Here is a 214,500-nt window from a genome sequence, read left to right on the forward strand (position 1 = left end):
TAGTTTGTAGGATCTTTAACAGGACCTTGCTGGCATATGAAATGAGTGCAATGGTGCGATAGTTTGAACATTCCTTGGCATTACCCTTCTTTGGGATTGGAATATAAACTGATTTTTTCTAATCCTGTGGCCACTGTTGCGTTTTCCAGATTTGTTGACATAATGTGTGCATCACTTTAACAGCATCATCTTTTAGGACTTTGACTAGCTCTACTGGGATACCGTCATCTTCGCTCGCTTTGTTTTTTAGTAATGCTTTCTAAGGTTCATTTGACTTCACACTCCAGAATGTCTGGCTCAAGGTCGGCAATTTCACTGTCATAGTTGTCAAGGACATTGAGATCCCTCTTGTATAATTCTTCTGTGTTATTCTTGTCACCTCTTCCTGCTCTCTTCTGCTTCTGTTAGGTTCCTACAGTTTTTGTCCTTTATCATGGCCACTTTGCACCAAACGTCCCCTTGATTTCTCCAATTTTCTTGAAGAGATCTCTTGTCCTTCCCATTCTGTTATTTTCATCTATTGCTTTGCATTGTTCCTTTAGGAAGGCCTCCTCATCTCTCCTGCTGCTGACTAGTGTGTGGATGAGAATGCTTCTGCTGCTGCCTTTTGGGGGTGTGTGTGTGTGTATGTATGTGGAAACTTTAATAAGGGTATCGTGTGCCATTATCTCTGTGTTTGCCTCAGAATGGAACAGTGGCGCGTTCGTGTCACACGTGGATGTCCATAAGCAGAGAGGCTGAGACTAACATTTATGCGGGTGGGCGGGGAGAGACTGATGGCATTTCTGGTCTGAATAAACGGGGAAACCGGAATCGTTCGAGTTTAGCTAAGCGAGGGGGTGACTGGGAAGAGGCCAAGGCGGGCAGGCGGCGTAGCGTGGCTTGAAAGCGCTTCGGTCGCCCTGCGTTGCTCTGGCTGGCTGTGGAGTCCAGTCCGCAGTTTCTCTCTCTCCTCGGCAGTCTCTGTCTCTGGCAGCGGCGGAGGGCGGCGCGGCAAATGCAGGGAACAGCCAGTTGTTTAAAATCCTTCTAGAACCGTTTCTAATTCCCCCTTGCGCCGGGGAAGGGAGAGCGGGAGGAGCCGGAGGCTGGTGGGGGGAGGGAGCCAGCGAAGAGGAGGAGAGAGCAGCCTGTCCTGGTCTCCGTCTGTCAATCACGGCGCGGGAGGTGTGTCCGAGCGCGCAGCGGGCCAATGGCGTGTGTGTGTGGCGGCGTCTCCATGGTGACTGGGCTGTTCCTGGGGAGGCTGTGATGGGTTGACAGGTGCGTGACAGTCGGAGCTCTCTGCAGGCATGTACGGCAAAGGCAAGAGCAACAGCAGCGTCCCGTCCGACAGCCAGGCCAGGGAGAAGTGAGTACAGCCCGCCGGACCGCACAGCCTGACTGGGCGGGGGGCGCGCATACGCCCTGCACAAAGTAACTTTCCCGCTTGTGGCAGAGGGGGCCACGCACGCGCTCGGGGAGCGCAGCCCTGGCGCGGGAGTGAGTGGGGAGGGGGGATCAACGCCACAAGTCGGGGTGTAGGGAAGGAGGGTATGTGTGGGTCTGTCTGCGCGCGCGCGTGTGTGTAGTAAAAAGTGAAGCACGCGAGACCCTCCTGTTCAGGCTGCGGTAGGGGGTCGCTGAGTCCCTTTCGAGGGGGGTGGGGCCGGGGTGTCTGGCGGTCTTTTCGCGTTGGTTGGGGATGGGATCAGAGGTGCCTGAGCCCCTCAAACCCGGGAGGGTGACGGAAGGCTGTAGCTGAGTTGGTGAGGGGAAAGTGGTTCGAGCGGGCTGTGGGTACCTCACGCCACGACGAAGCTTTAGGGGTCGGGTTAGCGTTTAGGCTCCAGAGCTTCTTAGCTTGGCGGGATTTTTCTCCCCCCTCCTCTTTTCCCACGAAGGGTCGTAGTGTCGGTTTGAGAGGTGAGGAGATGGTGTTGGAGTAACTTTGGTAACAAAAGAGCATGGTCTGTACTGGTGTGAGGCTTCCGTTGGGGAGAGAGGGAGAAAGAGGAGCTTCTTTGCGCCGCCTGTTAACTCTGCGACGCTCAACTTTTTTAAAAAACCAGAACCTACTATCTTCCCTCTTCTCTTCTCCTTTTCTAATGTCTTGAGCACTTTCTTTTGACACATTCTGGCCTAGGTTGAAAGGAGAAGACCATTGTAGTTCATTTAAAGGACAAAATGAGGGGTGGAGGGATTTTGGAGTAGGACATGTTTTGCAATGGAGGTGAAATCGTGTTGTCTGCAGGAGGGGAACAGAAGTAAAGTTTGGAACTGTGTAAGAAGAGGAATGGCAGATTATTTTTTGGGGTGGTGGTGGTGAGAGCCCTGGTAGACTGATGCTTCTGTACTAATAATTTTGTAATAATTTTGCTGAGTGGAGAGAGATCCTGACCTGAAGAAGGATATATTCTCTTGTAGTGCTTTGGTTCACTTGTCTTGGAAGCACTAGAACTTATTTCAAAAGTGGGAAAAGTTTGTTATAGTTTATTTCATATTTACCTGATATGCAAAATAGCAAACCATATTTAATCCTTTTATATATGCTGGGCTCTTAATTGTAAGAGCTCTTGTTCTCTCCCCTTTGTTTGCAAGAGCATTTTGAAACAAAAGAATTGGACTAAGTGATAAATCAGAAAACTGTCAACAAGTTAAAATACACAAATATGGAGATGTGGTTTTTGAAGTTGTTACATGTAATCCTGAGGCATGGCTGAAGCTGGATTTCTGCAGTTGCTTTCACTTCATGCTGTAAATGCAGCTACAGTGTGTCTCAGTGTGTAGTAGAACACAGGGAAGAGGTGATTGTGAAGAAGGGTCTTCCTGGGGGAGGTAAAAGAAGTGCTGACTATTTTTTGTCTCCCTGCAGTCATTTATTTCTGTAGTAGTCATCTGCACAAGTTTAGGACAAGGTGTGTGGGGTCATGGATGGGCAACTTCAAATTTTCTTCTAAAATGCCATTGTGCTTAATGCTTAGAACTTCACTCAGCATGAGAATGAATATGTTAACCATGCTGATATATTTCCCTTGAGGCAGTTTGATGTGAACCTTCACCTAAAGGGTTTCCTTGCTTCAGCATTTTGGAGAGCATTACTTCCTGATTCCAAAGACAAAGAAGTAGGCCAGAACTTTAAATCAGTTGTCAGTTGTTTGATCATTTTATGCCTAATCTTATGCAAGGAAAGAGGAGTTCAAGGGAAAAGAAACAAAAGTGAACAATGTGACTAAAGTTTAGAACAGAAATTACTGAGCAATTTACACATTTTAAAGTGGTGATCATTTCAAACAAACCATTTGAAATAAACTTTTCACTGTATATAGCTGAATTTTATGTTGCTAGATAAGATAAGTGGGTGTAAATATATAAAATAAAGGCCTTTATTGGATCTTTCAGTGGAAACATGGTAGGTTTGGGTGTTTTTATTATGTGTGCTTGTTGCTCTGTATAGCTTTTCTTTTCTTACAAATTTGTTGTAAGTTTGTGTATGATATAAATAATATCTTTTTAAACAGAAGTCAACTCAGCATACCAAGTTAGGTACCCTGTGAAGCAAAGTTAGGGGAACTGCTAGATGGTGCTATTTGATATGAATACATCCACTTTCCCATTTATTACAGTTTGCACCAAGGAATGTGTATTGCTGTTGTACAGTTTATGCGATCCTATACAATATTTTAAATAAAGCAGTAACTCTAAAATATTGGGTGTAATCTGGGCACTGTAACCTTTGTGTCAAGTAAGGAGCATTTAGAAAGTAGGAAAAAGTTTTTGTTCTTGCTTCTGTCGTATATCATTATACAGACAATGCTATATACCTTGTGCATCTAATTTTTTCAAGCCACTTTTCAGTAGGTTGAGGTGTTATGATCACTCACGTGCCTTCTTTAGTGGAGTTATAAATTAAGAGTTCTGTACATTTGTTTTCTTATGGTACTTTTCTATCACAATACAGTTCTTACCCTAGCGATATGGTTCTATTGAGAGCAGTTGTCATATCAAAATGAGTACAGGGAAACAGCTTGCTGTGCTCTTTATAAACTAGTGATGAACTAAACTTCTCCAAGTATAATTGGAGTTGAGAAGTTATTCATGTCTGAAATACTGTTTTGACACAAAAAATATTTATAGTTCTTGTTTTGACAGAATTGTTTACATACAAATAAAGTATTTGCAGTTATACATATGTGTAATTCAGAACTTCTGAATATAATCTGGGATCTAGTATGTATTTAGTTGACTTTCTTAAATGGGGATACAAGCATGCAGAATACAGGATTGCAGAAACTGTATTTTTTTTAAAGTGATTTTTGTGGATTACAATGTGTTTACTTAACCAGATCAAGAAGAAAAATGTATTTGTGCTTGAAAATCTAACAGATTTGCTAATATAAAGTTGTACCTTATAGTTCTGCTTGACTTTTTGGCCTAAGTAAGTCTGAATGTTGATACAGTAAATATGTGGATGAAGCTTGTGTATATGCAGAGAATAGAATATTCTTTGTTGTGGTTTGAAAGTGGAAACATAATGGAGTTGACTTTCTTTCTGCTATGCTTCCGTTCTCTGTTTTAGAACATGTATGTTACACGCTTAATTTTGAATGTTGCAAATTATACATGTATAACTTTTTAACACAAGTTTTTCAGGTAAACTTTTTGTGTCCTTCCTTATTAAGACACTACTAGCTGCAGGGGAAAACATACTTGCAAAAAGTTTATGCGGGCGCTTAATTCTCTGGCATATACTGTGTATATGTTTGTCCACACAGAATGTCTGTTGTGAGAAAAACTCCCATTGTAAAGACATACTTCTGAATCCAGTTTTAGTTTTCTACTGCTTTAATGATTACTTTTGCTTTTTGTGTGTGTCCTGACTGTCTTTAAGGTAAATTTAATTTTAATCGACCTTGTAACCAACATTCATTACAATTGCTGATGAAAGCCTAGGAAACTTATTCAAGATTTTTTGTTTGTTGGGTGGTTGTTTTGTCTTGTTTTTTGCATTTTCAGCAAAACACTGAATTTGTGCTTCTGTAGGAGATCTTTGGCAGTAGGTATATAATTACTCATCAAATAAATAACACTTGCAAGAGGTATCACAAAAATGCTAAAATCTTCAGAATAATTATATGAGAATGATGCCCAATTACTGCTATTTTTGAAAATATAAATGATTTTCCTTTTGTCACCTTGTATCAATATTATGGTCACTTATGCACAGTCTCCCCCCCCCCCGACTTGAAGCATGTTATTTTCTTGCTTCCCCACAGTATGATGTGCACCTCCCAAGTTTCTCCTCTCTTTTTTGCAATCTTCCCCAAACTTTCTTTGCTGTGATGTGTTAGGAAAAGTTGTAGCAAAGCTGGGGAAGGTACTATTGCAGTTGGGGAACTCTGGGTCTTCCCAGTACAAGTGGTATCAGTGCCAGTTTCCCTACCCCAAGGCCCCACAAGGCCTTCCTCCGCTGCTACTGGAGGGCTTTTAGAGAAAAAAAATTTGAATATTGTTATAGTGTTACAAGTTTCTGTTTGAATTCCTAGTGGTTTTTTTGGGGGGGGGGGTTAAGAATAAGTCTCTAGCCCCTTTCACTGTGGATTTAATGCCTTTCTGTTATACTTCTGCAATGAGATATACTTTTTTAAAAACTGAAAGCAGGAATTCAGAGAACACGATAGACAGATTATTAGAATATTGTAATGCTGGAACAATATTCAGTAGCTGATTTTTTAAAAAAAAAATCTGAAAAATCCCTGAGAGTGTGTGAGAGAGTTTGAGTGGCCACGGCTGGGGTAGAGAAAATGAGAGAGAACCCATCATGTGGAAGCCCTGTTTCTGCTGTGTGCTGTTGGCAGCCATAGCAACATTGAGGAAAGTCTACAAGCCCATTCCTGTGTGGAAAACCCCTATGTGAGATTAGATCATAAGAGTCTTCTGATAATGAGCTGCTATAGTCCATAAATATGCCAATTTTGGAGGGGAGGGAAGCCTCACGTTTTTGAAACACCTGTTATCTTCCTCTAGTATAGTGAAAGAGAAATGCTCAGCTGACTCCTTAAAAACTTAGCTTCAAATAAGCGAGGACATTTAGCACTAAAGGTGTCACTCTCTGGTAAGTTGCCACTGAACATTTATTTCATGTCAGCACTAAATGGTGTAGTCCTTGACCAGAAATCTTAGATTGTAGGTGTGAGTAAAGTCAGTTTAAGTTGGAATCTCTTTTAGACTGTGTAGTTTGGCCCTGAATATTTTCCTTAAAGAACACAGAAACAATGTTTTGTATAAAAGACAAAAAGTTTCAAAGTAAAAATTGTAGAAGTAACTCAGATTTATAGCTTGCTAAAATCTAACCTCAAAAAGAAATTTCCTGTATGTAGCTGAGAAAGTCATTTTTACAAGCTTATATACTATGGCCAGTATGCATGGAAGTGCATTCTGCACCAATGTACTCCAAGTGGGAGGCAAACACTGACAAATCCCTGGGCCTATATGTGCTCTGAATACACCATAGCCTATAAATTAGCTGGAGAGGTTGAAACCTCTTTACCATAAATAAGTTGGTGATGCTGTGGCATGCACTGTGTTCACAAGCTGTGTGGCTAAGAGTCACAGGGTCTGAACTTCCTGAACCAATACAGGTAGGGATGAAGGAAAATTCTTGTGCTATATTGAATATCAGCTGGTATAATAATTTTTTTGGGAGGTTGTAGATTTGGACATTGAAAGAAAGGTGAATGCACACTTTGCTAGCCCTTAGTTGTAGCAGACTTGCCTGTGTATATTTATCCCATCAATATTTTAATAGTTTAGTTTGTGTGACTTAATTCAAAGTATTTGGAATGCACCCATGGGAGCCAGTGTAGTAATGGCATCTGGCACCTCTAAGGCTTGTGGCTAGCAAAAAGCAATTGAAAGTGAGAACAGGATTAACAGGTTAATCTGTTTTAAATGTTCCAGTAGAATGCTTGTTCTGAGTAGCTTTTCTGTCCCTTAAGTTTCAGCATTTAACTAGACATTTATACAGTTGCACTAGGTTTGATTTGTAGTAGTGGACAATGTATGTAAACCTGTTACAGATGTCTATAAATAATGTTTGAGGCTTGAAAAAAGGCCCCTTCAACTTTCCCAGCATATCTTGCAGAGGATTAGAGGTACCACATTAGTTGGTGAGGATGTATGTTGTGGATCTTTTCTAGAGTTGAAGCATAAGGATGTATGTTGTGGAACTTTTCTAGAGTTGAGGAATCAGTCCACATTAATGTTTGTTTCTGACCAGCATAACATGACTAAAAGCTTGTTGGTTCAGGTGGGTACCTGTGTTGGTCTGAAGCAACAGAGCAAAGTTTGAGTCCAATGGCACCTTTAAGACCAACAAAGTTTAATTCTTGGTCTAAGCTTTTGTGTGCATGTACACTTCATCAGATACTTTGTTTTGAATTCTTATTGGTACAGCTTAATTTCTTTTGTGAAGGCAAAATCAAATATATGTAAACTATGTAATCTGTACTATCCTAGTTTGTCCCATCTTTCTTAAATATTAGTTACATAAGATCAAGGAATAGTAGGTTATGATCTTATATATAGCATTACCTACATGGGTGAGTAAAAGTGCCAAACCCTGTGAGGCTTCAGTGAACACATAGAACCTTATATTCAGAAGCTTCCAGTTACTCCTCTTGAGTTGAGATTTGGAATTCACTGAATATGATTTCAAAGAGAATGGAGGAACCTATGCATAAGTGGAGCTCTGTGTATATAGTGGCGTCACTTTGGCACATAATAGTGCCTAGATTAGGATAGTTATTTTCCCAGGCATAGTCTTTAGGAACTAGAGCAGGAGTGTCAAACTGATTTGTTTTGAGGGCCAGATCTGACATAAATGTGACCTTATCAGCCGGGCCATGTGTGTCATAAAATGTAATGCCAGGTAATGGAGACATAAACTCTATAAAGGACACAGATAAACACAAAGGTTTTTTAAAAGCTTAAAATAAAACATGCTTTTAGGAAAGCACCTTTAAGACCAATGAGTGCTAATGTTTTAACATTAGCATGCATTGGTCTTAAAGGTGCTTTCTTTGTATCTCTCTGATGCAATCTAGGGAACTTGGCAAAGGAAGCTCTGACTCTTTCCTTCCTTCCCTAGGGGACTAGAAGGGGGAGGAGCCTCAGCCAGTAGAAGAAAAGGTTGGCTCAGTAGCTCTGCTGTGTGACAGAGAGAGCCTGGCAAAGCAAACTCTCTCCCCCCACTTCCCCAAAGGAGGAGCCTCAGCCATAGATAATAGAGGCTTTGCCCTGTAGTTCCTGTGCAATTGAGCAAGTCTGGCAAAGCAAGCTGGTATGCAGAAGGAAGCAAGAGAGAAGGAGAAAGAAGCAGATGACAGCCAGTTGCTCAGGGGCCTGATTTGACTCCCAGGCCGCATGTTTGACAAGCCTGAGCTAGAGTGCTTTTTAAAATACTGGAATACTAATGTATGTATGAATCCTAATGTATGTATCCTATTGTATTCCTTGCCTTGAAATATGGTTGTAAACTAATTGTACACATGTTTGTTTAGAACTGGGTTGGAAAGTGAGAATCCTCATTATGTTTTCAAGTAACCTGCAATAGGTAAAATATATGGCATCAACTGATTGTAGAGATCAGCAAGTAAAAGCTTCTAGAAACAATAAAAATTCTATTTTTATGTTATCCTGTGACAAATTGGGGGTTTTATACCAATGGCAGTGTGTCTTGACCCTCTGTAAAGGCGTCAAGACAATTAGCCAGTTACTTATCTCCTTAAATTCTAATTAATATTGAGTTGTTCTTACAAATGATTGTTTCCATTTGCTGTGATTGCACTGTAATGTGATTGTGAAGCCTATGGTAGTTAGAATTTACATTACGTTTAAAATGGCTTTCTTCAACTTTTTATCCCGTGTTAATAATGTTCACAGGTGCAGTTGCACAAAAGATACTTAAAAGGTACTTAAAGGTGTATAAAAACACTGTGTTAACTCTGCATAAATAAACCGATTTTCTTGTTCCCTACATTGCAATAGGAAGTTATTTCAAGTCACTTCAGAGTTAAAACTCTGTTGCTGTGAAAGTGTCAATGCATGCATCCAGACAAAATGGCAGAATCCAGTTTGCTAACAGAAAATTGTTACTAGCTGATCCTGGATTAATAATTGGACAAATCTAGATATGTTTTTGTTTTCATAAAATACCTGTCTTTTTCATTCCTCTGGATGGAGACAGTTCTGTTTTCTGTAAATGGCAGTAATACCTGTTTTCTCTGCAATTGTGAAAGAAAAACGGGTTCTTCTCAGTATTCTGCCTCTCCACTTTGAAGTTCCCCCCTGTTTTCACAGCTGTGCTATCCATAAAACCAATTCTGCATAAAAATCCTTTAAACGGTGAATTGGCTCACTATAATGAAATTACTGTGTCTTGCAGCATGAACTACAGGTTGTAGATTTGTTCCTGCTGGTATGCTTATTCTTCAGATTTAAACTGTGATCCATGAGTCACTTAAACCAGTTTAAGTGCAAACATACCAGCTTAAGTTGTTTGCTCTGCTCTTCTTTTGTCTGCCTTCCTTCATAGCATTTGTGGTATTTTCCATGCTATTAATGGCAATGTTTCTCTTTTTTCCAGCTCACTATTTCAATCTTGTTTTTTTCTCTGAGGTTCACATTTATCATGTCAGCAGGAAGTTAAACCTTCAAACTTTGTGATTTGGTTCCGGTTCAGCTATAACTAAAAGTAGCTTCAGCTTGATGTTGGCTCAGGCCAATAAAGTTTATTGATAAATTTACTAATCTGAACCAACCAGTTTGGTTCTAATTAATGTGGGAAAACATATACATGATTTAGGAAAGGATGCTGAGAGGCAACCCACTCCTACTGGGTTTCTCTCCCATGTTAGAGAGCTGTTGCACATTTAAAAGGAAGTTTGAACCAGAGACAGGCTTTGCCCTGTAGGCTCTTGAGCTGGGGGCTTGGCCATTGTGTGTGACAAGTAGATTAATGTCTGCCACTATTGGAGAAGGAGAATGAAATAGTTAATTACTTGGAAACCAGGAACAGTACTGACATAGAACACCTGTTGGACAATACTAACATCAGTACTGTCTGGCTTTTTAATGGATGCTAAACTTTTTGAATGTGCATATGGGGTGGAGAGATTATTAGTGGATTGTTGGAAACAATCTTTACCTGGAGCAGGATGTTAGATGAATGTACTGTTTTAGTGCAGATTGGAACTGGTAGGTTCGGGGTGCAATTTATCAAAGCTGTCTAGTATTTGCCAAGGATGTATCATCTTTGTAGCATCCTGAAAGTTGACAATGTAAGGGGCCTTTATTTTCCACACTTCCACCCTAATACTGTCTAACACTAGATCAGTAAGGCTCAACAGTGCAGGCCTCTGCAGAATGTTACAGAAAGAGAAAATTGGCTTGACTTGCATAACATATACATGATCGGAAGAAAATTATGTGGTTTACCATGGAGCTGGGAGACTTCTAGAATGATGCTGGTGGAACATACTGAATCTGACGGTTCATGCTATAAAGTTATTTGGAAGACCTAGGAAGTAGCAGTGACAGTGGCAAAGATATGTTACTTCTCTGCGAACATTGCATCAGCTAGTTCATGACCATCCCAGATGTTCAAAGTAGCTCTGCATCTGGTAACTCTGAAATCTGAGCCTTTATTGTCTCAAGAAGAGATAGTTGGTTGTGATACTTCTGCAGAGATTTCACTGATAAATCATTGCACATATACTCAGATCTCAAGGCTGGTTGTAATTTGGACCTGTCAGAAGAAATGCTTCACTCATCACCTGGTGTATTTATGGACCTTTTTGACTTAATTTCTTTGATGGATATTGGCAAGATCCTGGGATCTGTGAAGACCACTACTTGTGTCCTGTATCCTTGCCCATCTTTGCTGCTAAAATCATGTAAGGACAGCATCAGCAAGTAGTGTCTTTCATAAATCATTCACTAACGGGGCAGTTTCCTTCAGCCACTCAAAGAGGCAATTATCCATCTACTACTATAAAAACTATCCCTACAGAAAAAAAAAATGATATTGGCCAATTACCATTCAGCATCGAATCTGCCCTTTCTAGGCTAGTGTTTGAGAGAGCAGTAGCAAACTCCAGGTCTTCTTGGATAACTTATCTACTCTAGACTATTTTAAGTCTGGTGAGAGGCCTAACTATGGAATGGAGATAGCCTTGATGGTTTTCGTCGACAATTTCCATCTGAATATAGGCAAAGGCCAAGTGTCTTCATAGCTCCTCCAGTATTTGTAGCCTTTGATACAGTGGGCCAAAAATATTGGACTGTTCAAATCATTCCTCACAGATTGGACTCAAAGTGAGACCTGATGGAGACCAGTTATCAGTGTGGGGCTTATCTTGTGGCGTTCCACCAGCCGCAGTCCTATTCTTCATTATCTTTAATTTATATGTAGAGCCCTTAGGATAATTCTCTTGTGATTTTGGGGTTGTCCTGCTTGCACCCAAGACAGACTGAAGTTGAGTCACAGCATGGCAGGAACAGCAGGCTCTTTTGGAACTGTTAACCCTCCAACATCCAGAGCTGAACTGAGGCTATTTATGGGAGTGAGTGCCTGCAGCTGTAGCCGTGACCTGGGGTCAGCTAGTCATGTTTTCCACCATCTGAGCTGGGCTTTCTGTCTTCTCTTGCTCTCAGAGTCTTGGGGTTAACCATGGGTCCTTGGCAATTGGCTGCTCTCCTTCAATCCCAGGTTCTGGTGGCTCCAGAGCCTCCAAGTCTTCTATTCCGGTAGCCAAAACTGAACACAAATTCCCAGATAATAGGGGTTTGGAGGGTCCAGGCACCACTGACCCAGCACCATGGTGTCTTTTTCCTCTGATTAGGAATAGTTAGACCCAATCTTGGCTATCATCAGTATGCTGACAATTCCCAGCTCTGTATCTCCTTACCTGAATCTCATGGTGATGCAGTGGGAGTCTTGAATAAATTCCTGTTTGCTGTGGTTAAATGACTGAGAGTGAACAAATTGAAACAAAGTTCTGGACAGAGAGAAGTATTGTTCGCTGGGAAGAAATATTGAAGAACATTGTGCTCCCCACTTTGGATGCGGTTTAGCTGACACTCACTGACTTGGTTAAGACTTTTAAGGGTTATACTGGATCTGGCATTACTGCTGGCGGAGGAAATTAATGCAATTGCAAAAAATACTTTCTTCCAACTCAGTCTAGTACAAAAAATGGCCCTCTACACAGCTGATTTGGCCACCTGGACCCATTCTCTTGGCTTTCTCATTTACTGGGCTCAACTCGTAGAGCCTCATATCAATAGGACTCCCTATACATTGCTATGACAGTTTTGCTTATCTGAACCTTCTGCAGGTGCTACCTTCCAAAATGGTCAAAATCAGCAACTGCCTATATGCATACTATAATGATATTGCCCTCCTCCCTTCCCCACACACAGGATTTTCCCTTCTGTCTTCTTTCTTGCTAAGCAGCCCCCTTATCTGTTTTCTTATTTGTTTGTCTATGGCTACCACCCCCAGTAGCACTCTCTCTCTCTCGAGTGATGCTGCACCCCCATAGCCAGAAAAATTTTAGTGTGGGGGCATTGGTGGGGTGTGACATCACTTCTCATGCCCCCAAAATAAATACAAATAAAATTCAGTACAGTAAAAAGACTGCCTACTCTCCTCCCCACAGCTGCCATATGCATACCCCCTTTCAACTTGACCATGTGGCTCCTCCCATGCAAAGTCTGCTGGCATTTTTACCCCCTTGGAGGGGATGGCCCCCAACTCGAGTGTCCCTGGGCCACTCCCCCTCTGGCTGGCACCACTTATCTGCTGCACCCACCTGAGACTTTTCTACCAGAGTAGCCAGCCTGCATAGTCTGCGGCCCCATCCTCCATAGCAGCCGGTGGGTTGGGAGGACTGAGCCGGTTCAGTGTGATGCGCATGAGGTGGCTTTGGAAGCGGAGGCCACCAAATCAGTCCAGCTGTGGGGTTGCTGCTGGGGCAGTGCTAGGGTAGGCCATTCTCCTTGCTGGTGGCTTCCATCTGAGCTGTGCTCCTCTCCTCCTGCTTCATGTTCTTGCCTTGAACACACTCCCCTCCTCCTCCTCTCTGCCCTCCTCTTGCCCTGGAATGAGTGTGGCCTGGCTGGAATGTGGGCTCAGGAGTGAGAGGGCATTGCCCCCCTATGCCTACATAGTTCAGCCCATGGAACTGAGGGAAGAGGCAAAATTCTTATACTCTGCTTTTGAAATAGGCTTTTGAAAAGTTCAAAATAAACAAAATGTTTAACTTGTAGGAGAAAAGGTCAAGTGGAATCAGGTGTAGGATGTATGTGAACAGATAATAAAACTAAAGTAACTTTGTATTCTCAAAAACACCAAATAATTTGTTGCCTACAAGTGTTACTGCTGTCTTCAATGTCTTTAAAACTTAAGGAGGGAGGCTTTCTTTTTAGTTTCTGCTTAAATACTCAAGAATGAGTTTCACTGACACGTAAAGTTTAGAAAGAAGTAACATACAACCAACTTTCCCAAATCCTTCTTCATACACCAACTAGGAATTACTCCTTTTTTCTAGAAACTATTTCTCTTTTTAACTGGGCAGGGATCACTGTCTTGGATGAGGATCCTCACTTCTCTTTTTTGGCTTAGATGAGGATTCTCCTTGATCCACTCACTCTCTTAGCCTCTTTCCCAGTCTACAGTCAGTTCCCAACTGTAATTCCTTAGCTGACTCAGCATAATTCTGTTCAAACAGCTGATAACTCCCAGGTCTCAGACTCTGTTAGGCATTAACATTTAATGGGCTTTCACACATGCATTCTCTGTTGTGACCCCCACCTTACGGAATGGCCTCATTGATGAAGGCTCCAACTCTCCTGGCCCTGTAGAATGTTAATATGTCCTACAGGGCTCTGATCTCAGACAGAAGAATGTCCCACAAGTTCAGATGGAACTTTGTATCCCTCTTTTAATTAGACTCATCATGGTGAAGCGGAGGAGGATAGATTTTCCCTAATTCTCTTTAATAATTCATCCATTGCTTTGCTCTGTGATATGGACCATTTGCCTATTGTTTATATGTGGAGTGTTTCTATACCCTTTCTTAAATGATGTGTACCTTGTTTGCACCTTTTTCCTTTTTTTAACCTGATCATTATAAGTCCTGCACATTTTTTTTTTTAAAAAATGGGGCAGCTCCCTCCTCCTGCAGTGTGCACAAGTGCATCGTATTTCTTTTAGTTTGTAGGAAAGTTCTAACCTGTTTGAGTGTTAGCAGAGATATTTGTGATAGTTTGCGCATGGCACTGCATTAAAGGTGCAGTGGTTTTTGGTTTATTATTGTTTTTTTTAAAAAAAATAGTGATGTATATGCAAATCCTTCCCCTCTTAATTAAAACAAGTGTTCTGATGATGACCTAGAGGAGTGGTTTTTTAAATTTACGTTATTTATAATCTGCCTTTCTCAATGAGATTCAAGGTAGATTACATAGTATGATCCACCACAGAACCTCCAATAGTTTGTTTGGCATTATTCAACACCCTATTCTGGTCCTTTTTGGGATATCGATACCTGTCTAGAAGCACATATTAAGTCTGATAAGTAAGTATTAACAACCTGGAGAGGGTTTTGGCTCATCTAATTCCCATTCTGATTAGCTAATGGATTTTAAATGTGAATCATACACAATTCAGAACCATCTCTCTGTCCACATAATAGTTTTTAAAATCAAGAGGAAGAGATGCATGTTTCTGCATTTCTGTTCTATGGAAGAGGGAGGGGTAGTTGGAAGGGTAGTTTTTGCACTTTAAAAAGAATGGGGAAACACTAGTTACATTGTAGCTTGCAAACAAATATTTTTAGAAATTGCATGCAGAGGAACACATAAAATGTCCATGATTTACTAATGTGCTGGTGCTCTTGCACATACTTCTATGCCTAAATGGAAGAAATAGTTCATGTGGACAAGAGGAATGATAAGTTTTAATAATAACAAAATACATGTGCACAGCAGTCTTTACAGGCTCCAGAGATCTGAGCCATTAAAATAGTGTAAAGCAAATAGTTTAGTGATAGTCCATAATCCTGACCAGAGTAAACTGGAATCAGTAAATCTTAGAAGTGAGGTGAAAAAACACAGAAGCTTCGCTTTCAACAATTATTTCTTTTACATAATGTAAAAAATATTTCTAGTGTATTTTGCGATTGGTTTCATTCTTACTTCCTGACTGCTAACATCTAGTCTTGTAGTTCAACTTTGATTCTTTTTATGACAGATATGGCTTTTGTTTTAAACTGGCTGTCCACTTTTAAATGAACTTTCCCTTCTCCATGTCTCGATTTGTTGATTCTTTGGTGAAGCCTTTTAAAAGGAAACAGAACCCACTTCTAAGGTAGTGTCCAATGAGATTATCTTCCTTATATATTTGAACTTTATTGCAGTGCCATTCCTTTGAAGCAAGTAGATAACTGTCACTAGCACCTCAATTCTGAATATAATCTATGGAATTAACTCTTCTTGGAGATCTTATTTCTCATGTGTAGGGTTTTTTTGTGTGTGTATGTTGAAGTTTGAACCCTCCACTGCCAATCTGACCTAGTCTCTGGCACAAAGCTTCTTTCACATCTTCCAGCCCTGCAGAACTACTTTAAATGAGGATTTAATTTCAGTGAAACAGAATGAATGAATAGTAAGAGTTCTGAATATACAATACTCCAGGGTTTACAATAACTTTAATATGTTCACTATTCTTGTTCCTTTGGGGAGAGTATCTTTTCCTCTTATTAAAATCCCTATTAGGGTTCTAGCAATGTTAGTGTGTTAAACCTCAAACATCTTCCAAGTTACAAGGCATGTACATCCTGTTTGACCTTCTGAACTCCCTTTTTCATGTTGATAGCAATGAGGACCTCAAAGGTAGGCACATGAGATAGAAGTATAACATTTCAATAGAATAAAGACTGGATTTTTATCATTAGTATTTACCAGGGGTCTCCAACTTTGTTGAGTCTGAGGCACCTTTAGAGTTTTGAGAATGACTGAGGAGTGCTAACCCAAAATGGCAGAGTCAAAAGGAGGCAGAGTCAAATGAAATCCCACCCTCCTTACACCTCTTGAGAAGAGAGGGCAATGACACCACACACTGACCAGTACTGCAGCTTTAACACTCTGCGCCACGGGGCTCAATTATCTAACTGGGCTTTTAACATTCATTATTAAAAGAGCTAAATTTTAATCTTCTGTATCAAGAAAAATGCACTTTAATTGCATATAACAGGATTCCCAAGAGTAGCTTCTGCGGGCACCATGGCACTTTACAGTACTTCCCTGGATGCCCACCAAGCTTTTCAGAAAATGAGCAGGGCCTTTGTAAGAACTTGTTACTGGGTGTCCTCAGTCAAATGAAAGTGTTTTCTCCTGGAGGATCAGGAAGATTGCCAAGTACCTGGACTTTTCTTGGTCAGTGTGTAGATGACTGAGGAAGGCAATGGCAAACCACCCCATAAAAAGTCTGCCATGAAAATGTTGTGAAAGCAACGTCACCCCAGAGTCAGAAATGACTGGTGCTTGCACAGGTGACCTTTCCTTTCCTTTTCCTAGATCAAATTGAGGGTTTATTTAGTCATATGTGCTGTTTCTACCAGTGGCCAGCTACATGCTTTTATAGTACACAATACTAAAATTTGAATCAGATGTGTGAGCTGTGTAATATCAGTTATAAATATTTCAGTGAGTGTACCTACTATACAGTTCCACAAGTCTTTGGAAGAATGCTTTGTTGTTGTTCAGTCACTCAGTCAAGTCCAACTCTTTGCAACCCCATGGACAAAGTCACGTCAGGCCCTCCTGTTTTCCACCATTCTCTGAAGTCTGCTCAAATTCATGTTAGTTACATTAATAATGCTTTCCAGCCATATAATCTTTTGCCGTCCCCTTCTTCTTTTGCCTTCTGTCTTTTCCAGCATCTGGATCTTCTCTAGTGAGTGCTCCCTTCTCATTTGGTAGCTGAAGTATTTGAGCTTCAGCTTCAGCATCTTACCTTCCAGGGAACAGTCAGTGTTGATTTCCCTTAGGATTTGATCTTTTTGCAGTCCAAGGGGCTCTCAAGATTCTTCCCCAGCACCACAGCTTGAAAGAATGCTATGAAGTACTATATGGAAGTATAATTTTTCTATTATGTGGTTTTATCAATATAGTTACAGATACTACATTATTTTAGTCTGGTCAACCAACTTGATCCAGTTGCATGAGTTAGTGCAGAAATGTTTTCTTTTATGGCTGCTAAATCTTGTGATGTCTTTTGGTCAGTGACTTTCTGTCATAATTGAACCATTATGCGGTAAAGTCCATGAGATAACCAGGATATTCTTGAAAATCAGCATGGGTATTCTTGAAAATCAGCATAAAGTTCATAACTTTGTCAAGTAGCAGTAGTTAAAAATGCATGAGTGGATGTGGCTCCTAAGCTTTTTAGACCTGTGTTTCCTGGCTGCCCAACATTGCTTCACCATTTCAGTTACCTATAGAACTGATTGAAACTCACAGTAACAACTGAAAGCCAAAGAAGCATTTTTAAAAAATCCACTAGACTAATATAGGGCACCTTTTGTAAATGTAAGCATTGCTTTGGTCCCCAGTTTTCCTTCAGTGAATCAAAAAGAAATAGCAGTAAAATAATGTTGGATCTTTCAAAACATGAAACAAGCGCTTTCAGAGTGTAAACTGGATACTGGTAGGAATATATCCAGCGGTAAACCACTGGTAAATTGTTAGTGTAAATATAACTTTAGTTAGATGTGAAAGGCCTTCAGTTGTATTATATATCCAGAAAAACCTAGTTTCAGTTGTCTGCTTTTTGCTGTTGCTTATTTAAACAATGTGCAAACACATTGCATGTTGCATAGGCTTTGAAATAAAAGGTGTGAAATGAGGTTTTTGAGAAAGTGACTTAACTTTCCTGCATCTTCTATTACTGTATATTTGCTGAATAGTTATTCAGTGACATCTATTGATTTAATTCTCCAGTGACATCTACCAAAAATAGCAATGGTATATTAGAAAAATTGACATCCCCAAAATTTATTTTCCTTTGTGTTATAACAATGCTAATAAAATATTAAACAATATAAATGTAGTGATTGTAAATCTGGTGGCAAATATTCTGTTTGGCACCTTTAGTTTAATTTATAATATGTGATATGGAAAGAAATTGAGGATCCTTTCTGTACAAACAGCCTTCTCAAATTGCACTGTAGATTTTGTGGGATAGAACTGCTGGTAACATCTGCTGATAATGCTATATTCTGTCTACATGTGATAAACATAAGGTATATCATTTTCTTTTAACTTGTCCAGTTAGATGAATTTTTATATATCCATTGACCAGTGCTTCCTCTAAACTGTGGAGCAAAAATTCAACTTTGTGATCAACTGGCATTAAATTGTGAGCTACTGCATAAATTAGTTTGCTCTGGAGCCCTTTTTCCTAAGCTAATACAAAAATGTGTGAACTGGAGGCTAAAAAACTGTGAGCTAGTTCACATGAACTCAGCTTAGAGGGAACACTGCTGTTGACTGATGTTCTGTAATCAGGAACAGTCCTTTCTGTGTCCCTTTCCACATGTCTTGATGTGATAGAGGGTGTTGGTGCATGGGAGACAGTTGCAGGTAAACTGCACAGCTACTACTGTGTGCGTGAGGGAGAAAAGATGGCAGTCAGCCCAATACCCCATATTCACCCTCCTTCTGCATTGCTGGTCATCATTACTATGAAAAGACAGTGGTTAAGAGGTGTACGTTTCTGAATGCCTGGGTTTCAGTCACAGCTTAGTGTCTTGAGTGTTGTTGCTGGGCAATTGTGGACTATATCTTGCCATATCTGCTCAGTTGATTGGGGTTGAAACAGATACTGGGAAAGGACTAGGACTGAGAAAACCTGAAAGCCATTTGCTTTCTTTTTAGTGGAAAATGGTAGTTTATTCTTGATTTTCATAGTATTCTTGATATTTGGAAATTTGAGTTTTTTAAAATCCTGAATGTGAAGGGTCATACTTCTGAGTTTGGATTCTGAATATGTATTTTGGTGATGATGAACGCGCTTAGTAGAAAAGGTATTATGCTGTGAAAATTCTTTTAAAACAAGATTTGTTCTTAAATCAAAATATAGTATGTTGGAATGATATTGTTTGTCTTATTCTTAACTTCAGTTAAAACTCTTAGAATTGCAATTTTTTAAAAGTTTTTTGGGGAAAAACTTTCTCTACTTGCAAATATATGAAATTAAGTAACAGTAAAAGGGGGGAAACTACATAATTGGAAAGATCAGGGCTTTTTTTGAGCAGAAATGCACAGGAACTTAGTTCTAGCTGGCTTGGTGCCAGGAGGTGTGGCCTAATATCCAAATGAGTTCCTGCTAGGTTTTTTCCTACAAAATCCTTGTGTGAAACAATGCTGACATCAGAGGCTGTGGCCTAATATGCAAATGATTTCTGCTTTTTCGGTAGAAAAAGCCCTGGGGAAGCTGAATAACATTTCAAATGGATTGTTAAAACTGATTAAAATGCAATAAAAGGCAGGGTGTGCCTACTTTCAGTTGCATTGGTAGTGATACTACAGCTTACTTTTTCAGACTTTGCAAGATATTCCCAAAAGAGGCTCATAATCTGTAGTTAATTATTTAAAAGTTTTTAAAAATACATCTTAAGCTTTCAAGCTTTAGCCTTCATTTCTATACAGGAACTACTGTGTAGCTCACAAAACCATCCTTTTTATGAAAGTGGGAAAGAAAACCCAATTTGGCCTTAATCTACAACCTTGGTCTAACACTGGTAGGTGCTGCCCTAATATGCTTCTCTTGGACTTGGAATGCCTTAAATAAATGTGTGGTCCTGAAGCCACACAGCACTTTACACGTTTGGCTGTTGGAAGCTGCAATTTCATGGCAATTTATTTCTTACTTATTGCTGTTATGATTGTTCACCCTAGCCCCTTTTCCACCATTGTGTGGTAGGTCAGTTGTTTTTTGATCACTGCTACTACCACCCTCCATTGGTGTGCCTGCGTCTTGCCATGGCATAGCTGCCTGCATTGATGTAGACATCATACTGTACCAATTGAATGGCTAACGTGGAGTGTATATACCCTCAGCACAATCTTGCTTCAGTAAAACTCAATTAAAAAGAATGGTTGTGATGCTCATATTAAATTTGAAGCTCTTTGAGCGAAGTACTAATAGAGGTTCAGGTTCTAATACATTGTAGTCCAGCCACCTAATGAAAATAAAAAAAATACTGAGAGGTATTAAAAGTAAAGAGTAAAGAGCGACAGAAAAAAGAAGCACAATAGATCATTTGTTGGCCTGTTTTTGGTGCCTGATGGTCTAAAAGCTTAGTACCATTGTAAATATATGAAACTTACCTTTGTAAATATATAGAACTTACCTTAAAATCTACAACATTTTAATGTTCTTGATGAATTAACTGAAGTAACAGTTAAGCTAACAACATAGTACTAGTGGAGAAAATGATTTGTGATATTGGGAGGTTGAGCAGAAGAGGATACTGTTACATAATAAGCTACCAGAAACCTACATTAGGACCTCTCTATGTAATAAAAGCGAAAGAAGGGCATCTTCCTAGACAAGATTGCATCTTTCCGGTTGCTTCAGTTATATTCTGAGGGCAGACTTCTGATGATTAAAAGGTGCCCTAGTTGGTGGAATTTGCCACCATTATACTCATTACCCTTGGCTGGCCAGCTGGTATTTATTAGCCAGACTTGTGTGTTAACTGCATTTCCTTTTCTTACATCTAAAATATATATATTTCAGTCTGTCTTAATTTATGGTAAGGTGAATATTTTTTTCCAAGTCTTGTTCTTCCTCTTTATGTTGGTGAACTGGCTGTGTGGTGTGCTTGTCTTCCAGTAACTATTTTCAGAATGTGCATGCTTATCTGTTTCTATCCCAGTAGCAAGTCATAGTTTTCTGGGATGTACATTGAGGCAAGAGAGATCTGTATGCACTTCAGATGTGGGTTGCTGCAAAGGAAAGATTTTAATATTGATTAAACGTAGCTAAGTGTGACTGGGAAGGAGAAAGTGGTATAATGCCTTAAAGGGAGCATTCTTCATGGGTTGTCTCTTTGGTCTTCATAACTGAAATAAGCAGATGCTATATGTTCATAGGTTATGTCTGTGTCTTTATGTGGTAAAATTAAAGGGTTTGAACGTATTGAAATGCTTTTGGCATATTTGTAATTTGTGCACATTTTCAGTAAGTGTTCTCTCTAGAAACTATGAACAGTAAGTCGTTACAGACAGATTTGATAACCTGATGGGGTGAAAGTTTAATTTTAAATTGAACTCATGGTGGAATGTGTTTGCAGGTAGCTGAGATGAGTTGCACCTGCTTCTGGAGCATAAGAGTAGCTTAGGGAAAGGTCATCCTGCCTTAGTAAGAGTCTTAAAGTGAAAGATTTGCAAATAACTGATGTGGTTTCAGTTACTACAATTCATAGGTCTGTATATGCAAAAAATCAACTAATGTTCATCAACTTTCTTTCTCTTCCACCCCCTTCTCGTATAACAACTGCAAAGTTAGTGTGTTACAGTGCTAACTTTGGCAAATACACACATTAACACTACCAAACCTGTACTAAGAACACAATTTAAAAAAAAATCTTGTGCGTTCATAGTTATGCTTGTGCATTGCATGAGTAATGTTTATGAATTCTTTTTTTCTGTTAGAATGGTAATACTAATCTAAGTGCCTAATGGGACAGTTCTTAGGCAGAATTATGTAGACATGTTCAATAGTGCAGACTTGAACATATAACTGTGATGGTTATATACAGTGCAGCTATAACACCAGTTCTAAATTCAGTTCTAATGCTGAGCCACACCTTTGGTCTATTATGATTATTGTTTGCTCTGACTGGCCGTGGCTGTCCAGAGACTTAAGTAGCAATTTCACACATCACCTACTATGTATTCTTTAACTGGATTACACTAAGGACCTTCCATATGAAAATCAAAAACTCTGCTCCTCTGTTCTGTACCACTGTTTAATAATGTAGTCTGTGCCTTGCCCTGAATAGTCCAGGTTAGCTCGATCCCATCTGATCTCAGAAGCTAAGCTCAATGTGCCCTGGCTTGTGTTTGGATGGGCGAATTACCAGGGGCATGATGCATCTCTTGCCTTAAGAGATGCATCAGTCTAGCTCACCACGTCTAGCTCACCACGTATGTAACACTAAAAGAGCTAGAACTTCCGACTGTCAGACAGTCTTAGGATCTGGCTATACTGCACACACTGCCATACATTGTTGTTGTTGTTGCTGGTCATTTTGTAGAAAAATAGGTGGTTAAGCTAATTAGCATAGCTAATAGCATATGGCACCCCCCATCCAAAAGCAACCTGATGCAAGAAAGGAGAGCCCTGGGCGAGTGAGGTCTGCTTGGGCTGGCTAGAGATCCAGCCACGCCAAGCAGACCTCACTCACCTGGGGCTCTCCTTTCTTGCATCAGGTTGCTTTTGGATGGGGGGTGCCATATGTTCTCCCAGTCAAAAGGCCAGCTAGCCACCCACCACCCAAAATCATATAAGTAGTGGAGAAAGGGTCACACAGGCTTCTCCAGGGATTAATGAGGGCTGCTGGGGGCATGGCAAAGCCCCTGGTGGCTGGCTGGCTGCTCTCCTAATCCAGGGATTGTTATGCAGCTGCATCTACTATTCAGTGGACAAAGTAGGTGGGGAAGAAGAAGAAGAAGATAGATTTATATCCCGCCCTCCACTCCGAAGCGTCTCAGAGCAGCTCACAATCTCCTTTACCTTCCTCCCCCACAACAGAAACCCTGTGAGGTGGGTGGGGCTAGAGAGGGCTCTCACAGCAGCTGCCCTGTCAAGGACAACCTCTGCCAGAGCTATGGCTGACCCAAGGCCATGCTAGCAGGTGCAAGTGGAGGAGTGGGGAATCAAATCCGGTTCTCCCAGATAAGAGTCCGCACACTTAACCACTATACCAAACTGGCTCTCCCTCAGAGAAACCCTCAGAAAGGTTCAGAAGCTGTGCTCCTGTGAGCTCCTGCTGAATCTGAGGCCTGATGATGATGATAATGATTTCTCAAATATCTTTCATCACTGTTTGAGGTAGTGAGAGAGCTGGAGTATTATGTTTTTTCTATTTCTCATTAAGTCATTTTTTCCATGGATTCTTCTGGGAAAGAATCCATGTCCTGATTGCTGTTCGTGTAAAGTTATAAAGCTACCAAATATCAGTAATGTATTTTTAATACCCATTTGTTTTTATTTTAGAATCAACAGAAGAATCTTGAAAATGGTTTGGAATATATTAGTAGACAATGTAAGCCAAAATGCCCTCCAAAGAGGTTGGAGAATTGACAGGTGGGCAACTTTGGCTCAAAAGGATCTAGAACCTATGTATATAGGATTCGACTTCCAGAAATTCTTGCTAAATTTACTGAGGTAAAACAATTATGTTAAGTAAAACAATTATGCTTTTATTACAGAAACCTATAGAACACACATACAAGGTAATGAATACATATTACATACATACAGACCTAATAAAAAGAGAGCGATATACAGAGGTAACACAAGGATGGACAAACAGGGTGATAATTACTGATCGTAGTCTTCGAGGAAGGCTCCAATTTTGACAAATGAGGGAGATGGGGGAAGGGACCGTCAACTGATCAGGTATCGGGGGCGTATCTAAACAGCAGGATTGGGGTGCTATAAGATGCACACATGCAGAATGTTGGGTCAGAGGTTATAAAGTGTACCTTGACCCCTAAGGGGGTAGGAGGTTCAGGGGCGGATGACAAGTGGTCAGATGGTACATGATGCTGACCCACATGGTACATTATCTCAGAAAAGGGGAGGCTCCGAAGTGACCATAGGGGCTGGACTTGTGTGGTGGGCATTGGCCAGTCTATTCTGGGTAGCTGATTGGATGCCCATATCCAGCCAGTGAGCGGACCTGGCCCTGGTTACCTGATTGGGTTTCCAGGTAACGATGAGCAGCAGGATGCTCCAGTGTGACAGTTAGGGCAAGGTATTGGGCGGAGGTGATTAAACAAGCTATCCAAACTTATCTATAAGTGACAATAGAGGGTCAAATTGATACCTAAGGTGACACCCGATTTATACAATAACTATGACTCTGGTGAAGCTGTTCTTCCTCTTCTTTACTCCTCTGCTGGCACCATCCTTTGTCTTGGGTTCCGTTGGACAAAAGCTTAGGCAGTCTGGCAGGATTCACACCTAAGATAAGCTTGATTGCCTTATGCAGAAGTTGAAGCAGCTGTTGAATACGTGAGTCTCTTGCTTTGCTGTAATGGAGTCAGGAAAACAAGATGGATTCTGGTGGTGTTAGCCTTTGGTTCATGGAAACAGGCTGGAAACTGTTTGCCTGTACAGTTCATGGCGGTGTGGGTTCTTCCACTGCAACGGCCGAGATTGTGCACACAAGGAGTGGCTGGAGGCTCGTCTGTAGTTCTGGCTAACAACCATCCAGAGATGTAGAATGCTGCTGCAAAGCTGAGGCTTATAGTATCCACATAAGCCTTAGAAACCATGGGCAAAGTCCACTTCTTAGAGCAGATGTGTGTGAGTCAAAACTTCAGGCACCCTGGCAACCATACTGGTGATCACGATGTCCATGTGGACTTTTTCTTACAACAATAGTGTCCAATTTTCATATGACAAGGTTCTCTAATTCATTTTGCCCTGCATTAGTCATTTAAACACTCGCTTATTGTCTTTTAAACACTTGCTTTTGGAGCTGGACATTAGGGGTACATTAAAATCTAGTTGACAATATGGTCTGGAAATCTCTTTACCTTGAATTAAGAAGTGTTTGAACTAAGTATTCTTTCAGTGTCATCTTACCTTTCCCAGTTTTGTTTAAAAATATATAAACTTACTGTTTTACCCCAAAATGGTCCTATAAAGAATTGAAAGGAGAATTTCAGAATTTGATAGGTAATGTTGCTTATACTTGAGCATTAGGTGTTTGGGGTTTTTTGCAGGACATCTGCTTAATCTTCAGTGCACTTAAATCCATCTTGGAAGGATGGAGTCCTGTTTCTGTGTATGTTGACTTCAAGGTTACATTGCATAACATGCTTAGCTCACAGTTGGATCTTGTGATTGACAGTGATGGAACAGCCTTATTGATTGGCTTTCCTGGAAAAGATGTAAGCCATTTTTAAAGTCGAAGACCTAATTCACATTTGATTGTTAGACTTGGTGCTGGAGTACCACAATTTAAGGCAAAGAAAAACTCTGAATATTGGTATGGTAGGGTGATGTTTCATGAATTAAGCTGTTCTACTGTACAATTTATTGGATTAAAGTTAATTCATTTAATATAGTTGAGCCGGTTCTAGGAAAAAAGCACAAAGGAAAAAAGCTCGAAGAAAAAAAACCACGGACATAAATGCTCACAGGAAAAAAAACCCCATGGAAACATGCCCCCATGGAAAAATGCCCACATGGAAAAAGCCCATACTGAAATAAGTCCAGATGGCAAGAAGGCTGCAAGTCCAATTCAAGAAATATCTGGGAACTTTGGGGGTGCAGCCAGGAGCAAGCACAACTGAACTCCAAAGGGAGTTCTGACCATCACATCTAAAGGGACCACACTCCTTTTAAATGCCTTTCTTCTATAGGAAATAATGAATTATAGGACCACGTTCTTTATGGGCTCATAGAATTGGACCCCCAAATCTAATCCTTTTGAACTTTGGGGGGGTATTTTGGGGAGAGGCACTGAATGCTATGCTGCAAATTTGGTGCAACTACCTCAAAAAACAGCCCCCCACAGAGCCCAAGATACCAGTGGATTAATTCTCCATTATACCATTTTTTAAATTAATTCCAACTATGTTTCTTGATTTCTTCCTTCCAGATACTTGCCAGAGTCAGTCCTGCTTAGTTTCTTAAATCTATGAGGCCTTAACCACTTCTGCTATTTAAGAAAGAGAAGCTATCACAGAGCAGGCAGTAATTTAAAAAAGGTAGTCCCCTGTGCAAGCACCAGTCATTTTTGACGTTGGTGCTTGCACAGTGGTGACGTTGCTTTCACGGCAGACTTTAACAGGGTGGTTTGCCATTGCCTTCCCCAGTCATCTACACTTTCCCCCCAGCAAGCTGGGTACTCATTTTACCGACCTCAGAAGGATGGAAGGCTGAGTCAACCTAGAGCTAGCTATCTAAACCAGCTTCTGCTGGGATCGAACTCAGGTCTTGAGCGGAGGGCTCAGACTGCAGTACTGCAGCTTTACCACTCTGTGCCACGGGGCTCTTCAAGGCAGTAATTTACCTAACCCAAAAACCATACATTTTGACATTCCTGAAAAGTATAGGCAATTGATACTTCATGATTCTGGTGTGGAAAAATCCAGACAAAATTCTGGTTTTAGGTGATATAGATCTTATGCTTGAATTAAACAAAGATACACCTTTGATGGCACCTTTGATAAAGTGCCAAATGTGTTTTATCAGCTGTACACATGGCATGCCAAGGTGGGTAATTCATATCCACCTGTATTTACATTTTACTTCAAAAAAAGAACATGAACACCTATAATAGAATGTTTGAAATAATCTGTTGATTCCACATAAACTGTTGTGGGAGCACAACAGTTCCATTTCAGTCATCACTGTGTGTGGTCTCTATTCGATGGACTGCAGAGGGATCTGGCTTGTCAGAAACTAACGTTGGCTAATGCACAGGTAGGTCACCTAGAGGTAGAAAAGAGGAAATATGAGGCACTACATGACATGGTTGCCACTTATGTGCAACAATATGAGCAGGTGGAAGATAAACTTAGTTGTTTAAAGAGATTGGCTAATTTGAGGTGAAGAATAATATCTAAGTTATTGTTGTTAAGTAATTGTTGCTGTTACTATTAGGGTTAGATAGTCTTTTGTCATGGTCGCTGAGTGTACCACAATGTGTTAGCATTAAAAAGTTAGACAAGTTGAAAGTTAATAAAGTTAAAATATTTAATTTTATTTAAATATATATTTCCATGTAGAATTTAATTTCTGTTAGTATTGTTTTTCCTTCTTAATAAAGATCATTGATAACAAAATGGTCACTTGTTGTATGTGCATATTTTAATCCTAAAATACCAACAAAATATTACTAATGATTACCCACAATTATAAACATCTGTGGTGCTTTACATATTTTTCCATGGGGGCTTTTTTCTATATGGGCTTCTTTCAGTATGGTTTTTTTTCCGTGTGGGTTTATTTCCATGTGGGCATTTTTCCATGGGGGCCTGCTTCCAAGGGGGCTTTTTTCCTGTGAGCTTTTATGTCTGTGAGGTTTTTTTCTTTGGACTTTTTTCCCTTGGGATTTTTTCCTTTGGGATTTTTTTCCGGTTACCAGTTGAACCACAGAAGTACTCTGTGCTCACTATGAAAAAGGTACTGCCTGTGTGAGGTGTGTATTATGTGAACTGGCCTTAAAAGTGTTGGTTTGTGGACGTTCTTCAATAGACTGAGGTATATTAATAGAAGGAGCTGCAATCACAAAGGTGGAGAGCAGAGAAGCCATTATTTAGTTTGTGAATATTACATACACTCAGTTGTCCTGAATTTTCTTTAGAATATGTCTATGTAGGTATTGACCAAGCCAACTTCTGCTTTGCTTATGAGATCTGACAAGATCAGCCCTTGTGACTTTATTTGTTGTATTCCTGGAAGCCCCAGGGAAAGAAATAACTGGAGCAGCAATGAAATTTAACCTTCGCGCCATAGCACAACTGAACTCTTATCAGTAGGCCATGAAAAACAACTACATATGATAATTAGTATGTAGTTCAATCCAAAACGAATGTCAATCTAAAATAGTCTTCTAATATGCTAAGTAATGAAATTCTTAGCATCTGTCTTTGAATAGAAGATGATCAATAGAACCTTAAAAGGGCAAAATAGTGTAGCTTCCTACAGTTTGTGTTGATGCTTTTAGAAATAATTTGTGGAATTAAATATGTTTAGTGCTTTCCATTGTAACAGAAATAAAAAGTCAGGTCATGCCCCCAAGGATAATAGTTTGAATTTCTGTGGTGAGGAGGCAGTAGAGGAAGAGTGGATAAGTAGAGAAGGACATGTACAAATGTAATTTCATATGTTTATTTTGTGGGAAATTACAGTTTTAATCTGTAAGAGAAGATTTAAAGTTATAACTTTGAATTTCCAAAATGGATTTGGCAGTGAAAGTTCTTTGTTCCCATTCATTTTGGACAGGAAAAGGACAGAAGATTGGTTCCTTAAAAGTATGTATCCTCTATTAATACAGCCTTTCAGAAGTACCACTTTGTAATCAAATGTGTCTATTCACAAGTAAGGATTGTGGCCTTGCAGTGGTAACCTTCTAAATCCATTTGTCAATGTGGTCACAAGGGGTTAAATTCCATTTAAGATTGCAGTGTTAATCTACTAAAGTTCTGGTTGGTTCACAGGATCTGTACTGAGATGGAAATGTATATTATGTTCTGAAGCCATTTTGTTTCTGCTGTGCTGTCAGTATAGGAGATAATACAGAGAAAGTTGGCCATAAAGGCATCCCCCCCCCCCCAAACCTACTGTATAGTCATCAGAATTTTGGGGAAAGAACCTTGATTTTAGTTTTAATAACGTCCAGGTTTAATTGATTGCAAGCCAGATTATCTTCAAATGAGGAGCATCTTAGATATAATCAGGGGTTGTTTTGTAGAAAAATAGGTGGTGGAGCTCATCCAGGGATTGTTATGCAGCTGCACCTACTATTCAGTAGACAAGGTGGGAAGGAGGAGGTGGAACTCTCAGAAAGTTCTGGAGCTGCGCTCCTTTGAGCTCCCACTGAATCCAAGGCCTGGATATAATAGTACAAGATCTGTTTTATGTTGAAGTAAAAATAACTTAAATATACACATCTTTTAAATAGAGCAGGGGTGGCCAACGGTAGCTCTCCAGATGTTTTTTGCCTACAACTCCCATCAGCCCCAGTCAGCTTGGCAATATTTTTTGCCTACAACTCCCATCAGCCCCAGCCAGCATGGCCAATGGCTGGGGCTGGTGGGAGTTGTAGGCAAAAAACATCTGGAGAGCTACCATTGGCCACCCCTGAAATAGAGCTAAAGATAATAGAAACATAGGGGCCCTTGAATTGTAAAAAATAAAACTTGAACAAATTTATGGTGGTAGTTAAACCTTTCAAAGATTGCTAAATAAGATGGTAAACTAAATCCTTTGTAATGGAAAGGCTGTTGTGTTGATGTGAGTTACTTCCACTTTTGATGAATTTTTCAAATTGCAAAAAGTATTGAGAATCAATCAGTAAAACCCTATCAATAGACACAACACAAAGCCACCAGCGTTATAATCCAAGTCATAGGCAAATTTAAGTGTATAAGTACATTGCTTTTTTATGGCTTAAGTAACTGTACAAAGTTTCATTTAAATGGGTGTACTACATATTTAAAAGGATGCACTTCACAAATCCAAAAACTAGCCATGGTGCTTATAAGTGATGGTTTTTTATTTGCAGTGATTGGTTCTGCAGTATCTGGAGTATTGTCAAGGTGATGAAACTTGCAAATTGTATGAGGTTACTGCAAGACGCAAAGAGAAGAGGTTATTTTGAGCTGAATTTCCCTATTCATAAATGTGGTTTGGTGTTCCTCCAGTATGTTTCTGTTCACTGTTTACAGAATGATTTTGTTTGTTGTTAGATGTAAGGTTAAGTAGAAATGCTTTGAATCTGTTCAAGTTAAAGCGGATAAGTTAGGAACAAAGTTGGAGTCCAGTGGCATCTTTAAGACCAACAAAATTTTATTCAAAGTGTGAGCTTCTGTGTGCCAAGCATACTTCCTCAGACATTTATCTTTAATTTTTGCCATTTGAGAGGTAGAAAAACACAAAAGATAAAGGTAGAAAGCAAATTTTATAGTTAACCGTAAAAAGTGCATTATTTGGACAGATAGGTAGCACTATTGGAAGTATTAGGCTAAACTTTATATCATTAAAAACACTGGACTCTTTAGTGTAGGGGTGTCGAACATGTGGCCTGGGGGCCAAATCAAGCCATCGGGCGGCTCCTATCAGGCTCCCAAGCAACTGGCTGTCATCTGCTTCCTTCTCCCATTCTCTTGTTTCCTTTTGCGTCACAGCTTGCTTTGCCAGGCTTTCTCAATCACAAAGGAACTAAAAAGCAAAGCCTCTATTTTCTCCACTAGCTGAGGCTCCTCCCTTGGGGAGGAAGGGCGGAAGGAATAGCTTGCTTTTCCAGGCCCCCTCAATCACACAGCAGAGCTACTGACCCAAATCTCTCTTCCTTCTGTTGGCTCAGGCTCATCCCCCTCCTGGTCCCCAGGGGAAAGAAGGAGCCAGAGGTTCCTTTGCCCAGTTCCCTGGATCGCACAGGAGAAATACAAAGAAAGTACCTTTAAGACCAATGAGTGCTAATGTTTTAAGCATGTTTTATTTTAAGCTTTTAAAAAAATCTTTGTGTTTGTGTCCTTTATAAAGTTTATATATCTTTTACCTGGTATTACATTTTATGTCATGCATGGCCCGGCCTGACAAGGTCAGATCTGGCCCTCCTAACAAATGAGTTTGACAACCCTGCTTTAGTGTATCATTAAACACATTATAACATATTAATTATTGCTAAAATTACATATATTTAAACAAGGAATATTGAATATGTTGTATGTCTGCAGTATGAGATTTTCTTTTTCAATGCTTCTCAGAGTCCTCAGGCTTTTTTATGCGTTACTTTTGGAAATAAGTCAAGTTTTTATCACTCAAAAAGAAAAAAAATATTTCATAGAAATTTAAGCCCCCCCCGATTGAAAAAGGCATAAATTTTTCATGCTATGCTTCTTGAGTGTGAGAGCTTTGCTTTATGAAGTATTTTATTCATTCTAAAAGAGACCTTGTCATATAAACTCCCATCCTACATCCCTGCTGAAGTCACAAGTGAGATTACAAAGCAAACAAGCCATTTATTGGTCAATAGCTGACCCTTTCTGAACTCCCATAAGATGATTCTTGAGGAAGAAGGTGCTCTACTCTTGGAGTTGTTTTCAGAGTTGTTTTCAGTAGTCTATCTAAAGACCATTTTTATTTAAAAAAAAAATTAAAAAAAATTTTCCACTTTTAAAAAAATGAAACTATGAACAAGATGAAAACAGAAGGCTTAGTTACATCTTTTGTTTCTATCAGTGCTCCTTGGCACATAAACTCTCAGTGGTGTTTGCATGTTTTGTTATATTGCTAATTTTTGCTATTCCCATTTTCCTGGCCTGGCAGTATTTGATTTATGCTACTTACTCCAGCTATCCTGTAGTTTCATCATTCTCTAAGAGACTTCCAACAGTTGCCAGAAAATAAAATATCATAGATGTAGTGCCTCACTGACACACATAAAATCTGCCCAGCCTTGAGGAGGCCCAGATCCTTTTTTGGTAATCTGGAATGATCATCCAGGAAAATGGCAGGACAATCCACTCTTATTTCCTCACCAAGTTATTTTGTGTAGCAGGAAGTAGGGGAATGGGCTTTGGGGAATTGCCTGTTACTTTAACGAAAGGAAGGAATTTTTTTTTTTGTTTAAAGAGCTCCCACAAATGTTTCAATTTTTCTGTCTAAAAGAGAAAAGGTCCTAGAGGGGAACAGAACTCTCCCACCCACCCATTTTTTCCCTTTACTTGTGCATCTCTACTAAACTACTCTCTTTGCACATTTACTTGTCCCCAAGCAGTCTTCTAGAACTATTTGCCCCACCACAGGGAAAACTGGAAAACTAGATGGTTTTCCTTCATTGAGGAGAATAGCAGCTCTTGGTTTGCATAATCGTCCTGTGGGGGGGCAAGGGTGGGGTAGTGCTAAACTTGAGGGAGATGGGAGAATATTAAGCTTGAGAGAGAATCTCCTAAATGAAGATTTGTCCTCCATGCTTTTCTTGACAAAACTTGGTCCAACAGTGCAAGAGACAAGTTTGTAGCAATATCTTTGTTTTAAAGTGCCACAAGACCTTGATACCTACTTCTCTGGAACAGAGGAGACTGGGTGTTAAATTTAGAAAAGTTAAAATATATTTAGTGATTCAGTAGATTGCATGCTGATAAAACCTAGATATGTGCAATAATTTGGAGTATAGTCTTAGAAAAGGTTATATATGTGTCTGTTAAAAATTGAAACAGGCTTAGAATTGAAAGAGATAGTAGCTACATTTAGCAGATCTAAAATCTGGCATCTCCATTTGAAGGATATCTAGTGGTAGAAGCCGGAAATAGTTTGCTCTTTTTTAATTCTTGTGGCTGCTACCAGTCAGTAGACAATATTTATCTAAATGGATGAATGGTCCAACAATACAAGGTACCTCTGTGTTCAGTTAGCTTGCAAATTATGGACAGTCTTATATTCCAGAATCCTAAATCATTTTTAATAATAAGGTTATGGTTATTATCTTGCGATTAATAAGAGCCGAGACTGAAAAACAGACCCGCAAATGTATCCACTGGATTTATAACCTAGTCAGGCATTGGACACTGGATTCTTGGGTTCTAATTGAATAGCTTCTAAAAGTCTGACCTGCTCATGCTTTCCTATGTGTGTTCTAGCGAGCCCATCAGTTGAAACAGAAGTATTTTCAACTTAACATTTATTCATTTTCCCCCTTCAAATAAAAGCGCTAAGCTTTGGTCTAGAGATCTGTTGGATTTAATGTGTTTCACTTAAATTGGGTCAGCTAGAACAATAGATCTATAAAAGGCAGGTAAGCACTTTTCCCCTGTTGTTGAAGCTGTGTCTAAATAGTATCAGTAAAATTATTTCACCTTGGATATAGCATTTATTTGTTTTATGTGAACTGAAATAGCATATCTGAATATCCAAAGGCTAAGGGTATTTGAACTGGCTTACTTAATCTGGTATTCAGACTGAGGAATTGGAAGGCTTTTTCTGTTGATCTTATATGATGCCAATTGCAAGAAGTTGAGCTACAGTATACTTACCAGGGTCCAAAAATATCTGTACTAGGAAAATGGAAGAAAAGGCTAGAAGATGTTGGTTCTGATGAATCAGTTCCTGCTGCCAAAGAGTCCAATCTGCTTATCTATAGATAAGGATCCAAATAGAAGAATTTTAATCCCTACACATGTTCATGGTTTCCATCTCTCAGTAATGGAGAGGAGAAAAGATAAAAAGGGCTTGGGTTAGATGTTGGTCAGTTTCAATGGGCAAAACAGTGCTCCAGTATCAGACTGATCCTGCACTTAGCACTTGCTTCCCTTCTGTGTGGGGCTCTCATGGTGGCTCTTTTCCCTCCGATTCTGCATTGGCATTTCTGGAGTGGGGCTGCTTGTTCCCTGCTTGCTCCCTGTCCCATGCAAACTGGAGAGCTGACAGAGACCAGGACAAAGGCTTATGAGGAATCGGTCTCAGTCTGTGCTGGAGCCCCATACCTGTTAAGCCTTATAACAAAATCATACTGTCCCCATTGTTGTAGGTTTTTATCCTAAAACCAAACCTAAGTCTGTGTGACTTAGTGTTAGCTCAAGTTAATTACTTGTTATCCTTGTGTCTCCTCCCCATAAATGCACACTGTCGCCCCTCTTAATTTCTTCATCAAATTCAAACAAATCCTGGTTTGGTTTACATAGGAGGCTTTTTCTGCCATGTGCATGACCACATTCATGTATCTCCCACATTTCCGCAAGACTTGATCCATTACTGTTGATTGTCAATGTTTTAGCTTAATTAGTTACTTTTGGTCCTTTGCTTCTTGTTGAACTCTTAAATAGTTGCTAAAAGATAGCATCTGGTACATGTGGTATTTATTCATATTTATACTATGTTGTCAATTGTGGCTTAATGAACTTTAGAAATGCAGATTTAAACCATCACCCCAAATGTTGTTATTGGTTGACTGATTCTGTATGTGCATGCATAATGAGTGGGTGTGGCATTAAGAGAACACTATTGCTGCTAAATAGTGTTTATGGGTTCAAGGTCAGATCTTGTGTGTCCTTAAGTAATCTTCAGCACCTTCTGGCTTATTTTAAAATTAAAAAAAAATACATTGCAAGATAAAATGAGAAAGAACTGGAGCTAAAATAAATTTGTACTTAAAACTTCAGACTTTCCCTTTGGGGATTTTATTATTTATTTAGTTATTTTATTGGATTTATATCCCGCCCTCCCTGCCGAAGCAGGCTCAGGGTGGCTTACAACAATAAAAACATTTACAAATATTAAGCATTAACTGATTAAAACCTTAAACAGTATAACATTTAAAACATTTTAAAACAATTTGGTGCTAATAGTAAAATTCAATAACTTCAGTCTTCTTGAATATCCTCATATGTAGTTAACAATTAAAAGCAAGTTGAAATAAAGCTGTCTTGCAAGCCTTGCAAAACTGGACCAGGTCTTACTTCTGCTGGACGTTGGTTCACCAATAGGGGGCCGCTATAGAGAAGGCTCTCTCCCGAGTGGTCTTCAGTCTTGCCTCCCTCGGCCCAGGGATTGATAACAGGTTCTGTGTCCCTAATCTGAGTACCCTCTGGACTTGTTTTCATCTCCCATTCAGCTTCTTGGTAAATAGAGAACCAGGAAGTAGACAAAATATTGCAGCAATGCATGAAGGACTGTAGGTAGAATTTTTTTTTTTTTTTGGGGCCACTGTGTGACCCAGAGTGTTGGACTGGATGGGCCATTGGCCTGATCCAACATGGCTTCTCTTATGTTCTTATGTAAATTTTGTTAAATGTGTAAAGTATGTGTTGTTGTATGCAATATTGAAGACTTGCCCATCAAGGAGTTCAAGTAGAATTAAAGAGAAATAGTATGTAAATTGCGTATATAGTTTTATCTCTTTAATTCAGCAGTTGCCTTTTTAACAACAAAGAATAGTATCAGCAGGTAAAATTCTTATTACCATACAGTTACCAAAGCCTTGTCTTCTTCCTCAAAATGCTTTCTCATTCCTTGCCGTGATAACCTTCTGCCTCAGCCGTCTGTTAGATGGTTGAAAACACTTAGATATTTCCAGTATACATGATGAAATCAAATGATTATAGCTATTCATATAAGGTTTTGCATTCTTTCATGTGTTCTTGAACTTGAAGGATTTTTTTCTTCCACTTTACTGATGTTACATGAATAATTCTTTGTTCATTCTCTTGTTCTACTGATTAAATTAGAGGAATGAGAGGAGAATTTTAAATCTTGTATTTCTTGATCAAATAATGTATAAAGCAAACTCAGAGGCAAGTGAGTCTGCTTGGAGGTTTCCATTTTTTTTCTTGGAAAATAGATGCAAAAATTCCAACTAAAAGTAGCATGTAAACACAATACAATATTAGGGTTTGTAGAATCTTTCGGGCTCAAGTGCCGTGTTCTACTGGAGAAAGTTTCTCTTCCAGACGTTTCGTTCTCAGCTGCGGAGAACATCCTCAGTGGCGTTGCAGCCGGAGCAGGCGCTCAGACTTTCTTGGCTGCTGTGCATTGAGATTTTGAAAGAGCCCGAAAGATTCTGCACTTGAGCCCGAAAGATTCTACAAACCCTAATGATGTTACCAGCCGTGAAAACCTGAAATCTTTGATAACAATACAATATTACTTTGGCAGCCTGTCCAACTGGGTATTTGGGGGTAGGGAAATGGCAGTGGAGGAGAATTTAGTGCTTTTTCTGCCACTGTCCACATCACTTTTCAAGTGGTTTTTTTTTCTTGCTTGGCTCACACTTAGAAACCTTTGGGGGGGGGTGGAATCCGCATAAGAACTGGTGTGAAATTAGGAAATGATCAAAAATGGGTTAAGCAATGCTACCTCACCACTTCCAATCCTGATTGCCATTCTAGATAGATTTTCTGTTTGTTTATTTTAATGGCTTTTGCGGTAGTATTGTGTTTTGAGTATAATGCCAAGTCTGACGGTGAAAATAGAGTAGAAGGTTGCTAGCTTAATTTTTTTTGGGGGGGGGGGGAGGATTTTGTGTGTATGTGCACACCAGGAAGTCATGTTGACCTCTGGTAACTGACCCTACTGGCCACCTGGAGGATATACAGGAAGCTGAATAAGCCTGCCCTTGCCTTCCGCATGGGTATTTCAAGGACAGTCTCCCAGCCAAGTACTTACCACAGTCGACTCTGCTTAGCTTCCAAGATCTGATTAGCTTGATCAGGCTATCCAGGTCTTAATAGCTTAATATCCTTCAGCATGGAAGCATATCCTGAACAACTGAAGAATTGTCATTTGAGACAAAACTCTTTTACCTTCAAAATATCCTGTTTCTCTTATCAGCATAGATGGAAGGTCTAAACTAGATTTTTCTTCAGCCAGTTCCAACTATTTCCAGATGTGAAATTTAAAAGCAGTGTGACAACAGGTTATTCATTGCATCCCTAGTGAGGTCAGGAGGAGAACTAGGAGAGGAAGAATGAATTACCCATTTTTTCATAAGGATGGGCATGATCTGTCCAGACTTGGCGAGCGGGTGTCAACATGGCAAATGAGGTTTAACATGGCCAATTGCAAAATAATGCACACTGGAGCCAAAAAACCCTAATTATAAATACAAGTTGATGGGGTCCGAACTGGTGGAGACTGACCAAGAGAGAGATCTTGGAGTCGTAGTAGATAACTTACTGAAAATGTTGATACAGTGTGCGACTGCAATAAAAAAGGCTGGAAGTGGTTATGCTGGAGATTATTAGGGTAGGGAACTGAAAACAAATCAGCCAGTATCATAATGCCCCTGTATAAATCGATGGTGCAGCCTCATTTGGAATACTGTGTACAGTTCTGGTCATCACACCTCAAAAAAGATATAGCATTGGGAAAAGTCCAGAAACTAGAATGATTAAAGCAGTGGTCCCCCAACCTTTTTGGCCTCGGGGATCGGCCCCAGGGCCGGCCTGCTGACCACGGCCCCAGGACCAGCAGGGTGGGGGCACTCAATTCAGCCTCCCCCCGCAGCATTTCCTCCTTCCTCCTTTGCCCCCTGCGCAGCCTCACTGCCTCCTCCCCCTCTCCTCCTTCCTTCTTCATCGTCCATGCAACCTCACTGCCTCCTCCCCATTTTCCACCTCCCTTCTTCACTGCCACAATCCACGCAGCCTCGCTACTGCCTCCTCCCCCCGTTTTTACCATTTTAAGGCTGGGGAAGGAGCCATGAAGTGCCTCCCAAGCCGACCCCCCCCCCCCACCGATCAGCTGATGGATGGGAAAATTGCCGCAGCGAGTGATGCTGCCCTTGCCTCCTTCCCTTCCCCGGTCTTAAAATGGTAAAGGGGGGGGAAGAGGAGGTGCCACGGGGGGAGGGTGGTGAGGTTGCGTGGGGGGGGTGAGGCTGTGTGGCCCATTTCAAACAGACCGCAGACTGGTACCGGTCCCCGGCCTGGGGATTGGGGACCCCTAGATTAAAGGGTTGGAACACTTTCCCTATGAAGAAAGGTTAAAGCGTTTGGGACACTTTAGCTTGGAGAAATGACGACTGAGGGATGACATGATAGAGGTTTACAAGATTATGCATTGGACAGATAAGGTAGAGAAAGAAGTACTTTTCTCCCTTTATCACAATACAAGAACTCATGGGCACTCAATGAAATTGCTGAGCAATTGGTTAGAACAAATAAAAGGAAATACTTCTTCACCCAAAGAGTGTTTAACACTTGGAATTTACTGCCACAGGAGGTGTTGGCAGCTACAAGCATAGACAGCTTCAAGAGGGAATTGGATAAACATATGGAGCAGAGGTCCATCACATTAGCCACAAGGTATAGATGGAACTCTCTGGGGCAAGTGATGCTCTGCATTCTTGGTGCTTGCGGGGGGGGGGGGCAACAGTGAGAGGGCTTCTAGTGTCCTGGCCCCACTAGTGGACCTCCTGATGACACCTGTTTTTCTTTTTAGCCATTGTGTGACAGAGTGTTGGCCTGGATGGGCCACTGGCCTGTTCCAATATGGCTTCTTTTATGGTCTTATGTTCCTGCCTTTGGTGGGGGTCACCTCCTTTTTCTGTTCTGATCTTCTTCATGGTCTCTGTGCTTCACACCAGTAGGATAGGGCACCTGCGCTGATCTCCGGATCGGTATCTAAAAAGCCCGGGATTTTTTGCTCTCTGCTCCCAGCGTGCATGCACAGAAGCCCCCACGCACATGCTCACAGAGACCGGAGTGAGGATCCCGCCAGTTCCTTTTTGACCGCTGCACTATATGGACCTGTACTTCGCTGCTCTGGTCGGTAGTTTAAAAATTTTTCTTCCTTAGTTCTAGTATCGCCCATTTTTTTTCTTCTCACCTGCGTATAAAGAAAATTAAAAAGAAGGAACTTTTAACTCTGTTTGCCTGCCCCTCGGGGCTCTTTCTGCCTGTGCCTGCCCTATGGAAAAACGCTGGGCGGTTTTTAAGCGCTGCCTGCGGTGTGGCAGTAAGATCGCACCCCCTGACAGACATTCCCTCTGTCTGTTGTGCCTGGGAAAGGGAAATCGTGTGGACTCATGCCTGCATTGCTCGAAATTTTCCAAACAAACATGGAAAAATCGAGCTGCCTGGCTGTCAGCAACCTTGACCAAATCAGCACTCTTACTTGCCAAAATGGCGGCAAATCCGTCGGCCTCAATTGCGACCCTCATGGCATCGACCGTTGCACTGACTGGGTCGACCGAGTCCTCGAGTGCTAAGCCTGCGCTGTCTGAGCCTGCCCATACCCTTAAATGGGCGACTTCTCCAACATCTGCTGCTTCAACCCCGGCTAAGAAACACAAGTCCGATGCAGAGCGCAAGGCTCCAAGCTCCAAGAAACATAACAAGGAGAAGGAGAAACACAAGAGACATGACAGTTCCTTGTGCAGGACCTCTCCACTCCTTAAAACATCGATGTCAGACCCGACTTCTCTGCAGGCGCTGCCCCGGGAAATCCTCGCGTCGCCTGCCCGTCAGGCAAGCCCCTCAGCATCGGAGCATGATACCTCTCAGCCAGTCCGCCTTTCTGAATTAGGCCAGGAGATCGACTTGACACAACAATCCTCACGCTTGAGCTCCTGCCATCGAAGTGAAGCTGGTTCATCTTCCGACTTTGACATCTCGATCTCGAGAGATATGGAGACCTTAAGCACTCAGCAAAGCTGCAGTCATGAGAGAGAGGCTGAACACTTTCGCAGACCCACATTGCCTCCGGCTTGGGATCAATGTCCTTGGCCATATATGTATGGAACATATCCCTACCACTCACCGTATCCGTGGTATCCACCTAGGGAGCCCCCAGACTGGGATCAGCACTCGGAGGTTTCTCGTATCTCGAGAGCATGCTCACCGATGAGGCATACTCCGGCCGGGCGATGGATCTAGTGTCATCCATGGCGACACTAGGACTCTCCCAGGTTGTTACAACGCCCACTCATCAGGCGGGACACATGTTAGACCTGGTCTTCGCGGCGGGAGTACAAGTGAACGATATTGCAATGGAAGCAGTGCCATGGTCGGATCACTTTGCCCTCAAGGCCCGTATGGATATGCCACCCCAAACCCGTTTAGGCGGAGAGCATACTTTGGCTCGCCCGCGGAGCCTGATGGACCCGGAACGGTTCCTGACGGCCCTACGGGATACCTGGCCCACTGGCGATTCCCTAGAGGTTCTGGTTGAGTCCTGGAACGACGGACTCTCCAGGGCCATCGAGGAGATCGCGCCGAGGCGTCCTCTGCGCCCCCGCCTCAAACCGTCTCCCTGGTTTAATCAGGAATTACGGCAATTGAAGCGGGACCTCAGACGACTAGAGAGGCTATGGCGGCGTACTTGAGACGAAGTGACCCGAACATCTTATAGAGAGAGTTTGAAGACCTATGAGATGGCAATCAAATCCGCAAAGAAGGCATACTTTGCGGCTAAGATTGCGTCCGCAACTTCGCGCCCGGCACAATTGTTTGAGATAATTCGAGATCTGACTACTCTGCCCCAGGGCAGACCAAATTCTAGTGAATTGGAGATAGGCTGTGAGGCTTTTGCGAACTATTTTGCGGACAAGATCGCATCACTCCGCCTCGACCTCCCCGTCAACTTTGAGGCAGTTAACGCAACCGAGGCCCCGAGCATGTCTTCGGATTATATCCTGGACGGTTTCAGCCCCCTCAGCCTGGAGGAAGTCGACAGGATCCTCTCATCTGCCCGCCCAACAACTTGTAAACTGGTCCCATGCCCTTCCTGGCTTATTAAATCTTGCCAGGGGGATCTCAGATATCCTATACGGGATATCATAAACAGATCCCTAACGGAAGGGCTTTTTCCAGCGCCACTCAGAGGCTGTGGTCCGTCCCCTCCTAAAAAAACCATCTTTAGACCCGGCCCAATTGGCACACTATAGGCCGGTCTCAAACCTGCCCTTTTTGGGCAAACTCACTGAGAGGGCAGTGGCGAGGCAGTTACAGACTTTCCTGGAGGACGCTTCCATCCTTGACCCACTTCAGTCCGGCTTCCGCCCAGGTCATGGGACGGAGACGGTGTTGGTCGCCCTAGTAGATGACCTTCAACGGCATCTGGATCGGGGTGGCTCGGCAGTGCTGATGCTGTTGGACCTATCGGCGGCGTTTGATACGGTCGACCATCGGTTGCTGACTTGCCGCCTCGCCGACGCAGGGATTCAGGGGTTGGCCTTGCAGTGGCTTTCCTCTTTCCTTGAAGGTCGGGGACAAAGGGTCGCGATTGGGGGGGAACTATCCCGGAGGCGCTCACTCGACTGTGGGGTGCCCCAGGGAGCGGCTCTCTCCCCGATGTTATTTAACATCTATATGCGACCTCTTGCCCAGATTGCCCGAAGGTATGGGCTGGGGTGCCACCAGTATGCTGATGACACCCAGCTCTATCTGCTTATGGACGGCCGACCGGTCTGCGCTCCAGATAACTTAGATCGGGCATTACAGGCCGTGGCTGAGTGGCTCAGACTGAGTGGACTGACATTGAATCCTGCGAAGACAGAGGTCCTTTGTTTGGGCCGTCGGGGGCCGGGGGGGGGAAATCCCCCTGCCAGCTTTTGGCGGTGTCCCGCTGAGGCCGGCGGACAGGGTCAAAAGCCTGGGGGTGCTGCTGGAGCCGTCCCTAAATATGGAGGCCCAGATAGCGACCACTGCCAAGTCCGCGTTTTTTTCATCTTAGACGGGCAAGGCAGTTGGCCCCCTTCCTGGACCCCGACGACCTAGCAACAGTGATCCATGCTACGGTCACCTCGAGGTTGGATTACTGCAATGCCCTCTACATGGGGCTGCCCCTGTGCCGGACCCGGAAATTGCAGCTGGTGCAGAATGCCGCGGCCCGGCTGTTATTGGGCCTCCCAAGATGGGGGCACATTCGGCCGGGTCTTCGGGCTCTGCACTGGCTTCCAATAATATACCGAGTCCGGTACAAGGTGCTGGTCATTACCTTTAAAGCCCTATATGGCCTGGGACCTGCCTACCTGAGGGACCGTCTCTCCCCACACGTTCCCCAGAGAGTACTGAGGTCTGGGACTCAAAATCTTCTCACCATCCCCGGGCCCAAGGAAGTGCGCCTCAAAATAACTAGGGACAGGGCCTTTTCCACAACGGCCCCTATGTGGTGGAACCAGCTACCGGAAGAGGTGAGGGCCCTGCGGGATCTTACTCAGTTCCGCAGGGCCTGTAAGACGACCCTCTTCCGGTTAGCCTATGCCTGACTAGACAAATGTAGCTTTCTAGATCTTAGATTTTTGTGATTATACTGCACAGTTTTAATGTAAAATGTAAAATTTTAAGGTTTTTAGGTTTTAAATGTTTGAATTTAAATGTATTAATTTGTTCCGATTTTATTGTTTTATTATTTGTTGTAAGCCGCCCTGAGCCACTTGTGGGAAGGGCGGGATATAAGTTACGGAATAAATAAATAAATAAATTGGCGTCGGTATCGATGGCCCTCCCGGTACTGAAGCAACAAAAGCCGAAACCCAAGGAAGTGCATGCTTCGACGTCCACACCGCTTCATCTATCAGACCTGCAGTCATCCGCAGGACTTCCTGAGCCAGAAGACACCTCTTCGGCGTTGGACTTGGAGGTCGGAGATGACTATCTTTGGGACAAAACAGGAGCGGAACCATCGCCCGACCCCAATGTTACGAACGACCTTCCTATTTCACCATCAAAAGACTTGAAGTCTTACGGGGACTTAGTCAAACATATGACTCAAACCCTTTCACTAACCATAGTACAACCTCAGCCAACCATTGATGATACCGTCTTCAACATAATGCAATGGGATACATCAGCAGCTGTGGCCCTGCCAATTACGAAAGTAGTCCTGCAAGCAGTAAAAGACCCCTGGAGCAAGCCTGCGGCCACACTTATATCATCACGACGCTTGGATCATGTGTACCGGGTTCAGGAGCCTGGAGTGGAATTTCTCTTTACACACCCATGTCCTAATTCTGTAGTCGTCTCTTCTTTTTCTAAGGCACACAAAATGCATTCCACCCTGCTGGACAGGGAAGGGAAGAAAATCGATAATGTGGGCAGAAAATTTTACTTGGCAGGGGCCTTAGGAGTCAAAATATCCAACTATACCATGTGCATGGCCAAGTATCAATATTCCTTGTGGGAACAGGTGTCTTCCCTCATATCTACCCTACCTGAAGATAAACGTTCATCATTGAAGAAACTTCAAAAAGAAGGTATGACACAAGCTGAACAGCAATTGGCTGCAGCCAAACATATGGTGGCCACGTCAGCAAAAACACCTCTGTAATCTTGCTGAGACGTCATTCCTGGCTGAGTTCAGTGGCCCTGCAACCGGACACTAGGGCATACATTGAAGACCTGCCATTCGAAGGAGAGGGTCTCTTTAGTTCAACCACAGATACGGTCCTTCAAGAGATGGATAAGAGCATCAAGACATTTTGTAATTTGTGTGTCCCCATGTCCTCTCGTTCTACTAAATTGAGAATTTGGAACAAACCCTGGTCTAAACGACCTTACCAAAAACCTGCGTCAGAGCAATCCTGGAAGCCCTGTACCGGCCAGTCTGACACCAGATCTCCCTACAGAGGCAATGGGAAATCTAAATTCAGTTCCCCTCCCAATACATCTAATAGGGCAAAGGGGAATCATACCCCAAAGCAGGGCCTTTGACTTCAGCACCCCCTGCTATGTTCCCTCCCTCTCCTTTTTCCTGGGCCCACCCGCCTATACCCCTACTTACCTGTATGGAGAGCCATCACTACAGACAGGTGAATCCCGTACATCATAGAAGAGGGGTACAGAATAGAGTTAATCTACGTTCCAAGGCAACCAGTCTTCATAGTCACCCCACCATATGCTCCCCTTCTGGAAGAAGTTCAGAATCTGTTAACCAAGCAAGCAATAGAACCAGTCCCAGATCACTGCAAGAGCCTGGGTTTCTACGCATGCTATTTTGCAGTCTCCAAGTGGGATGGGGGCCTGAGACCCATTATGGATCTCCGCAATCTCAATGAATTTATGGCCTATCAAAAGTTCCACATGTCAACAGAGCATCTTGCCACTAATCAAGGGGACTGGATGGCCACCCTGGACTTACAAGTTGCTTACTTCCATATAAGCATCCATCCCTCACACAGACAATTCCTACAATTCGCCATCGGTCGAGACCATTTTCAGTACAGGGCACTCCCATCTTCCGTAAGCACCAGGAAATCAGTTTGCCATCCTTCTGTTCGGATCCTAGATATCCCAAGGAAAGGCAATGGCAGATATTAGATATCAGAAGAACACCTAAAACCCTTTTGTGCAGGTCTGAATTTATGAGAAAAACTAATATGCTATTTCTAAACATTTCCCCTCCAAATTTGGGTAGGAAGATGTAAAAAACCACAATCATTACTATGCTCCAAGCCTGCATCATCAAAGTTTATGTCAATCAAGTTTGATTATTTATTAAATTAGGCTGCTTGACTGTCTTATAAAACAAGGCTTAGGGTGGTGTACAATGGTAAAAGACATTTGTGTATTCACAGTTACCTTCAGTGTAATTGCTGTTTCCCCCAGGTTAAAAAAAACTTATGAGTTTGTACATTTACTTTTTGGTGTTCTTCTGAGATCTGTGATACTTTGCTGTCTCACAATGGTGACTTTATCTGTTGGTTCATTGAAAATAATCCAAAAGCAGCAGTAGTGTAACATTTTCAGTTAGATGAAACATCACAGAGTAGTGAATAAGCTCTCCCCCAGAACTTGTTGATGTGCTGGAATTTGCTGAGGGAACTGAGCATCTGCATTCTAGATGGGGGAGGAGGAGGAGAAGGATTTATACCCTGTCCTTCACTCAGAGGCTCAGAGCGGCTTATGATCTCCTTCTCTTCCTTTCTCCACAACAGATACCCTGTGGGGTAGGTGGGGCTGAGAATACTCTGAGAGAACTGCTCTTGAGAGCACTTGAGGTTGCAGGGGATCCACTGAACACATGAAGCAATCTGAGTCAGATAATCAGTATATCAGGGTAGATATTACCTGATAGGCCCTCGCTGCCCAAAGTCTCGGGGAGAGAGCCGGTTTGGTGTAGTGCAAGGGTGAGGAATCTTTTTTCTGCCAAGGGCCACATGGATATTTATAACGTCATTCACAGAGCATAAAAATTATCAACTTAAAAAACAGGTCTCCGCTGAGGGAGAATGATTCAGGCCAGCAGAATTAATGCAAATAATTGTTTTTCTATTTGAAGTCGTGGGGAGAGCCTAATCTGGCACACACACACACGACCCACCACCCTAGGCAAATGCCTAGGTAGAAAAAGACCAGCAGGAACTCAGTAGCATATTAGACCACATCCCCTAATTCTATCATATTAAGTCACACACTCATTAGCATATTAGACACACCATCTGGGATAATCAAATGCAAACTGAATGGTGACAGTAACTTTTCCAGGCCCTGCAGTGATTCTGGCTGACCATCCAGGCTCCAGGGAGGCTGCCACACAGTACATCTGGACCCTGTGATCCTTGCCTGGCCCTGGAGAGGCTGCTGTACAGTGCGGCTGGATCCCATGATCCTCACTGGCCAGCCAGGCCCCAGGGAGGCTGCCACATGGCTCGATTCGGTCCAGCAATTCCCAAGGACCACACCAAGTGACCTCGAGGGCCATATATGGCCTTCGGGATGGAGGTTCCCCACTCCTGGTGTAGTGGTTAAGCTCATGGACTCTTATTTAGGAGAACCGGGTTTGATTCTTCACTCCTCCATATGCACCTGCTGATGTGACCTTAAGTCACAAGTTCTCACAGAGCTGTTCCTCTCAAGAGCAGTTTCTGTTAGAGCTCTCTCAGCTCCACCTACATCACAGTCACAGGGTGTCTGTTGTGGGGGAGGGAAGGGAAAGAAGATTGTAAGGTGCTCTGAGATTTCTTCGGGTAAGTGAAGGGCAGGGTATGAATCCAATCTCTTCTCTTCCTTTTCCTCCTCCTTTTCTTTTTTCTTGTATTTAAACTAGTGATGCTGGAACTTGAATCCCTGAACTTCTTTATGCAAATTTGCTGTCTGTCTGAACCAAAGTGTATCTTTTACAGAAGTGGGTCCATATTTGACCCTGTTATTTGTCCAGAAGTGAATTGAAACTGTGCATGAATGCACAGCACCCACACTGTCAGAAAGCCATCCAGACATGCATAGAGAAGGGAAGACAATGGAGCCAGCAACCATCATGGTTCACTGCAAATTACCTAGTTTACAGATAGAATTTTGCCAACATTCCAGATAGTCCAGTTATAGCACTTTCCCTTGCTGTAACTGGGTAAATAACTTTGAATGGGGAGTTATGGGACAAGTCTCCTTACTCATCTGAGGAAGCAAGGGGTTTGGAATTTCTGTTGTTTACACCTGTAGTTGAATGGGCCTGTATATTCAAAGAAATCAACCTTTTCTTTGTTTTTTGGTGCTTTCCACACAGGGAAAGGCTTGTTTGCTTTCCTTTTTTCTGGTATGTCTGCTGATAAAGCACAGCGGCAACAGGGTTTCCACATGGTAGGCTTTCCCACAGTTTGCCTTGCCCAGTCCCTTGGCAGCTGCCACTTTCCTTCCCTGAGCTTTTACAATTAAAAAACCAAATTGGCACTAGAATATTGATATTAGTTTACTGGCATAACAGGTTTCTAAATTCTCAGTTTTCTTTTTCTTAAAGTAAGCAAGTCTATCCTCTTCCCTTGCAGAGAGATAAGGGAAAAGCCATAGCTGCACAAAGGAACAGACTAGAGACTTATCCCGCCCCCCTTTTTTATGAGAGCTAGGAATTCAGAGAAGCTGTTATGTGTACTGTCACAATAGCATATCAATATAATGATGTTCTTGCGCTCTTTTTGAAAAATAAAAAGCTGCTGGGGAGGAAATGGCTGCCATGTTGGAAAATTTGAATTTTCCCATCCAAGTGGCCCCCTACTCAAATATTATTGCACTATTTTCCAAAAACCTTGGCCAAAGCAGTTTTTAGGAAAGCTGAAAAAGTGAAAAGCCCTGGCAGGTGCATGAATGCAGAATGATTCTGTGGGGAAGTAATGATTCTGGAGGAGTAAAACTCACTTCCCAACAGCATTGAACCTGGGAAAAATAACCTTTGTAGAAACGACCTTTGCTACTCTTCCTCCCTGTTCAACTTTCCAAAAAGTTTCTCAAAGTGCAATTGAAAGCAAAACAATGTAGACGGAGAACTGCTAGTGCAATGTTAAATGAAAATATATGTTTTTTAAGAGAAGAAATTGTTTGTTGAAAGACAGTGTTCCCAGATGTTCAAAACTTACACAGTTACAGGCTAGAAAGGACTTCATGCACTTACATTGCATACCCAAAATGAACTGTGCTACTTCAGTTTTAAATAAAACAGTTTTAAATCTCTGAAACATCATTTGCTAAGGATGAGGGTGCTCATCATGCTTGCCTGATACTTAGAAACTAAGAGAGAACTTCTGTGTTGCTGCTAATAGTAACTACTGGTTCTGAATAAATGTAGGTCATTCTTGTGCCATTCCCTGGAGTCCTGCCAGGCAAATAGCTGTCGTTTTCTTCTTTTTATTTCTTGTGCATTGATTATGTGTGCTTCCTCTCCTTTCCACTAACGTTGCATTGGCATGACAAGATGCACAGCCCTCTCTTGGAACACCTTTGAGATTAAGAGGGAGGAAGATAGGGAGAGGTAGAGAAGCAAATCTGCTAGAAGAGAAAGGTCATTTCCCCCCTTTTGTATACCTTTCCAGTATTCTGAGTGGTTTCTGAAATCGTAGAGATTGTCTTCTACTATACAAAATATCCTGGAATCCACACTCAAAATGTTTACAGATGAGGACTTGATCTGGTAAAAGAACTAGCTCTGCTGGGCAGTGAAAGCCAAGCTATTGAAACAAGTGGAGATATGTGCATTGACGAACAAAAAAATGCAACGACAATTCCAACTGATTGTATGAACAAACCAAAAATGGACCAAGAGATATGTCGTCAGTTTAGCAGTGCTGATTGTAGTTCTTTACATATGGTAAAAAGATTTTTGCAGGAAACTTAAATATAAATAACGCATATTCATTTAGTAGCCAATAATTGGATAATTCCTATAATGCCTCCATTAATTTTATCAACTTATTTGTACAAGGTTCCTGGTTTGAGAAACGACTTTTATAATGAACAAAGTAACTTCAACCTGTCCTTGGATACACAAAAACAACATCACCCATTTCTCTAAGGGATAATTGCCACCTAAAATTGACTAAATAAAAACAATTTAATTATGATGTTTCCATATCAAAAGACTTCATGATGTGCTCCATATTTATTTCTCTTGTTGCAGTGTAGAGATTCAATTCCTATTCAGTGCTTGTTATTGTTTGTTCTGTAAAAAAGCCTTTGTTTTCCTCTCCATCTTGTCATGGTTTCAGGGACCACGGAAATCATGTTGTGGGTCTGCTGACTGGTATATTCTGACATTCATATTTCTGAAGATGGTACGTTATGCTTTGAAAAATGTCCTGCTATTTATTATCCCACCTATTCTGCAAGGAGCATATATTAGTCTTTCCTTTTACATTTCTGTCCCAACAACGCTGTCAAGTAGATTAAGCAGTGTGTGACTGGCCCAAGGTCACCCAGCGAGCTCATTGCATAGTAGGGATTTCAATGTGGATGTCAATGATCCTTATCCAACACTTTCATTGGTATACCAAGTTGTACCACGCTACAACAAATTGGAAGTGTTTTATTCCATGTTCTTGCTACAGCATTTTTGCTGCCTTTTCCAGTATGGGCTTGAAACACGGGCCATATTCTTTACGAGTCTCCAACCTGGGCTTGGCTGCAGCAACCCATGCCCTTTTTCTTCATCTACAGCTGTAGATGTTTATGTCACTCTTTCTGGCTGTCACTTCATGGTTCTAATCAAACATCTTCTGTGAAACTTCTCTTCATGCTATAAAATAAGACCAGGGGGATTTTTTTTTTTTTGTATTTTCTTGTAGTATTCTCAAATAGATGAATACTAGACCTTGAATGCCTGAAGTTTCTTTCATCTGGAATACTATATGAAAACTTCTTTCAGTGTGAGAACAAAATGAAAATCTGCAGTAGGCAGGAAGAAACAAACACACAAACTTAGCAAGATTCCAGTAGTTGCATAGCCAGAAAAACTAGTTCTGTGTCTTGAACAATTGAATCAACCCAGCTGTTCTCTTGCCACTAGATGGAAAAGTCTGCAGGTTCATAAATGAAATTAATTGACTGGAAAGCATGAAAGGTGGAATGGTTGAACGAACATGCCTATCACACTTGACTTAAGAAAATGCTAATCTGTGCAAAGAACTCACTGCAGAAATGCTTAAGATGAAATAGATCCTGATGTGCTTTGCTATCTGTGTGGAACTTGTATAGCATTACAAGATGTCAGTTATTCTCATATTTCACATATTGTTTCTGACAAAGGAAGTTTTGACTTTTGAAATATTTTACTCTAAAAATCACATTGGTTTCTGAGTTTCTATTGAGCTCAAATCTAGCTCATATATGTTGCTTAATTTCTTATAAATACATTGCTTTTAAAAGTTGTTTACTAAATAGAAGGTAAAATAAACATACTAAATCAGGTCATACTGTACTTAAGGGTGTTAACATGATTTTTCTGGAAACTCTCATTACTGCTTGTAAATGTGGGACACATTTTAACACAACGCTTCCCTGGTCTCAGTCCCTCTCTTGAAGTGCTGACTGTACTTCTGTCAGTTGACCATTTAGCGTTTCCCAGTGAATTAGAATCAGTAGAAATACTGTTTTGTATTGAGAGCTGCTGTTTTTTGGTATCTTGGTTCTATATAGTCAACCTCTACTCAAAATTCAGGCAAGACAGCCATGCTAGCTTGCTGCAGCAAAACCAAAAAGGAATCTGTTTGTTTCACCTCAGATTGAAATCCTCCCTTTAGTTTGTGGACTCAGAGCTTAATTTCTGCAGTTCTGGAGAAGCTGTGTTTTGTTTTGTCTGGAAAGGGTTAATTTTAACAGCTGCAATTACTTATTGCATCTCCATGCTTGCAAAACTTCACTTGTTGATTTTTTGTTTATATTGCTGCTAATAAAGATGCATGAAAAATCCTCAGAGGAAAAATATGGTAAGACTGCCCATATGCCTATGTCTGTAAGACATACAAGAAAAGCCTTTCACTACTGCTCAGATAAAATTATGTGTTCCAGTACTCATTCACTTTAGCAGTATATACAGATTAAATAAATAAAAAATCCAAATTGTAAATTAGAATTTTAATGAATAAATCCAAAAAACAAGCCTAATTGTAAATTTGAATTTTAATAGCATTCGCTTAAGTGGGCTTTCTAAGACATAAATTCTTCTAAAATCAGTGGACCCCCAGAGTCAGAGTGAAGATTTCTGTTTGGAGCTTTCTCCTACTCCAATATTCTCTCTTTGTCCTGCCTAGTTTTTTATTCTGGTGCAATCATTATTATATCAATAAGACAATTTTGTCTAGAAATGGTTTCATTAGGGCCCCTCAGAGGTTGAGAGAGGATTGAACCACTTCTGCTGGGCTCAGTTCAGCAGCTTTTGGCCTTTCTGCAGCTGACAGAGGACAGTATTAATTCACAGTAGGCACTATAAGCATTGTGGCTCAGTAAAAGGACACAAGCTTGAAATTGCATGTTAAACATTTTCTTCTTTCAATTTTGTCAGTGTGTCTCTGTGACTATATGTATAACATCATTTGAAGATAATGTTAAGAGTCTAAATTTGAGGCTGTCCATGAATGTGAGGCCCTGGGCCAATTGACCCTCCTGACTGTTCCCATGATAAGCCCTTGGTCTCATCACAACTAGTGCAGGGATTTAGTTTGGAATGACTTTGGCTAGCTCCTTGTGATGAACAGAAACATGGAGCCAAGGGAATGAAGAATTCAGAAGGTTTCTTGTTTAGTGACTTTGTTGAGAAATGCTCAGTCCTTCTATAATTATAGCTATGTTGAATTGTTTACTGTAAGCATAGCTTTGTGTGGATAAATATAGATTAATAGAAGCTGAACAGTTATGAGCTAACTGGGCCTGTGCCCAAGATAATAAAATATTGACAGACTAATTTTTGCATAACAGCATTCTTAGCTTTGCCTATGATTTTGCCCAGATACACAAATGGAAGATGGTACAATAGATGAAACTGATTTGCTCTTCTGGAACATTTCCTTTCTTTTATAATACATATCTCAGTCTATGAATTTTGCACCTTGAACTTTGCAAGTCAGTTTTTCTCTCTTCTTTTCTATTTCCAGGTTAGCACTGTATGTATATGAATATCTGCTCCATGTAGGAGCACAGAAATCTGCTCAGACATTCTTATCAGAGGTATGTTTCTATCACCTTTATCTCTTCAACAACTTTAAATAAACAGTACTAAACCTGATAAAAAAGATTTAAACCAGCCTTGTAGGCTATGGCTATAGTTCAGCTATCGGCAACCACAAGTTATATGAACTTACCTCCCAACCCTGAATGTACACTTCTTCACCTGTCAGGACTTATGTCTTTACAAGGGTGGAGAAGGAGCATGTGATGCTGCAGGAGCCATGATGCTTCAGAGAGAAAGCAGCTATACAGTATGGTTGCTTGTCTGTGTGGTCTGCTTGGAACTAGGGCCATGCTTGATCACCTGGAAGCAACATGTCGTCCTCATAGGTGACTTGCTGAGGGTTTGTTTTCAAGCCTGACTGAAGCAAAATTGAAAAAAAATCTGGTATTTGGCAATTAGGTTAAATTAGATCCCCCCCCCCCCCATTCGAAGTAACATGGCTTTTGCAGGATTGATCACAAATAGCTGTGCCCAAAATGTGGCATTTCTATTGTTTTGAATTATCTGTTTTTTCAGTATCATTGAATATATTCCCTGGATAGCAATCCTAATTCCTGGTATTAACATCCCTGCCAACAAATCCAGTAGGTACACCTTTTTGTGGATAGGTGTATCTATGTAATTCTCTGGCCATCTCTCCCCCTCCCCCGTTTATTACAACAAATAATATATTGTTTAATGTGAACAAATCTCTTACACTCTGAACATTATATCACTTTTAATTTGGAGTAGCAGAAACTAATGTGAAAATGTCAGAATATCAGTATGTGGAAGTGACAGGCTAAAAGCCATTTATGAGCACTGAATTCAACTTGCTGTAAACTTCACTGATCTGTGGATTGTACTGCCAGAAGCACTTCTCATCTCTTCTCTCAAGACTTCCTCTTCCCATGTGCCCTCTGTTTCCTATGACAGTGTCACCATCCATCCTGTAGAATGGCCATGAAACCTTGTTTTTTTCTTTGACTTGGGCATCCAAGAGCCTCCTATTCTGTCCTCTATGTTTTCCTTTTATTTGTGGACTTGCCTTTCAGGATACATATTTGATGTCACTCCTCTCACATCTTCCAACTCTCACAATGCTAGCTTTTGTGTGAATCCTTTGGCATACTCTCTTAGTTAGTGCTCTTCCCTGATTAAACCAAGCATAAATACATGTTACTAGCATAAAGCATACTTTTTATCTTGTTTATTTGTTTTTTTATCCTATCCCCTTAGTCTCTTATGCCTAATTTGAGCTTGTATGTTCCTTGGAAAGAATCCTGTCTACTTTCATTCAGTAAAGTGCTGGCTGCATTTATGATGCTACATAAATAAAAATGATAAAAATTATGTTGGCTTTTTAAAGGGAGAGCCACACCTCAATTTTATTAACTGTCGCTTCAGTGAAAAGGATGTTCTTCTGTGTGACCAGAACAATAGTTTGGCCAAGATTATTAATTTGGATGGTGGGAGCAATTTAATCTACAGTTCAAGATTAAGTTTATTAATATGCTGATTAGCATGGAGACAATAGAGAGAAAGATTTTGGGATTCTTTCACGCTAGAACTCAGTGTTGTCCACTGAAAATACTGTTTCACACAAGACTTAAGTAACCTGTGGAATTTGCTATTATAAGCATGCTAATAGCCATTAGTTTATATGGTGTCTAAAAGAGTAAACAAATTAAAGGGAAATGGATTGGTCAAAGGCTAGCAGGTAGCATGACTGTGTGGAACTTCTTAAGTCCACTGTACCCTTTTGCCTCAGATGCTGAGGCCAAATGAAGGACGGTTAGCTTCATGATCTGCTTGTAAAGTTCCCAGACCCAGAAGCATATGCCTCTGGTCACCGTTGATAATGTCCTACTGGGCTGGATGAGCCTTTGGATTGAAATAATGTAGGTCCTCTTTAATCCTTATGGTTTTTTACAATCCTAATAGCAGTTGCTGCAAAAGAGGTGGAGAAAAATCAGAGGACAGTATGGGGAGATGGGTGGGAGTGTGCTCTTTTTGTTTATGTCCTTTTGTTAAATTAAAAAAAGTTTAAAAACTGTTTATGGTTTTAGATAAGATGGGAAAAGAACATCACATTGGGCGAACCCCCAGGATTCTTACATTCTTGGTGGTGGTAAGTATTTGCTTTCAGTTTTCATTAAACTTGACAAACATCAGATTTACTTTGTAGAAAAATGATTGAAATATATGCACTGTCCCCTGGGAAATTTTTTAAAGCTGTAAACAGCATTTAAAGGAGAACAAAACAGCCAGTTATGAAGTAAAGAAAGCATGTAGAATAATTATTTGCTTTGCAATTATTCTGCTTGGTTTCTCTTTAAGAAAAAAGGTCTTCAAAATATGGTGTATTTTTACCTTTATCTAACAGACTTAGAAAGATACATACAAAAGATAGTTTCATTTGGCAAGTAGGTGTTTACCACAGGTCCTACCAATATATTATCAAGTTTGATATTTATTTAGGTAATTTGTATGCTTCCTTTCCATACATTCTGGAACCCCCCCCTTCCCCCATAAGAAAAATACAAACACTTTTCAGATTTAGAGAAATTATCTCCAGGTGAATGAAAAAGAACTTAAATACATACAATTCTGCGTTCACTTCATTTATGTAGTCCTCTGAATGTTAAAAAGAGACTTTAATTCAAAATTTTAATTGGTTTACTTTAATAATTTTTTTGTTAATTAATGGATATTTATCTACTCTGTTCCATCATTTCCCTTCTCCTTACTTCTCCTGTTAAGTTCTCTATGCAAGACTCACAGGGGGAAGTGATGCTACAACTAGGAAGTTTGGATTTTAACGGTTTGATTTATAAAATACTTCAAGCATTTTCTGAACCTATTTTTGACACACTGTCTATAATGGGTGACTAAAAAGGGTCATGAAATTCTTTTGAGTCTGATATTCTTCCTTGGTTTTTGGATTGCTTGTGGTATTTTGTTAAAACGAAGAAAATATGATTATTTTTCATACAGTGAACTAATATAATCAAGGCCCGCATGTAGCCTTTAGTATTGTGCAGAAGTAAGTTTAGCTTTCTGTATGGTCCTAGAAAGCCCTACTCCCACTCTCAGGTACTGAAACCACAGCCACCTGGGCCAGCCAGGAGCCTCAAGGGTTCTAAACCTGTTACCAGAGGCTTTTCAGCTTCCCAGGTTCTCCTCTGAGGTTATCTGCAAGCTCTCAGTTAGTAACTCCAGACACCACTAGATAGGAAATGTTCCAGTTTAGTAAACTGCTCAAGTTACAAAGTGAGTATGCTGGACTGGAAGCATTCTTAAGGTACTCACAAAAGCAAATAAAAAGCAAGACCTTTGCTCATCAGATGCAGGTCCACCACACAGTTCTTGCATGCGAGCTTGAAAGAGAAAGTTCATCTGGTGCCAGGCAGTCTGGTGTTGTGGGAGGATTGACAACGCAACCCCTTCTCAGCTGTTGACGGAATAGACAACCTCTCACTCCCCGAGGCATGTTTTCAGATGTCCTTGTCTCGGCCCATGAACCGATCAGCCAAACAGGACAGGTTAGCTAACTGGCACCAGTAGGTTGAAGCAAATTAGGGAGACACCCAGAGATGCTTCTCTTAACTGCCAAAAGCCACAGGCGAATGTAATTAAAACAAGCACATTGCTTTTAGCATGCTAGGCCAGAGGCCTGCAAAAACTTACAGGCCAAGAAAACTGATAAACCCAAAAGCATAGAGACTTAATGGTGACTCTCCCTTCCACTTTCAGTACTCCAAATATTTGCACAGTGCCAGCTGTGATGTACAGCAATGCTGATGTGTACAAAATACTGATTAAAAGGATAGGGAGATGATAACTGGAGTGACCAAAAGATATAATGTGATAGTTACAGTACTGTGGTGTTCTTGTATTTAGAGTACATGTAAAGTGCAAGTTACAATGTCTTTTTTTTTTTTGCTTTTAGTGTTTTTTGGGATCTCTATTGTGCAGCTCCAGAAAGACGTGAAACGTGTGAACACTCAAGTGAAGCTAAAGCCTTTCATGACTATGTAAGTTTCTGGTATTACTTCAGTACATTTTGTCTGTTGCCTGGTTCACAAGTAGCACATACTGTGCACTTGATGCTTTTCTGGTGCTCAAGAATGGCTCTTGCTGCCAGGTGTCTACATTCTGTAGTTAACAGCAGGTAAATGTAACCTTGTATGCAGTGGAAAAAATAGTTTTTGTGGACTGGCAAGGGTTCATCCTTAAGAGACAGAACAAGGTAGCAGCCCTGTAGATAAGGTCAAACGCTGTTATACCTTCATAAATTGAATATGTATGGCAATGTTAAAAAAAGGAAAGAAACTGGGCTATGTTGGGAAAAAGTGATATATAGGTGAAAAGTGATATATAGAGGAAAGAATATAAGATAAATAAAAGATCTATGAGTACTATCTAGCGCAGGGGTGTCAAACATGCAGCCCAGGGGCCAAATCAGGCCCCCCCGGAGGGCCCCTATCAGGCCCTCAAGCAACTGGCTATCGTCTGCTTCCTTTTCCTTCCCTCTTGCTTCCTTCTGCATCACAGCTTGCTTTGCCAGGCTTGCTCAATCGCACAGGAGCTACAGAGCAAAACCTCTATTGTCTCCATTGGCTGAGGCTCCTCCCTTGGGGAAGAAGGGGGGAGGGATATCTTGCTTTGCTAGGCTCAATTGCATAGCAGAGCTACTGAGTCAAGCCTCTCTTCCTTCTATTGACTGAAGCTCCTTTTCCTCCGAGTCCCCTGGGGAAGGAAGGGACGAGCCAGAGCTTCCTTTGCCCAGTTCCCTGGATCCCATGGGAGAAAAACAATGAAAGCACCTTTAAGACCAAGTGCTAATGTTTTAAGGATGTTTTAAGTTTTTTTTTAATCTTTGTGTTTGTCCGTGTCCTTTATAAAGTGTATATCATAAATACACACATGGCCCGCCTCAACCTGATATGGCTCGGCCAAAAAGCTCTCATTTATGTCAAATCCGACCCTCATAACAAATGAGTTTGACACCCCTGATCTAGTATATCTAGTAGGAAAAATAGTTTTGGGAACAAACAAAACCAGAGTTAAGGTGAAGCTCTTGCAAGTATTCTGATAGTCTACTTATGTAACTGTTATGAAAAGAATTTGGCACAATTAGTTAGAAGCCTCTTGAGTGCGCAGTGTTTTGTAACAGGTAAAAGCTGGCAAGACCACACTTGCACACAGCTTCCATAAGCTTCAGCAAAAACTTTCCAAATGAAATTGTACATGAATCATGTTGTGCCCTGGCAAAAGCGTGAGACGGTTGAGAAAGGACAACTAGTGCTTTGATAGTTATGGTTGCAAGCAAGTAGGTTTGGGGTCTCGATTCATCCCTGAAATCTAAATTGGCAGCACAGACACAGTTTCACATTATAGAAAGAGTTTAAACATAATTTGTTGGGTTTTTTTTAAATCACCACGGATCTAGCATAATTTAAATGTTTATATTATGTGTTCATCTTATTGGCCATTATACAACTACTTTTCCCCAGCCCTTCATTCTTCTACCTTCTCACCATCCCCTGCTTCCTGCAGGGTGGAATTTAATTAACTTTAGACCAAAAAATCCTGGTTGCTCAACATGGTCTTTGCTGGAAAAGTCACAGGTTTTTAGGACTTGACTTTCCGCACTATTATTGGTCTTCTCAGAACATAATTATATAGGTTATATGGATTTTAATAGTAACGGATGCTTACTATGAGCTGCAGTATCTGCACTTTTTATTTTAAAATGCAAAGAACAACTTACCACACCCCCAATTTTGGTCTCTTGGTGTTTATTGCAACACTTAGAGAACTTGTCAGTTTGTATTGTCCTGTGTGCTACTCCATGCAATGTATTCAGTGTTCTGTTTGTGAGTCTTGTCTTTTTTGTGAGTTGTTTGGCTGTGATATTTAGTAAGAATCCACAATATAGGCAAAGTTTAGCATTTGTATGTTGTTTTAAGTACTTTTGATTCAAGGCAAGTTCTCTGTAGCAGGATGAAATCACAGAGAGAGATATTTATTTGGTAATTAAAGACCCTGTATGTTTGGGGATATACTGCCTCTGTAGAACACCCATCTATCATAGGTAAATTTTTATGTGCTTCCATATTCAACTAAGAGTTATTTTGTTACAAATGAATGCATGAAGCAGCTTTCTATGGTAGCTCTATGTAGACAACCTGTACGCGCAGTGACTCACCACACAGGGAGAGTGGCTCACTGACCCTATGTGCTCATGATCACTGAGACACCCGCATGGTGCAAATGTGTGGAGGAAATGTCTGCACATAACCCCCTCACTGTGATTAGCAGTGCTGTTTTCCAAAGCTTGCTAATCGAAGGAAGGGGGCAGCCCCACCCACCTCACAGGGTGTCTGTTGTGGGGGAGGAAGGTAAAGGAGATTGTGAGCCGCTCTGAGACTCTTCGGAGTGGAGGGCGGGATATAAATCCAATATCTTCTTCTTCTTCTACATTGGCATTTCCTCCACATGTTCACCTTATGTGATTGCATGGAAGTGAGGTGGGGTGGAACCAGTGTGCTTATACTCATTCTCCCTCCCTGCACAGTAAGAACACATAGCTGGGTTGTTTGCACATGGCCCTTAAGCCAGACTATTGGTCTATCAACGTCAGTTCTCTGATGGGCAGTGACTTCCCAGGGTCTCAGGCAGAAGTCCCTCACATTATCTATTACCTGATCCTTTCAAATGGGAGGTGCTGGAGATGTACCTCAGTAATTCTACATACAAAGCAGATGTTCTACCATGTGTCGCAACCCCAACCCTTATCTATGTGGGTTTGGTAGGTTATTTATTAAAATATTGATTTCCTGCGGGCTCAGGATGGCTCCTTTTTTAAATAGGAGGTATCAAATTTGTTTTCAACGTTCCCCAGAGAGTGGGGTGCCTTTATGGAGTTAGATTTCTTTAGAAATTAAGATCTACAATGAGATGATCTACAGTGTTTTAGTCTGTTTGCAAATGTGCAGGTTGAAGTGGTATTTTGGGATGAAGGAGGGAAGAAACAAACAGATTTGGTTCTACAGCAGTATCAGAATTGGGGCCAAATTAGACAAGGTGGTGGGAGATCTGTGACTTAATCTTCTGAGTACTTTAATGGGTAAAAGGAAGCTGTGTGGACTCTAGTTCAGATTGGTACCATGATAATACCATTTTTAAAAGCAACCAGCTGGACTTACGCTTTGCCCTGTTGATACTAATGCACAAATTGCACTTTTTCCTGCATTGTGCTAATTATTTCCCAGTAGTTATTTACCAGTTAAAAGTGCTTGAGATATCAGTTCACTGATTTCCCATCGTCTGGTCAGAGTTGGTCCTCAGCCCTGCAAAAAGCCATTAAGGCCAAATTCAACCTGTTCCTCTTAAAGTTCTATCCCACTCTGCTAGAATGAAAGAATCGTTTTCAGTGCCATGCCAGAAGAACATGAGTACCTTGCGCGTTCTAAGGAACTTTATTATCCATTAATCTAAGTGATTATATAAAAATCTAGAGGTGAAGAGCATCTGTCCAACTTGCATGAGATAACATTATGGCTGCAGTGGTAACTGTAAATATGCAGGCCGTATGCAAAAAATGCTGGTGTTGTAAACTGTATCCCTAGTGATTAGTATATGCTAACATATACTAACACAACTGGGTTTATATTATTTAGTGCTGTTCAAGTTTTTATGCTCCAGCATCTCCAGGAAATGTGATGTATCTGCTATGGCTGTATTTGACTCTACTGTGCTGGTGTTTGATAGTAAACAAAGGAGAGCTTCGTTGCAGGATACAGCTGAACAAGAAAACACAGTCGCTATCCTTGTAATTGTAGGTGCTAGGAACAGGTACCAATGCCATTTGAACTGTATCATTGGAGAAGTGATTAATGCAATTGTATATAGCTAATCCAAACATATGTAATATGTTGATGCAGAATTAACACAAACTGCTTGTTAAAACAATTCCTATAAATATTTTAACACCACTCATTTTGGATGATTGGACTAGATGCTTGTGATTTTAAAAGAAAATTCCAGCACCACAAATATATGTGGATTTTTTAAAAATGGAAAAAAGTTGTCATCTTTAATAAATATTGGTCATGTCTGCAAAGGCTGAAGCTGTGGGTAAATCTATAGCAAATGTAAAATATTGCATACAAATGGAGTTCATGAATCTTTATCATCCAGTATTCTTGACCCAGCTGATGAAAATCTTAGCTGATGCTTGGATTTATGTTCCAGATACAACAGTTTTATACTTCTAAAAAAATTAAGTTTGGGCAGAACAAAAAATTAATATAAAAGTTAGACTTGAATTAAACATTTATTGATGATATTTATCACAGAGGTCACATGAAAGAAAATGGATTAAGTTGCTATTGGGAAAACTATTAAATATTATCAGTGAAATACAAGTTAATAGGGATGCTATCCAGCCACAGCTAAGCATTTAATTGGGATTGATTTTCAGTGTGGAAGAATTAAGGATGTTCTTAACTTTTTCCTATGGATATCATTTTAACGGTGTATATTGTTGGCTGGACTGTGCCTAGTTTATGATAAGGAAACATTGCTAATGTTTTATCTAGATACTCTCTTGATGATGCTTGTTTTACCATAAGGCAGGAATTACTGCTTCTACTAACAGAGACCCACAAGATTTTAAAGGTGATGCTATTCTTTTATCTTGATTTTCCAGTTCTGTGCCAGTCCTTTCCATTTCTTCCTCCCTTATATATATTCTACCTGCCGCCTGCTACCACCTCTTTGTGAACTGACCCAGAGATGGTGCCTCTTTCACCTTTCTCACGGCCATCTCCTTTCTTCCCTACCAGGCTTTGCAAGTCTGCTTGCTTGCAGTTCCAGTGCCTCCACCTGAATGTCTCACCTGCCCTCCTTGCTACATCTTTCCTTTCCTGGTCCCTCAACGAGGCAGGAGAAGGTAGAAAGCTGTCATGGCTGCCTCTTCCTTCTAGTCTCTACCTTTCCCACTTCTATGTTCACCCTCCCAGGAAAGAGAAGAAAGATAGAACAGCAATAGAGCTGCTGCTGTATCCTCCTCCTGTTTGCCACTTTTTCTATCTAGGGGTGAAGGTAGAAGTGCAGATTAGGAAGGAAGGAACATGATTTATGATATTCAGCTATACCATTTCTGGAAATTTCGAAACCCATGGAAAACCCTTGGAAAATAATGGAATTTTGGGGGGAAATTAAAACAAATGAAATATTTCATTTACTGATATAGCAACATGAAATGCATTATGTAAAATTGTGCTATTAGCCATATTTACAGAATTGAGAACTATTTTGTATAAGAAAATCTGCAAGTATACCCAGTATTTTTAAAAGAGTTGCAAATTGTTGCACCTTATGTTACGTGTATTTTTAATTTTCCCATCAGAGAGATAGGAAAAATAGAAGTTGAAGGTAGAAATCAAATTCAGTAGTAAATGAAAGGGTATTATTTGGACAGAAACTCTCATAGTTACAATAGATAGGACTGCCAGAATGTCTGGATATTGAGCTAACTTTATAACATTTGAAAACACTAAAGTCTTTAATAGTGTACTGTCATTAAATAAATTATAGCATATTGTCAAAAATTACATTAAAACACACAAAAAATATTGAAAATATTGTATGCCTACAGTATGAGGCCTTTTCTGTGTTATCCTGAATTGCTCAATTTGAAAGATTGCCTTATATTTGGAATGTAAATAGCCTTGCCTTAACAAATATTTTATTCGTTCTAAAGTAGGAAATATTTCATAAGAATTAGGGGCATTAGCTTTGTTTTGCTTTATATTTTGTAGGATTATTTACAGTTAATTTCACTGGAATTAAATTAAACTTAATTTTTAATCTTGCTTTGAGTGTTACAGTTCTAGAGGTGTTTTGTTGCCTGAGATTTTATTATTGTGCACTGATATGATTTAGAGAGAATGTGGGCTACTTATTTAACCCTTAGGTTTTATTTATCTAGAAGATATTTTTGCTGGCAGCCCTGTATTCTGTAATTCACCATGACTTCTAGTCTTTTGTTGACAGTAGCTGTCATTCTGATAATTGTTTTTTGTCTAGAACTAAATCTCCTGTCTGCTACTGGTCTAGTTATTCATAGTTGTTTCTTTTGTGTTAAAGTAGTACAAACAAGTGACAATTACATATTGCTGTTTCCTTCTGTGTTTATAAATAATTGATCCAACTCATAAAAAGTTACCAATTTAGAATTTAACCCATGTGTGCTCTAGAAGAAGAAGAATTGCAGATTTATACCCTGCCCTTCTCTCTGAATCAGAGATTCAGAGCGGTTTACAATCTCCTGTATTTTCTCCCCCCACAACAGACACCCTGTGAGGTGGGTGGGGCTAAGAGGGCTCTCAGAGCAGCTGTCATTTCAAGGACAACTCTACGAGAGCTGTGGCTAACCCAAGGCCATTCCAGCAGCAGTAAGTGGAGGAGTGGGGAATCAAATCTGGTTCTCCCAGATAAGAGTCCGCACATTTAACCACTACACCAAACTGACACTAAACAATCAGTACTGCGATTGACTTCTTCATGTTATCACTTGTCTTGTATATTGTCTGAAGCCCATTCCTATGTATATGTATCCAGAAACAAGTCCCTGTGCACTGTAAGCGATACAGAATATTGCTTAAAATAATCTTTTATTGTTTCAGTAAGTTAAAAATGCTGCAGCCACCATATATTTAACTATTGTGGTCTAGTAGAAACTGAATAAACCAACCAAAAAACTTGAGTCATGATGTATCTCCCAAAATTTCACAGATGAAAAGGTTTCCATTCCTATGTATACTCACATAGGTGGGCCAAGTGTAGCATCCACACAGAGTGTGGCTTGGCTAACTATAGTGATAGAAATGACAAAACAATCTACACCATAAGGAACCATTCATAGAAAGCAGAAACGAAGAGCAGAGCATTGTTTATGTTGACAGAACAATTTCTTCTCATTCATCACTGTTAGTTCTCTTGTACTACTAGGGAATGCTGAACATGAGATACCATGGTTCAAGATAGTTGGTGTCCTACACCAAATAATTATTGAACAAACTACCATACAACCAAGCTAGGCTTAGAGGTCTACACTACTGTTTTAGAAGAACACTAGAAATTGAAACAGGTCTGTATTGGAAAGGGTCATCAGTAAGGAGGAACATTTTTTCTAGAGGAAAATATTTTCTTGATCCCTACAGTAGTGGTCACCTAAACCCCAACTAATAAGGTAAATTCAGTGCACTAAAGGTCACTATGGAAGGATTCTTGGGGGGGGGGCAGCTGCACCTCAAACCCCTCTGGGTTTATGACGTCAATGTGGAACTACCCCAAGAATGAATGTACTCCAGAAAAAAAAACAGTCCAGCCTGCTAAATGCTAAAATACTGGTTATTGACCAAGGGAAAAAGCCTAAAATACTGAGATAAAATTAGCCCAATATAGCATCAAGCAAACATCCCAAAAATAAAATAAAGGAACGTTCCTTGTCTTGTTCAACAAGCACTTTGAAAAGCGGTTCTGAAGAAACAGCAGCAAATGGTGGAAAGGACTGTCTACTTATAGCCTTCTGCTCACTTGAATCACTTGTTTTAAGCCTCCTTTCAGCCTATGGAAACTTCCTCCAACTTCTGCTGGTGGAAGAGGACTCGAGCTGGCAGAAGTTTTCTTAGAGTGGAAGAAACTTCCTTGGAGGGTGGTTGGATCTACCCGACTGGGTTTGTGCCCTACAATTCTCAGCTTGGATTATGAATTGCAATCAAATGAATAAACAAATTTACAGATATCAATATATGAAAACAATTTAGCCATGAAGCAACAGATGCAATTATAATAATGATCAGATCAGACATATTGAAAAACATTTCTTGGGAAACCCAATAGCAGTAAATGAAAGCAGTAGCAGAGCAATGAAAGCAGCAAGAATAATCATAAAATCCAAGTATCAGTGATATTCTTCAATGGCAAACAGAACATGATTTTAAATACATGTTCACATAATCTCTGGCAGATCCTTTCTTGAGAGCCAGTTTGGTGTAGTGGTTAAGTGCACGAACTCTTATCTGGGAGAATTGGGTTTGATTCCCCACTCATCCAATTCCATGTTCTTAAACAAAATCTGCTTATGCACACAGAAAAATTCGCACTATTCTGTAGCCCCACACCATTTACCAAGGACCTAATTTAAGGAAAGATCCAGAGTTTAGCTTCAATGCTTTGGTCAAAGCTCTGACCTTGAAAATGTGAAATAATAAAGATTAGCGTGTTTTGCAATATATACAGAGTGCCTTTACTTTTCTAATGGATAACCACCTCTACTTGGTCCTTAAGAATTAAGTAGCAGTCATCTTGGAGGATGGAATTTGTTTAGTCATGCCTGAGTTCCCGCATTGCCTTATTTCATGAATTAAGAATGGCAATGAGATTTTAAAAACACTATTTGTGATGCAATCATGCTGAGAGGAGCCTGGAAAGGTTGTAGGGCAAGCATATGGAACTGGTGGGACACTGGAATACCCTAGAACAATGGTCTACTCTAAACAGAAGTGGCCTTCTAGAGTCTCAGGCAGAAAAATGTCTTTTGGAGACCTGTTAGTAGGCAGTCTTTAACTGGAGATAACTAGGAATTGAACATATTTTCTGAATGGAACGCATATGTGCCATGGCCCCTCTCCATAATTCTCTTAGACTTTTGGGGCTGAGTTTTGAGTAGATAACATGATAAAAAATGTTGTTTTTATTCATGACCAGAATATTTCTTACCATACTAGCCTGTCCCTGTCATTTAACTGCTAAGGTGAGGCACTGCTCTTCGTTACATCCCTTGTTTGAAGCATCACTCACATCTCCTGCACCAGGATTCTGAACCGCCTACTCCATGGCATACAAACATCCTGTTTTTCTCTTTACCTCCATCAAGCAAACAAGGAATGGGGGTACTCCTCTGTCTCCTCTGAGAAGGTTTTTTTATCCTCTTCCTGAATTCAAAAGTCTTCAGTTGCAGGTAGAGTGAGGCAGCTGTCAGGGAAAGTAAGAGTGCTCATCAGCAACACAGTGGGCTTTAGACTTGTAGTAAAGGTGATATACTCCCTGGCAGAATGAGTGCGGCCCTGCCCCCTACCACCCTCCCTCCTTCCGCAGCGCCGCACTCATTGTGCCCCCCCCCCCCCCGATCAATCAGAGGTGCACACTGTGATGAGACTTGGCCCTACCGGCTTTGACGCGGCTGGCATCTGAGCGTTCTTTAAAGAGAGTGCTGGAGGAGGCTTCTCCCCCCCTCTTTTCCAGAACCAGAAAGCTCTCTCTTCAAAGAACACTTAGATGCTGGCCGCCTTGAAGCTGGAAGGACCGAGCCTTGTTGCGGCTTGCTCCTCTGATTGTGCAGGGACGTGGAACGCGGCGGGAGGGAGGGGGCTGGTGGTGGCAGCAGTGGCAATGGGGGGCAAATTTAGGCATTTGCCTTGGGCACTAGGAGGGGGGAGTCCAATTCGGCACACCCCTCCCAGTGCCCTAGGCAACTGCTTAGTTTGCTTAGTGGACGAGCCGGCCCTGCTCCCTGGGCTGGCATGTTGGTAGGGAGAGCCTTCTCCCGGTGACATTGGAGGGGGTGGTAAAGAGGTGAAGTTTTCTCTACCTGTGATCATTACTAGGAGCATGGTCAAGCACAGAGATGATATGAGAAGCACCAGTGGTAAAGCTGATATATTTGAACCTGTACAGATAGGCTTAGTTGTCTTCTGTTGAATACCATGGTACATGCGCAGGTATGTGTACATATATGCATAAAAGAAAAAAGGAAATCAGGTCAATTAGAAGGCAGTGAGTCAGAAAATTGTAGCAGTCCCCAGATGAATCAAGACTGTTGAAGCATACATAGTGAATCTTCTTGGTTTTTAAACTGAGTTAATTTGAATTTGATGTGATTTTTAAAAACATTGTTCCTTCTTTCTGAAACATTCCTTAATAGTGACTATTGTGCTCTGCTTGTCACAGGATCACAAAACTAAGCAACAAATACTGAAATTATAAAACTGAAAAGTATAAGATTCAGAAGGAGTAATTGAAATAAATATTTGGCAATGTGAAATCAAGTCACAGGAACTTGATAGTGTCTCTGCACAAATTGTTGGCATGGATCAAGTTTAATGTTTCCTATGAGTCTTAGTTTCTACTGCATGTAAGTGACTAGTTTTCAACTGTCAAATGTGAGTTTTAATTTAAGTCATTTCCTCAGCTTTTCTGAGGAATATATAACAAAATATGTGGTATGATTGGTTTCCTTAAAAAAACAACCTTCCATTGGTGGTAGTGGTGGTGCTTATGAGTGGCACAAGGAGATGAGAGACAGCCGTGACTGTTCAAAAAGCAACTTTTTCACTTCTGACAATGGCATCCACTTTTGTTTTAATTTTTAATCCTGACCTGTCAGGCATTCAGATTCATTGCCTGTTACTGTACTAGAATCAACATATTATTGCATATGTTTGGTGAACCATGGAATTAGTTCAGCATTCATTTCCGGTTACTTGGTTTCTAAATGTTCTCTTTTGGGACCTAAACAGTGTAGTGTTGTCAATATTCTTTGTTCTAGATGCTCAGCAGTTTTCCATTTAATATTGTTCTGAGGTTTTTTGAATTGCACCCATTTGCCTTTATGATACCTTCCTGAAGGAAGAGAAAGAGTTTCCATATTAGTATCAATCAGTGAAGGACATGTGATCTTCATATAGCTGTTTGCAAATATAGCCTTTGGGTTTAATAAACATGAGCTGCTGTGTTGTTTTCTGGATGGTTTGGTACAGTTCAGTTAAATAAAGCTACTCAAAATAAGCCCATATTCATTGGCTTTCAGGAAAATGAGGCTGCCTCCTGATACTTTCACAGCTGAATTATTCACATTTAGCGTGCATTTGTCTATTATTGGTTTTATATTATTGGTTTTTGACAGGAAGAGGGAAGTTTGATTTGAGTCTTGGAGACTGGTGAGTTAGTTCTGGATGGTATGGTCAGGGCCAGTTGTATAGTAGGGAAAGAAGGAGCGCGTTTTTCCCTAGTTTGATTTAGTTCTTCCGTTCACAATTTTATAATGCCTGAATATTAGGGTTGCCAAGTCCAATTCAAGAAATATCTGGGGACTTTGAGGGTGGAGCCAGGAGACTGGGGGGTGGAGCCAGGAGACTGGGTGTGACAAGCATAATTGAACTCCAAGGGAGTTCTGGCCATCACATTTAAAGGGATAGCACACCTTTTTAAATGTATTCCTTCCATAGGAAATAATGGATAGGGGCACCTTCTTTTGGGGCTCATAGAATTGGACCCCTGGTCCAATCGTTTTGAAACTTTGGGGGATACTTTGGGGAGAGGCACTAGATACTACACTGAAAATGTGGTGCCTCTACCTCAAAAAACAGCTCCCCCAGAGCCCCCGAAACCTTCAGATCAATTCCCCATTATACCCTATGAGAATTGATCTCCACATAGGGAATAATGAAGTGCTCAGCAGATGTTTCCTTCCCACCCACCCCTCCCCCCCGAGGGATTGGCCTTTCTACTCACGAGTTGCTGCCAACTTCTTCAAAGTATCACAGACACACCATCCCAAGAGGAAGCCTTTCAATCAGAGACTGAAGCCCCTGGAGGTCGAAAGGCACATGGTCCTCTGGGGGCCGGGCTTCCCCCCGCTGGCCAGCTGACTGGGGGTGGGAAGGAGCCTGGGAAAGCAGAAGAACCCCCGCTGGGACCTGGGGATTGGCAAGCCTACTGTATATAGTTGTAAATTTTAAATAAATGTTTTGTCTTTTTAAAAGATAGTCCCTCTGTAGCACATAGTTTCCCCAACAGCCTTAGACCACGCTACTGCAAGGGGGAAGTCCAGGGAAGGGGAAAGGCATACAGTTGGCAAGTGTGCCAATCCTCCAGGGGTCTCCCAAAGAAGGACTTTGGTCTCTGTCATAACCAGGTGCTGGGTTGGCAGAGGAGCTTGAGGCCAGGCCTTAGAACTGGCAAGGGGGAATTGGGAGTCCTGTTCCTCTCAGTCAGGAACCTCTGAATTGAGCAGGTGGTGGCAGCGTGCCCTAGTGGCGAGAAGATAAGCTCCCTTCAGGAGTTGGCAACTCAAAAGGGAGTTGACGGGACCGGGTCTGAAGGCAGAATCGGGCCGGTTCCTTCTCAACTTGCATTGCATTAATTTGTTTTATTCTATACATGATATTGAAATGCAGCTAAACATTTACACTTGTATATCACAAAAAAAGAAATGATCTCTAAGCTGTGGAGTCTTATGAGCAAAAATTCTACTTCATGAGCTATTGGCATTAAAGCTGTGAGCAAGCAGTTTGGCTACTGCATAAATTAGTTTGCTCTGGAGCCATCCTTCCTGAGCTAAGACAAAAGTGTGTGAGCTAGAGGCTAAAAAAACTGTGAGTTAGCTCATACTAACTCAATTTAGAGAGAACACTGATCACCATATCTAATTTTAGAGTGCTGGCCACTGTGCAAATAGTGAGGTTTGCTCTGTGGAGCAGGACAAGAAGGTGTTCAAATATGCAGAAAAATATTATTCAATTGTTAATTTGTCCCTCCCCCCAGCTTTTATGGTTTTCATATGAATCTGGAAAACATTACAAACCAGTAATACTGCAAAGAAATAGTGCCTGAAGTCACATAAAACTTCCAACATATTGTTGGTTGCTTTACCACCCATTGTGCCAGAGGGCCTTGCTTCAGAACACAGTGAATTCAGTCAAGGTTCAGTAATAAAATGGGATACCTGATGCTTAGCTGAGGTCATCATAATCTGCAAACAAACTGTGCTGCACAGAAAGAGTTGCATTTGGTCTAGGTGGCTACCAAAAATATGGCCTATTAAGGCAGCTTCCAAGACATTGGAAGTTCCTTGAGTTGCTGTAGCAACCCAGCCAAATGCTGAGGTCTTTTGTAAACTCAAGCCAGAGGAAAATGGGAACAGGTGTAACTTAGAGGGAGAGGAACACTAGTGGAGAAGGATGGGAGGAGAGAAAGAGAATCAGAAGAGGATCTGCCACTCAGTTCATCATCACCCACTTATTATTGCAAGTGCAGAGGGGTAGCAATGTTAGATTGATATAGCAAAACCAGATGAAGTCCAGTGGCAAGTGAAGAGATCAAATATTTATTTCATGCTGAGCTTCTGTGAATCAGAGCTTATGTCCTCAAATGCATACATCCATTAGACCTAGCAGAAAGCCTTTCTTTTTTGGGGGGGGGGGAGGGGTTGTTTAAGAAAGTGAGAACTGGCTCGCAAAAGCTTATGCTGAAATAAACATTTTTTTTTTTAAGTTTTTACTGCAATTTATCTTTGAGGATAAATTGTCTCTTATGGAGTTGAGAAAGAAATATATGCTGTATTTGAAACAAGAAGGCCAGAAGAGAACTTGAAGATGCTTCACTCTACAGTTTATGTTAAGAAGCAAAAGAACTCCTGATGCTATGAGACAGGGTTTCTTTGATGGATCTTCAGTTACTGTTATTAATTGTGTTAACATTGTGTTGTGGCAGAAATCTTCCAAAGCTCTTTTGACCTCAGTTTTTTAATACTCGGAATTTTCTTTACTCAGAACCTGAGTCTTTTACATCCAAGTTAAATCTCAAATTATTCAGCTCTTTAACCCTCTTCCTACTTTTTTTATTTTTGCTTAAAAAGCAATACAGCTTCCTTGGGGTATCTTGCTGTCTAATGGATACAGAGTACTGAACTAGATGGATCTTGGTCAATTATAGTATTGTATAAATAATGATTCAGCAAGTCAATTCTTAAGTGTTCTCAAATAACTGCACTTCATCCATTGTCCCAATTTGGCCAGCACATACTCTATGAAACAAATGCATTCCTAAAGATCTCTTCAGGTATAAACTAATGTGCTGGAAGGCCATCAGTGTTTGTAATGATCAGTTTGTTGTTAATGTAAAATAAAAGTTTTAAAAGAAAAACAACATTGAATAGAAATAGAATATATTTCCACAAGTCTGTAGTAAGGAAACACAATTGCTTGAATCTGATACAGGAAGTTGCTGTGTTGCCTGTAGGTGGTGGTGGCGGAGGCAGTGAGCCATTGTTGTTAGTGGCTCTCCTTTCAATATAATAATTTTCTCTAATTTTTTTCTAAGATTTTTTTTTGGGGGGGAGACTCAATGTAGTATGAATGGACATGATGAAGCAGTTATGTGAAAACCATGTGTGGATCTTCCCAAAATACAATTTGGGAGGGTGGAAATGAACCTATGCCTTTATGAGTAATGAGTTCCATACTGAAACACCTTGAACTTCAGCTAACATTTATGATTATTAATACATTTATGTCCTGCTGTTCTTCTATCATAGAACCCCATGCCACTCTCAGGTGCATGATGCCAGAAAGGCCAGAATACTAATAATCATATATAATAAATGCTTGTTGAATTTCAAGTTTTAAGTTGTAGATTCATTGCTCCCCCCACTCCCCCAAAAAGATAAATATCTTGTGCTTGGTAATTCATTATACTTTGTCAGCATTTATTTCAGCAATACTAGTTTTTTACTCCATTCTGGCAAAGTAACATGCTGCTGCTTGTTGAAATTTAATACAATCTCTTCTTCAGTGACGCTCCCTTTGAAACTTTTTTTTAATTTGTTTGATGGATATATGCAGTGCCTGAAATGATTATTTTATCTCCTAATTAGTATGGTGCTTTAGAGGTGGAAGCAATTATCTTAGTTTATTGTCTGATGTGAACACATATATGCTGAGGTAGTATTTCTACCCCAGGTCAGTTTACAGCTCCATATGTGTCAGGTGCTTATTCTTCTCTTTTGTATCAGAGGAGTAATCAGAACTTTTTTTAAAGGACCCAAGATATCCAGAAGGTCTAAACTTGTCACTGAAAGTCCTTCCTAGTGTAGAAATCAAACTTAGCAGTCTAATATTCTGCAACTTCAAGGACTGGAAAGCCAAAAAGTACTTCATACTGTACTTAATTTCTTCCACTATTAAGCTTTGGGCTACCACTGTCTCTTGACCCCACATGGATCAATGTCCTTGTCTGCCACACCTTAGCATTGCCTTCTTGACCCTACCATCTTGCTGCCCTTGTTCAGTAGCCGGAGTGCCTAATAGTCTTTCCTGCTAGTTTCTCAAACATCTTTCATGTAGTGAAGACGTTCAGTAGTGTTCCCTGAGTTTGGGAGGCTCTGATGGATATGCATAGCTTAGCATAGTGTATGTGAAATATGAAGAATGAAGAGGAGGTGTTAGGTGCTCCTGTTCTTGAGGTCAAAGAGCATGGGAGTGATGGATGCTGCTGCCCCAAGAATCATCTGACATATCATCACCAGCCATACCTTCAAATCAGCTTCTGATACAGCACTTAAAATAACTAAATATGTGCACATATTTTAAAACCAATTTAAGTAATATCTTTCTGTGCAAGCATTTGAAACATAGTTACATAATAGTGGTCAGACATCACTATCACAGAGATGTTCTCTAGGCTTTGCTGCAGTTGCTGAATGTCTACGAGTTGTGACTCATGTATATATTATTATAATCAACAGTCACTTTTCAAAATAACATATATCCTCCCTCTTCACTTTTTCAGGCTTCCTGTATGTTTAATTTTGTTGTCTTTTTCATATGCCTCACATCCTTATAATGCAACCAGCAGGTTTTCAGTATTTGCATGTTTCAGCTTCCTTGCAAGTCCCTGATCATGGGAATGGATTCAATTCAAGTGTCAAAATTAATGCATGAGAGTTTTACCTGATGATGTGATGAACATGAATAATGTAAGATATGGATCATATCTTAATATGCTTAGTATTTTAATGTCCATGTAAGATATGGATAGTATCTTGGATAATGAATAATGTATGACCATTGTTTTGGGATAGGGAGAAAGGGATGGCAGCAGCATCGCTTTGGAATTAATTGGTAGTGTCCTTAATAGCATTTAAAGTGAGGTAAAATTCAAGAACTCAATTCTTTAAAAAGTGGCTCTGTGGAGCTACTGAACTGTAATAGTGATCCAAAAATTATACTATGTTCAATCAAAATCTGAGGCCAGATGCTAACTTCTCAGACTTCTCCTACCTCCTTTTCTCTGAAAACGTCTTGTTAAAAATAATGTGATTAGGTTACACATGCGGAACAAAAAGTAACAAAAGGTTACACATGCAGAACAAAAAGTAACAAAAGGTTACACATGCGGAACAAAAAGTAACAAAAGTATGTTTGTGTATTACAGAGGCACTGTATATATGGATATAGGATATGTGTTGTCATTTTACTTTAAAATAGCAGTAAAGCCTGTTGTAGGAAGAAATACAGTGGACCCTAGAAAAATATTTGGGAGGGGGATGATGATGATGGCAGGAAGGAAGGAAGATAGACAAAGAGAATGAAAGAAAGAGAGAGAGAGAGAGAGGGAAAGAATGGTAGGGAACTGCAGGGCAACTCTGGGATGAAATCCCTTTCGTTGCCCATTTTAAAAAATGAATGTAGAAGATTTAAGAAAATGCAAAGCAAGACAGATGTGACAGCGATATGCAGTGTAGATGATTACTTTTAAATACGCACAAAGATAGGATTTTCTGCCAAGTGTAGAAACAGCCAAAGAGAAATGGAAGGAAGGAAGGTACACAGACTGAGGCTGCAATCTGTAAAATACAGTTGAAAAGTGCATTGGAAGAGGATTGAAAGTAGGGTTGCCAATCCTCATGTGGGGCAGGGGATCCCCCAGTTTGGGGGCCCTCCCTCCACTTCAGGGTCATCAGAAAGCGGGGGGAGGGGAATGTCTGCTGGGTATTCCATAATTCCCTATGGAGACCAGTTCCCATAGCGTATAATGGAGAATTGATCTGTGAGTATCTGGGGCTCTAGGAGAGTTGTTTTTTGAGGTAGAGGCACCAAATTATGCAGCATAGCATCTGGTGCCTCTCCTCCAAAAAACTCCTAAGTTTCAAAAAGATTGGACTGGCGAGTCCAATTCAGTGAGTCCCAAAAGAAGGTGCCACTATCCTTCATTATTTTTAAATGGAGGGAAGGCTTTTAAAAGGAGCATGGTTCCTTTAAATGATAGCCAGAACTCCCTTTGAAATTCAGTTGTGCTTGTCACCATTGCTTCTGGATCCACCCCCAAAGTCCCCTGACTCCACCCCAAGATATGCAGATATTTCTTGAGTCAGACCTGGCAACCCTAACTAATAAAAAGGGATAAACAAACTCCATGGATGGAGCACTTTTCCTTCAAACCCCTCTTCATGAAAGTAAGGAAGCATTGAACTCATGACTGATGTCAAGAAAAGGTTTGGTTGAAGGGGGGGGGGGGGAGGAAGTAAAAAGAGCTACAATTTAGGAACTTTGGGAAGTAGCAAATGTCCTTTGTGGTTCAATTATGCTTGTCACACCCTTGCTCCTGTCTCCACCCTCAAAGGTTACTGGCTCCATGCACAAAGTCCCCAGATATTCCTTGAATTGGACCTAGCAACCCTAATTGAAAGTGTTATTTAGTGTGTATGATTGCAGCCAGAATGAAATAAAAAGATGGAAAGACAGAGATATAGAAAAAGAATGAGAGAAAGAACAGAAAAAAGGTAGAAAAATGAGAGGGGGAGGAATGAGAGCAGGGGACATTTTGTAAAAGAAGAGGTGCCAGAGCTCATTAGCACAACTCATTTGCATAACTCTTTACATATGCCACACAGACCTGACATCTCCGGAAGGTGTACTAAATTATATAAGCTCAGCATTTACCTGAACATGCTTCTTGAATTATAACTGTCACCTTATTCCCATCATACTTTTAAAATTACTTTCTCCTATGTGGCCACAGTGGCATGAAGATTTCCATCTGTCTGCTTTATATGTTTTGGTTATTTCCACATTTTTTGTGAGGAAAATATTAATAAGTTTGTCAAATCTTAAGAGTTCAGTAAAATTCTCACAGGGGGTTTGAACAATGGAACCCAGAAGCAGGTTTTTTGGGGGGAAGGGTTTTACAGACTCAGGCTCTTAGCCTGAGTAGCTGAGAAACAGGCTTGCAGCGATTGGCTGGAACGTTGCCCGAGCAACGGAAAAGTATCCTTTTGAGGTTTGCTCAGCAGAAAATCACCTCAGGATTTTTAGTCTGAGCTAGGGGGTCTTCAAGTGAAGTCTTCAGTATACCAGTCTGAAGTGAAGACAGTGGGCTTAGGCCGGGCAGTTGTAAAACCAATTGGACGAGCGGCTGAGAGCAACCAGAGTGGCTGAGCTCCTTGTGAAAGACAGAGCTGAGTGGACTCTGTCTGGAAGAGGGAGTTTTCAGACGGTTTGAAACTCTGAGGGAGATTTTGCCAGTGCATAAGGCAATCTCCAAGTACAAACAAGATCACACAATTACACACTGAGGGGAGAACTGGATTCTGGGGTCAGCAGAGATACCCAAGACTCAGACCAGAGGATTAGCTGTGGTGCTGAGATGCATCAGTATAGAGGGGTGCGAGTCCTGGAAGATAGTTAGTGTGAAAGGGTCTGTGAGGGAGAATATTGGCACCAGTCAGGAGTTCTCTATGTGTGTGTGGAAGAGTGATTGAAGTTTGTTATTTATATGATTTGGCACTGCCTAAGTTAGGGTAAAACATCTGAAGAAGCAACATTCTGAGTGCCCAGAAGGCACAGACAGCCCGTGTGAAGTAGAGTCTAGTGGTATTCTGAAACCTGCTTGGTTTATTGTTTATTTTAAGGATCTTCTGCCAAAGTCTTGTTATATTTTTACCTCAACCTGAAAAAGTCTCTAGTCTCTGTAATTATTTTATTTTGCCAACCAGCTGTCAACTGATTTGCCTTTTAATATTGAACAGTTATAATCAATATCATTTCATCCCCCTCCTTGCCTTTTGTTTCCTAATAAATATTTTGTAGTTTTTGCCTTTAAAACCATCTGGTGACAATTATTAATAGTTCTGACAGGATTTCTGTGAGTGTGACTGAGGGAAGGTGTCCGGGGAGAAATTTAAAGTGGTCGCCCTCCTGAGTAAAGCCTCTGACTGGGTTCCTCACAAGGGGTTAAGAAAGAAAGATCGCAATTAAATTTAGAGGTTCTGGAACTCCACTCTTGTGAGCTCCTACCTAAAATAAGGCCTGTGAGAGAAATAAAAAGGAGAAGGAAGATAGAATGAAAGAAAAAGAGAAAGAACAAGAGAAATGAGTTTGTTATGTTAAAGTTTGGGAGAAAGGAATAAAATAAAGGGAAAGGAAGGAAAGGAGACAGAAATGACAGGAGGACAGGCAGGAAGGTAGGCAGCCATTAGAAGCCTGTTTTTCACCCCCTCCCACTTGCAGGTGAGGGAAAGAGCAAGAGGGAGCCTTCAAATGGCTTCCTGCCTCTTAAAGCAAGCAACCCACTATAGCCTAATTTGAATAGAAACAGTGAAGACTATTTGCAGGTGGAAAGGGGGCTTGAGTATAGAGAGTATAGAATATAGAGAGACTGTTTATCTGGTGCTGCACTCCCCCCCCCTTGTGATGAAACATTCCTTTTCTGCCCGTTGAAGAGATTTAACTGTTTTCTGTCAGAGTTTGCTTCAGTGTGTATAGTTATTAAATGATGTTCAATATTACTTAAGCAAGTATGTCTGCCACATAATATTAGTTCACACTGGATTCAACCACAGACTGTGCTGTAAATTAGGAGGTGGACTATTGCCCCATAAGGATGAACTTCTGGCATATTTATAAATGGAATATATATATACACACACCTCACTTCCAGGCCCGGCACTAGGGATTCTGGCACCCCTAGGCCGAGGCCTGTTCTCCCACCCACCCCCTCTGTCTCTTCTCATGCATGCAAAGTGTGCGTGGCCCGATGGCATCACTGTGATATCATTGGGCTGCACATGCTCCGCACAAGTGCTCAGCCTGGCTCTCCCCTGGTTCAAAGTGCAGGGGCGGGCTGGCCTCAGCACTCACGGGAAGCATCATCGGTCATGTGCGCTTCAAGCACGGGGAGACAGACAGCAGCGGGCACAGGGAGATAGAAGGCAGTGGGTGCGGGGAAACGGAGGACAGTGGGCGCGGGGAAGCGGATGGCAGTGGGGGGAGATGGATGGCAGCAGGTGCAGGGAGGCGGACAGCAGTGGGTGCGGGGAGACGGAGGGCAGCGGGTGTGAGGAAGGGGGGCGTCTCATGGTGCCCCTAGGCCAAGTGGCGCCCGAGGTGGCTGCCTACTTGGCCTACTCCCTTGTACCAGCCCTGCTCACCTCTCAAACAGTGGGGGGCGGAGTGTGTGTACTAGGTGAGTACAACTTTGGCGGGGAGTGTTTGTTGGAGGTGGCAGAACGGTAGCAGTATTGTTTGAGGGGGGGAGATGGACTGAGGAAAGGCAATAATCAGTAAGGCTCCAGGAGAACCTCTCAGCAGAGAACTGTCTCGCTCAAAAGTCAGTGGCCTTCTGATGGGGTTCTGACCTGACAAAGCTGGCAGTAGGCAGATCACAGTGAAACTACCTAATGACAGGGGGGAGTGGTGATGGAGTGCAAGGCCACTCCTGTGGTAGCTACAACTTCTGATAAAAATTGAGAATCGAGCCACCCATTAGGCTTTTATTATATCTATGATGATGATGTTCATATAATATTGCAGATTATGTAAATATGTAAACTGTCTCTACATTGTTAATCCAATTATCGAGGCATTTCCGGTTTTGCTAACTTTCATAGTTTCTATAGCTTGGAAATTGTCATGTTCTGTTAATTATATTTTTGCAAGAGGGAGAAAATTCTTGCAAAAGAATTCTTTTCACAGTGAAAAGAAAATTCCATTCTTCCCCTTTGTCACCATCTGCTCCTGGCTACCTCTGCCCCCACTTTGTCATCACAGGTGGTTTGATTTTTCTGATGTGTACAGATGTTGCTGTTAATTTACCACACGTTATTGTTCTTTAATATTCTTCTTGAAAACAAAGGTTTTGTTTTGGGTTTTCAGACCACTAAATTACAGCTCTTGCTGGGCTAGTTCGACAGCCTTGGCTTCCTAGAGGGCCAGTCCTTGGTACTGGATGTAAGGATTATTCTCACGTTGGAAATGAGAAAACATAGGAGTACTTGAGGGGCTAAGTAGTATTCTGTATCAGGGGCTCATGAATAAAGTTGCAAGTGGTGATGATAAATTTAATTTTGGTAACCAGCAGGAAAGTTCTTTGCTTAATAAGGTTTTGTTTTAGTTTTTTTTAAAGTTGCTGGCAGTATAAGGGCTCAGATGACTAGAGAAGCAGTGGAGGCATGCTCGGGACGAAGCAACGAGAACATCCTATAGAACGTTTATGAAGTCTTATGAGATGGCAGTCAAGGCTGCAAACCAAGATTGCATCTGCAAATTCGCGCCCAGCACAATTATTTAGAATAATTGGGGACCTTACAACGTTGCCACAAGGCAAACCAAATGTTAGAGAATTAGAAAAAGGCTGTGAGGCATTTGCGAAATATTTTGCAGATAAAATCTCGCTGCTCCGCCAAGACCTGCCTACCACATTGGATACAGTGAGTGAAATTGAGGCTCCGTGCCTGTCTTCGGGTTTAGTACTGGACCACTTCGACCCGCTCAGCCTGGAGGAAGTCGACAGAATCCTTTCCTGCTCGCCCGACAACATGCGATCTGGACCCTTGCCCCTCTTGGCTGATTAAATCTTGCCAAGGGGAACTTAGATGTCCTTTACGGGACATCATAAATAGATCCATCTTAGAGGGGCATTTTCCAACACCTCTGAAAGAGGCTTTGGTCCGCCCTCTCTTGAAAAAAGCTACAGCAGACCCGGCCGAATTGGCGAACTACCGTCCGGTGTCTAATTTACCGTTTCTAGGTAAAATTATTGAGAGGGCCGTGGCGTTGCAGCTACAGGGGTTTCTGGATGACGCTTCTGTCCTAGACCCATGTCAGTCCGGCTTCCGGCCGGGCCATGGGACGGAGACGGTGTTGGTTGCCTTAGTGGATGACCTCCAACGGCAACTGGATCGAGGCGGCGTTGCGGTGCTGATGCTGTTAGATCTGTTGGCTGCATTTGATACAGTCGACCATCGGCTACTGACGCGCCGCCTCGCCGACATTGGGGTTGAGGGGTCGGCCTTGCAATGGCTTTCCTCCTTTCTCCTGGGTCGGGGACAGAGGGTGGCTATTGGGAGTGAGCGGTCCCAGAGGCGCACACTAGATTGTGGGGTGCCTCAGGGAGCAGCGCTCTCCCCGATGTTGTTTAACATCTATATGTGCCCCCTTGCCCAGATTGCCCGGCGGTTTGGGCTGGGTTGCCATCAATATGCAGATGACACCCAGCTCTATCTACTAATGGACGGCTGGCCTGACCCCGCTCCAGGGAACCTCAACCGGGCCTTACAGGCTGTTGCGACATGGCTCAGGCTGAGCGGGCTGAAGTTGAACCCAGCGAAGACAGAGGTCCTGTGTGTGGGTCGCGGCGCTCCAGGAAGGGAAATAGCTCTCCCGGCCTTCGATGGTGCGCCATTGAAAGCAGCGCACCAGGTAAAGAGCCTGGGTGTTTTACTGGAGCCTTCATTATCAATGGAGGCCCAGATAGCAGCCACTGCCAAGTCAGCATTCTTCCATCTGAAGCGGGCAAGGCAGTTGGCCCCTTTCCTTGAGCGCCGGGACCTCGCAACAGTGATCCATGCAACGGTCACCTCAAGACTAGACTACTGTAATGCCCTCTACTTGGGGCTACCTCTGTGCCGGACCCGGAGACTGCAGCTAGTGCAGAACGCGGCGGCCAGGCTGTTGTTGGGACTCCCGAAACGGGAACATATACGGCCGGGGCTACGTGAACTGCACTGGCTGCCGATTATATACCGGGTCCAGTACAAAGTGTTGGTCATTACCTTTAAAGCCTTATATGGCCGAGGACCTGCCTACCTGAGGGACCGTCTTTCCCCATATGAACCCCAGAAAGCACTGAGGTCAACTGGGAAAAACCTAATGACTATCCCTGGGCCGAAGGAGATTAAATATCAGAACACTAGAGCACAGGCCTTTTCGATCGCGGCCCCTACCCTGTGGAACCGACTCCCCGAGGAGGTGCGGGCCCTGCGGAACCTCGATCAGTTCCGCAGGGCCTGCAAGACCACCCTTTTTAAACTCGCACACTCGGACTGCTAAGAAGGTCGGTAATTAAGAATCCGCCAATGCGGTCTAAAGATCTATACCGCTGTATAACTGCATTTATTGGACTGGTTTTAATTTTAAGTTTAATGTTTTAATGTTTTATATTGTTAATCTAAAGGTTTTATTTACTATTGTATGTTTTATAGAAAGTTGTTAGCCGCCCTGAGCCTGCCAAGGTGGGGGAGGGTGGGATATAAATGAAATTAATAAATAAATAAAATAAATATAAGAGTCCAGAAAGTATATCTAGTGAAAGTAGTCTCCGTAAAAGCAGAGTCCTCTCAATAAATGATGGGCTTGCATGATCCAGTTAGTGCTAGCACTAGAGACTACCCAGGAATCCGCAACACCTTCCACTGATGGATCACTGATTAAAGCAGTGAGGTAAAAGAAAAGGCTAGAGTAGGCTGAGAGTGTTGTAACCAGTTTCAAATCAAAAGAGAGTAGGACCTTTAATGTATCACCTACTCGTATTTTTCCTAATTTAATAATTTAATGTTTTTCAGAAATTGTAACACCACCCTTAGAAAGATTTTGGAAAAACTAGTTTCAATGATATCAGCAGCACTGAAGCAGTAATTCCCTTAAATTCATTTATTTTGATTTTGATTTTAATTTTGTATGAAATGTCTGGATCCTGATTCTGCAAGCAGATTTATCTTTGCAAAATCACTTTGTTTCATAATTTTATTAGGAGTCTTACATTTATTTGTACTTAAAGCTCAGATTTCTGCTGCGTTAAGAAAATTGGATTATTTCTTTTCTCAAGTTAAATCCTTTTGTGTAGATAAAAGTTTAAATGTGACTCATGTTTATCAACTGCTCATAAGTATATGAAGCAGTATACAAAACATTCTGCCTTGGAGAGACATTCTTCCATTGACTAATGTGTTTTCTGTTTGTAAATCTGCATAAGTTTTCTGCTGCATAATGGCTAACTAATTCAGGATACTTTATTAGTAGTAATAAAAATATGTTACACACAATGGTATAAGCATGCTTTTTCAAGAGCATGTTTGTGCAATTGCTGTGCAAGGTAGAGAGAATGCAAAATCAGGAGTCAACAGTCTGGTCTGTGTGAACATCCTTATTTCAAGAGTTAACATGTAAAAAGCTACCTAGGTGATGATACTATGACTTCAGCTGGAAAGCAATTTGATTTGAAAGCCTAAGGATAAAGTAATTGAGGGGATGAGTTAGAGAGCAGAGAGGCAGTGACAGGAAATAACTTTCTATATAGATTGCACAGTTAGCTAATCAGGTTTTTAATGTTTTGAGGACAAATAGTAAGGAAAGGGATTTTTCACTTCATACATATGTGTATTATTTTTAAGCTGCTAATTGTTTCAGTGGTGTACATAGAAAATAATGGTAGCCATGTTGCTTGAGACATACCACCTTAGCTGCTGAGCACTTGAAAAGGTCGTAAGGAGCATGTTATAATAGATTAACCAATCTAATATGCTATCACTAGCAGCTATTTTTCATAATTTTAATCAAATAGCAGCAGCATCTTTTTTGATTCCTTATGTTCTATCGTTATACTAATGTGCTTTCCCTTTATTCAGGAAGTGTCTAATGGCATTTGAGGGGGAGGGAAAACTCATTAGCTTCCTTCCTGACTAATGTAATTTTTATTTCCTGTTGTAACTGTGGTCTCTGCCAAAACTAACAATGAGAACTGAAAGCATTATCATGTGCAAAACATTTCTTGTTTGGTCAAAAATGCAGTATATGCATTGTAATATTTCAACCAGTAAAAATCCAGCATAATGGTATAGTTACATATTTTCAGTTTCATGTACTTTTGCTTGTGTATCTTTGGTGGTGGAATTGTTCACAATATATGCAATTGAGTATATCTAATTTATGTTCACTTGTATTTCCATCAATAAGCAAGATATGTTCAAGGCTGACATTTTATATTTTCTTTCACTGACCTCTGAAAGAGACTATTTCTTAGGCTGTCAGCCAAGATAAAAAGTATTCCAGTGACTGGGCCTAGGTGCTTTAGCTTCCTTGAATGGGAAAAAATGGTTTCAATCAATAACTTAAGAGATCTCTGAACTATCTTTAAAGTCAAATTCAACTTTGTCAGGTAAGTAAAAAAGACTGCATTTTCACCATGTTTGCCTGATCCCAATGTAGACATTTTTCCAGCGAACTGGGTTCATCATAGTAACTTGACAGTGTATGTATGTGTATGTATCTTGCTGAAGAAAAATACATTAAGCTGTTTCTAGTTGAGGGTTAAATTGTATTTGGAATTTGTATCATGTTGAAGATATATGCAAGTCAGATATTAACTAATTCTAATGCAGGCTGAATATAGATCTGTCTTTTACATTGTTATAATAACTGATCCAATTTGGAAATTAACTATACTCTATAATAGTCTGACATTCAGATCTGACTATTGTTTTGGCATATCTGTCTGGTTTAGAGTTCAGGAATGTCAGAGGGGAGGTGGTGAGAGTGATTCAGCAGGCATGTAAGTGGCAGAGAGTTATTTTAACTATCAGTCACGTTACCTGTAGAACTTGCTTCTGTCTGTCTTTCTGAGAAACTGTTAAACCACTTACTAGCTTGGGGGTGGGGGGTTGTTTTAGTAGGGATGTGGTTTGGTAGGGTTGTGAGATAGGTCCTGAGGATCTCACAAATGGCTATTTTGAAGGGTGTACATTATGGCTTTGTACTATGCTGAGACTTCTCCCCAAACCCTGCCCTCTCCTGGATCCACCCCAAAGTCTCCAGATATTTTCCAACACAGATCTGCAACTCTATGGTTTGGTTTGATTCTATATATGCTTGATGCCTCTTGTTTGCCTGTTGCCTGTGTTTTTATATTTGGACTGCATATGGGCAAATCTCTTGCTTGTGCATACTGGCCTGTAGAAAGATGGTGTTGCAGAATGAGAGAAGTAGAGAAAAGTGCCACACTCCCTACTCTCCCATGGGAACCTGGAGGATCTACCATGGACTGTAGATAGGAAAGTGATTTGATTGCCTGTTGTTGTCATGGGGGGAGGAATTTGAAACCCTTCAAATATTTTAATGTAGTTTAACAGCACTTGTGAATGAAGGCCCAATTAGGGATAGCAGAAAATGTTTCCAAACTGCTTGCATTGAGGGAAAGTGTGAGATGCTATTTTAATGTGCTTGCTTTTGTGTTCTATTTTTTATTTTAATATAGTCTGTCCCAGTCTAGTTCTTCCTGAAAATTGACATGGAGGATTGCTAGGTGAAGAGTATAATCCCTACGAATTTTATTATTAATCTGGATGGTCTAAAAACACAGCTGAAAATCTGTTTCCCATTGAAACCAATAAAAACCAAAGGCAGTGCAATAAAACGACCACCCTGAATGAGCATAAGGCTTTATAGCACTGAGAAGTGACTTAAATTAAGACTTTAAAAAGAAGAACATATTTAGCTAGGTTTTTAAAAATGTAACTAGTGGAAAGTAATGAGAGAACCTGAAGGAATGGGTGTACATCTGTCACACTTTCAACATGCAGAACTTATCCAGTAAGGATTTAAATTACTAAACCTTTTATTGTGTTCATACAGTAATATTATTTTTTAAAATTCCTTAAAATCAAAGCGTACAGTAGGATAAAGCAACACTACTAATCTTAATATGAGCACCTGTCGCTATTTTATTTGCTACTGAATGTTAAGTATATCAAATAATTAAATGCTTCAAAGATAACTATCCCTCTTCTTATTCTGAAATCAGTGGCCTTCAGAGTAGAATTTATTGATTTATTTACTTCATTTATACCCTGCCTTTCTCCCTAACAGGGATCAAAAGCAGTTTATGCAATTCTCTTCATTTTATCCTCATAAGAAACCTGTGAGGACGAGAGGGTGTGGTTGGCTCAGGGTCACCCAACAAGCCTCCATGGCAGAGTGAGGATTCAGTCCAGGGTCTCTCAGGTCCTAGACCAGCACTCAAATAATTGTACCACACTAAGGTCATATAACAAGGGAAAGTAAGCACCTTATTGTGAAAAAGAGATGGAAGTAAAATCTGTACTGAATAGGCTTGTAGTGTTAGCTGGCTCTAGAAAGATTGAGCAATTTTTAAAAAATGAATTTCCCCCTTAAACTATGTACAAATTTTCAAAACCTATCATTTTTCTGTCTAATAGGTTATAACCAATCAGCCCAACTGCAAGTTAGGTAAACCTGCATGAATCTAGAGGGGTCCCGTTCAAAATAAATAATCGCAAAAATAAGATAATTTAAGATACTTGCATTTTTTTGCCATTTGAAAAAGTTTCAGTTTAACTGGTAAAATTAGAGGAGATAATTGCCTTAAACAACTGATCCAGTTAACTGAAAATATGTTTAAATTCACAACCTTGTTCCTGCTAAATAGTAGAAAACCAAGCAATTTTGAAAAGTTGCTTACCTTTATTATTTTTATACTTGTTCAGAATTAAAATTAGACTTGTGGCATTTTTAGGTTCATTGGAGGAGGATGCTATTTGTTAGTATTATAAACAAATTCTCACTGGTGCTGAAAGTTTTGGAGAGTTACAAAATCTTATTAACGAGGTTGTTGATGCACCATTACATTGAATGCTGTATGTTTAGAGAGGAAAACTCAAACCATACAAGTTTCTGGTTGGTTAAAGGGTAAGTTACAGTGCAATCAAATGATTTCAGTGGACTTACAGACTAACTCTGTTTAGGATTGTACTTAGAGATCATTCTGATTGTTAGGGAAATAAATACCTTGGTTAAATTTGGTCAACCAATGTTACCTGACTCTTGCAAAGTTGCCATCTCCTTTCTGTTTCAAACAAAATATTTCTCATCTGGAAATTAGTTGTTATTGGGATTTTCTGATTTTTTTAAAAAAGAAAGCACAAGTTCCTAATGAATAAAAATTGAAGACAGTCAGGGTACGTTTAATAGAAAAGAGACCCAACCAGAGCAGTTGACAGTTCCAGTTTGGCAACATAACACAACTTGCAAGTTTAGATGGTGTGAAAGAACTCTGATTGAGACCCTGGAGAGCTGCTGCCAGTCTGAGTAGATGATGCTGACTTTGATGGACCATGGATCTGATTCAGTATAAGGCAGATACACTGGTGTTTATTCATCATGCTTTCCATTTATAGGCTTTATTTTCTCCCCCTATTCTTGTACCATTGTGTGTGCAGGATAATTTAATTGTTGCATGATCAGTGTACAACTAGGCCTCAATTTGAGGCAAAGTTTCCAGAGCGCTGTTCTAGAAGCTCTAAAACAGGGGGCAGGTGGTTTTTGTTTTTTTAAGTTGAGTGGATGGGGAGCTTGGCCAACAGCAGCCCTCAGTCAGACCACGAGGCAGAAAGGTAAGTTGCAAGGTGTGTGTGTACAACCCCTCCCGTTTCTTATGCTTTACCCTGAGGAGCCTTCTGAAAACCATGAACTTACAGCACCTTCAATTTTGATTTTTTTTTTTTAAAAAAAAACTGCATTAATTTAAAAAATGTATGTGTGTGTATATATATATATATATTTAAATTAATTGTAAATGAATGGCTTCCAGCCTAAGGCTTATTTTAATTTTTTTCCATTTACTTCCATGCAGTACTGGAAAAAAGATTATCTGGGCTGCTTTCTTGTATCTTTATTCATTTCATAAATTTACATTGTCCTTTCCCCACCAATGAGGGACCCCAAATGAATTGCTCATTTTTCCTCTTCTCTCTTCTGCAGCTCCAGGTTGGTAAATTCCTGAAGATTTGGAGGGCAGTACCTGGGGAAGGTAGTGTTTTGGAGGAACCTCCAAAACTGCCATTTCTCTGTAGTCTGGAGATCAGGGCCAGCTCCCCCGCTAGGCAAACTAGGCGGTTGCCTAGGGCACAGGCAGGGGCGGCAAAATCGGCCTTCCCCCTGCAACCTCCTAGTTTGCCCCCCTGCGCCGCCTCCTCCTTCCTCCCTTCCCCACAGCATGTTAATTTCAAAGCTGGAATGGGCTCTAGTGCTGCGTTCCGGGTATGTAAAGCCCCCTTCCCACCTCCTCCTCCCTCCCTTCCCCACTGCATGTTGATTTCAAAGCCCCCCCCCCAGCGATCGGAAAAACCATGCCGCGGGGCCACGCTCCCAGTCTGAAAGGAGCAGCGTCCTGAAAGGGCGGTCCCGCGGCTGCTGATTCCTCCCCTCCCCACTTCCTGGATCAAGAGGAGTCAGCTCAGCAGCTACGGTACCGCCCTTTCAGGACGCTGCTCCTGACAGACTGGGAGCGCGGCCACATGGCACAGTTTTTTCCGATAGCGGGGGGGGGGGCTTTGAAATGAACATGCAGTGGGGAAGGGAGGGAGGAGAAGGAGGCAGGAGGGGGCTTTAGATAGCTGGAAGAAACACAGCGCTAGAGCCCATTCCAGCTTTGAAATGAACATGCAGTGGGGAAGGGAGGAGAAGGCATTGGGGGGGGGGCTCCAGGCAGCGAGTTGGCCTAGGGTGCCATGGGGTGTCGGGCCACTCCTGCTGGAGATCAGTTGTAATTCTGAAAAATCTCCAGCTCCCACCTGGAAATGGTGTAATCCACAAAGAGAGTCACGGCAAGTTGAGGTGTAATAGTCCAAAGCAAAAGCTACTGTGAAGTCCAGCCTCTATAATACAAAGTTAGTCCAAAATATAGAAATAGTTAATATATTGATTTTAGACAAGTATAAAGTATTTTTCATGCAAAATAATGGTCACACCAGAATACCAGTCCCTCCTTATTCTCACAACATGAAGTTGTACATTCCGGGGAAATTAAACAGCCCATTCAATCTTTTCAAAAATGTGCAGCCTGCAATTCACTAGGCTGTGCAGCCATTCAGTCCACAATACGACAGGTTTGTACAAATTTTTCCTGTTTCGCTTTTGACTTCTTCAAGCACTAGATACAACTTTTCAATCATGGGTAAGAATGCCAACCACTTTGCTGAATAGGTAATCTAGAAAACACAATGACCAGGCTACTGTCAGATGTGGAATACTGGGAGGCTGGCGCCCCATCACTCAGTAAACTTCCATGGCAGAATGAAGATTTGAACTTGGGTCTCCCAGACTATCATGCCACAGTCTAAGCACTATGGGACACTCACTCTCCCATCTAAGGCCTGCTTAGATTTCAGGCAGTGTGTTCTGTCTTTGACTCTGGTTTTTTTTTAGCTGGGGGAAAACAGTCCTAAGTAGGTTAACCGATAAGAAAGTCCCAAAGTCCCACTCTATTCAATGGGGCTTACTCCCAGGAAATTGTAAGAGTGCAGTTTCTCAGTGCTTCGTTCTGACAACTTGTACTGGCTAGACATCTTAGCTGCACTATTTGTTGGATGAGAAAGAAAAGCTCTGGCACTAGAGTTGCCGGCTCTGAGTTGGGAAATACCTGGAGATTTTTTGGGATGGAGCCAAAGGAGAGTGGGGCTTGGGATGGGACCTCAGCAGGGTATACTACCATAGAGCCCACCTTCCTGTGACCATTTTCTCCAGGTAAACTGATCTCTTATCACCTGGAGGTCAGTTGCAGGAGATCTATAGCTACTACCTAGTGGTTGGTAACCCTATCTGGCACCTATACACCACTTCAGAAATACTGGGCTCAAACCACAAATCAAATGACAGGATTCTTATTTTCCTTTATCACAGTAGTAAAATTCTGTTATCCTTCCCACTAAGTGAGTCAGGGGTTCCAAACATGGTGCCCACCGGCATTTCCTGGCATCCACCATGTGTTTTTAGAAAGTGGGTGTGGCATATGCAGATGAGTTAAGCTAATGAGCTCCAGTACCTCTTTTTCCACAAAATGACTCCTGTATAGTACAATAGTGCATTTTTACAAAGCCATTAACAGTCTTTTGTTAAAGACAAGAAAGTGCCTTGCCATTCAGACAACTTGTCCTCACACTGACATATATAAGGCCTTACATGGTGCAGCATTTGTGAACTGTTTTACATATGCAAACCAATTCAGTGCTCAGTCATATCCACTATCATATTTGCAGAACACACATTTTTTTCTTTTAATGTTTGTGTATACACAGACATAACTGTTCTGATTTGGGGCATTTTTAGCCTTGAATTGTATACTTGTTTGTTTGCAAACATGATAACTTATTTGCATCATCACACAACTTGGAAGTTTTCAGAAAGATATATCTTAGCTTGGGAGGGGGGGCACTTGAGAATTTTTTTATCCGTACAAAAGGGCTGTCCATCATTTTTAGATATGAATCATACTTGAGATAATGGAGCTACATGCACAAAATCTAAACATTGAATTTTCAAGTCTGCAGTGACTGTTTTCAAATAGGTAAAAAATGTTAATACATAAAATCCAGAAGTTCTAATTGCAGGAACTTGCATAGTGTTAAAAATCTTGTACGATAATTAATTCTCTAAGGAGAATTAATCCCTGCAGATAATGACTCTTGGGCCATAGAATTAGAGGAAATGACATGTTTGTTTGAAAGGTAAGCAGGTAAATTTCAGTTTCTCTGATATCTTTCCATGTAGTTGTAAGGAAGGTTTTTTTTTTTTTAAATTATTCTTCCAAAATTTATTCCAGATTAGAAAGTCTCTTTACAGTAGGCATCATAAGTATGGCATGATAGGCCACAACACCTGAACTGAATTTGTTAATTTATACTGTACTAGTTCACAGAATTTCTAAATTTCCCCACATTTTCTACTACATGTAGAGATTGCAAGCGATAGGATTTCTATATTTGCACAACACCAAAAAGAATAATATATTGCTCCATTATATTTATTTAATTTGCCAGAATGGGATAGCTTTTATATTTTAAATTAGTTTTTTAGATTAGTTGTAATAAGGAAATTTAAATGTGTTGCTGATTTTACCTTCTCTCTGGTCCCTTTTCCAAGTTGACATTTTATGGGATAACAAAATAGTCCACTCATTTGTTTTCCCCTCACATTGGCATCATTGGATCCCTATGTGCTGTATTTATTTTATTCAATTTTTATCCCACCCCCCCACCCCTGCAAGTGGACTCAGGGTGGGTTGCAACTTATTATAAAGCAGTTTAAAAATTAAAACATGACTCAATAAAATTTAGTTCCATATAAATGATAGCATAGGTTAGAAAATGGCATCAATGTGGTTAAAGTACTCCCAGAATTTCCATTGTATATGTGTTCAGATATTCCTATTTCTGGGAAGTGACAGGGTTCTCACTAATACCAGCATGAATTAATGCATGCAGGTAGGGCAAGAAGGTATAGCAGGGTGGGCAAGATAATTTAACACTCGCTACTGCAACCAAACAAGCCCCGGGGTGCAGAGCGGTAAGCTGCAATACTGCAGTCCAAGCTCTGCTCATGACCTGAGTTCAATCCTGGTGGAAGCTGGATTCAGATAGCCGGCTCAAGGTTGACTCAGCCTTCCGAGGTCAGTAAAACGAGTACCCAGCTAGCTGGGGGTAAAGTGTAGATGACTGGGGGAGGCAATGGCAAACCACTCTGTAAAAAAAAAAAAGTCTACCAAGAAAACGTCATGATGCAACGTTACTCCATGGGTTAGTTGACCTGGTGCTTGCACAGAGGACTACCTTTACCTTTTTATCTCAATCAAAGGCCTTATGGAACATCTCAGTTTTACAGGGTCTGCAAAATTGTAACAAATCCTTCAGGCTCCTGGTCTCACTAGGAAGAGTGTTCCACCAGGCTGGAGCCAGAGCTGAAAACGTTGTTGTCATTTCGTTTCTTTAGGTCATTATTTCATTCCTTTCCTGGTTTGCTGCACTGGAATGTCCTTTGCAACCTGCCTGCCTTATTTCTGATGCATGGGACAGTTATTTCACAAAGTGTATGGTTATTTATATTTGAACTGTTACATCCAGTTTTGCTTTTGAGAACCACATGTGCTATGTGATTTGAAGCTATGTGGCAGAGCAGATCCAACTGCCTGGAGCCCCCCCCCCATGCCTTCTCCTCCTCCCTCCCTTCCCCACTGCATGTTCATTTCAAAGCCGGAATGGGCTCTAGCGCTGTGTTTCTTCCAGCTATCTAAAGCCCCCTCCTGCCTCCTTCTCCTCCCTCCCTTCCCCACTGTATGTTCATTTCAAAGCCCCCCCCCCCGCTATCGGAAAAAACTGTGCCATGTGGCCGCGCTCCCAGTCTGTCAGGAGCAGCGTCCTGAAAGGGCGGTACCGTAGCTGCTGAGCTGACTCCTCTTGATCCAGGAAGTGGGGAGGGGAGGAATCAGCAGCCGCGGGACCGCCCTTTCAGGACGCTGCTCCTTTCAGACTGGGAGCGTGGCCCCGCGGCGTGGAAGAAGCAGGAAGTTTAACCATGTTGGATGGACCCATTGCAGAGCCCTAGAAGGTCTGGTTCACTACCAATGGGATAATTTGGGTTGCCAGATTGGCAGAGGGTAGCAACTTGTGATAGGCATGGTTTATGCCTGTTGCCATTTCATAGATCCATACCAGGTCAAAAGAGGGCCACAGAAGTGCTGCATTTGGAGCCTGCCTGTGACTCTGCTGAGTAGCACTGTCCTTCCCTTCATATATATACCTTGTTCCAACACAAAACACAAAAGGCTTTTGGAGCTTGTCTTGGACCTAGCATGGAGGGAGGCACATGGTCTCCACACCAGTGCTATTGCCTGCCACCCTGGTCCAACATGGTTATCTCTGGTCCAACATTAGGGCATGCCTGGCCATATTTTGCAGTTACCATTATCCTATAACTAACTATCAATATGCCAAGTTATTAAAGTGGTAGCTGCAGTTCTTAGCATTCTCTGGCATCATATATCGTATATGCACACACTCTTGGAGTGAAATGGAATAAAGACAGTTCCAGTTTCAAACACTTATGAAAATGTGTTGGGTTACTTCGTCTCTCCTCTTCCCTCTCCTGCTACTTACTGCAACAATTGCACAGGACGTTCAGTAAGTAGAACCCGATGAATCACCTTAGGAAGTTCAACATTCGTAACATCTATGAAGAAGATGTGGCCTCCTTTAGTTCCCACTGTCACACAGTGAGAGGACAAACTGCAAGGCATGGTTTTTCCGATCGCTGGGGGAAGAAGCAGGAATGTTGTTCAGGAAATTGTTCAAAAACAAAGTCCATGCCAGCCATGTGACTGTGAATAGGGAAGAAGCAATCCTTATACCTGTTCTCTGGTGCTTGGAGTATAAGTAAAGATAGCCATTACAAAGTGTCAATCCAAACCTCAATGCAGTCTTGCATTCAGAGGTGTAAGCTGTGCTCATGTAACACAGACAAGCAGTTTTTTGAGAACTAAAATGTAATTCGGGTTTTTAAATTAGACAATTCATTTCTTAATGTATGTGGCCATTGGTTAGACATCTAGAAGTCATTTCCATTTAGCCTGTATATGTTTATTTTTAAAATATATTTAAGTATGAAACTAGCCTATTTAATCTAATATTTTTGCCTTAAATATAATTTCCCCCCCAAAAAAGACGTCTAAAGTCTGAGAAGCATTCACTTGATCCCACTTATAACCAGAAGATTCTCTGCTAGTGTGATAGCTTACTTTGTGTACTTTGCTAGCATCATAATATAAATAACATCTAAGATTGCAGAAGTAAAAGAATTCTTAAGTGTTTAATTATAATCACATCTGTGTGGTCTTGCCAGCCTGGCATTCACCAGAACCAATTCCTTTTCAGTAATGGCTCCAACATTGTTAAATGGCCTATCTCAGCAAGATACTGTCCTTAGAAGTTTTTAGGAGGTGCTATAAGGCAGGGGTGGCCAACGGTAGCTCTCCAGATGTTTTTTGTCTACAACTCCCATCAGCCCCAGCCAGCATGGCCAATGGCTGGGGCTGATGGGAGTTGTAGGCAAAAAACATCTGGAGAGCTACCATTGGCCTCCCCTGCTATAAGGCTTGGTTTTATTTACAAGAACTTTTAATGGAGTTTGAATTACATGCATTAAGTTAATGGGGTTTTAGAGTATCATGGGTTATTTTCATTTAGAATTGTGAGTCTCCTTGAGACCCAAGGGAAATGTAAGGAATAATTCTATTAATAAAAATATATATTAACAAAATAAGAAAATATATCTGGTTGATAATGATTGGTTAATTGCAATGTAACCGTGCAGCTTCTCTGTATGCTGTACTGATCAATTCACAGCTGAGAAGATCAGCACCTTCTGAAATAAGTTAACTGTGGAGTTCTAACATCCTCATGTAAATATAGTATTTTGTTTTTTTAACATATGTTAATAGTTTAGTGCCTATTAATGTTTGTATTCCAATTTAAAGCTATAGCTTTAACAACTTTGACTCTCTTTCCACAAAGGTCTCTGCTATCACTTGGAACCAAGAACATTGGTAACAGTCACCAACAAGTCACCCATCTTATATTCTAATAGCAAAGTTGACCAATCTTTGGATACTTAAATCCAATGACTGGGGCTGTGGATGAGCAAGACAGATCTTTCTACAAACCTAAAAAATATGAAATCTATTTTTTTTAAAGATTGAGTTTAAAAAGCCAAAAATGAAAAAGAGCACCTGTAGCTTTAAGCAGCACATTCCATCAGTGGCAGTTGCTAGGCGGTCACAGTAGTCCAGGCTGGGTTTTTGCGAATAAGGAGGGGCAGGGTAGGTGACAGGATCCTTTCTAGGACTGTTTTTGACCTTTGAGGGAGGATTCATTGGGGTCAAGCTTGACTCTAGTCAGCTCCAGATTGGAAAGTTATTGGATATTTTGGGGTTGAGGGGGGGGGAGAGTTTTCAGTTTTAGATATATATATAATTTGTTCGCTAATGGTGTTGGCCAAATAGAGCCTTCTCATTTGCTTAGGGGTGCATTCCATGCCCTCCACAAGTCTCTGGCCCATTATGGCACAGTCAGCATCTCTGGTCTCCCATTGGCTGACTCCCCCGCCCCCACCTACTGCAGCCCCAGAAATGTTGAACAAACTGTCAAAACAATCTTACCTCAGAGACAATCTTACCTCCAGCTCTTCTCTGTGTCATCTCTGTCAACTGGCCTCACAAAAGCAGTCACCCTATCAGTGGCCCACACAGATTGCCTCCCAGCACACACATCTTCTGAAGGCCACAGAAATAGCCAGGGAGCTGCTGCCACCATAATGTGACTAGGCAGCAAGGTGTGTTCTTGCTTGGAACTTTTCCTCAGAGTTATGGCTGCCACCTTCCCTGTCACTCCATCTCTCCCTCCTCCCCTCAGCTGTGCCCCAGCCAGAGATTCTTGCTAGGCAACCAATTTCTTTCAGTAAAAGGAGAGGCCCAGGTGAATAGAATGGGATACAATCCACCCTCCAAAGCAGTTATTTTTTCCAGGATGGGGAGAGAGATCTGTAGTCTGGAATTCAGTTTTGATTCCAGGAGATCTTCAGGCTCCATCTGAAGGTGGGCAGCCGCCCACTTACACAGAGCCTCTTTCTAGAGCCCATTGTATTTTCCTTCATAACAGGCCTTATTCCTAGTGATATAATAATGCTACTGAATCCACCCTCCAAAACAGCCATTTTCTCTAGGGGACAGGGAGAAAGAGTGATTGGGTGGGGAGGCAGAAAAAGGGAATGATGGGGAGGGGGCAGAAAGAAAGCAAAAGTGAGATACATTGAGGAAAAAATAAGAAAAGTCATGACAGAAGGGAGAAAGAGTGAAAGAAGTAGGAAGAAAAGGGGGGAGGGATGGGATAGCTATTCCTGCAAGTTTCTTGTGCATCCCCCACTTGTGTACAAATGATCTCTGATCTTTATACTAAAGTCATAAAACAGAATGGTACAGTTTCTGCAGGCTTGGGTTCTTGATTTCCTGTATATGATTCTTCAGCCTTGTCACTGCTGCAACATGTGAGTCATTAATATTGAAGCATTTCAGCTTCAGATTAAAATAAATCCAGAAGTATAGAGAGCCTCCCTCATCCCCCAAAATCCCTTCCTTCTATATCGTCAGCAGATTAGTAAACTCCCTCTAGAATGGAGATGAATTGATTTATGGGGTATGAAAATTTGGCTTGTTAGAAAACTAAATTTTTTTTGTTCCAAAAACACATTTTGACTTGGCATATGGCAAGATCTTTTATCAACCATGTTGCCATCCTTTATCCCTCAGGGTCAGCGCTGGTGGTAAATAATTTGCAAGGCCAGCATTGGAGGTTGCCACCAGGTCTGGATGGTAGTTGTTTGTAAGCAAGTACTGCAACAAAGGAGACCTTCATATAAGATTTAACACCTGATACAATATGCTCTGTTCAACTAACAAAGTACCTTGCCAAAGATTTATACAGGAGGCAATTGTATGTTAATATACACTTACCTCCTACTGACATCAATGACAAAGTTCCCTTGTGAGTTAACAGTTGTAACACAGAAGAATTGCAGATTTATACCGCGCCCTTCTCCCTGAATCAGAGACTCAGAGCGATTTACAATCTCCCATATCTTCTCCCCCCACAACAGACAGCCTGTGAGGTGGGTGGGCCTGAGAGGGCTCTCACAGCAGCTGCTCTTTCAAGGACAACTTCTGCAAGAGCTATGGCTAGCCCAAGGCCATTCCAGCAGGTGCAAGTGAAGGAGTGGGGAATGAAAACTGGTTCTCCCAGATAAGAGTCCACGCACTTAACCACTACACCAAACTGGCTCTCACAGAGGTGCAACTTGGAGGGGTTACTGTAAATAGCTGTGTTTCCCTTTAGAGGGAAATGATCTTGGTCTCCTGAGAATCTGAAGGTGTAGGGTCAGATTAAGTATTACTTTAGGGGAGAATGTATTTCTTTGAAGTATTATTCAGTTAATCTTTAAGCAATAATGCTAATTGTCCTTAGCTACTACATTTCAGAAGTATGAACATGACAGCTTTAACACTTCTAGGCAGTGATCCTAAATTTACTTACCTTTGAAATAAGTTCCATTGCATGTGGTTTATAGTAGAATTACAAATTTGGGTGTGTGAATTAGACCTGTGGCATCTAATTCAATAAAAGTAGAATACTCCACTTCTATTCATTACATAGCCAAGAATAATAGTGTCTTTATGCCACACTGATCCTATGGATGGGCTTTAGCTGCTACAACAGAAACTGTAATTATCACTTAACTGAAGCTACATTTGGTACTGAGAAGTGGATGAAGAAGTTTTAAGAAGAAGATGATGATGATATTGGATTTATATCCTGCCCTCCACTCCGAAGAGTCTTAGAGCGGCTCACAATCTCCTTTACCTTCCTCCCCCACAACAGACACCCTGTGAGGTGGGTGGGGCTGGAGAGGGCTCTAACAGCAGCTGCCCTTTCAAGGACAACCTCTGCCAGAGCTATGGCTGACCCAAGGCCATTCCAGCAGCTGCAAGTGGAGGAGTGGGGAATCAAACCCGGTTCTCCCAGATAAGAGTCCGCACACTTAAACACTACACCAAACTGGCTCTCCAGTAAGAAATCCATTACTACAGGAGAACAGTATAACATTCCCTTATGGGGAATAGTACTATCACAGCCTCTCAAATGGTTGAAAAGATACTAGTGATTGGGCCAGCACTGAGTTCTTAACAGTGGGATAAGATGTGCCCTCACAGAATTGCAAGAGTGGTGTCAGAACATTTTAATCTTTACTGCAATTGGTATACAAATTCAGTTTTCTATGGTAGCATCTTCATTGTTGGAAATTCTTCTTGCTAGAGAATAGACTAACTTGTATTTTGGCTACTCAGTAATGTTTATATGGTAAGAGGTTTTTTTAATGTATCATTGTACCAGAGTTAAACAAGGTATTTTCCTGTAAGCAGTTTTTTCAAAAAAGAACTGCTATTTGCAATAATTTTAAACACCTGTGGTATTTATAGTTAAGCACTATGCCTGAGGAATGAATTATACTAAAGTCAAATTACTGTTGTAGATGAAACGGCAAGCTATGTTGCATCTAAATCATGCAGTTGGTTCTCTTATTTTATTTATGATATTTTGAATTTTCATGTTGTTAAAGCTATATATCAAGATTTTTCATTGACTGACATGTCTTTAATATTTGCATGCAAGTTCAAAACGAGCCTCTAACAGACCAGATTGATTGACTGTGTTTGACATGAATGGCTGGTAAAAAAAATGTACGAAGAGAAATAGATTGTAATGAGGTTTATTATTTTTGTGGCCATTCTATTAAGACAGTATGGATCCTGTTGGCTTAGGTCCCCAGTCATTGGTTCTCAGTAACGTATTTACCTTTCCAGTCCTGCTTCACAATTCCCAATAAAAACAAGAATTGTTTTCTGTTGACCACTAGTAGATGCTTATAGAGAACCTTCAGTTTAGTCCATCTGTTTCAGTGTTCTTCAAATTATGCTTTTCCTGATTTCTTTGGGAGGGGGGTGGGGAGCAAACTAAGCACAACAAGGGACTTATTTAATGGTAAGGAAAATTCTAAGTTGTTAGTAAATACACATCCTGAAAAATGTAGATGACCAAGAATGTCTAATTATTCCTGAGCAAGTCATACATAAAAATGGAACAGAATATTTGCTGCCATTCTTGCTAATGCTATCAAATGCATGCTTCCCATAGTTCTTATAATAATTGAGATGTGCCATTCTGCACCAGCTTGAGCCTCTGAGTTGACTTCAAGCAGAGATGTTACATCTAAATCATGCAGTTGGTTCTCTTATTTCATTTATGATATTTTAAATTTTTATGTTGTTAAAGCTGATGATGTATTACAGTAGTAGTAGATCAGCCTTTATGGTAGGGGGCCATATTCCAGGCTAGACTGTGTTGGAAGAAAACATTTTTGCACTTGCATCAGCTTGCTTTGTCAACAGTAATTTTAGATCCAGCATAGCCCCTAGGGTTTTTAACCCTAACTAACCCAAGTTAGTAAGAGTCAGCTGAAACCTATCTTAAGTGGGAAGCATGGCAGCCTTGAAGATCTGCGTCATCCTAACCAGCTTTACCTCTAGATCAAGATGTGTAGCAGTGTTGGTCTGTATGTAGTAGTAGTAGGAAAGAGTAAAAGCCCAGTAGCACCTTAAAGTCTAACAAAATTTGTGGCAAGGTACTGAGCTTTTGGGGAGTCACTGCTCACTTCTTCAGATACACCTTTACCTCTGTCATGACAGGATTTAGTTTCAATTGGAACACTTTCCCTATGAAGAAAGGTTAAAACGCTTGGGGCTCTTTAGCTTGGAGAAATGTCAAAAGCCGGGTGACATGATAGAGGTTTACAAGATTATGCATGGGATGGAGAAAGTAGAGAAAGAAGTATTTTTCTCCTTCTCACAATACAAGAACTCGTGGGCATTCAATGAAATTGCTGAGCAGTAGGGTTAGAACGGATAAAAGGAGGTACTTCTTCACCCAAAGGGTGATTAACGTGGAATTCACTGCCACAGGAGGTTGTGGCGGCTACAAGCATAGCCAGCTTCAAGAGGGGGTTAGATAAAAATATGGAGCAGAGGTCCATCAGTGGCTATTAGCCACAATGTGTATGTATGTATATATGTATGTACGTGTGTGTGTATGTGTGTGTGTGTATGTGTATATATATATATATATATATAAATTTTTTGGCCACTGTGTGATACAGAGTGTTGGACTGGATGGGCCATTGGCCTGATCCAACATGGCTTCCTTATGTTCTTAATTTGTTTGCTCTTACCTATTCGACCACAGCAGAGAGGCAGTGATTTAGTACTTCTACCACATCACCAAGAAATTTGGATGAGGAGATAGAGAGCTATGAATGATGATCCTAAGGGCTTAAAATAAACGTCAAATTGTGCGGGGATAAGATTACACCTTGTGGAACTCCACAGGGGAGGACCCTAACAACTGATCTCCAACAGCAGACCTTTGAACCTGATTCAAAGAAGTCTGATGCACATCCCCTGATTACCTCCCTACCCCAAATGTCTGAAGTTGCTGTCCTGGAATTTTCACATTTTTTTAAACAACAGACTCCTCCCCTTCTTTAAGCACTCTAAACCAGGGGTATTGAACTCATTTGTTATGAGGGCCTTATATGACCTAAATGAGCTGGGCCATGTGTATACCTATTTAAGATTAGATAGCAGAGATATAAACTTTTTTAAAGGGCACAGACGAAACATGACTAAATTAAAAAAGAAAAACTTAAAACATGGGCACTTGTTGGTCTTAAATATGCTTTCTTTGTATTTCTCCTGTGGGATCCAGGGAACTGTGCAAAGAAAGCTCTGGCTCTTTCCCGCCCTCCCCAGGGAACCAGGGTTGTAAATAGTATTTTATATATCCAAAAGACTGGAAAGTATTATCAAATACAAAAGCAAGATTGTGTTTTCCATTACCCAGTAGGTAGTGGTCTGCCCACAGATGTGAAGCTCCCCTAAAAAAAAAATTTGGGAGGATTTTAAAGGACTTTTAAAAAGAAAATTCTGATGGGGAATTTGGGGGACATTGGAAAAAAAACTATTCCCCCACTTTTGGAATTAATGAAATGCTTTTAAAGACAATGTTCTACTCAGTGTGTAGTATGGGAATTATTTCAGTCTGTTACAGCATTAGACAATAATCCCTATGTATACTCATCATGGATTCAGAAGCCTCGGACCAGGATTACTCTGGCTGCTTTGCCAGGAGTTCCCCTCCCTTGATTCTCACAGAACAGAAGCCCAACTTCCCTTCTACCTAGACAGCCTCATTTCCTAGTCCTATTACTCCACCTTCCCCACAGTAGTCCCATGAAACTTCACCAGCCCCAATGTCCACCCACTGATGAGTACTTTTTATTAGGAGTCCAGCCCACAGGAAATAGGACAGGTGCCTGTGAAGTTTCCTTGTGTTCTGCTTGGCCACCCTCGCTACATGAGGGCTCTCTTAGTTTTTCTGGTAAGGAATTCTTATATCCTCTGTCTGCTATGACTCTTGCCTACTCCGGTTCCTCTGTGGCTGCACTGGTCGTGGCTTCCTGGTCAGAGTTGTCTCTCTGCCCACAACATCCTATAGCTGCCTCAGAGAAGCTTCTTGGGTTATTTGGGGTCTTGTGCTGCTGTGATGATGCCACTCATTGCTCCTGCTGCTCCTTGCTTTGCTCTGCCTCTCTCCTTCATTTCCTGTGCTTTCCCCTGTGCAATTCAGCTGTGCCCTATTTATCTCTCACTAAGGATCAGCACGGTCCTGCCCTTCTGTCAGTAACCATTGCTTGCCCGTGACCTGCATGCCTTTACTTCTAAGTGGACTATCAGTGCCCCTCAACTGCCTTGCAGGGCTGCCTGATTGACTACAATACTGTAGATAGACAACATATTTTCAGTATTTTTAAATGTAAATAAATTTTGACAAACTAATATGCTGTCATGTTATTAAAGACAGCCAGTGAGGTGTAGTGGTTAAGAGTAGCAGACTCCAATATGGAGAACTAGGCTCAATGCCTCACTTATCCACATGATGCCAGCAGGGTGACCTTGGATCAGTTGTAGCTCTTTCAAAGCTATCTCGGCAAAAAATAAGTCTGACTCGCAATCTAGTGGTTTGTTGTTTGTTGTTAAGTCGCACAGTCAAGTCCGCTTCTTTGCAACCCCATGGACAAAGTCACGCCAGGCCCTCCTTGTCTTCTACCATCCTCCTGCTCAAATCTGTGTTAGTTACATCAGTAATGCTGTCCAGCCATCTCATCTTTTGCCATCCCCTTCCTCTTTTGCCCTCCGTCTTTCCCAGCATCAGGGTCTTCTCCAGTGAGTGCTTCCTTCTCATTTGGTGGCCAAAGTATTTGGGCCTCAGCATCTGACCTTCCAGGGAAAAGTCTGGGTTGATTTCCCTTAGGACTGACTGATTTGACCTTCTTGCAGTCCAGGGGATTCTCAAGATTCTTCTCCAGCACCACACCACCACCTAGTGATGCATAATACTAAAACAGCTAGAACTTCAGGCTGCCAGACAATCTTAGGATCTTCTGGTTATACTACACACAGTGCCATATAACAGGCATGTCCAACTTCGAACAGGTTGTGATCTATTTTTTCCGGACAAAATGTTGGTGGTCTACCACCATGAAAATTAAGCTTCAAATTAGTTTCAAACTAGATTTTAACCCACCAAAGCTGGGTTCCACTCCCCCCCCCCCATTTACAATGCACCTTCTGTCATTTACTGGTAAGCAAAAACTAAACTGAGAAACAAAGATCCAGAAAGAACTGCGAACAGTTTTTCTTAAATTTTTATTGTTATAACTTTCTTTAATTGTCAATAACTTTCTTTAACTTTTATTGAGTAATTTGTGTTAAATTTAGGTCAAGTATTGATTCAGGCTGATCTTGCGCAATCTTTAAAACTTTGCTCTGGCTAATTAGTGAAACGTCTGAGCCTGCATCTCATCCACCAGCTTTTTGAAGTTGGGTGAATATTGCGTGAGGGCCAGTCTCGGAATCCTGGAGATGTTCATCTGTCATGTTGGAACGCTGTGTACTCTTTGTCATTTTCAGATGGGAAAATGCAGATTCACGCAAATAAGTTGAACAGAAACAGTGTACAGCTTCACTGCATCTTCTCAAGTTGGGAAATTTGTCTCTAGGCATTAGCTTCCAAAATGATTCTTGCTCAGCATGGGTTTTGAGGAAAATGTCATTTTTAAGGGTTACTATTTCATTTTCAAGAGATGCCTTGTTCAATGAGTAATTTTTACTGATAGCAGCTGCAGTTTCCTTCATGTCCATATCGGCTTTGAATGGATATGACAAGTACTCCACAACTTTTTCAATTCTTTGGAAGTCACAGAATCTTTTTTTCGAATTCCTGGATAACAGAGCAGATTTCTGTCACAAACTTCTCATTCTGAAAAACAAAATTTCGATATTGTCCCAGATGGTCCTGCATATTAGGAAAATGATCAAAAGTGTTGTTTGCAAGGTCAGTCATCATTAGCTCAAATTTGCACTTGTGGGATGAAACTGTACTCATCATCTCGCCAATGCATTTGTTTTTACCTTGTAGTTCAATGTTCATATCACTTAGTTCGCCTGTAAAGTCAGCAAGAAATGCCAGATCACATAACCACTCCTCATCTTCCAACTCTGCTTTGTCATCTCCCTTCTCCTTCAAAAACCTTATTTCATTCAGCAAATCACGACATCTTTGCAGAAATTTGTGCCTAATTAGCCACCTTACATCTTTGTGCAAAATGATTTCCGCTGCTCCTTCATCAAGAGTAAGATTGAAAAGTCGTCTTTGAAGTGATCTTCCATGAATTGAATTTACAATTTTGAAAGTGATGTCCATGACAGTCTTTGTATTGAGTCTCTTGCTTGCCAAAACTTGCTGGTGAATGATACAGTGGTAAGAAAGGAAATCTGGAAAGTCGTTATGCTGTCTACAGAGGCCTATGAAACCATTAACCTCACCTGTCATTGCTCTTGCTCCATCAGTAGTGACAGAAACAAGTTTATGCAATGGAAGATTACACTTTGTCACAAGAGAATGGAAAGAGCTGAATATTTCCTGAGCAGTAGTTCTCCCTTTTAAAGAAATCATTTCAAGTAGTTCTTCTTTAACACTGAAGTCTTCAAAAACTATCCAGATAAAGACTAGTAACTGGGCTATGTCTCTTATGTCTGTAGAGTCATCCAGTTGGAGTGAGAAAGCAACACAAACTGAAACATCCTCCAACAATTGTTCAGTTGTGTCTCCACACATCTTTTCTATTCGCCACATGACGGTGTTTCTTGACAATTGTACATCTTGAACAGCAGCTATGATCTCTTTCTTATTCTTAAATCCAAAAAGATTGTCTGCTGCTTCAAGAAAACAATCATTTACAAATTCTCCTTCATTGAAAGGTTTGCATTTCTTTGCGATCAGGTTGCTGACCTTGAAGGATGCCATGGTTGCATTGGCCGAATGTGACCTGGGCTTCGCTGCCAATTTAGAATTAAGTTCTTTGAGCTTCAGTTTACGAATTTCACTTTTGGGTGGAAAATCAGCATCAAACTTATTACTATGCAGAGCCTTATAATGATGCTCCAGATTACCCTTTTGGGGCAAGGATACAGCAGCGGTACAAAGTAGACAACAACACTTGTCTTTCACCATGATGAAGAAGTAGTCCATTTCCCATTCATCATGAAAGTGGTAGGTTTTGCTCTTCTTTGGAACACTCATCTTCGTTATACTGGGGCGGCTGGGGTGCTAAGTTAACACTGACTGAATCTGGTCCAAAACTGTCACTGTCCCAAAGTATTAAAAATCAACAGGAACTGAAGACCTCTGGATGATGCCAAAACCACACATGCAGTTCTAAAAGTAAAAATAAGAATTCATCATACTGGCACCAATAATCAAATACCAGCACACCAAACAGTCATTAAAAAAACCCCCAAACACCTGTCCAGCAAACCATGAGACCAAGTGGGGCTGGTGATCTACCTCTGACCCCCCCATGATCTTCTGGCAGATCACAATCTACCTGTTGGACATACCTGCCATATAATAATAAAATTACATTATTAAAGATGTCAGTGCTGGTAGTTGTATGTATTGTGACTGCATGAAAATGTTTTTGCCCAAAAGATACAGAAGTTGTTTTCTGCCTTCGTTTGTTTTTTCCCACCAGTCAGATGGAAAAAAATGTGCTAAGGTAGCTTGGAATACAGCAGTTTGCAACTCTCAAGTATCGGTTATATTTGAAAATTTTCTTATAGAAAACTAAGAAACATATACCGTATTTTTCAGTCCATAAGACGCCCCCCCCCCCAAAAAAAAGGGGGGGGAAGTGCGTGCGTCTTATGGAGCGAATACTAAAAAAGGAAACGAGGCGGGAGGAGGGGGCCTGCAGCCCCCGGGAGACAAGCGCCGAGATCGCTCCCTCTGCCCCCACCGCAAACCCAGCGCTTTGCGGGCGCCAGCGGGACATGAGGCCCTTAAGCAGCGGAGGGGGCGGCATGCTTCCCCCGCGCCTGCGTGCCTGGCTGGGAGACAAGCGCCGAGATCGCTCCCTCCGCCCCCACTGCAAACCCAGCGCTACGCGGCTGAGGCGGCCAGAAGGCTGCAATGGTGCCCGCATCCCCGACGGCTGTGCTGGGAGGCGCGGGCAGCGGAAGATGGCCATTTTCGCACGTAGACGAAGGTGCGTCTTATAGTCCGGTGCGTCTAATGGTCCAAAAATACAGTACTTTTAGCTTCTATACATATGCCAGATATTGCAATTTTAAATGATAATTACCTTATAAATGGGGCATTTTAAAGTTTCTAAATAAATAAGAGTAATTATTGCACATATATTTCTATTCCCCCCATTTTTTTCTGGAGAAAAAATGGAGTGGAAGACTGCCCCTGTGGCTACAAAATTTTCAGAAATGTAAAATCTCTTGGTCTGCTTACTGCCAATTAATCATAAGTAGCCTTCCCACTAGATGCAATTGATAAGGATGGGTCAGAAGCTAAATGTTTTGGGGGAAGAAGCTCTGTTCCTTTACTATTCTATCTGATTTTTCATCTGTCTTGTGTGAATATTTTGCAGTATCAGTATTTCCCGTGGAAGAAAGTCATTCCAATTTTACAATACCGTCCTGTTAATAAAAGAAATATGGTTAGAACTATGCATCCAGAAGCCCTAAGTTACCTCTCCTGTTCATCTATATATCCCATTTCCTGGATGAAGCAAGAACCATTAAACAAAGGCCACCCCTAATCATGATAGAAACAGTGTATCAGGGTCAAAACTTCCTCAAAAAACAAATGTAGTTGTTAGTCCATTATGGCTTGAATCATCCATCCACAGCCTGCTGTTATTTATTCTTCATACTAGAAATAGTCTGAAAACATTCCTGCTGATTTAGGAATCCATCAAACTTGGTTTCTGTGTCATCAAGTTTATTGCTACCTTTCCACTACAGCACTTCCAAATGGCTGTGTTAGGATTCATTCTTTGGAAGAAGTTCAAGACAAAAAGAAATACTACTTTACACAGAGAGTGATTAAAATGTGGAATTACCTGCCAGAGGATGTAGTGATGGCCACAGGAATAGACCAATTTAAAAGGGGATTAGATAAGAATCATGGAGGGTAGGCCTATCAGCAGCTACTAGCCATGGTGACTGAAGGTAATCTCCACATTCGGAGGCAGTCAGACTCTGAATCCCAGTGCCAAGAGATAACATCTGGTGAAGATTTCGGCCTCTATATCCTGTTATTGGCCCTCCAGAGGAACTGGTTGGTCACTGTGTGAGACAGGATGCTGGACTAGATGGACCATTGGTCTGATCTAGCAGGGCTCTTCTTATGTTCTAACAAAAAGGAGCTATAGAACAATACTACCTTCCCAATATAGCATAGGCTTCTACTCCTAGTACCTCATTGTGCTAAAAAAGATGGAGGATTATGTCTGATCCCAGAGGAGTCAGTTAATACCAGCACTTGGTTTGCATCCAGACTTTCAGATGTATAGTTCTACATCATTACAAGGCAAAATATTCCCAAATAACTATGCTTTGAAACTCTACAATGGGCTGGTTGGTCTTCCACTAAACGAGGACCACAGCCTTTCCACCCTGGCACTCTTCTCCATTAAGCACCTTTTGAAATTGTTAATAGGCTTTCAGAGCCTACTTGGCCTCAGGGCCTCCACAATAGCTGTGAAGTTTGAGTTTTATTGTTGAGTGCAGTCCAGTAGCTTTCTGTGAATGTTGTTTTGACTATCTTATGATTTTTTTATATAACTATCTCAACAGGTTCAGTCTTTTTAAAAAACATGTTGATGTGACTTATTTTTCCTGTATTCTGTGTTGCAGTAGTAATGAACACAGCTGTTCTTTATGCTTTTATTCTTTAGTCAGAAGGCGTGACTACAATTTCTGAAACTCTAAAAAGTACATAACTAGTTCTGTAGAAGAGTTCATGTTTGTTTCGTCTACAGTGAGAGCAATACATCATAGCTAAAATAAAGCATGTTTGTATAATATAAAGCTGGACATTGTATTATTAATTTGTTTTGATAAAAAGATGATATTGGATTTATATCCCACCCTATACTCTGAATCTGAGACAGCTATGGCTGACCCAAGGCCATTCCAGCAGGTGCAAGTGGAGGAGTGGGGAATCAAACTTGGTTCTCCCAGATAAGAGTCTGCGCACTTAACCACTACACCAAACTGCCTCTCTACTTCTATAACCAACGGGAATTATAATATATAAATTTGTTTTTAATTTAATTGAAGCTAGAAATTGTGAAATATTTGATTTTATGGTCTATGAATGCCTAGTTTACCTCTGTTGCTTTAGCATTGTAGTTCTGCCAGTACTGTTCACCTTTTTGAACAATTTTCCACTCCCTTTGTATTTTCCACTTCCATCGAAGGCCAATTGATCATTTAACACACTGCTGGTGAACAGTATTGTTTGAAGCAGGGGTGTCGAACTCATTTGCTATAAGGGCCAGATCTGACATAAATGAGACCTTGTTGGGGTGGGCCGTATGTGTACCTATTTAAGATACGGGCCATATGTGTACCTATTTAAGATAGGGATATAAACTTTATAAAGGACACAGAAAAAGTTTTTTTTAAAAAACAAACTTAAAGCATTAGCACTCATTGGTCTTAAAAGTGCTTTCTTTGTATTTCTCCCATGGGATCCAGGGAACTGGGCAAAGGAAGTTTGGGATCTTTCCTGCCTTCTCCATGGGACCAGGAGAGGAAGGAGCCTCAGCCAATAGAAGGAAGAGAGATTTGGCTCAATAGCTCTTCTGTGTGATTGTGATAGCCTGGCAAATCAAGCTCTTCCTCTCCCCCCCACCCTTCCTCAGCCAATGGAGAAAATAGAGGTTTTGTTCTGTAGCTCCTGTGTGATTGAGCAAGCCTGGCAAAGCAAGCTTTTACATAGAAGGAAGCAAGAGAGAGGGAGAAGGAAGCAGATGACAGCCAGTTGCTTGGGGGCCTGATAGGAGCCCTCTGGGGGCCTGATTCAGCCTCCAGGCCAGATGTTTGACACCCCTGGTTTAAAGTGCCTCAACAACTGCTGTTTTCGTCTGTTAAGTTTTAGTTCATGGAGTGGCTTTAATTCAGTTGAAGATTTTTTAGATGATTTATTGGATTTTATATTTTATATAGAACTTAAGTAAAGCTTTGGGTTTTAAGATGACTTGCAATATATAACGTTATCAACAACTTTTGATTTTATTTTGAACATAAAACAAATGCATACAGATAACACTGGAGTATTAGTTTAGTTTATGGCAATAGCATTTGGAGCTGTTTGATATCTAAAATAAATATTGCTGTGCGGTTACATGTTTTGCTTTATAGAGAGTTTGGTGTCTTACAATATCCTTTTTTTAAAAGGGGAGAAAGTTTTATATTCAGTACTCACTTTTAAAACTGAGTGCAAAAAGTCTAGTGATTAAGGCAATCATGCTCCTTCCCAGTTCTCTGGACTGCAGTTGGCTTAAAATGTGCAAGAAACCTGGAGTTCTCAAGAATTAATTAAAATAGTCTAGACCTTTGCTATTCAACTGTTTACCAACTGGCAAGCACCTTCCCTGCTTAAACCAATATGGTCATTGCAGCAAAAATGGGAGTCCTAAGCTTTGGAGGTCTTGCAGATTAAAATCAACACCTTTATCCATAATCAAATCATGGATTTAGTAACTTTAATAACATTAATTAACTTAATTGCTTTGTTAATTAAAGTAATTAAGCTTGTATTAAACTGTGCAAAGCAAATAATTGCTTCTCTGCTAGCCGGTAGACTTCCTGAAGCCACTACAACAGGAACTATGTGTACGTTCACTTACTGTTATTACAAGTTCCTGCTTAAGTTGTTATGTTGATGTTTCCTTTGTTATTTTAGTTGCCTTTCACCTTATAAAGTAAGTAATGATTATGGCTAAAGAACTACAAGTGAATGCTACTGTTCCCATGCTTTATCAGGGTGCTGCTGAACTATTTTTCTTACTTTAAAGTTGAAGCGATGTTATGGTTCCCCAATGCTGAAACATATTGTGAAGCAATCCAGTGTTTCCATTGCCTTGTCATCTATGCCACATTAGAAGTATGCTCAATTGCAGATAGCATACCTTGTGGACTTTCAGTCTGATCATGTTCCAAACATTTCTGGTCCTGAGAATATGGAATTCATGTGGACAGAGAACTACTTTCATTTATGTCCTTTACTGAAAAGTCTTGCTGCAGGTAGCAAGATGCATCCACCTTTAAAATAGGGCTTTCAAATAGGGCTTTTTTTGAGCAGGAATGCACAGGAACACAGTTCCAGTTGGCTTGGTGTCAGGGGTGTGACCAAATATGCAAAAGAGTTCCTGCTGGGCTTTTTCTACAAAAAAGCCCTACAAATAGTTATGCAATTGGAAATATATATCCAGATATGGCTGGAAGTAGCTGACCTAAACCTGCTTTAAAGTGTTCAGAGTTTTTCATACTGAAACAACAGTCTTAGTGCAAATTTCTTTTTGTAGGGACAGAAGATAGTTATACTTTATTCTTTCTGTTTACTGTATATTATACCATACCCATTTAAGATACTAGCATTATTCACCTCTTAATTGTTTCCAAGTCCTAGCTATTAATATTTCTCAAATGCTTAGATCTCTAAATAATTTTTTATATAGAAGCCAAACTATAGGTATGTTTGTGGTATTCCCATGTGTTGGGGCATCCCCAATTCTTACAATGTGGGAAAATATTTTAACTACAGCGTGGAGGGAGAAGCAACAACCAGTCTTTGCTACGCTAAGCTCCTTTTATCCTCTAATGGAATCTAAGTAACCCTGTTGGGATAAGGATAGCCTAATGTAGTTTGTTTGAGGGGGAAAGTGCAAGTGGAAGAAAGGTCACATCCCCACTCTTGACTACTCATACTGCAATTCAAATCTGCACCCTAGGAAGGGATACATTTTATAGAAATTCAGCATTTATTGAGCCATGTGCCATTTTTCATCTAATTTTAACCTGTACTCAGGAGACTGAGGTAAGCTGTGGTAGTAGCTGCTGAGTACAAAATATTTGTGTTAAAAAGAGTCAGCTGTCTGGATGGGGATGGGTGGGTGTTTTGTGAGCTATTCTGATTTAATTTGTATTTTTGTGCTCTTCCAGCCTCCAAAAACAGCACCATGTAATTCTTTGTCTGTCAACACTTCTAACACATATAGTGAGCAGGCCTTACCACAGGCGTCCAGACAAATATTTTCTTTTAATCTTTTGTGCCCCAAGAGCCCCCCTTCCATGTGCATTTGGTAGCTGTGACAGCAAGATGGTGTTGGGCTAGGGTCCTGTAGTGCCCCATATTATTCTGCTGTACTTCTTTCTGCTCTGGCAGAAAGGACAAACCCAACAGAATGCTGGGTGGAAGTTGTGTGATCTGAGCTTCCAGCTTTAAAATAATTACCAGGCATGATTCTGGTCTTGTCACCAGCACAAGGGGAAGGAGGTTTACGCTCTCTCCCCCATGCCATTTTCCTGACCTGAAATACCCCAAAGGAGCCCTGATTTGATTGAGGTTCTTCAGGGTCATTTAAGACTTTGAAAACAGCAGAGGCAGAGGGAAGCTTGAACCCTGATTCTGTTCATGTGGTGTTGTTTATCATAATCTGGTTCCCTTGTGCCTGATAGTTGCACTAAAAAAGCCCAGCATTTTTGGGAGCTAGGATCATGGACTACCCAGTGTTGTGTCTTGTTTGGCCCTAACGCATTCATACCTAGTCACAGCCAATTGCATGGGTACAAATAGGTCATCTTTTGTAATATTCATTTCTACAATGAACCATAGGCCAGTCACACCATAGCTTGCATTTATCTTCATCTAACATCATTGGATTGTGTTTACTTTAATGTAGTGTTATCTTCTTCCTGGATGCAGTTCAAAAAGCTTGTTCTCTAGAGACATCTCTGAATTACAGCTGAGGCTTTCCCTAATGATAGTTATGAGCTCAGCAAAGTTCTTAGATATTAAAAACAAGAAATATATAATAAAATCATAGTTGAATGTATATGAATATGTTATTTGAAATGCATAAACTAATTTCAAATAGACACAGGTTCAGGGATGCTATCCATGGTATGGGATTCTGAACCCCGATAGCAGAATTTTTTCAGTGTGTCTATAAAACCATGACACACTTACAAAACAGCAATGTTCAAGTGTACAGATTGTGATAATTTTGCACAGATTATAAACTATGAAACATGTTAGTAGTGGTTTCAGACTATAAATAGGCCATAATGATATGTTGTTTAGTTTGTAAGGCATACTATTGGACATGTTTGATCACTGAAGGATAGCTTTCTAGATTTCTAAATAGGTTGGTTGATTTCTATCCCTTTTACTTTAGCATTGCACAGGTGCCTTCATTATTTCCTTAAAAGGTCTCTCTATGTTGGACTAATTCATGAGTTTGTGGGGTATAGATTTCAGAATATTGCAACTTTCACAGTAGTGTGTTTTACAATAAGAAACTTTTTAAAAGTATGACAAGCAATATTTCTCAACTTCATCTTATGTATTAATTCTTGTTTTTTTAGCTGGTTGGGAAGTGCCACCTTTCACTTAACAATCAGAATGGAGTGGTGCTTTGCAGGGATCGTTTTGTAGAAAAATAGGTGGTGGAGCTTATTAGCATAACTCATTAGCATATGCTGCCCCCCAGCCAAAAGCAATCCGATGAAAGAAAGGAGAGCCCCAGGTTAGCGAGGCCTGCTTGGGCTGGGTAGAGATCCAGCCAGTCCAAGAAGGCCTTCCCCGCCTGGGGCTCTCCTGGGCTGCCCTTCCCCAGTCAAAAGGCCAGCAAGCCTCCTGCCACCCAAAATCACATACGTGGAGAAAGGATTGTGTGGGCTTCTCCGGGGGTTAATGAGGGCTGCGGCAACGCCTCTGGTGGCTGCCTGGCTGCCTGCTCTCCTAATCCAGGGATTGTTTTGCAGCTGGCACTTGTCAATGGACAAGGTAGGTGGGGAGGAAGAGGGGGGACACTCAGGTTCAGGAGCCTGTGCTCCTGTGAGCTTCTGATGAATCTGAGGCCTGGTGCTTTGCAAAAATATGTCTGTCTCCATTTAGAGCCAGGGAGGAGAGAAGGAGGAGGAGACAAGGACAGCTGTCTGGAGCAGCCAGGCTAAGAGATGAAGGCCTTTTTAAAAATCTTGTGTGGCTTAGACTGGCTGCTATCTTCAGAATGTTGAACCCCATCCTGGTTATTCTAGGCAGGATAGTGTGGGTAGGGTTTTTTTTTTAAATTCTAAAAGATTCCCATTCTCATTGCAAATGGGAGAAAGAAAGCTGATTAGACAGCAAGCAAGAAGTAGTAGTGTTAAGAATGTGGAATCAAACCCGGCTCTCCAGATTAAAGTCTACTGTTTGGAGAGCCAGTTTGGTGTAGTGGTTAAGTGTGCGGACTCTTATCTGGGAGAACTGGGTTTGATTCCCCACTCCTCCACTTGCACCTGCTGAAATGGCCTTGGGTCAGCCATAGCTCTGGCAGAGGTTGTCCTTGAAAGGGCAGCTGCTGTGAGAGCCCTCTCCAGCCCCACCCACCTCACAGGGTGTCTGTTGTGGGGGAGGAAGGTAAAGGAGATTGTGAGCCGCTCTGAGACTCTTTGGAGTGGAGGGCGGGATATAAATCCAATATCTTCTTCTTCTTCTTCTTCTTCTTCTTCTTCTTCTTCTTCTTCTTCTTCTTCTTCTTCTTCTTCTTCTTCTTCTTCTTCTTCTTCTTCTTCTTCTTCTTCTTCTTCTTCTTCTTCTTCTTCTTCTTCTTCTTCTTCTTCTTCTTCTTCTTCTCTTAACCACTGCAGCACACTGACTCTCTGAGTAAAAGGTAAAGGTAGTCCCCTGTGCAAGCATAAATTGTTTCCAACTCTGGGGTGATATCGCATCACGACATTTTCGCAGCGGACTTTTTATGGGGTGGTTTGCCATCATCTTCCCCAGTCATCTACACTTTCCCCGCCCAGCAAGCTGGGTATTCATTTTACCGACCTTGGAAGGATGGAAGGCTGAGTCAACCTTGAGCCGGCAGTTGAACCAAGCTTCCGCCAGGATCGAACTCAGGTCATGAGCAAAGAGCTTGGACTGCAGTACTGCAGCTTTACCAGTCTGCACCATGGGGCTCCTTGATTCCGTGAGAGACTGATGCAATAGCCCAGAGTCCCACAGGAGTGTCACAGAACCCCTAAGTGGTCACATTGGGCCATCAGCTAGTACTAACTCCCTTATGCAGTCCCAGGCCACTTGATTTTTGGTTGGTATAATTTGATGATAGAATGTTTACTGGTTTTCTTCATGCTGAACATTAAAAAAACTGTTACAAAACCTGAGCTCAATGTGTTTTCTCTCATCCCATTTCTTGTTTAGCTGGGGAGGGGGGAAATGAAAGCATAACCTTTGGTCAGCCTAATCAAATTTAGTTTTCTTATGTTCTCAGAATTACATGGCACACTTCCTTAAACTGGTTACTGTGCCAAAAGCTTGAAAATGTAATTTACAGGTGTACTTCCATCTGCTGGGTGCAAAAGTGACATCCAGTGGCTGGTTAAGTTAATTAGAATAAGTAGTATTCCAGGGAGCAGATATTAGCAATTCATTAATAAAATGAAAGTGAATCTTTTGTTCTGTGCTCATAGGTTTCTTATGTTATAAGTCATTGCTTTATAAAATTCACTGCTAAGAGGAAGATTTTACGAATTAAACATAACCAGCTTCTTAATACAATGTTTGATTCCTTTTTTTGTAACAGTTCTCTAGTGATTTTCAGGCTGTATCCCTACTTAGGTCGATGCTGTTCAGAAGTAGCCAGCTTTAACTTCTGCTTTACTTAAATTAATAGTTCTTTATTTTAAAAAACTAACAATTTGTTCTAAAACAGAGGGTATAGCAGAATCATGAACCCAGTCCATTAATCCGTAAGCAAATCCTGTTTGAAAGCTTGTGATGATTTTTTTAAAAAAAGATTAGATCTATTTTTAAAAAGAAAAATAATCATACAGTAGGTACAAAATTATAAACCATATCTCTGACAGCACTTCAAAATATAGTTAAATCCATTTATATTGAATGTTATAATATTTCTTTAATTTAAAAAATGCTTTAAAGGTTTTTACATTTGCAGCAGCCCCTTTGAGGCCGACCACCATTACTTCCATTTTAATATGGAGGCAGAGAAGTGAGGTCTTGCACAGCATCATGCAATGAATCCATCCATGGATGATATCATTGCATAGGGGAGTTGGCATTTGGACCAGCCTCTCTACTTCCAGCTTTCTGTTAAGTGAACTGTACTGGTTATTTGTTTTTGTGTGTGTGTGTGTGTGTGTGTGTTATCACTGTGTATGGCAAATCATAGAATATAAGACCAGTGCCTATATTTGTCTGGACAGGAGCATATAATTAAACATTTGGCCTTGTAGAAATTAAAGGGGAAGAGAGGGATATGAAGATGGTGTTTAATTTGAAAAAATGTGTCCACTCTTGTTATAGGCACTTAGGCTTCTTTTTAGTAGAGAGGGGGACTAAGGGGTTATGCAGAAGCTTTACATAATAAGAGGGCTTTGAGAAGCAATTTGAAGGGAGTAATAGAGGTAGTATCACACAATTGTTTGGGGAGAAAGTTCCACGGAAATGGAACAACAAGAGACAAGCAGTAGAGTTGTTCTGGAGAACTTAAAATGAAGAGTTTGTGCTATATCCATGAGCAGGCATGCATGAAACTGCCTTGTACTACATCAGATCATTGGTTTGTCAATGTCAGTATTGTTTATTTATACTGGCACCAGCTCTCCAGGGTCTCAGGTAGAGGTCTTTCACATCACCTCCTACCTGATCGTTTTAAGTGCCGGTATCAGGGCTTGAACCTGGGACCTTCTGCATGCAAAGCAGAGGCTGTTGCACTGACTCACAGTCCCTCCTCTCCCAGGAAACCAGGACAGATTTTAAGGAGGGCATTGCATCATTAATGCAATAACAGAGATGAAGATCAAGAGGTGTTCCTAGTTCAAAATAGGGTTGCCAGGTCTTACCTGTCTCCCAGCAGGGGGCCCCTCTTTGTGCTTATGTGACGTGATGATATCACCTGGAATTGGCGTTATCACACTGGGCATGTCACGAGGGGGGAAACTGTCTAGCATTTTGGAAAAAACTCTATGATAATAATAGAGTTTCCCCCAAAATGCCTGGCATGACAATGTCACTTCTGGGTGATATAATTGGACCGGTGAATTTAGACCAGTTTCGTGGCAGCGGGTTGGAAGCCCCAAAATTGGTGAAAACCTTGCCCCCAACAGAAGGCTGAGAACCATAGTTCAAAATCTTTGATATATCTTTTCCATTCTATTAGTTGAGTTGTTGCCAGCAATATTACAAAAGGACCAAGTATTTTAACTGATCTGTTTGTTTGGGGAAAAAGACAGAAGCAGAGTTATGTCATTCTTGTAGCCCCAGTGCTTGCTTCCCTGAGAAGTCATTTCTTATGATCAAAGGACCTGCTGGAGTAGCAAGGGATATGGTATGGGGAAACTTTTGGAAGAAGAGGCAATTAGTGGAAGTTGGGACACCATTGTTATGAGCAGAAGTGTCTTTTACTCACATTAGGGTACCTTTGGATCCAAGCCAATATCCCAAATATTTCTGGATCACGTTCTGCTTTTGAATTTTGGATGTCTTGCCTGGCAAATACTAAGGTTTCCTATTTAGACAAACAAAATTTTAGACTGAGCTTCAGTAGACCCATACCCAGCCACATGACTAAACTGGTATTCAAGTTAGCTAAATGAATACTAGGAATTCTTCCTTACTGCCTTTCATGTGCAATTATAAGGCCATTTATTAAAGCACCTTACATTCCCACTTAAAGTAACAATTTTGCTTGTGTACTTTTGAAAATGAGCATTATTGATTTAAAACAGGAAATTTTTGAAAAATGTAATGTAGAAAGTATTATTTTCTGCCTTACCACACTGTGTGAAAGGCAGTGTCTTGGTTTTATGCCTATTGTGCAATGACACAGGTTTATTTTTCCTTTGTTCTTTTCAGAGCGCTGCAGCAGCTCCCAGTCCAGTGCTAGGAAACATTCCCCCAGGAGATGGCATGCCAGTAGGTCCTGTACCACCGGGTTTTTTTCAGGTATTCAGAAAAATTATGATTATAGGAATTTTAGGACTTAGAAATTGATCCTAGCATTATTTGGTGCTGCTGCAAGAGAGTACTGTTTTAGCGTATACCATGTATAAATGCATAGTTTTTAAATATGAAATCTGGGGTGGGGGAAGGGAATAAGGCATCTCTGGCGAGTAAGGAAAAAGTTTATGCTGGTTTAGATAAGGAGCTGAAATTCTGAAGCAGTGGAATATTAAACCTACTGAGATAAAATATTAGATGTGCAATAACTTTAGTGTATGTGTAAGGTTGTGGCTTCTATACTAACATAAAGACTAGGAACTTGCTTTATCCCTCCTATTAGGGTTCATTTACCAGAGATTGTATATTCTTGGTACCTCGGGGGTTAGCATTTCTTATGGGAGATTATCATCCTAAAGTCCAAAACCCTGAGCTGGCAATATGTATTCTTAACAGGAATACATGATTTTGGGTATGGTCCCTTCTTCATTGTTCTGGTGGTCTATAGTCACTGTTGTAAAAGCAGTTCTAGAAACCTGCTTTATCCTATGTTGCACAAGGACTGACTTCCTGCACTTATGTGAATGGAAGCAGAAAACGGCTGTCTAATTAATCTGTTAAATGAAAAAAACATAATCCAAATGGTCATGATAGCTTGCTTCTTGTCTCTCAAAGAATGATCAAGTAAATGGAAGTGTGCATAGGGTTTGTTGCTTTTTCCTGAATAAAGATTCAGTAATGGAGCATAGTTAGGAGTTAAATTTGTGTGAACAAGAGAGAGAAAACACATGTCAAGCTAGAAGGAAGATGTTTGTCTGGAGAGGAGGCAGTTCATTGAGGTGTGTCCTGCATGGATAAAATAAAAAGTATCAGTATGATTGCATATTGGTGGCTGACTATTTTGGGCAGAGATGGAGAGGTTGTAGAACTATCCTGAACTTGGAATGTTCTGTTCCCAGGGTGGGCAAAAACTGCTTTTTTAAAAGACATAGTATATTTTTAATTGAGTTTTTAAAATTTAGCTTTTATTTTATGTTTTTCAAAATTTCAGCAAATAATGTATGTTTTTAAAAAAGAATCTGGTTCAGTACAAACATGTTATAAGTCTACAGTGATCTATCTGAAGCTTTTATCAGTGGTGTTGAGTTGAAGGCTGGTGTTCTTTGTCAAAGTGTCAATGGGCAGAAAATAATTTTTGACCTTAAGAATATAAATAAGTCATGTATAATAGTGAGCTTCCTTTTGGGTCTTGTGGCAAGTGGATCATCTTATGCATGAGATCTGTTCAGATCTGTTAACTGATCTCTGCATTTAGATTCGAGTCCAGTAGCACCCAATCTCTACAGTTACCAATATATAAATATCTGACTGTACCAACTCAATATAATGAATATTTACTTTGCTTCTGTTTAGCACTATGACTCATAGATTCTACAGAGTTTTGACCCATACTGTGTTATCCTATGCATGGCTGCTTAAGAGCACATTCACTGGAATTTATTTCCAAATAAGTGAGCACAGGCTTGAAGCTTTAGACTTCCAACCAGCAATCTGGTTCAGTGTCATTGCATGTGTATAGTCAGACAACAAATAACATCATCTATAAGCAGATACATAGCCAGCACAAACAATTTTGTATAAAGACTCCAGTTGCAAACAAAGCATTTTAATTGGTATAGCAACCAATTAGGATATGCAGTTGTTACGAAAATTAATTTCACAGTGAAAATTTAAAATTTATCATTTTGAGCAGTCATTTTTTTCTTGGTGATTTACATTCTTGTTCAAATCAATCTATGCTAGCTATTCTTTGTCCAAATTGTGTTATAAATATACAATTTCAACTGTACTCCAGTAAATGGTTACTCTCAATTTGTTGAGCTACCACTTTAAACTGTAGGCAAACAAAACCTTTTTCTCTTTGCTTCTGTCTCTACCTGTCCTCTTCCTTTCATTGATGTGATAGTGAACTTTGGTTCTGCAATCCATATTTTAAATGTGAAGGTGGCATTTTAGCATCAGTACAATAAAGTAAGACATAAACAAGTTATATTATCAAGCATAGCATGATAAGGAAAACTGACGTTTGATTCAGTAATCAAGATACATACCTATTAGTATTAACATTGTAACTCTAGTATATTTTAGTGTGTCTTCTCAGCTATGTAGGATTGCTTTAGTACTCTGTGGTTGTTAACCCTTGTTCAGGGATTAGCCCAATTTGTTCCATCTTTTGCTCAGTATGGAGTATGTTAACACCATTTTTCAACACTGCTTAAGTAATATTAGGCATATTATGCAGTCTTTCATACAGAGGACTACACAAATGATGCCCAATTTATGCTATTTTTACTCATAAAGGGGGGCTCATATGAACTGAAATGTTGCTTATTGTGCTTCTGTTGCTCGTATGTTTCTTTTGGTCTGTACACCTGCTTGTCTGCTGAGCAAAAGAGTCAGCTGTCTTTTATGAACTAGACTTAGATTGAAAGATGTTTGGTTCTTGTGCCTGTTTAGGTAGTGTACAGTATTCCTGTTTCTTCATTGGAAAGGATATTTGTATAGAATTCTTTTAAAAGGTCTCAAAATGCCAATTAAAATTGGAAGAGAAGAACTCATTCATTGTTATTTCTGGCTTCAAGCATGTTAAATCCTATCTCTTCTTCTACCCACTATAAAATTCAAATGGCTTGATTTCAGGTCTGGCATTTTTATAATATCTATCTACCTTCCTGAGTCCAGTGGGATTCTTGTCACCATGCAACATGCACAAATTTATCATATAAATATGTTGTCTTCTATTTCCCTCAATATATTGATCTTTGTTCCAGGTAGGGCATTAAGCTGTGCACTCATTCTATTTGGGGAAACTGTACCACGTACTAAACAAAAAAGTAGTAGTCGCTGGATAATGATAACACTGGCTGGAACTGTCAAACTGTCAGTATAATTGCACTAAAAAGAGAAACAATGAATAGAGTAGCCATATATACAAGAGCAAACCATTGGCTGACAGAAGGAAGAAAAGTTGTTCTCTCTAGTTAGAAGCATTTCTGTGGCTTTTTTATTGTTACTGCTTTAAAGACTAACTAGAAAGTTCAGAAAAAATTAAATTGCATCTAATGATTTCACAAGACAAAGTGGTATCATATATAAAAATTAAATTGCTACATCCCACTATTCCAGTCAAACTAGCACAATGATAGTAGTGCCAAGTATGTTCCAGTGAACAACAGGATCACTTTGAAAACCATAAAGAAAATTAATAATGTTGAACAGATTTTCATGAAAGTCACCTGTCTCTTCTGAAATGTGCAGCTGCAGAAAAGGATTAGGATATGTTCTACGTAGCATTCTCCATTAACATGGGTCAACAGCAGGCCTAGCCATGGCCACACAAAACTGTGCCTTTGGGTCTCATTACACGAGACATTAAATGTGTCTTGGGCTCCCCAGCATGCACATTCATTGGCATAACTTTACTATTTATCATGTGGATCATAGAACCCAGCTAAATCAGTGCCTGCCAAAGTTGCCTGTTTTTAATTGTCACTATCCGATTCTGTAATATGTCATATTCAATGGGCAAGTAGACTTGAGGGCATTCATGTACTCTGTGAAGACTTTTAGTTCTTCATGCTCTCTACTTTTGTGCCCACTATTTCCTGTGATGGAGGAAAATTCAGAATAGCTTTATGGGAGTACATTGTGTTCTGATGAAAAGGTCCAGCAGATTCATGGTGTATTTATAATTTTGTTTATAAATATACAGAGTGAGCAGACCAGTAAAACGGTATACACACTGCCACTGTATTAGTTTTAAAGCCGCAGCCACGTCTACCTATCTTCTTCCTACAAAAGAGAAGATCACCATTGCAGGCCCCCGAGGCTGTTTCTTGCCAGTCAGCATCAGAGGATCTTTAAGATATCACATCAAGCCAACATGAAGTATGAATGTACACAAGCACAGCTTGTTGCCAGCCTCACACATCACCTTTTCCTATTTCCTGTTTTGCATGTAGCACAGTGAAGGAATCTTGATTTAAAAATTACATCTGGTTATTTGTGACATATAAATGGAGGTACACAGCTTAACAGGAGCTGTTTTCTCACACATCCCAGGAATCAACTATTAATAAAATCCTGGTTTGTGGAAAGAGAAGGTAACTCCAGTTAAACTGCACCCTTGCATTTACATTACACTCTTTTGTGATATATGAGAGAGGAGGAGAGATGCATGCAAGCCCAGCAAAAAGTTGTTTCATGCACATTCAGGCTTAATGCTGACTTTATGTGATATCCAGATGCAGCCAGAGTGTTCTTTCACTGTATGCAGGATCCCTGCCACGTTAACGCAGATGATAAATTGGGACTGCAGTTCAGAACTGCCATCTCATGTTGCACCTGTAAAAGGCAGGAAACTATATGAAGAAAAAACTGGAGTAGTGATGAACTTGAATGATTCACATGAGAACTGATATGTCTAGAGCCATCACTTTCAGAAGTGCTGAGCTAGCAAAAGTGTATCTGGTAATAGTTCTGGATGTTCAATATATTGATCAGTAAGTATCATGAACTGATGTAAAAATATAATTTTGGTATTAGGGCCTATGTTTCTGTCTCTGAATCACTATCAGTATAATGTTTTATGGATTGTATCCTAGATAAAAGTCTTATGGATGATTTATATACTTTTTTTAAAAAAGTAGAAACCACATGCAATAAATAGCCATTTATTGCAGGGGAGGGCCTCTGCCATGTGTACCACATAGCTCTGTGGACAATTAATGTTGATTTCAAGTAATGTTCTGTTTGGGTCAATGGATAGAATAAACATTACTCCTCATAGCAGGGAAGATAAAAACAGAGAGAAGCTTTTCAGTGCAACTAGGGATGGTAAGTAACATGAATTCATCCTGTATGAGATCACAGTGATGTTGTCACAGTAGCTGTTTTCCCCCATGGTCCTCCAGTTGGTACTTTTCTTTTATTTGGAATCTTAGGTTGATTACCTAGAAAAGGGCAAGTTTGCAGTTGAATCTGCTCACTGTAATATATTCTGTAGTCAATTTCAAATGTTATGTTTACATTAGAAAAGAAACAAATGGAGAATATGTATAAGTGAGAATTAAGGCTGAGTCAAGTCACTTAACTGTTTTTATGTCCATCAGATTTTTAAAATTGTGCCCTGGATTAAATCTGAGAGCTTGAAATAGAACTCAGTAGTAATTTGAAATTCATGTGTGTTACCTGACAGTGAAATCCTTTGATGACATACCAAACTGCATAATCTAATGCATACATGTTTTCTAATTTGTTGCTGTCAGTTGAGTATAAGCACTTCTTGGTAATTTCAGTGAGGAACTTTATCAGCTACACAGCAGTCTCAAAGAACATGCTTCCAGGAACCTGCAACACTGTGATGCAATGTAGAGTTTCACAGAAATGCTGTCTTCTGTATCACATTTGGCAGTATGGAAATAGCAGAACAAAGTCCAGTGGCACCTTTAAGACCATCAAAGTTTTATTCATGATATAAGCTTTCATGTGCAAGCACACTTCATCAGGTACCTATTATATTTAAATGAAACTTAAAAAATGACAAGATCAAAACAGATCAAAATACTTCCAAATGATATCCAAGTGTTGTACATAACTTCTAAAATTGAGGGTTGCATTTCAGCTATATTAGATCCTGGAGAATTGATATCTTTGTACTACTGGACATTATCTGCATCCAAGGCATTAGGCTGTTGCAAGCAACTGAATATACAGACACATTACACTGTACTTGTATGTAAGCAGGAAGAATGGGGGGATGATTTGAAATTCCATAGCCCATTGACTGCTATTGGATGCCAAGAAATTTTTGGGAGCATGGGATTTTGCAGCTGGAATGGGGAGCTGAGAATACCCTCTGCGCAAGATAAAGATCAGTGTATTGGAACTGGCCCATTGTACTTTTCCCCCTCCTAAAGCAGTCATTCAGAGACCAGAACAAAGTTTATAACTTACTCAAAGGATGCAGCAGAACTGTTAACTCTTTTGATGCATTCTTCTTCCAAATAATCAATGGTGTTTGTAGAATGGTATATACTGATAAGGAAGGATGTGTTTACAAGTTTGAACATCCTATTTTATATGTTGTTCTTATGTAAAGTCTAATGAAAACACTATGTAAGATTGTCATGCCACCTAGTGGCTGTTGGATTCTCTGCATTGTTGCATTGGAGCAGAGTGACTATTATAGTATATGGTCCTATTATCACCATGATATATTTTCTGCAGTATATTTAATTCAGTAAGATAGATTACAGTAATGCTGTTGCCACTTCATTATTTCTGATACATGGTGCTATGGTTATTGAACAGAAAAATTAGAGTTAATGTTAAAATATAAGTTCAGCAGAATATATAAAAATAGTCATATGTATTTGTAATTTTCTATACAATAAGATTTCTTTTGGCTTACAAAAGTACCTAAAAGGTTCACCTGAAGCATCTTAATTTACCATGCACCGGGCATGTCAGTAGTTCATTCAGTAAGTTTACTGCACAGGAATATTTGTATAGCTGTAGAAACCTGTTCTCTCAGACTAATCAAAGTTTATGCTCCTGCCCCTCCTCCCCAGCTACACCCATCCAAACATTCATATTAACCCGTAGCCCATACTTTATTCAGGCTTACCCAAGACAAATTGTGGAGAGATGGAGAACATAATCAGCAAACAGTGAGGTTCCCAGTCTTAATTTTGCTGACCAAGTGTAGCATCCCAACATTATGAAATACAACTGTGGCTAATCAATATTAATCAGTTTCCGAATGTTGTTTTTGTTCTTGTTTGCTGTATTTGCTATGGTTTGTTATACTATTATCCTGCAAACAGGTGTCCAAATTATATCAGGGAAAGATATTGATATATACTGAATGGGGATGGTTATTTCTCTATTGATAAAATATTTTTTTTTCATCCATACAAGCATCTTGTATTTCCTGTTAACTCTTGAGAGCAAATCCTAGATTACTCTGTTTGAGTCCTTTTCTCTTTATTGAAACAGAATGACTCAGTACTGGGAAGGCAATGTGGTGTAGCAGTTTGAGTATTTTGCTACCACTGGGGAGACTGAGATTCAGCTCTTCAGTTTCATGAAGTTCACTCATTAATCTTACGCCTGAACATATGAACATATGAAGCTGCCTTCTACTGAATCAGACCCTTGGTCCATCAAAGTCAGTATTGTCTACTCAGACTGGCAGTGGCTCTCCTGGACCTCAAGCTGAGGTTTTTCACACCTTTTTGCCTGGACCCTTTTTTGGAGATGCCAGGGATTGAACCTGGGACCTTCTGCTTACCAAGCAGATACTCTACCACTGAGCCACTGTCCCTCCCTGTCACATTTTCTCAGCCTAACGTGCTCCACAGGATTGTTGTGAGCATCAAATGCATGCAAGGACTGCGGGCACAGTTATGCATTCCTTGCTGAAAGGGTGGAAAAAACACAATAAATAAATACCCGAAATTCATACATTTCCTTATCGAGAAGGGGGAAGAGTCACTTTGAGGCACCCATAGAAAAACAATACAAAGAATTAAAAAAAAAATTCTCCTTCTGCAAGAAAGGTGCTAGGAAAACAGGCAGCAAGCAAAAGGTTTTTTGTCGAGCCTTGTATTGGTTGGAAGTGAGTACAGACCTGAACAAAAGGGTTGATTTTTTTTTTTAGAAGAAGTATCTATGAATGAAGGACTCTTGCTGTACGAAAAGAGTTTTGCTGTTTATGGATTGGATCCAGCCATAATTTTCACTGCTGAAAAAAGGAGAAGTTCTCTTTTGACACCAAAAAGACTATGCAGAGGGTCATGGGACCTGCATGGACAAAAGCCATGTGGGATGAGGGTTGTACTAAAGAAGGGAACTGGGTGAGATTGAGAAGGAAATCCAGCAGAATCAAACCCGTGTAATGAAGGATTGTGACAAAATTGAAATATTTTTAAGAGCAGCAGTGTAAAGGCTTTTCCCTCCTCCTGTTCAACAAAGGCAGCCTAGAAAAAATGCCATCTGATTTTATATTCCTAAGTCAGCCTTGCCTCAGCACTTTGCTGAAGCTACTGTCTCCTTCAGGCTTTGTTTTCCCAGAACAAAACTTAGGCAATTGCTAGATGTAACAGATTCCAAAGATTACAAACTTGTATTTCTTCATGTAAATTTGGTGTCCTGCTGACTTCCAAAAGCATAATTCTCTAAAAGAATAAATTCTCTCATTACGAATTATGCCTTATGTTCCAATGCAAACCTAGATGGAGACTGACCCTGCTGGAGTCTTGTTTTAGTTAGATATAAATTTCTTTATATATTATAAACAACATAGACTTTAAATCAAATTCATGTACAGTGGAACTGTTATGCTAGTGGGCATCTCCACTTACGTGTGGGGCAGGTTATGCACTGGTGGTGGAAGGGCAGCATCCTTTACTAACTTGGCTTTCAAAAAACCAAACAGATCTGTACTGTCTTTGTTTCTCAAAATGACTGAATAGTGGAGACATTCTTATTACAGGTTGATGACAGATTGACTTTGTGAGGCATACAGAAGGTAAGACCTGTGCACATGACTAACTGTACAAGTGTACAGGTACAATTTGTTATTTGAGGTGTCAAATTTATTTGGTTACAATTAGGATTAAAATATGAAAAAAATGTCATAATACTACAGTGACAGTAGCTATTGAAGGACACCCAGGAATATTGCAGCATGTTACCAAACAAGGGCAGATGCAGGTGTGTGGTGGCACATATCAGATGCCTACAAACAATATCCTTATGATGACAGGACAAGACTCTGCAAAAACTGTCTTTTCAGTGGTTTACAGTAGAATGCAAAAGTCAATTTTAAGCTTCTCATGGAAGTAAGTGCTGCTACCAGAAAATTCTTAAATACATTTTCACAGCACAAATATGCATAGAGCTGCAATCACTTAAAATAATTGCTACATATTTATAAAATGTTTTTCAAGACTTGCTCTTCATAATCAGCTAGGATATTTTAAAATTTCATTGCTGCTTCAGCTACAGACTTAACCCCCTTCAGTCACCTGTCTTAGACCCAAGTGAAACATTTAGAGTTCTTTATTCTCCAAGTGCATTTACTAACTTGAGCGATTATGTGCCACAAGACTATGGAAATATAACGTGCTAGAATGAGAGCTTTAGCCCCGTCATCTCCTTAATATTAGTTTCCAAGTGACAGGCAGTTTTGCTAGTGGAACACTTACAAACAAATGACCCCCCCCCCACACACACACACACAAATATAATGTAGTTAAGAACCTGTTATGTGCCATCACGTGGCTTCCAGCTTATGGCACCCCTATGAATTAGTGACCTCCAGAATGTCCTATCAGTAGTATTGCTCAGGTCTTGCAAACTGAAGGCAATGGCTTTCAATAGAGTCATGTCATGTTGGGTCTTCCTCTTTTCCTGCTGTTTTCAACTTTTCCTAGGAGTATTGAATTTTCCTATGAATCTTGTTATCTAATTATGTGATCAAAGTAGGGTAGGGACTGTGGCTTAGTGGTAGAACATCTGCTTGGCATGCAGAAGGTTTCAGGTTCAATCCCCAACACCTCCAGTTTTTAAAGAAAGGACCAGGTAGTAGGTGAAAGACCTCTGCCTGGGAAGTTGCTGCCAATCTGAGTAGACAATACCAACTTTGTTAAACCAGTGGTTTGATTCGGTATAAGGTAGCTTCATGTGTATGATAGCCTCAATTTAGTTATTTTAGCTCCTTGATTTGATATAGAACTCACTAATATGCCTTTTTGGCAGTCCATTGTATCTATAAATGCCCAGAGTTCCAAATTCTAAGGTGCATCTAATTTCCAATACAAGGAAAACAATATTCAAATTAAATGCTATGTAGGTTCTACTGTATTTGAATTAAAAACTTGTAATGAAGCAGAACTTCAGTCACACCCCATAGGTACTTACACAGTGTAGAAATAACACTTTTATTAATAATTGATGTGCAAATTAATGATAATATTAGTGGAATATTCACTTTTAATATTATGTCAGAGGAAAAGCCACAGCAGCTTTTTTTTTTAAAGGGAGGGTGCTTAGTTTTGTTTTTTAATGTCCAAGAATTTGTCACTGCATTCTTTTTTTGAGCAGTATTTCTGATATTGCATTGTTCATACCAGAGTTTTTTTAATTGGAAAAACCGGTGTCAGAACTTCCAAGAGGAAAGCGAAGGAGAAAATCATTGGTACTCCATGAACTTTTATACATTTTTTGTTTCCATAAAGAGGTTCCGAAACTCTGTTCTGCCACATTCCCCCAGAAAAAAAGCCCTTGTTCATACAGATGTTCTACTTGTGTGAACAATGAATTATACACAAAAAAATCTCTACCACAGCTCTAAGACTACAAAATTTAAACCCTGTTGATAAAGAACTCTTATGACAATAGTGCTGAAGACTGTTCAACATAGTGGGAATAGTCATGCTTGGTCATCCCACACCCATGATATGCAACCTTCTAGCCGCATGATTGGTATACTTAATCTTGTGGTATATCTGTCAGGTGGATCAAGTCTACAGAGATTGAACTTTGCGAGTGTTAACTGAAATGTGCAAACTAGGGCAGCACAATTTAGATCCCACCCCCCTCAGCACAACAAATACACATTTTCAGGTCAAGACAATTTAAAGTCTAGCATGTTGTGGCTTGTTAAAAAGTGCAGTGAGTCACTCTCTGTTCTTACAAAATTAAAGTGCACTAAACACACTCAGCTAACACAAATGCAGCTTATTTATTAGGTACAAGCTAAAACTACAATTAAAGTATGCACTTGTTTTGAATTAACATTTATAAAACCGGACAATATGTTTTGTTTTCACTGGGTAGAATCCTATAATTTTTGTTGTTTTCCCCAGCTAACTCTGTTATCTGCAAATATGTTACACATGCCTACTTATAATGTGTTTGGCATGTTTTACATTCTGTTGCTTTACTTAGGAAAGTTCTGTAGAAAACTCCTTGGACTTCCTACTAAAATTAATTATGGTTTGAATGCTTAACTTGTTTCTAGGAAAGGAAAGGTCCCCTGTGCAAGCACCAGTTGTTTCCGACTGGGGTGACGTTGCTTTCACAGCGTTTTCATGGCAGACTTTTTTACGGGGTGGTTTGCCATTGCCTTCCCCAGTCTTTTACACTTTCCCCCCAGCAAGCTCGGTACTCATTTTACCGACCTCGGAAGGATGGAAGGCTGAGTCAACCTTGGGCCAGCTACCTGAATCCAGCTTCCGCTGCAATCGAACTCAGGTTCAGAGCAGAGAGTTCAGACCACAGTACTGCAGTACTGCTGCTTTACCACTCTGCGCCATGGGGCCGCTTGTTTCTATATGCTTCTAAAAATTCTGGGACACCTAAACAGAATTTAAAAACATATGATGTAAAATTGTCTAGTCTGGAAGAACAGGTTGATATAAATGTGTCTGCAACATAGTTCCCATTAAGCTGTGCTAGGAGGTGCTGGTGCACAAATTTTTAAAAGGCTGCCCATGGATACTGCTTCAGTCCATTGGAAACAATGGAGGATGAGGGCACCACCTTCTGGGGCCCATAGAATCGGACCCCCTAGTTCAATTTTTTTTTAAATCTAGGGAAGTTTTGAGGAGAGGCATCAACAGCTATGCTGCAAATTTTGTGCCTCTACCTCAAAAAACAGCCCCCCCCCAAAGCTGTAAATATCCCCCAGTTGATTCTCAATTATAACCTATGGGGCACATAAGCTATAATGGTCCTCACAGGCTACAATGGAGCTGGGGGGGAAACTGAGGGTTGAGGGTTTTTTTGCACACCCCTACTATGCTTTTAAGTATGATTTGTAAGCTGCCTTGAATCACAGGGGAAAGTGGGATATAAGCATTTGAATAAATTCGGATTTCTGGACCATGGCTTACGCTTTCAAGGTGGTGGTCTTCTACTGGGAGATGGTTTGCAGCTTACGGCAGTAGGAAAAAAGGTGTTTGGTAACAGCCTTGCTAACCTAATAAGGAGGGCTTTAAACTAAATTGTATGGGGCAGTGGGACAATAATTCAAAGCCTCATACGATGCCAGAAACTGGGGATAAGAACATTATATGTTTTTAAATTCTATTTAGGTTTCCCAGAATTAGTTTCCGTACAAACCTGCAAGTTAACATTACCTCGCGTATGCGCAACTAGAGTGGCACATATGCTAGGTAATGTTAACTTGCAGGTTTGTATGGAAACTAAACCCACAGGATGCATAAAACGTGGATTCCGATGTCTCTACACTAATGCACAGAGTATGGGGAACAAACAGGAGGAACTGGAAATCCTAATACAGGAAGGAGACTATGACATAATAGGCCTTACTGAAACTTGGTGGGATGACACAACTGAAATATTAGGATTCAGGGGTACAACTTATTTAAAAGGGACAGGCAAATGAGAAAGGGCAGAGGCGTAGCAGTATATGTGAAGGAGGTATATACTTGTGAGGAAATATATGGATCTGAGCATGGCAGCTCAGTTGAGAGCCTCTGTGAAAAAATAAAAGGAGTAAGAAATAACAGTGATATTATTGTGGGGGTCAGCTATAGACCACCAAGCCAGGCAGAGGACTTGGATGAGATACTCCTACAACAGATTGCAAAGTTCTCCAAGAGAAGGGATACAGTGATCATGGGAGATTTCAATTACCCGGACATCTGTTGAAAGTCCAACTCTGCTAAAAATGAAAAGTCAAATAGATTCCTGACTTGTCTTGCTGACAACTTCCTGTTCCAAAAAGTGAAGAAGGAAATAAGGGGATCTGCTATCATCAAATAGTCAGTCCTGGAACATTTAGAAAGAATGGATGTGATTACTAAGAGCCAGCATGGGTTTCTCAAGAACAAGTCATGTCAGACTAATCTTATCTCTTATTTTGAGAAAGTGACTACCTTGCTGGACCAGGGGAATGCTGTAGACATCGTTTATTTTGATTTCAGTAAGGTTCCACATACTGTCCTTGTTGACAAGTTGGTAAAATGTGGTTTGGATCCTGTTACCATTAGATTGATCTGTAACTAGTTGACAGATTGCACCCAAAAAGTGCTTGTGAATGGTTCCTCATCCTCTTGGAGAGGAGTGATAAGTGGAGTGCCTCAAGGATCTGTCCTGGGACCTGTTTTGTTCAACATCTTTATAAACAGTTTGGATGAAGGAATAGAGGGAATGCTTATTAAATTTGCAGATGATACTAAATTGAAAGGTGTTGCAAAGACAGATACAGAATGACCTTGACAGTCTGGAAAACTGGGCTAAAATCAATAAAATGAATTTTAACAGGATGTTAAGTTCTTTATTTAGGTAGGAAAAATCCAATACATGGTTATAGGATGTGGGAGACTTGTCTTAGCAGTAGTATGTGCAAAAAGGATCTAGGGGTCTTAGTGGATCATACGCTGAACATGAGTCAACAATGTGATGCAGAGGCTAAAAAGGCAAATGCAATTTTGGGCTATATCAACAGAAGTATAGTGTCCAGATCACATGATGTGATGGTATCGCTTTACTCTGTTCTGGTAAGACCTCACCTAGAGTATTGTGTTCAGTTTTGGGCACCACATTTTAAGAAGGATATAGACAAGCTGGAACGGGTCCAGAGGAGGGCAACGAAGATGTGAGGGGTCTAGAGACCAAGTCCTATGAGGAAAGGTTGAAGGAGCTGTGGATGTTAGCCTGGAGAGGAGATGTCTGAGAGGTGATATGATCACCATCTTCAAGTACTTGAAGGGCTGTCATATAGAGGATGGTATGGAATTGTTTTCTGTGGCCCCAGAAGGTAGGACCAGAATCAATGGGTTGAAATTAAATCAGAAGAGTTTCCAGCTCAACATTAGGAGGAACTTCCTGACAGTTAGAGTGATTCCTCAGTGGAACAGGCTTCCTCGGGAGATGGTGGGCTCTCCTTCCTTGGAGGTTTTTAAACAGAGGCTAGATGGCCATCTGACAGTGATGAAGATTCTTTGAATTTAGGGGGAGGTGTCTGTGAGTTTCCTGCATTGTGCAGGGAGTTGGACTAGATGACCCTGGAGGTCCCTTCCAACTCTATGATTTTATGAAATAAGCAGTTTGGGCAGGTTGATAACATTTAAGCAGCTTCCTGTTCATTAGGTTAGGTGGGGTTCTGACAGTGATTGTTCCTCATCTGTTATACTTGACCTGATATGCTGGGTGTCATATTTTACCCTCCAAAAACAAAGTAGACTGCAAGAGTCCCCTCCCCTCCCCAAAGTGCTAGTATGTTTACTGAGGCTCAGTGCAGGGCAACGTTCCAAGGCCATGTCTACCAATACAGTGGAAAAGGCTGGATAGACCTGTTCTCCAGAGGACGAGATGTACCAACATAGTGGAAAGAGGTGGGTGAGATTTGACTTGATTCTGTTCTCTTATAATGTTTAAATTATTTTTAAAATATAGTTTAAATATATTTTAAAATAATTTATCTGAGTTGTTTACAAGGTTATAGAAGTAATTTAAAATTAATTTATATGATAGTCAAATATAGACTTGCTCAGAACTTTAATGCTATTTTTACTCAGGTAGAATTTCTTCTTTTCAGCACTGTGGAGCTTGAATGTTGGAATTTATTACCATCTCAAAGCTGACAATAGGATGTACAATTACTTCAGTGCCTTATTAAGTACAAGTCCATAAGTTATAAATAAAATCTATAATATATAATTTCAGTAAGCACACCATTGGTGTCATAACAAGAATTAGTTCCTAGCAATTTCATAAAGCTACTCCAACTGATGTTAACAGAATGCTCACTGACTTTCTGGATGGCAGTATCTACATACAGTTGTTTAATTCATAGTGCTATAACTTTTTCATTGTAGGCATTTTCTGGTTAGTGCTCTGAGGTGATTTGAAGTTAGGTGACTGAATTTCCACTCTTCAAAATAGAGGGAAGCCAATTCCATCGTCTTTCCCCTGAGGTGACTAATCCCTGCTCACGTTCCTAGATAGGTATTCATTTTCATATTAGCCAGATGGCACAAGGAGAGCTTTCCGTCTTTCTTTACAGAGAACTCAGTCCCCTGGATGGTAGTTTAAGAAATGCTCATCCAAAGTGTTAAAGGAAAGAATGTCCATCTCGAATGAGATGAAAGCCAGTGGACTTGTAGTGGTTAGAGTGCTGAACAAGGATCTGGGAGACACAGGTTTGAATCACCACTCTGCCTAGGAAGTTTCCTAGGTGTCTTTGAGCTAGTCACACACTCTCAGTCTAACTCACCTTAAATGGTTTTTGGGAGGATAAAATGGAGGGGAAGAGAACAACGTTACCTGTCTTGTGTTCCCACTGCAGACAAAGGTAAGGTGTAAATGAAGTAAATTAAAAAAAGAAAAAGAAATGAAGACTCACCACCACTGTAATGTTCATAAGAGTAAAAGTAAAAGTAGTGCATTTCTATCCTAGAATAAAATTTGAGAATGCATTTTCATTGCATCCTCTTGCTATCGTGTAGTGTAGAAGCAAGAGATTAAAAATTGATAACCCATGGTTAATAGGAAAATACAAATATAGATTACTAGAATATTTGTAAGCACTGATACAACTCTCTTGGCATCTATATATTTGAATCCTTATTCTACTTTTTCATATCAGTTCATCAGTGCTGGTGTGATATGCTTGCCCATTGTCATTCCACTTCATTAGCCCATTCCATTACAGACAAGGTACAAATTAGTTTTTGTTCGTTATGGTACTGTGTCTGGTGGCTTCCGCCCCACTTCACTGCTCACAATTTCCAGAATCCTGTTGCTTTAGGCTGTTTGCTTGTCTTATAGCATTTATAACCCTGCTGTTTTTATTTATTTTACTAAGTAAAAGGTGTGTTAATGTTCTTGGGGATTGCATGCATGCCTGCCCAAACTGCTGTGATGCTTGTACCAAAGCATAACCAGAAAACCATTGAAAGGATTATTTAAAATTTTCTGCAGAACCTTTTGAAAAATGTTTGTGCTTCTGTTCCCAGAAACAATGCTAATATAACATACTTATGATTATACTATTTAGATTTTGGTTCTCTCAATGATATACTTGATCAAAAATGCAGAATGTGATAAAGCTAATCTTCTCCAGTGGTCATGGAAATGGAAACAATACATAAGAGCATCATAAAGATAATACTATTCCATTTCTGTTATGCTTAATTTGTGGAGTGGGACTGGAATAACAAAGTCAAATTGAAGCCAATGCTTACATGTGTCATTACAATGTGAAAATAGAAATGGATTTTGAATTATTGGGTTAAGTATGTTGTTGATTCTTATTCTGTTCATATATACAAATTTTCTAATTCGGATCATGAACTTGTTTTAGTTAAAGTTGAGAGTAACTTCCGGAGAACCAAGCAAAGCAAATACTGACTTAATACAAATTTATTTCCCCACCTACTGACTTTTAAACATATTTCACACTATATAGGGCTGTATTTTTTTCTTTTAATACATACAAGACATAAGTAGATTTGATAGTCATTGTTCCTTTCATCCAGACTCTAAATATTTGTATCCAGCATCAGTGTAATGCTTCTGCAATCAGGTATTTCAATATGTTTTTCCTTGTCTCAGTGTTGCATGCTGTGCCCTAATCACTGGTTTTAGGACTATGGTTCCACAAGATCACATATGCAATTAGAGTATTTGTTGGCTATGTGGTCTACTAAATGGGTTTTGGACATCACATTTGGAATTGACTTTGTAAAGTACTCAAATTGATGCTGGTATGTTGAACTGAAGAGAACAGTGTGCTGATCCTCAAAGGAACTGATCACTCAAGTTCCACATAATGATCCATCCCAAAAAATGTTGGAAGGTTGGAATGAAATAGGGAAAATAGCCTAGAACAAATGTTTCTAACCTTTCCCCCAATTTTATTAATCCATAGGGGCCTGCAGGTTCACAGCCTTCACCCCATGCACAGCCCCCCACTCACAATCCCAGCAATCCCACGATTGGACCTCATGGTCAGGTAGGAAGGTATACAAAAGAACCCATCTGAAACACCTTACTTGCAACTGCCATTACAATGATAGTTTTCTCATTTCAAATTTGCCATTTAACTTTCCTTCTCCACTGAAAGTGGTTCATATTTCGAACCAGATGCTCTGTTGTATTCATCTTCAATACTTTCTTCCAGTAATACATCAAATCACACTTCCCTGTTGTGCCCCCTTTCACCATATTCTCACTATTTACTTAATAATGCTGTGGTTAATTCATTTCTCTATTTTTATTAATTACTTTCTCAGCGCCTTTGTAATTTGTTTATGGCAATTTTGGCATATAGCATGGGCAAGCTATTTTGCCATTATTGTTCTCCCATTCATGTCTGTGTTGCATACAAATTTTATTTTGTCTGGTTTTGTCCTATATCTGAATGTAGCATAGTTTGTTCACTTTTTTATTCACTTTAGTTTATTCAGTTTGTTCACTTTTTTAATTAAAAAAATCATTATTTTGAAAGTATAATTATATTTGTGGCAATAAAATAGTCACTGTCCATCTATGTATTGGATGTTAAGCTTGCCCAAACATTTTGATGCTATAATGCTAGTAAATTGTTCAGAACCACTCTATACGTTTGAGAAAATTAATCCTTGTGGCACCGTTTACTTTTCTGTAGAGCTAGAATATGGCTCTGTATAGTTCTTGAGAGCATGAAGGTTATATCATTCTTTTGTTGCTACTAATTCTGAGGGCGAAAAGTAGAATTTATAGTATGAAGCCATTGCAAACAAAGCAAGTTGTATTTCCAAACAGTGCCTTTACTTCTGGTGCCCATTGCTTTCAGAGATAGAAATGGTAGGGAGGAATCTGATTGAGAGCCATCAATCTAAACCTGTCATTTGACAGGTTAAATTTGGCTTTGTCACAAATTCAACAATTCCCAATACCTTGTTCTCTAAGTACTGTTGCAATTGCTGGTTCTGTTCTACTTGTCAGTGCGTAGTACAATTATTTTTGTCTGCTGTAAGGTTATATATTAAATCCAGTGTAATGTTCCCACATCAGTTTAAACTACATGTCTTCTTGCTTGAATTTGTGGGTTTAGAAGTTGTCCAGAATTCAGTGTGGGAAGTGAGCACTCCCTGAAAGCTAGATTTTCTCACATTACTTGTGGGTGTACCTCTGTCTCTCCCTCCTTCATCTGGGCCACTGCTTCCTGATAACCATTTCAGTCTGAAGGCACTATGCTGCCGTAAAGACTTTATCTGCAGCTAATCCTGAGATATTAATAGAGTAAAAAGAAGGCCTTGGTGGTATTTAGCTTGGACTAACCTGGTGACAGGTCTCTGCTGGCATGGCAGATATGTATTGACTGGATTTGGCTTTCTTGAAGAGGAATACTAGGGTCATTTTGAAAATGTTGATCATTTTCCATACACCCAGTGAGTAATTTAAAGACTCAAAGCTTGGCATAGTGGTTTGGATTCTGGGGTTTGGAAAAATACTATGTTTACTAAGCAGCTGTGTTAATAAAGCTAATATAGAAGTTGGGGGACTGTGATGATCTGTCTGGGACTGAATTTGGTTATGGGTTAGAAAACCATCGCTGATGTGATATAAATTGTGTTATACATTCTTTACCGTCTGTGTGACAGTTCTTAAATTGTGGCTATATGACGCGCACAGTCATTGCACATTGTACATTAATTGTATGAAGTTTGGCGGGATAGTGTACTAAATATTATTGGCATGATGATATGAGACCCTGGAACTAATGGAACATGACACAACCCACAATGTTAGAGTCACTATTTTTAAAGTACAGGAAATCTCTTTGCATGACTTAAGAAATTGCCGTTGCAATTGAAAACTCAGCTATGCCAGAGTTTTGTGAGTTTAACTTTCATACAGGAGATAGATCCAGATATAGAAAGCAGATCCAGGTGGGTAGTTGTGTTGGTCTGAAGCAGCAGAACAAAGTTAGAGTCTATGGCACCTTTAAGAACAACAAAGTTTTTATTCAGGGTGCGAGCTTTCATGTGCAGGCACACTTCCTCAGACAAGCATTTTTCATACAGAAGTTTGATGGATAGCATTTTGTTGAACACCTAAGCAAACTGCATGAATTGAAGTATTTTTATTTTTTTTGCTTTCCTGACTTGTGAAGTAAAGGAATTGTGCATGCCCTGAGCTAATCCGACCAGGGTCAGTAAAATTTGTGACCTGGTTTTGCTGAATTTTAGACAGAATCCTTTTACCTGCGGTAATCCATTTTAGCTCTACAGTAACAAGGACTGTGGGAAGTTGTACATATAATAAAGAGACTCTGTCTAAATTTTACTGATGAGAATTTATTCCTACTAGTTTAGACTCAAAAATTTCCTATCCTGAATTGATAAACAGTTCTGATTTTAGCTATAAGGAATTCTAGTTCCAATCCAGAGACATGGGATAGGGTTGCTGCTTCGAAGAGAAAAGTAGTGGCCACAGAATGTCTGCACCGATTGTAACCATTAGGCAATGTATCCTTATCTCAGCCAGGAAGGAATGACAGTGCTTCCTAATCTAGGGGATAGGGACCCTGAGGTACTGTGGAGTTTTTTTGCAATATGTCCATGAATCTGTGTGCACACTAAGCATTGTCATTTTGATCTTTTTGTTGTTTTGTATTTTTGCAATCAACAGATACTAAAAGTACAGCTACCGTCATGTTGGGGTGGAGAGGCCTGCAAAGTTTCTTGATGTTAAAAAGGGCTCTTTATACTTGAGGTTGGGAACCACTGGTTTAAATCCCTGTGTTAGATCAATTTAAATGAATTCATTTCTGTTATTAATTCTGCCATTTCATTTTGTAGCCATTCATGTCTCCCCGGTACCCAGGAGGCCCCAGGCCACCTTTAAGGATACCCAATCAGGTAACAACCCTTTTTACTAATGAAGCACAAGTGGAAAAAAGTACTTTAAACTAAGAAAGCAGAATTCTGCAAGCTCATCTTCAACAGGATTTATGCAACTATTTGATGTGACGTAATCAAATTTATTAAATTGGAGGTTTGCTTCAGGTGTTCATTTTGAACACATGAAGCTACCTTATACTGAATCAGACACTTGGTCCATCAAAGTCAGTATTGTCTTCTCAGACTGGCAGCGGCTCTCAAGAGTCTCAAGCTGAGGTTTTTCATACCTATTTGCCTGGACCCTTTTTTGGAGATGCCAGGGATTGAACCTGGGACCTTCTGCTTCCCAAGCAGATGTTCTACCACTGAGCCACCGTCCCTCCCCCTGTGCCATATATATTTTGAACAGTGCCATATATGTTAGATCAAGAGGGATTTGATCTTGTTTATCAGTTTGTAGCGGAGTCAAACAGCACTGTATTGCCTCCAAAATGTGATGTAGGTCTTCCCCACCAACTGAATTCTGAGGCCTTAAATAATGCCACCGAACAACAAACATCTCCCCAGTAACTTTATTTACTGTATGAATATCATATACTCTCTCTTACCTTTTTCTGTTTAGTAATTAAGTGGATATATAAATTACCCTCAGAGAGAATTGCATGATATTTTTAAAACTACATCTTTTTAAAATGTATAATAGAAAGTACTACTTAATCTAAGGCACAGTTACTGCATTATAATGGTAATGCTAGTTCAGTTTCCATGAGCTTTAAGAACATAAGAGAAGCCATATTGGATCACAAATGGCCATCCAGTCCAACACTCTGTCACACAGTGGCAACCCCCCCCCCCAAGCAGGTGCCATCAAGAGGTCCATTAGTGGGGCCAGGACACTAGAATCACTGCCATTGTTGCCCCCCCGCCAGCACCAAGAATACAGAGCATCCCTTGCCCCAGAGAGTTCTAGCTATACCTTGTGCTAATAGCCACTGATGGATCTCTGCTCCATATGTTTATCCAATCCCCTCTTGAAGTCATCTATGCTTGTAGCTGCCACTACCTCCTGTGGCAGTGAATTCCATGAGTTAATCACCCTTTGAGTGAAGAAGTACTTCCTTTTATCCATCCTAACCTGAATAAGTACATAAGAGAAGATTTAATCTGTGTAGTATTTCACTCAGTGCCCCATGCATGGGTTGGTATACAGAATTATATTATTAACAAAATCAACATGTATCCTCTAACTGGATCAACAAAACTGATTTAAAAAAAAATCTATATTTTAAATTTGGATATTTTAGATTTTGTGAAAATATGAAGGGCTGAATTCTGTGTCACTCCAACAGAAAGTGATGGCAGAGGTAGATCTTTCCTGCCTTTCCCCATCAGCCACCCACAAGTGCTGAAAAATCAATAGTGAGGGTTAGGGAGACAAGGCATCTTCAGTGAGGTGAAGTTTACGAACACTTCTCAAGGGCAGCCCTATGCAAAGCACATTGCAGTAATATAATCTACGTGTAACAAGGGCAGGCACCACAATGGCTAGATCTTTCTGTTCAGTAAAGGCTGGCTAACCAATCAAAGATGGTAAAGAGCATTTCTAGCCACCTGATAGGAAGACCAAGTTCAAGAGCACCCCAATTGTGAACCTGTTCCTTCAAAAGTACAGTTTTATCCAGAACTGGTGATATCTTAATCTTGAATCAGATATCCTGCTCACTTTTATCTTCTCCAGATTATGCTTCAGTTATTAGGCCACATTTACTCCAAAACTGCATCCAGGCACTGGTTCAGGATTTCTGCAGCCAGAGATTAGCTAGAAGTGGGAGGTAGGGAGAGTGTCATCCACATATTGGCCCAACCCAGATCTCTGGATGAGCTCACCCAGCTGTTTTATATAGATGTTTAAAAAAAAAAATAGGGAACCTTGCAGGACCCCAAAGGCCAAAGGGGCTGAGCAGCAGTCCCTCAGCACCATCTTAAATAGGAGATAATGTACCTTAAATTTTAGGTTGATCAATCTGTAGATTTATGTAGGCCTAGGGTACTGCCCATGTGTATTTAGTTGTAAAAGTGAAATAAAATTGCATATTCAAAAAGGATACAATTTCTATTTTTTTCCTAATGATATTCTTCTTTATAGGCACTTGCAGGTGTCCCAGGAAGTCAGCCATTATTGCCTAGTGGAATGGATCCGACACGGCAACAAGGTTCATATTATACATATAGATATAATATGACAGTTTGGTGTGTTTTTATTCATTTGTTTCATAATGTATTCTCCCTTGTCATCACTTTTAGTAGCTGGAATGAGGAGCAACAATTTGTTTAGTGATAAAGCTTTATAAAGTACTTCTCAGGGAGACTGCATGGTATTGAGGCCCTACAGAGGGAAACCTGTTTAAATATTATCTTATTCTGTGAAAGAAAGTGGATACTTCATGGACAGGATAAACAAAAAATGCCATTTCTAAGGTTATGCCTTTTATTAAAATGGTAAAACCTAATATATGTGTTTTCCTTTGTGTTTTAGGACATCCAAATATGGGCGGACCAATGCAAAGAATGACTCCTCCTAGAGGAATGGTTCCATTAGGACCTCAGGTACATTGCTTGTGGGTTTTGGTTCTTATAGTCACATTGTTGTAATTCCCCTTCTTACTGAAATTCTACTACATATGTGCTCTGATTTCATACATTAGATTCAAGTTCAGCAGCACTTTAGAGACCAACAAGATTTTCAGGGTATAAGCTTTTGAGAATCAAAGCTCCCTTCATCAGATTCAAGTAGGAATGGAGATATCTGTGTCTTTATATCCCAGTCGGAAGATGAGATTGGTGTTGTAAAGAAGGAATTTAGGATGCAAAGATACAATGCAGCTTGATAAGAGCGGGGTGGGGAAATGTTTGGGGGCAGAAAAGTAGCATCCTGTAGTGAGATACGAATCCTGAAGTTATTTTGGTTTTTGACTGTAATAAATATTGATTGACTGAATCCTGTATCCCTATTCAGCCCTGGGGGGTTCATTGTCCTAAACCTGTGCATGGATTCAAGTTCAGTAATCTTACATTGTAATCTCCCTTTGAAGTTTCATTGTTCAAGGATTGCCACTCTTACATTAGCTTTGCTTTAGATCACAGATCAATAGGTGTGTTTAAAAAGGTGACTGGAGGCATGTAGATATGTTTGGCAATTAGTAGGTTTCTGGTGTTAAGGTGGTCTTTATTCTTCTATTAAGTATTTATGCAGTGGTGTTTAGAAGGTGTATTTTTCTTGTGAATTCATTGATCAGGTTGATGTTGGGGTGGAAGTTGCTGAAGGCCTAGCAAAATTTCTCTAGTGCTTCTTTCCCATGTATTCAGATGATGAAAATGTCATCAATAAATCTCAGGTACCAAGAGGGTGTTAACAGATGGGAGCTGAGGAAACACTCTTACCTCAGGTTAGCCATGAAAATATTGTATTGTGGTGCCATGCAGGTGCCCACTGGTGTGCCATTGATCTGAATGAATAAATCTTTACTAAATCTGAAGTAGTGGCAGGTGAGAACAAACTGGCTGAGCTTGGTAGCAGGATTGGCCAAAGTGCTGTAAGATATGGTGTTTCTAAATAGCTTGTATTCCATCTTTTGGGGGGGATGTTGGTATATAGAGACTCAGTATCCATGGCGGCCAAAATAGTGTTTCCTGGAAGATTGTTAGATTGTGTCATGGTGTCCATTACATCTCACAAATAGCTAGGGGCTTTGATGGCATAGGGTCTGAGAATAGTTTCCATTTATCTAGACTACCTCTACAGTGATGGTGCCTGTGCCTAAGACAGTAGGATATCCTGGGTTGCCAAGCTTGTGTATATTGGGCAGAAGACCACCTCTAAACATCTCTTGCCTTGAAAACCCTACAAGGTCCCTGTAAATTAGCCACAACATGAGGGCAAAAAAAAAAAAGAATAGCCCTGCAAAACATCAGGGGGTAGAGATGAAGCTGGGCATCTCTTTGCACATAATGATGTGCAGGTGATGATAAGCAGGACTGGCAGTAAGTGCTGGCCAAGTTTTGAACCAGGGTGGATCTGTCTAGAAGGCAGTCCATGTGGATACCTAGCTCAGCCTGCCCTCAAAACCATTAGCTTATAAAATAAGCAGTGATTCAGATCACGTATTTTACACAAGTTGAATATAGTTCAATACACTAGTTGAATTTATTCTTGGTTTCTTGTGTTGTCATTGGGGGGGGGGGTGCCAGGGTAAGTGGGAATCAAAGCAAATTACACTGTGTGTTGATTTGCTCTGGCCCCTAATTAGCTTTATTGGCTGCGGAGAAAACAGCAGCCTATCAGGAGAGGGCAGCTGGCTGTTTTGCCCTGTTGCTGTATCTCATTTTCAGTCTTCTTGCTGCAGCTGACATCCAGTCTTTCTGGGGACAATAGAGGATTAGCTGGTTGCTATATAGGGCTGAACAGGAATTGGGATGGTGGTGGAGAGTCTTGGAAATTGACTGTGCTGGGAGCCTCTGTTTCTCCTGGTTTGTGTTGCCATCTGTGGTATGGCGTATTTTCCCATTAAATAGACCTGATTTTATAAGTAATGTAATGTAATGTAATGTAATGTAATGTAATGTAATGTAATGTAAAATTTTATTTATACCCCGCCCTCCCCCGCCAGAGCAGGCTCAGGGCGGCTTACAACATTTAAAATGAACAATACAATAATAAAACATTAAGAACACATTAAAACCAATCAGTGATTAAAACATGGTTAGGCCACCATGTGGTTAGGCCACAGCTAGTTGGAAGAAACAGGACAGGTTGCTTTGGATAGGTAGGTTTAATCAGCAAGCAGACATCTGCATGATGGATAATATGTCTGGAACAGGCCGTCACGTGCCTTGCAGATGGGTGTGCTGTGAATGAGCGCCCTTGGTGCTGAGCAGCATGTTTTGAACCTGGTAGTAGCTTTGCAGCATAGCAGGGGAGAGAGATGAAGTTAGACACAGAGGGTGGTGATAATGAGTTTGGAGCTGGGATAGATACATCCAGAAGGTGGTCCGTATGGATGCCTAGTGCAGCCTGCCCTCAAATTGATCAGGTTACTGATGTAAGCAGTGATGTAGATCAGTGGTCCTCAATCATTTTTGTCCTAGGGACCGGCCCCAGGGCCAGCCTGCCGACCATGGCCTCCCCTGCCCCCCCCTACTTTGCCTCCTCCTCCCCTGTTCCCTCCTCCCGCCTTCGCAGCCTCCTCCCCGTTTTCTCCTCCCTCCTTCACCAGCCCCCGCACAGCCTTGCCGCCCCCCTGCACAGCCTTGCAGCCTCCCCCCCATTTTTCTCCTCCCTCCTTCACCAGCCCCCCACACAGGCTCGCCGCCTCCTCCCCCCGTTTTCACCATTTTACGGTCAGGGAAGGGGCTGTGAAGTGCCTTTCAGGCCGACCCGTGAAGTGCCTTCCAGGAAACCTGCCACAACAGCGGCGAGTGAGTGACGCTGCCCTTCCCTGGCCATAAAATGGTGAAAACGGGGGGAGGAGAGGCTTTATGGCCCGTTGCAAACAGGCTGCGGTCTGGTACTGCTCCCCTGCCCAGGGGTTGGGGACCCCTGACGTAGATCATCCATTTACATAAGCTGATTACAGTTAAATAAACAAACTAGGATGTTTGAGTGTAACATGCCTGGGACAAACTGGAGGTGCCTTGATGATGACAATTTCATTCATAAGTCTTTAAATACTGTACTCGTTTTATAGAAAATCTTGAAAACATAAACATTGATCAAAATGTAGTTACTTTGTTCCCAGTTAACTAGTGTTGCATGTGTACAGAATCCAGCCTTTAGTGTGTTCCTTCACATAACACTACATCATTTCTGGAGATGAATACAAAATTTTTTATAAGAAATATATAAGGAAAAGGAAAAAAACAGAAAAAAGTTCAAGTGTTTCTACTTATTGATCATTCACAGTCATTCAGGACATAATTAATCTGTATCATTCTACTGCAAATTTTCTCAAATATATCTTTTTATGTAGAATTTGGATATTATCTATTTCTTTTTTAAACTTCATATTTACTTGAATTTGTGAAATGAGTTGACAATATTCAAGTTCTCTTTCATCAAGTACAATAAAAAAGCTTTTAAGAAAACAGAGGAATATAAATTGTTAGATCTCTAATAGAAGACAAATTATGTATAAAGGAACATTGGACTTAATGTAAAGCTTCATTCTACTGTGGGGAAGGAATGACTCCAACCAGTCAGAAAGTAGGTTAATTTAAAATTTCCTGTCTCTGGCCATGGGTTCACCCAGATCCTCAGTTTGGGAACTTGCCAAACCATAAGTGAACACACTTGAATAAACCATTTTATTCAAGTAATAGCCAAATAATACAACTAACAGTAAAAGTTAAACATGAGAAAAAACACAGCATAGGGTTATTTATAGGAAGATTTATACATTTCTTCACTCTGAGGAAGATGACATCTTATCATGAGATCCCTCCCTCAGAGAGGAAGGTACATTTCTTCACTCTGAGGGAGAGGACATCTTATCATGTGGTAGATGTATGAAATAAAAAAGGATTAGTAAAAACTTCCTTAATGATGAGCAAGTTCCATTATGAAAGGGTATGCATTGGAGCCTTGCACAAGCCCCACTGAGATCAATGGAGGTTACTTAACAGCAGTGCTAAGTGAACACCATCTTTTTAAAAAATTAATGGTTCTTTTGAGTATGAGTTTCTGCCTTACATTACCTAAAAGAATGAATTGCCATTAAAGTGCCAAGGACATTTTAGCCACCATTGTAAATAATGTTTAAACTAGTTTAATTTTTCTGTATTACCACAATGTGTTTATATTTGTTGGAGACTTCTGTGAAATGGCTTGGATCTAATGAACTGTAACTGGAATTCTGGTCATCAAACATTTTATTCTTTGCCCTGCAGTCCCCTATGCCACTCAAAAAGCTACTTCTGAGAGCTGAGAGACTCTCTGGAACAGTATGGTATGTGGCACGATGGGCTGCAGTAAATAAATATATTATTTAGCTGAAAAACCATCATATCTCTTAGTTTACCTATCTATATGTAAAATGAATACATATTCTAGGCTATGAAAGGCTGCATAGAATACATATCAATATATTTTCCAATAAAGCTAACTAATCCTTGAGTGTTTTTAAAGTGGTCAATGCTGTTTACTATGCAAGCCTAAACATTACAATACTTTTCAACTATAGCAAATTTACAAGAGTTTATAATGAAGCTTTTCAAATGAGTCTGTTCAGCAAAACCTTGTCTTAGCATATGAGGTCAAGCAACATAGATGTATGTAATGTAATTTAGCCTTTTAGAGCCATCATATTTGCCAGGGTATTGATCTTTCTTTGCACAAGAAGGGTTGATTACTGCCAGTTTCCAGTTTTTGTTGCTATATATGATAACCTAAGGTTGAAACTAGAGTCCTGTGGCACGGAGTGGTAAAGCTGTAGTACGGCAGTCTGAACTCTCTGCTCATGACCTGAGTTCAATCCTGGCAGAAGTTGGTTTCACGTAGCCGGCTCAGGTTAACTCAGCCTTCCATCCTTCCAAGGTCGGTAAAATGAGTACCCAGCTTGCTGGAGGGGGGGGGGGAGTGTAGATGACTTGAGAAGGCAATGGCAAACCACCCCGTAAAAAGTCTGCCATGAAAACGTTGTGAAAGGAATGTCACCCCAGAGTCAGAAACAACTGGTGCTTGCACAGGGGACTACTTTTACTTTTTTAAGGTCCAAACTATACATTCCCTATACCACATAATCACCACAGGGACTTGCAATGTTACTGCAGCTGTGAGTTCCCTGTGGGGATTCAATTTTGAAATGTTGCAGGGGCCTGATTCAAATGAGACTCTGACATAGCAGGAGGAGGGGCCTCCCCCTCTGCCATTGTATTGTATGCTTGCACATGCATTTCCCCCTGAGACAAATAATTCTCCCTCCTCCTCCCGATGCGTCCCCAACACTTCAAAATTGAATTCCATGGGGAATTTGAAGTTGGCATACTTGTTCAAGTCCCTGTGGCAATCACATCAATATGAAATGTGTAGTTTGGCCCTATGAATAGGGGGCCACAAATTGTGGTTGGGCTTAGTAGCCAACTGTTAATTTTTACAAGAATCTGATTTAGTATAAGGCAGATTCATGTGTTCTCATGTAACTGCTATCACTAAAGTCCAGTATCACCACAGTATTACCTGTAACAATAGGGTGATCCCCTAAAACAATCAGAATATGTAGTGATCCTAAAAGGAAAATAATTATTTAAAATTGCTGCTCTCAGTCCTTGATATCTTCCATTCTTGCTATCTTCAGTTAATACATATGAAAGTGGTAATATTAATATTTTGTCAGCAAATACATGTTTTACAGCAAGCTCAAATCTTGTGCAACATATATATTTTCTGGTGAAGGAAATTTCTTTCACAAAAGGTTTTAAAATAATGGATTGTGGTTTTCTTTGTTTTGTTTTGCCGTATAGTATTTGAGCTTGTCTGTATATGCTGTTAAAAGTGCCATACTGCTTGATTTAGATTTGTGTCCTAAAGAATTTATTACAAAAGTAAAGAGAACTCCCTGTTCTGCTGTCAGAGTAGAAAAGCTGTCTGTATGGACCAATAGGTCTGACTTAGTATAAGGCCTGAAATTCTGTGTAAATTTACATGGGAGTACACCCAGTTCTGTGTAAGTGCATCTGATTGGAATGGATACTTTCAGACACCCTGAGTTTGGAAAAGCTTTTGAGAAAAATGTGATATCAGTCTTTTCAAATAATGTATTAAAAGCAGGGGGTTTAGGTATTTTTTATAGTTTTGCTGTGCTTTTTCCAGCCTCTTGAGATAATAACAGGAAAACAGAAAGGCCTTCCAAAAACAGCTGCAGCACCAAAAGAAGTTGCTTTTGAGGCACAGAAATACCTCCACTGAAAATATATATAAAAATCAGCCATAAGCTTGTGAAGCTCTTAAAAGCACAGTGCATCAAATTCCTTTTCCTTAAAAGGCCAAGTTGAAAAACATCCTTACCATTGGATCTGTTCTTGCCACTAGTGAGTGCTTCATAACAGCTATTTCAACACATTTTTGGATTTGTATGGAACATGGCATTGGACTATTTATAGGTACTCCAATACAATTTCATATCCTTTAAATAATTTCACTATTCATTGCTATATATTAAGGGAGCATAGAAGTAATCATTTGTTATAGATGGAATATATCCACAGCACTCTACAGCTGAAATTATTAACATGCTATGTTAATTAAGACAGACTTTAAAAATGATTAATCTGAATCTGCCAGTATGGAATCCCATCAAATGTTTTTAGAATTCTGAGTGATTTTTCATGAAATAACTATTAAATAATCTTCAGGACTTAAACATGGTTACCATGGCTCCATTGTTCAGATAATAAGACTGTTAGTAAATGTTAAATAGATTACTTCATCAGAGACAGTGGAAAAATAATTGTTTTGAAAAAGGGAAGCAACTCAGATTCTTAAAATGAATGGCAATGCCCTATCCAATCAGCAGATGTGTAGGGAAGTCATTAACCTGCTGTCCTTTCTTTCCCCCCTCCTCTTTGGTTTTGTTTTTTTGTTTTGTGGTAGTCTGACCCTTGGTTATCATTGCAGAACTATGGAGGTGCAATGAGACCCCCACTGAATGCTTTAGGTGGCCCTGGAATGCCTGGAATGAACATGTAAGCAAAATACTACTATAACACTTATAATGGCAGTGATGTATGTAGAATGTTATTTGATAAATTGCTTAACATTGCCATTTTTTGCTCTTCATCTGGTATACTCCAACATCCAGAACTTTGAATAAACCAAGATTCCCTGCTGGAAATGTTTTCAATAATGTTTTTTCTGTTGTGATGTATTTAATTCTTGTTCAGACCTAGACTGATTTCACACTCACTCTATGCCACTCTGACGTTCCTCTTTTCAGCGCGATGTCCTTCTGATTTCCCACTATCTGTCCCGGAGCTTCAACCCGCGTTGCCGTTTTTGCGAAGCAAAGAGAAACCTTTAAAAACCAATTTCTCTTTACCGTGCAAAAACGGCAACACAGGCTAAAGTCCCAGTGCAGATAGTGGGAAATCACAAGAACGCAGCGCTGAAAAGAGGAACGGCAGAGCGGCGTAGGGTAAGTGGGAAATCGGTCCTAATAAGGCAAATACAAAAAAGCTCAGTGTTTTACCAGTAGCAATAACTCTGTCTTTAAATACTCAAGTGTCTGAATTTTATTTCCTCACTGGTTTTACTGTGGTGTAAGATAGTTTTAATAATTAGTAAAATTGCTGCATCTTTGAAACCTATAGTACTATTAGTATATTTTGTTTTTGTTCTTTCTAGATGGTATCTCACTATTTTTGCAAGACATGATGTTTGAACCCTATCCATTATATATAAATGTATAGCATTTAGAGTATGAAAGTTATATGTAGAGATGCCATGCCTATGATATAGGTGATGGAGATTCAGAAGATGACCTGAAATAGGTAGTCTTTCATGAGGCTGAATTTTAATAGTGCTGAATTTTAATAAGCCAGTTTACATCAGATGGGTAAACAGAGGTCAACATCTGTGCCTGTACAATTCTCTATACAATATGGCATCCTTCCCATGAAAGAAACCATTGCCCTATGATGACTTATTTTCTCATTTGACAGATTATGCTGAAATATAAAGTAGCTCAGCTCTGGGTTGGTGCAAGATTCAGGCCATCAGAGGCTTGGTCATAATACTATTTCCAAGTGAACGTGTGGTTATCCTGCTTTTATGGTTGGCTATTGAGGAGCCAGCACCACAGCTAAACTTTGTCTCAGTGAGAGAACAAGCAATGAATCTGCTCATATCATAGCCTCCATTTTTGATGCAATTGAAATTTGCAACAGAAAATACCTGAGCAAGATAAATATGACCCACTCAGGTTCACCTTATCCACCCTGTTTGTCTTATAAAATTTAGATGCCACCCCTCCAGAAATCTGCTCAAAAGTAAATTACACAAGTTTTAAAAAACGAGTGTAAAAGAGGTTTTCTTACATTTAAATCCAATTAAATCATAAAAACAACCACCATATATGTTTAATATTAAAATAAACCTTGGGTATAAAAACAACATAAAACATTAAGCACCCTAAAATGATATCCATAAACAGCCCTTAGTTTAGAAGATCGCTTTAAAAGATGGACCTCTTCAATTAACAGCTGTTATATAGAAATGACTTGGCATGCTGACTAAAAGATAAAAGGCAAGAGGCGAGCCACAAAGGGAGACAGCATTTTAGAGATGATGTGCCACCCCTGAAAAAAGCTCCGTATCTGGCTGCCATCTGCTTCACCTCTGAAAGCAAGGACACACAGAAGAGGATCTTAATTGGTGGGCTGGAGAGTACAGGAGGAAACTATCTTTCAAGTTGTCAGTCAGTCCAGCCAGTCAGAAATGTATATAGCCATTGGCCATTACAAAAAAAGAACACAAACACAAAAATTCCCAGATAACATCTTAAAAAGTTCCCCAAAAAGGCCAACCTCAAGAAGTTTAGGACATGTTCGATATCACTCTTGCTCTTATCTTCTTAGCTGCAAGGGCAAACAGAGAAACTCTATAGCAGGGGTGTCAAACATGTAGTTCGGGGGTCAAATCAGGCCCCTGGAGGGCTCCTATCTGGCCCCGGAACAACTGGCTGCCATCTGCTTCTTTCTCCCTCTCCCTTGCTTTCTTCTGCATAACAGTTTGCTTTGCAAGGTTTGCTCAACTGCATAGGAGCTACAGAGCAAAACCTCTATTTTCTCCATTGATTGAGGCTCCTCCCTTGGGGAGGAAGGGGGGAGGAGTAGCTTGCTTTGACAGACTCTCTCAGTCGCACAGCAGAGCTACTGAGCCAAGCCTCTCTTCTGTTGGCTGAGGCTCCTTCCCCTCCCCCCACCCCTGGTCTCCTGGGGAAGGAAGGAAAGAACCAGAGCTTCCTTTGCTCAGTTTATGTCAGATCTGGCCCTCATAACAAATGAGTTCGACACCCCTGCATAGAATACATGAGCATCATCATCAGATAACAGAAATCTTTTCAGTTTCCAAATATGCTTTAAATGTGCTTAGTATTCTGGCCAGAAATTTAACTCTGGATGCATTGTAGATAGAATATAATGGGGAAGGTTCTCTATTGTGGACGAACCACAAATGCAAAAACACTGTTCTATTGGGGTGTGAGAATATCAACCGGTTAACAGAGTTGTTTGCATAGTCTGAAAATGAAGAGTCGTGAAGTATGTTCTGATGTTAAATCTAGAGATATTAATCAAGTGTGGGGATCTATGATGATCAGATTTAATTAATCTAAACCAGAGGGCTGCTTTAGACTTTAGGATTAGAGAATGATCTAGAAATGCATCTGAAATATATATATCCAATCCCTTAGCTGAGAATTGTCATTTGGGGCTCCTAAGAGATCATCAGGAATAGAGTAACTCTGGATAATGTTGTTGAGGTATCCGGAACGCCTTTGGTCTACCTTTCAAGTTTCCTAGCACGAAGCCATTTCAGGCCTAACACCGGGGACCAATATTTTGAATTGTGACCAGAAACAGGCAGGCAGTGTAGATCTTTCATCGCCATACCTTGTATACAGCTAACAAAAATAGCTTGGTCATGACATTTTGGACCAGTTAAAGTTTCCAAATCATTAAAAAAGCCACCTTCAGTTTTGTCTATCCTTGATGGTATCAGAACTTTGATCACTTTTATATGGAACAATCATAGCTGTTAAAAGGTGCTGAGTCCCAGAGAAAAGACCTGAGCCTCCAATTGTAGGCCGGATTCAGCAGAACCCCCCGTTACAAACCTGCTCCATCAAGGAGAGTGTAACTCTTTCCCAGACTGGCTGAGCAGCTTTGTCACTGACCAACAGTACCTCCATTTTGTCTAGACTGAACTTCAGTTTATTGGCCCTCATCCATCCTAGTATTTTTCAGGCATCTGTTTAGAACTTCCACAGACCCCTTCTACCTTCAACTGCCAAGAAGCTGTCATATACATAGAGCTGGGTGGTATCTTACTGCAAATCCCTGAATGATCTCTCTCAGTGGTTTAATATATATATATGTTAAACTAACAAGTTGGACTCTACAGAGGCCCCACAGTATTAAATTCCATGGGGCTGAGTAGCAGCCCTCCAGAACCACCTTCTGGAATCAAACAGCCAGGTAAGAGCAGAACCACTGAAGTATGATTCCTACCTCCCTTTCCCACCAATCCTAAACCAGCCAGCTTCTTTGGAAAGATACTGTGATGGATGCTATTATTATCATCATCATCATCTGATGAATTGCCCTATCCTGGCTAGCACCAGGCTCAGGGCGATGTACAACATTAAAAAATACATACATACATTATATATATATATATAATCAGTTACATTCAAAAATTACAAACCCTGATGGTGTCTTTAAAGTGCTCTTATCCAGTCATTACATCACATCAGGGGTGGGGGATCCCCCCTATAGGGGGTGGAGAGGGAAAAGGTGCCAGCACAACAACCGTTTCTGTCCTTATAAAGAGGCTTGACGGTCTATGAACAGGTCTAGAAGAATCGACAGAAATGTGCATACTATTTCACTTCCAGCAAAGATCATTAGGGCAACTAAGGCCATTTCTGTCCTGAACCCAGGACTGAATCCCAGTTACAGTGTATCTAGACAATAAGTCTTCTCCAAGACTGCCTGAAACTGCTTTGTCACCATCTGCTTAAGCACCTTGTCCAAATGAAATCTTGGCCATGAGGCAGTAATTATTTAGTTCATTCAGAGCCAGGGATGTCTGATGTTCCCAAGCAGGACTTTTTTTTGTAGAAAAAGCCCAGTGGGGCTCTTTTGCATATTAGGCCACACCCCTGATGCCAAGCCATCTGGAACTGTGTTCCTGCTCAAAAATAGCCCTGTCCCAGGTATGATTTTACCCACTCCAGCTTAACTGAAGCTGCACTCTGTGTCGCATTTCTGTCCTTGTTTCTGCAGCAAGCTTACTTTGTCTACTCCTTTTTCTTGTTACTACTATTGAATCTGTCATTATTTAAATTACAAGGATGTTTCCTTTTCTGGGAAAATGGGTTTTACTTTTGGAGGTGCTTGTAGTTTTTTCTTAAAGAAGTTAAAGCCCAGGCCCTTCTCTTTCTACTGCGTGCATAGCTTTTCCTTGTGGTAAAAGGTTTATCATAGAGCCAGGTTTCTCTTTATGGGAAACCATGCAAATAAGCTAAATGAAAAAGCAGTTGAGTTGCTCACCAATATAGAGCTGGAAGAACTACTTACCTCGTATAGCACTTTTACTTCATCAGCCCGCAAAGCGAAAATGAAGATATTTGAATTATTTATTTGTTCGATTTATATCCCGCCCTACTCCACCAAGGCGGGCTCAGGGCGGCTTACAATACAAAAAGCTAACAAAGATCAGTTTAAAATACATTAATAATTATACAATAAAATACATAAAAATACATAAAACTCACATCAATATGCACTATGCTACCTTTTCCTTAAATCAATTCTTCAAGTATTCCAGTGTTCGATATTCTGATGTTCAAGTTTAAATATTCAGGCATCCCGGTATCAATTAATTGTATGCCAACCGGAAGAGGGCTGTTTTATAGGCCCTGCGGAACTGTTCAAGGTTCCGCAGGGCCCTCACCTCCTCTGGGAGCTGGTTCCACCAACAGGGGGCTGCAATCGAAAAGGCCCTGTCTCTGGTCGCTTTCAGACGGGCCTCCTTTAGAGGAAGTATACATCAGTGAAACGTCAAATAACGTTGTGATGCATTGAAGACTTGACAATACAAAACAGTCTATAGTAGGGGTGGCCAAACTGTGGCTTGGGAGCCACATATGGCTCTTTCACACATATTGTGTGGCTCTCGATGCCCCCACCACTCCATTGGCCAGCTTGGAGAAGGCATTTGTCTCTTTAAATTACTTCTCCAAGCCAAACCAGCTGGTGACTTGGAGAAGGCATTTAAAGTTAAAATGGCTTTCTTTCCATCTCCCCTCCCCCATTTCCTTCCTTCCTTCCTTCCTTCCTTCCTTCCTTCCTTCCTTCCTTCCTTCCTTCCTTCCTTCCTTCCTTCCTTCCTTCCTTCCTTCCTTCCTTCCTTCCTTCCTTCCTTCCTTCCTTCCTTCGTCTTGCAGCTCTCAAACATCTGGCATTTATTCTTTGTGGCTCTTACATTAAGCAAGTGTGGCCACCCCTGGTCTATAGCTACTCCAGTCTAAGATCTTTCATTTCAGTGGATTTAGACTGGAGAAACTCTGTAACAAGTGCGCTATGGCATAAGATTTAGATACTATTAATGTTTCTAGCTAGACTGAACTGAACAGTGCTAAAAATGTACTCCATCAATTCCATGTTTCAATAGTTTTTTTTATTTTCCTTGTTTTTATAGCAACTATAGACTGACAATGGACAGGTGTGAATGTACACAAGAGAAAACTAATATGCTTATTTAGATAGCAGATTTAGTAAAAAGATAGTTCAAATTAAATTATGTGATCTTTTATATTTTAGGGGTCCAGGAGGTGGTAGACCTTGGCCAAACCCTACAAATGCTAATTCTGTGAGTAAATATTGAAATTTTGTTACAGTTATGCCTCTTTAAAAAGTAAGTAAATAAAAAATAACGTGAGTAGTCTGCTTACATTACAACTTAATCAGCATGGAAGAATGCTACTATGGATTTTTCCTTGTATGAACAGAAGGGGTTTTTTTACTAGGATAATCTCTTATTTCTTTCTTATCATATGCATAATTCAATATTATAACATGGTATTTTAGCAACTGTAATTGCTGACATGGACAAACGTCATTTAAGAAAATCTGGTTAGTATTTTATTAGATTTAGTTTTTTGAAATAAGGGTACAGTTAAATGTACAGTTAATTTCTCTTTAAAAGTTGGTTTTTAGAGTTGTAGGCAACAATATCTTAAATAAGTTGATATGATCCTTTTTTATTGGCTTACTGTTTTCCTTTGTCTTTTAGATACCATACTCTTCTGCCTCACCAGGGAATTATGTAGTGAGTATACTTCTCTCTGTGTGGGTGGGTGCATATGTGTTTTTATTCATTAGCATAGATGTTACAATTTATTTAGGTTAAGAAATGGATGTCCAGATGTTACAAAAAAGCCCATGTGTATTGGTTGAGAAGTGAATGTCTGATCTGTTTTGTGTCATTGTGTCTGCAGTCTATCTGTAGCACATATGTTGAGGTTCATTAGTAGAACAGTTAACAGTCTGGCCAAAATTGCCCTGAATGTTGTGTTTTACTTTAGCATATGTTCTCTAACTGGTACAATGCATAGATAGGCTTCAATAATAATGAAGTCAGCTGTTTTGAGGACAGAGTAGAGGAATGCAGTAATTTGGAAACTGGTATTTTGAAGGGCCCTCAAATAATCTAAAACTAGCATTACAAATATATTTTCAGGGAATATTTTATTTTGTTGAACAAAGCAGTAGACAAGTTGCACCTTTAAGACCAACTAAGTTTTATTCAGAATGTAAGCTTTCGTATGCTCTAAGCAGACTTCATCAGACAAAATTGGAATGGCAAGCCATCTTTAAATATAGAGAAAGTGGGCAGTGAGTTGGTATGTAGAGTCATGGGAATGTTTTTAGCACATTAAAAGAATCACAAATTGGGGTCCATGTTTGTTTCTTAGGTTGGGCTGTAACAACAGTGGAGGGTGATAAAAAGCAGACATGTCATAGGTGTGAAGTGCCATAAATCTGGGCGTCATTCTGGCTTCATTAGTTGTGGGTTTAAATGGAGGGCATAGTATCTCAAGAGGTTATAACATCATATAGTTTGCCATTAGAAAAAAAATACATTAAAATATAGTGGAAGATGGGTTAATATATGTAATAAGATAAACAGTCAAACAGTCAATATCCGTGATTGAGTATGTCAATACAAAACCCCAAAATAGTCTGATACACTGTTCTAAAAGAGAAATACATTCTAGTTTTCCATTAGAAAAAAAGGGTACATTAAAATATAGTGGGAGATGGGTTAGTATATGTAATGAGATAAACAGCCCATATCCCTTATTTGAGTATATCAATACAAAAAACCAAAATATTCTGATACACTGTTCTAAAAGAGAAATACATTCTAGTTTTCCATTAGAAAAAAGGGTACCTTAAAATATAGTGGGAGATGGGTTAGTATATGTAATGAGATAAAAAGCCTGTCGGTGTATTGAGTCCTCCTTCCACAGCATGACAGGAGCAAGAAGAAGCAGGTGGATCTATCTGACAGGTGAGTTCAGATCAACCTTGTCAGCAAGCCGGTTCTGGCTGGACTGTAACCAGGGGAAAGTACCTGCTGAAGTCAGCAACTGTATGGATTGCCATGATTGGCTGACATGTATATATAAGCACTGCAGTGCCAGTCTGTAGTTCTCTCACTCGAGAGTTGGATCCTGGCGGAGCACTTTGTCACTCAGATTTATGTTTGTCACCGCACTAGTTGTATTTTACTCTCTGCACACACACCGCCGATAAAGCCTACATCCCTTATTTGAGTATATCAATACAAAAAAAACAACAACATTATTCTGATACACTGTTCTAAAAGAGAAATACATTGGAATACCATTGATGTATAGCTATATTCAGTGAGAGTTGGTTTAGCATATGTAATGAGATAAAAAACCCAATATCCCTGTTCAGTCCTGGGGAGGTGTTTGTCCCCAGTTTCATAATAATTTGTAATTTCATAATAATTTGAAGTTCCTTTGCAGTTAAACAGCTACTTTGAGGTCACCCATTGAATGCTCCGGAAGATTAAAGCGTTCTCTGACTGGTTTCTCAGTTCTGTAATTCCTGATGTCAGATTTTTGTCCATTTATCCTTTGGCATAGGGTTTGTCCTGTTTGCCCTATGTAGAGAACCGCACGTGGTGAAACTTGACCAAAGGCGGTGGCTCCATGAACGGCGTTGGGTGGGGGAGAAGATTGAAGGGGCAGTAGTGCTGCCATGGCGGCAAGTTATTTTCGGAAGCGTATTGCTGCTCAGCTTTCAAATGTTCTAGAGATGCCACCAGATAACTTGATAAAGTCAATACATGCTGTTCCAGTATCAAAAAAGAGACACTATCTAGGACATCGTGCTGACTAAATAGCTGTCGGGGGAAGGCAAAGGCGATTTTAGAACAGCCTCCCCTGAGAAATAAAGTGGAAATAAAGTGAAAGTGCCTACCAGCTTACCAGCTGGGACGACACCAAGGACGGCGAGGGCCGCGGCCGGGAAGTACTGGGCGTGAACGGAGGGCCGCGGCGGGGAAGTGCCGAGTGTGAGCGGAGCTGGGCGTGGAGTGTGGAGCGTTGAGGCTCGAAAGCAGAAGGCGGAGTGTGGAACTGGAGGAGTGGGGTGAAGTGTATATGGTGGAAGCTGGGGAGCTGGAGGACGCCGGTGAGAGGTTGGAGGCTGGAGACAGCGGTAGCGGCTTCTGTGAGCTACAGGATGGGGCGAGGTACCGAGGCAGTTTAGCTGCCGGCGGGACGACGGCCCTATCCCCCCCTTCCCTCCTTCCATTGCGGGGACCGGAGGCCCATGGACTAGAAAGCCGGGGAGTTGGAGTTAGAGGACGCCGGCGAGAGGCTGGAGGTAGCGGCGGCGGCACTGAAGAACTGCTGGACGGGGCGAGGCACTGAGGCAGCTAGCTTGCCGGCGGGACGACGGCCCTGTCTTCTCCTCCTCCCTCCCCCCTTCCATCGCTGGGACTGAAGGTTCCGGGCCTCCTGGATGGCGTGGTGGCACACGCCACCCTTACGTAAGATCAACGCCTAAGACTAAGACCAAGACACTCGCACTTTACGGTCACCACCGCACTTTAAATTAAGACCATTTGCACCCTATTGTCATCAGCACCTTAAAATAACTGTTATTTAAAAAACAACAGCACTTTAGTTAATTAAGACTATTAAGACCATTTGCACTTTATTGTCTCTGGCACTTTAGTTAGTATAAATTTGTACCCCCCTACCCACTGGACTCTATCTCCCAAATTATTAAGATTGGACTAATTTATTGGTTATTTAAATTGATTTTACTGACTACCTAATTTAAATGATTATTTATGGCAAATTAATGAAAAGAGGGATAATTGATTGAAGGTTTTAATTAAGGAGCCAATTGGATTTATAATTTATTATTGTTAGCTAGTGAATTGGATGGGTTGGGAGGATTTTACATTAAATAACTATTAGAATATTAGTGGGTAATTTATTGATAGGTCAATTGGAGTTGGGAGGGTTGAGAAGAGACAATATCTTGTCAGTAGAAGGGCTGGTGGATACCAGTAAGAGATGACTGGTCTGGGAATTCCGGTACTCCTGGGGAGGGGAAGGTATGACGGTGGGAACAGGCGGAAATGTAAGGGAAGGGGATTGAGAAGATAGTGCTCGACCACCTTCCAGCCTGCGTCCCATCCCGATGGTGACAGGTAGTGGGGCAAGGCGAAATTACTCGCCTCCGTCACTGGTGTTATGTAATGCCAGGTCCATCAACAATAAGACCTCCATCCTTCGGGAATTCCTGCTCAAGCAGGACATGGACCTGGCATGCGTGACCGAGACCTGGGTGCACGATGGGGAGACTGTAGCTCTCTCCCAGATGGCGCCCCCGGGATACTCGGTCTTTCATCAGTCGCGGACTAGCGGGCGGGGGGGAGGGGTGGCTCTGTTCATACGAGAGGCTTACTCCTTCCGGGCCCTCCCGGCCCCGGAGATCAAGGGCATTGAATGTGCCTGTCTGGCGTGGGATGTCGGGGAGGGGTTGGCGATCTGGCTGGTGTACCGACCGCCTAACGCACCGGCCAGCACCTTACTATCCCTGATGGAGGCCGCAGCAGGATGGGCATTGGAGCACCCGAGGCTTTTGGTCCTGGGTGACTTCAATGTCCACGCCGATGACGTGACCTCCAATCAGGCGATGAACCTAGTGTCTTCCATGGCGACACTAGGACTCTCCCAAGTAGTTACGACACCCACTCACCAGGCGGGGCACATGTTAGACTTGGTCTTCGCGGCGGGAGTCTTACTGAACGATCTTGCTTCCATAGCAGTGCCATGGTTGGATCACTATGCCCTCAAGGCTCGTGTGGACGTCCCACCCCAAGCCCGTTTGGGCGGCAAGCTCATTTTAGCTCGCCCGCGGAGCCTGATGGACCCAGAACGGTTCCTGACGGCTCTGCGGGATCCCTGGCCCCCTGGCGATTTCCTCGATGACCTGGTGGAGTCTTGGAACGATAGGCTCGCCGGGGCCATCGATGAGATCGCACCTAGGCGTCCTCTGCGCCCTCGTTCAAAGCCAAACCTTGGTATAACCAGGAGTTGCAGCGCTTGAAACGGGGACTCAGACGACTAGAGAGGCAATGGCGGCGTACTCGAGACGAAGCGATTCGAACATCTTATAGAGAGTTTATGAAGTCCTATGAGATGGCAGTCAAGGCCGCAAAGAAAACATACTTTGCGGCGGAGATTGCGTCTGCAACTTCACGCCCGGCACAACTGTTCAACACAATTCAGACTCTTACAACACTGCCACAGGGCAGACCAAATTCTAATGAATTGGAAATTGGCTGTGAGGCTTTTGCGAAATTCTTTGCGGATAAAATCGCATCGCTCCGTTCCGACTTCCCTGCCATATTAGATACAGTTAGCGAACCTGAGGCTCCATGCCTGTCTTCGGATCGTGTTCTGGACGGCTTCAGTGCGCTCAGCCTGGAAGAAGTTGACAGGATCCTCCTATCTGCACGCCCAACAACTTGTAAATTGGACCCGTGCCCCTCCTGGCTTATTAAGACCTGCCAGAGGGAGCTGAGATATCCTATACGGGATATCATAAATAGATCCCTATTGGAGGGACATTTCCCATCAGCCCTTAAAGAGGCGGTGGTCCGCCCCCTCTTGAAAAAAACAACGTTAGATCCGGCCGAATTGGCACACTATCGGCCGGTCTCGAATTCGCCCTGTTTGGGCAAACTTATTGAGAGGGCAGTGGCATTGCAGCTACAGAGTTTCCTGGAGGACGCTTCCGTCCTTGACTCCTACCAGTCTGGCTTCCATCCGGGCCATGGGACGGAGACAGTGCTGGTCGCCCTGGTGGATGACCTCAGCGGTATCTGGATCAAGGCGGCTCGGCGGTGCTGATGTTGTTAGACCTATCAGCAGCGTTCGATATTGTCGACCATCGGTTTCTGGCCTGCCGCCTTGCCGACGCGGGGATTCAGGGGCTGGCCTTGCAATGGCTTTCCTCTTTCCTTGATGGTCGGGGACAAAGGGTGGCGATTGGGGACGAACTGTCCCGGAGACACGCGCTTGATTGCGGAGTGCCTCAAGGGGCGGTACTTTCCCCGATGTTATTTAACATCTATATGCGCCCCCTTGCCCAGATTGCCCGAAGGTATGGGCTGGGTTGTCATCAATATGCTGATGACACCCAGCTCTATCTACTTATGGACGGCCGGCCTGCCTGCGCCCCAGAAAATCTGGACCGGGCGTTACAAGCAGTGGCTAGGTGGCTTAGGCTGAGTGGGCTGAAGCTGAATCTGGCGAAAACAGAGGTCCTTTGCTTGGGTCGCTACGGCCCGGGAGGGGAAATCTCCCTGACAGTTTATGACGGCGCGCAGTTGATAGCGGCGCGCAGGGTCAAGAGCCTGGGGGTACTATTGGAGCTTTCATTGACAATGGAGGCTCAAATAGCAGCCACTGCCAAGTCCAGATTCTTTCATCTTAGGCGGGCGAGGCAGCTGGCCCATTTCCTGGAACGCGACGACCTAGCAACAGTGATTCATGCCACGGTCACCTCGAGGTTGGACTACTGTAATGCCCTCTACATGGGGCTACCCTTGTGCCGGACCTGGAAGCTGCAGTTAGTGCAGAATGCCGCTGCCCGGCTGCTATTAGGGCTCCCAAGATGGGAGCACATTCGGTCGGGGCTTCGGGATCTGCACTGGCTGCCAATAACATTCCGAGTCCAGTACAAGGTGTTGGTCATCACCTTTAAAGCCCTATATGGCCTAGGACCTGCCTACCTTAGGGACCGTCTCTCCCCACACGTTCCCCAGAGAGTACTACGATCGGGTTCACAAAACCTGTTAGTAATCCCCGGGCCAAAGGAGGCCCGTCTGAAAACCACCAGGGATCGGGCCTTCTCGGTAACGGCGCCTTACTGGTGGAACCAGCTGCCGGAAGAGGTGAGGGCCCTGCGGGACCTAGGGCAGTTCCGCAGGGCCTGTAAGACAGTCCTCTTCCGGCAGGCCTACAACAACTAACTGACACTGAGAAAAATTTGGATGGAACTAAAATGCATTTAATAGACCGCTGGTTTTTATCTTTTTATGTCTTATTAATTATGATTTTAACCTTATTATATAAATGTTTTTAAGCTGAATTTATGTGAGTTTATTGTGTTGTAAGCCGCCCTGAGCCACTCGGTGGGAAGGGCGGGATATAGTCAAAATATAAATAAATAAATAAATAAATAAGACATTGTTGGCATTTAGTGGCATATATAATGTTGGAAGATGAACAAGTGAATGAGCCTGAGATCGTGTAGTTAATGTTGTTGGGTCCAGTAACTGTGTTGTCTGTGTGGGTGTGTCAGCAAAGTTGGTGCTTGGGTTTATTCCAAGCTGTGGTACCGGTGTTCATGCTCAGATGCGATGTTGTATTGTTGTGGGTGAGGAGTTGTTTGAGATTGGGGGGCTGTCTGTGTGCAAGAGAAGCTTTACCCCCAGTACTTTTGAAAGAGTATTTTGTATTGATATACTCAAATAAGGGATATGGGCTGTTTATCTCATTACATATACTATCATTGTATATACTAACCCATCATAATACTGTGTTGAGTTCAGGCAGTTCACAGGAGGCTGCTAAAGACTTTGGGGGAACAGGAAATTTTCAAAGCAATTCTACTAAGAAAAGCCATATACTTTTGCTTGGATTATTTTATTTTTTCACTTCTGTTAATTTAATTGTTTTGATTTGTTTTAGGGCCCACCAGGAGGTGGAGGACCCCCAGGAACACCCATCATGCCTAGTCCAGCAGGTATTAATGTAACCAGATTTGAAGACAATTCAAATAGCCTGACTATTTAATATTGGTTGATTTAAAGGAAAAAATTGGCAAAAACTATATATAGCTGGAACCTTATCTAGGTTGGCACATACATATGCAGGGTCTATTAGCACTTATTGAAGATGTTCCTCCTGCTGAGCAGATTTCAGGCATATATTTTGGACCTGTCCCATTATCCCAAGGTTTTTTTGCAACAATACTTAATGAGCTTCCAAGGTGCTATTTGCTGTTAGAACACATAGTTACATTGCTCCATTATCTTAAAAAAATATTTAACCACAGATAGTAACTGTTAGTTTACAAGCAGGGACCCATGTACAGAGAGATTTTCCACCCTCCCCTAAGCCAGTTTCACCACAGTGGTGACGCTCACATCAGCCCACTCTTGTCTTGCTGTGGCAGAGGTGAAAACAGAGGTGGCTGACCCAGCTTCACCGTGATTGTGGCTCCCTGCCTCCACTGTTCCTGCCTCAGGTTGAGTGCAGGTCCCTCCACTGTCACCTTTGTGGCTCCCTCCACAAATGACAGAGGAGGAGATAGTTGTAAACAATGTTCTTGTTTGGGAAGGGATTTAAACCCTCCATTGTATTTATGTCCCCTTTTCAGTTTTTATGCAAATGTGGGGGGTTCTCAAAGTTTGCAGATTTATCTGTTTTCTGTGTGGCCCCCGTCAGATATTTGCAGAAGGGGCCACACTTCATTATTAGAATATGCTAGTGGGAACCTACAAGGACTTGCAGGTTAAATCTTATTTACCTCTCTCCCACTATTTCCTCATACCCTTCCTTGAAAGCCCACATCGCATCTCCCCCCTTTCCTGTTTCCTTCTTTCCTTCCCATCTGCCAACCAAACTATCTTTAGCTCCTCCTCATCTTCCAGTTTTTCACCCTTCTCTATACCTGACACACCCTACCCAGTAAAACTATGGCCCTTTCACAGGAACTGATGTCTGCCTCACCTAGTGTGCGGTCAGCCATACTCAGTGCTGCCATCTGCCTTGTCTCATGCAGGTATTGCCTCATCTGGTGCAAGCCAGCCAGTCAACCAAACTGGGCGTCAGTCTGTCTTGAGCAGGCTAAACCAGGCACTGCTGCCTGTCTAGTTTCTCAAGCTCTGTCTCCCCTATGGGTATCAAATCAACTACCTAATGTGGGGCTTGGGCTCAGTTCTTTTGTCTGAGAGCTGACAGGCCCAGGTTTGAGTGAGGGGCCATCAGCCCACAAGGAAGCATCTCAGTACTCTCAGACCATTTCCCCCTGCATGTGAGGTAAATCACAACAATGAGGAACCACAATTACACAATGATAATTAATTTTTTAAAAAGCCAAAAGGTAAATTAGTCTGAGAATGTGTCACTGGCTCAGAGTCACCCATGAAATTTCCAGGGCAGAATGGGGAAAGGTCCCAGTTTGAAACTCTTAATACACTACACCACACTGCCATTTGTGTGAGGGCTGTTGTTGAACACTAGCAAGCAGCCAGGCCTAGATAAAACATGCAGGTTGGGTGGTAGAAAGTTGCCTGATGATTGCCAGTGGGCTTGGCCCCAGTGAGTCCTCCCTCAAAAGCCAAACTATTCCTGGAAAAGGCCTTCCCCTTCCGCCTGCCTTTTAGTGATAGAAACCAAGCCTATTGTGGTTGCCTATCATTGGCCATCTTGGGTTTTTTCAAATCTACCAATGTAATTTTTTTTTAGATTTCAGATTTTTCTGCAAATTTGAGATATTTCAGGATTGGCAAAAGATCTGTTGTGTCTGTTCACTGGTCTAGTATCTGGATTTAAGATGGGATTTTAAGTATCTGGTTTTAAGATGGGAGATAGACAGACACTCATTCAGCCTCCCCAGTGTATTTTGTGCCATTTTCAGATTTTTTTCTGAAGTGTGTGTGCTCTACAATAACTTAAAAAATATTCACTTCTTCAAACATATATTTTAAATTAATAAAATAGCTCAAATGGATAATTTAGATTTTGTATTATCTGGTTTCCAGTTTTTCCAAGGTAATATTTTGAAAGTTTTACAAACAAAAACACCCTTCAAGCAACCAGATTGGAGTTTTACCCTCACTTGTCCAGGCTTTGTAAGAAATTTGCCTGGATTTTCTGTAATGGTGAGCTCAGAACAGTAACTCTGGATTTCAATGTCATTGACTAAATCATATATTATCAATGCTCTAAAACTTAACAGTGATATAGGAGAATATAGACATATCAAACATGCTTTTTTCCAAGCTAACGTCTTAAAGAATATTTGATCTGATTCAAAATTGTATCTGGATCTTGATGATATAGCTAGTTTATGTTTACTTCTCTTTCATTCATCCATTTTGAAAGCACAGACTGTTTCTCCTCATTGAAATGGGTATTAGGAAATTCAACGGGTATTTCAACGGGTTTTAGGAAAGCGCTTTTTGATTAACGTTTAGTAGAGGCAGTCTAGCAGATAGGTAGCCTTCAGTTTGAGGGATCTGGATTTTCAATAGTAGGCTCACCATTTTCAGTAGTAGGTCCACCTGGTTTCTTGGGCAAGCCAGTCATCCTTACTTCTCATACAGATTTTAATGAATAATATTCCAAGATTGTTGTTAAGACAAACATAGTATTTTGCTTGTTAAAATAGGGAAATTTCTGTCAGGGCCTACATGATATCTGTTTTGTTCTTCCCCTTATATGTGACTCACAAACTTAGTCTAGGCAATGACTGCTTACAAGGAAAATACATTACTGAGTACTTCCACTGCAGATTAAAAGATTGGATAGAGATCCTTTTATCTTCAGAACTGATTCTTTGGATCCAAACCCATTATTTGCACTTTCCGGGTGTATCTTGAATTGACACTTCAGTGTATTCATATACTTTTTTATTTTTTTACTGCCTGATATTAAAAAAAAATTGTTTTTCAGATTCAACCAACTCGGGAGACAACATGTACACTCTAATGAATGCAGTACCACCTGGACCCAACAGACCTAATGTAAATATTAGCTTAGAATGTATGTGAGTGAACATGTATGATTATATATATATGTATGCATGCATAATCAGTGTTCAAAGTGCCAGTATTTATAAATTTGCACCGATTTTCACAAATCCTCTCCATAGGACTTGAAAGAACCCCCAAAATGTGCCAGTTTTCCGGACCAGTGTTTATTACCACCACAAAACAAGAAAGAAAATTTTAAAAAGCCCTGCACATAATACATACAATACAACTGATACTCAAATGCCAAAATACAGTAAAGGTAGGTGAGAAGGGATACATGACAGAGGTCTCAGAATACAAAGCCTTTCTTAGATATGTTTCCCTTCTCATCTTTGTTAATGTGGAATGCATTAATTACATACATAGCTAGTGAATACTAGTTTAGTGCACTGAATCTTTACTACAAGTGTTTGTTCTGGCTGCAATGAGTCCCTGCTCTTAGGCACTTATATCCTCAACAGTGTTCTCTATTTGAGAATATGCAGTTTAGGCTATTTCCTAGCAATCTGATTTTTTTCTATTTAGCTGTGATCTTGGCAAGTAAACATACACAAGATAGTTAATTCTAATTCTGATTTCTGATCTATTGTTTCAGTGCAGCTTATACTACCATATTTTTTCCTCAGTGGAAATTATTTATTAAAATGTTCATAATGTAATAAAATTTCTTCTTTTTCCAGTTTCCAATGGGACCAGGGTCTGATGGGCCAATGGGTGGACTGGGTGGAATGGATTCACATCATATGAATGGATCACTAGGTAAGGATAATTAGCTTTGTAGCCTGCAGTAGGAAACTTATTTGGTCGAGAAGACCTCATCTAGAATTTTTGCCTTCATACTTTTGAATTTTGCTGTTCAGCTATAGAATCAGACATTCAAGCTGAAATTCTCCAACTGTTAGGAATGCCTGAGGGACTGCACTGAGTTTTGTGAACAAGCTTCAAGTAATTCATGAGGAGGAGTCAGGAAATCCTTGATCACTTGCATCCTCTGCTTTACCTCCTGTGAACAGAAACAAGAACTCCTGGGTTGAAAAAACCAAAGATTTTGTTTTAATATAAGTATTGGGCACAATTTGCGGTTTTTTCCTTGCTAACAAATTGAGATCCTAAACCACACTTTAATCATAGTTTAGAACCCTGGTTTGTAAGCAAGGCATCCTCAGTTTGACGTGCTGAATTTGCTTACACAGCAAACTAGTTTCAAATCCAGAAGTCTTCGTTCTCAGTTCCATTACGGAGCAGAGGAAAGCATATTTGACTTTGTGAGATTTCTGGCTCATTTTCATTACAAACAAACAATGCTTGTTAATGATGTCTGAACATAGCCAGATATTTATCTCTACTGTGTCCTATTGCCTGTGTAATAATCTGAATTTGCTTTAGAAGATATAACAGAGTTTCACAAAAGAGGACTGTACCTTCAGGACCACCTCTCCTGGAATGTCCCCTGGAGGGCATTAAGATCTGCAGATAAGAACCTTCTGGAGGTCCCCAGCCCAAAAGATACCTGGCTGGTCTTAACCAGGGCCTAGGCCTTCTGACCACAGCCAGAAAATTCTCTGCTGAGTGACATCCATGCCCTGCCTGACTTAGTAAAGTTTCTCAGGGCATGTAAGGCAGAGCTGTTCTGACAGGCTTTTGATTGAGGCCAGCAATGGTTCTTTACATCTGCCTGGCACTCTCCCCTTCCCCTCATAACTGAATGCTAGTACTGCTATCTTGTTTTAAAATGTTTAAATATTCTGAACGTTTTATATAGTTTTATGGTTTTTAACTCATCTTATATTGTGTTAAATTAAACTGTTGTAAACTGCCCTGCGTAAGCGGGGAAGGGCAGTTAAAAATTCAAATAAATAAGGTGAGAGCATTCTGAGCTCCATAATTTGCCAGGAATTTCAGAAGCTCTGGCACTTCTTACCTTTGGTCTTGGATCAAAACTAGGCCAAATATAGACAATGCTGAAAATTACTCTTCCATTACATGAAAATAAAAACTAACCTTTTTTGTTTTGTTTTAAGGCTCGGGAGACATGGACAGTATCTCCAAAGTAAGTACAATCTCTTTCAATCTAATATGGTGGTTAAATATTTGAGAAGTATAGTTTAGATAAATAGTTGTTTGATTATTCGTACTTTCAAGAGATTGTGCAAGCAAATGAAAATCATTTTTGGAAGGTAAAACCAAATCATGAGGATCTACTGAAAGGATTTGTTTATGTATTTTCCTGGATAAAAAATGGTCCCTGATTGCCAGTCCAATTTAGGATTGACCTGTCATAGCCTGATTGGCTAAACCAGGGTTGCCAAGTCCCCATGCCAGTTAGGCAGAGGGATTTGTCCCCAAGCGTGTGTGGGGACATCCCCAACATAATGACATCACTTGGAAATTATGTCTTGCACTGAGGACGTTGCATGGGCAACGTTTTGGTTTTGGGGCATGCTAAGTTTAAATTTTTATTTATTAATTAAACATATCCTGCTATATCCCACAAATGGGCTCAGGGTGTCTCACAACATAATTAAGGACAATAAAAACCAATAATAAAAAACTAAAACACTAGTAATCTAACGTCTCCTGTAACATTTTAACTGGCGATAGTAGATGGCCTGATTTATTTTATAACAGTTGGTGGCAAGTACCGTACTATACAGTGCCCCATAAGTAATAGCATCTGAAAGACACTGGGCAGATTCCAAAGGTAGGGAAGGCCAGGATAGTTTAATGCCTGCAGCCTCACCTAAAGGCCTGGCAGAACAGCTTCATCTTACAGACCCTGCAGAACTGGGTTTAAGCCACAGCATTTGCCCAAAAGCCAGTGTTTCCCCATGAGCAACATCCCTGATGTGATGATGTCACTTCCAGGCAGCAACATCCCTGTTTTGGGGAGGGGTTTCCCCTGCTGGCTAGCTGGTCCACGATGGGGAGAAGCCCCTAAAACTGGGGATTCCCCCTCTGGGACCTGGGAACTAGTAACTCTAGGCCGAATTAATTTAAAGCAATGTTAAAGAGACAAACTTAGACCACAGTTGACACATGGGCTTTGTCATATCAAGGATTTGTTATATCTAAAAGTATTTTTGTTTTCTTGGAACTATAAATACCTACAGTACTACCACCAGTGCTCCATCTCAGAAAATATTTTTTGAAACAATCTGAGTTCAAAAGTGCTTAGTTCAGAAAGAGTCCTATGTGAGCAGAACATGATGGAGCTATTTTGCTTCCAGTAACAGTTCCTTCTTGCTATCGCTAGCCTAGAATTGTTGAGAGACAGTGCAACTGGCTTTGAGGGCTGATCGCGCAGGTGGGTGGTGACTATGCTGTTGGTTCTGCAGCTTTTCATACAAGTTGTTGCTACCACTGTTATAATGACAGGGAGAAAGGCTGCCACCCTACATCGTATGCATGTGCCATGGACTACGTGGCATACCTACAATCTGCTGTGCTGCCTTTTCCCTCCCCTTCAAGATATTTTTTAAGTTTAGAATATCTGATTACATGCTTTTGCTTATTTTGAACCTGTGAAGTATAAATAATACATATCCAGATACGGGCCTCAATTCCACAAAGAGATTCCAGAAAATAATCTACATTAGGAAGTCTGTTTCTGCGTTAGGATCACCCTCACCACTTGCAACAAGACAGAATGATGTTCAGATACTGGTGGCATTTATATTTTCATCTATAGATTTCTTTAGGTTTGTACTTGAAAAACTTCTTAAATATTTATAAATGAGTTTAAGCATACAGACTTGTCTGTTTGTTTTTCTGACAGAACTCGCCCAGTAATATGAGCATGAGCAATCAACCCGGGACCCCTCGTGATGATGGTGAAATGGGTGGAAACTTCCTAAATCCTTTTCAGAGTGAAAGCGTGAGTATTGGCAAGGCACTTGACAATTATTAGGGTTGCCAGGTCCAATTCAAGAAATATCTGGGGACTTTGGGAGTGGATCAAGGAGACATTGGGGTGGAGCCAGGAGCAAGGTTGTGAAAAGCATAAATGAACTCCAAAGGGAGCTCTGGCCGTCACATTTAAAGGGACTGTAACCTTTTAAATTTCTTCCTTCCATTGGAAATAATGAAGGATAGAGGCACCTTCTTTTAGGACTCATAGAATTGGACCGCCCCTAGTCCAATCTTTTTGAAACTTGGAGGGTATTTTGAGGAGAGGTACTGGATGCTTTGCTGAAAATTTGGTGCCTCTACTGCAAAACACAGCTCCCCCAGAGCCCCAGATACCCACAGATCAATTATCCATTATATCCTATAAACCATTTACATGTACGTAATTTCCCACATATCTGAAAGGTTTAGAGTTTGATCCACAATTAGTAAAGAAATTAAACTATACTTTCTGTATATGCAGAATCCATATGGCATTTTTAATTCCAAATGTTAAGAACTGTCATGTTAATGTGGCACTGGTAAATGCTTCATGGTATTTTTTCCAGATTTGTTATTGCATTTTCATGTCAGCATTTTAATTCTCAGCTGACATCAAGGGAGCTAGCCATTTTTCAAACCATGTTATGTTTTGTCTGTGGCTGAGCCAAGACAATCAAACTAAATACAAGGCACTGATGCTGCCTCTTAAATAGGAAATCACCAAAAGGGTGATCCAGGAATGGAGTATTCTTTGCTATCAAATATTTTGCAGTATTTCTATTGTGGTGATGTTTCTAGAGTAAAGCATTACCTGCTCTCTTTTCCTTTGATCACCAGTATTGGAAGTTTCCTACAGATATTGGTGCATTTGTTTGAACTTTATACATAACAGGTGGAAAGTAAATGTATGTGTATTTAAAGTAATGTTTTAAAATAATGATGAATGCTCCCATGGGAGGAAAAATAGCATTATTTAGATCTGTTGTAATATGACAAAGACACAGAATTCTCAGACTTAGTACGCAAAAACTTGTATGCTCAATAGTGTATTCCTATGCAGCATTACTTCAGTCTAAGCCCAACTTTGCATAGGATTGCACTATAAGATTTTTGATATCCCATTGGATATTTAATTTTCAGAACAATAAGAACTATTAGATTTTGTAGGATCATACATTATTTGTAATTTACAGGGCCAAATCAATGTCATTCTGCATTAAAGTTGTATAAATTTTGGCAAAAGTAACCAGTGATAGCTCAAGTACACCACTGGATGAACTTGTTTTCCAACTAGTCTATAGAGCAACTACATTTCAAAAACTGCTTCCTGTGTCTTTTAGTAACTGAGGCATCATCATTATCAAAGAAGTCTAGTACTTCGGAAGAAAATGCCTGGGAAAGAGACATGTAACTTGAGTAGAAATACCCTTATTCTTTGGCCAAACAATGCACATTGAAACACAACAAATCTACTAAAAAGGCATTTACTATACTTTCGTTAGTGCAACTTAAAATTCTGACCTGCATGTCAGATGCAGGTGTGCTTGGAAACAGATTCAGAGTGGATAACAGTGCCATCCTAAGCAGAGTTATTTACTTACTGCAGCAGACTTAGGGTGCGTTTCACACACATACAATAATGCACTTTGCAACTGGATTTTTTTTGTGTAAGAATGGCAAGATCCACTTGCAAAGTCACCATGTGAAAGCACTTTTAGACTATGCTTAGGAAACTGTATACTCTGAGTCTTAGGAGATAATGCAGGACAGAAATATTTTAAATAAATAAATGACTCCTAGATTAAGTTGCATGATATCAGTAAACTAAACAGTCATGCAGCTTCTGATATGCTTCCTAAAATTACTCCAGAGGGTGAAACATGTATCAGAGATCATAATAACCGTTTCCTGATCTGGGATCCAGATTATGATAACATAATAAAAATAATCTGCCAAGCCCCAAACATTTGCTTTGTAGTGCATATAAATGGTTCTGGTCTTATGACTGGTAAAACCTGTTTTCCATCATATTTATTGGAAATGTTGACTCTATTTAGTATCAAGCTCAGAATCACTATATAAAATTCAGTAACTGAAAACAGTAGGCAATCTAGATCTTTTCAACAGTACATGATAAAACTGTTGTAAAAGTCTGCCACAGATACAGAATGACATTCAGCTTTTCTGGAATAACCCTTGTACTGTTAACCAGTGGATCTTGTTACAACTTCTATGAGGAGGTACTATGAGGAAAGAATGCATGACTTCAAATATATGCAGATAAAATATCTTGACAGCCTACTAAATGAAAATACAATCAATCCTTTGAATTAAATTACAGGACAGTCTCGTGAGGTTTAATGATCAAACGAGGTTACAAGTGACCAGAGAAGTTACTGTGCTTGGATACCAGTGCTAGAAGTATCTGAGCCAAGATGGGGGAGCTGGAATGTTTAGTGCTCAGTGACAATTTAGATATAGTAGGTATCTCAGAAACATGGTAGAATGGGCAAAATCTAAGGTATACAGTCATCCTAGATATAAGTGCTATAGGCTTTGTGTGGTACACCAAAGAGGGCATAGATTCAAATAAGTTAGAAAACATCAGGGGAAATAACTCCCCAAAGGAAGTGATATGGGTGGAAATCCTTGGCCTTAAGGGTTACTTAAAAATACAGGTGTGCTATTGCTCACCTGATCAAACCCTTGAGGCTGATCTTGAAATGGAGAAGGAAATGGGGAGGGGTCTCAGTTAGATGTTATGATACTGGAAGAATTCAGCTATCCTCACATTGACTGAATAAACATGTGCTTCAGTCTTGCTGTAGAAATTAGTTTCTAGACATCATAAATGACTCTGTACTGAATGGAACAGGCAGTCACAGAGCCAACAAAGAGGGGTAGTGATCTTGGACTTGGTTCTGGGCAGGGCTCAGGATCTGGCGAGTGATGTTGATGTTGTTGTATCAGTTGGGAACAGTGACCACAATGCTATTAAGTTCAGCTTTCATGTCAGTGTAAAGTTACCCCTAAAGTCTAAAACAGTAACATTTGTTTTCAAAAGAGGGAACTTTATAAAAATGAGAGGACTAGTTAGAAGGATGCTGAAAGGGAAACACAAGAGTCAAATTTCTAAATGGTGCTTGGAAGCTATTTAAAACCGCCACATAAAGTTGTGAATGAGGGTTTAGTGGCAGAATGAAAATATGTCCATCACAATTGTGAGACGAAGTTTGCATTTCATGCACAACATTGTACCAAAAACTATTGGAATATTTTCTGCATTGAAGAACTTCGTCAATGGATGACAGTCACTGATTCACATTCTTCTTGCTTCATTTCCTGTGAAGTCCAACCACCACCATGGAAAAGGCAACATAACAGATTACCTTAGTACAGAATTGGTTGGAAGGTAAATGTTCCTTCCTATGGCTGGCATGCTTGCTCTTGCCTAAATGATCTGATGTCCAGCATCTCATAGCTGTACACTATACCAGCAAGTGAAGGACCTGTCAATTAGTGAAATGTTCTTTTATTACTGTTGGACAGTTCTGCACAAACTTATGTACATATGTATTTTTAAAGTATAACTGTCATTAGCAGGGCTGTTTTTGAGCAGGAACACATCAGCATCAGGGGTGTGGCCTAATATGCGAATGAGTTCCTGCTGGGCTTTTTTCTTCAAAAAAAGGCCTGGTCACTAGGCTTAAAAACACCATCCTCCCATGAATGTACATGTGTTGTGATCAGTTTTTAAAACATATTATTCTAAATAATAATTTAGATTATTTACCTTACAAACATCCTTTGGTATTGGTGTTATAAGGTAGACACTTGCAAGGAATTGTGAGTACTGGTGTTGATAGGTGAATGAGGAGACAGGTAATGTTTTGTCCCAAAATCATTGCACCAATAGAAATATGCTTGATTCTTGTGCAGTGCCATATGGCAGTCTTTTAAAAAGTATACAGTTCACAGTACCTAAGCAAAACCTCTGGGCTTCCTAAAGACCTTCATACTAAGAAAAATCTGAAAGGATTTTTTCTCCTGCATACACATTTTGCTCCATTTCTTCCAGTCATTTTTCAGTCAGCTCATACAAAGAAACACAATGTGAAAATCAGAGTGTTAAAATCTTTAAATGATACGGAATAAATATTGATATTTGATATGTTAAATGAGTAGTTTTCTAGAAAGCTTGTGGTTCAAGATCAGTGTGGCTGATGAAAACTATAATAAAATAAAAATCACTACAGATTACTATAAACAACATGATGCCCTCTAGTGTTCTTTCAGAAATAAACATGATACTGAAACACAGATTCAAGGGAGTATTTTAAACGATGCTTCAAAGTAAGATTGTAATACTTCATGGTATACTTTATCTTTAAAGCCCTAGTTAATTCTAATGTATACACTTTTCTACTCATACGGACTCACCAATTGATATAAAACGCTGTTTGTCTTGAATCAGGGAACATTAAGTTCTAATTCAAGCCAAAAAGCAAAGTTTAATGGAACAAGATTTTCTTACTTCTGTGATCATAACTGGTATGGCCTGATAAACAGTTTAACCAAGTCTACTGCTGTGTAACACATACTTTTCTCACAATTTGTCATAACTTGGACTGTATCATAAAAATTGGACTGAAGAAAATTATTGTAGAGGTGAGAAAAGTTAATTATTTTGTTACATAATAAAAGATTTTCTCATGTTTATAAGATGCCTGATACTACTGCCTACTGATTTCCCATTTGGCCAACTTTAGGGATTTTTTTGCCATTAGGTAGCTAGCTTCAAATTGAATGAGGGGTGGGAGTATTTTTCTAAATTCAGAGTTTTAAAATATTATTCTGTTGGGTCTTCAGTTTTTTAATCACTGCAAAAGCGAGTCTTTAAGATGGAGCAGGATGCAAATCCAATTAAATGTTTAAATGGCCTTTTCTGAAAGTCAATATCAAACATTTACTGACCTATTGATAACCTGTTAGACTGTCTATAAGATTTCTCGGTATCCTTTAATGTAGCATTGAGTAATGAAATATATACTGCTGATTTAGGATATCCATGTCAGCTAGAAGTTCTGTCTACAACTCAATACAAGGTTTGACATGGTATTTCATTTATCAATTAGACTAAATAATTTTACTTATTAACTCACTTATCAGCATATTTTCCTTTGTTGGTAAAAGAAGATATTCTGCTCCAGATTACATCTAATGGGCTAGTATTTGTGATAACAGAATTAAACTTCAAGGATTTCTTGTGGAATAAAGCCAAATTCTTAAGAAATTTCAGGATGGTGCCATAAAAAAGCATACAAAATAAGGTGCAAAAGAGCTAAGTTTTTCAATTAAATTCATGCTTAGTAGATTGCATCCTTGCCATGATGGTCATACTGAATGAGATGGAACATTCATGATCTTTCTATTAAAGTACTATCCCTATTGGGCAAATGTTATGAAGGGCTGATGTGCCAAAGCACAGTCGCCCCAAGTTCACCATCCTCCCAGATGCTTTGAAGGAAGACTAGAAACATCTAAGTTGGTCCTCCAAAACAGGGAAAGATTCTCAAGTTAACCAGAAATTTCATCACTAATTAAGGGACAAATCCTCCCAAAGAGTTGTCACTTGTTTGTACTTTTTTCATGTATTTCCTCAGTAGGACAATTTGCATAGTGAGTGTCTGCTTACATACTATCTGAAATCATACCAGATAAGAGAAATGTGTATTCCTTAAGACAGAGATAGAGAAATGTGTATTCCTTAAGACAAATACATATCACATGAAACTATTATTAGGATCACAAGAAGTGAATGAGCTGCTGCTAAAATGTGGATTCCTATTTTTCAGTATTCCCCCAGCATGACAATGAGTGTGTGATCCATTACCAAGTCTCTTCGTGAAGGCTGCACTGAGTTGGCCCTCTCCAGAGAGCTACTAAAGAAGAAAAATTACTCATCCCTGTGTACAGTTTGACAGAAAATATCTCAGCCACAATTGGACCCACCATTTTTTCCCCTAACCATCTTTCCAGTTTTGTGAAGAAAGTGGGTCCTGATCTGGTTTCAGCAACTATAATAAGTGGCGTATCAGAGCTGCCCAAAACCGAACTGCAAACAGTTATCTGTGTATGTATATGTAGGGATAGGTGTATGTATGTGTGTGTTAAAGAGACATAGATATGCGCACATACATATATAGACCTTCAGGACATTGTAAAATATCACATGACATCTTAAGTAGAAGTAAGAGATAGGGACTTTTATTCCATCTTTTTTCACGTTTACATTTTAACTATTAAAAGAACTGTTTCCCTTTTCCCATCTGACCTGTTCTGTGCTGTGTATATCACTGCTTTTGTAAGTTATTTTTTTAAGATCTCAGATAAGTTCTGTTTTTTTGTCAATGTCCTCCATCATGGATAGGAATAAAACTGCTTATAAGAGGGCTCTCATAAAGTTGTGTTTGATACTGGTAGCTATGCGCATTGCAAACCACACTATCTCAAGAAAAAGAAAAAATGCATTTGTTTTATTGAACAAGTAAAACTTGTCCCTTTGCCTTCAAAACAAACAAACATACCCAAGAACATTGGAGGGGTTCTTATGCTGGTTTCCTGTAACTCTGAGAATGTGATCCTAAATATACCTGTATGGTGGTAAGCTGCATTCACATCAGACAGATTTACTGCCAGCTTAATATGTTAAGGATCAGAGAAAAATCCTTCAATATTTGTTTTCAATGGAAGTCTGAGCTAAGTTTCAGCTTCTTGGTCTATGCAGATCAAATACAGCATTACTATGTTGGACTCTGGCTTGATTGCTGTAGCATCCAGCAATAAAAGTGGCAGGTTTTATCTTTGTGTCTTTGCAGAATAAAAAACTATTTAGTATGATCTTCCATAGGTGTAATAATAAAATGTTATTTTATAGTTGAGGCACACTTTTTTGTAACAATGTGCCATTTTTTCTCCCTGACCTACTGCCAATAAATAACTCTCTGTGATCTGTAGCTAGTTAAAGGATCATCAGCTTCAATGTACCAGGAGAAGGCCTTCCCCCCACCCCCGCCCTACTAATTGGCCTCACTGAGCAACTTCTCCGTTTGCCCTCACCTCCGACCTCTGTGCATTATTTCCAATTATTAGTAATTACATCAGAATTCATTACACATTACTATAGCCTCACATTATTGGGATTATAATTCTTTAACAGATACTAAGGCTAAGCTTCTTCCAATATTGTATTTCTTGTGGCCCGATGTGATGGAATTATTTAAATATACTAAATGGTGAGGAAAGTGTGTGAAGGTGCTTTGTTCACAAGTTTTTGCGGAAAGCAGCATCCCCTCCCTTCTAGTTTTGTAATTTATTTTCTTATTTCCTGACCCATGAAATCTTAACTTTATCTGTACCTCTCTTGGTGGTGGAAAGTGCCATCAAGTCACAGCCCTGTAGGGCTTTCAAGGGGTGCTTTGCCATTGCCTTTCTCTGCATCATGACCCCGGTACTTTTTCTTTTGTGGTCTCCCATCCAGATGATATCACTTTGCTTCTGAGATCTAATGAGATCGGGCTATCCTGGGCTATCCAGATCAGGGTGTGCCTCTCTTAACCATTGCTTTGGGCACATATATAAACTGAATTATTGCCTTATAAGATTGGTGTATAACTGAGGTCATTGGGAAGCTTAGTTGCAATCCATCCAGTGTACCTCTGGCAGAAATATGTTGAAAGAATGTTGTAATGTTGTAAAAAGAGCAGTGGTTGATAATGGTCACCTCCCCCCCCCCCCCCAAATAACTATTAGCAAAGGGAAGCTATTGAAATAGTGTTGAAGTAAATGAATTTTCCCAGTAAAGATTTAAATGCAGGCATCACTATTTTATACCAAGTTAACCTTACAGCGCAGAGTTAAGCAAGTGGGATGCTTACATATTTTCAGACCAAGACCTATGACTATTGGAATGGAAATGAGATAGATCTAAATTGTTTTCTTTTTTTAAACTCTTATTTATGCATGTTAGAAATTGTATCTACGAAATTGTTCCTCTTCTGTCATACACCTTGTATGCTCATCAAAACAAGTACACACCTTGTTTTGATGAGCCACATAGGCTGGGTTTAAACATAATAGCAAACAAGTTTCCTGTGAAGCAGGAAATATGTAATTATTTGGACATGGGGGAGGGGGAAGAGAAGGAAGGACAGGAGCCCAAGTATTCCCTGGGCTTACTGGTGAAGCTGCAAACCATTGTTTGCCATTACAACTGAACGTAGACAATAGAGAGATAGCTATACACACTGTGCACATAATATGTAAAAACACTGCTACCTGTAAATTGTATATTTAAGGGTTTTTTAAAAAAAAAATGTACTAGAAATTTGTTTAGAGGCCAGCAATAGAAGAAAAATAAAAACAGGAGATGGATCTTCAATCACTGATTTTCTTTTAGTGGACTGCATATACATATGTTCTGTATATTTTATATTCTAGCCTTAATTCCAAAGGTTTTTTCCTCCCTCAGAAAGAGAGAGAGATATACAAGCTCAGATTAGGATGTATTAACTTCCTTTCACTGGCATGCTGATGGAATGTGAAAGGCATTCACACAAGAACAATCAATCACTTAGATTCTTAAAAGACATACTGGATCATAATGGCACATTTCTACTGAAAATATTTCTTGGGGAAATCACAGAGATAAGCAATTTTACCATTACATAGTTTTATGTGTGCAGTTCTCTTGAAATCTCTGGCTTTTAGTTATACACAGTAGTGAGCCAGAATAGTCACTGATACAGTGGTCAATGTTTAATAGTCAACTTTCTAATCTGGAACATAATTTTATGCAGCCTTTTAAATACCTGAAGCACAGGAGCACATTGCAAGACCAAAAAAGGGCCCAGCCTGCCTGAAAAGGGAGGGGGGAAAGGAGGAAGAGGAATTATGTGCCCACCTTCCAAAACTGGGTCCTGGTTGCCTTGTAAGGGGCCAGTGGTGGCTCAGTCCTGCCCTACACAGGATCAGGGTGATTTGGTGGCCCTTGTGAGGTGGGCAGGACCAGTCCACCTTAATGACAAACCCAGAGACAAAACAGCAGAAGTGTAGGAGTGAACGTTTCTGTGTGGTTAAGTTATAAACTACTGGAAAGTACTTTAAGACTTAGGTTAGAGTGAGGATGATATGCAGTCTATGTTCTCATTTCACTTTTAAATTATTTTAGTGTTCATAAATGTAATGTATGTAGTATTTGCAGCTTTCCTTCAGCAAGGACTTGCCAAATAATGTGTCTCAGCCACAAGATAAACTCCTGCATAAGCATCAAGCGTTGGATAGCTCCTTCAAGCTCTTCTCTCTGTCATAGTTGCCAAATTTATATTTGGAAGCCTGTAAATTTTAGCTTAACTCATCCTGTGGTCATCAGTTGAACCTTTGGAAACCACTGTTTTCATGTCATGGACAGCAGTCTAGAATCTCTACATCAAAAAATTCAGAAACCATTAGAATATGTTAGTATGTAGTGAGGCTATGGATTTAGTTGGTTAATTTGATAAGGGACCAGTTATTAAGTTGTACATTTCATTTTCTGTCTTGACTTGGCATCACAAATTTTAGCCAATAAATACTGCAGATTTTCTCTCTTTGTCATCAAATATCAAGTATTATAAACATGTTTCCAATTGCTGTTTTAAAAGAAATGCCCAACTGTCATTTTGGAGGATTTGACATGCAACATTTAAGCATTAAATACAACTAAGGTAAGGTCATCAAGATTAAATTCATTTAAAGTTGTAACACAGTTTCAGCATCCATTACTCTAGTCTTTTTGGAATTTTACTAGTAACATTTTCAGTACATGAATATATTAATTTTCTTTGAACAAACTCAAATTTATGACAAAATTTCAGATCTAATAAAAAAGGTCCCTATTTAATATCAAAGAACTGAACCTGAGCATATATACAGACTGATTTTGCACCAGCTTATCCCATGGTCACGTTCCTGTTCTCTGCGCAGCATCCATCGGATTTCCCACTATCTGCGCTGGAGTTACAGGAAGTGCCGCAGCTTCTGCTTAGCAAACGTAAACTGGGTTTTAGTGGTTTATGTTTGCTACGGGAAAGCCGTGACACTTCCTGTAACTCCGGCGCAGAAAGTGGGCAATACGACAGATGCTGCGCAGAGAACAGGAATGTGACCGCGGGGTAAGCTGTGTGCAAAATCGGTATCAGTTTAGATGTTATGCAAGTTGTCACATTAAGAATTTTACAGTTTGCTGTGATGGCACTACGTTTTCTTGCTTCTCTGATGTACATGTGGTAGTCTGTGCAAGCACAGGCTTCCCCATTTTTACCTTGGGAGAATCCTCTCATGCAGGTTGCACAAGGACCTTTCCTGACCTTGAAGAGATTTCATAAAACATGCTCACATGGAACTCCTTGTAGCCACTGGAGCCCTTCCTTGTCTCAAGTGGAATCACTTGTAGCCATTGAAGCCCTTCCTTGCTCACTGGAATGGGTTTGACTGGAAGAGTTAACCTTCCATTCTAAAAATATGTTCAGATTTTGAGGCTGCATGTGCTGTTAATGCATGAGTTCTACGGACATCACTTGAGGAAACTTGATGATAGTTATGAAGACATATTAAGAGCTTGTAGCATATTGGTACTTTGTCTTCAACTTCCTTTTTTTTTCAAGCCATGCAGAAACAGTTGTATGCCTTATTGTAATTAACGATTGAAAAAGCATTTGGCGTTTTTCTGTTCCATAGTATCCCAAGCTGCTTTTATGTTCTATACTACCCCAATATTTGTTAACAACCTTAATTTTGTAATCATATATCCAAAACTAGTTAGCAATGTACTTAAATTTCTTTTACAATTTTACATGTAAAATATGCAAAGAAGCAGCTCTCATAAATGGGAGACTTTGCCATAGCAATGTACATCTTATTTAGAATACACCATTTTACCAAAGTGCAAATTTTGTTTTCTAATATGACATTATTCATTGACTGACCACATTTCTTTTTCAGAAAGAGATGTTTTCTTGCAAAGTTAAATTCACAAATCAGATAATTGATTCCTCCATTTTTTTAAATTGAGCTTTGCTATGTTGTTTTCAAAAATTCTAACCTAAAATTTAAAACATATGCCAATAGTCACAAATATTAAAATTTCTTATGGTACTAAATTAGGAAGATATATTTGGGGTGGGATCAAAAGGGGCCATACCTAGTGTTCCACACATGCACTTAGGTATTTCTCCCTCCCCTAGCTGTTTTTGTGGGGCCCCTTTGCAACAATATGAAATACAGTTGGAAGTGACGCAGCCATTTGGCAACATGGTTAACACAGACATGCTAGTGAATAATGATAACATCTGCTAGATTACACTAGGCCAGGAGTCCCCAACTTTTAAAAAGTCTGTGGGCACCTTTGGAATTGTGACACAGGGTGTTCAGTGCAACCACAAAATGGCTGTCAAAAATGCTAGAGCCAACCACATAACATCAAGGAGTGAGGTCATGATTAATTCTATTAGTAACTCTTCAGCATTTCAGGAAGAAGTCTCTAAACAGAATGCCTTTTTAAATGAACATGTTTTAAAATATTTTCTTGTATACACACATCTTAACCTTAGTCACACAGTGAAGAGTTGTTTTACTTGTGCTGCGGTGGCATCTGCTGTTGAAACAACTTTTTAAAAATCTGCACAGCCAATTAGATTTCCAATGACTAATCAGATGCCCTTCTGGGCAAGAGCCCCATCAGCCCCACTTTCCAAAAAGTAAAAAATGTTCCACGTGTTTTGAATTCAGTTCTAACCTTGTTAATATGTTACAGTGTTAACATACACAACATCCTAAAATTATGGGTGTACATATGTTTGCAATAAAAGCCCCTGCACATGCATTTTACAAATGAAACCAGAGGCCAGTATTTGGATAAATGTGTCATTTCAATCACACTTTCAGCTGTACATGTGTTGAATATGAGAATTATTCAGTGCATGTATAAAGAAAATCAAGTACACTATAAACAGATTTATTTTTTTTAAAGTAGCGATGTTAGTCTACAGTAGAACAGCTAGAATAAAGTCCAGTGGCAACTTAGGGGCAAACAAGATTTTGGGGTAGGAGCTTTCAAGAGTTGAAGTTCCCTACATCTGACAAAGGGAGCTTTGACTCTTGAAATCTTGTTGGTCTCTAAGGTGCTACTGAACTCAGTTCTAGCTATCTATAGATTGTATTTGCATTCACTGTAACTTGTGAGTAAGGCTTCTCTAAATGGAACATTTATCTCAGTAATAGGCACTGGAAAAGGCTATTTGTCATTAGTACTCATAATGAATGCAAAAAGGACACTCTAGATACAAAACCTCTCCACATCCAGTGCCTGATATCTCTGGATAAAGAAGGATAGCATGTACCCGTTAACTGGAACAGACCTTGCTTCCTGGAGGTCTGCTGCAAGCTGGGGGAGATAATATTGAGCTAGCGGGGCCAATACACCAACTTAGTAGAAGATGGATCATATATCCCAAGTGTGTAGGAATTACAGTAGTTTTATGTTGAATTCTGTTTATTTTCATCTGACAAACATCACTTTCCCAAGCAAGAACTTTAAGGTTTCCTTTAATGATGTAAGTGGCACCAGGAAGTAGTGAAGCAGTGAGTTAAGCTTCAGATTTTACCCTATCCTCACACATGCACACCCTACCTATATGCCATGAGAGCACTTTTCTTCAAAAACCTTTTCCATTAAGAACATGAAGTCTGATTAATCACAAGAGTTCTTTCATACCCAGTGGGGGGGCGAAGTTTAAAGTAATATCCTGGCCCCTCCTGTTGCTTATTCCAAGCAACTAATATCCAAAGCTCTGCTTCTGAAGAAAGTGATTTTATTTCCTTAAAGTCTCTAATCCCCTTTTAAAGTAATCTATAGAAGTGGTCATTAATTGTATATTGCAGCATTAATTTCAATGTTAACTTTACATTTGCTGGAAAATCACTGATTTTTACTTAGGATGGGAGTGATTCAAAGAAACATGTTTCCAGTTCCCATCCCCATTCCTCTTCAGACTTTCACATAGTCTCAACTTTCCCTAGTATACGGTCATTGCATATCATTCCCTTGAGCCTGCACCCTACTTACTGCATCTGTTTCTTTATAGTTTATCTGCTTTTCTCTGTCTTCTAGTCCACTCTGCAGTTTAGAGGGAACATTTCCCTTGACTCTTTTTGGTTTTTCTCTGCCATATCCGTAGGACATCCTTTTCTTTTTTGCCTGTACAGTCAAGCCTGGTTGTCATGCTAAACTTGTAACCTGTAGCTAGGGAAACCTCACCAGCTGACATATATGTTGCTGGCATATGTGTTACTGTGTTGTTTTTCTGTTCTTAACTACACTCTCATTCAGCATAACTTCAGAGGGCAGTTGTTTTGGTCTGCAGTAGAACAACTAGATTAGAATCCGGTAGCTTTTGAGAATCAGTGTTCCCCTGGTCAGGTATCTTCCTGAGGCAGAAATTGGGGTCTGGCTGTAGCCATTTTGATGTGGCACTCACCACACCTCAAAATTTCAAAGGTGCCTGCTGGCTCAAAAAGTTTGGGGACCCCTGCCCTAGACCGTGTGCAAGGTCCTGTTGTGAAATGAGGGTAATGGAAGAGTTGGTCAGCTAAGCAATTCTCATTTCCTAATTCCTGTACTTTTTGTGACCTGTAATGTTATTGGATTTGTTTTTAAATTTTGTGGCAGCTGAATAAATCTCGCAACACTTGCACCAGAGCACATAATTAGCCAGACCCGTAGAAATGTAATTAATAATACTGTTATTTCCATTGCAAGTTCTTCTCCCCCCGCCACAAATATGGCAAAATATGCCAAATGTAATTGAAGAGGACACAAGTGTGTCATGTAACATCAAAAACATTGTGTGGTGCCATTTGGACATTTTTTTTTATAAACCTACCCATACAGTAAATATAGCTTTGCACTTCCACATGACAAATAATTGCTATGTATATTCTATTGTTTGACTGCTTTTTCTTACAGCAACATGTAAGGAAAATACATGCATCTTTAAGTTTCCACATCCAATTATTATATAGATAGGTGCTTAATGTATGTTATCTTTACAGGTTTGCTGCAAGCCCACTTGCCTAAAGTATGAAGTTTATCTTTCCATACGAAATCTTTGACATCATGATCTAGAATTTACAGATGAGTGCCATAAATGTGTGGTTTAGTGGTTTAAAATTCCTCCCCCCCCCCTCTTCAGTCACTACATTTATGTTCTCTTTATAATGCATGAAGAAATTTACATCAGGACCACAGGCAATTGGTACAGAATGCATAAAAGGTATTGAGTTATTTCTTAACATTCTTTTCCCACAATGGAGGCATCTTCCATCAGAAGAACTGTGTTCCACCAGCAGAAGGCATCTTTGCATAGAGCTAAACTCTGTTAGAAGAATTTTGAATACAGCCCACTGTCCCTATTCATGAATAAAGCCACAAGTTATTGTAATTTCACTGTTTTGCTGGAGTTTCATCTTTTACAGAACAAAGATCAATTGGGAGATCAAAGTACTTAGCAACTTACTCACTTAAGCAGGTTAAAAATGTTGTTTGGCACAACAAAGAGGGTGGTGATGAAAAATCACAGTATCTAGAAGTTAAACATTTCAGGAATAATGCAGAAATTGAACACTGCCAATAGAAAAACCAGTTTAGATGAATCAACAAGCTAATAATTGAAAATCATACAGCTAATAATCACAGGCCCCACATGTCTTAGATGCCTTTCCATGGAGATGCCATACTTTACCATACCATACCAAACCTTTAATGGCATAATAAAATCAGATAAAAATACACAGAATATAAAAATTTAAACATTGGAGATAAAATCAAAATAAAACCGAGCTTACAGATGCATTCAAACATGGTCAGAATTAAATTTAAGGATGTCAGCCAGAAATTTTGCCACAGCCTCACTAACCACCCCCTCAGTATCACTCAATAAATAATAACAGGGTGGCAGAATAGACAAATCTGGAGAAAAAGAAAGCTTGCCAAATAAATCTTTATGGAGGTTATGGTATAAAGAACAATCAAGCAATATATGCTGGATTGAGTCAGGGGTATTTGCTCCACAGGAGCAAAGTCTGTCGGCTAAAGGGACTCGCTGATATCTCCCTTGTAAAACTTTGGAGGGAAACGCGTTTAATCTAGCCAACATAAATGCCCTGCGATGACTTGGAGTGGTTAGGTCTGATAGATAATTGGGCATTTTGCCACAAAAAGCATAAAGACCTAAGGAAGCTGGAGAGCAAATATAAGGGTCAGTTGGCCGTAGTTTCGTTTCCTCCGATTCCCATAGTCTCAGTTTAATACATCTGAAGATATATGACTCATCAGCGGTAGAAAAATCATCTACCTCTAACCCCAATTGATTGAGTTTAGACAGAAGCACTGCTGTCCAGGATGAAATATATGGGTCTCTTTTCATACAATCAAGAAGGCTGTTGTGTGCTTAAACTAGGAAATCTTTCATATGTTCCTGATTTCATATGTTCCTGATCTTGCCAGGGGTTTAACACCTCCCCCAACATCCTGAAATAGGATTCTATGTGAGAGTTGCCATGAGCACAAGGCTAGAATAGAGAATCCTCCTGTATTTAGTAGATTAGGTGCCAGCCAAGAATTTGGGCTCATAGATTATCATTCAGCGGGGAAAGTGTAGATGTACACATATATGGAATAGGGAGGAACAAAATAATAAAAATACATTAAAAATAAGTTTCCAGAAATCAAAACACTCATATAGTTTATTTTTAAAATTGAAAATGAAATGTTTCCAAAAAGCTATTCATGAAATTAATTCAAAGTTTATTATGTGCTAATATCTTTAGCAAGAGATTAGAACAAGAATATAGCCTTTAAGAATTATATAAACCACAAAGATTTCTTTTGTGCAGGCTTTAATTCAATAAACTTTTCATTTCATAAAAGAGGGGTTCTTTACCAGTTTTTTTTCTTAAAGGGACAATTAGTTTATGAAATGATTTAAAAATATCTTATTTCTCATATTGAAGTATTCCCTTGAAAATAATTGTGGCATCTGCTTTTTATAGTGCCTAATGTTCAGAGAAAAGTGTTTGATCTTTTTGCCTTGAACATTTTTTTGGGAAGTACCTGATGGTTATGTCTGTTTCAGTTGTCTAATGCATCACTAAACTATTGTCAAACTGTTAACATTTGCACAAGGTATTCTACGTAGAAAATGTATTTTTTTTTCTTTTACTGGCATTATAAAAATCCATAACTATGGATATGTTGTAAATTATTGTAGGTTTTGGTGTGAGAAACCTTCGTCACATATAACTACTGTCGATTCTTGTTTCAAAACAGGAGTTGTTTTTTGATTGTATAGCCATATGTATTATAGTCATAGTACATGTTTGGTCATCAAAAGTTACTGTTCCTATATGGTTAAACACATGTTAAGCACGTGTAGTGTTCTGAAAATTATTTAATATAACTGATGCAGCAACCATTAGCAACAAATAGATTCCAATATAATATTACATATAACATCCCAGTCCATTTAACTTAAAAGAGCTTGCAGATTTTAACAGGCAAAATGCATTGTAACATACTTAAATTGTTTTAGTTTTGGTATGTGTACATTGGGAGGAAAAGAAGAGTAGCACACCTATAGTTAGATTTGTAAGGTGAAAAATCTATTTGGCAATCAGTCTAGCAAATTCTCCTTGTGGCTTCTTTACATAAGTGATTTAAATATCATTTCAAATGAAGCATAAAAAAAAATCCATGTTGAAACAGAAACAATTACCATAAAAGTGTCAATTTCTATAAAATGAATAAAGTAATGTGCATTTTCCAAAACCCTAGTTCCACAGTACTGGGAGAAGGTAGAAAAGGAACTTCATTACTCTAAGTACAACACAGAATATAAAACATCCAAAACTTAGCCTCTTAAATATCCATCAGTTTTTGGTAGAAGACCACTCTGAAATTGGGTTCTGTATCATACCTCATACTCTCCTCCTACTTAATAAAAGTCACTAAGAGTGGCCTCTTGAGTAATTTCAGAAGCAAAGCAATCTGCTGAGACCTGAAAAGACTGCTTATGCTCATCCAGATGCTGTTATTTGCTTCTTGTGGGATTCAGCTTTTTTGATTAAAAAGTAAGAGTCCAATGAGTTAAAGCACATTGTGCTTCCATATTTGCTTTCAAATTATCAGCATCCTTCGTCCAACAGACCTAAAGCAGACACACTTGCTGAAGGGAAGCTACAATGCTCCCCTGATACCCTAGATATTTAAGCACAAATGGTTTCCTGTGATGTGATAATCTTACATGTGCTAAATAACTGTTCCATTTGCACAGTTGTGCAGGTAACCCAGGTTTCATATAATTTATTGTACATTAAATATGTTACATATTATGTTAAGCAAGCAGCTTAGTATTGTCTATTTACTGGTTATATGTTTCAGATCCCTGTTATCCTAGCTGATACTTAAATCCCACAATTATCCTATTTTGCGGAATTTACATCCTTATTTTAAACACCTTTAACTTGAAAGTAACTATAATTATTTGAGTGCCCTATACTTCCAGGCTTATCAATACAATATCTCAGTACTCTGACAATATTGCCATGCAGTACAGCTTTATAAAACAAATTATACCCCTTTTTTGAGATTGTTGTTCTTCTGGGACAATAATACGCACAAAGCACAATTTTGAACGCTGATACAGTAGCCCTTAAAGTAAGTTTGAAGAATAGAAGTGCTAAACTACCAACAAATTAGGTAATGGTGGCTGTGGTTAAAAGAAAAAATGTCTACAAAGGGATTATAGACTGGCAGTGATCATCTTAGCATCTTCATTTTGGTCATAAGAACTGTACCATATTGTGTCCAATTATTGCTACCACCAAAACTGTCCCTTTTCATCCATCCCTAACCTCCACTCTACAACAGCAACGCTCCTTAACTATATGGAACTGGTACTCACATAGAGAAAACTATCATGCCACCAGGTTAGTACAAAAGGTTTAGACCTTACAGAAGTTCAGCAGCAACTTCTCTCAAATGAGTTGCAGAGTTCTGGCATTATTCCAGCAGAAAGGAACAATACTGATGTAAAAGCACTGCAGGCATATTGGGACACCAGGTTCAAGGAAAAGGAAATGAACAAACATTTTAAGCTCTATACGTGTGCATGTGTCTTAACTTATCATTAAATCTGCTATACTAAATTTATGCCTTCAACAATTAGATAAAAACTTTCCTTTGGGAATGATGAATTTCAATGTAGAAAATTTACTGTAACAATAAATACCTTTTAGTAATATCAGAACCTTAATATTTTGGGGTATGAGTTCTAAGGTACAATCTTTTCAAAAAACAAATGTTTTGTGTAACAAATGTTAAGAAGTACAGAAGTATACAAATATCTTATTTGGCATCCATTTATTTTAATGATTAATTTTTGCCATACCAATATGTTTTTCATGTCCAAATTAGGGCAATTTGGGACACAAGGTATTATAAATATAACCAGAATTAATTACAATTTAATTTTTGCTAAGTGTTGTATACCTTATTTCTATTATTCATAATGTATTTGTTAGCAGCCCAAAATTCCTTTTTGTTTCCCAACCCCTTCGTTATTTGAATATTTTTCTTGAATATCGATACAGATGACATCTCAGTCTCTACCAATCATGAATATGAGTTCCATCTTAGAAGTGCCATCAGTTTTTGAAGCCCAAACAAAAGCTTGCCCACTTGTTTTCCAGTAGTCTTTGTCCAAGTGACCTCATGTACAGAATAATATGAAATGCTGTTCAAAGATAAATGTTTTTACATATACTTCTGGGGGGTTTTTCACTAGTGATTATTTACAATACTTCCTTGCCATACTTTTCAGTAGTCTTTCACCACTGAAAACACATGTAATGTATCACTGACATTAAATGAAAACACTGAGTATGCTTGGTTCGTCAACAGATTTCCAAACGGAAATGTCAGACTGTGTAAATGCATCTTATCAAAGTTTTATCTTGTATTTGATGAAGCTTGAATCCCAATGGAACCTACTTGGATAGAATCACGTGGATTGTGGTTAAGCAGAGAGCAGCTACACTGAAAGATGATAGCATAATAAATACTGCTTTTTAAACAAATAATTCTGTGGCTATTTAGAGCATGTTAAATATTTTTACTGCACAGTTCTTTGATCATTAACTTTCTACAAAGTGATAAGCACTTTGTTGCAAAGTTTCAAACAAATAACCTTCTTTGCACCCGTCCACCTAGTTGTCTGAAATGTCATTCAAGCCATAAATTTATTTGAGATAACTTGTGTTTGTGCAATCAAGGCAGTTGGGTTGGTAGTTCGAGGTGTAAGAATGGTTCTCCATATACAGCGTGTGTATATGATGCTTGAGCACATATATGCACATAACAACCATACAGCCTGGTGTCTTCTTTGAAGCGAGGTATCTCTTTAAATTCCACCTACCATCCCCTAAAGACTCTTTTTTATTGAATATAGCATTAACATTTTCTTTGAAAACAAGGAAATGATACAAATACCTTGCAAAGTAGATTTGATCTCAAAACTCAGCACCAAGTAGTAAACAAGCAGAAATGTTTTGGCATCAAATCTTTTAAACTTTTCTCTAAATTTTTATTTCATTAAAGAATAATTTGGGATTAAGTGGAATGTCAGAACAAACTGGGGAGTTTTAGAAATAAATCAGTCAGCAATCATTTTATAAAGTTTAACTTCTAAATGCACTATGATTTATTACAAAAATATATTTTCTTCTGCTTGCCGATATGGTTGTTCCATTTTGTGATAGGTTTAAACTAAGCAGTTAATTTGTTGCACTGTGTAACTGCATGAATTCATCAAGTGTACATATGTACCTGTGCAACATTATTTGGGGTTTTGTATTTGAATTTCAGTATTGGTTATTTTTGTATTTCCCTTTACCTGTATTGGAGTTGTAGTAGACATAATTTATACATATGATTTTAAACTGTTTTGCAACTGAAAAGTCTTCTTTAAATTGTAAAATTTTGTTGATGGAAACTCATTAAAATGGTATAAAATTATATTAATTGTTTTGTGTTTTGATGCTCTCTGTACATAAATATGTATTTATCTGTTTTAATGGTGGTGTGTCTTGCAATTTTGGATACATTTTAGAATAAAGTTTCATTTTACAAAAATAAGTTGTTCTTTCAAAGCTATATCCTTATAACAGCCCAGAAGCAGTCCTGGATAACCCCATTCATTTGTCACTCTCTGGATTGTTCCAGTATTTTTATTACACTATGTAAGGGAGCCAAAAAGCTTTTCAGGTACATGTAGGGTTGCCAGATCGTCCCCTGGCCACTGGCAGGGGGTGAGGGGGTTGGGTTGGCAGCTCCAAGTTGGAAAATTTCTAAAGAGCCTGGGGATGACAGGGACCTCAGTGGTGTACAATGCCAGAGAGTCCACCCACCAGAGAAATAATTTTCTCCAGAGGAACTGAGCTCTATAATCTGGAAATTAGATGTAATTCTGGATTACTTCTAGGCCTCTACACACAAAGGCCATTTAAAGGGTTTCCGTTAAATGGTTTTTACAAGCTGTGCCACTACAGTGACATGACTTACAAGTGAGCTCAGAAAGCATTTAAATGCTTTCTGAGTTCACTTGCTGAGTCGTTCCACCAGCATGGCCTGGAGAATGCATTTAAAGAGACTGCAGGCTTTTTCTGATTTAATTTTTTTTCCAAAAAAAAAAGTGGGATACAGAAGGGAAAAAATGGGAAGGGAAAATATGAATTCAATAATTTTCAAATATTATGGAAAGTAATAGGGAAAAATGGGAAGGAAAAATATAAATTCATCAACAATTCTGAAATAATTTTCAAATATTATGAATAATAGTAATATCAACTTTTAGTGAAAATGCATATTTTGAGTGTGAGAACAGATGGTAAAACATCACTACAGTATTTTTTAGGTGAATTATCTCTTTAAAGTAATAAACAAAAACTTTCTTAGTTGCAGTAGTCTATTAATAATAAAAAGATTACAGAGACTGCAGTCTTTTTAAATGCTTTCTCCAACTGCACCACCATTGCCAGCTTGTCTGCTGATACAAACCACAAGAACCCTCCCAAAGTCACCTGAGAGGTTCATGTGGGAGGTTTGGGGGAGCAGAATGGCATGAACTGGGCCTGGTTCATGACAAATTTTGGTTCATAATTCAGTTTACAGAGGTAAGCAATGGCAAACCACCTCTGAAAGTATCTTGCCTTGGAAACCCAATGTGTTGCCATAAATCAGCTGTGATTTGGTTGCTATTAGATCAGCTGTGACTTGATGGCAACAAAACCAAAGAAATTTATTTTAAAAAATTAAATCCCACTTATTTGGTAAAACTATTTACTGCTTATAACAAGATTAAACAGTGAGAAAGACACTGAGTGAAGTCCAGAAACATAGAACACAAAACTGAAATGACAGGTAGGTCTTAAAATATTTCAATTTTTATTTAAATTTATGCTTGGGCAGAGTATATGTGAAAACTTGGCTATTTCCACTCACAGATCCAATAACTTAAAATACAGCATACTATTACCATAAGAATACATTTCAGAGTAAAGTACTATCCAGGGGTGGTAAAACTTGCTTAATGTAAGAGCCACATAGAATATACATTGAATGTTTGAGAGTCGCAAGACATGAATGTCAGCTGTTTGAGAGCCACAAGACAGCAGAGAGGGAGGAAAGCAAATATATGGGGGAAGGAGGAGGGAGGAGAGGTGGAAAGAAAGCAACTTTAACTGTAAATGCATTCTCCAAACCACCAACTGACTTGGCTTGGAGAAGTGATTTAAAGAGAGAAATGTCTTCTTCAAGCTGATGGGGAGGTGGAGAGCCACACAATAAGTGTGAAAGAGCCACATGTGGCTCCTGAGCAACACTTTCGCCACCTCTGTACTATACCTTAAAACTCTGGTATAAGTGACTACCAGTGCAATTCTACAGTCCAAGTCCTTGGAAATTAATGAGTTTTCACTCCAGTAGCTCTGCATAGGATTGTTTCATAAGCAATTATTCATTCAACTTATATACTGTAGCATGTTTCAGAAAAGGCTTAAGGCAGATATCAGCATGTTTTTAAAAGCTGTCAAACCAGTCCAATACATGTGTATGTGAGTGCCATCAAGTTGCAACTGATTTGTGGCGACCCCAGCATGAAGCAGAGGTCATTTGCAATTGCCTTCTTCTGATGTGCCACTATTAAGCATGTATTGTTGGAGAACCAGTCCTGTGTTCCAAGTAAAATGGTCTGATGTGCCACTATTAAGCATGTATACTGGGAGAGGGGGAGGTTACCTACCCATGGTGGATATTCTTCACTAGGAATTGCATTTACATCATTTTATCTAGACATGCACATAAATGCATATGCATGAAATCTGTCACCATACAATGCATGGCCACCCATTGTACCGCAGTTGTTGAGTATATTTTGAACTGATCAGAGTATATTATTTAATGTATTTATTTAGGGGATTTATATACTTGCCTCTCCAGAGACCTGCTAAACATGGCTTTATATGACAAATTTCTAGCACATTTTAAATCAAGGAAATCAGCACCCTCTTAGCTTTTAAGTCAATGCAGAATGTTCTTTTTAGAAAACATATTATTTAGATGTTTTTCTCCCCAAAGAGGACCGAAAGGGGCATACAACAGTACAAAGTACAATTTAAACAAACTAAAACCAAAGGAAAATATAGCAAGCTACATCTACTAGGACTGACCATGCCATAGGTTAACAGTCAAGCGCCCTTGACTCCTCTAGGCAAGCCTAGGCTTTACACCTACAATAGGAAAAGAAACCCAAACGCTGACTTTCAGTGTCATACAGCTGTTGGATATGCTCTCAGTTTTCCTCTTTCTATAGCAGAATAAACAAATAGCACATATTTGTGGAGCAGGATTTCAGCAGCAACCCCTGTTAAGAAAACAGTATGTCCCTATTTGATCTGTGGAATTTTAGAGAGTCTTATATTTTAAAAATCTCAAGAGAATCAACTAGTCAACACAAGGTAAGCCAGGCTGGTACCCAGAAATAACCTACAATAAGACAAGCCCAAAAGAAATAATAAACAATAGAACCACTAGTTTCAGCTCAAGCCAGTCCAGTGCATCATCATTGATCTGAAGCCCATCTGGAATACTGACACTTTTCTTGCACAGGCCTTCAGTAGACCCCTTTCATTGCTTACAGGCAGCCACTAAACCTACAACAGCTTACCAACAATATGGACTGCCTCCCAGCAGGGCTGGCCCTGCCACTAGGCAAACTAGGCGACTGCCTAGGGTGCTGGGCTGGCCTTCTAGGGATGCCGAATTGGTTACCCCCTATGTGACTCAGTTACATTATTAGTGTAGGTGGGGGGGGACCACCAGAAGCTAGCCTTACCTAGGGTGCCAGACAGTCTAGGGCCAACCCTGCCTCCCAGGGACCAAACCAGCTCTTATACCAATTCTTATGTTTTATAGGATGTGGATCCAGGCAAAGGGTTTTCCTTATAACTAGGTACTCTAGAACTGAACATGCAGACTACATTTGCCAAGAAAGAACCTACATATATTACACATGTATGACTTCAAGGTTATCCAAACACAATGAATCCCCATAGCAATGGCTTATAAGTGACGAAATGTAAGTATTTAAATATTTTAACTCATTCTTTTTTCCCAGCTGCCCCCTCATATTCTACACCGGTTTTAACTGTAAAAATTATAGCTATATAGGTTAAAACAAGCTGTCCCTGCAACCTTGAAATAGAACCTGAATTTCCAGCACAATACAACTGCACATCCTCCTTCCTAGAAACTAGTCACTGCAGAGATGGCTACGTGAGTCCTTAAAATAGCAGCCTTCCCTCCCTGCAATAGTAACTAGAAGGGCTGTGTTTTTTTTCTGCTTCTTTTTAATTCCAGAATCCCTCTATGCTGCCTAAAAGAGAACTCATTATCCAGGCTGAGCACATACTGCTCCAGGGAATTCAAGAAGGCTTATACGTGAGCAGATTTAGATTTTACATTTCTCAGCTCCTAATCTTAAAGTAAACAACAGATAGGCTATGGGCAGAAACTCTGGTGCACTGGGTCAAACTCAGCTTAGGTGAACCTTTACCATAAAGGAAGAATTATAGTAAAGAATATTCTCAATTAAATTTGTGAACCTGTTAATTTGGATATTAATTGAATACAGAAGAATTTGAACCATGTTTAACTCCTAACTATCAAATGCCAATTTAATTTGACACTCCTATGAATACTGCAACTCAAAAAGTAAGACTGGGGGCAAATATATCCATTGCTCATAGTTTATATACACACTTCATTATTTACAGATTTAAAAATATGCTAGATACTTGGTTACTATAAGAGATTATTATCCACCCAAGGGCAGAATTTGAATAACTAGTAATGGAAATGAAAGACAACATTAGAGATTTATTGTCGAAAATACATAAGATATTAATAAAACTACCTGAAGACAAAATACTTCCTTAACAAGGGAGTAGACAAAATACTTCCTTAACAAAAACAATGGAGTAGAAAGAATCTGAAAATGCAGACTGGGATACTATTTGAAGCTCGTATAGAAACAATTCAAAAGTCTTCAGTATAAAGTTTCAGTTCACAACAAATTGTAATGAGATGGTACTGATCTCCTACTACTTTGAACAGAATGAATAACAACTTTGACCCTGTCTGTAGGAAGAACTGTGGGGATAAAGCAACTTTTCCCCACTGCTGGTAGCTTTGCAAATATACCCACACCTTTTGGCAGCAAGTGAGACAACAAATAAAAAGAACAACTGCAGATTTATACCCCGCCCTTCTCCCTGAATCAGAGACTCAGAGCAGCTTACAATCTCCTATGTCTCCTCCCCCCACAACAGACACTCTGTGAGGTGGGTGGGGCTGAGAGGGCTTTCACAGCAGCTGCCCTTTCAAGGACAACCTCTTCCAGAGCCATGGCTGACCCAAGGCCATTCCAGCATGTGCAAGTGGAGGAGTGGGGAATCAAACCCGGTTCTCCCAGATAAGAGTCCACGCACTTAACCACTACACCAAACTGGCCACTACACCAAAAGCATTACCAACTATGATCTCCCTCTAGAACCAGATATGTTATTAAACAACTGAAAGGATCCAAAAAGTAGCAAAAGCAGAGTTGATTTCTGTTTTAATAGCTACAGCTAGGCTTACATTAGTATCAAAACAGACTGACAAGCATCTACCTACGTGTCATGGGTGCTGGGGACCCTGCAGAAGAAGCTGAGCCTGCAGAAGAAACTGTGCCCCTGCCACCTGCACCAGTGCCCCTGCCTCCTGCTGGAGAAGATCCAAGCCCCCCTGCCTCGCCCTCTCGGGTGGCTCGTATGCGTGACCGCCTTCGTCAGGACCTCAGGGATCGGAGGAGGGCGGCACGCTCACGAGCAAGACGCTCCCTGAGCCCTGAGTTTTGAAAGGATTCTGGCCCTTCTGGAGTGAGGATGCTTGAGTCTCAGCAGGATCCTGGCTGCCTCTCTGAGCCAGCAATTAGCCCAAATGGGCAACAGCCAGCAGAGGGCTATATAGCTGTGGGCTTTGGGAGGAGGCTTTGTGGAAGCAACTAGTCACTTACCTGACGTTCTAGCATCCACTTCGGCTTTTGACTTTGGCTTCTGGACTCCCTGACTTCGGCTTCTGAACCTCTGACCTGCGACACCTGGACTGTGATTCGGTTTTGGCGCCTTGGACCCTCTTTGCTCACCAGCTACAGACCTTGGACTGCCCCTGGACTTTGCCTAACCCGGCCTCAGCCCGTGACACTACGCTAGATCAATGGCATAATAGGCTATGGGGAACATTGTGTTGGCTAAGATGTCAGAACTTGTAACTTTCCTATATGCTGTTAGCCTGACTGACTCCATGTTGTAACCAGATACTAACCCAATGTGCCCAGCACTAGGCCACTAACCAACATTCCTATGCATTTCAAAACAAACTGTGATCACTGGAGCGTAGCAGATAGCCTCTGGTCAACATCTGCAGGTGCCCCTTTGAAGCCAGGCCGGCCAGGCCTTCTCAGCAGGACTCCATCCTCCCGCGCTGATAACAGGTCCTGAGAAACAGACAACTGTCTCTGGCCGTGTGAAAGATCGTTTTATTGTTGTTGCCATAACAGCATAAAATGTAACTAATGCTAGCTCTCAGTATCAGTGTTATCCTGTACCTTCAGCCTTGTAGTTCTCAATAAACGCCTATACTTTTGTAACAGAGTCTTGGGCCTCGATTGAAGTTCTTCCAGTTCTGACATTATAACACTGATCCCTTTATACTGGGACTTATCCGAACTGGCAACCTGGCTGGATGGCAGCAAAGGCTCCAGACAACGGAGAGCCCAGCACACCACCGGAGGAGAGGCCGCTAGACCCCGGGGTGACCGCAGTGAGACGCAAATTCAAAGACCCCGCGCACTTCTCCACAGCCGTCTTCCCCTCGCGGAGCTGGAGCGCGCGAAAGTCCACCACGCTCATGGACGCGGCGGACGAGAGATACCAGGTGCTCGCTACTGGCGCGGGGGGAGACGATTGGGACCCCGATCGAGAGGCGGGCCCGATCCCCGGGACCGGGGACCCAACCCAAGCGCTCCGCAACGAGATGTTCGACTGGGTGAGAGACATCCACGACCAGGTCCACGACACCCGCATCCAACTGGCGGAAGAGATGCAACTGCAGCTTGGGGCGATCCGCGACCAGATACGGGCACTACAGGGGGGCGTACCGGTGGCGCCGGCCGGGCCACCCGGCGGGGAACCCATCCCGCCAGCAGCTCCCGCGGGAGGGGCCCCAGGAGCTCCAGTTGACGGAGGAGGAGGAGGCCCGGCCGGACCACAAGCGCCGGCCCCAGCCGTGCCCCCGGCCCCAGCCGCTCCACCGGCCCCGGCCGCACCACCGGCCCCGGCCGCCCCAGCGGGGCCCCCACCTGTGCCGAGCCCCGCCGCCCCACCTCAGCCGTCCCCGGTTGGGCCGCCGCCAGCAGCGCCAGCAGCACCGGGGGCAGGTGGCGACGGGAAGGTCCACGAACTGCAGATCACGTTCAACGGGGACGAGGTGGAGTACTTCACCATCCAGTGCAACAGCTTTTTTACACACTGGGGGGCCAGCTACCCGACAGAGGCAAGCCGCGTAGACCACATCACATCCAAGCTCAAGGGGGCCGCGAGGAAATGGTACGTGGGGTTGTACACCGGGCGAAAACCCGAGCTGGCCACAGTAGCAGAGTTCCTGCAGGCCATGCTGCGGCAGTACGGGGACCCCCTACGGGAGGAAAAGGCCATCAAAGCCCTCCAGAGAATCGAACAGGGGAACCGCACCACCCGGGAGTATGCCACAGAATTCATGGCCCACTGCGCGGCGGTGAGGGGGTGGAGCGAGCTAATGAAATACACAGCATTCAAGAATGGCCTGAATGCGAACATCCTCAACAGATGTTACCACCAAGGGAGGCCCGACACCCTGGTGGGCTGGATCCAGTTGGCGGGGGAAGTGGAGACGAATCTGCAACAGGTGGGAATGCGCCGCCAGCAGCAACTAGGGAAGAGAACGGGGAAACAGGGATCCCCGGCGCAGAAGCAAGAAGGGAGGAAACCGCCGACGACCTCCACCCCGATCGGGACCAACAGGAGATGCTTCAGGTGCGGAGACCTGGGGCATCTGGCCGCCAACTGCCCCGCGAAGCCGCCGCCAGCCACCCCGCTGCCCAAGCCATTCGCCGGCACCCCGAAGAAGGGGGGAGGGCGCGCCAAAGAGCCCAGTCGGGGCGCCGTCGCCGCATCCATGGCGATTGACGAGGAAACTATAACTATCGCCGAATCAAGCAAGGAATCGTGGGATCCCGAGTCGGCGGGAAACGACAGCGACCTGCTTTAATAGGTGCCGCAAAGCAGGTCCGGGAGACGCCGGCACCGATTACGGTGGGAGTTACCGGGGGACTTTTATTTATGGCAGTGACTTTGTTGAACCCTAGCTTAAAGCGCTTTATGCACACCCGGGCCTTAATAGACTCAGGGTGTTCCAGGGACATTATTACCCCCCGCCTAGTCGAGGCCCTTGGACTGACCAAGTCCCCCTTGCCCCACCCGATCCAATTCGAACAAATGGACGGGTCAATGATGAGGGGGGAGCCGTGCACCGAAGAGACCCAAGCGGTGCCGGTGGGGACCGAAGACCACTGGGGAATAGAGGTGTTTGTAGTAGCGCCCTCCTCCTCATTCGATGTGGTGGTAGGGGTGGGATGGCTAGCAAGACACCAGCCAGACATACAGTGGGAAGCACAAATCGTGCGCTTCCCGGACTGGCGGTGCGAGCACCACCACTGGAGGAAGGAATGGGGGCCCAAAGCACCGCCTCAGAACAAGAGGTTGTGCCTGACCATAGAGGAGGTGAAATCAATCCCCAAAGAGTACCGGGACGTGCAAAGGGCATTTAGTGAGCAGGAGGCGGACGAACTACCCCCGCACCGCCCAACCGATTGCGCCATCGAGCTAATTCCTGGGCAAGAGCTGCCGAAAGCTAAGCTCTACTCGATGGGCTGGGCGGAGAAGGCGGAACTAAAAAAATTCATAGACAAAAACTTAAAGCGGGGGTTCATCCACCCCGCCACTGCCCCCCACGCGGCCTCCTTGCTATTTCGCAAGAAGAAGGATGGCAGTTTGAGACTTTGCACAGATTTTCGCGGGATAAATGGGATTTCCATGTCAAACGCCTACCCGATCCCGCTGATAAAAGATTTGCTAAGCACAGTAGCCGAGGGCAAGGTATTCACCAAGCTCGACCTCCGCGACGCATACTTCCGAGTCCGAATAAAGGAGGGGGACGAGTGGAAAACGGCGTTCAACACGCCGATGGGACAGTTCGAATACCTAGTGATGCCATTCGGACTGCAATGGGCGCCGGGAGTGTTTATGAACTTTATAAATGAAGTGCTAAGGGAATACTTGTACAAGGGGATAGTGGTCTACCTGGATGACATCATTATTTACTCAAAAGACCTTGAATCACATGTACCATAGGTCAGGCGAGTGTTGACTACCCTATACCAAAACAAATTGTATGCTAAGTTGACGAAATGTGAGTTCCACAAATCGGAACTAGACTACCTTGGTTTTAGAGTGTCGGGAGAAGGGTTAGCGATGGACCCCGCGAAAATCCAAGCAGTCTTAGACTGGGAACCGCCCCGAACCCGATGGCAGTTACAATCATTCCTCGGGTTCGCAAATTTTTACCGCGGGTTCATCCAAGGGTTCGCCCAGGTCATGCTACCCCTCACTGAGCTCCTCAAAACAAAAGGGAAAGGGGAGGAGGCGAAAAAGCCCGGAGCGCGCCTGGCCTGGTCCCCTGAATGCCAGCGCGCCTTCGACGAGTTAAAAAGGTTGTTCACCAGCGAGCCGATATTAGCCCACCCCAACGAATTAAAACCGTTCGTGGTGCAATGCGATGCCTCTGACGTCGCGGTGGAAGCAATATTGATGCAACGGGACGATGAGGGGGGCTCCGGCCATGCGCATACATCTCCCATAAATTTTCGAACGAGCAGAGAAACTGGTCAGTGTGGGACAAGGAGGCTTTTGCGGTCACATTTGACCTAAAAACATGGCGATCGTGGCTGGAGGGGGCCCGAGTCCCGTTCGAAATTTGGACAGACCACAAAAACCTGGAAGCTTTAACAGGCCGGTGCAAACTAATCGCCAAGCAAATACGGTGGGCGGGGTTTTTCGCCAAGTTTGACTTTGTGCTGAAGCACATCCCAGGCACCAAGAACTTTTTGGCCGATGCGCTTTCGCGCATGCCCCAACATGACAGCCAGAGGGAGGAGGTAGTAAACTCTCTCATTCCCCCCTCCCAAGTGGCGGGCGGAGTCACCACCCGATCAGGGAAAATTACAGGGACCCCAGAGCCGCAGGAAAGAGAACGCTTTGTGGCCGAGACAGAGGCGGAGGGAGGGGAAAGGCCAGAAGGGATTGAAAAGGGGGAAGGGCGGCTCTGGTACCACCACGGGAAAATCTATGTGCCTAAGACCCTGCGGGGCGAGGTTCTACGGCAATGCCACTCGAGCCGCTTAGCGGGGCACTTTGGCTATGTAAAGACATTGAATCTGATCACCCGGTAGTTTTGGTGGCCACATTTAAAGAGGGACGTGTCGGAATCTGTAAGCTCCTGCCCGACATGTATCATGGCGAAACGGAAGGGGGGGGAAGCTGCCTGGTCACCTAATCACCCTCCCAACCGCGAGCCGACCCTGGGCAGTAATCTCAATGGACTTCATAGTCGAACTACCCCCATATCAGGGGAAAACAGTGATCTTGGTAGTGGTGGACACTTTCTCCAAACAAGCCCACTTCATCCCATGCAAACAATTACCCGCCGCCAAAAAGCTGGCCTGCCTCTTTTTCAATCACGTGGTCCGCCTCCACTCGTTCCCAGACAAGGTCATTAGTGACCGCGGGCCACAGTTCGTTGCCAACTTCTGGCGGGAGTTTTGTAAGATTGCAGGGATAGAACAGGGGCTCAGCTCCGCCTATCACCCGCAGACGGACGGCCAGACAGAGAGGGTGAATGGGCTTCTCGAGCAGTACCTCCGATGCTACGTTAACTACCAGCAGTCAAACTGGGTGGAACTTCTGGCCTTTGCCGAATACGGCTACAACAACAGCTTGCATAGCTCCACCCAAACCTCCCCGTTCCAAATAGTCAATGGGTACGAGGGCAAGCCCTTCCCTCACCTCCCTCTACCAGCAGGGTCCCCCGAGCAAACCTCTTGTCAACAATGGTGGGAGGGAGTCCGCCAGGGGTGGGAAGTGATTCAACAAAACCTGGAAAAAGCCAAGGAAGAGTACAAATGGCAATTTGATAAAAAACACTCCCCCCAGTGGGAGTTCAAGGAAGGGGAGAAGGTATTCCTTTCAACCAAGAACCTCCCCCTCCCGCAGGCTTGCCGAAAGTTGGCCTACAAATATCTAGGCCCATTCAAAATAAAAAGGGTGATCAATAGTGTCACGGTGGAATTAGAACTGCCCAAATTGCTGAGTAAGATCCACCCTGTTTTTCATTGCAGCCTTCTTCGCAAAGATCCTGGAGCTACATCCTGGCACCCTCGCCCTCCAGAGCCACCTCCTACGCGAGTGAAGGGCCAGAGCCACCATGAGGTGCAGGAAATCCTAGACTCTAGGGTCAAGCGGGGGGTGCTGTATTACCTAATCCGCTGGAAATACTTCCCTCCGAGCTGTGACGAGTGGGTCAAAGCCAGCGATGTATCGGCCCCACAACTGCTTAAAAGATTCCACCTACTGTACCCACACAAGCCCAAGGCGAGAGCTTGGGGGGGCAGTATGTCAAAACTTGTAACTTTCCTATATGCTGTTAGCCTGACTGACTCCATGTTGTAACCAGATACTAACCCAATGTGCCCAGCACTAGGCCACTAACCAACATTCCTATGCATTTCAAAACAAACTGTGATCACTGGAGTGTAGCAGATAGCCTCTGGTCAACATCTGCAGGTGCCCCTTTGAAGCCAGGCCTTCTCAGCAGGACTCCATCCTCCTGCGCTGATAACAGGTCCTGAGAAACAGACAACTGTCTCTGGCCGTGTGAAAGATCGTTTTATTGTTGTTGCCATAACCGCATAAAATGTAACTAATGCTAGCTCTCAGTATCAGTGTTATCCTGTACCTTCAGCCTTGTAGTTCTCAATAAACGCCTATACTTTTGTAACAGAGTCTTGGGCCTCGATTGAAGTTCTTCCAGTTCTGACATAAGATTGCAAATAATACACAAGAAATGTTACTGGACCAATATGAAAACAAATTTGTTTTTGTTTGGTATCCATTAATAGCCTGTCTGTTGGAAAATGACATTGTTCCAAAAAATCCCTATTACGAGAAATTGATGTATTTTTTAAAGATGTGTAGGATTATTTAAGAGTATTTAAGTCAATAACATAGCCCAGTGAAAAAACTGTATCAGTACTGAACAGCTGAAAAGATTGTAACAAAGTGAAATAGCAAATGTATAACAATGAGAATGAGTGTTAACATTAAAGGAAAATAAAATAAAAATGTTTAAAAAATGGTTTATATACACACACTGTAATACAGCTATTGCTAAAGCTATAAGCGGCAACCTTCTAGGTACTGATTACTGTGCTATCATGTCAGATATTCCTCGTCAAAGAGCCAGCCCACAATGATAACTCAGAGACATCTTCACTGTTAAGGCAATTGAGACTGGAAATAAGCTCAGAGTTGAATTCAGCATAATGACTGGTAGATACTTTCTCCTCCAGGATACAGCTAGCAGTCAACTAGATTATTTCGTAAATGAGCTTTGGGTAAAGTGCTTTAAGGGGGGAAAGTGCATAGCACTGTTGCTTATTGCTAGTCAAGACAGGAAAAGCTGTTTGGGTAAGCAGAAAGACTGAAGAACAGAAAGATAGTTAAGATGATGTCTCAAGAGATAAGAAGACTAAAAGGAAGGGAGCATAGTAGACAGAATGTGAAAAGCTATAGCCTAAATAAAAAGTCTGTGGAGGAGACACATGCTTGAAAAATGGGATGGCAGAGAACTTTGGAGGGCAAAGGAGTAGTAGAAATAAGAGGCTAGTAATAGTGGGGTCTGTAGGAAGCTCCCAGTTTGGAGGAATTAAGCTCAGTGCCAGGGAAGACCCTGCTTTTGGATGTGTTGGATTAGGACAGAAAGACGGAAGGATGACTGGTTGGTTAAGGTGAAAATATGAGTTTACCTTCAGGAGAAACGAGGGGTCTGTCCTCAGTGTCACTGAGTCTTTTTGGAATATGCACAGTTCCTTCCTAGTAGACAGGGCCGCAATTTCGGAGACTCTTCGTGCTGCCATTATGGCCACTAGAAAGGTCACTTTCCATGATAGGTAGCGCAGCTCTACTTTCTTCAGAGGCTCAAATGGGGGTGCTGTTAGAGCCCTGAGGACTTTTGAGAGATTTCATGTGGGAAACCTGTGGCAGACTGGTAGCACCATCTGTCTAGTTCCCAAAAGGAACCTCTTCACGTGCTTGTTTTTGGACAGGCCCTTGAACTTCCCCTGGCCCAAACAGGCCAGCAGTGCCGCCACCTGGCGCTTGAGTGTGTTAGGCTGAAGGCCACGCTTCCAGCCATCAAAGAGAAAGAGCACCACCTCCTTGTAAGATGCTTGCAATGGGTCCCGGTTGTTTTCGTACGCCCACTTGGTAAAAGTTGTCTACGTGTGGTTGCTGGTCGCCTGGCCCGAACCATGATTTCGACCACCTCCCTGGAGAACCCCTGGGTCTCTAAGCCTGACCTCTCATCCTCCATACTGTCAGTTGTAACCATTCTGGGTCCGGGTGTAGCACAGGACCTTGGTGTAATAAATCCAGTCTGAGTGGCAATCTCCATGGTTCTGAGGTCGCCATCTGTACCAGGTCAGAGAACCATGGTCTCCTTGGCCAGTAGGGGGCCACAAGCAGTATTTCTGCCTGCTCCCCCCTGATCCTGTTCAGAATCCGGCCTAGCAGGGCTGGTGGTGGGAAAGCATACAGGAGTCCTTTGGGCCAGGGATGCATCAGTGCATCCATCTCTTCTGCAGCTGGCTCTTTGAATCTGGAAAGGAATCGGTCCACTTGACAGTTTCTCGAGGTTGCTAGAAGATCCATTACAGGAAGTCTGAATCTGTTCACTATCTGGGTGAAGACTTCTCTGTTCAAGGCCCACTCTCCCGGGTCCAGGTCCTCCCTGCTCAGCCAGTCCGCCTGGCCTGGCCCTTGAAGTGCTCCGCTCTTATGCTTGTGACTTTTTCTTCTGCCCATAGGAGCAGAGCTCATGCTTCTTGAAAGAGGAACCTTGATCTGCTGCCCCCTTGCTGGTTTATATGGGCCTTCGTTGTCATATTGTTGGTGCGCACAAGAACGTGGCGGTCCTTCACCAGTGCCAGTCTGACTGCCTGTAGCTCTAGCCAGTTGATGCTGTGCTTCGTTTCTGTCTCTGATGCCTGCAGTGTACTCCCCAGCCTCACTTGCTGACATCTGTTGTGACCACCATCTGTTGTGGCTGGAGGAAGCTGGTCCCTTTGCTCAGGTTCACTGACATTGTCCACCATTCCAGCCCCTCTTGAGGTTGTCTGTCACCACAATCCATCTGTGGCTCCATCTGGCAATGTCCTTCTGGTAGGGAAGAAGCATCCACTGTAAGGCTCTGGCATGAAAACGTGCCCATGGTACTATGTCTATGCAGGAGATCATCAGCCCCTGGACCGCCGCCAGATGCATTAGGTCGGCTTGCCTCTGAGACCAGGTTGTGGATCTTTTGTTGTTTGTCCTCTGGTTTGGGATGTACACACCCTGGCCCCGAGATGCACTAGGTCTCTCGTTGGTATCTATTGGGGCTTAGATATATGATTAGCAGAGTAATGTGGAGAGAACCACAAATAACAGCCAGGCACACGGTTTAGCTTAAGAATAAAAGTAGTTTACTAATGAGGAAAGGGATGACTGGGATTTCTAGAAAACAAGAAAGGATTCAATATCATATCTAGCTTCTAAGCTACATCTCGACTCTCTCGAGTCTTAACTTCAACTACATGGAGATCTAAGCAGTGGCGTAGCTAGGGCTTTGGGGGCCCGGGGCCCAAGATTTATGTGGGCCCCCCTATGTGTGTGCACGCCTCCAGAAACAGGATATGATGTCACTTCCGGTGATGTCACTTCCGCAAGATGGCCACCACTTGCGAGGGAGCCCTGCTGGAAACAGGAAGTGATGTAACTTCATATGGTGATGTAACATATCATATGGCTTGCAAGCATATCATATGGCTTTCATAGGTGAATCCTCTTCAGCTGTTGCAACTCAGCCTTATTCCCTACAAACAGCAGGCCAGCCGCTTTGCAGGACTGTCTTCTCTACCTTTCAGAAACATGCCGAAGAAGCAGGGGTCATTTTGTAGAAGAATAGTTGGCGGACCTCATCCAAGGATTGTTATGCAGCTGCACATACTATTCAATGGAGAAGAAGAAGAAGAAGAAGAAGAAGAAGAAGAAGAAGAAGAAGAAGAAGAAGAAGAAGAAGAAGAAGAAGAAGAAGAAGAAGAAGAAGAAGAAGAAGAAGAAGAAGAAGAAGAAGAAGAAGAAGAAGAAGAAGAAGAAGAAGAAGAAGAAGAAGAAGAAGAAGAAGAAGAAGAAGAAGAAGAAGAAGAAGAAGAAGAAGAAGAAGAAGAAGAAGAAGAAGAAGAAGAAGAAGAAGAAGAAGAAGAAGAAGAAGAAGAAGAAGAAGAAGAATTGCAGATTTATACCCCGCCATTCTCCCTGAATCAGAGACTCAGAGCGGCTTACAATCTCCTATATCTTCTCCCCCACAACAGACACCCTGTGAGGTGGCTAAGAGGGCTCTCACAGCAGCTGCTCTTTCAAGGACAACTCCTGTGATAGCTATGCCTAACCCAAGGCCATTCTTTATTCCAGCAGCTGTAAGTGAAGGAATGGGGAATCAAACCCGGTTCTCCAAGATAAGAGTCCACGCACTTAACCACTACACCAAACCGGCTCTCTCAAGGAGGTGAGGCCTACGAAGAAGGAATTCCATCTGATACAGCTTCTTACTATCTCCTTTCCCTGAGACACAACAAGCTGAGCTTGCCCTCTCTCTTACAGGATCCTTAAAATGACAAGAGGCCTTCCTTTCCTTGGACATCCTGCTCCAAATAACAAGGAACCCAAGCCCAATCTGGTTAAATTCAGAAGTTGGATGCAGGCCCTACTAATAATAATCTGTTCTCGGGAAAACAAAACAAGCTGCTGAGTTCAAGTTGAGTCTATAATAATAAATCATACCCATCCCCAAATAGCAAACTCCACCCCAAGCTGCACCTGGAAGGGTCACTGTCCCACATAGCAAAACATCAGCTGCTGGAAAGAGAAGCTGCGGCAAGAAAGCATCCGTCCACATCAGGTCTGCAAACAGACACTTGCCTAGTCACCTGTGGCGAGCAGAAATCTCTTCCAGGAGACCAGGTGGGGGAAAGTTTTTGGTTTTTTTAAATGCAAGAAAGTTGGTCTTCTCTTCCCAAAGAGCAACATGCTTCTAGCGTAAGTATACGCACGCAGATGGGTATAGTAAAACATTTCTGTAAGTTTGTGGACCTGATTTTTGTAGTTATTTGTAATTTATAGCCTGCCTCTGCCTTTCTCCATGAGACTCAAGGCAGGATTACATCGTTTAAATCAAACACTATCAACAGGACAGGGCATCCAATAAAACAGGGTTTGTCCTGCAGAAATCTGAAAACAAAAAATGCAAAGCTCTGACCGCATAATCTTCTACAGGCTCCTTCAGTAATGCAGCGGGCTTCAAATTAACTCATGACTTTAAGGGCTAAATTAAATAAAATACTGGCAGATATGTACCCTGATTTCCATTTTTTAAAATTAGTAAATAGTAGTGACAGGGTCCCTGATTCTGATCAGGCTTAGAACACTGGGAAGGGGGGGGGATTTTTCCCAACCCCAATTGCCTCCCGAGGGGCCATGGTTTGCCTGTATGTCAACCATATGCTGCTTGTGTTTTTCCATGGGCTGCCACCTTCCAGGTCGTGGTGGGAGATCTCCTGGGAGGCAGCAGAGATAGTTCCCCTGGAGAAAATGGCTGTTTTGGAAGATAGGCTCTATGGCCAAACTTGCTTAACATAAGAGCCATATAGAATAATTGTCAGATGTTTGCGAGCCATAAGTCATGAACGCCAGATGTTTGAGAGCTAGAAGGAAGGAAGACAAATAGATGGGGGAGGGAGGAGAGCTGGAAAGAAAGCAACTTTAATTTTAAATGTATTTTCCAAGCTCCCAGCTGGCTTGGCTTGGAGGAGTGATTTAAAGAGACAAATGCCTTCTCTAAGCTGGCTGGCAGGTTGGTGGGGACTTCAAGAGCCACTCAGTATGTGTGAAAGAGCCACATGTGGCTCCCGAGCCACAGTTTGGCCATCCCTGCTCTATGGCATGATACCCCACTGAAACCCCTCCCTTCCCCAAACCCCACCCTCATCAGGCTCCACCCCCAAAGCCTCTAGGTATTTCTTAACCTGGAGCTGGCAACCCTCATTTTCTCCCCAGGGAGCACATCACAGGCCTGGTCAGCTATTTGTCAACAAAACAGCATTGGGGGGGGGGAGGGTTAAGCTCCGCCTCTCCCATACTGCAGCCCCAATCTGAATTCAAGCCCCTGCCAGCATGCTAAAGGTAAAGGTACTCCCCTGTGCAAGCACCAGTCATTTCTGACTCTGGGGTGATGTTGCTTTCACAATGTTTTCACGGCAGTCTTTTTACGGGGTGGTTTGCCATTGCCTTCCCCAGTCATCTGCACTCCCCCCCAGCAAGCTGGGTACTCATTTGACCAACCTCAGAAGGATGGAAGGCTGTGTCAACCTGGAGCTGGCTACCTGAACCAGCTTCCACTGGGATCGAACTCAAGTCGTGAGCAGAGGGCTCCAACTGCTCCAACTGCAGTACTGCAGTTTACCACTCTGCGCCATGGGGCTCTTGTCAGCATGCTATTTACCCATTAAAAAAACTCAGGAGATCCAATCATGACTTGCTCAGCTTTTCCTCCAGCTTGGCTCGGAAAGTGGTGTTAAGTGGGGAGGGGGACACGAATTTTGGTTCTGCATACCAGACAGCCTTGATTTGTGGTCACTGCCCACTCCCTCTCTCCAGCCCTCGGGCATGCACACTGAGGAATTTGCAGAGTTTTCTTTTCCCTTCAGTGTGGGGAAATTAAGAAGCAACCAACCAGCTATGGCTTAGGAGAGGCTGAAGCTGCTTCTTATCTTTTCCCAAGCACAGAATGAATGACAGCTCTTGGGGGGGAGGGGATTATCCTTCCTAACCCCCGCCCGCCCCCCACACTCAGCTTTGGGAGCAAATCCCTGGGCACTAGTCTCTTTTGTGCCATTTGTGCACACGGATGGATGTTTGTGAATGCTGCTTACTCAGAAAGAAAATGCTCCAATTCCAACAGAAATATAGCACTATTCTAAGTAGAGAGACACTCATGGGCTTTGAAGAGTGTAATTCTGTTTAAGACAGCACTGTGAGGCGCGCAGCCCGCCCGGCCGCCGAGGAAGGAGACGAGGAGGAGGAGGAGAGCCGCGCGCCGCCCGCAGGTGCCTGGGGTGGGGAGCCGTCCAGGCAGCAGCGCCGCCTTCCCGCGCCCCACCGCACGTGGCTCGAGCGGCTCCGTCGGGCGGCTGAGGAGGGACTGGGGTGTCCGGGGCTGGAGCTGCCCTTGCCGCCGCGCCGCGCTCGGGGGAGCAGGCCGGAAGCAGCCGCCAGAGAGGCTCGGGGTCTCCAGGCCGCCTTCTCCTCTTCCTCCCTGGGCCCAGTTGCCCTGCTTCAAGGGGGGAAGGGAAGGGAACGAGGAGCCCCGACGTGCGTGCGCCCGCCCCTCCCCGCCACACCCCCTTCCTCCGCCGTGCGCGCGCGCTCCCCCTCGCTGTCGGGTGCCTCCATTCTTTTTCTCCCCCCCCTCGCAGCGCAGAGAAACACGGCCATTGTTTGGGGGCCCCCCATGCCAATACGGGGACCCCCAGACCTGGGGCGACCTGCCCCCCCTCCCTACGCTACTGGATCTAAGGGCTTAACACAATGGGCAATAAAACTGACCAAATGTTTTCCCCTAGACCACCACCCAAATATATGGATTAGCCTATTAGGGCTCTCCCTCAATGGTCACTATGCATATTGACACCTAGCCTTGGCGGGAAGTACGTGCAAACATTCTCATTGGCTCTACCAATCTCACTGGCTTAACATCAGCATGCATATACAAACAATTAACTCATGACAACAGGAAGTGAAATTGCATCAAAAACCCAACAATCCCCTTCTCAAGTTCACGAACTGAAGTCATGAAATTTAAGATTCTCTCTCAGGTGCTCAAACTTCTTCTTGGTGAGCGGCTTAGTCAGGATGTCAGCAATCATTTCGTCCGAAGGACAAAACTTTACTTCAATTATTCCTTGTTGCTGCAACACCCTCACCTTGTGGTATCGCACAGAAATGTGCTTGGTCTTGCCTTTGACACTTTCACTCTTGATCAAACTTAGACAAGGTGTGTTATCTTCAAACAGGGTTACTGGAATAGGCTCTTCTATTCCAAAGTCTCTCAGCAGGTGTATGATCCATTCAAGCTCATTGCAGGCACCTGCTGCAGAACCAAACTCAGCTTCCGTTGTGGACATAGCTACTATACTCTGCTTGCGACTTGTCTAGTTGATAAGGTTGCTTCCGTAGAAAAACAGATGCCCACTTACTGATTTGCAGTCAGTAGTGTCTTTGGCCCAATCTGCATCCATGTATCCAACTAGTCTTGGGTCGTCATCAGCTGTAATCTTCAGTTTCAGATCAGCTGTCCCAATAAGATACTTAACAAGTCTCTTCACCGCATTCCAATCATGGTGATTAGGTGAGCTTGTCTTTCTGCTCAAGATTCCAACAGCTGCACTTATGTCAGGTTGGGTGAGTTGAGCTAGATACAGTAGTTTCCCAATAGTTTCTCTGTACAGACGATTGTCCTTGAGAGGCACTCCATCTTCCAGCTTGAGGTAAGATGGGTCAAGTGGGAAACTTGCTCTCTTGATATCTTCCAGGCTCAGTGCCTTAGCAAGATTGAGGATTTTGGTTCTTTGTTTCAGAAGAAAACCTCCATTCTCTGTTCTTTCTATCTATATTCCAAGATAGTGGTTCAAAGTCCCAAAATGTGTTACTTCCACTTCTGCATTCAGCTTGCCAATTATCTCTTGCACATCAAATTCATATTGACAGCATAACAACAGTCCATCAGTTGACATCAGTACATACTGGCATTTATCATTCTTCAGTTTGAAGAACAGGCTGGGTTCTATTTTCCCTTGATGGAACCCTTGCTTCTGCAGAAAAGCAGTTAGCACTTCATTCAGTCCTTTATCAGGTAAGTTTTCCTTGAGGTTTGCCTTTTCAATCTCAAGGTGCTGCACATGCATTCCTTTCTGTGCTGCTATACTCAGTAGAGTTTTGAGAGTGGCATACTTTACAATCAGCTCCCTTGGAATTTCCTCATTGTCTGAGGATTCTTCTGCAGTTTGCAGAACATTACAAAGTCCATATCTGGCAGGTGGTACTCCCTTGTTGCTCCTCTGAGATTGCCTCACAGTACTGCCTGTCTCCCCTTCTGGTCCAGCTTGATCTGCCTCCCCTTCTGCTTCTGGGGTGCTTTCTGGCCTACCTTGAGGGTCGGCGCTACTGGCAGTCAGCCAATCGACCATTTCAGTGAGGGACATTCCTGCATCAGTTTCCTGATCTTCCTGTACTGTGGGCTTCACTGTCTCAGGTATCAGGGGTACACTGCTCTCATCAATATGCACAACATTGCATTCTTTAGATAACAGAGTCTTTGGATCCATCACTCTGTAGCCTTTGCCTCCTTGGGTGTAGCCAACCAGGATGCCCAGTTTTGCTCTAGCATCTAGCTTTCCCCTTCTTTTCTCAGGGATGAGGGCAAACACTTTGGATCTAAAACATCTCAGGTGTTTTAGGGATGGCTTTCTATCATGCCAGCCCTCAAAAGGCGATTTATCTGTGACTGTAGAAGGAACTCTATTGTGCAGATATACAGCAGTAATCAGAGCTTCACCCCAGCATTGCTCTGGCAGGTTTGCTTGCATAAGCAGACATCTAGTCATATTCAGCAAAGTCCTGTTTAAACGCTCTCCAGAGCCATTCTGCTGTAGGCTGTAACCAACAGTGGTCTTATGTTGAATTCCTTCCTGCTCTAGAAAACTCTGGAACTCATGATTGCAGTACTCTGACCCTTTGTCAGTAAAGCATGTCTCTGGAACCTTTCCAAACTTATTTTTCACTGCAGCCACATACACTTTGAACTTCTCCAAGACTTCAGTCTTTGATTTCAACAGGTATGCATACACAAAACAAGTTTTCCCCTCTTGGAAACTTAGCACATATTTGCTCTTCCCTCTTCTTTCTTTTATTGGACCCATAATATCGCTTCTTAAGGTCTCTAGAAACATCTCATTGTGCACTGGCTTTCTCTTGCCATAGGGTGGCGCTGTGCCTTTCCCCTTTACACATACATCACAAGCTTGCAACTCTTGGCCACATTCAGCAAACTTTACTTCACATGCAGTCAGCAACTTCTTAACAGATTTTACATTCCTGTGTCCCAGCCTTTTGTGCCAGGCATAAAGGCATTCCTTATGAGGACACAAACTTGCTCTTGCCTGATAGGCATGACCCATTTCTAAAGGGTCCAGACAGTAGGCACCATCAAATCTGACTGCTTCAAAAAGCACATCACTTCCTGGATGGGCAATGGTGCATTGTCTATCTTTAATCAAAAACACATTTCATTGATCTGTCAATTTCGTTACAGAGATTAAATTCTGATCTGCTTGCTCAGAGTAAACACAGTCCTTCAACAACACATCAATTAGCTCTCCATCCTTTGAATAAAGCGAGATCCTCACAGATCCCATGCTGTTTGTCTGTAAAGTACCCCCCATTAGCAAGTTTCAACGTTCTCCTCTCGCTTTCATCCAAACAAACAAACCATTGGCGAAATCTACATATATGCGTACTCGACCCGGAGTCAAGCATGAAAGCCTTCTTGGCGTCTACATCACTAGATATCAACACGTAAGAGACTCCACCACAAGGCGTTGCCTTTGTTTGTGAGTCAGCAGCTCCATGCTGAGACACGGCCCCTTCTTTTTTGTTTAAGGAGCCGGGGTTCTTGCCCTTAGAGCTGTTCTGCTTCGACTTACAGAACCTCGCTATGTGGCTTTGTTTTAAACATCTATAACAGACTCTGTGGTCTTTTTCCCTTTCTCCTCTTTTACAGCCAATGCTTGCATTTGGCTTGACATTCTAGAAAATCTGCATTTAACACTTAAGTCTCTTAAATATGCAATTGTAAAATCGATGTCAATTTCTTCTCTAGATTCAACAGGGGCTAGAATGCTCTCATAACTTTCAGGAAATGATGAGACAATTACAGCTTGAATTTCTTCCATGGATACCGTTGCTCCCGCCAATCTTAACTCGGCGACAAGGGCCAGGATTTTATCCAGGTGAGCTGAGGTATCACCCCCTGGGGCAAGACTGAGGGAAAACAGGCGTTTGCACAAATACTGCCTCTGGAGAAACATGCGCTGGCCATACTTAAGGTTGAGATTGTTTCAAATCTCTTTTACATGATCACAATTGACTACAATGGCAGTTTCCTAAGATGAGATCAGCAGCTTAGCTTTAAGTTCATCTGCATCAAACTTCTCCCTCTCCTCTTGGGACATATTATCTGGTATACCATAGTCCAACACATACTTTAACCGTTGAACTCCAAGAGCACGCTCAATTCCCATTTTCCATAAAAGGAAGTTATCCCTGCTTAACTTAGAGATGCTTAACTTGGGGGAGCTATGCATACTGCATACAACCTGTTCAGATGGTTGTAACATCATGGTTTCCTCACGAGTTGCAGGCAAAGATACTGTTCCAAAATCAGCAGGCGTTTGCCTCTCTCTGGGTCTTCTGGGTCTATGCCTCCAACGGGACATCAAAGAGAATCCGTTCCTGTTATTCCCAAGCAGTCAGCCAGTGACTTCAGCGATGGGGAAGGAGATTCTTTCAGATGCAAATTCGTGGAGAATCACCTCAGCACTTCTCTATGCCTTTCTTAGCTAATTACCGCCTTGGCTCTTGCTCGCAGCTATAAAGCTTTCTGCGGTCCAAAACCGCAGGGGTTTAGATATATGATTAGCAGAGTAATGTGGAGAGAACCACCAATAACAGCCAGGCACACGGTTTAGCTTAAGAATAAAAGTAGTTTACTAATGAGGAAAAGGATGACTGGGATTTCTAGAAAACAAGAAAGGATTCAATATCCTATCTAGCTTCTAAGCTACATCTTGACTCTCTCGAGTCTTAACTTCAACTACATGGAGATCTAAGGGCTTAACACAATGGGCAATAAAACTGACCAAATGTTTTCCCCTAGACCACCACCCAAATATATGGATTAGCCTATTAGGGCTCTCCCTCAATAGTCGCTATGCATATTGACACCTAGCCTTGGCGGGAAGTACGTGCAAACATTCTCATTGGCTCTACCAATCTCACTGGCTTAACATCAGCAAGCATATACAAACAATTAACTCATGACAACAGGAAGTGAAATTGCATCAAAAACCCAACAAACATGTTGCTCTTGTCCTCCCTGATGAGGAACCCATGCATGCACCGGAGGGCAGCTGTCCTCCCTGTGTGATGCATGGCTGTTGTGTGGTCCCTTGCCCATAGTAAAATATCATCCAGATACGGGTAAGTATGAATGCCTTCAAGGCAACGACGTGCCACAAATGCCACCATTACCTTGGTGAAGACCCTGCACGCTGAAGAAAGGCCAAAAGGCAAGACTTTGTATTGGAAATACCTTGGAAATAAAAGCGGAGGAAACATCTGGATTCCGGGTGTATGGGAATATGTAGATAAGCCTCCTTGAGGTCCATGGATGTAAGGAAGTCCCCTTGCTGCAGTACTTGTAGCATATGTCGCAGGGACTCCATTCTGAACTTTCATTTTTGCACCCACCTGTTGAGGCCTATCAGATTCAACACCACTCTCCAGTCCCCTGATTTCTTTGGAACAACAAATAGGATGGAGTAGACCCCTTTGTAGTGTTGTTTCTCTGGAACTTTCTCTATTGCTCCTCTGTCCCATAGGTGCTGGATGGCGTGTTGTAGCTGTAGTCATCTGCCTTTTAATTTCGGTGCTGAGGAGGGTGTGAAGTTGGAAGGTGGGGTAGCATTGAACTCTATTTTGTAGCCTTGATGAGTGATGGACAATACCCACCGGTTTGTGGTGGTGCTCCAAGCCTCTGCAAATGCCTGGAGCTGGTCTCCAGTCTGATAGTCATGTGGTCTGCTACTTGGCTGTGGCACCCTTGTCATTCCTGAAGGATGCGGGTTGTCTTGAGTTGTTTCCGGCTCCGTACCTGAATGGTCTAAAGCCTCTGTAGTCTTTGCTGTCTCAACCTCAACTTGAATAATGGAAGCTCCAAAAGGACTGTGCAGGTCGGCTTTTTAGTCCTTGTCCTTACGGAAAGATGAAGGTATGGCCTTTTTCTTTTCCTTTGTCTCTATCAGAACCTTATCCAGGTTTGATTCGCCAAAAAGCAGTCTGCCTGAGAACTTCTCTATAAATAGATTGCTCTTGGAGAGAGTGTCCACTTTCCAATGTTTTAGCCAGATGTTGCGACGAATTATAATGCCTGCTTCCTGTGCCCTGGTACAGAACTGAACGTTGTCCTGTGATGCATCTGAAGCAAACTCAGCTGCTCTCTTTATTTTTAAAAGGGCCCTCCTTAGCTCCAGTGGTGAGACATCTGGGTTCTGGAGAAGATTGTCTGCCCAAATGACAATGGCTCTAGTGAAATTTGAGTATTGCTGCAGAACGCAGGTCTAGTGACATTGCCTCATGAGCTTTTTTGAGAGCTGTCTCATTCTTTCTGTCTGTAGTATCCTTTAGAGCATTTTCCCCATCCTTCGGCAGAACAGCTCCAGAATGTAGAGCTACCATTGGCGCATCCACCAGAGGAAACTTTAGATCCTCCATTGTCTCTGCTGGTAACATATAGAGTTTCTTGGCCATTGATAACAAAGAGTTCCCGCCTCCAGGGATGGCCCACTCTGCCTTCATGATATCATCGAAGAAGTATGGTAAGAGAGAAATGGTCCATACCTTGACTGGTTTCTTGAAGCCCCTTGTGTCTAGTTGAGCTGAAACGGAGGATATAGGCTTCTCTGTTTCCTGCATCTGGTAGTTCAGTGTGGAAATCACCTTACTCAGCAATTGCTGGAAGTGTTTCATTTGAAACAGTCTAGATGAGGAGGTCTGAGATTCAGATTCTTCCCCTGACCATTCACCATCCTCCCGCTCTGATCTTCCGTCTCCCAGAGAGGTAATCAAGGATGCAGCACCTCCTCTGTCTGATCCAGGTGAGGGTGTGAGTCTCTGCTGCAAGCTATTATGATCATTGCTACTACTTAAAGGTGCAAGCCACTCTGCCCCAGCCTCTTCCTCCCCTGAGGCCTCTGATGCTTCTGGTTGTGCAGGTCTGGCAGGGCCTCTGAATCTCTTAGAGGGGGGTGGGGGGACCTTGATCTTGAAGAGGAATTGGGGGAAGCATGGTCTCTGCGACCCCTGTGGCCCTTGGATGCTGACCTTCCCCTCTGGACTGAAGCAGGATGATCCTCTGCTGTGCTGGTCACCCCCCTTGTGTTCCAAAGCTGGGTGCCCATGAGGAAGGAAGGGGCCAAGGGGACCCCATCATAGGCCAAAATGAGGGGGGGGGTTGGCTGAAACTGCGGGGGCAAGAAGGGGCCGGGTGCCATGTTGTAGCATTTTGCCCCTTGCTGCTGTAAGGGCTGAAGTGGCTGTGGAGGCCCTAGGGGGTGTTGGCTAGCCTGCCCCCAACTCCAGGCATCCCCGAACCTGCCCAAGGACCTAAGCCTGGCCCGGGGGCCAGTTCTGACACTCCTCCATCAGGCCGTCCCCCAGGGCCTGGAACGGGCTCACCACGTGGGCTCACCAGCCCTTTTTGCTTCTCACGGCATCTAGTTGCTTCCTTCCCACTGGCCGCCCTGCCAGCTGACTTCTTAATCATTTTCTTTGGGCACAGAGGGGAGCGGGGGCCTGCAGACTCGGACCGCTCAGCCTCCCTGTCACCACTGCTGTTGTTTGCCACGGGCTTCTTCTCAGTCTCCCTGATGGCTGTTCTGTCTCTAGCTGCGGTTTTACTTGTTCCCCTCTTCACCTCCAAAGCCTCGGGGGTTAATGGGTCTGGCGCTGCTACTTCCTCTGACTCCCGTGCTGGCCCCTCCACTCCTCCACCTGAAGAGGGGGCCTCTTCTTGCCAGTCTTCTTGGACGACATGGAAACAGTCTCTGCAGCCGGCATTCCCAGATCGCTCATACTTTTGCTGCAAAACTCTCTTTCCAAGGCTCTGCCTGTAAACAGCACCACGCGCTCACTTTTTTTTTTTTTTAAGCTTGGAGCAGGAGCTCAAGCGACCTATCAAGCACAGGGCTACACAGAACTGGAGAGGTCAGCAGGGTCTCTCCGATAGGAGCCACACATAACGAAAGAAATTTGCATAGCCTTATCGAGCGAGCAGAAGCATGACCTAACTTCTGGATGACTTCGCCCCCACTGAAGAGAAGGATGCTTCAGGTAAGAGCCAATGCTCTGTTCCTGCTTCCACAGCCTTGCTGGCATGGAAAACTTTCATGCTCACTAATTAGGGGGGGGCAGAACATATGATTTAGGGATCTTTACCTAGATAGTTTGCAATAGTGTTGCCAGGTCTTACCTTTGCTGAAGAAGGAGACTTTGGTGGGCATTCTGGGGGTGATGCCGTGTGATGTTCCCGTGTGATGTTCATTGCACCAGGAGATGCTCTGGTATTTGGGCTAACTCCATGGGTTTTTTTGTCCTCGAAACCATAAAAAGGTAAAGGTAGCAAGCACCAGTCATTTCCAACTCTGGGGTGACGTCGCATCCATAAGATATGCCCAAATACCAGAGTATCCCTGTGCAAGCCCTATGGAACTGATTGAGATCCTGCAGGGCCCATACCTCCTCCGGTAGCTGGTTTCACCATTGGGGTGCCTGTATCGAGAAGGCCTGCTCTCTAGTTGTTTTTAATTTGGCCTCCTTTGGCCCAGGGATTTCCAGAAGATTTTGTGAACTAGATCGCAGTGCTCTCTGGGGAACATATGGGGAGAGGTGGTCCCTAAGGTAGGCAGGTCCTCGGCCATATAGGGCTTTAAAGGTAATAACCAGCACCTTGTGACGAACTCGGTACACAATTGGCAGCCAAGTGCAGTTCCCGCAGCCTAGGCCGTACGTGTTCCCACCGAGGTAGTCCCATTAGCAGTCTGGCTGCTGCATTCTGCACTAGCTGCAGTTTCCGAGTTCGGTACCAGGGCAGCCCCATGTAGAGGGCATTACAGTAGTCTAACCTCGAGGTGACCGTTGCATGGATCACCGCCAAAAGCTGGAAGGGAGATCCCTCCCTCTGGACCGCTGCGACCTAGACAAAGGACCTATGTCTTCGCTGGATTTAATTTCAGCCCACTCAACTTGATCCGATCTGCCACGGCTTGCAGCGCCTGGTCCAGATTTACAGAGACATCGCCAGCTCAGCCATCCATCAATAGAAAGAGCTGGGTGTCATCAGCATACTGGTGACAACCCAGCCCATATCTCCAGGCAATCTGGGCAAGGGGGCGCATGTAGATGTTAAATAGCATCGGGGAGAGAACTGCCCCCTGAGGCACCCCACAATTAAGTAGGTATCTCTGGGATAGCTCTCCCCCAATCGCCACCCTTTGTCCCCGACCCTCAAGGAAAGAGGAGAACCACTGTAAGGCTAACCCCCGAATCCCTGTGTTGGCGAGGTGGCGGGTCAGCAGCCGGTGATCGACCATATCGAATGCAGCCAATAGGTCTAACAACAGCAATACTGCCACACCGCCTCGATCCAGATGTCGCCGGAGATCATCCATGAGGGCGACCAATACTGTCTCTGTCCCATGGCCTGGGCGGAAATCAGACTGGAATGGATCCAGGGTGGAAGCGTCATCCAGAAAACTCTGCATCTGCAACGCCACAGCCCTCTCTATAACCTTGCCCCAAAAGGGCAAATTAGAGACCGGCCGGTAATGCGCCAATTCATCCGGGTCTGATGTAGCCTTTTTCAGGAGGGGGCAAACCACTGCCTCTTTCAGAGGGGTTGGAAAAAGACCCTCCGAAAGAGATCTATTTATGACGTCCCGTATAGGACATCTCAGCTCCTCCTGGCTGGCTTTAATTAGCCAGGAGGGGCACAGGTCCAGATCACAAGTTGTTGGACGTGCAGTAGCAAGGATTCTGTCAACCTCCTCCAAGCCAAGGGGGTTGAAATGATCCAGGGTCAAACCAGAAGACAGGCACGGAGCCTCAGGTTCACATACTGTATCCAATATAGCAGGGCAGTTGTGGCAGAGCGATTGGACTTTGTCTGCAAAAAATTTCGCAAAAACCTCATAGCCTATCTCTAATTCCTTAACATTTGGCTTGCCTTGTGGCAGTGTGGTGAGATTCCGAATTATCCTAAATAATTGTGCTGGGTGCGAATCTGCAGACACAATCTTAGCCGCAAAGTACATCTTCTTTGTGGCCTTGACTGCCACCTCATAGGACCTCATAAGACGCTCTAGTCGCTTCGTCATGGGTACGCCGCCATTGCCTCTCTAGCCGTCTGAGACCTTGTTTCAGCTGGCGTAATTCCGGGGTATACCACAGAGCCAGCCTAGTCCGAGGTCGCAGGGGCGTTCTAGGTGATGTCATCGGGTCAAGGCCATTGCATGGTGATGTCCCTGTTTGGGGGTGGGGCTTCCCCTGCTGGCCAGCAGTGGGCTGAAGCCCTGAAAACTGGGTATTTCCCTAGCACTGTCAGGGGAATGACAACCCTAGTGGGCAAGCAAGCCCAACATCCCTCTAACAGGCTACCTTTAACAGCAAAACAACCAAAACTTTTCCAAAGCAAGTTTTAGAATTTATTGAGGGAAATATAGGGCCACAGAAATTGAAATGGGTACTCAAGCATAAGAACAGCACAACTGTTGTGTTCAAAAGGATGAACATATTAAAAGTTACATATAAAGAGAGAAGAGAAAGGGAAAGCATTAGAAAGCCAAATATGTCTGAGGGGAACTCTGCATCAGGGAATGGTTGCAAGGTGAAGTGTAGGTGGGATTAAAAGAAGAGGAAAGAATGTTTTAAGAGAAAAGGAGTGAACAGATAAAGAGCTTACCTGTGTTCAGTCTAGTGAACTTAATAGAATACACTCTCTGTTTAGATGAATCAAAGGTTCAGGGTAGGGGACTTTAGACAGAGCTTCCAAAAGTCCCAAGGAAATAGTATGCAAGTCCACTGGTTCCAGGAGAGTGGAGTGGACATACTCTGAGCCAGCAGAGGGGTGGACTGCACAATTTTGTCTGGCAGAACAGTAGGAGTTATAGGCGCCTGCACAGTAGAATATCAAAGAAGTAACTGTAAAATCCAAGAATCCAGGGTGAGTCCAGGATGAGAATCTGTGAGTTTCCTGACTTTGATTGAGTTAAGAAGGGAAAACTTCATAGTAAGGTAACAAAGGGTGATTGCATCTAGGCAGTGGATAAAAGGGCAGCAGGCTGGAGGCTTCACCCATGCCTGAATCAGGTCAGGAGGAGTCTTTCAGACAAGGTCAGTAACAGTAATCAGGCACATCTGATTGCTTGATAGTAATTAGCTTTTGTACTCAGGAAAACTTGCTCTTGCTGATGAAATTTCTTTGATAGACCTAGGTTGGTGCCTGGTTTTGCAAGCTGCCCCCCCCCCCCCCCCGTGGCAAATGCATGCAGATGTCCCATGAGTTAATCAGTCTCCTGCACAAAGTTTTGTCCACTTGTTAGCATAACCTGAGGAGAGCCTTGAGCTTGCCTTCTCTAAAGTACTCTCCAAAGTACTTCTCCAAACTATTGCTAGCTCCTAAAATGGCTGCCATAGTGAATTTAGCCAAGGTGGAGTCAGAGCAGACAGCACACAATTGGAAATGGGGGTCCTGGTAACACTGTGCAGATAAAACACTTGATCTATTGATTTTGTGCCTTTCTTGACACTGTTAAAATTGCAGAGCCTGATCTTCCCTACCCCAAAAAACTATCTTTTGTTTCTGATATCACTTCCCCAGGGATGCTACAGTAGTGATTTTTTAAAAATCACACATCTACCAGTAGGAATCCCGTGGCGCAGAGTGGTAAAGCTGCAGTACTGCAGTCTGAACTCTCTGCTCACAACCTGATTTCGATTCCAGCAGAAGCTGGTTTCAGGTAGCCAGCTCAGGTCAACTCAACCTTCCATCCTTCCAAGGTTGGTAAAATGAGTACCCAGCTTGCTGGGGGGAAAGTGTAGATGACTGGGGAAGGCAATGGCAAACCACCCTGTAAAAAGTCTGCCGTGAAAACGTTGTGAAAGCAATGTCACCCCAGAGTCGAAAACGACTGGTGCTTGCACAGGGGACTACCTTTACCTTTTTACCAGTATATTAAACTGGCTTTGACTTTTGGGGACACAAGATCTTTTATATGAGAGTAGCCTGGCTACAGGTCAACTGTTGGCAATTTTTTTTTCCATCCCAGCATTGTGGTATTTAAGAATCTGAAATAAGATGATTATAGGAAAAGCAACGTTTTTTAAGTTAGAACATTTCTTTGCCTGGTCTCCAGAAAACCCACTCGATGAACACATCAAATTATGCTCTCTGAAGCATTAGCCAAGCTAAATGCCTCTTATACCAAACAGCAATTTTCTATTATTTTGTAAAAGTGACTCACACAACCCAAAGTAGCACTAAATATGCATCTTTCTGGTCCTATAACACTGTCATCCTAAACAGAGTTGCATCCTTTTAAGTCAACAGACTCAGAATGGTGTAATTATGCTTAGCATGGCAACACTGCTAGTTGTCTACATATTGTAGACAACTTGCAATACATATTGTAGACAACTTGCAATAAACTATGTGGCATATAAATCCCACTCCAGTTTGAGTCATGAAACTCACCAGGTGATCTTGAAACAGTCCCTCAAAGCCTAATCTATTCAAAGAGGAGAAAGTTGGGGATGGGAAGCATCTATGTAGCACTTCTTACACATGTTAGAGTATTGTAATCCTAACACCCCTGTAAAAAGATCAAATATGTTACCATATTGCAGATTTATAAGGGAGGAAACTGAAATTGAGAGAGTATGACTTGCTGAAGTCTACTGTGACAAAGCGATCACTTTAATAATCTCCCTTCTAAAACAATCACTTTGTTGTTGCTTCAGTTATCAAAATTTTCCCTCCAGAAATTGGCACAATAGGCACAGGTAAAGACTTAACCAAATTTTGTTTTATTTAAACACACTGGCAGGGAAGGGAATTGATATGCACATTGAGATTTGGAATAGGTAGATAGAATGTTAAGCCTAATCACAAAACTGTATCTGAGGCTGCTGACTTCCCAAGAGACAGTTTTGCACTTAAAATTGTTTGGCTTCCCCTTCAAGTATTACAGATGTTAAAAGGTTTACTCTTCGAGGTCAGTTAATCTAGATTTCCTGTTAAACATTATATGTTATAATCATACAGTCTTGAGTATTCTCAGCTTTGTCCCTTTGGGACAGGTCTCTCCGGTAGACCTGTTAAGTGCTGGGTTCAGTACTTTTGAGTTCACACAGAACTAGCTTTATTGGCAACTACATACTAAAAGACAACATGGTGGGGCCGAGACCCCACTTATATCCATGCAATAGAAACACCACCACCCCCAAAATCCCATACCAAATCACGGTGGTCAAGTTTCACACCAAGACCGCTCATTGGTTGCTGTTCAGAGTTCAAATCAATCAGAGTCTATAGGCAATCCCTTGATTTCCTGGATGCCCGCAAAAGTTACTGCAAAGCAGTAGATTCAGTGCAGTAAACTCAGGGTAGCCAATTCAGTACATAACAAAACCCCTTTCTTTTGGCAAGATTCTTATTATCTTCTTTTTTATAACCTAGGCCTTTGCACTTTGAGGGCCTTTCACTCCCACCTCAAACCCTTTGCCAAATCCTGGTCTTCCAGACTGCCAGTCTTCACCCTGGACACTAAGCTTAATGCTGGAGGACTAAAATTCCCTCTAAATATGTGATTCTTTGTTTTTCACACACTTTGTTCACCTATGTTCACCTTTGGGGAATAGTCTCCCACTAGAGTCTTTTCTAGGTTTAAAGCCACACCACACTGGCTCTGAAACAGACTCTGCTTTACTGTACCAGATTCATCGCCTGATTAAGTGTGCTTAGAGAGCACACGAAAGCTTACGTTCTGAATAAAACTAAGTTGGTCTTAAAGGTGCAATCGACTCCTATTTTGTTTAGTTTTATGCTCTCCTCATGCGAGAGAGACACTTAAAGCAGCCACTCTCTGATTCATACACTCTGCAACTCCCTGGACTTTCTCTTCAACTGCCTGTCTTCTTTTGACAGCAGAATTTTCTCCAACCAGAGTGAATTCCATTAGCTGTCAATCATGCCATTTCACTCCTCTCATCCAGGTAGCATTGTTTCTAAGCCTGAAATAGCCTGCTATCCCTCACAACTACCTAGGTT

The 214,500-nt window shown here is 41.4% G+C and overlaps 1 protein-coding gene across 8 annotated transcripts; it reads left to right on the forward strand.

Annotated features, from left to right (window-relative positions):
- The first annotated feature begins 1,052 nt into the window (after positions 1–1,052).
- Positions 1,053–168,531, forward strand: SSBP2 (single stranded DNA binding protein 2). 8 transcript variants are annotated; one of them, XM_060235747.1, is made up of 18 exons: positions 1,089–1,351; positions 50,811–50,883; positions 52,936–52,997; positions 54,819–54,903; positions 112,011–112,100; positions 129,064–129,147; positions 131,981–132,040; positions 134,169–134,235; positions 134,559–134,629; positions 141,666–141,757; positions 147,617–147,665; positions 148,089–148,124; positions 155,110–155,164; positions 158,101–158,171; positions 158,861–158,939; positions 160,202–160,230; positions 161,956–162,054; positions 167,924–168,531. In XM_060235747.1, the coding sequence occupies exons 1-18, from the start codon at positions 1,293–1,295 to the stop codon at positions 167,951–167,953; spliced, it is 1,191 nt and encodes a 396-aa protein (XP_060091730.1). In that variant the 5' UTR covers positions 1,089–1,292; the 3' UTR covers positions 167,954–168,531. The 8 variants fall into 8 exon arrangements, with proteins under 8 accessions (XP_060091734.1, XP_060091730.1, XP_060091735.1 ...); XM_060235748.1 differs by having other exon boundaries at positions 1,093–1,351; positions 141,690–141,757; XM_060235751.1 differs by lacking the exon at positions 129,064–129,147 and having other exon boundaries at positions 1,053–1,351; positions 141,690–141,757.
- The last annotated feature ends 45,969 nt before the right edge of the window (positions 168,532–214,500 follow it).

The sequence above is a fragment of the Heteronotia binoei genome, chromosome 4 (assembly GCF_032191835.1).
Source record: "Heteronotia binoei isolate CCM8104 ecotype False Entrance Well chromosome 4, APGP_CSIRO_Hbin_v1, whole genome shotgun sequence".
Taxonomy (NCBI): domain Eukaryota; kingdom Metazoa; phylum Chordata; class Lepidosauria; order Squamata; family Gekkonidae; genus Heteronotia; species Heteronotia binoei.

Bases quoted from the DNA above. Each gene is read 5' to 3' on its own strand.
- SSBP2 (XM_060235747.1), top strand. From the start codon at position 1,293: ATGTACGGCAAAGGCAAGAGCAACAGCAGCGTCCCGTCCGACAGCCAG. The intron at 134,236-134,558 runs GTTCATATTATA...TTTGTGTTTTAG, and splicing joins GGATCCGACACGGCAACAAG to GACATCCAAATATGGGCGGA. The intron at 147,666-148,088 runs GTGAGTAAATAT...TTTGTCTTTTAG, and splicing joins ACCCTACAAATGCTAATTCT to ATACCATACTCTTCTGCCTC.